This window comes from Camelus ferus, chromosome 11 (assembly GCF_009834535.1).
Source record: "Camelus ferus isolate YT-003-E chromosome 11, BCGSAC_Cfer_1.0, whole genome shotgun sequence".
NCBI classification, from domain to species: Eukaryota; Metazoa; Chordata; class Mammalia; order Artiodactyla; family Camelidae; genus Camelus; species Camelus ferus.
The window spans coordinates 28958317-29232934 of record NC_045706.1 but is presented as its reverse complement, the minus strand read 5'-3'; the positions used below and the strand labels follow the sequence as shown (position 1 = coordinate 29232934).

At 38.1% G+C, this 274618-nt stretch overlaps 4 protein-coding genes across 16 annotated transcripts; 3 read left to right on the top strand and 1 right to left on the bottom strand.

Moving 5' to 3' along the window:
* Positions 1-4837: 4837 nt before the first annotated feature.
* On the bottom strand, positions 4838-30452 carry TCTN3 (tectonic family member 3). 6 transcript variants are annotated; one of them, XM_006174399.3, is made up of 14 exons: positions 30113-30452; positions 29817-29940; positions 29384-29502; positions 26155-26282; positions 25806-25914; positions 25611-25726; positions 25063-25098; positions 24396-24476; positions 23208-23333; positions 22238-22345; positions 21715-21809; positions 21273-21426; positions 18278-18415; positions 4838-6744 (listed from the first exon to the last, which is right to left on the bottom strand). In XM_006174399.3, the coding sequence occupies exons 1-14, from the start codon at positions 30387-30389 to the stop codon at positions 6508-6510; spliced, it is 1848 nt and encodes a 615-aa protein (XP_006174461.3). In that variant the 5' UTR covers positions 30390-30452; the 3' UTR covers positions 4838-6507. The 6 variants fall into 6 exon arrangements, with proteins under 6 accessions (XP_006174461.3, XP_032347110.1, XP_014421245.1 ...); XM_032491219.1 differs by having other exon boundaries at positions 30339-30411; XM_014565759.2 differs by having other exon boundaries at positions 30037-30154.
* A 26750-nt stretch (positions 30453-57202) lies between these two features.
* On the top strand, positions 57203-140839 carry ENTPD1 (ectonucleoside triphosphate diphosphohydrolase 1). Its single transcript, XM_014565764.2, is given in 11 exon segments — positions 57203-57491; positions 104687-104814; positions 116561-116678; positions 119169-119319; positions 121271-121430; positions 122110-122146; positions 122149-122348; positions 123611-123868; positions 136154-136270; positions 138023-138160; positions 140305-140839. Coding segments are annotated over 11 exon segments (1530 nt in total). The 5' UTR covers positions 57203-57475; the 3' UTR covers positions 140512-140839.
* Positions 140840-151851: 11012 nt separating this feature from the next.
* CC2D2B (coiled-coil and C2 domain containing 2B) lies at positions 151852-235591 on the top strand. Its single transcript, XM_032491216.1, has 34 exons — positions 151852-152855; positions 159203-159279; positions 159653-159718; positions 162429-162512; positions 164726-164924; positions 165245-165381; positions 165481-165609; positions 169311-169520; positions 175823-175920; positions 179748-179888; positions 182003-182111; positions 182309-182412; positions 184707-184884; positions 186061-186211; positions 187463-187610; positions 192680-192818; positions 193911-194114; positions 198324-198416; positions 201341-201432; positions 202503-202673; positions 203923-204019; positions 204832-204941; positions 209214-209310; positions 213576-213674; positions 216017-216199; positions 216342-216539; positions 218280-218369; positions 220932-221045; positions 222924-223058; positions 223448-223570; positions 227942-228000; positions 229597-229774; positions 231704-232347; positions 233045-235591. The coding sequence occupies exons 1-33, from the start codon at positions 152810-152812 to the stop codon at positions 231890-231892; spliced, it is 4248 nt and encodes a 1415-aa protein (XP_032347107.1). The 5' UTR covers positions 151852-152809; the 3' UTR covers positions 231893-232347; positions 233045-235591.
* A 5017-nt stretch (positions 235592-240608) lies between these two features.
* CCNJ (cyclin J) lies at positions 240609-258428 on the top strand. 8 transcript variants are annotated; one of them, XM_032491214.1, is made up of 6 exons: positions 240609-240746; positions 241390-241499; positions 247713-247923; positions 254275-254574; positions 254698-254821; positions 255417-258428. In XM_032491214.1, exons 2-6 carry the CDS (start codon positions 241431-241433, stop codon positions 255826-255828), a joined length of 1116 nt encoding a protein of 371 aa, XP_032347105.1. In that variant the 5' UTR covers positions 240609-240746; positions 241390-241430; the 3' UTR covers positions 255829-258428. The 8 variants fall into 8 exon arrangements, with proteins under 8 accessions (XP_032347105.1, XP_032347104.1, XP_032347102.1 ...); XM_032491213.1 differs by having other exon boundaries at positions 254695-254821; XM_032491211.1 differs by having other exon boundaries at positions 254662-254821.
* Positions 258429-274618: the final 16190 nt, after the last annotated feature.

Here is a 274618-nt window from a genome sequence, read left to right as displayed (position 1 = left end):
AGGTCCATCCATGTTGCTGCAAATGGCATTATTTCATCCTTTTTTATGGCTCAGTAGTATTCCTGTGTGTGTGTGTGCACACACAATGGAATATATGTGTATGTGTGTGTGCGTGGATATATATATATATATATATATATATATATATATATCTCCACGCACACACATATATAACACAACTTCTTTATCCAATTGTCTGTCGATGGACATTTAAGTTGTTTCCATGTCTTGGGTATTATAAATAGTGCTGCTATGAACATTGTGGTGCATGTATCTTTTCTCCACCAGGAGTGGGTCTGGATCATATGGATCATATGGTAACTTTTTTGTTTTTTAAGGGATCTCCATGCTGTTTTCTGTAGTGGCTGCACCAAATTCCCACCAACAGTGTAGGAGGATTCCCTTTTCTCCACGCCCTCTCCAGCATTTATTGTTTGTGGACTTTTTTTTTTTTTAACATTTTTTATTGATTTATAATCATTTTACAATGTTGTGTCAAATTCCAGTGTAGAGCACAATTTTTCAGTTATACATGAACATATATATATATTCATTGTCACATTTTTTTCTCTGTGAGCTACCATAAGATCTTGTGTATATTTCCCTGTGCTATACAATATAATCTTGTTTATCTATTCTACAATTTTGAAATCCCGTCTATCCCTTCCCACCCTCCACCCCCTTGGCAACCACAAGTTTGTATTCTATGTCTGTTTGTGGACTTTTTAAGGATGACCATTCTGACCGGTGTGAAGTGGTACCTCATTGTAGTTTTGATTTGCATTTCTCTGAGAATTAGTGATATTGAGCATCTTTTCATGTGCCTATTGGTCATCTGTATGTCTTCTTTGGGGAAATGTCTATATAGGTCTTGCCCATTTTTTTTATTGGGTTGTTCGTTTTTTTGTTATTAAGTTGTGTGAACTGCTTGTATATCCTGGATATTTAGCCCTTGTCAGTCTCATTGTTTGCAAATATTTTCTCCCAGTTTGTAGGTTGTCTTTTCGTTTTGTTTATGGTTTCCTTTGCTATGCAAAAGCTTTTAAGTTTGATTAGGTCCCATTTGTTTATGTTTGCTTTTATTTCTATTGCCTTGGGAGACTGACTTAGGAAAACATTGCCACTATTTACATCAAAGAATGTCTTGCCTACGTTCTCTTCTAGGAGATTTATGGTATCCTGTCCTATATTTAAGTTTTTAAGCCACTTTCAGTTTATTGTGTATAGTGGGAGGGAGTGTTCTAACTTCATTGATTTACATGCAGCTGTCCAGTTTTCCCAATACCACTTGCCAAAGAGACTGTCTTTTCTCCATTGTATACTCTTGCCTCCTTTGTTGAAGATTAATTGACTGTAGGTGTGTGGGTAACCACGAACTTTCAAAGTACTGGAGTGGCATGATCAGATTTGTGTGTCTGAAATCAGTGAAGAGGGGTAAAAGGTGGGAGCTTGGTTAGCCTATTGCAGAGGTTCAAGTAAGAAATAATGGCTGGGGAAAAGGCTCCAGCGGGGCATGGGAGCATAAAGGACAGAGCTCACTACTTGAAAGTGGGGCGGTGAGGGACAAGGAGGGCTACTTGCAAACCCGGTGGTGCTGCAATACAGAGTTAGCAAAGAGATGAGGGGAGCAATTCTTTTGGGTGAAGAACAAGAACCTCCCAACATGTGTTGTTTTGAGACTTTGGATTTAAAGTAGAGTAGGGGATACAAAAACTGCCCTCCAGTAGTTTCATGGGGTAATTGAGCTTTTGAGGTTCTCACCATGAACATACAACAAAATAGGTAACTGTGGGTATAGCTAAAGCCATTGGGGACAGAGGCTTTCTCCACTCAGGAAGTCTTGTTTTGTTCTTAATGTGTCCTTAACCCATATATGGTAATTGTTTGTCTGCCTTCCCTGCTAGAATATAAGCTCCTGAAAGCAGGGAAGCATATTCCTGGCACATAATAGACAAAAAACATTTGATAGATGAATGAATTTAATTTCTTAGTTTTCTCAAGTAAAAAATAAGGATAAAAACAAACAAGGGCTTAGTCTTCTCATATAAGAAATGGGAATAATAACACTGTCTTTATCTATCTTCAATACTTGCCTATATTCTATAGTGTATATTCTACATATACTTGCCTATACGGTTGTTAAGAAGACCAAATATGAATATCCTTTAACGTTGTTGAAACATTTTCTATTTGTTTATTACTATTATTTTATTTTCATTACTATTCCACGATTAATATTCTACTCCACCAGTAAGGAGAAAGGAGTGGGATATGTGACTATGGATTGGGAAAAATGGAATACCAGAATTATAAGCTAGTTACCTTTCCACAGAAATCAAGGAAATAATTCAGCCATGGTGTCTTTCTTGTATGTGGTTATTTTTTAAGTGCTTCCTTTTTGATTGGAGGGATTTAAATTTTGTCTCAGCAAATGGAAATAGGGCTGGACATGAACAGAAAGTCACGTAGGAAGTGGACTATTTAGAAGTGGACTATAAGGATACAGGATTGAAGACTGCTTCCTTACACACCATAGAGTACTAGGTTAAAGCTATCTTAGTCTCAGTTTCTTTGTTAGTGACAGAAACTTATTTAAACAAGGCAATTTACTATAAGGAGTAACTCATAGTCTCTAAGAGTGGGAGGTAAAATTAGATCTCGTAAGAGGTGGGTACAAGGAATTGGGAGGTGGGTACAAGGAATTTGAAGCTGGGAACCAAGACTACTCTCCATCTCTGGGTTTCCTATTGACAGCTCTCCACACATTTGCTCCTTTTTTTCCCCTTCTTTTAAGTTAGACTCTTCATTAGTGAACAGCTGGTGGAAAATGGCTTATTCAGCCCTAAAATCTCTTTGGTGTCTACTCCTGACTGACTTTTAAACTTGGTCCCAGTTTCAGATTCCCAGAGAGAAAATCTTACTGGCCTTACTTAGTCTAGGACTCCATTTTTGGTCTAGTCAGTGGTGGCAGGGAGAGGAGGGCATGCAGGCAAGAACATGGAGGCTGGGCTCGTCCCTTCAGCAGAGCTCTGTGTGATGGGATTCTCAGGGAAAAGGCCAGGCTGGTAGACATACTACATGAGTCAGCAATGACAGGACAAACACTTAAATGAAACCAATTTCAGCCACACTATGCAACATACTTGGTAGTTTCACAGACCAGGCTGACATCAGAAGCACCAGGAAGGCTTTTAAAAGACACAGATTCTTAGAGCCCCTTCTGCCACCAGTGAATCAGAATATCTATGGGCAGGGACCAGGAATCAGTATTTTCATAAAGCACTCCAGATTATGATGTGACTGGCCTTTAGGAAATGCTGATTTAAAACGCTGGCCCAGAATGTCAAACAAATACATCAATAGAAATGGGAAGTTATTCATAAATAAGAAACATTTCTACATACAATAAACAGGGAGGTTTTTTCTGGTGCACAATTTTTTTTTTAATAGTTTCATTTTCTGATTATAAAAATGAAAAATGCTTAAGAAAAAAAATTCCCATTTTTAGGGGAGGGTATAGCTCAGTGGTAGAATGTGTGCTTAGTATGCATGAGGTCCTGGGTTCAATCCCCAGTACCTCTGTGTATATTAAGTAAATAAATAAATAAACAAACTTAATTTCCACCCCCAAATCGCACAAAAAGCAAAAGAGAAACTAAAAAATGCTTAAGAAAAAGAATCCCCATATACTGCTAGTGGGATTGTAAAATGGCGTAGTCACTTTGGAAAGTACTTTGGCAGTTCCTCAATAAATTAAACACAGAGTTACCATGCTGCCCAGCAATTCCACTCCTAGTTATATACTAGAGATAAATAAAAACAAAAATCCATACAAACACTTATACATGAATGTTCATAGCAGCATTAGTCATAATTACCAAAAAAGTAGGAACAACCCAAATGTGGCATATTGATATAATGGAGTATTATTCAGCCATAAAAGGAATGAAGTTCTGATCCATGCTGCAACATGGATGAACCTTGAAAATATTATGCAAAAGCGAGGCACAGAAGTGTTTTATGATTCTATTTACATGATATGTTCAAAGTCGGCAAATCTATAGAGACAGAAAGTAGATTAGTGACTGCTGGAAACTAGGGGGAAAGGGTAAATGGGAAGTGACTGCTTATCAGCAGGGGGTTTCTTTTTAGGGAGATGGAAATGATCTGGAATTATTGGTGATGGCTACATAACACCAAATATACTAAAAACCACTTAACTGTACACTTAAAAAGGGTGAATTTTATGGTATGTGAATTGTAGTTGAGATCTAAGTTTTTTGTTAAGGCATAGAATGATTTCATAGCACTTGGGCACAGGAATAAGCATTTACATAAAGGAGGAAAAGGACTGGACTCTGAAAAGGACTCTTAGGCTGTTGGGAGTGGATTAGATGTCTCCAACCCTGTAATTTAGGATGAGTTGTCACTTAAGTTTAGTTCCTTTTAAGAAGCCCAAACTGGAGAACCTAAATATTCTAATTGCTTTGTCGTCAGTTTTAGTACAGGTCTCCTTGGAGTAAGGTTGCTGAATTAAATAACATCTATGTAACAGACTTTGGTGGGAACCCGGCCATCAGCTTCACAGCTCCCAACTCCCCGTGTGCAGAATCTCCCTTATACAGAAACAGTTCCTCCTAGGTTAGTAATAAATGCTACAGGAACTTTGTCACTTTATTCTGGGGAAGTAGGTTACTTTGAGGTACTTTGGAATGCAGCTAAATGATAAACCCATCAGATATAGCATTTACAATTAGTATTTTCTGCTCATGAAGCAGGATTTATTATAACTAAGTATATGCTTTATTATTTGCTTTTAAATTTTTAAATAAAAAAATTTTTACCACCAGGGAAGTATATTCTTTATTATTAAAAAGCAGTTTTAAATTCAGATCATTAATATGTTGTGGAAGTTGGTCAGAAAATAGACTATCTCCCAGTTCTCTCTGCCTGGCTTTCAAGCCCCCATATACTGAGCGCCCATCTTACTTATCCCATCTTAGTGCCTATTTTGCCCATTCAGTGTTTCTACCACAGTCACTTCAACAGGGGCCTCTGAGCCTTCACCCAGGTTGTTCTTGGCTCCTGGGGTCACCTCCTCCTCTCCCAGTCCTACCCGTCATGTTCAGCTCCAATCCCACCACCTCCTCAAAGCTTGCGCCTTACTAGTCTAGGCCACACTGTTTCTCTCAGCGGAAGTGTCTCCTATGTCACACATCAGTCTTCCCCCACTAAACTGTCAGCTCACCAAGGGGCTGTATCCTAACAATTCTGTGTTTCAGAATAGGTGCTCAATCCTATTTTCACTAGAGTTAATTATTCTATTATATCCTATTCTTTACATTCTGTTCTTTTTTATAAAAGGAATTAAAAGTTAAGACAATTAGAAATGACACACCTTCCATCAAAATTTTGCCTTAATTTTAAGGATAGTATGATTTTGCTCTGGCCAATACCTTTTTATGCTTCCTGCTTTCCAGGTTGCCTATAATAATTCCCAACCAATTTCTCTTCACCCAAGAATAACAGGAAATTACCTTTTTAAGTAGTTTTCTCTGCAAGCCAGATTCTCTGAGTTGGTCATGCAGGTAGGGCCCAAACATGCCTGCCTGCATTGCCCTTTAAAGCTGCTATTGTCTTATGTTGGAAAAACACATTTCCTGCTGCATTCACTATTCATGTCAGTGCCACACAACTGAAGTCTCCAGAGTGTATCGCCCAGGAAAAGAACTCAAGTCGCTTGATTTAAATGCTGTTGTGCTATGTATAGAAGTTTTTTCCTTTTTTAAAAGCCTTCACATATATAAGAAAACACTCATGCAGCAGACCACATATCAGTTAACTTCTATGTGCTGCTGGAATTACTACAATAAAGCTCTCGATCAGCTTTACTTGTCCTTACCACAATGGAGGGGAGGACCAGAAATGAGTGGCAGAGTCATTTGCTAGTAGCAGAGGGGGCTGGATTTCCACTGAAACTGAGAAGAAAGGACTTTTACCCCACCATGCCTGGGCAGAGTGTGACCTGAGGGAGTGGGGAGGAGCCAAACAAAATATACAGCCACCAGCTGTCTGTTCTCTCTGAAGTCCAGAGGGCAGCTATTCCTGAGTTCACTTGGGCACATAGTAGCATGTTCCTTTTAATGCTGGGCCCAAGTGTGCCTGTGAGTGGACAGATGAAGATCCTGCAAACCTTTAGTCAGAAACAACACAACCTGCAGGGCCAGAAGAAGGGTTCTTTGCATTGTTTTCTGTTTGAGAAATAGAAAATCTAGTGTGTACCTGGTGGTCTGCAGAGTCCTAAGCAGACAGCTATGATGAATAAAATATTTTTATTGCTTTCCTAAAATCCCTTCTTTCATATACCAAGATTCCTTTAGTTAGGTCCTCTGTTATCCTAAATGCTCTCCTCTGGTCATGAGCAGGTGAGAACCTGTTTAGCCAAGATAAGCAGGCTGCCTCAGAACTTCCCACAGGGAAAACCGAAATCTGATTCTTCTCTTTTTTTCACTTAGTCTCTAGGTTGAGAACTCCAAGTAGTAAGAGACACAGGATAAGAATGGGAGAGACTGAGCCTTTTTGAGAGTCTGCTCCTCTGCTGAATGCCACTTTGAAGGGAAAGAAGAAGTCGAATGGCAATTTCCAGTCCATCCTGGGTTGGCCTCTTGGAGGCTCAGGCTTCTGGGTAATGTCCACAAAGGTCACAACAGTTGTCAAAGATACTTCTGTTTCATGTTGGGTATCCTGCAGAAAGAATGTGCATGACAGGTCAGAGCTTGGCACCCATCAAAGCCCTCCAATTTGATTGCTATTATTACTTCCCTGAAGAAAGACTCAAAACAAATTGCTCTAAGCAAGATGTGCCTCCCACATTGGTCCTATGTAGTTCTCTTTCTATTGAGACACAAGGAAATGAATTTTTTAGCAACAGTCCATGACACCAGAACTGTGAACAGTTACACTTAGCTGACTCTAGCTTCCCCTCAACTGGGGAGCTGCCTGATATCAGAAAGGCCAGACTGCAAAACTCCTGCTATTATGTATTTAGCACCTCTCCCTTACCAGGTCCCAGAAGGCTCCAGCCTCTGAAACAGTACACATGTACTAATGGAAGCAGTAGTGGCAATTCTATTCATTCTTCTGTTGTAGAAAGAAATGTGTAACTTCATAGAAAAAGCAAAGAACTCAGCAATGTAGATAAATAACCCATCAGATTCACAGAATCTCAGGGTTAGAAAGGATCCTCACAACCACCCACCAATTCAAGTCAGATGAAACAGATGCTCCCAGGAAAAGGGACCCTGTCAAGCTGACCCAAGTATCTGATGTAACAGATGTAGCTTTGGTGGATATGGTTGCAGCTTGATGACTGGAATCATGTTTATCTAAAATGAATTCCCTTTGTTCTGACTCTGTGCTTACCAAGCAAACTTTTTATTACAATGACAGTAAGTAACTATCTTGTTGAACCAGAAATGAAGATTTTCTCCATCTACCTTCCTTTGCTCTAATGTCACATGTTATCTCTGCCTGGAATAACCATTCTACAGATGTTTTTAAAATAAATGAATGTGGGGCCAGTACTGTGATAATCTTACATGTCATATTAGCTCTTTGGGTTCTTTTTTTTTCTTAAACAGTAAAGCTCATGTGGGACTTGGAGTGGAACTAATGTAACTTCAGCGGCACTGAAAGACCCACGTACATTCCAAGGACAGCCAGCTGAGGCTGAAGCTGCAGAGGGGCTCCTGATTCCAGCCAGACATTGAAGACTGGCTGAGACTAACCTGACAAAGAAAATGGGGAGGAGTTTATTACTTAAGAATAAGTAATAAACTTTCTTTAGACTTTAACTTCAAAGAGGATTGTTAGGACTTTAATTTTTCCCTAGGAACTTTATATTGGAGAGCAGATATATGTTCAATTTTTGGAGCAAATCTTTGCAGTTGACATTATTAAAATGTGTTAATTTTGTTACTTATCTCATTTCAGAATGCCTGATGAGCTTTATAAACTGGGATGGCTTGTCTGGGATGAAATAGAATAGGGAATAAATTTTCAGCCTTGGGTTCAGTGTTGTCTAAGATTTGATTTAATTAGTATGCTATTCTGACTCATTTCAGAGCCTTGGGGGGAGGGCAAAATTTAAACTACCTACAAACAGTCCCATGAAGAACTGTGGTTAGAACTGAGGTAGTAGCCTCATGATAGAAGAGTCTGGTTTTACATTGTTAAAATTGTTAAAAATTTTAATTGTTTAATTGTTAACAATTTTAAAATTGTTAAAAAATATTTAAGAAAGGTATATTATAAAAAGAAACAGAATAAGAAAGAGCTCTCAGATATTAAAAATATGATAGCCAAAATAAAGAAATTTAGTAAGACTAAAAGACAAAGTTGAGGAATTCTTCTAGAAAGAACAAAAAGATAAAGAGGTAGACAATAAGAGAAAAGAAAAAAAATTAGAGAATCAATCTAGTGATCCTGTAACAGATTAACAAGAGTTCCAAAAAGAGAACAGAAAACAGTGGGGAGGAAATTATTAAACATATAATAATAATTGAAATTTATCAGAACTGAGTTTTAAGAGTAAAAAAACCTCATAAATTGTTTGGTAAGATGAAGAAAAAAACCCCACTCAAGGCCTAATATTGTGGAAGCTTCAGACTACTAGGAGTAAAAATAATACCTTAAAATGGCTTCTGAACAGCAGTACTGGAAACTAGAAGGATGCTTTCAAAATTGTGAGTGAAAGTCATTTTCAGTCTAGAATTTTATACCTAGCCAAATGATCAATTATGTATCATGATGATGACAATGGTGGTTGAATAAAGTTATCTTTAGCAAAGAGGTTATAAGAATTTGAGATCTACCAAAACAAGAGAGTAAAGCAGTAAAAATGATAAAGTACTGTCTAGTAAACAGTGACTCTAACACAAGCAGGAAGCAAGGGGAATCCCCAAGATGACAGTAAAAGAAAGTTCCGTAACAACTGCGGGGCAGTAACTAGTCCATTATACATCAGGTTATGGAGGTCTCCTTGAAGAAAATATGTAGGGAAAGTAGAACAAGTAACAGTATTGGCAAGTTCAGCTGTTTGGAAAACTGCATCGAGGGGCATTTTATAGAGCTTTGGAGTATGGGGGAAGTCTTAGCCATTAGCTCAAAGAAAACTAAAGAAATGAAATGAGGTAATTATTAATTTCAGGAAGAATGAGCATTTCTCAAAAATTCAACTACTTGGCTCAACATAAATATGTAATCATAATAATGAAACACTGAACATTGATTTAATAAAACATTTTGATATTAACTACATTAGGAGAGTGGTGGGATGGGTAGGAGGAGAGTAACAGAGCTAAACTCACCTATGAAAATAGGACATCAATACAGTATCTACAAACTCCAAAATGAAGAGATAACTGAGTATGATATTGCTTACAGATTGAGGCAAATACCAGAAGAAAGAGTAAAAGAGTTAAACATGTTAATTTCTGGAGAGCAGGATGGTGAGGAGGGATATAGGACTTTATTTTTTAATAGACCCTCTTTCCTGGCATTTTTTGCTTTTAAAAATATGCTTATGTTATTTTGATAATTACTAATACAATAAATTTGATAATTACTAATTTATTTGATAAATTATATCATTATCTAGCATTAGCCTAATCCGCAGGGGAACTCTGAGCTATAAGGTAGGCTTCACAGCCCCAACAATTTGTGTGGTCCCAGCCTAAGGCAAGGGTTTCATACTCCTGGCCTTTAAGTCATTAGTTAAGGGCCATCTGGGAGATGTATATTTCCAGTCACCTGACAGGCAAAGTGGGTTCCAGAAGCTTGAGGGCGGCCTTCTAAAACAAACAAAACCAAATTAAAAAAAAGGGGTGGGGAGGGGATGAAAAATACGAGGGTTATTCTGCCACATATAAGATATAAAAGAACTGAATGAAATGCCCAAAATAAATTCTATCCATCATCCTTGACTCATTCTCTCCCTCAACCTCCACATCTAAGCGATCAAGTCCTAGCTGTGACAGCCTTAAGTCCCTTGAACTCTACTTCCTGCAGCCCTCACAGCCCCCACCTGGACCCAGGGTATCAGCATCTCCTGGAGAATTTCCATAGCAGTGTTCTAAATCTCACCTCGGTACTGCTCCACACCTTCCATAAAGGGAGGGATGATGCCTGCCTTGTCTACCACACTATACCTAGCACCAAGCATGATACTTGACACAAGGTAGGCACTCAGTAAAGATCTTTTGTTGCACAAATGAGTAGAGGTATTTTGGAGATACAGAACTAATAGAACAGATAAATAAATCACAAGGTAGAAAATTTAAGAGTCTGCAGTTATAGATCACTTTGACTCCTTATCCTTCCCACCACACTGTAATTAGGATCCCTAAAGGTTGTGCTTCATTTATTCACATATTTATTAATATTTCATATGAAATGCTTATTCTTCATGTGTAAAAAATACAACCTCTATATTTGTGTGGAGGTTTGGAACAAGCGCTGTCTAAAAGACAGTCCAATAATTAAAAGGAACTTGAATGCACTTGCCAGGTCACTGGATAATACTGAATGTTACTGACCCATTTTAGAATTTGTGTTTTAATGCCACATGAAGAACAAGGTTTCAAAGTTCAGTTCAGTATATTATACATCAATTCTGAAGTCTAAAGGTTTTTATTTGCATTTTAAAAGTTATGTATAAGCAAAATTAGAGAATTCATTGTTTAGCATGTGCAGCAAGAAGAAGCACTGGAAAAAAAAATCCCTCAAAGTCTGGTTATCTCATTTCTTTTATTAAAGCAAAAGGCACATAAGCCAAGTCAGTGCATTTCTTTTACTATGGATCTAGTTCTGTTATTTTTGGTTGACTTAATTTATTTCTAACTTAAGGTATAATATTTTATGATGTTTACTTCAGAAATTATCACCAACAATATATACTCATTTTCTATGTCAAATCAGTACAAATGAAAAGAAAACAATCACTATTAGATAAAAAGCTGTAGATACCATCTCTTAGATTTATGTTTTTGTATTTACATGTCTCAGACTATGGACTATAACAGATTCGTCTTCAGCTCGTAACTGAGCTGTGAGAGTTCTTTAAATACAAGAGCTCTGTCAGATAAATGTACTAGAAATAATTCCCCCCTAGTCAGTGGCTTTCTCCCATTTTCTTAAGTGTCTTTTTGTTTTAACTTTTTATTAGGGTATAATTTATATACAATAAAATGTACACATCTTACATGTTCAGTTCAATGAGTTCTGACAATTGTATAGCTATGAAGTCAACACCCAAAACAAGATCTGGAACTGTGCTCATCATTTCAGAGAGTTTCTTTGTGACTTTTTCCAGTCTATTCTCTGTCAGCAACCACTTTCTGGCTTTTATCACTAAAGATTAGTTTTGCCTATTCTTATACTTCATATAAATGGAATCTTATAGTGTATTTTTGTGTGTGTTTGGCTTTTTTTGCTCAAGACAAATGTTTCTGAGATTCAGTAATTCATTATTTTTATTGCTGGGTATTCCATTGTGTGAATATACCACAATTTACCCATTCTCCTGATGAGGGATATTTAGGTTGTTTCCAGTTTTGTGCTATGAAGACTAAGCTGCTATGAACATTCTTGTACAAGTCTTGTTTTTGTACATATGTTTTAATTTCTTTTGGGTAAATACCCAGGAGTAAAATTGCTTGGTCATAGGGAAGATGAATTTGTAAAAGACCAATGGTTGTACCACTTTTCATTCCCATTAGTAATGTATGAGAACTCCAGCTGTTCTACATTCTTGCAAGACTTCATGTTATCACAATCTTTTTGATCTTAGCTGAATATTCTATTGTATATTCTAGTGAGTGATGTCTCATGCTTTTAATTTTCAGTATCTCTGAAGACTAACAATGTTGAGCACTTTTTCATGTTTATTGGTCATTTGTTTATCTCCTTTTGTATAGTATCTGTTCAAATATTTTGCCCATTTTTTAGTGTGTGTGTGTGTGTGTGTGTGTGTGTGTGTGTGTGTTTGTCCTTGCATTATTTATTTGTGGGTGTTCTTTATATGTTCTGGATATGATCTTTTGTTAGATAATGCACTGAGAAATATTTTCTCCCAAACTAAGCCTGGGTTTTCATTTTCATAATGGCATCTTTTGATGGCAGAGATTTTAAATTTTGATGAAATCAAATTCATCAGATTTTTAGTTTTATGGTTAATGATTTTGGGGTTTTGTCCAAGAAATTTTTGCCTACTTTAGATTTGTAGAGATATTCTTCCATGTTTCTTTTAGAAGCTTTATGACTCTGGATTTCATGTATAGGGTTATGACTGAAGTACACAGATACTTCTTGTGTGTGGAATTAATTCATTCTCCACCCCCTCCATATGTTTGTTCAGTAGTCCAGTTTTACCCAGCTCTTTCAGCACCAACTGTTTTTTAAAAAGTTCTTTTCCCATTGAATTGATTTATGGATCTATTTTTAGGACTCCTGATTTGTCTCATTGGTCTGTTTGTCTATCCATTTACCAGTACCATACTGATATTTAGAGCAAATCCTAAAATCAGTAGAGTAAGTCCTCCAACTTTGTTCTTTTCCAAAATCGTTTTGGCTATTCTAAGTCCTTGGCATGTTCATGTAAATTTTAGAATCAGCTTGTCAATTTCCACAAAAATGGCTACTTGGATTTTTTGGGTTTGCATTGATTCTATAGATCTATTTGGGGATAGATATCTTAATACTGAGTCTTCTTCTCCATGAACATGGTACACCACTCCATTTATTTAGTTCTCCTATAATTTCTCTCAGTAATGTTCTACAGTGAAGAAGTCTTGCATTCTTTTTGCTAAATTTGTTCCTAAGTATTTTACGTTTTTTCATGCTAGTGTGAATGAAACTAAATAAATTCATCTTTAAAGTAAAATCTAGTTAATTTTAGGTATTTTTCTAGTAATAAGCAGCTCTTTGTAGGAAATTGCCCTCAGCAGGGACCGCTTTTATTGTCACAGCAAAGCTATATTGTAACTAATTTTTAAACCAGGCACTCCATGCTCCACTCATCTTCAGCCCTAGCACACCTTTCAGATCATTTGATCACACAATACGTTGCCTAACCTATTGGTTCTTTCCATAGATCAAAGAAGTAGAAATGGAGAATAAGTAATTAACAGATGGCCAGATCTCCCTAGCTTCCCCTTCAGTAATCTCATGAACAAACTGTGTGAACAAGACAGCATCTAAAGAAAGATCACAAGAAGTCGACAAGTCTGTATGACAAGCCTGCATGCAGTGGGAGATGGTGACGACTCTGACCCCCTATCAATGCTTAACTGAGATTACTTCTCTTTTTCCCTTTAAAAACTTTCTTGGCTGAGCAGAATCTTTGGAGTTGGTTTCTGGGGACACTGAGTCCACCATCTCCCCAGATTGTTGCTTCTGCTTAAAAGCAACTTTCCTTTCCACCAATAATTACCTCTCAATATTAATTTTTAAGCAGCAAGCAGCCAGGCCTGAGTTCAGTTACATAGTGATTCTGAGAAAGTTTAGTTATTACAAAAGCAGTTAATTATATTGTAAAAAGTTAAAGAATAATGACGAATTAAAAGAAATAAAAACACCATATTTCCATCACTAAGATACCACTAGTAACACTTGTATCTTTATCTATACACACAGACTGATCAATGTATGCATTTTTAACTATATGAGATCATACTGAAAAGCCTGTTTTACAATCTACATTTAAAATGAACCTCTACTTTTTCATGTTAATAATATTTCTTTCTATCTAAAATATAGTCCATATTCATTTTCTCAACTATCCCAACATATACTTTACAATTGTTTGTCCAAATCAGAATCCAAGTGCAAAAAAAAAAAAACAAAAACAAACATGAGTTGCATCTGTTTGTTATATTCATGAGTCTCTTTTAATCTAACACAATCAGCTATGGTAGTATTATGATTGTGAGAACTTATTTAACTATAAAGCATATTGTAAAGGCCCATGTAAAGTTAATCTTTCCTCATATAAGTACATGATTTTAGGGAGTTAGCTGATATCTGGTACTAACACTATGATTTTAGGAGAATTAATGATTTAAACAGTGAAATTAAGAATAATAATTTCTGAAAAATAATCAGTGAATTATTTATATATAATATTTTCCAGATAACAAATACATCATTTCTCCATATAAAAACATATATTTCAGGGAGAATCCAGTGAAAAATTTAAAATTCCTTCCCTTGTTTTAAAGATGTCAATGAAGTTATCAAGATTTTCAAATGAATCAAAGAAAGTGAATGTGTGAAAGAGTAGATGTTGCTAAACATCGTGTATCAGGGGAAGATCTTAAGTGGCTGTATATTTTGACATACGAAATAATGAGCATATCTTTCAAAGTTCTTAAAAAAAAAAAAAAGAGGTAATAAGATAAGAAAACAACCCAGTCAACTAGGTAATGTTCTATACAGACTATGAAGAATCACAGAACGGGGCAAAGTACTTCTATAGTCTAAATATTCATTAAGAAAGAGAGGCAAATAGTGGTTGACTGATCCTTGAAAAAGAAAGACTTTAGTGATAGAAACTTTACTGACTGTCACAGCAACCAGGTTCACTGGTGGTGTTACTGTTGTCCCTTCTTGGAAGAGAGGTCAGTTGGTATTCTACAAGACATCAACAGAAAAGAGAAACAGAACTCTCTGTTGCCAATTCAGCCTCTTCCGAGTCCTGTCTTTTGTAGCTATTGTTTCTAAAATCTAATGTTGAATTATTCTTATTTTGTTTAGTGTTCTTTATCTTTCCTAGTATACTGCCTGTTTAATTAAGAGATTATGGCAGAGATTCTTAGCCTACCTTCAAGAAATCACTAAATCCCTTGAAACTATATAAAGAATGCTGTGTGTCTGTGTATTCTTCCAGTAAGTCAATAGCTTTCAACAGATTCTCAGTGGGGTCCATAAGATTAAAAACCTCTAAGACAGACTGGTAGAGAGACTGGCAGTCTTTCTATTATCTGGTATTTGATTGAGGTAAAGAACACTGCCAATTTTTTTTTTTTTTTTTTTGGAGGAGGGAGGTAATTAGGTTTATTTATTTGATGGAGGTACAGGGGATTGAACCCAAGACCTTGTGCATGCTAACCACATACTCTACCACTGAGCTATATCCTCCCCTCCTCCCCAACTTTCAGTTACAATGAATAAAAGGCATTTATTAAATAAAACAGTATAATCAGCTTTGAAATGTAGTCAGATTCTCTAAAAGTGTTTTTCAAATTTCAAACTGTGACCCACTAGTGTCTAGCTGTAAAAAAGGTCACATAATAAACTATGACAGAATAGACAATATCACAGAGAATGTTGCATAAAGATATTATTTCATAAAAATTTTCTTTCAGTTTTATATATGTGTGTATTATAAGCTGGATTTTGATGTAAAATATATTTCTTACCATGGGTGATAGCCAACAAAAGTTGAGAAACACTGCTCTAATGCCTGCTTATCTCTTGTGTTTTGCTCTAAACCTATTTGATATGCTATTTCTAAGGAAATTTGAAACAAAAAAAGATATGACAATAAAATGACAATATGATGAGCAATATTTAATATTCACTATGTGCCAGGAAATTTGTTAAATGTTTTATTTTATGATCTCATATAATCTGCACAACCCGTAGTATTATTATTAATCTCCACTTTATAGTAAGTAGGAGAATACTTAGATTTAGAGAAATAAAAAGAACTTAATTTGGACCTAGGTCTGTCAGATTCAATGCCCATGCTCTTAATTACCACCCTCAACTTCAGGCAACAGGTCTCCCAGATAATCCCAAAATGATGATCCACTTAAAGATACAAATGAATTGAATATTATAATTCCAGAAAAGGTTCAGAGCCTTAATCCTGTGATGCTATGTTGTTCTTTTCACTCTCATTATTTTGGTTTTAACAGAGCCAAAATATTCTGTAAAACTGGTTGTTTTTTCCTTGAGATATATTTTCTTCTTTAAGTTGAAAAAGAAGTTTATATTCAGACAAAAAAAAAAGATATATTTTATTAAGCCCCAAACTTAATGATCCCTTTAAAGGTCCAATTAGAACAAAAACATAAGCAGCAGAGTACCATGTAAATAAATCCTATTTATTTCATAGATTTGAGAATTCAGTATTTATTAAAAAAAACACTTATAAAAAATAGTGCCTGTCACAGAGTAAATGTTCAATAAATGTTTTGCTATTATTATTATCATACAAGAAGACAGGGAAGTCATACAGTGTTTTGCTTAAAATCTTCCCCATTTTGTAGTATGTTCTTGGGAACATTTCAAAAATTTTGCTCCTTCACTTTTTAAAGTGAGAGGAATTTAAACATACTTAGACACACTAAGTTGACTGACATTGCGTGGGTCAGATCAATGTCGACTACAACCTTTCAAAGGGTGGCTGGTGGGGTTGGGAGAAGAATTGCAGAAGATACACCTTCTTCAGCAAGTGTAACTCTTCTTTTTATTTTAGAAGCTTTGGAATATGTACACTAGCTTTCTTTGAACAGGCTCTTGCTATGATGAGAAAGAAATTTCACAGGAGGTCTTAAAAGACAAGCCTGTGTGGATAAGGGAAGTGGTTTAAAGTTAAGGACAAATAATCAGCATAAATGCAAAAAGAAAAAGTGAGTATGTTTATGTGACTGCAGGAGAAAATTTCCAGTCAAGATTGAAGAAGTAAAACAAAAAAAATCTTTCAGTACAGATAATAAAATTATCTATTATAGAAAGAAATAATTGCACTTGCTTAACTTTTTTTGTGATATGACACCAGTGTTTCATAACTCCTTTTACTTTTACAGGGGCATAGCATCTTTCATGGAAGTGAGCTTCTCAAGTCAGCCCTTAAAGTGAACATTTCTGTATAGGCAAAATTACCTTTGCAAATCCTTCAAATCACTCTAAGGTACATGATTTTGTATATGCCATATGACCCCTCAATAAACTCAACAGTTAATTTTTACTCTATCATTGGAATAGATACTGTGTCTTCAGTTATGCATGAATGAAGGACAGCTGAAATTTTCAACTGTCAACCACTTAGGACAGTTAGATGTCAATGACTGCAAGAGTGATTTTGTAGAGGGGACAGACTAGCCTGAAAAGCTAACCTCTACTAAATACTAGAAAAAGATAATGATTAAAAATATCTAGACAAGAAAGAGGCACTGAGCAGCTTCCATGCCTAAAAGAGCCAGAGATTTAGGGGAATAAAAAGAACAATTCTATAGGTATCTTCCCAAACTACACAGGTATTCATAAATAAAGATACAGTTCATAAAAATAAAACAATAGATTCAGTGCAGTATCTGTAACAGATTAAATGACTCTTACAGAAAGAGTTCTATTTTATTCAGTAAACCAGCACAGAGAGAATAGAATGTTCTTATCAACACAGTTTCTAGCAACCTGAGTTTTAACACATTTATAGGCATAAAGAGCTAAGGCTTGACAACTCTGTTGTGAGGGAGGAGCTAAAGACATTTTACTTCTGACCGAAATGTAGTCTCTACTTTCTTTCTTCTCTGGGATGTAAATGCAATGACTTAGAGGTAATAATTTCAATTAGTTTTAATATAAACTGGCATACCAGTTTATACATGAATCAGTTTACCAGGACCTAATCATTTCTGTTTTTGAACCTCTAAAGCTAAAGGTTAGGTTCTAAAACCAAGGCAGATGCTAAAGCTGTCTTAGGCACATCATAAAGATCAAGAATATGTTTACTACATATTAAAATTATTTATTTTATTGGAGCACAATCAAACAAGAATTGATGACTACAAACTAGTCACAGAAGTAACTTTAACAATCAATAGGTTCAGAAACTCTAATAAACATGTGACCATCATACTGAATACCATTATAGAAAGTCTTTTCTCTGGTTGAATCAACCAGTATAGTAATTGCGGTATAATAATTTAAAAGAAACTAACCTATACTATAGTCCAGTCTCATGAAATTAAACAAAACAAAACACAGGGGTAAAAAAGGATATAGATTGTATTCACCATGGAAACATGCTAATTTCAGTAACCAGGCAGGGAGGATAGACTTGAAAGTTAATTGTGTCAGCTCAGTCTAACCAAACATTGGCTGATAGCATAAACTGGCTCTCAGAAGTTAAAGAATTATCTGGTCATCAAATGGCTGATAAGACAATCTAGGCTTTGCAGGGCTTGGTGGTTCTTCATGAGTCACGACTTACCTGTATGGGCTGGCATTGGTACAGGAATCGGGCTCCTGACACATGAGCTTGTGGGTTGGACTGGAGGCCTATATAGGCCCACAATATCTGGATCTCCAGGGAAACTGGTACGACACAGCAGGAAGTACAACGCATAGCCTGCAGAAGGGTAAAGAAGATCTGCTTCAAGTGCTGATGATTGCCTATGGTCATTTACCATGCATTAAGTAGCCACTGTATCTTAAACATTACACAATAACAGAGAAGGCAATGTGGCTTAGAGGAAAGTTTAGGTAGAGATATGGCATATAAAACGGTATGCAACTACAGCAGCACAAGATGCCACTGAGGGGCAGTCACTGATTAATTAGGATAGTTACTGAGTGTCTCCTATGTACCAGGCATGTGTCAGGCACTGGCCTTGAGCAGACCACTTGACTGAAGCAAAGTATTTCAACACAAGAACAGTGAAAGACTAAGGAAGGAGATTTGAGGGTTAGATTATGACTCTAGAAGAAGTAATTCCAAGATGCAGGAAGGATTGATGAAAGTGAAGACATAAATTAGGAGGTTACTATAACTTAGCCCATACAAACTATCCTCACATATGCCTGTGCTTTTTTAACTTCATTTTTTTTTTTATAGTAAGGCTCAGACATGGGCAATAACATGTCTAAACTAGGAATTGGGGAAGACAGACAAATTTATGTTCAATTTATTATGGAAATGTCAAACTGTTTTCCAAACTGGCTCTACCATTTTGCAGTCCCATCAACAATGTCCGAGGGTTCCAGTTTCTCCACATGCTTGCCAACATTTGTTACTGTTCATCTTTAAATTATAGCCGACCCAGTGGTTATGAGGTGGCATCTCCTTGTGGTTTTGCATTTCCCTAATAGCTAATGATGTTGAATATCTTTCATGTGTTTGTCCCAAGTATTTAAAAAAACTTTTTCTTTCACTTAATCTACATTAGGAACATTTTTCTATGTTATCAAATGTTCTTTGAAAATGTGATTTAAAAATGTAAATAGTAGGTTTAAGAATAATAAAGAGTAGTTCCACTATAATCTCAATCCTTGTCACTAACCATCCCCTTTCTGTACTCAGCCATGTATCATCTAAAACCACACTCCCTCAATGTGGCTGTATGAGTTTTAAGAGATTTCAATCTGACTTCAGTTGTCCAAAGGCTGGATCAAGTACATGTATCCACTTATCCCTGCAAGCTCATTAAAAGGAAGGATTATAAGTTATACAAGTATACAAGGAATAAAGTCATATAGTGCTGAGAAAGGGAAAGGGGCACTTTGAAAATAATCTCTAAGGAGAAAGGTCCTTCAAAGTCTGAACTAAAACTCAAAAATTGAAAAAAAAAGATTGATAAACTTCACAACATGAAAATCAACTTCTGCATGGCATAAAAACCATAAACAAAGTTAAAAGACAAATGACAAACTGGAAAAAAAAAATCTACAAATCATACTACAGAAAAGACCCAATTTTTCAAATACACAAAAGATTTCCTACAAGTCATAAGACCAGTAATTCAATAAAAATGGGCAAGAGATACAAAGAGATCATAGTGAAGAAAACAAATTGTTCACGTATATGTCAAGATATTCAACCTTACTCAAAGTAAGAGAAAAATAAAACTACAGTGGGATGCTATTTTTCACTTATCAGATGAGCGAAGATTAAAAGTTTGATAACCCAGTGCTGATGAGGGTATGGGGTAACAAGCTGTCTCATAGGTGGATGGTGGGACTGTAAATTGGTACAATCTGTATGGGGAATAAATTGGCAATATTTATTAAAAATTTAAATGCATGCACCTTTTGATCTAGCAGTTCTACTTCTAGGATTTATCATACAGGTTTATTTTCACATGTATGAAATGGTGCTTGAACCAGGTTATAAAACGTTACACTGTGTATAATAGCAAAAGACTGAAAATAACTTGAATGTTTACCAATAAAACTGGCTAAATAAATTAGGCTTATCCATATAATGGAATGCTATGCAACTATACTATGCAAAGAATGAGGAAGCTTATTATGTACTGATAGGGAACAAACTCTGAAGATCAAGTCAACAAAGCAAAGTGCAGAGCACTGTTTATGACATTGTAGCATTTGAATTAAAAAAAAAGAATATGAGTATTCACTTGGGTTAGCATCAACATCTCTGGAAGGAAAAACTAGTAACTTCGTTTGCCTCTGTGGAAGGGAAGAGGTGTCTGGGAGAGAGTTTTATTTTGTACTTTTTGAATTCTGAGCAAAGTATGTATTAAGAAAAATAAACAATTTGAATTTAAATAAAAAGAAATAAACTTAAAGGTACAACTGATTAAAGCCAGGAGGTAGGCAATAGGCAAAAGAGGAAGAAGACAGACTTTATTTTACTTAGACACATACAGATTCCCTCATTTTACTTAGACTGGAATTAAGAGATACACCTCCTGAGCACTGACGTAGCAGGCTACTAGAAAAAGTAAAAACAGAAACAGCTAAATGAGGTTTCTTCAGGGGCAGCGGGTGTTGAGGTTCTTTTCATTTAACATTATTCTACATGGTTTGAATTTTTAACCTGTTAATATATTTTTACTAAATGTAAATGTAAAAAAGTAAGTTTTTATAACAACAGAAAGAACACAATTTCAACCTCAAAGAATCTGCGCTGACCAAATATTCAAGAATATAAGATAATATCTGAAATACATATGAAGTGTATTTAGTTTATTCTTCTCTCATGAGTAAGGTTGATTTTGAACCACAGAGCATACTCTAGTTTTCCTATGGTCAAATTTTTCTCCAAATAAGGAAAGTACCTTACGTATAAACCTAACCGGAAAAAAAAGACTTCAAATGGGCACAATTTCTTACATTCTTTTATGACAACCACACTATCTTTCTTCTATGACAACCACATCATCTAAGGAAACAGGGCTGGTTTTAATTTTAATAAACAAAAGAGGAAAGGGAGTGTCAGTGAGAATGTGTGTCTCTCTCCTTACTGAAACACTGCAGTTCCTGCTGAGGATCCTAGTCCATGCTCCCTTCTGGGCTGGGTCAGCGTTACCAAAGATGGCAACGTGCTCTGGTCTGGGCCTTCCGTGAAGAGTATGATAAATCTCCTGCTGCAAGTGGCTGCAGTCCACCCTTTTTAGCCTGAAATGAAACACCATGGAGGCTGGAGTCCAATCAATGTTCATATAACAATATAACCATATTAGTATACACATACAAACATTAGAAATGATATTATAAATTAGAGGAAATAGTCCTTAGTAGGTATAAAAAACTGTCAAAAAACTCTCAACTATATTCATATTATTTAAAGACTATTCCTAAGTAGCATTCTCTGAATTCTGATTCACAATATAAAAGTTGCCACATCAATGTATTCCCTACAGACAGAGACAAAATTGTGGAAATGATGTGGAAACAAAGAATTACCTGAGCTTGCATCCAGATATTGCATTCACTCCAAACTGTACTTCGTGTCTCTTAACAGAGCAAGTTCCATCACCCTGACTCTGTAAGAGGGTCATCTGAGAAAGCAATGGTCAAGGAGATTGTAACAGAAAAAAAGTAGGCAGATTGGCAATTTTATGGTCTTATTGTTTCCTTAACACTATACTTTATTAATATCATCTTATTCAAGTCACAAATTTTTTTCCTCTAGCAATTAAAAAATAGAGACAATTATGGTTTTTCCAAAAATGGATGACCACGCACCAGCATATAAATATTTCATTAAAACAAGTAAGTCAGTGAGGATCCTCATCCTTAGCTAGTCTAACACAAGTTCTAAAGTCTTTGGTAGCATCAATATTTGAGAACATAATACCTTAATGGTTTGGTAAAGGAAGTCCTAAATAACTAAAAAACGGGGAACCTCAGAATTGGAAAATCCAAGGTCAGTAGCTAAAGCTTTTCTCATTAGGCCGTAAGAGGCCACACAGATCCAAAAAGATACCGAGTGTCTTTTATCACCAGTTAGAGCCAAGAGTGGCTTCCCAACAATATAGCCAGGATTCCCACTTCTAGGACCAGTAACAGAAGCAGCTGCACTCTGTTGAGAAGCCTGCAGAAAGAGTGAAGAAAAGTCAATTATGGAGAAAGGCACACTCTCCCACCTTCCACTGTGTGGCTTCATACCCACCCTTAAGGCAGTGCTATAGGCTAGCTGCAATGAACAATTTGGCTTCCTTACACAGCATTTTGCAGAAATTTCTACTCCAGTGTCTTTTACTTTTTTTTATTCACTAAAATAAATCCTGAGGATCTGAACATTGAAATTCACTGTATGCTACTTCTACTAAGGATTATAACTAAAGATCTATCAATAATCTCTCAGTCCTGTTTCTCAAAAATTACTATTAATTTATGGCTATGTTCAGGCTGGCTGAACTAGAGGAATTTAAATGTAATTTAGAAATAATATTTTAATTAACTACAGATGTTCCAGAGATGAACTCTGAGAGACATGGGATTTGGTTAATCACTTAAGGGTAGAGTTGAGAAGAATCTGGACTCTGCTGGGTTCAGAAAGAAATAAGTAAAAGTCAAAAGGTAGCAATTGAGACTGGAAACGTGGATTAAGTTGGAAATGAATGAAACACTGAATGCCCAGAAAGGTGAAAAAAGCTAGATAATTTCTGCAGGATGTTAGCTGAGTTTATGATTTAAAATGACCATTTAAAAAAAAGAATTTGGATTTGTGATTGTAGTCCTGCTTTGTTGGGGACCAGAGACTCAGAGAACATGTTAATGAATAAACATTGTTGAATCCTTATCACCTGTAGTTAAATTATGGAATATTAAATGTCAAAGCTTTATTTGACAGATTGAACTAGGCCTTCATGTTCTTATTCTCTCTCGCATGTGTTAGAGAAGCAAAGAAATATATATCTTTCCCTCTCCATTCCCTATAGAAGGGACCTAACCCTGTAGCGAATGATGAAGTGTTGCTGTAAGGAAGTGCCTGGCTTGACAGTCAGGTTTGTTTGTCCAAAACTGACGGAGACTTTCTGGATTCCAAAAGTCCCATTAGTCTCTATCTCATAGATGACCTGAAATACAAACGTAGAATCAATTATTAAAATTATTTAGTGGGCCAACTATGTTTAGGGCAGAAGATCTTCTGTCTTGAAGGGTTTTACTATAACTGAATGAGGGTACAGCACAGTGACTGTAGTTAACAATATTGCATTATATATTTGCAAGTTGCTAAGAGAACAGATCATAAAAGTTTTACGGTAAGAAAAAAATTGTGATTATATGTGGTGATGAATGTTAACTAAACTCATTCATTTCACAGTACATACATACATTAAATCAGTATGTTGTACACCTAATACTAATACAATGCTATACATCAATTATATCTCAATTTAAAAAAATAACTGGATGAGGGAGACTAAAAAGTAATCTTAAAAATACCATGAAAAGATAAAGTTGACTTCATATTATATCTCCACATGAAAAAAGAGATTAGAGTGAGCTCTTGAAAGAGTTCATGGGACAGGTGAGTTTACGGTAAGAGTTGAAAGGGAAGAAAAATAAGTTTTGATTGTGTACAGAGGTGAGCAGAAGCAGAGGCAGAGGTGAGCATGGAATGGAAACCCGGTTTACTGGGCTGTCACAGTGTCTGAGGCTGAATAAAGATAGTGGCTGGAGATGGATGTCATAAACAAGTGACGGTAACCTTAGATTTCTGAGCATAGTTTTAAAATGATGCTATTATGATAATTCTTACTTTTGTAGGTTGATTAGAAGAGAGAGAGTAGAGGAAAAGAAGCTGACTAGTCTATTTCAGATTTTCAGATGATACTGACTTTGTCAACAAAAGAAACTGCGATCAGTAAAAACCGTAACAGACTGTACATGGGCAAACCAAGAGTAGTCAGAAATAATCTTAATGTTGTAGATGTGAAATGCTGGAGGACAATAGCAATGGAAATAACTGAAACACAGTAGGGAGGAAGGTGGTGGGCTCAGTTTTTGATGTGTTAAGTTTCGGGTAATGCACAAAAATTCATGTGGGGCTGCTCTGGTACTTAATGGAAGATGGAGCATCTCTGGTAATGCCAATCAACATACATTAGTCCAGAATCTGAGGTCAGTGTCCCTACCTGGGAAACAACATTCTGACAGGTGTTTCCAGCCAAGAGAGGAGAGCCAGCCTGTGAGACAAGTGTTACAGGCACCTGAAACTAGAAGGGAAAGAGGGAAATCAATCAAAATTGAAAGCAGCACTTTCTCTTCTACCCGCATAGCATGCTGAAATGAATACTTTCCCTTCTTGACCATCACCGTCCTCTCTCTGTCTATTGCCAGTCTACATACAACTTAAGTTCAAAAGTCATTCTAATTCAGCACTTCTCAAAACGTATTTTTTGGAATATTACTTCTATTAGATATAAAATAAAGGTTCCATGGTCAAATAAGTTTTAGAAATACTGTATCTGACACTTCCTCTCTTGGAGATTAATAAGGCCCTCTAGCAATAAATGTTAAAGACTCTAAGAAGGCCACCTCAAATACAGCGTTTAGCTTCATTTAACACAATGTTTCTCAAACTTACCTAATACCTTATCAATTCTTAATTCATAGGGTGCTTATTAATTATATAGAACACACATGGGAAAACATTGTTTTAGATTCTACTTGAACAGTTTGATACATCACACACACACATTCTCTTTCACCATTACAATCTAGAGTGAAATTGCCTCAGATGCAAAGGGACCAAATATTCTCTTTCCTTTTTCCTGATAAACCTTCAATAAACAATCATACCTTTGTATTCTGTGGATCACTCACACCTCTTGGAACCTAGCGTAAGAGAACAGCAGGGTCATGAATGTGCATATGTCTTACAGAAAATCTCCAGGAGCCTGTGGGTTCACGTACTGGTGGTGAGGGGGTGGGGGTCGGGAATCAACATATTTGAATGGCTCACTTCCTCTTTTCTACCTGACTCTTCCTTAGACTAAAATGCCAGGAAGAGGGCTGAAGGGAGGCTGGATGGACTGCGATGCTCAACCACTCAGAGCAGAGCTCTAACAAACTACAAAAGCGAAGTTTTGGTGAAACAGTAAGATGTCACCTCCTCCTACCTTCCCTAGCCAGTTCCATTAGGCAGGAGGGTGAGAATCTCTTATCCTGGCTATCTACCCCTAATTCTTTCATCTTTCTTCAGATGACAGAGTTCCAGGCCCTCTACCTTTCATGAAGCTCTTGCGCATTGTGACTTCCAGTTCAGTGCTCTTCCCACAGTCCAAGAGTGGCAAGCATGATGAATTTAAGCACACAGTAGTGACTGTGGGGAGAGAAGGGACACCCACCTTCAAGACTGTGAAGTTATAGTAAGAGGCAGCATCGAGGGCAGGATCCAAGGTACAGCTATCTGCCAGATTCTTGAAGAAACGAGCACAGGTTGTACTTTTACTCTCCAAGAAACCTTAGAATTAAGGGAGTGGTAAATGAGAAAGCCTATTTCAAACTGAACAAAAAGGCTGGCACTTGTGCTCTGGACTCACCTGCAGGATTGCTCTCAGCACAGAGTCCCCCAGCTCCGACTCCTGCAGGCTGCCTTAGCAAACCCATTACAGACCACTGGGGGAAGTATGTCAGAATGGGGTCCCCAGCCTAAACAAAGCAGAGCAGAAAATTATTTACAGTGAGAATGGACTGAACTCCACCAGGAAAGAAAAAGTAGAAACAAAAGTTAACTCAATAGCTTTTTAACGTGGACAATACTGCAAATACTCCAAAAAAGCTGACAATGGCTTACTTATTTGCAGGTGAGTACCTTAAAGATACCTGGTCAACTGTCAGCATGAGGGGAAACACCAAACCAAACAATTCCTCCCCCGCCCCTAGGCTCACCCTGTAAAAAGGTGGTGGCAACTGGGTTTGGAATGTTGAAGTGAATGATTCACCTCCAAACTCTGTAGCCAGGGCCTGGAAGTTGGTTGCATCGACCGTTTGCAGCTTCTGGAAATAGTTTAATTTTGCTAAAATATTTTTAAAAAGAAAAGGGGTTTAGATAAAAGAAAATCATTCATTTTTAAATATCCGGCACACCAAGAAACTAATCTTTAAAAACACTTTTATTGAAGCATAAAATATACCCAGTAAAGTATGCAAATGCACTAATCTTAAGCATAAATTCAAAGAATTTTTAAACATTTACTCTTATTACTCTTAGTACTCTTATTACTACCACTCAGATTAAGTTATAGAACATTTTCCCAGAAGGTTCCCAATACTCCATCTTGAAAGTTAATAATGATTATGATTTCTATCACCTTATAATTGATTTGTAATCTGTTAATTGAATTATTGTTTTAGTATTAAGATCAGTCAGTTCCAAGTCTCTGATGCCAGGAATGTGTACGAGTAGCAATTTGTGATAAAAATAGGAGTCTCAATAATGCTCACATTTGCCCCATACCAGATGAGTCTCAAGTACAACAAAATGGTACTGTTTCCACAGGAACACGGCAGAGTTGGAGACAATATTTGTCTTTTCCAAGTCTTCCAGTTTCCTCAAAAATTCAACTGACCAGTCCTCATAATAAGTACCAACTCTCAAGTATATGAATTTGTCATATTTTGTTCCTTTCACTTTATAATTTCTACATTCAAGATTTCAAATACCCACAAAGAGTATTTTCTGCAAGAATTCTGTAATTCCTATTACAGCAATGTATAAATCTGTCCAAGCTCCTGCAGCCATCTCCTTATGGCACTTTAGAACCAGGAAAGAGTGGTAGGAAAAGGCCTCTGGCATTGTCCCCTGCCCAGAGAGTGGCCTGTGATGGACAACACTCTGCTTTACCACAAAGCAAAAACACGGCCCATACTAGTGCCTTTCATTCTTTATAATTATTGTCATTTGGACAGATTCAAAAGGGAATAAAGACCTGCATCACTGAATGTTAATGAAGATGCCACATTACATAAGCTTGACCTTTATCCTCTGCAACCACAAAGTCTTAATCTTGACTTTCAGCTTTCTGATGGAACGTGAAATGAAGATAATTCTCAATTCTGGGGCCTTTCAGACTGCTCTCTTTCAGTGTATTTCCTAAATCTTTGTTACTCAAAATGTGGTACACAGACTAGCAGACCAAGCATCACTGGAGAGGTTATTACAAACTCAGAATATTAAGCCACTCTCCAGACCTACTGAGTCAGAATGTGCATGTTAACAAGACCTCCAGGTAATAATATGTGTGCATATTAGAGGCTGAAAATCCTTGCTCTGGAAAAGGTGATGCTAATGCTGCTGGTCTGCAGACCACCTTCTTCCATCTCTGATCCAAAGTCTTCAAATTTTGAAGCTTTCAGGAGCTGTTTAATATAACCTTCAGAACTCATATCCTGAAAACCACATTGAAGAAATACTCATCTCATTAAAAATATAATTAGTGATTTCTATCTTTATAAATGAAAGAAAAGTTCAAGTTAAGCAAAGAAAGAAGATAAGTTGAGATGGCGAATACCCTTCTGGGTATTTCTTAATGGCTTAAAAGAATAAGAGGAAGTTAACATTTTGTCTCCCACTTTAGTGCAAGGATATTGGTGGTAGTGATGGTAAGCAGTGATAATGCAGATGAGAATAGGCTAAGGATAAATAGAATTTTTGCCTAAAATTTCTACCATCATATATGATATATTACACCCAACAGAACTTAATGGTATTTTGACTTAGACTAACACAATTTCAGATGCAGAAGACCATCTAACGCATTCCCATTAGAAATTTCGGATCTGTTGCAAAAGGCCACAGAGCCATCTGGTAGAGCAAGGAGTAAATCACAGATCTCCTGATTCCTGGAGTACGGTTTTTCTGACTCTATCATGTTGCGTAGCCTTTGACGAATAATGTCCCTTACTGTGGGCAAAGATATGTTCCGTTCTTTCCATGTGCTGACAATTTACCTGAGGAGATATGATGTTCTTATAAGGTGATAACAATTCAAAGTATCCTGTAAGTTCTAAGGGATGGTTTCTCAGGAGTGGTTAGGCAAAGAAAGTTCAGAAACACTGGTCTGGAAACAGCGTGCAGTACGGCGTGGGAGGAGGAGGATTAGAAGCAGGGAGCATCAGCTGGATGCTCCTGCGATATCCCTGGAGCATGTTCATAGGCTAGAACTAGAAGGCACTGGGAGATTTGGAAAGAATGGGGCAGCCGCAGCCTTATTTTAAAATGGAGCATTTGCCTTGCTCCTTTTACCTTCTCACAACCTGTAAGGCTCCTGATAACTGCTTCCAAATTCAAGTCCCCCCAAACCGAAAATTGGTTATTTTCTGAAACAAATATAGTTTTGCAATTTATTTTCTAATAGGCAGATGCAATCAGGATAAGCTGTAAAGGACATTTAAATCTACTTTGTGTAAGACCATTATTTTGCTTCTTAGATAATAAATTTTAAAATGTATTAGATGTACATCTTTAGAAATGTTAAAGTCATCACTAGCAAATTTCTAAGTCTATTTAAAAATCTTAATAACTCTCTTTCATTTTTATTGCACTCTACAGTTATAGAGCACTTTCATATTCAGGGCTACTGATACTATTTCTCATTTTGCAGTTGAGAAATAAGCCTGGAAATGCTATATGATCTATCCAAGATTGTGCACCCAGTAAATAAATAGAGGGCTGAGACCCAAGACTAATGCTCTTTCCTTATGCTGTTGCCTCATGAAATAAAAATAAGGTTGATACAGACTCATCTGTCAAAGTCATTCATTCAAGTATGACTTGGTACCACCTATGTCAGGCACTGGGGGGATTCAGTGAGTGCTTTCATGAGATTGTAGCAAGTGGGGGATATAGTCTATCTGTAATTATCTGAGCTGAGAGGGGTGACTGAAATTAGAGTTCTGTATGAGTTTTCTGAATCATAGCCAATAGGGCATAAGAGATTGCCAATGTTCACTAATAAGAGAAAGAAAAAGGGCGCAGTGGGAAAGGTAGGGGAGGGAGGATGATAGAGATTCACAGGGGAAAAAAGAGTTTAAAAATCAGAAAAGAAAAAAAAAAGGCCAGAAGCAAAGCCAATTCTCGGTGTTAGGCAATAAGGACAGCCAACATATTTCTACTCACAGTTGTTCACATGGACACAAAACTGCCTAATTCCATTTGAATCCATGAAAACCCTTGAAGGAAATGGGGAATTACTCCTGAAGATAAGAGAGTTGTCCACACACACCCAATGCGAAGACCTGTGAGGAAATAGGAGGGAGAATAGATACATTTAGAAGGATGGTTAGGTCCCAAGAAGGTGCCCCAGGGAAGTTAGTCGGATGCCAAAGAGAGGACTCCTTGGGCAGCCACTGGACAACACCAAGGTCCGATTCTATTGGACAGCCCTGTTCTAGAGAATGTGAAGAAGTGTGCTCCTGGTGAAAACCAAGATAGTTCCACTTCAAGGAGTGGAACTGGGGGTGGGAGGCACGAAGGCTAACTCTTCCTACGTCCAAATGTTATTCTAGGGCCCCAATTCCCTTCGAGGTTCAACCCGAGCATCGAAGCTCACCTCACGCTGCCTGGAAGGCAAAAGGAGAAAACCGTCCTCGGATGGAGAAGATAGCAATCCCTGTCGCAGCAGCAATTAATATCGCAGGCACCAGGTGTCAAGTCACAGACACAGATCGGTAAGACTATGAAAGTACAACATAAAGCAGAGCGAACAGGATGAGGATCCCCACACTCTTCCAAGTGTTAATTCCTCCTCTCCCGACAGACCCTTTACTTACTTTGTGGCAAGTCACTTTGTTCACAGAATTTTGGATCTAAGTCAGTAGTTTCCACTCCCACATCCCCTCCCCTCACCTGGGAAAAGGTCCACGGTCCTATTCCCAGGCGCCGAGGTGGTCACGACAGTAGGGCCCACTGTAGAGATCCCAGGCACTGCCCAGGGAGTTTCAGTGCCCTCGGAGAATGACTGAAGGGTCCCGACCTGCGTCCCTGGCCCCAGGTCTGAAGGAGTGGGCACTGCCCCAGACGGGGAGAAAGATGGCTGAGGCCGGACGCCCGGGGGCACCATTAGGAAGAACACATGCAGTAGCGCGAGCTGCGAGATGCACATGGGACTGTAGAGAACCTGCATCGGTCAGAGGTGAGTTTAGGCGGTCGCCAGACGCGTCGCTAGAGCGTGGGTGGGAGGAGGCGTATGGCGTCTGACGTCATCCGTATGCGTCTGCTCATTGGCTCATGACGACGGCTGGGAGCTCTTCAGCCAATAGAAGGCGATGTTGTTACAGATCCCTCAGCATCTTTCAGTCCGCGCCCTCCTCCTCCGGCCTGGCAGAACCTCTGTCGCTTGGCAACCGCCAAATTGGTGAAAGAGCCCATGCCTCTCTTCTCCGCTAAGTGGCAGTAGGAGTTCAGCCGAAGGCCCAGGGGTGCAAGTGCAGACTTCGCGGCCCAGTGGACTGAGTCCTTCCTTGATGGAGGGAAATCCCAGAGCCTGGAACTAGACTTGCATATCTTTTTCATCCCGGAGTCTAACGGTGAGAATCCTTTCTAAAGAAGCACAATAGTCTCAGGGAGGAAAATACACCGAAGGTCACATACCTTTAAAAAAGTCTCATCTAGCTTTAGTATTTTGGAGGAAACATTAGAAAGATTCAGCTCCTTGAATTTTAATGTTGAGAATTTTTTTTAATTTAAAAAATAGCCAGGGGATGGGGAAGAAGACATTTTTTGCTATTATAAATTGTCACTTTTTGTAGCCCTCTTTAGAAAGTTTCGGTTTTTCCCAGGAGTGGTGTGCCTCTTCTGATTCTCTAGAGCAGCACTGTTCAATAGAACTTTCTGCAGTATGGGAAATGTTCTATATCTGCACTGTTCAAAATGGCAGCCACAGGCTATGTTTGGCTACTGCACACTTGAAATGTGGCTTATGTGACTGAGGAGGTGAATTTTAAAATTTCAACCCAAAGTTAAGTAACCACATGTGACTCATATACAGTAGCTAGCATACTGGATCAAAATCTTGTTCCTGCTAGATCGAGTGTTTTCCTCAGTCTGCACAGGATTATTTCAATTGCTTGGTTTGGGGATGTAAATTAAGATCTGTTCAGAGTTATCTAAAATCTAATACACTTACCCAAAATCTAGCCAATACCTAATTTTCCAAGTGAAACACTTAGGCAGATAAATTTTAGGACACCTGACCTTGCTCACATTCTCTGACAAGATATTGCTATACTGGTGTTTTGAAGTCAGTAGCTAGATATATCTCTGTGTTATAAATGTTTCAAACATATGTATGATGGACTGCTCTAAGAGATATCTATATTTGTGTTTAGGCATAAATTATTTATCTACCTTATTAGTAATTTTTGTAGGAAAAGGCTAAGTTCATATTATTCAAATTGTATGTATTTACTGGCATATAAGCTCCACAAAACAGAGGGTTTTGTCTGCTTTGTTCACTAATTGTATCCCATGCCGAGAGCAGTGCCTAGGAGATATTAGATATGCATTAAATATTTTTTAAAAGATTGTTTTGTTGAACTCTTTAGATTTAACTCATGAGTATTTAGTGTTTACATTATTTCAGGATTGCATTTCTTTATATAAAGTTTCTATTGTATAACCAATTGGGGACCATTTTAGGTTTCCAAACTTTCATTTCACTCTGTAATTCTCAATCAGTGGTAAATCAGTGATAAGTTAATACTGAATTTATTAGTGTTGGCAAAAGAGACTGTTGATTAAAGTAATTTCAGGGTTGAGTGTAGGGAAATAACATTTCAGAATTTCTGAGTTGCTTTTTTATTTTTGAATTTTAGCACTTTACATATTTTTAAAATACTTCTTTTTCTTTTTTGTTATAGTTGAGCAAAAATATTTTCATATTGTGATCTGTTTATAGGAATCTATAAAATGGAACTCTCAGTTCTTTTCAGGTATATTAAAATCTGAAAGATAATTTTGAGGAAGGACAATGAAATTTATTCACATGTGTCATACAGATGCCAATTTTAACATGAGGATTGAGTCTTAAACTGAAATAGCTTAATATGATATCACCTCAGAAGAAGAGATTTCCAAATAAGATCATATGATACTAGCAGCTGTTTGGTATTAAAAGAGTTCAATATGTGCTTAGAAATTTAGCCAAGAGACTGAGTCAAGATGGCAGACTAAGAACAAGTTATAACCTTTCCTGGCTCCTCTCTGCTTTCCAGAATCTCTAAATATTAGAGGAAAGTTAGATGAATACACACATAGGTGCATCCATGCACGTATGTTGATATTGAAAAACATAAAGGAGTGCTCCCAGACATTATGACAATCTTTGAAAAATAGAAGGCAGATGGGTTTGGATTGTAGTTGGACAAACAAAAGTTGCATAAGCAGAGGCTTAATATACACGTAGGAGTGGCTCTTGGGGGTGTTCTAAGCACACAGAAAGGAGCTATTGATATCAGTAAGGCCTTTGGACAAGTGAGTTATTGATTCAGGTACCACTGTAGGAAGATCCAGGTAGGTTAGCCTTTCAACCTTGCTCCCATGTTGGCAAAAGAGACTGGAGTGAGTAGAAGAACTTGCTCCTAAAGGGGGCAGGGGCAGTCCATGTAGGCACTTTTGTTAAAAAGACAGGACTGAATCCTGGTTGGCTTTGGCATCTAGAAGGAAGAGAGCGGCCCCCACATCTTGAAGACTGGTACCAGCTCCCCTTATCAAGTTGCATATCCAACATTTTCTCCTCCACAAATCTACTAAAGTATAGGTTAAAAAAGATGTATTACCTTTAAAAGAGCAACAATGACTCACATCTGACTTTTTAACAGAAATAAGCTAAGCCATGAAAAATGGAATAATGTCTTAAAAGAATAACCTAATACAACATTGTAAAATGATTATAACTCAATAAAAAAAAATTTTAAAAAAAGAAGTTAACCTAGATTTTTATATCCAGCAAAATATTCTTCAAAAATGAAGATAAAAAAGTGTTTAGAAAACAAAAATTTAAAAAAAAATTTTTGTTACAGACCCACACAAGGAATTGCTAAAGGGAAATAATTCAGACTAATGGAAAAATGATCCCCGATGGAAGCACAGAAATGCAGGAATAAATTAAAAGCAATGGGAAGGATAAATACAAGGTCAGTATGTAAAACTCAATTGTATTTCTGTGTTATAGCAATAATAAATTAGAAAATAAAATTTTTTAGATGATAAGATTTATAACATAAAAACTAAATACCTAGGAATAAATCTAAAATAGTGCAAGCTCTACATATCAAACTATATATTATTTCTGAGAGGAATTCAAGAAAACCTATATAAACGGAGGGCTACACCAAATTCATGGCTAGGAAGACTTAATTAATGAAAACATATTACTTCTTCCCAGATTGGTGTATAGATTCAGTGCAGTCCCAGTAAAAATTGCAGCATTTTTGGGTGAAAATAGACAAGCTGATTTCAAATTTATAGTTAACCATTGAATAACATGGACTTGAACCGTGCAGTTCCACTTACACGTGGATTTTTTTTCAATAGTAAATACTAATATACTAGATGATCTGTGGATTTTTTGACTAGGTTGGGATGGGTGCACCCAAACAAGCCCCTTGTTGTTCAAGGGTAAACTGTGTATGTAATTGCAAAAGGCCAAGTAGAACCAAGAGAATCTTGAAGAACAAAGTTGGAGGGTCTTTACCTACTATACGTCACCTCTTATTATTAAGTTAAAGATATTACTAGAGTAAAGTGGCTTCATGATAGACAGACCAACAGAAAACAATAGAGTCTGGAAACAAACCTACACATATGTAGTCATTTGATTTATGACAAAAGTGATACTGCAGTGCAGTGAGGAGAGAGTGATCTTATCAGTAGATTATGCTGGGTCCACTGGATATTCATAAGACAACAGCGTGTCTTGATTCCTAGCTGTACCCAAACATCAATTTCACATAGATTGCAGACTTATGTAAAACAACAAAGCTACTAGAAGATAACGTGAGAGAATATCTTTATGATCTTGGGGAAGGCAAATATTTCTTAAACCAGACAGAAGAATCACTGATCATAAAGAAGATTGATAAATTGTTCCTTACTAAAGTTGAGAACTTCTCTTAATAAAAAGACACCATTAAGAAAATATAAAAGCAAGCTTTTCAATGTTTTTTCCTTAAGAAAATAAGTTACATATATGTGTTGAATCATTTTCATTAACTGTTACTTTTTAAATTAAATTTTAAATTTTATGATAAGTGTACATTCACATAATGTTGTAGGAATAATACAGGGAAATAGTGTGTATCCTTTAAAGATGACACCTTGCAAAACTATGGTATGCACAGCCAGAATATTGGCATTGATACAATCCACCCATTTTCCTCAGATTTTCCCAATTTTACTTTCATATATGTATGTCTGTATTAAGTTCTATGCAATTTTACCACATGTGGTTTCGTGTATCCACCACCAGAGTAAAGATACGAAGCTATTCCATCACCACAAATTTCCTTCCTGTTGTTCTTTCATAACCATTCCCACTTCCCCCCTTCCACTGTCTCTCCCCAGGATGCATTTTTAACTATCATTAATTTTTATAACAACCATGATCAAAATAATGTAATTTAAACAGTGCTTCACAAGCATTTATCCAAGTAAATCAAATAAATGGTGCTTACATGTTTAACAGAAAGCAAAAGTTGAGTAGCTCTGGAGAAATTAATTTCCTTGCTTATTGAGATTAATAAACAAAGAATATATTATAGAAGGAAGAAATGTTTTCACTTTGAAATCATTAAAAAAATTTCTTTAGCTGTTAGTATTAATAGCAAGTATTGTACTAATTAGACACTGCCTACCATTCCTAGATAGAAACTCATTTATGATGTCATCCTTTTCCTTAATGTAAGAGGGATATCTACTCCTTTTCTTTTCTTTTTTACTTTTCTTCCTTATTTCATTCTTTGGAAACTGTAGTCTCACCTTCTTTCCAGTCTTAATCTGTGTAAGTTTCGCCCTACAGCAGAGACTGCTAATTGCTGACCACATACTCATTCTCTCTCCTTTCAAATAAACAAACCCCAATTTTCACTGAGCACAATGTAGCCAAGAGATGACATTTCCCAGCCTCTTTTGCAGCAAGATGGGATCATACATACAGTTCTGACCAATGAGATATACATTAAAGAATTGGTGAGACTTCAGGGAACTCTTGGGAAACGAAGGCTGTTCCCCCTTTTCCTTCCTTCTCCATAGTGCTGCTTAAATTTTGAGTGAAATGGCTGCAGCTTGAGCAGTCATTTTGGAATATAAGAAGTCAAGCAGCAAAATGGAAGGAACTCATATCCCTGATAACCATGGAAACTTCATGCCTACCCAGGACTTCCTACCTCTGGACTTCTTTCATATGCAAGAGAAATAAATTTACAAATGACACCAACTGTTTAAATCATAACATAGTTTGGTGGTTTACTCATACTTATATATTAACTAGAACTCTCAAAGACTGACTCACATGATTACTTTGAATATATTTACATATTTAAATTAGAATTTCTACTAGAAAGTAAAGTAGAATTTAAACTAGAATTAAACTTGAATCTCTGTGTTGGCAACTATTGCTTGTCTTTTGTCATTCAGTTTGTGCTCATTCTGATTATAGGTATGATGGATTTTTGAGTCAAACCCTAGGCATTTTGGATATTTTTGTTATGGAACTCTGCATCTTAATTAACTTCTCTTAGCTAGCTTTCTCTGACACTTCCTCTGGCATTGGAAGGGGTATGCTGGCCCATTACTGCTAGGTGGCAATGAAAGTCCCAATTCCCCATTCAGCCCCCATTGACACCCAAGCAGACAACACTGCTTATTACTGCTGGATGGGGATGGGACCTAGCTTCCTTCAAGTATGGGATGTATAAGGTGAAAAGAAATCCTGGGGAACTCACAACTGTGTCATTTCTATGGTCTCTAGTTCCCTAGCCAATCTGCCGCCTTCTCTCATCTTTTAGAGTCATCATCTTCATATATATATAAAGTGTCCAGAGTTTTTAGTTGGACTTAACTGACAGGAATATGGAAAAATATATCTATTCCACCTTCCTCAAAGTATATACATGTTTTATTACAGAGAGGCATTGTTGAATCCCACATGCTGCCGTAACTGGAGGTCCCTCTTTCTACTTTTATCTCTTAAATATTTTTTTCCTTCCCTCCACTTTTACAATTTCTATCACTAGTGTAACTAATAATTATCCTTAACAATCTAAGTTAAAAAATAAAATGTAACTGTATTCCAAGCATTCTAGTTATCTGTTGGTATATAACATGCCTTACCAAAACTTCGTGGCATAAAATGACAACTACTTTGTTATCATTATGGATTCTCTGGGTCAGGAATTTGGACAGGGTACAGGAAAGATGGCTTATCTCTGGTTCATGATGTCTGGGGTCTCAGCTGGCAAGACTCAGATAGCTGAAGGAGACTTTACTGGCTGGGGTCCAGTATCATCTGTAGGCTTCTCCACTCACACATCTGGTGCCTACGCTAGGAACACTCGAAGGCTGGGCTTGGTTGGGCCTATTAACTGGAATGTCTATATGTGGCCTCTTCTTGTGGCTTAGGCTTCCTCACAGTATGGCAGCCACAGGATAGTTGGACTTTTTAAATGGTGGCTCAGGACTTCAGGAATGAGTGTTCTAGTGAGCAAGACAGAACCTGAATGGCCTTTTTTGATGTAGCATTAAAAGCCATATAGTGTCACTTCTACTCTACTTCATTGGCTGAAGAAGTTTCAAGCCTACTCAGAGTACTATATGGACTGCCCCCAACCTTTCAATGGGAGGTATGTAAAAAAATTAAGGCCAAATTTTTAAACTGCTGCAAAACATATACAAACCTTGAATATCTTTTATACAAAAAGTATAAGTTAAAGTAAATGTAAAAAAATTTACATTTACAATAATTTCTTTAAGAAATTATTTTTCTTCTAATATAGTCAAAATTATCTGCTAAGTTCAAAGGCAAAATGTAATGATAATTAGTAACTATCAAAATTTAAATTAAATTTATTTAAGTACAGTTGAAAGTTTTAACTTTTTTGGAATTTAATTAGGTATTATAAAATATTTCTGTAAGCCTAAAACTGTTCATAATTGTAGTTACCAATGTGAAGACTAGGTATTGTGTTTCATATCTGTTATATCTAGACTTACATATATGCAAATTTAGGATATTATTAATTGTTTAGTATTGCAAACTGTTCCTCAGATGCAATGTGTAACTGTTGTTAAAAACTATGCTAAATAATGAATATTAGATATAAAGAGTTCAAGCAAATGAACACTCTGCTCTATTGGCAAATATTTTACTCTTCAGATATCTGTTGTGATATTTGAGAGGAAAGGCATGATTAGCTCTTTTTTTTCTTACCTAATTATTTCTCCAAAGCAAGTGATTCTCATTCTCTGAAGTATTGTGCATCTCTGATATTAGCAGTGCTACAGTCCTCAGTCCTTCATTTGGGCACAGTCATCCTTCATGGGCACGAGGCAACATGGTAGAATGTTTCTCTGGCAGCTTAATGGTGTGAATCACAGCAGCAGATGTGTTGGATTTTGAGTTGCTCCGTGTCATCACTGAGCATTGGGTCCTGAGTGACAGAAGTGCCTGTGTGATTTTTACCAAATTCATCATTTGTGGGTTTCTGGTTTATGGGTCAGTCTAAGGTGCAGGACTAGGCAAAGGCCCTTTGGCTGGGTTTGAAAGTGTCGTCACTTCTCTGGGAGCATGAATTTTCAAACTTTGTCTGTCTAGTCACGCCCACTGCTAGCTCTAGTTCAGAGTTTATAATCCAGGGAGCTTCCAAGAACATGAAGTTCCTTCAGCAGTGTTTCTGCAGTAAATTATGCCCCAGCTTAGGTTCAGAAGTTGATGAGATGCCAGTTTGTCCCATATCCTGGATCTTTAACATCTGGAGGTGTGATCACACTTGGTACTCACAGTGTGTCCTGACCTTTCGAGGTGAGTCATAGCTTTGGGACAATGAATTTTCTTATTTACAGGAAAAAAGGATTCATTTAATCAAGCAAAATTCTAGTGTCAGTAAACCTAGAAAACTTCCAAACTGTAAGGCCTCTGTTCGTATTTATACTCTAGAAATTTCTTCTCCATATCTGAGAATTGTGGTCAGAATTCGGTCTAGAGATAACCTAAAGGTCTTTACCTCCCATTGCAAGTTTTCTGGAATTTCCTCCAGATAATATGTATGCAATTCAAACTTCACAATCATAAAGATTATTTTAATTAATACCCATTTCTTTGGGAAAGAACTCTCTGACTCGTCAATCAGCCATAGAAGAACTCAAAATGTGTTGTGGGGCAAGCATAATCTCTCTACCCCCTCTTTCCTATTTATTGGTCAGGTCAATATTTATAATTCATATCAATATTTATAATTCTTTTAAGTGCATGCAATTTCTTCTTTTTTAAACTTAGAAATGGTACCTGTTGTTACTTTTCTTAAGGCTATTTACAACTAAATGTGGAGTAAAATAATTTGTCCACAGTTAAAGAAATCTAAGATATCAACAGGCAGGAGGTAGAGGTATTTTAATTTTGATTGAGACTCTCTTAACAGCACCCTAAAAATAGCGCCCATGTAGTTTGGTGCAGCCGTTATGGAAAACAGTATGGAGATTCCTTAAAAAACTAAAAACAGACTTACCATATGATCCAGCAGTCCCACTCCTGGGCATATATCCAGAGGAAGCTCTAATTCAAAAAGATACATTTACCCCAGTGTTCATAGCAGCACTGTTTACAATAGCCAAGACATGGAGACAACCTAATGTCCATCGACAGGTGACTGGATAAAGAAGTTGCAGTATATATACACAATGGAATACTACTCAACCATAAAAAATAATAAAATAATGCCATTTGCAGTAATATGGGTGGACCTGTTGCTTCACATACTGAGCGAAGGAAGCCAGAAAGAGAAAGAAAAATACCATATATCACTTACATGCAGAATCTAAAAAAATGACACAAATGAACTTATTTACAAAACAGAAACATACATACAGACATAGAAAACCAGCTTATGGTTACCAGGGGGGAAAGCGGATGGGAAGGGATAAACTAGGAGTTTGAGATTTGCATATACTAACTACTATATATAAAATAGATAAACAACAAATTTCTACTGTATAGCACAGGGAACTATATTCAATATCTTATAGTAACCGATAATGAAAAAAATATGGAAAGGAATATATGTATGTACATGTATTACTGAAACATGCTGTACACCAGAAGTTGACACAGCAATTGAATATACTTCAACAAAAAATAAAATGAAATTCTAAAAAAAAATAGCACCCAGATAATATCTATCTGATTATTTTTAGCAGTCTGATGCCGAAACCCAAACCAATCTCGAGTTTCCACATTTGGAAGACAGTTGTGTAAACATCAGAGTATTTACGTAACCATTATGTATAAATTAAATTATTTTAATATCCTTTCCATCCAAAAAGTATTTTTTTAACCCTAATACAAGTTTATTGTTGTTTTAGGTATTACAAATTGGAGCAATCTTTAGCGAGTTTAGGAATATAAAAATAATAGCTTATTAAGGCTAGCTGACAACTGAATATATTTCATTTTATTTGAATTTTCAATCTTCGATATATTCCCTCTCTCTCTCCCTTCCTTCCTCCTTCCCTGTCTCCTTCTCCCTCTCTGCCTCTCTTTAAGTACATATCAGATATTCTAGCATTTTAAATGGAGTTCTTACCAATTGTATTCAGATAAAAGTAAATATGGACAATGAAAATTACCAACATGGAAAATGGCTTATCATTTCATTGAGTTTTTTTTTTTTAAGTAGTTTTCTTTAACCTTACTGGGAGGAGGGTCTATGCAGAAACTTTCTTTCCTAGACTAGTAAGTCCTGAGCTGTTATATCTGTTATACTTCTTACCAAAGTTCAGGGGGCAATAGCTGTTTCCTCAAGATGGTGTGATAATGGGGTATTCCATGTTCCAGATGTGAAGCATAGAGATAGCCAGAAAGCTAATTAAAATAGAATTAACTTGCTTTAAGGAAAAGGACAAAGCCTTTTCCTTCCCTCTGCGTTTAAATCTTCCTGTTCCCACCCACCACAGAGATTTGAAACAATAGTCAGCAAAAAGAAATATCTTTATGTTCATTCCTTTTTTTAATGTTCACTCTTATGAAATACCTTATTTTGTTTCCTTAATAACTGTTTCCACCTTCTTCTACCTTGTTGTGAATGAGTAAGAACTATAAAATGCTTATTTTTCCAAATAGTGGTACATTTAAAAACAATCTCCCCTCCCCCAGAGTTCCTTCGTGAAAATTTTGAGGCCAACCAAATGAGTTACTGCACTGCTTGGGATCTTAAGGCAGCAACAATGGGATAGCCCCAAAGAAAACACTGCCTTTGTTTCATGAATTTCTCTGGGTTGATTATATCTTGATTTCTGATCAAGGCAGAAACTCTGACATCTGCATTTAGGAACAATACTTATAACTTTCTTAATTCCTCAGATTGGTGATTGTACATAGAAGATGTTTTACCCAGTATTTCTTAATATAATCTGATGGTGCCTCCATCATTAGACTTATTTTCTACATTAAAAGAGAAGTGAAAATAGAAAAGATGTAGAATTGTGATATTGTACGTGATTACTGGATCATCAGAAATGTTGAAGCCCATAAGGGTAGAAGAGGAAGTGGTTAAAAGAGTAAAGCACATTGTCAAAAATAGAAGGACATAACTAGAGAAAAATGACTTTATTTATTGTAAACTGATATATAATTAACTGAATGTAGATTTTTGGGTAGGGGAGGTTAGTGCTAAGAAAATAGTTGAGAAAGTACATACCTGTTATATGTTTTTGCTTTGTCTCATTAAAAAAATTTTTGTAGTGGTGAATGTGTAAATGTCTTCCTAATTGAAAAAAACACAGTGAATCAAAATAGTGCCATTTCCTTCCTAAATGTGTTTTAAAGTGGCATTGCTTCTCATCTGTCTGGAACAGAGAGGGTATATTAACACCTCACTGTTTGTATAACCCTTTTAATTATAGGGTATTTTATATTCTTTTGATTTTCATAATAGCTTTGTTAGGTCAGTAGGACCTTGCCCTATTGTAAGGATGAGGAAACAGCCTGAAGTGCTAAATGACTTGCCCAACGTGGCCTCCTTCATAATTATTAGAGCCAGAACTAGAACTGAAGTCTCCTCTCGTTTTCTTAGTGCTCACTCAACTGCTCGGACTCACACAGTTTCCCCAGGTCCTTTCCAGTCACAAGTTTCTTTAGTTTTAGCGAAGATATAAATGTATCACAATATTTTTATAGTCAAAGAGAGTGTGGTCCTAGATTTTTAAAATAGAAATTTGGAAACAGTGGAAGGCAGGTGTGCTAGATACCCTCTGCTTGCTCCACAGACCCACTGGTCATCCTCCTCCACCCTGCTCTGTAGCGGAGGAGGTGGTCCAGAGTGAATTGCATCAAGGGTCTTCTGGTTAGGTTCAGCAGGGGATTGGCAGGTGAGTGGAGAGCAAGGTCAGGCATTTATTCCTCGCTCTTTCCCTGCTGGGTCCACAGACTGGCAGTGGCTACACTGTTTAGCTGAAGGTATAGCAAATCCTGTGGGTCCCCCATCCGTGGACCTTCAGCTGTCACCATTCCCGATGTACGGTGTTGGCTCTTTCCTGTGTAAACACCTGCCACTCTCTACCTGAGGGCTTTTTCTGGAAAGGGAAGCATGCGTAGCCCATGCGCAGGGTAGGCTGAGGTGCTGGATAGTTGATACCCCAGGGAGCAGCCCTTAACCAGTGATGTATGGGAATTGGTGGGTAAACATCCCCATTTTCTCTCCCCTCGGTTGGTACAATTCTGGGTTGTGTTCTTCACTAGCTGCTGAAGGTCCCTATCGAGACTGAGCCCCATTTGTACTCAGTGCTGATCTGCTGGTCAATGCACACTGTATTGGCTTCTTTCCCTGCCCTGGCTCACTTAACTACCCCCTTCCAGTGCCTCCAGGGATTACTTCCCAAATAAACTGCTTGTGCTGAAATCCTGCCTTTGAGATCTGCTTCTGGGGGAAGCCAGTCTGTGGCCGCAATGCAGAAGCAACAGTTCTTGTCAGGCAACTGTCTTCTATACCCATAGCTTACTCTGTGGGTTCTGGGAACCTCTTCTTTCCTCTCCTTGCTCCTTCAGGCCAAGCATAGTCATGGATGCCCATTGTTGCTACCCCACAGTGATTCACCGTTTATGTACACACAGCTGCAACATAGGGTGGGCAGTGCAGTCTTTATGCTGGATGACTAAACAATGGATATTCTTTTAGATGGGAAGGAAATGAGAATAAAAGACATCTAGCGGTGTCTTCAGAAGCACACGTCAAATTCTAGAATTTTTTGAGACATACTATGAGATAATTAAATGATTGACAGCAACACTAATCAAGCCAGCAGTGATTATAATGCAATCACCACCATAATGTGAACGAAAATACTGCAATGTGAATGAAAATACTGCAACCATATCAGTAAACAAAGAATGCTGAAACCAAATCCTCTGCGGCTGCTGCCACCCCCCAGTGAGGACAGGCCTGCAGCCCAGCCTCTGCAGCCACTCACAATGGTGCACTCTGAGCAGACTCAGAATAAGAAAGGACAAGATACTGGCCCTAGATAGCTAGGTACTTGTCAAAGGAATGAATTCAGTGAGCCCAAATGTTTGCTTCCTCCCATACATAGAAAAGCACTAAATTCTTTAACTTAAGATGCCTGGTATTCTTTAGATAATAAGCAATCTTTTATTGTTCCAACTCCCTGGTCTTTGTTGTAAAGCTCCTATATATCCTAGCTCCTCCCCTACCTCTTTGGAGCAGTCCTTCAGAGCGATCTGAGAGGCTGTCATCCCAGCTCGATTCCTCCCGCCAAATAAAACATAACTCTTAACTTTTAGGCTGTGCATTTATTTCAGCAGACAGTTTCAATAAAGTATTGGGGTTATCTGTGGGTTGCTCTTCAGGATGGCTCTTCCCCAGCTGTGCTCTTCTTGGAGGCAGAGTTCTTGGAATTCCTCTGTAGGCCTATCTGATGACGTGCTAACCTCATACTTCTTAGTTACAATAAAGCTGCTCCACACTCAGCTGTCTGATGTGCTTCGTTTCATGACTTAGGCTTTGCTGTGACAATATTTATATTCAGTTGTAGCAAAAAGAAACAATTTTTAAAACATCAATAAAAATTTGCAGGGACTGCTGGGAAGGATTTGACTTCTGTGTGCTGTGGTTGAGAATCCCCATGGCAGGTATTTTAGAGGATATAAAATGAGTAAGAAACTGCGCCTTCCCTCTGGAACTCCAAGTCTAGTAGTGATGGAGGGTGGAGTGAGGACTGAAGGGAAATTTGAGTTGAGAAAGAATGATAATACCAGTGTAAGTGGCAGGATAGTTTGTTAAGATTATTAGTTACTGTGGGTTCCCAATCCCATGCTAGCTTATTGTTGAAATTGCCCAAGGTGCCCTGAAGCATTAGAAACAGGGAAAAAATTAAGAGGTACCCTTGAGAGCCAGGGAAGAATGGAAATTCTGGAGCACTGGAAAGGGGCTGGAGGTTGGTAGGCTATGGGTAGTGGGCACCCTTGCTTGTTCTGTGGTTGTGTCCTGGTCGGTAGAATGGCCGTATGGTGCCTTAGGGAGGCTCCACTCTAGGCACCAGCGTTTCCAGCAGAGGTAAAGCCTCCTTGCCTGTCCTCCTCCATCCCTACTTAGCATTGGAACAGAAAGCCTGTGACATTTCAAGATTGGGCACTAAGAATATTAGAAGGGATCAAAGTAGGTGAGAGATTAGAAGTCCTTCCCCTGTTTTCTGATACATGCACTTCTCCCAGATTGTGGTGTAAATCAGGGAATAAGGAGACACCAGTGACAATGGTGATTGACTTTTCATGCAGCGCAGAGGGAATCGAGATGGATTTAAGTTGATATAAAGAAAATAAAGACAGCAAAATTTCTTGGATACCTAAGCGTCGTGATCTAAAATAGAATCTGCGCCTTGTGTAAGTAACGGAGACAAAAAGCAAAATGTGACCAGGGCTGTATGGGAGGCTAAGCCGTGGAGTATAGCTATAGTAAATCATGGTGTGTTATTCGCTGTTTGGGAACACTGCAGTCTCTTTTTCACGGAGCTTCTTCCGGCTAGGCAGTTTTAGCCAAGTATTAATGAAATACTATTTTCTGGTAATTCCTTCTACTTTCCTCTAGTTGCATGTCACACTTGAGTATATTCTGTAAAATCCATGTTGTCCATTCTCTGGATTATGGAGGCAGAAAAAACATTGTCTCATCTGCAAGGCATTGTGGAGCACAGAGTTCAGATTCTTGTGCTCTCCCCCATCTCTGTCCCACAGACACCTTTCTCAACTGCTTTCTGGCATTGCAGGTGCTTCAGAGCAAAGACCTTTATGTAGTTTCCATTTCCATTTTTCCTAGAAGAAATTAAGGTAAATAGTTGCATGGATAGGCTCAGAGACATTTTCTATATATAGCCTGTATATCCTTGATTCTAAAACACTTGATAAAAACAGATTTTTTAATGTTTTGAAATTAAGAATGTGTCTTGCAATTAATGTCAAAAGAAATCTGTTTTCAGGCAGAACTGTAGTTAAACAGTGTGTGTCATTGTGCAGGAGCATGCTTAGTGTTGCATGGAGGGTATCTTTTCATCTAATCATCAACTCAAATGAGCTATTTGTAACAGTGCTTAATGCAGGTGAATTTTAGTTTAACTCTTGACTCTCGGTTGGCTCTTGAAACCTTTTAGAGATTTCAATTCAGCAAATGTAAACTTTTTTTTTAAATGTGGAAGATTACCTGTCATAGGCTGAGTAATGAATTTAAAAACAATGGCGATTGTCATACACTTTGTACTACATCAGAAAATTTCAGAGTTGGGAGAGATTTGTGTGACCAATTCATGTGTTGAGAAGGAGTTTTCCTTGAGAATGGTACATCTATTAGAAGATTCTAGCTAATTTTTCCCTTAAAATTTAAGCACATATGCAAAACAGTAGACTAGGTGCTATGGGATATGGAAGGACGTGGATGAGGAGGAGGAGGAAAAAAGACTTTGCAGTTAGTCTCAAGAATTTGCAGTCAGACTGTAGGTTGTATTTATAAGATAGATCACACTTGAAAGGAAGCTAGCAATGCAAGGCATTAAGCAGGTGCCAAGTTATTTGGCACTTTGAGAGGAGCATTATGCCCTCTGAATTTGGAGGAGCTAGAATACTTTAAGATTTAAGGTTTGAACTAGACCTTGAAGGATGAACTGAGATAACCATCTAGGCTAAGTAATAATCTCAAAAGTCTGAAAATCACTATTATCTTTTCCCACTCTCTTATTTCTTCAGGCTCTGCTGCCCCTGAGTGAATGAAGGGCTTAATGTAAAGGAGCACAGGGTGCCTGACTTTGACCTTGTCTCGAGGGGTTGTCACCCCTGGCTGATCTCTGCAGAGGCTAAAGGATTAACAGCAACAGGAGAGCTTCTGGCAGTAGACTGGCCTGTTATTGTGGGCTATTGTCTTCAAAAACTGGATGTGTGAGTCATGCTGTTAAGGTCTTGAGCATAAGATTCTAGAAGCCCTGTGTTTTTTAAGAATTTCCCCTGCCTCCTAGGACTAACAATGTCTGGAATTAGAAGACGGAGATTTATGCCCTTTGCAATCTTGATTGCTCAGCAAGTGCAATCTGGGCCCTTAGGGTCAGTTAAATATGGTGAATTTTTCTTAAGGCCAACTTTTCTCCTTTTCAGAGCTAATGTAAGGTCTCTGGCAGTGTTCCCATATGAGGGAGAAGCATAGACATTTTCCTTCCTTTATTATTATTTTTTTCAAGTTCTGGAACCAGCAGCCACTACTCCTTCCTGCCCTCCCCTAGCCCCAGACTTTCTGACTTCTCTCCCGAGACACTTATTTGGAAACTTTTTGAGCCAGTGGGGAATCAACTTAGAGGCTTTTTTTCTTTTAGACCAATGGGAATATTGTGGATGTGGATGGAAAGATTTGAGTACTACCATTATCACATTGCATCTGTATAACAAGGCTTTTTCACTGTCTTGGCACACAGCCCAGGTTAACGTTGCTTTGCTGGATGTAGACACAATGAATTCTGTTTGAATAATAAATTATGTTTAACAAATGCTTTTTCAAAACCACTTAGCAGTTACTTTAATAAAGATGTGCTTTAGCAAGGGGTTTCGGTACAGGTGCATTTAAACACCTACACAATGCTTAACAACATGTTTTTAAAATAAAGTTTTAATTTTAGAATAGTTTTTGATTTACAGAAACATTTTAAAGATAGTAAAGAAAGTTCTCATACACTCCATACCCAGTTTCCCCTATTATTAACATCTTAAATTAGTGTGATAAATTTGTTATAATCAATGAACTAATATTAATACATTATTTCAAACTAAAATCTATACTTTATTCACATTTCCTTATTTTTAACTTAATGTCCCTTTTCTGTCCCACAGTCCCATCTAGGATCCCACATTACATTTAAGCTTCTTCTCTTCTTAGGCTACTCTTGGCTGTGAAATTTTCTCAGACTTTCCTTGTTTTTGATGACCTTAACAGTTTTGAGAATTCCTGGTTGGATATTTTGTAGAATGTCCCTAAATTGGGATTTATCTGAGGTATTGCCCATGATTATACTGTGATTATGTATTTTTTAGAGGAAGACGACAGAGGTGAAGTGCCATTTTCATCACATCCTACCAATGATATGTACTATCAGCATGTCACCACTGTTGGTATTGATCTTGATCACCTGGATGAAATAGTGTTTGTCAAATTTCTTTACTGTAAAATCACTCTTCCTCTCTCCCTTCCCATACTCCACTCTTTGGAAAGTAGTCACTATGTGCAGCCCACACTTAAGGAGTGTCGGGAGTTATGCTTTACCCCCTAGAGAATGGAGTATCTATATAAATTATTTTGAATTCTTTTGTTTACTTTCCCTCATTTATTTATTTATTCAATAATTTATTTATATCAGTATAGATTCATGGATATTTATTTATACTTTGGGTTATGATTGAATACTATTTTATTTCCAGTTTTGTCTGTTGAGAGCCCTCAGAGTTGGCTCCTTTGTCAATTTGAGATACCCCATAACAGTGGGGTTTTTTGATTACTTCCTTACATTCTGGCTCTAAAATATGCTCTAGGCTCACATGGTCTAGTCTTGTATCAGCCATTTCTCCAGGGAGTTCCTGTTCCTTGTATTGGAGAATGTTTTAGAACACAAGGCTCTGGGAGCTAGGGATGCTCACCGCTACTTGGGTATCATTGCTTAGAAACCCTCTCAGCTGACAGAGCAAGTTGTATATACATACAACTATAAATGTTGCTATATTTATCCATCTGTAAATTAAACTAAACGTGAGTTCATTCTGATGTCTCCAACTCTAGTCCATTACCAGTGGACCATTCTAGCCACCTCCCTTTGCCTGTCTGTAACCTTCCACTCCAACAGTGAGAACCCTGATTCCTACTGTCATCCATTTACTTAATTGTCCAATTCCAGTATGTGTACATATTGGACTCAGAATTATGAACCTGTATTCCCATGGGAAACATTTTTATCAAGAAGAGTAATATGTTTTGGTATAGGTCCTTTTGCCTTCAGTCTTACAAACTTCACTCATTTCCAAAGTGACTCAAATCAGTACCCTTTCCCCTACTCCCGTCAATGATGCTCTTTCATACATTTGTAATAGAGTTAGATTCTTTTGTCACAATCTACATTCCATTCAGGGATCCCTTAACCTCCTGGGTGATTTTTTAAAAAATTTGTTTACATTAAGGTCCATTCTTTGGCCTCTAAATTTCTATAGATTTTGATAAATGAATTGTCATATGTCCACCATTACAGTATTACACTGAATGGTTTCACCACCCTTAAAAATCCTCTGTGCTTCATCTATTCAGATCTCCCCCAAACCCAGTGAATCTCAGGCAACCACTGATCTGCTTACCAACTCAATTTAAATTTAACATTTAAAAAAATATTTTAAAATTTAAAAATACTTTAAAAATATTTGGAGCTTTTATAAATTGATTGGACTTTCATAGATAGTGAATACTTTTTTTGGAAATGAATGTCTTTGACCCTAAAGATGTTATAGCTGTTATCATTTATTATACCTGAAACTCATGGATTTGGGGCCTGCCTCTTGAAACAGCAATAAAATTTTCATCATTTTTAACAAAGGGACAGTTTACTCACTGTGTCTGCAAACCTCTGAGACATTTGGAGGAATAGGGGCACGTGGGGTAGGGGTAGAAGGATGAAGGAGATAATGGGATGTTTTGACAGAAAAATATAAGCAATTTCAGCTAATGCAGAGGAAGTGAGGTGTAGTTGTTGTTGTAGCTCAAATAAGAGTGGTTATTACTCAGTTGTGAAATACTTGATGTAAACTAAGATAATGCCTAAACAACAGCTTCAACTACTGGGATCAGGTTAGGCGTTCGCCTGTAGTTTTGGATCTTTATTTCAATTCTGCAAACTCCTTATTGAATGTCTGCTCTGCTTGACTTTGCTGTGCTGCGTGCTCTAGGCGTGCCTTCTTCTGGTGCAACCGTTTGGTCATATACTTCCCCTTTGAAAGAGCTGACCATTCTGTAACATTCAAGGGCTTCCCCTAGCTCAGAGTTCAGGGCATTCCTCCCTGATTATCAAGGCCACTTGCTTATCCTGAAAAGACAAAGATATGTGTGACCCCTGGTCATACTGATGCAGGAAAACAGATGTGGGGAGTGAGGAGGGCCGTGTCCCAGGCTTCAGTTAAACCCCTGGAATGTGCCCCGCCAAGTGTGGGTCCTTGTCTTCGCGCAGGAAAGAATTCAAGAGCAAGCCACAATTGAGTGAAGGTAGATTTATTCAGAGAGATACATTGAAAGGCAAGAGAAAGGCCATGAGGTGTGGGGGTTGGGTGCTCAGATTAAAAGTAGGTACACATTCCAAAGACAGAATGCGGGCCATCTCCGAAGAGGGAGAGAGAGGGGCTGCCTAGAGGCGCTGCGTTACATTTTTATGGGCTTGGTGGCTTCATATGCTAATAAGTGGAAGGACCAGTCCAAGTAGCCTGGAGAAGGGGCTGGGATTCCCAGAAAGTTGGCCATTTCCCACTCTTTGACCTTTTGTGGCTAGCCTTGGGACTGCCATGGTGCCCGTAGGCGTGTTATTCACCATGTTAATATATCACAATGGGCGTATAATGAAGCTCAAGATCTGCCAGAAGTTAAATCTCTCATCATCCTGAGACTCAAGGCCTACTGGGGGTCGAATCTTTCACCATTTTGATGTTAATTGCTGTGGCATTATTTGAATGGCTGTGCCCTGCCCCCTTCCTGTCCCATTCCCCCCTCAGAATTTTACTCCCATAATCTTATGGGGTTGCAGAGGGGTGAAGGTCCGTCTTCTGAAACTGCTTCCAGGCTGAGTAGGGGCATTGACCCTGCCTATCAGGGAGTGAAAATCTCTGAATGCATAATCTAGGGGCCCCAGGGGCAGGACAGCCTTTTGTTTTTGCATGCAAAGGCTGAGGGTTTGGGCTGGACTCCTCCCATAGCCATCATTTGATGTGGGGCTGCTGTAATCCCTGTTTCCATTGACTTCTGATGAATTTTCTTAAAGATGAAACACCTTTGCAACAACACTTTGACAGTCTGTAACAACAAAAAGACTTAAAAGGCATGGTTAAACATTTGTAATCACTGCTACATGGTATTATTTGTTTTTCTTAAACAGGTACCTGAGGTCTTGTATTGCCTCGCAAGTATAGGTCTCTCCTGGCTCCTGTTGGGGCTTATAAATTACAGGTTTTATTCTGGACAGATATACCCAACTAGCAATTCCTCGTAGCTTAATGGCAGTTGGGGTGCTCAGTAATACCTGATATGGTCCCTTCCATTTTGGTTGCAGCTGGTCTTCAGGGTACTCCTCCTTCCAAGTTTTTAGTAAGATAAAGTCCCCTGATTGGACAGGGATTTCAACCTTTTCCTTTGTGGGAAAGGGCAACACTTTGTTTCCATATTCTTGGAGAGCCTCTTGAACTTGACTTAAGCTAACAAGGTGGGAAACTAATCTATGAGTTTCCTCATCAAACCGGAAATCTGAAGTTAAAAAGGACCTTCCATACATCATTTCAAATGGGCTAAGTTTTAAAATTCCCTTAGGGGCCGTCCTTATTCTAAGAAGGGCTATAGGCAGGAAGGGGACCCAGGTTTCTGAAGTCTCCTGACATAGCTTAGTAAGTGTTCTCTTTAGAACATGATTGGCCTTTTCTACCTTGCCTGAGGATTGAGGCCTCCAGGACGAGTGGAGGTGATAATTAATACCCATGTGAAGGAAAAGCCGGGCTTGGCTAACAAGATAACTCATAAATCTAAGTGTAGTAAGTGACAGTTTACTGATCTAAGTTCTGCTGGGCTAACTTGTAAATCTGAAGTTTAGTGTCAGTTTACTGGGCTAACAAGCTAACTGGTAAATCCAAGCTCAACAAGTGTCAGTAACGTGATCTGTTCCTAACAGGTAAGTTCCAGTGTACTGATTCCTTGGCTTTGCTGTTCAAGCCTTATTGGCTAATAGCCCCAAGCTTGTAATTAACCCTATAAAACCCCATGCACACATCTTGGAGGTGCTCAGCGCTTCGGAGCAGAAGCCCCTCTGAGCCCGCCAGCGTAATAAATCTGAGTACTCCAACCCTCTGAGTGGTGCTTTTTTCTTGCTGGCCTGTCATTTCTGTAACACCCAGAGAGGAGGAAACCTGTTCAGTCACCTTGGTAGTAAAGGATTGTCCATTATCACTCTGTAAGCTTTTTGGTAGCCCAAATCTTGGGATTATTTCTTTGAGCCGAAATTTTGACTCTTCTATTGCTTTTTCCGTTCTGGTGGGGAAGCTTCTACCCATCCTGTAAAGGTGTCTATGAATACCAACAGGTATTTCCATTGCTTACAAGAGGGCATCTGGGTAAAGTCCATTTGCCAATCTTCCCCTGGATAAGTTCCCTGATGTTATGTGGGCCGGAGTAGAAGTGGGGGTATAGGGTGACTCCCTGGGTCACTGCGGGCACAAAGTTCACAGGACCTAGTGACTTCCTTAACCGTTTGGGAGAGCCCCTTGCCTAGGAACACTTGAGAGATTAGTCTGAGCATGGAGTCCCACCCTAGGTGGGTGGACTGGTAGAAATGCTTAATTATTTTCCATTGTTCGTCCCCAGGAATGAGAAGCTTATTTTCTTTTGTTAGCCACCCCGAGAGATTCTTTTCTAGCCCCTTGTGTTTAGCCCATTTGACCTCTTCAGGTGTATAGGATGGCACCATTGGGAGAGGCTGGCCATCAGGTAGGAGAACTGCAGCTTGTAAGACCGGCTGTTCTCTGGCTGCAACTTTCAGTACACCCCTCCACCTCTCTCAGCATGGCCCCAGTCCCACAGTTACTGTTGGATATACAGGATCACATCAAATTTGGGGAACAGAGGTGGAGCGGTCCTTTGTGCTGTAGGAAGGAAAAAAACTTTTCTCATTCCCCTCAGTCACCCTGAGGTTACTTCTGAAAAATAAATGGAAGATATTGAAGGGGGAAAAGGTAACAGACACAAGAAGGGAAGACATGTTTTATTTAATCTGAACATATATCTAGCATACAAATGAAGAAGAAAGGAACTCAAACTTGTTGAGTACCAACTACATGCTGGGGTGTCTGTTGGGAGTTCTTACAAACTTACTTCCCTTTTTCCCCTATAACGACTCTATGAAGTAGATTTAAACAAAGAAACTTTATTTCACAGATAAAGAAACTAAGGTTCAGAGAGGCTTACTGACTTGTCTAATTTCACACAGTGAAGATACAAACCTATATTTCCTTAACTTGAAAGCCCTGGCAGCACATTAAAATCACAGGAGCCCTTTTAAAAGAAATCCTTGCCTAAGCCCTACTCTGGACCACATCCCCACCTGCAGCCAGGGTTGAGAACCATGGCTCTGCTCTGAGAGAGTGCCTTTCCTATGCCTCTCCTTAAAAGGAGGGAAGGAGCATTTTCTGAACCAGTGAGCGTTCTAAATACTGTCAGAGTACTTTTAGGTCCACCCCTATTGCCTATTTCCTGCCCCTCACGGGGGTTCTTATTATCTCTGAATACCTGTAAGCAGGCAGATGGAGTGGGGGCAGAGGTTATTATTGATGGTGGAGAACTACAAACATGATTGAGTTAATCTAATCCATTTGGGGTTTTTTTGGATAGGATATGTGCGTATAGTGCTGATAGATTGTCAAAGCACAATGTCAAATAGTATCAAGAAAATTTGATACTATTTTCAAAAAGTGCTGGCAAATTTTTTTTCTTATTTTTATGCCGAACACCGAATAGTACTGACTTAGTGTCTTGGTTTACAGGGGGTATAAGAAGATGGGGTTTCAGTGAATAGCTGGTGGGAAAAAAATCTATTGAATTCCCGAGATTAGATTTGTCAACTGCCATACAACATTTACCATTTTACTGTGCGATTCTTGAAGTACTATAATTCACCATGGCTGTGGCATCCCTATCAATTATAAAACCCCATTCTTTTACAGTCTCCTTTTAGCCTTGAAACCAGCCATGAGTAAGAACTCTTTAAATAATATCAAAAGGACATAACGTTTTGAACACTGTGTCAAATGTTACAAAGAACATTTTGGTAAATTCAAATATAATAAAAGCTGAATGGATAAATATAGGCATTCTTGGAATTGGGAAAACATGTCGTTTTGTACAATAGTTACTCTGGTCATTTATTTTAAGCTACATAAAACCAGAGTACCTCCTTTCATGAGTTTTATCAATAGACTTCTGTTTTAATGGAGAATTAGAAACAACGTAGAGACCAGAATGCCCATCCTCCACCCTATCCCACCAGCTCCTCCCACCCCCCAGTGATGTAGAAACTACCACTACTTTGTCCAATTTATGTTACTCCTCTTTGGTCACTGTTGGGTGTATGTAGAGTGTGTCAAGTTGTCAAACCACACCATGGATATTGCATTTTGGAAAGAGTGTATGATCCTTTCTAATTTCTACATCTCATGTTATATTCCACAAAGACATTTAAGAAAATTTTGATATTGTTGCCTCATTATTGCGCTACAGATAAAATGCACAGTGAATATACTTTTCTGGCTTACTCTGGTGTAACAGCTTTTTAGCTTTGAGCAGTTTGTTGTTTAATTACTTTTATTTTTCATGCAAATAATCTCTTTCATCGGACTGTTTTTTCCTTAAGTGGAATGCTCAGCCTATTTTGTGATGATCATCTTACCAAATTATAGCAATTTTTTTTAACCGAACCTTTCTGTCCTTCAGCACTGCCCCCAACCCAACGCCAATTTTGCATATGGCTGCCGACTCAGTAAATATTCAATCCTGTTCCTTAAAACCCTGGAACAATTCCCTCATATAACTATGGCAAATCATCAGATACTCTCCCCTTTTACACCTAACATTTTTTATTACCATTCATTGCAGAAAATTTTAAACATACAAAGTAGAGAAAACAGTAAATCAAAACCCTATGTACCCATTATCCAACTTCAACCCAATCCCTAATTTTGTATTATTTATACCTAATCTACTGCTCCTCTTTTTGAAGCCAATGTCAGATTTCTTCTGTAGATCTCTCTCCAAAAGATATGTACTTTTGAAAAATTATAACCACAATACTATATACACCTGAAAAAATTAACAGTTGTTTAATATTATAAAATATCCAATCAGTGTTCAGATTTCTTCAATTGTCTTGGAGCTTCGTTTACAATGGTTTAAGCCAGGACTTCAAGCCCAGATATTGAATTTTCTTGATATATATATTTAAATCTCTTTTGGTCTATAGGTACCTCATCCTCTTTTTTTTTTTTTTTTCCTCTGCAACTTATTTGTTAAAGACATTCAGTTATTTTATAGTGTTTCCTCCAGATTCAATTTTATTGATTGCATTCCTGTGGTGCCTTTTAGCATGGTTTTCTGTGCCCTTGTATTTCCTGTAAACTGGTAGCTAGATCTAGAGGCTTCAATATTTTGGTAAGGCTGCTTCAGAGGGTGTGGTATGTGCCTCCATCAGAAGGCCCTCAATGAATGTTGGTACCAACTTTTGTGGTGTAATCAGCCATTGATGATTATGCTTAGATTCATTACTTTATTTGGTGTTTGCACAATGGTGATATTCAAATTTTATTCTTTCATTATCTGGAATACTTTAAGGAGGAACTCCCTCATCAACTATTTGGCTGTTTTGTGGTACAGTTCATGCAGCAAAGGCATGTTGAGCTTTGATATTTTCCCCTTTTATTTATTTGTTTTTGGAATAATGAATTGGTTCCAAAGGTGAACAATGATTTCTTTATAGTATCATTATGAATATGTGGGTATCAGCATATCTAATCTGTTTTAACCCATTTCAATTATTATTTATTATTGCTGCTCATATTTTTTACCACTTAAAGTTGGCTCCTGAGTCCTTTTGGAAAGACCCTAGTAGTTTTAGATAGTGTCCTTGATTTCTGGTATGATAAAATATTCCAGTCTCACACTTCCTGCCTCAGACTTGGAATCAACCATTTTCCCCAAGAGTCTTGGTTCATTTAATTGTAAAATAGTATTTAGAGATTGCAATCTTGTGCTGGAGTAGAAGGTAATAGTTTAGCATAGAACTAGAGGGATATTTGGGAGAACAGAATTCTAGGCTGAAGGAACAGCAGGTGCAAAGACTCTGAGGCTAGAGTAGAGGTAGCATGGAGAGGAAAACAGTAGGAAAGAAAGTCAGAGAGGTGATGGGGAGGAAGCTGGTAGGAACTGGTAGGCGATGGATAGGACTTCAATTATGCTTGGAGTGAGATGGGAGCCAGTGGAGGGTTCTGAGCAGAAGAATGGTATGTTTTGTCTGGTATGGTTTTAACTGAATCACTATGGGTGCTTATTAGAGAATGGACTGAACAGGGTTTAGAGCAGAATCTGGGAGACCAGTGAGAGGGCTATCACAATAAACCAAATGAGTGATGATGTGGCTTGGCCCAGTGTGTTAGCAGTGGAAGCAGTGAGGCCATGTTCTGGAGTGAGGCTCTCCTTGACCTGTTCAGGTGCTTGTCTGTTTTTCCCCTCACCCATTCTGAATCTTCCCCTTGCTCATTCTTTTCTCCTTCTAGCTTTGATGGTCTGTTTTCTATTCTGTAGTTCATAGGATGTTCTGTAGACATGTTCTCTTTCAATTTTTTCTCCAAAACAATGATGCCAAGATAGTCATAAACCCATTGTAAAATTGTTGAGTTTTACAATTATCTCATCATATCACTTAAAAACAATTTTATCACAATAAGATAAATATCAAACCAATATTTCTTTTAGATATGTAGTCTAAACTAGGCCTGGAGAAGCACCCACTGGACTTTCATTTAGTATAATTAGTTTTTATTAGAAATGGCAAATGCTCTAACTCTGAAACATTTATTAAAATAAAGAAAGAATTTTGTAGTGGGGAGGGTATAGCTCAGTGGTAGAGTGTGTGCTTAGCATGCTTGAGGTCCTCAATTCAATCCTCAGTACCTCCATTAAAATAAACAAATAAATAATAAATAAAATAAACCTAATCCCCCCCAAAGAAAACAGAGAGTCTTGTACAGACCTAGGTTTATTAAAGCACCAAATTTATTAAGCACATACAATGCTACTGTGCACTGTGCAGATAACAGAGATGCCAAAACTAAAAACTCAGCCCCTGCCCTTATTAAAGTATGATTGAAAATATAATGGAGAACATATTTTATAGAGAGAGACAAAAACAATCTTTAATGGTTACAAATTTAATGGCTTATGGTATAATTCTAAGAAAAATGTCTTATGGTTTAATTGGCTTTAGGCACAAATTGTCATGATGAAGAAATAATGTAGAAAAAACATGAACTAGAAATCAATGAAATCAAATTTATGTTCTGCTTTGCTGCTGTTTATTAACTCAGCCATTCATCAAAAATTTACTGCAAGTGTACACTTGTAGGAGAAACTGTATTAGGTGCTGGAGAGCATGGTAACAAATAAGAGAGACCAGCTCCCTGCTCTCTGTTTGAACATGAACGTGTAGCTTAGCACATCTCTATCCTTGCTTAGGCTAGATGTTTGAGGTCTCTTTCAAACCTAAAGTGCTAAGGTTTGTGACAGCCTCGTGGAGGGAGAAGCTCCCCAGGCAGGCAGCCTTGAGACACAAGGACTTACCTTCCTCTCAGAGGGTTAGCTCTTGTCCTGATTTCAAAACAATTTCGTATACACAATTTTAAAATGTTTTGGTCAGTTTCTCATCTCTATTTGGGTCATCTTGGCAAAGCTTGAGTTGGCAGTTCTTGCTTGTAAGACTTCAGAGCTGGGAGGTCAAACTTTGGGCAAGATGGGCAACGTGCATCAGTACAGCTCGACAGCTGTTCCCGGCGAGCAGCCTCCGCTGCTGTCCCACCCTGCCTCCTGACCACTACCACGATTCTTCCTGCCTCGGCGTCCTGCCTTCGCTTTGGTGCCTCGCTGCTCTTCTGGTGTAATGAGCCTCGAAAAGGGATTGCTCATCAGGGGACCAGAAGCGATCAGCTTTAAGGGGCGGGAAGAACTGTTCTTGCGTCCCACAGTTTTTCCAGTGGGTATCAAGGTAATAAGTTTCTTGTTATCTTGCTTCGAAATTGCAAAAAGTAAATAGGCTTTTTTTTTTTTTTTGCTTGCAATCAAGACTCATTTTTCAAGGGGGAAAATGGATTTATGTAACAAAGGGAGAGGGAGAGAGCTGAAAAGAGATAATTGAACATTTATTACTTCAAGAATATAAAAAATTACAACCCGGGGAAGCTTTAGGGGAATGAGCCGCTGGACTCCTCAGTCAGTCCTGCCCTTTCCAGTCAATGAAAAAGACATAGGGTTTGAGGTTCCTTCCGAAACGGGGCAGGCTAATTTAGCTCCTCCCACGAGCCCGAGGGTCTGTTATATCTCTGTTCCTTGAGTACCTCTCTCACTAAGACCGACCACAGCAAGCAGAGGCTGAAAAATAAAGAGCAAAAGAGGAAGAAAACAAAAGCTGCCAATTATGGAAGATAGAAGGGGTAAGAGCAAAATTGATTTGATCTGAATCCTTAAGAACGAAACAAAACCAAAAAAAGAAAAAAAAAAAAAAAGAAAAAAGAAAACCAAAAGCCCAGACCAAAAGCAAGTACTTGAAAGAGCCAGAGGCAAAATGCCCTAAATACACTTTCCCACCCTCTCCTTCTGAGAGGAGGCAGAGAAAGAACTTCGGGAAACTTTTTAGGAAGCAGATCCCTGGGTTTAGAGTCAAGGGTGGCTTTTGAGCAAACTGGAGCGGCTCATGAATATTCATTAGCAATTGGTATTGAGATCTGGTTTTTTAGAGGCAAAAGATTTCTTCCGTCCCCTTGCAGTTTAGGAGGCAGCTGCCTGATTTATAGTCCAGAGTCGTCTTGCTTCGGGTCAGTACCTCAGCGCATTTGCTTGAAGATACTGGGCTCCGTGTGTAGATTTGCTTTGTTCTTGAATTTCCTGTGTGCTTTCCTGTTGTGAAATTAACAAAGGCTTCTCTGCCTGGAATTAGAGAAGTTAATGTGGCAAGAGGCTGTCACAACAGTACCCCAGAGTGTGTCTTGCAAAAGACTAAAAATTTCTTGGGAGGTGTGGGGGAGCGTGTATGTGTATCGGGGGAGGGAAGGAAGGGGTGTAGGTACGAAAAAGAATAGTTTTATCTTAAAAAAGTGAGGCACATCTGACTGACTATATTTAGATTTTGTCTAAAAAGTATGAGAGCAGCCTGGTTTGTACAGATGGTGTGCAGTCTCTGTCTTTTACCTCTTTTGGGCATTTTCTGCCAGGACAGAGAGCCAGCTGCTTGCCAGCCCATGGGAGCCAGGAGGAATGTCTGCAGCAGCGTGGTTGTGTAGGGTTGCTCTAGCTTCTAATATCCCCACACGTTTTTATCTCATAGAATGTGGAGGAATGGGATGAGTAGCCAACAGATTTCTTAATAATGATGGTAATGATAGCTATTAACTTTACTAAGTTTTTACTCTGTGCTGGGAGCTGTTCTAAGCGTATTACACGTGTTATTTATTCCGTACACCAATTTATGAGGTAAGTGCTATCATTATCATCCCCATTTCCCAGATGATGGAGTTGAGGTAGTGAGAGAGTAACTTGTCTTGGGATCACACAGTAAGTGGTGGATTTGGATGGAGATGATGGACACAGGATCCGTGGGTCTATTTCCTACCCTCTTGATCTGCTTCAGAGTCCCTTGCCACTGTCCCTTGATTTGGGTTTGCAAATTTTTGAAGCCACTCGGGAAATGATACTAATGGAATTTCAAGTCTGGGGAAGAATTTTTGCTTTGCTATCAAGTTTACATGCATTTTTCTCATTTGGTGCTTATGGCCATTCTCTATGGTAGAGCTAGGTATTATTATTGCCTTTTACAAAAGGGAGAGACTGAAGCCAGGAGGGGTTAGGTGACAGGAATCACACAGCTGGTTTTTGAAAGTCCAGAGTAGACTAGAAATCCTCTGCCTCTGGTTTTCCTTCTAACCTGTAGGTTGAGCCCAGTCATCTCTCAATTTCTGTCCCTACCCCCAGTCACTTTCAGTTCCTCAAGGGACTTGGGGAACTTCTTTTTTCCCTTCTAGACTGTTGCAAAGCACTTGCCTCTTCCTTGAAGCCCTGTTTGACCCTCTCCTTCCCCTGTAGTCTGGAACCAAGCTGCCCATGTTTGAATCCAAGCTCCGCCATTTACTAACTGTGAGCCTCAGTTTTCTTATCTGTAAAATGAAGAGAATAATATTATCTACCTCACAGTGTTGTTGTAAGGATTAAATGTGGGATTCATGCAGGGTTCTCAGAACAGGCCTGATGCATATAGTAAGTGGTCAATAAATGTTAGCTGTCATGGTCACTTCTTCAAACCTCATCTTGGTTGTTAGTCCTCCCTTTAAGCCTTCTCCAACCCTTTGAGCCTTATATTAGGCCCTGTCTTGGATGTTTCTGCGACACCTCACCACGTACACTTAGGTGGCACTTGTCATACTTGTCCACACTCCTGCCTTCTGCATCGCCTCCCAACCTTCTCCTGACTATAATTGCTTTATCACCTTTGGATATGCAGTGTCTAGCACAGTGTTTAGCACATAATGGGCACTCAATAAATATTTAGTAAGCTAATTTTTTTTTAGTTAATGTTCATCCAAGGGTCAAGAGGCTAGTTTAAAAGGGGACCTTTGAGTTTGCAGTGGAGACCTGCTGGTGTTTTGTGCAATATACAAAGACATCCCTCTAGGTGAACACACTGAAAAAGAAAATGCATCTTTTCTAAGTGGGTCATCTTCAGAGCTGATGTGACCTCATGCTTGGACACCCAGTTTGGCCAGTCCAGCTCTGACTGAACTTCTGTCCCCACTACTGGACCAAACTGAAGATTTTAGATGCCTCAAAGCACAACCTCACAATCTCTGAACAGAACATCTGGTTCCAGAAATAGTGTCCCACCAGCCCCATTTTATAGCAGCCAACCTCATAGTCTGAGACAGTGTACTCTGGTAACAGAAGAAAAACAAGCACCACAGAGGTTGGCCATGGATAAAATCATAATGTACATTAAATTGGTTTCCAGCACTCTCCCTTCTGTCTTCCTGGCATACCCTCAAATCCATTTGACAAATATTATTGTGTGTCTTCCATTTGTAAGTCCCTACGCCAGATGTGTGTAATATAAACAGTTTGCTCACAGTCTAGTGAGGAAGGCGGGTATATATACAACTGACTCTGAAGCCAGATTCTGAAGTGCTAATAATCATAGCTAACATTGATTATTTATTATGTACCAGGCACTGTAATTTTTATATGCATTGTCTCATGTAACCTTCACCAAAAAAAACTCTGTGATATAGGTTCAGCTGTGGAGGGAAGTTACTTGGCCAAGATCACTCAGCTAGTAATAGGCAAGGAGGGGAATTTTAGATCCATATAGCTGCTGATCAGCTGTGTCACTGCAGAATGATGGGAAACCCAATTCATTTGTTCATTCGGTAAACATATGTCCCGGAATTTGCCTACAAGAAACAAATCTGAATCTTTGTTGCACACTATTATTACTTCCAAAAAGGTCCTGTGTCAGATTTCCTAAACATCTCCCACCTTTTCTCTGTGGCTCCAAGAGTCCCTAAGCTGCTTTCATTCCCTGCCTCCAACCTGAGAATTACTGGAGCAGCTCATTTGGTTGCCCCAGAACCCTTTGCTGAGTGTTTGGAGTGCCAGGGAGCTGCAGCTAGCAAGGTTTCAGGACTCAGACTGGCAGCAGTGTGCCTGGGGCATTGTCTGCACTGCAGAAGTAAGGTGGGAATGATTCCAGGTGCAAAGGAGGAAAGTGAATGCAGCAAGGACCAATGGGATTTCTTTAGGTTTGGAAAATTGAGGGAATTAATGAGGGAAAAAGAAGTTGTTGGAGTAGAGAAAGGCAGGAGTTTGCCTAACATACTTCCATTCTGCAGTTTTTGTGCTAGAATATCAAAATGACTTTAGACACCCAGAAACAATGGTGGTACCCACCCTACCTAAAGAGGTGTTTCCTTCTGGTTCATAAGAATAATGGACAGTTCCTTTATGTCCATGAGGTTGTAAGTAATATGGCACATACTCATTAAAGAAAACATGAAATGAGATTAGAGGGAAAAAGAAAAACAATCACTTGTGGCAGTATTTTGGTGTATTTCCTTGCAGTTCCTTTTACTATGCCTGGGCTGTTTCTCTCTTTTAGCACTTACTTGACTAGGGTTTTGAAAAATTATGAGATGGCATTGTGACATTGTGGTATATATGTATATACGTATACAATTTTAAAGCCTGACTTTTAGTGTAGCAGTGAAGCAAGAATTTTCCATCTTACAGCATAGTCAGCATAATTTTTATAGTCACATAATTTATTTAACAGTTTCCCTGTTATTACTCATTTAGGTTGTTTCCATTTACAGTAAACATCTTTGTGCATGAAGTTTTTACATACGTAGGGTTGCATGAGGACAGAGTCCCAGAAGTAGAATTACTGGATTAAAACTTGTAACTGTTTTTTAAAGTTCTTGATTACTATTGCCAAGTTGCTTTCCCAATGGTGGGCCCTTCATGCTCCCACAAGCAGTTACTATTTTGCTGTATCCTTGACGACTTAGGTGATTTTTTTTTTTTTTAATAATCTTGTCCACTTTTATGTTGTTTTAGTTTGCATTTGTTTAATTGCCAGTGAATTTGACATTTTTCACATAATGTGCTTCTTCTTTTGTATAGTCTCTTTACATCCATTGTCTGTTTATTACTTATTTGGCTTTTATGTTTTAAATTAATTTATGTGAGCTCTTGATAAAGTAAAGATAATTCATATTTTTCTGCTATATTTGCAACAGTTTTTCTGAAATCTTCTCTTAGAGTTTTTTATACAGAGATTTACAGCTATGAATAGATCCAATACATTTTTATCTGTGGTGTTATATTTTCAAAAAAGTTTGATATTGCATTTATTATCTCTTTAAATCAGGCTAATAATTCTTTTAATGTTCCAAGTGATTGTCATTTTAAAAAATCATTAATGTTAATTAAATTTTCATTTTATTTTACAATGATTAGAGAATATGGCTTTATAATTTCTGAGGTGTCTTTGTACTTAAACATGTAGTGAATTTTTATAAGTTTGTGGACACTTGTGAATAAGGTGTATTCTGTTTTTTACTAACTACTATATATAAAATAGATAATCAATAAGTTTATGCTGTATAGCACAGGGAACTATATTCAATATCTTATAGTAACCTATAATGAAACAAAATATGAAAATGAAAAAGAAGGAGAAAATGGAGAGATAGACAGACATACAGTTCTTGGTTTCTGATGATTTATTTGTTTACTGTCCTTTGATTGTATCAACACATTTCCTTTCTAAGCTCTAAGAACAATCAGGTTAGAAACATTCTCAAATTTTTTTTAATAGAAAGACTTTTAGGTTTACATGTCTTTAGTTTTTTAAAAATCTGTATTAAATTTAATTTGTAATCTAGAAAATAGTATGATTGATTATGTCCTATCTCTCAGAGTCTTCAAAGATTATCCATCAAGATTAAATAATCCCACATAAAAAAACAAAAAAACCCCAAAAAACAACAAAAAAGATGTATTCTATTTTTTTAAGGTATAAAATTGATATTTATAAATCTATCCAATCATTTCAATTATATGGTAATTCCTCCTCAACCATAATTTTCTCCTATGTGAAATTATAGTATATCTGCATTTACTTTTGTATACCTTTATTGTTACCTATGAGAATTTTCATTCCAGGAAAAAGAATGAGTTGTGAATCATTTTTATTGTGTTTTATTAGAAAAGGGTAGGGGTGATGGAGAGTTGGGACTATAAAAGGAAGTAAAGTAGATGCAAAGAAGAAGTAATTCAATAAAGTCTTAAGGAAGAAGAAAGAAGAGATAAAGTTAACATCTTAGGCAGCTGAGCCTAGTATGGCTACATAACTTTAGAAAGTATCGAAGTATGGTGTAAGTGAAAATTACCAAGTCTGTCCCTCCCAAGGAATCATGGCAGGCCCCAGTGCCCATGGCAGAGCCAGGAGGTGGGTGTGGTTGGTAGGATTTAGGAGGCAGGGTTCAGAATCTCTGAACTATAAAATTGGAACAGGATTACTCAATTGGATAAAGACTCAGGCACATGCACAAAAAGACATCTGAATCAGTGTGTCATCAGCAAAATAATTTTTTAGGCATTGCACTGAAAAAGGGAGTGTGAGGACTACCCAAAAAGTTTCCAGTGGACAAGAGTTGGTAAGTAGAAAGTAATAGTGCAGTACTCATATTTTCTAATGTAAACTGTGTAAAATGTTCTTGCTACCATCTTTTGCTTAATGTCTTCTTTTTCTTGCTTAATTTTGGTGAGTTTAGAAATAATCATAAGGGCTTTTTCACAAATTTATTTCGTTTTTCTTCTTTTTTGGTTGATATAGTAACTGTGGTAGGCTACAAAGATTACAGCTCCTAATCCTTAGAATTTATGATTGTTACTTTATGTGGAAAAAGAGTCTTTGCAGATGTGATTAAATTAAGGAGCTTAAACTGGGGAGATTATCCTGGATTATCCAGGTGGGCCATAAGCACAATCATTGATGTCCTTATAAGAGGGAGGAAGAGGGGGATTTGACACAAAAGAAGGCAATGTAACCACTGTAGCAAGGTGCTGTGCTTTGAATATGAAGGAGGGGTCCACGAGCCAAGGAATGCATAGAATGCCATCAAGAAGCTGGAAAAGGAAGAGTGGCCCTGCCTATACCTTGATTTCAGTCCACTGGAACTAATTTCAGACATTGGCCCTTGAGAACTGTAAGAGTAAGTGTGTTGTATTAAGCCAGTGGATTTGTGGTAATTTGTTATGGCAGCCATAGGAAACCAATACAGTATGTTTTTAATACATGGGAGAGGTAGTGGCTTAGTTCGTTAACCTGCAGGTTTATAGTGTGTATTGGTCCACATGCTGTTCTAATCACCTTACAGATGTTAACTCAATTCTCAAACAACTTTTTGAAGTGGTACTGTCTCTTACAAATGAGAAACTAAGGAATGAGTGAGTGGTTTAGTGACTTACTCAAAGTCTCTCGGTAAGTGTTGAGGTTGACATTCAAACCCATAGTTGTTGATCTTATTATTTTGAGATATAATTCACATACCATAAAGTCTACAGTTCATTGTTTTTCTTAGTATATTCACAGAATTGTGCAACCATCACCACAGTCAATTTTAGAACATTTTAACACCACGAAAAGAAACCCTATACCCATTAGCATAAATTTGACTTTTTAATACAGTTCTTTTCTCATTATGTCTTTCCCCATTCTTGAGTTCTTAATTTTGGTTCCTTTCATAATGATCTGGTAGGCATACCAATGTCATTTTTTAGAAGGGGCATCTGTGTGGTAAGAGCATGACAACTTGTCTGAATATAGATATCTTATCCCCTTCAAGTAATTGGAGATATTCCTCCATTATTTTGAGAAGTTTGATGCTGTAAGGAAGTTTGAGGACAACTGTTTTTCAGCCTGAACTTTTCAGGTCTCTATTCCTGACATAATTTTCACTGTAAGACAACTGAATATAGACTTCCTTTCACAGATTTGCTTATAATATGTATGGTAAACCCTTTTGATTTCCAAATTCAGGACCTCTTTAGGAGTAAGAAAGATTTCTCTTGTCATAACTTTAATTTGTTCCTGCTTTGTTCATTTGCTTTTCTTCCTTCAGTGACCTATTATTTGGATCTCTTATCTCTGAACTGACTCCATCCATTTAACTTCCTTCCTTCCTTCCTTTCTTTCTTCCTACCTTCCTTCCTTCCTTCCTTCCTTCCTTCCTTCCTTTATTTTTTGAGATCATTTTCCTAAGGTTATTCTCTACATCGCTGATTCAATTTTCCTTAATTATCTCCAATATAAACTTTCATTCAACTATAACATTTTTGGTTTCTGTGGTCTGTTTTCTTCTCCACTTTTATCAACATCCTCTTTTATCTAACCAAAAAATAAACAAAGTAAAACTTCCCTCTCATTCCTGCATCATATCTATTTTGGAGGCAAGATTTTCCTCCATCATTCTTTCTACTTTATTGCAAAATTAATCTAAGACCTTATCCTTGAAAGAAAAGAGATTCCTTCTGTATGTGTGCACAAATGAATGTATGTGTTTTTCATCTTAGTTTAAAAAGAATTTAAGGAAGCATTAGGGGACATCCAACCCAGTCCAGCATTGAGATGGGGAATGCATGGTCTACCCTTGGCTCCCTTAGATTCCATTTGAATCCTGGAAGAATGCAATCACCAAATGCTAGTTCCCCTTCTCTGTGGAGGAAGACATCTCAATCCTCTAGCCAAGAATGCTCACTCAGATCCAGGAAGGTAGAAGTCCTGTTGCCGTATAGTCATGTTTCAGAGTCTAGAGGGGCCAGGGCTGTCAGAATTCTATCAATGTTTTGTCCATAGGCATAAAAGCATTCAGGAAGGACCCTCTCTGGGCCCATTTTCTTACTTTTTACCCTTCCCAATGAAAGCACACTTCCAGTAAGTGAACTGGGGAGTGACCTCCTGTTCTACTGTTTAACACTTTGCCTGAGTAATTAATGCCTTTTATTGGAGATTAGTTCTAAAGTCTGTTTATACTTAGGGTAGAGGTTACATTATCAGTTCACAGAGGCAATGATAAACACACAAACAAACAAAACAAAGCAAGACAAAATAACAAACTCAGGGCTTTCCAAAGAGTTCTCTCTCCCCTCCCATCACACCCTGCTGCTCCCTTTTCATAGTGTGTTTTTGTTGGTCCCAGGTTAATGGGTGTTGGGAGAGCCAATTAAGGCGTCTGCTTACTTGCCCCTGGTCATGATGCCTTGTCTCAGAAGAGATGATGCTGGACATTAGTGTCGTTTCCTAATGCTAATACACTGACATTTCATTTGGGGAAAAAAACCATTTCTTTTAGGGTACAGCTACAGATTTTCACAAGAGTGTAGGAGAGTGCAGCAAAGTATTTTCACTTATGCTATCATCATACTTAGTGGTCATAGGACTTGGCTTTGTTAGATCACTCTGGCAGCAGTCTAGGGAATGAACCAAGAAGTTGGTGAGCAATGGGGATAGGCTAGTATTGGGCTTCTGCAATAGTCCAGTAGGTGAGAGACGATGGGGACCTGCACTAAGGCATCGAAGAAGGGGCTGGATTTAAACAATATTTATTAAATAGAGTCTGAGGTAAAGAGCTAGGTGGTTTGTTGGGAGGGTAGGAAAGGGAGATGTTAAGATTTATCCTCAAGTTTAGATTTGGATGATTGACTTGATAAATATTTAAAAATAAGACTAGGAATGGGGGAGGGAGAATGAATTTGGCAGGGGAGGAGGGAGATTACAAGTTCATTCTGGCACATACTAAATATGAGATGTTTATAGGACACCAAAGCAGAGATATTCTGTTGGTTTCTGGAAATTTTGGCTTAGAGCTTAGAGAGACCTAGCCAAAATCAAGAGATAATGGGAGTTGGAGTTGGCGCATGGAGTCAGTGGTTGACAGCATGAGCATTTAAAGTATGAGTCATCCTGGGAAATGAGAGAATGAAAACAGAAGAGGATGAAGGACAGAATCTTAGGAAACACCAACATTAATTTCTAAAGGGATGGGAAGAGAAAGGACTTAAGAAGAGAGATTCAGAAAGAAAGCTTAGAAAGATAGGAGAAAGCCAAGGAGAATCCGAACATGGTAGCCAAGGGAGAGAGTGTTTTGAGATCAAAGTTTCTAGAAAGAGTGCCCAAAGCTGCACAGTTTCTAGAAGTGCCAAAGGTGCAAGAGGGAGAATGAGAAGAGGTGGTGTATTTTTCTTCTAGCACACCACCTCCTACCTTCTACTCCTGCCGCACAGTGTAATGTTTCGGGGAATTGGTATGCACTTTACAATATTTCCCACCCATAGACTCTTTATCCCTCTGGCAAAACCTCGTAAAACTCTAATGGTACATTTTATAGTGGAAGAAATATGGTGATTTGGTTTGAAAATTTGGGGTTCATAAATATCCTTGGTGAAAACAGACTTAGTAGAATATTAAGAGATTAAACAGCAAACGTTAAGAAAGTAGGAACATTGAGCTTATAACTTAAGAAGTGAGGTGGTGGAGGGAAAGAGAAAGCTGACTTGAGGGATGAGTTGGATTAAGGGAAGAATGTTGCAGACTAGACTGGACTTGATTATGTTTAAAGGATAAGAGCCAATAGAAGGGAGATGGACTCATTCAGTCAACAAATATTTACTGAGTAGAGTATGTGTCAAGCACTGTTCTAGGCACAGAGGATACAGAGGGAAGCAAAACAAAATCCTTAATTGCATGGGGCTTATGCAAGGGGGTGGAAGGATGGGGGCAGATAGCAAAAAAAAAAAAAAAAAAAAAGCAAGAAAGAGTAAAATGCATGGTATATTAGTGATGATAAATACTAAGGAGAGAAGTAAAGCAAGGAATGTGGATGAGAAGTGTTGGGAGATTACAATTTTAAGTAAGATGGTGAGATAGAAGGTGATTTTGAAGTAAAACCTTAAAGAGGTGAAGAAGTCAGTATTGTGACTATCTCTGGGAAGAATATTCCAGGTACAGGGGCAAACATATTGTGCTTAAGGAACAGCAGAGAAGCTAGTGTGACTGGGTTGGAGAAGGGTGACAAGGAGGTGAGAGCTGAGAGGTGGATTTGGACTAAATGGATTGTCTAGGGCCTTGCAGGCCATTGTCTAACTTTTGACTTATAGTGAAATGGAAAAGTACTGTGGGTTTTGAGCAGGGCAGTGACTGCTCACATTTTGATAGGATTACAGCTATGTAGAGAGCTGCTGTGTAGAGAGTACACCAAATGGGACAGGGGTAGAAGAGAGAGACCAGTTGGGAGACAACTGCAGTAACACCAGTGAGAGATGATTATGTCTAGTTCTAGGTGGTAGCAGTAGAAGTTGTGAGAAATGATTGGATTTTAAAAAATTTAAGTATAGTTGATTTACAGGATTAGTTTCAAGTGTACAATATAGTGATTCACCATTTTTATAGATTATACTTTATTTAAAGTTATCATCAAATATTGGCTATATTCCCTGTGCTGTACAATATATCCTTGTAGCTAATTTATTTTATACATAGTAGTTTGTACTTCTTAGTCTGTCACCCCTATCTTGCCACTTTCTCTTCCTCTCCCCATTGGTAACCACTAGTTTGTTCTCTGTATCTGTGAGTCTCTTTTGTTATGTTCATTCATTTGTTTTATTTTTTAGATTCCACATATAAATGATAGCATGCGGTATTTGTCTTTCTCTGACTTATTTCACTAAGCATAATACCCTCCAGGTCCATCCATGTTGTTACAAACAGCAAAATTTCATTCTTTTTTATCGCTGAGTACTATTCCATTGTGTATATATATACCACATCTTCTTTGGCTATTATAAATAATGCTGAATAATGCTGCTATGAACTTTGGGGGTGTATGTATCTTTTTCAATTTAGTGTTCCTGTTTTCTTTGGATATATACCCAGGAGGAGAATTGCTGACCATATAGTAGTTCTATTTTTAGTTTTTTGAGGTAACTCCCTGCTGTTTTCCACAGGGGCTGCACCAATTTATATTCCCAACAACAGTGTACAAGGGTTCCTTTTTTTCCACATGGTCACCAGCATTTGTTATGTGTTCTTTTTGACAGGTGTGAGGTGATGTCTCATTGTGGTTTTGATTTGTATTTCTTTGATGATTAATGATAGTGAGCATGATTTTGACATCATATTTTATACCTTTTTGTTTTGTGTATCCCTTAACTGCTTATTGCAGATACAGATGATTTTACTACTTTTGTCTTTTAACCTTCCTACTAGCTTTGTACGTGGTTGATTTCCTGCCTTTACTGTATGTTTGCATTTACTAATGAGCTTTTTCCTTTTTTAATTTTCATATTTTTAATTGTGGCCTTTTCTTTTCTCTTAAAGTCTCTTTAACGTTTCTTGTAAAACTGGTTTGGTGGTGCTGAACTCTTTTAGTTTTTTGTCTATAAAACTTTTGATCTCTCCATCAAATCTGAATGAAAGCCTTGCTGAGTACAATATTCTTGGTTGTAGGTTTTTCCCTTTCATAAATAAACACTTTAAATACATTGTGCCACTCCCTTCTGGCCTGCAGAGTTCCTGCTGAAAAGTCAGCTGATGGACTTACGGGAGTTCCCTTGTATGTAACTTGTTGCTTTTCCCTTGCTGCTTTTAATATTCTTTCTTCATCTGTGTGGGGCTGGTGCCTGCACGCTGGTGTCTGAGGCAGGGTCCTAGGCCCTCTGGTGGACAGGGCTGTGTCCAGGGATGGCTCTGGGCTCAAGGGATCTTGGAGCAACCTGCCTGCTGTGGGTGGGGCTGTGTCCCTGCCAGTCTGCTTGCTTGGCCCAAGGCGTCCCAGGTGCTTAGAGGCTGGTGGGCAGGGAGGGGCGGGGCTAGGTCCTAAGACTAATAAGCGAGAGGGAGGATTCCAACTGGTGCCTCACAGCACCAGTTTCCACTTTGTAAAACAAGCAACCCAAAATGCCTACCACCAGTGTTTAAGCCTGCAAGGTGATAAACTCTGGTTGCCTCCTGTCTTTCCAGGAGGCATTCCAAGATCAGCAAGTGGATCTGACCCAGGCTTCTTTCAAATTACTCTTCTGCCCAGGGTCCCAGAATGTGAGGGATTTTGTGTGCTCCTTTTAAGAGTGGAGTCTCTATTTCCCACACCTCTCTGGGTCTCCAGAAAGTAAGACCTGCAGGCCTTCAAAGCCAAACATTCTGGGGTCTCATCTTCCCAGTACAAGACTCCTCGCCTGAGGAGCCCCATGTGGGGCTCAGACCCCTTGCTTTTTGGGGAGAGCTGCTGCAATTGTAATTATTCTACTGTTTGTATGTCACCCACCCTGGGGTGTGGCTCTTGACTGTACTGTGACTCTGCCCCTCCTAACCATCTCTTTATATCTTCAGTTGTAGGAGATCTTTTCTGGTGGATTCTGGTCTTTCTCATCAATGGTTGCTCTGAAAATAGTTGTAATTTTGCTGTGCCCATGAAAAGATGTGAGCTTAGGATCTTCCTACTCCACCATCTTGGGAACTCTGTCAAGAAGTGATTGCATTTTGAAGGTAGAGCCAATAGTATTATTTTAAAAGACAATGGCAATTTGGCCAATTCTTAACCTGTGATACCTTCCCCAGTATACAAATACATTTATTAGGTTGAAGCTTCTGAAATTAACAGTTTTGTAAGGTCAAAAACTGTCAAGTATTGGCAGATTCTTATGATTTATCCTAATATGTGAAATGATCCTAGATGTCAACAATATGCTATAGAAAATATACCAATTATGCACCAGAGTATCCCTAAGATGACTCCTAAGCACCCAACCAGGACTGTATTTCTCACATACTAAAAGGCAGAGTTTTTAATTTTATTTTAAAAATGTCCATTGTTGTTGAAGAGATGGGGAAATTAATATTCCCAAGTTGTTGGCCAGAATGCAACAGGTATACTTTGCTAGAGGGAATTGTGACTATAATTTTTCACAGCCTTAAAAATATGCACACCCTGACCTACCACATCTACTATGAAAACTTACCCTAAGTAAAGCAGCCTGAATGTATTCAGAGATGTACCTTCAAGGATATTTATTATTGTTTGTAATAGTCAATGATTAGAAATAACCTAAAGTAATGGACTTTCCTATGTGAAACAATCAAATAATCAAATGATATTGTAAAAGAATTTCCAAGGATGAGAGAAAAAAAGCATTGTTAAGAAAATAAAAAGTTATAAAGCTGAACAGTCAAGACCTATTTTGTTAAAAAAATTTAATAAATGTAGACATTAAATATGCCCAGTAGGAAGACTGGCAAGATATATAAGTATCTTTTATATTTTAATATTCAAAGGGCTATTTATGGGTCATCAAAAGAGAGTGGATTTTACTTTTCTCTTTTATACTTTTCTGTGTTTTCCAAATTTTTAACAGTAAGCATATATTTTTGCAATCATAAAAAACAATGACATTTAAGAAAATCTGTCATGGAAAAATTTTAATGTTAAGTGGAAAGTAACTGATTAGTAAAAAAATTAAGCGGGTAAGAAATACATCTGAATTTCAAATTTCAGAAGCAGGTGAAAATAATAATGAAAATGGAATGAGGAAATTATATTGGGTTAATAAAAGGACATGTGTTTGCAAAACTGAAAACCATTAAACTCTTAGAGTATTGGTATAGTAAGACTGGAAATGATTCTCCTTTGCCTTATAAATGAAGTTTCCCAGCACACAACAGCTCCACTAGGGGACAAGAGGAAATCAAATAAGTCTCAAAGCAGAACAGACCTTGATAATCATCTAGTTCAGTGACTCCTGGAATTTTTTGTTTGGTGGACTGGCAGGATTTTTCTTTTTAAGGAGTCAGTATCAATTTTTATAAAAGTAATACACACATATAATTAAAAGTCAAATTTAATAAGTCATAGCAAAGAACTGCAGTCTCCCATTCCATCACTTTCTGCCCTTCCCTCACCCTTAAGTCCTATTCTCCAGAGTAGCCCTTTTAATCTTTTTAGGATTTCTTTTGACATTTGTGCTTACTCCACTAACTTAGATGTTATCTGTTGCTTCCCTACTATGGTAGCTGAATATATTGCTTTCTTATATTCACCCAGGGTTGCCCTCTCCATACCATCCCTGTATAGTGATATTACAATTTTTGGTTAAATCAGTATCCAATGTTTACCTTCGCATGTTGGGTAAGTATTGTCTGTGCTTTAGATTTCCTTTCCTGTGCAACTTTTCATTTTTACTAGTGTTAATAAGGTCTCATTTCTTCATCTATGTCTCTAATAGTAATTCTTTTTTTGCAAACCCTTTGATATACTGTTCTACATATTCAGTGATCTTTTTTTCCCCATCCCACTTCTTTTCCTGTCTGTCCTTTTTTAACCCGCTCCAGGTTAGGCTGGCTGCTCTCCAGGCCTGTTATGTAGTTGTCTCCCTGGGTTTCCCTTGACTTTTCTCCTGTGTTGATTTCACTACATCTCTTCCTCTTTCTAGGTTCACTACCTCATTTGGGTGGAGAACATCCTTCAGTAACTTCCTGAGAGAAGGTGCAGTGGAGGAAAAATGTTGAGGCCTTTGTGTCTCAGAATTTTGAAGTTCAATGTTATTCTTATTCCCGATTATTTTTGTCACTTATTCCTCCTACCCCACCCTTTGTTTCCAGGAAGCACTTAGGATTTTTCTTTATCCCTTACGTACTGAAAATTTATTCTGATGTACTTTGGTGCATGTTTATCTTCATCCATTGTGTTGGGCATTCAACCACTCCCACCTGGCAACTCAGATCTTTCGGTTCTGGGAATTTTTCTCATATGCTTTCTTCGATAATGTCCTTCCCACATTTTTTTTTTTTCTGTTCTCTCTTTCTGGAAGACCTATTAGTCAGATATTATTTCTCTTGTGTTAATAATTTTAATTTTATTTATGTTCTTGCCGTACTCTTTAACAGTTGGCTCTACATTCTAGGATATTTCCTCAGCTTTATCCTTCAACTATTTGTTAACATTTCTTATTTTAGTTATTATAGTTTAAATTTCCAAAAGTTTGTTCTTATTTTTTTATGGTTTCTTTAAACAAAATTGTACATTCTTTTAGCATCATAAATGCAGTATTGTCTCATCTCTCTGAGGATTGTAATTGAAGTTTTCTTCTCAGTTTTCTTTTGTTGTTGTTTGTTTTTGTTTCTGTCTTTCATGTTGAAGACTTATTTCACATATTATCTTCATACAATTCTATCAGGTTAAAATTATTATTATCCTCATTTTATAGTTAGTAGGTCTTAAAGAGTATATCATTGTTTTATTTTTCTTATCATGAATGTCTGAAAAAGTTATGGTCCAGCCACATCCAAAGTCCACCTTGTAGATCAAATTGGATTCTCTATTGAATCCTGAAAGTCCTGTACTTTGCCTCCTACACTCTACCTCCCCCACCCACTAGAGACTGTTGTCTTACTATGTTAGACACCTCTGTTAGAAAGATCTGATTGCTCTAAAGCTTAGTTGAAGTATTTCACTTTCCCTGCATTTTCCCTCTACCTTTAGCACTAGTTCTGTCCTCTGGGCCATAGAGATGGACCAAATCTAAATCCCCCTTTATAAGATAGTCCCTTAGATATTTGAAAGGATATTGTCATGACTCCTTCATGTCTGCTATTCCCCAGCCTGAAGAGGCCCAGGATCTCCTACTCTGTTTCACTCTTTTGTCAAGCTCCAGTTGGCTAACATTTTGGAATGCTTTGGATCAGCTTCGAGCTGTCACAGTCTCACTTCAAGTCTAGTATCTGTAACTTTATGCAGATTCCAGATGTGCTTTGAAACATTGAGCCTTGAATGGGATACTGTCATTTTATTAATGTGTCCTTGCAGTTGGTTTAGTTTTAACCGGGGAAGTGTCATGTGCTTCTTCTCCTAGTAGGTGATAGTTTTGACAGATTTCTCACAAATTTTAATTTCTGGACTGCTTACTTTTCCTTATTTCCTTTTTGAATAGGGTATGGGTGTGTTATCCTTTTTGTTGATTGCTGGGGGTTTTTTTGTGGAGGTTCAGGGAGGTGGAGGTGCAGGAAAAAGGGGTATAGGGAGGTGAGGGGGTGCAGGTGGGTGGGGGCAGGGAGATGGAGGCAGGCAGATGGGGCACAGAGTCTGCGTTTCAGTCCTGTCTCAACAGGTCACCCGATTATTGGTGGAAAGCCTCTCTGAGGATAATAGGTTAATGTGCCTCAGGGTTTGTTGCAAGGACCGAATGAAAAAGCCTATGAAAGCACCCATTACAGTGTCAGGAGCACAGCAGGCACCCAACAAGTTAGGTACGATTAAATGAGGTGTAGCTGAGATCTAAGAAATGAGAAGTCAGAAGCTGGATGAGGATGTAGCAAGGGGAACATACAGCAGAAAAAGGGAACAGCATATGCCAAGGCCCTGCGCTGGGAAGAGGCATGGTTTACTTAAGGAAGAGGGAGGTGGTCAGGGGGACAGAAATGTCTAGTGACGGTTTGGGGGTGGGGGATCTCTACTGGTTACTGTTTTAACTTCTTAAGATCTCTTTTTCAAGGCCAGTTGCACTTGACCTTACGTATTAAACCTCAAATGGTGATGCTAAGGTGATATTGAAAAATGGAAAGATCTTGTTAATGTAAAGTGCATGAATAAAAACTAACATAATAAGCATTTTAGAGAAGGAAAACACAACATAAATGGGGGCATTCCAGGCACCATGTTGAGCATTTTGTGCACATTACCTCATTTGACCTTTACAGTGATCTTGAGAGATAAGAACTACTGTTATTCCCATATTAGAGGTGAGGAAGTGAGGCCAGTGCCATATAACTAAGAGGGCCAAGGTGAGATGCAGACCTAGAAATGCCAGGCTCATTTATCACCTAAAGAAATGAAGCTCACAGTTTACATTTTGTGCTAATTATAGCTGATACTGTTGAATGGAATTATCTAATTTACTAAGATGTACTGCAGTTTTCTCTTTTCATTAACAGAATACACCAAACATAAAAAAAATTATTTGATAGGTCATTTAATAGGACATTCACATTCTGAGCATTAGTTTTTGTGATTCTTTAAGAACAAGGATTAAGTCTTATTCATATTTATTTAGTACCAAGCACATTTCAGGCAATCAGATATGATTCAGATCAGTGCAAGCATGAATATATGATTGAGTACGTAATGAATGAATGGATGAATGAAACTATAAAACAGCAATGACTAGTAAAGTTTTTAGGTTTGTTAGTGTTTTTAGACCTATTTGCCCCTATATTAAATCCTCAATAGACTGCTTTGCTTTATGAGCTCATATGTTTGCTCTTTGTAATTTTTTTCCTTCCTCACTGTCAGTGGTCTAAATGAATCATCCATAGACATGGGATGTACCTGCAGCTCTTGGCAGGTGGGAGAGAGTAAAAGGAAGTTGCCCTGGGTAGTTCAGATCATCGTGGCCAAGGGAGAGGAATAAACTCATGTTTGATCAGGCCATGGCCATATTTAAGGGCTTTGATCCAAGGTATGGGGTCCAGTTCCAGGGGCATCTGGGGAGTTCATTCTTTGTCTGTGGCCAAGTTGTCAGGCAGGGAGATCTGTCTGAGTACCAGGAGGACACCGGAAACTGAATTCAGATCCTGTATGAAAAGAGTGGACTGGAACCAGTAGAGGGAGTCAGCCCCCTACCAATTTGGTCAGCATATATGGCCAGACTCTAGTCCTGGGGTGGAAATGAAATGAGGACAAGACCTGGGTAGCCAGAGACAGTTACACATTTTAGAATGGATTTAGCTGAAGAGGTTTGCCCAGATTCTCCCAAAGAGGACGTTAGATTCTTTCTAGGACACTTGACCCCAGGCATGGGAGCAATCATGGTTTTTCACATGCTCTCCCACTAAGGTGAAGAAGTTCCTAATATATTCCAGGAAGTAGGTGGGGTTGATTCTTGAGATGAAAACCAATTATGTCTTCACCAGAGCAGGGCTAAGCTGGACAGGGGAAACAGAGAAAGACAAATTGGTGATGAAAGTTTTGTGAGTAAAAGTTCCTTTCTCTTTGTTGGCCCTTCGTCTCTCCAGTTTGTTAGTATCTCTCACAAAAGTAGCCATGAAGGCACTGATTTGCACTTCTCCATAAAGAACTTACGTTGTTCCAGGCCCTGTGTTAAGTGCTGGAGTTCCACTTCCTCAATTACCCCTGCAACAGTGCTTTTTGCTCCCATCAAGATACAGAGCATTTTCATAATCCTTCCCAAGTTCCCTCATGATTCAATACATGTTGACTGACTTTTCGGTTGATTTATTGAGTGAAGAACTGAAAGTCACTTTATGGGTGGTGCAGTTCCTTTGTCCATTACATTGAAAATGAGATGTTTGACAAACTGTGTGGGTGGGTATGTTCATAATGGGGAAGGATCGGGGGACCATGTCATATGAGGAACATGTGTCAAAGGAGATAGTGATGTGAATGTGACTGGTGCTAATATGGTAGTTCCAAGAAAAAATTGGAAACTTGCTCCTGGTCTATCAGGAAGTTTAGCCAGAGGATTTTAAGAGACTATCCAGTATTGGAGGAAGGGGTTACTACAGGGCCATATGGGGGAAGTCCTGTGTCTTAGGACATACAGTCATGAGCAGGGAGGATATGAAGGAGGGAGAGAGAGAATTTTCCATGTTGCCTTAGTGACTTCATCCTGCATTAGTCATCTGAACACTTCCTGTTTGTTTGTTTTTTCTCCACAGTCTTTCCATTATTTTATCTGTTTATGAATTGATTCTCTGAAAGCTCTAACATGGCTTTTTAAATTTCCAGTCCGCTGTATCACAAATCCTATGGTTTTAGGATTCTTGGATGATAGTGGGAATGGTGAGGTGGAGACATAGAGAACAGCCAGGATAACAAGACACGGGGAAGCCTTGGTTGAACTGTACACCCAGCCACATACAGGTTGGACACATTCCCTTGTTTTTTAGCCTCAGCTTTTACATACCTGAAAATGGGATTCATGTATGTGTGCATGTGTATCCTCTGTGTCCTAGAGGGTTTCTCTGAGGATTAGAAAAGAGAGGTATAAATACCTTTGCAAACTGTTGTCGAGACCATCAAAATGTGAAGTTTTATGAGTATCACTGTTGTTATTGTGACACTGCCATTTGCTAAACCTCATTTAATTTGGGAGCTCCCTAATTCACAATGATTTGTGTAGTGGGGTCATTACCATGTGGGAGCCTTAAATGGAGACTTTATCCATGACTCCCAAAAGGTCAACTACCCCAGAGTCACATGAGAACAGAAAGCAAATCTTGTTTGTGAATTGGTTTCAAGTACTGTCAGCTTCACATGGAGGTCTCTGAGGGTCCCTGGCTGGCACAACAAGGAGACATCGCAAAGGAAAGAGGCTAAGCCTTGACTAGACCTCAGAGCAAATGTGCACTCTTCTCTTTGCTACTCTCTTTCTGAAAAGGGAAACAAATTCTATTTCTTTGGGTGAATGTAAGCTTATGTGTATCTGCTTGTTCTAATCCTTTTCCCCCAAGCCTTCCTTTGCTTGTTCCAGTTTAAAGATAGAAAAATCTGACACACTCAGTTTTTATATTATCTTCTATTTTAGAACTTTCACAGTATCCCTAGAAATTTTGCCTAAGCAGCATTATGCCTTCTCTATTTCGTAGGTGTGCATAAAAAACCAATATCCATTACATTGTTCCTGGCATTTTGATGGTAGGAAAAGTATCTGAGTTTATTTTTAGGGCCAGTCACATGGCTGAAAGAATAACAAATATTTGTAGTTACCTTGGGAACTCAGTTTCTATATATTACTGATTATGGAAAGGAGAAACAGATTTGGAGGTGGGATAATTTGGTGACCAAGAAATAGAACAGCAAGAGGCCCTGGAAGAGGAATGGAAGGAAGTAGAAGATCTATGTGAAAAAATACAGGTTCCTAGTCAAGTTTTTTCTTTTTGTCTGTTTCTGATTACTATATCCTGCCTTCCTGAGGGAGGAATGTAGTGGGATGCTTTATATACCAAGTGATTTTCTTGTTCTGGTGTTTTTTTTTTTTTTTTTTGGTTTATTGTAGGAAAGACTGGGGTAGCAATCTGACCACTTGCCAAATTGTCCATAAGACAGGGTAGCAAAGGAAAGAGACACTGAAGCCAAGAAATCCTGCTTTTTTATATTCCTGGATCTTTCTTGGAACAGCCCATTGTATGTAACATCTAAAGATGTAGCACTAGCTGCTCACAAATACAAATTCCTTAGAATACACAGACTTCATGGGAGCACTGAAAATGGATTACGTGGCTTGCTGCCAGCATTTCCAGCACTGACTCTCACCAGCAGCTCTTTGCTCTGGCCAACCTCAGAGACATGGGGACTCCTGTGAGCTCTGATGTCTCATAAGGAGAGTAGGGGCTAACTGCAGGGTGTGAAGGGCTGGAAAAAGATTCTGGCTTTACTCTCCAGCCACCCCAAGACCCTGATAGAACAGGAAGTGGAAATTCTGGAGGCCATTTTTTGTATGTCCTTCTGAGTTGCACACTACATCTGACTTGCTATTCCCCCAGGAAACATTTGATGTACATGTGGAACACGTGGGAGCCTTTTGGAAAGTACCCCTAGGCCTCAGCGCTCCTTCTCCTGGAGCTGGAAGACAATGAAGAAGGAGGGGAGAGAGTTACTTGGAGACGAAGTAAGGAGGCTGGGGTAGGGGGAGGATTCAAGCTTCAGGGACTGCAAGGCTCCAAGGCTCTCACCACTTCATTCCATCAGGCCAGATTGGGATGGAGTGTGTGCAGGGAGTTTAAGTCTAGAGAGTGTGTATGTGTGAGGCACAGGTGATGAGGACTGGGTTCTGTATCCCGAGGTGATAGGGGTTGACAGCTTATACAGAAAAGTCAGGAAACACGGGTAACAGGCTCTGTTGCTGCATAGCAGCTGGAATGGGAGCCCCTTTGATGAGGGCATAGCACCAGCTCGTGTGACTGGACAGCCACTGTCAAAGTCTCCCCCTCTGATCACTCTTCCATTGCCAAAACTCAGCTCTTCTCTGATTCTGTTCTGTCTGCAGCTCCTGCTTCAATGGCTGGACAACCCCCCTCCGTTGTCCCAAATTGATTTCAAGAGGGTCTCTTGTTCCAGGCCACCTCCATTGATCTCCCCTGCAAAAGGAGGTAGAGCAGTGTTTTCAAGCATTCAGATGAACTGACTTCCAAACCTAATTCTTCCTCTTACTAGCTGTACAACCTCAGGTTGGTAACTTAACTTCTCTGAGTGTCAGTTTCCCCACCTGTGCAGTGGCATTAATATTAGTACTTAGTTTACAGCTTTGTTATGAATATTAAATGAGATCATGCAAGCCCAGCCCAGGCTTTGGCTCAAGTAGCAGTTACTGAAACAATCTATTGTGGCCAAGATCATAAGGTCACAGGACATGAAAGTCAGTCACAAAAACCCAACCTGGCAACTTAAGAGGCAGAAACCATCTGTTGCAACTTTTTTCAGAGGATGGCTATGTAAACTGACTATGCATGGCTGAGGGGAGTGGTTAGGTGGGTAAGTGGGGGTGGGAGGGATAGAAGAGAAAAAAGTTAATTGAGTTTTAGTTTCTCCTAATAAGTAAGAACATAGGATTCCCAGAGTCAGACAGGCTTGTATTCAGATTCTAGCTCTACACTCGTTATCTGTGTGACCAGGTGCGCACTACTCAACTCTCTGACTCCCAGATTCCTCAAGGGTAAAGTGGGTTAATGATATCTACAGTGTTGGAGGATTTCATGAAAAATGCATGTCAAGTGCTTAGCACAGTGCCTGATACCCAGCAAGCACATAACAATTGATGATGAAGATGATTGTGAAGATAACTGGAGTTTTTCTGGTCTAGAGTCCTGCTCTTTTCATCTGATGAGGAGGGAAGGAGACAGGTATAGGTTAAAACTGGGTGCTGGTGAAGTAGATGTGTTATCTGAGGGCCTCATTTCTGAGCCCCTCTTCTACCTCCTGACCCCTTACATCCTCCCATTGTGGTGCCCAGTGCCTGGGTGCTGCCAAAAGCCCTTTGCTCCCAAACCATCCCAAAGGGTAGTTTGGCCCTCCCCTTCCTATAATGCTTCCAAACACCTGTTCTTTCTGTTCAACTTTGCCACAGTCCATCTTAACAATTCATTCTCAGGTGTAAAGGACCACACAACTCCCTTCCAGTTTTAAGGCCACCAGACGTATTTCTTCTTTAGTTGAATGAGAAGCAGTGGAAGATAGAGGGTGCTTTGAGCCCAAGGACTTCCAGTACCCTGAAAGACAAACCTGGAGAAAGGGGGAGGACCAGCAGGAAAGGAAGAAGGTGCAGATTCTCTAGCTCCCCCCTCTCCCTACTGTATCCCCCATTTTTTGCCTGAGAAAGTGAGCCCTGATTCTAAAACCTGAGGTTAATGTTGCTCCCCAAGGAAGAGGCCAACTCAGGACTGGTACCCACCATAGCAGGCCCAGCCTGAGATTCTGGCTCTCCATGCCCACTGTCAGCAGCAACAGTTGGCTCCTCAAACAGCAAATCCAGTGAGGAAAATATCAGCAAATGCCGAAGGACAGGAATCTTCTCATCCACCCTGAAGTTTTCTATCATGAGAAAAAGAGGAACCCTGGAAATTTTTAAAAATTTCAATACCATTGACAGATGTAAAGAGAATCTGGTTACTTGAGTATTACATATTTGATTTTTATATGTTGATTACAAATGAAGTTATGGCCTTGTGAACTATCATCATCATTATCATAATTATTGAATTTACAGTTCATATGGCAGTTTTTTGTACATTATTCAGTTAAATTTAATCCCCTTAACAGCCTTGTCCAGTATTACCATAAATCTTCATTTTACAGTTGAAGAAACAAAGACTTAGAATGTGACTTACTCAGAATCCCGGATCTAGTAACCTCTAGCTTTAGTTTTGCTTTTGTTTTTTGATTTAGGTAATGAACTACCAACATTAGAATGAAGCACAGAGAGCACTGGGCTATGGACTTTGCTTCTTCCACTGTGAAGCATAATAAGCTGTATTAATTTCCAGGGAAAGAGCTGCGAGAGAAAAAAGGAAACTAAATCTCTAATTCATTGATACAACTTTTAGAGAAATTTGATGTCTAGTATTCCAAGCTTTTGACCATCTTTTTTTTTTTGCATATCAAAGTTTAAGTGATTGCAGTAAGATTCTTCCTCTACTTTCTATAAACATGAAGTTCTACATGTCACAAGGGGTTTAAAAAGATGGGCCTCCTAATTCACCAAGGGCTAGGAAGTCCATTTCTTATTTAAAGACATGGGACAGAAATGTTTTAGAGAGGGAGGGAATGTTAAAGATATTGTTTGTATGAAAATACCGAAGTGTGAGGTTGGCAGCTCCTTGAAGGGCTTTGGGTAAGAATACAAAAGAGGGACAGTGAAAAGGGCATTGTTGTATAAGATAAACCACCCTGGTCAAGTGGAGACTTTGGATGAAATGTTTCTATTACACATTACAAAGCGAGGACAGAAGCAAAATAGACTATCAGTGGAATGTTTCAACCAAAGGAGGACTTGATACACTGCAAATGCAAATTATTAGTAATTCAAAGATATTCTACCACCTTGTCTTGGGGCACTTGCTTAACCTATCTCATCTGTATATTTCTTTTCTGTGAAACAGGGACTAAAACCATACTTAACATACAGGATCTTCAAGATTATTAAATGAAAAAAAATTATGTGAAGTGCCTACTACAGTGCTTGGCACAAAGGTCACAACAGATATTGGCAGCACTTTTCTCCATTATCCCCCACCCCAACCCTGTATGAAATTCTGAAACACTGTAACTTTACCTAGATATTTATTGGAAATATAATTTTCCAAAAGTAGAATATGTGAAAAAATCCTTGATTTTCCTTACAAGTTAGAAGATTTTAGTGCTCTTCTTCCTTGGTTTAATTTTGATTCAAAAGAAAGGTATGGTTAAGAATGTAAGAAAAATGACTAGTTCATTTAGGCATTAATAATCCTGAAGCAGAGAAATGTAGCCAATGACACATGGCCTTAATTTTTAAGAAAGCGGATTTAAAAAAAAAAATCAGAACAATGATAGGTGAGATCTCATGGCCAGATTTGTAAAGAATATGGCTCAAAAAGGTTAAGAGTCTGAAAATGAGATAACCAGTGGGGAGGGCATAGTTCAGTGGTAGAGGGCGTGCTCAGCATACACAAGGTCCTAGGTTCAATCCCCAGTACCTCCATTAAAAAATAAGATTAAAAAACCTAATTCCCACCCCCGAAAAAAAAGTTCAAAAAATAGAATATGCTGGATTTGATCCCAGAGATGACCCTTTAAGAAAAATGAGATAACCAACTAAATGAGAAGTCTGTTTATGTAATCATAAGTAATCTTAATGGATAAGAGAAGTGAAAGGCATTTAAAACGCTCATTTGACCAGAGGGAGTTTGATAAGGAGCTGAGAAATTATGGGTGAGCTTTCCCTTTTATTTATTTTTCTATTTTCTAAAAATTTCTATAATGATCATAACTTTTATAAAATAAAAAAAAATTTCCCCAGGTATTTGTACAATAGAGAAAAAAAGGGCAAGTAATTGAGAAAAAAGTTTAGAAGCTAGGAGGATTCTTCTAAAATTAGTGTCACTTGGGCTCAGTATCACTTAGAGATGAGACATGCAGGAAAAAATGCTAAAGATAACAAAAATGTTATTTTGGTTATGGTTCAGCGCAAGAACATGAACAGGAAGAGAGATGCACAAAGATAATGGATTTTACAAAGGAATTGGAACCTCTGAACTGCTATTTTGCTTCAGTCTAGAAAAATGCAGCACAATCAATTCAAACATATCACTAAGAAGTCACTGAAACGGATGGGAAGTTACTAAGAGGGCCCCTGACTTTTCTAAATGAGTTTAAAGGACCTTACACAGATGATGTTCTTTAAATTCTGAGTTAGTCATCTAAATCATAAAATATGTGAGAGAATGGACTCAGGAAACTCCACATGAGGTTGATTCTTGGCAAAATAAGTATGGAAGATTTATTAGTACCTGAAAAAAAAAAAAAGCCACAGTCACTCGAGCATGGCATGGATTTACTAAATCAAGTAGTATCAAATCACCCTAATTTAGAAGATGTGTAGCAGGGTGCTAGAGTTAATAAATTATGGCAGTCTCTCAAATTTATAGAAATAGTATATTTTATTTCAGCAAGAGGTTCACAACATTAATTAGTTATAGAAAATTTCGAACAAAAAGTATAGCATAATAGTATAGTAATACAATAGACTGCTACATACCCATGACCCATCTTCAACAATTATCAATATGTGTTCTGAGATTTTTGTTTCCTCTGTTACTTTCCCTTTCACTAGTCTTTCTTTTGTTGTTGGTATTGGACTTCTTTACATTATATTGTTTTACTTATAAGTACTTTAGTATGAGAAAGATGTATAACAAGCATTTCATGATATACTTAAAGGTGAGGTAGAGAAATATGGACTGGATAAGAATGAACTAAGAGCATTAGTTTTAGTATGGATCATGGCTAAATATGTCAACAAATGATATGAAAACCACCTTGAGGAAAGGGTTACAGGGCACAGTTCTGTCCTTGTCTCAGTCTTATATGGCACATTTTATTAATGACTTGGATGAAAACATAGAAAGCATGCTTAGCAAATTTGCCAATAATACATAGTTTTTAGAGCACAATAATGCGTTACACAAAAGAATCAAGTATTGTCAAGCTGGAAAGATGGGCTGGAACCATTAAGTTGACATTTAAATGATACACACAGAATAAGAATCCAGACTTGGAGGTAGTTCACATGAAAAAGATCTGTAGGTTTTACTGGACCACAATTCTCAGTATGAGTATCTAAAATAACTAGTTATATTAGGTGATGTCAAGTAAAGTTAAATTTCTAAATCAAAGATGTAATAATTCCATTATATCTGAATATTATCCTCAGTTCAGAGCAGGTTTGAGAGGGACATTAACAAACTGGAGGACATCTAGTGGAGAGTAATTAGGAAGGCAATACATGGCAACCATAATACATAAAGAATGGTTAATAGAACTGGGGCTATTTAGCCTCAAGAATAGGAAACTTGACGATGGGATTTATATACTGGCTGTCTTTGAGGATTAAAATTTTTTTTAAAGAAAACAAGCAAACATACTCTGCATTGCTTCATAGCTCATTGGGATCAATGGGTGAAAGTTAGAATGTAACAAAACTTGAACCAAGATAAGAGCTTTCTAACAATAACAGATGTCTGGCAATGACCAGGTCTACACAGACGTGTACTTCTCTCCCTGTCAATGGAGAATTTTACTGCAGAGCTTAAACACCCATCTTTCAAGAAACCAGTAAAAGCAGATTTGCCACTTGGAAGAAGTTTAAAAACTTGGCTGTATATTAGAATTCACTTGAAGGGCTTTAAAAATGACCAGTACCTGGCCCCTTCCCCCAGAGATTCTGATGAAATTGCTCTGGGGTGACTGGGCAAAGTCCCAAGTGATTCTCCATTGTAGTCAGGGCTGGGAACCTTGAAGTGTGTGTATTGTAAGGATCCTTTCAACTTTGAGATTTTTTTTTTTTAATCTGAAAAAGATGAATCACGTTCATTCAGGGGTATTTAAGAAGTTGGAATGGTGGAAAGCCTGAAGATGATAGTGAAATCAGACACAAAAATTAGCTTAGGGAAGGAAAGATAAGTGTTTAAGCGAGACTAAGAGTGCCAGAGGTCATCAGGAGAAGGTAGGAGGGAGGCTGAGTAGGGATGGTACAAGGAGAAGAGGGTGTGACTGAAAAGACTGAGGTATGAAAAGATGCTAAAACTGGGATGATCCTGGGCAAACTGGGATGGTTAGTCACCCTAAGAGTGCCCCACCAGCCCGCAATTTAGGGTAGCACAGAAAAATTCTGTGGCCCTAGTCCCTCTCCTTGTAAAGTAATGTCTTGTTTGTAGATCTGAATGTATCACATTGGCATGTGAGCAACTGCAAAGGTTCAAATTCACATGTACTCTTTTTTTCCAGTGATAGTGTCTGTATTGTTTGCTTGCCTGGCATCTTTCCAGGGTGCTGGTATTGGGCTCAATAGCTTCCTTTGGGGGTACCTTGGAATCCCTTACCCCACCTTTCCCCACTAACTCCTGCTGAGAAACCTCCTAGGGTGATTTTGAAGCTTGTTTCTTTGAAGAGCTTCTTAGCAATTTCCTCAGTGCTGTTTCAACCCCCTTCCCACCATTGTGTTAAACAGTCCTGAAGATGACGTCACAAAGCTGGCTTCAGGGATGGTGAACCAGGGCTGCCTTTAAAAAATAGGCTAGAAATGGCTGAGGGAATTGCCTGTTAGGAACAGACTGGAGGCTGCTGCCTCCCCATACCTTTACAGTCTCTTATAAAACCATTGAGCCAGGGTGGGGAGTGGGGCTGACCTTTGCTTAGTAAAATAGGTCACGTGTCAGGAGAGAAAAACTACTAACAAAGAGGAGTGAAAAATCAAATAGAATCAGAATGACAAAGCAGTAGCCAATCCAATTAATTCATGACATTACAAAACTACAGAAGTTCCTATTCAAATGACTATAATTACTAGTACACACCTACATAGAAAGGAATTGTAAAATACAAATTGAGTTTAAAAAAAAATATGCTGTATTTTGTTTCACCTTGGAGATGTAGTTTGTTGTGAAAATATTTTGTCTAGTAGGTTCTGGTTAATCCTTAATTGAAGCTCTATGTTGACAGGAAAATAGAAACTTGCTGAATTTTAAAAAGATGATTTAGCTGCTACATAATCGGCATTATGTGGCAAAGAATCACAGATGCCAAAAATGTGAAAAAAGCTATGATCGTAATCGTAACCATATTGACCATAACAACAACAACAATAATAATCATAACTACAGTTACCATTTATTGAGTGCCTACTGTGTGCAGACACTGCTGTGTGCTTGGCACTAGGGATAAAGTTGTGGATATGCAGACATAGTCCTTGCCCTCCAAAGCAGTGGTCTCAGACTTGACTGCATATTAGATGCACCAGGGAGCCATTAAAAAATAGCAATGCCCAGGCTCCACCTTAGTGATTCTGATTTAATTAGTCTGGGATGGGACTTAGGGGTTGGCATTTTTGCAAAGTTTTCTGGTGGATCTAATGTGCAGCCAGAATTGGGAATGACTGATGAGGTGGAAGACTTAAGCACATAGCTAATTAATTACATTAGCCTTAAGTGATATGAAGAATAAGTTTAGAGGGCCCTGAGGAGTGCCAGCCAGTGTGGGGTTTATGGGAGGGTCTCTGAGACATCCTTGAGAAAGTGACTTTCACTTGGAATCTGAAGGCTGAGTAGAATGTAGCTGAGCAAAGGGAGTGGGAGGAGAATATTCTGGGAAGAGTAAAAAAAATTGTGCTAGGTCCCTGTGGCAGGGGAAGAAGGGCAAGGTGAGGGCTTGAAAAGAGGCAAAGAGTGAGGGAAGGGTGAGAAGAGAGGCTGGAAATCCCAGAAGGGGCAGAACAAGCAGGACCTATAGGTTACATGAAGGATTTTGGTCTTTATTCTAAAGTAACGGGAATCCATGAAGTGTTTTAAGTAACTAGTGGATGATGTGATCATATGGAGACTTTGGAAAGATGACTCTGGATGCAGTGTGGAAAGCAAATTGTTGAGAGGCAAGAATGGCTGCTGAAAGACGAGTTAGGAGCCTGCTGTGGGAGGGGTGGTGGTTGGACTAAAAAGGTGGCAGTGTGATGGAGGAGGGTGGGTGGACATAAGAATCTTTGGGAGGTAGAATCCCAGGACTCATTTGCTGGATGAGTGGGCTGACTAGATGTGAAGGGCAAGGCTGAGGAAGGAATGGAGGATGGTGCCATTGTTCTTGGGCTCACAACTGGGTGAGTAGTAGAGATGCTCTCTGAGCTGTGGATGTTGTGCTATGGAAAGCTAGAGGAGAAGCAGGTTTGGGGGGAAGGGGGGAGAGCAGAATAGATTTGAGGTGCCTATGAATCATCCAAGTTGAAAGGTCAAGGAAGCAGCTGAAAGATCAAGGATATATACGTCTGAACTAAATATAAGTTAAGAATATTTCCCACAGATGGACAGTAGTAACTGAGGCCATGGGGCTGGTTGGGATCACTCTGATCACTTCATTCAGAGCTCACTGCCTCTTCACATCAACTTCCTAAAGTAAGTGATGGATGTTTTGAAAATTTTAGTCTAGAAAATGAAGATCTTGAAAGGTTATGTAAGTTGTCCAGTCACATAGCTAGTAAGAGGCAGAGTTGAGATTCCATCCTACAGGATAGTTATATAATCATAAATAAGGAAATAGCTGCGTTATTACCTAATCATAACTGCTTCTCTTCAATCAGAGAGGCTGATTCTCAAAGACAATGTAGTTAATCATGCTTGCTTAAAAAGGACTGGCTAAATGTGTGGTTCCTTCTATTTTAAACATATCATTTGAGCCTATTATTCTTGGTAATTCAGTGAGAAAATATTCCATGGAGTTTATGACTAAGCTCTGGGATCCAGATTTGGGATTTACTGCCTCAACATCTGTCCTCTTGCTTCTTACAATACATGCAAACTAAAGTTGTGTTGCCTGGCAGCTTACTAAAAATACTCAGAACCGTGGGGTTGAGAGGTTAAAACACATTTGGAATAATAAAATAAATCCTGCCTTTTCTTGATAGAAAACATTGTGTACTAAAAATTAAAATCAATCTTATGCATTTATTTATTCAACTGACATATGGAATACTGACATACACCAGACCCAACCCTTTGCTGGTATCTGGAGATCTAAAAATGTACACTGTATTCTCAAGGTGCTCAGTCTCATAGAGGAGACTGACAAATGTTAAAAGCCATTATAGCATTGTGGAAGGGGTGCTATGAGACAAATGTGAAGGAGGGTATTTAATCCATCATTAGAGGAGTGGCAAGAAGCTTTCAGGAAGACGTCCTGGAAGCAGTGACACAAACCAATTATCCTCAGCTGTAATTTCTTCATAAGCTAGAAAAAGGCAGATAAGGGAGAGAGGAAATAAGAGTGCTTCATGCAGAAGAAAGAAGCAAGAACATTAAGCAAAGCATGAGGATATGAAAATGAAGGGCCAATTTGAGACTAACACCTTGAACTATACCTTAATTGTGTGGGGACATAGCCTTAAAATTGTTGTTAAAGAGTTTAATATTGAGGCATATGGGAACCATTGAAGAAGTTCACACTGGTGAGGTCATATAATTAGGTTTGCATTTTAGGATGATCAAGCTAGCTTTAGAGTAGAGGATGGATTGGAAGGGGACAAGCCTAGATATGGGGAGACCTCTAAGAAGCTATTGTAGAAGTCCAGGCAAGAAACAGATAAATGAAAGGATTTTGGAGCTATTCAGTGGGTAGAATCAATAAAAACTTGAAGTTTGATTGGAAGGAGAAGGGGGAGTCTAGAGAGACTGGGGCATGGTGGTAAACTTCACTGAGCAGATTATGCAGAAAAATTAGAGTGGGAAAGAAAATTTAGTTTTAGACATGGTGATTTTGGCTGTAAGACCTAAAAGCAGGTCTATTCAGTAGGTAATTAGAATTATAGTTTTGGAGCTTAAGATAAAGTGCTGGACTGGAGATACAGATCAGGACACAGATACATCCCAATAAAGTTTAGGCGGTCATCACCATTCATTTGGGTGTATATGAAGTGCCCTGAGCCAAGTTTCCAAGACAGAACACTGAAACGTCCGTATTTAAAGGGCGTGATGAGAAGGTGCCAGCAAAGTAAGGGTCAGAGAAGTAGGAAAACTAGAAGAGTCTGGTGTCATGGGAGCCAAGAAAGGAGAAGGTTTATGTAGGTAGCAGTTAACAGTGTCAAATTCCGTAGGAAATGTAAATACTGAAAAGCATCCATTGGATATTTGTGAGTGGCTTTGGTGGAATGCTGGGACAGAAGCCAGCTGTGGGGGATCAAGGAGTGAGTGGATTGTGAGAAGGTGGAGTTTAGGAATGCACTCAGTACAAGGAGGAGAAAAAGGAAGTCAGAGGAAGTCAAATCTTAAGAACTGGCATGGCATGGATCAGCTCACAGGATGCTGGAGGGACAGAGTTGAAGGCAGAAGTGGAAGTGAACATAGTAGTGCCATATAAACACTAAGAAGAGAGGAAGTGGCCTTTCTCCACCCGGTCCTGAGAGACTAGGTGGTGGGTGGGCCCAATAGTGTCTTTGTTTTCTAATTTAGCTATCCAACCCCTGAAGATAGGGCTACCAACGTGGCCTTCTCTGAAGTCAGATCTAGGCAACAGAGACTTTCCCAGAAAGTGGAGTAAAATTTTCCTTTTCAACTCATGCATTCCCCAGAGTCTTTGGGCTTGTAGGAATTTCTGTAAAAATTTTAACTGTTTTAGTCATCATTTCCAAGGACTATAATATATGCTTCCTTGTGTGGTATCCTGAACTTTTGCTGAGGTGGAGACACTTTCCCCTCCACTCAGAACATTATTATAATTCCAAAGAAGAGAAGGCATATGGGATCACTTTTGTCTGCTTTGACCCCTGAAAGTGTGCTTCCTTGACTGGCTGCATCTCTCCTATCTCTGTGAGTCTGAGCAAATAAGGGGCATGCCCCCTGGGTATGAGCAGGAAGTGCACAGACTGCTGTGCACGTGGCTCCTGTGGTCTCCGCGTTGTATCTGTATTCTACAGGCAGCCTGCATCTTAGAGGGAGAGACAATCTATTTCACCTTGTGGAATAAAAAAAAATGAGGATCCTGTGACACCAAACATGCATGTAAGGTATATACGTGGCATAATACCCACGACTGTTTAACAGCGATCAGCTTACTTTTTACCTTGTACAAAAACCATGGCAAGATAGCTTGGTGAACATGAAATCAGTTGGAGGGTTAGTTTTATTAACTTAGAGGAGTCATCCTTCATCACTATGGAGAAAGAACTTTCAGGAAGTGGCATATTTGAGTCCATGAGCCAAGTCTGTGCTAGAGGCACACTGCACTGACCAGTTCTTTTAGTTGCCTTTTTACTTCATGCAGATGACCCTACCTCACCGTGTTCACACATCTTTCGTTTTTTTTTTTTTTTTTTTTTTTTCACTTAAAAAATAATTGAAGTATAGTCAGTTACAATGTGTCAGTTTCTGGTATACAGCATAATGTCCCAGTCATGTGTGTGTGTATATATATATATCTCCATATATTTGTTTTCATATTCTTTTTCATTGAAGGTTATTACAAGGTACTGAATATAGTTCCCTGTGCTATTCAGAACAAATCTATTTTTTAATCTATTTTTATACATAATGGCTAACATTTGCAAATCTCAAACTCCCAAATTTATCCCTTCCCACCCCATTTCCCCTGGTAACAATAAGATTGTTTATTATGTCTGCAAGTCTGTTTCTGTTTTGCAGATGAGTTCATTAGTGTCCTCTTTTTTTCTTTTTTCTTTTTTTTTAGATTCCACATATAAGTGATATCACATGGTATTTTTCTTTCTCTTTCTGGCTTACTTCACTTAGAATGACGATCTGTAGGTCCATCCATTTTGCTGCAAATGACAGTATTTTATTCTTTTTTATGGGTGAATAGTATTCCATTGTATAAATATACCACAACTTCTTTATCCAGTCATCTGTCAATGGATGTTTAGGTTGCTTCCATATCTTGGCTATTGTATATAGTGTTGCTGTGAACGTTGGGGTGCATGTATCTTTTTGAATTTGAGTTCCTTCTGGATATATGCCCAGGAGTGGGATTGCTGGATCATATGGTAATTCTGTTTTTAGTCTTTTGAGGAATCTCCATACTGTTTTCCAAAACAGCTGTACCAAACTACATTCTCACCAGCAGTGTAGGAGTGTTCACTTTTCTCCATACCCTCTCCAGCATTTATCATTTGTGGACTTTTTAATGATGGCCATTCTGACTGGTGTGAGGTAATACCTTATTGTACTTTTGATTTGCATTTCTCTGATAATTAGCGATATCGAGCATTTTTTCATGTGCCTATCTTTCTTCATTCAGGATATGAAATTGAGTAGGACCCCACTTTCTTAGTTGCATTCTGGATTTGAGGAAATACTCAAGTCACAAGACTGAACACATTTTTTTTTTTTTAAAGTGTGGGCAATTTTGGTACAAGTTTCTCTCATCTGGCATGGATTGGTCTTAATAGTTTTGCCCTAGGAGGACATTCTTTTCTCTAAGATCCAGGGACCTTTCTTTAACCCCTCCTGCCTTCCACCTCACTAAATGAGTACAGAAAACATGCTTTAAAAAGATCTAGGGTACTCTCAGATTGTCCCTCCCAAATATCAGTTGTATCTGTCATATCATTCACAGGAACCAGATACTAATCAATGTAAGATTGAGTTCTCACATACGTATCTAAATTGCAGATACTCTGTATTGATGGTTGAAGAGAGAGAGCTAGCTGGTTAGATACCAGATGATCTGTGACTGAGTTACTATGAACATTTAGAAACTTGATTATATCTCATCCAGAAAGCTCTTTCCTCTTGTCTTGATATAAAATAGCAGAGGTGCCTGAGGGGAGGTGCCAAATTTCCCTCAAAATAAACATTTTAATCTACTCAGAGCCTGGCCAAGAAAGAGCTGATGATTCTGCACTAAAGAATACGAAAGAGTTGACATTTATCTGGGGAGAATGAATGAGTGGGGACCCAGGGATGGCTGCTTGGACTATCAGGTTTGTGAATGGCTGGCAAGGTGGTAGAGTGGGCAGAGAGTCAGCAAAGTCAGCATCAAACCACCAACACACCTCTTCCCATTTACCCAGTGCCCACCTTCCAGGCTCCTAGCTTTAGTCCAAATGCGATATCCTCTGTAAATTCTTTCTTGTCAACTCAAAGCCTTTGGATTTTTAGAAATTTTTATGAAGAACTCTTAATTGCTCAGAGAATTATGGAGGGAAGCGGGAGAGGAAGGAGGGGAAAGAAGGGAAGAGGAAGGAGGGGAAAAAGGGAAGGGAAAGGAGGGAAGGAGTAAGGAGGGTCACATGGTAAAATATTTTAAGAATCGCTCGGTGCAGAAGGGCATTAACATGCAGGCCTGAGACTCAATCCTTGGGGGGACCTGCCTGCAAGGTTGACCCTTGGCTGTTGTCTGGGAGCTTGGATTTTGAGAGGGTTCTCATCATTCTGAGAATTAAGGGAGTGGCTTGCTGTGCCTGGAGTGTTTGTGCAGGTAGTGTGGTTTGTGCTGGGCATCTGCTTTCCTTTTGGAAGTCTGAAATATTGATGTATGCTGGATGGTAGATGCCTTTGTAACTGGCTCCCAGTGAAGCCCTGTGCTCTCAGTTCCTGGTGAGCTTCCCTGGTACACAATATTTTACATGTGTTGTCACAGTTCATTGCTGGGGAATTAAATGTGTCCTTTGATCTTCACTAGGAGAATACCCTTGGAAGCTTGCTCCTGGTGTCCCCCAGACTTTGTCTTATACTTCTTTTCTCTCTGCTGATTTTGCTTCATATTCTTTCATTGTAATAAATCTGTGATAAATCTTAGCCATGAGTATGACTATATGCTGAGTCCTGTGAGGCCTCCTTATGAATTTATGACCTTCCAGAGATGCCTATACCTTTACCCAGTAGGAACATACTGTTCACACTGCTCCACTCTTTTTTTTTTATGTTGCTTTTATTTATTTATTTATAACACTTTTTATTGAGCTATAGTCATTTTACGATGTTGTGTCAAATTCCAGTGTAGAGCACAATTTTTCAGTTATACATGAACATACATATATTCATTGTCACTTTTTTTCACTGTGAGCCACCACAAGATCTTGTATATATTTCCCTGTGCTATACGGTATAATCTTGTTTATCTATTCTGCATATGCCTGTCAGTATCTACAAATTTTGAAATCCCAGTCTGTCCCTCCCCACCCCAACCCAGCAACCACAAGTTTGTATTCTATATTTGAGTCTGTTTCTGTTTTGTATTTATTTATTTGTTTATTTTTAGATTCCACATATGAGTGATCTCATATGGTATTTTTCTTTCTCTTTCTGGCTTACTTCACTTAGAATGACATTCTCCAGGGACATCCACGTTGCTGCAAATGGCGTTATGTTGTTGTTTCACATTGTTCCAATCTTACTTTTCACAGTGTAAAATGTTTTGAGGACAGTTTGCATCAACATTCATAGATCTCAATCTTTTTCATGTCTGTGTAGTATTATGTATAACTGTACTAGAAGTTATATATCCAGATCTCAATTAATGGACCGTTAGTGAAAATTTTCATATTGCTATTACAAATAATGCTGCATTGAACCTCCCTATACATGCATTTTTTCATATATTCATAAGTACTATCAGCAGGTCAAATTTCTAGAAGTAGAGCTCTTGAGTCAAAGGATATGTATACTTTGCTCTTTCATAGATATTGCCAAATTGCCCCCATCAGAGAAGTTGTATGAATTTTTACTCCCATCAACATGCAAGAAGTGCCTGTTCCCCACATTTGTGTTGATATATATGTAATTTCTTTATTGAATTTTCAGTAAAGTTCACCCTTTTTAGATGTATAGTTCTGTGAATTTTAACAAATGTATGTAGTAATCTAACTACCACCACAATCAAGGTACAGAATATTTCTATCATCTCAGAAAGTTCCCTTGTGGACCTTTGTAGTCAATCCTCTGTCTACTAATTTATGCCCTTAGTTTTGCCTTTTCCAGAATATAATGTAAATGCGATCATACATAGCCTTTTGAGTCTGGACTGTTTCATTTAGCCTAGTGCTTTTGAGATTCATCCATGTGTTGCGTTTATGAGTAGTTTATACCGTTTTTGTTGCTGAATACAATTTTGCTGTATTACAATTTAGGTACATTCACTAGCTGACTGCATTGTGATTGTTTTGAGTTTTTGATGAATAAAGCTGTTAGAAATATTTAGGTACAGGTTTTTGTGTAGATCATACGTCTTCACTCTTTTGAGGTAAATACCAGAGAGTAGGATTGCCTGGTCATATGGTAAGTAGATGTTTAACTTCATAAGAAACTGCCAAACTCTTTCCAAAGTGGCTGTGCCATTTTGCATCTCTAGCAGCAGTGAATGAGAATTCCAGTTGCTCTGCAAACTTGCCAACATTTGGTATTATCAGTATTTTTTTTCCATACTAATGAGTGTGTAATGATATTACACATCTATCAAACTTTGCTATTCTGAGAAGTGGTAAAAGGTATCTCATTTTTTATTTACTACATTTCTTTAAGTAGGGTAATTAGAATGCATCTAAAATGTTGAGAATATATATTTCTTTTTATTTAAATTGACTATTCATGTTTTTTGCCCATTTTTCTATTAGGTGGGTTGAGCTTTTTTTTTTTTTTAATGATTTTAATGACTCTATTAAGGAAACCAACTGTTTCATAGTTGTTGCAAATAGTTTCCTCAGTCTTGTCATTTTTTTACTTTGTTCATGGTATATTTTGCTGTAGAAATATTCTTATTTTGCTTCTGATAGGTACAAAAATGAGGAGGTAGAAATAAGAGAACTTACACAAATGTAAGGTGTAAAAGACAGGGGGCTGTACGGCCAGGCAACCTGGCTGACTCAGTTCACCTCACCCCGCTTTGACTCCATGCTGGTGGTACATGGCCAGCACAGACTTGCTGAGTCTTTCTCAGCGGCAACACATAACCAGGGCTTGCTGACAAATGCAGTTGATTTGAGAAAGGGTCGAGTCCTCAGGGCACAATTCTTCAGTTTCAGATGTGGAAGAGGATTTGTGTAGTGGAAGCAACGTGTTTATTGCAAAGACTATTAATGTACAAGATTGTTTTGCTTGTTGCTGGGACACAGGGAATTCCTGTTTGTGTTCTCAATGATATCACTCTGCCAGAAGCAACCCTCCTACTTGCCAACCCTGTACTTGAATATGGGATTCCACAATGACCATAAAGACCTATTGTGCCCCATGCAGTCTATGGGAGAAAGAATTTAGAAAAGGCAGGAAGGGGTGTGGGTGAGGAGGTAGATGGTATGGTGGGAGGAAGTGAGGAGAAGGAGAGATAGGGAAGGGGATTCCTTTGCTTCCTTATTTCCCACACCCAGATCCCCTGCTGGCATTTGATTTTTGCAATTCATTAACATTTTTTGAAGTCAGGCACACCAGTGCAACTTCAGTTACTTGCTGCTAATCTGGGAAGAGTACAGCCCACTAGTAAGAAGAAAGGTGGAGTGAAGGGCATGGGGTTGACAGAGTCTGATTTGCAGGAAGAGCTTGTTCTGCACCCCTACCCCGGTTCCACTGCCCAGGGTCACTAAATGGGCTCTTCCTATCCAAAGCTGAGCCTTTGGTGGGTCCGCTCAGGATCACCCAGACTACTCTGTTCAGATGAATGCACTCCTTTTCTAACTAAAGAACTGTGGACTGAGACTAACCAGCTAATTAACACTTCAAAGAGTAGAAACAAAAGATTATAAATAAAAGCAGGTAACTTTCTCTGAAGTCTGTGGCTCAAGAGATCAGTGGAACAGGACATGGTTATTTACTCAATAACCTGTCTCTCTACCTCTCTTTCCATTCCCACCCCCACCTCTCCCTTCTCCTCTTATTCTCTGGCTCTGTCTTCTTGCCTGTGTTTCCTAAGCCCATGTCCATCTTGTCTTCCCTCCCTGTCCTTTACCTTTCACCCTTTAACTAACTGGTCATCATTGAGGCCTTGAAGTACATTTTTAGCATTTATGTATTTATTGACATTGTACTGACTTCCTTGATTTAAAAACAGGCAGGAAAACCCCCACCAAATTAAACTGCTTTATCTTCAAACTTGACTCTGGATTTAATTAGGAAAATATGGAGAGGGATGTGAAATAGAATAAGATCTTTCTGTCTGAACAGAACTTTAGGTGAGTAATTTCTATGCGTCTCTAATGCAGGGCAGTGGTTGAGGCAGTGGAGTGGAGTTGAGAGGCTTGGATCCAGTAGCTGCTCTGCTGCTTGCAAGCTTTATAACTTTGAGCGAGTCCCTTAGCTTCACTGAGAACCACAAACCCAGCCTGTCTCTTAGCTGCTAGCTTCTGACCATCAGAGACTGAAAGCCTCCATGTTTTAAAGAGTATAACATTGTCTGGTGTCATCGGTGACAACAGTTCAGATAACCCCTCCAGCCAAATCCTCTGAGTCAGTCACTTTTCACTTCTGGGTGAAGTAGGCTCCCACACACAGCACTAGTACCACGCACCAGGCACAGTACTAAGCTTCAGTCATGTGGTGTAGGGTAGGGTGGTGGCTATAAGGCTGGCCTCTGGACCCAGAATGCCTAAGTTTAATTTCTGGTCCCAACATTTACATTAGTGTAACTTTGGGCAATCTACTTAACCTCTCTATGACTCAGATTCCTCATCTGACAATAATGAAGTTAATAATAGTACCTGTAATTGTGGCTTTATTTAGAAAGAGTCTTTTCAGATGTAATTAAGGATCTTAAGATCATTCTGGATTTAGGGTGGGCCCTAAATTCAATTACTATTGTCCTCATTAGAGAAAGGAGAGGGAAATTCGACAGACACAGGGGAAAAGGCCATGTGCAGACAGAGGCAGATGTTGGAGTGATGCAGCCCTAAGCCAAAGAATGCCAGGGGCCACCAGAAACTGGACAAGGAAAGAAACGAATCTCCTCCAGAGTCTTTGGCCCTGTTGGCACCTTGATTCTGGACTTCTGGCCTCCAGAATTGTAAGAGAATATATTTGTATTGTTTTAAGTGGACAAGCTTGTGGTAATTTGTTATGGCAGCTTCAGGAAACTGATACAAATGATAATAATCATACTGACTCACAGGAGTGTTTTGAAGGTTAGATCAGTTGCTACGTTAAAAGTGCTGAGGACAGAATCTGGAATACAGCGAGGGCTCTTTTGTAGGTTGCTATGTATTGTTAGCTCATTGACTCTTAACCTAGCAACCCTATGAAGTTGGTACTGTTATGACTCCCATTTTGCACACAAGGAGTTGGAGGCTTAGAGAGACTGAGCAAAGGTGAGCTTGTCTGGACTCTGCTCTAGCTTGAGCCACCCCTTTGAAGTCTCTGGAATTTGACTTTCTACTGATGGCTCCTGGTGACTGTTGGCTTGCCGACCCTTCATGATCATGCTCTCTCAGCAAAGATTCACCAGTCCTGAGCCACCAAGAAGACTAGAAGGTATAGAGAAGACCTACCATGATATGGTGTTTACTTCTCCTGGATGCATATTCATAGCCCTGGTCTTGGCACAAACTCTACTCCTACAATTACCAGGCTCTGTCCATACTTGGCTGTGTGGTTGTCCTATGACCTGACTTCATTGGGGTGCTTCAGCACCACATCTCAAGAGGCAGGGGTGTGTAGCTTAAAAGGCCACACCCCCCCTCTCTAGGGACTTCGAAAGGTCCCTGGTGGCTCCTTGTTTACTTCTATGGTGCTGAGTATAAATTATACACATGATTAGAAATAAGTCAGATCACTAAGAGTAAGGCAAAGCCCCTACAAGAACCTGCAAGGTCCTACAAGCAAGGCACCCAGTGACCATCCCCCCAACCATCTCTTACTATTTTTCCCCTCATCACTCTTCCAGCCACACTGGCTTCATGGCCAGGCACTGTTCCACCCCAGGGCCTTTGCACATGCAGTTCCAGTTGTCATAAATGTTCTTGCCCAAGAGATATGCATGCTTTCTCCTTAATCCCTTGACTCTTAATATCACCATCTCAGAGAGGTCTTTCCTAATCACCACATCTTTCCTCTTCTTTCCTGCTTTTTTCCTCTCCTCAGCATTTATAATTATGTAACATACTATAAATTGTACTTATCTATTTGTTTATTGTTTTTTCTTTCAAACTAGAATATAAGTACTCCTGAGGATGGGGACATTTATCTGTTGTGTTCACTGCTGTAGCTCAGAGCCTAGGACAAGTCTAGTGAATAGTATAATGCATTCAATAAATAATTGTTGACTGACTAATTGAAAGACTGAATGAAGCAACAACAACTATAGAGCTCCCAAACTGAAATAGGTCAACCCATTAAATATCTAGAGGTAGCACTTGAAGACAGGACCAGTGGAACAATTGCACTTTGAAGCATATGGTGGGGAACACAGCCTCCTATTGAGCTTGATTTTGAAGGAGACAAGAAAAAAGATTCAGTGGAGGAAAAGGGGAATAGGATTCCAACTGAAGGAAATCTCATGTTGAAAAATGTCAGAATCCAAAATTCATTTATTCATTCAACTAGAAATATAGCATTGAAGAAGCCAGAAAAAAAAGTCCTTGCACTTAAGGAACTTACTAGTCTAGTGGTCATAATGTCAGGCATTATGATCTTGGACACACACATCTGTTTATTGGAATGGTGAGATGGGAAGAGCTTAAATTTCTGAAGGGCTGAGAGGTCCAGGTAAACTAGTGAGGCTTTCATCTGGGAAGCAGAAGGAAGCTACCTCAAATTCTTAATCAAGAAGAGCCCTGGGAATGTCAGTTATGGAGGAATTCTGCAGCCACATGAAGGATGGATCCTGATAGCAAAGGGAATTGGCGGGGGTGAGTATAGCTTAGTGTTAGTGGTAGAGTGTGTGCTTAGCATGCACAGGGTTCTGGGTTCAATCCCCAGTACCTCCATTAAAAAATAAATAAAAACCTAATTACCTCCCCCCTGAAATAAAATTTAAAAAGTTAAAGAAAAAAAGGGAATTAGGGTGGGGAGATACCAGAAAGGCAGTTGTAGAAGAGGTGGGGGTGACTGGAACAAGGAGGTGGATATCACCATAGAAGAGGTTGGGGCTAAGGGGTCTGGAATGAAGCACCTGAGAAAGGATCTTAAATCCACTGAGTGTGAGAACGATCTAAATATGTGTCACCGAGAAGAACTCCCTGATGGAGAGGAAGGAAGATGGCAGAGATAGGTCAGAGACTCTGGCAGTTGGGGAAATGGCAGAGTCAGATTAGGACCAGTCCCCTGAGCTTTAGTGATTGTTCCATCACTGGGCTGTGTAAACACAGGAAGGCCCACAGCACTTCACTGATGTTTATACTCTCTAGTGCTTGTCTGTATTTGCTGTTTTCTTCTCTATATGACAAGCCAAGCTTGGTCCAGATATGACCCATCAGAAAAATTGTAAACAATTTAAATCTAGTGAGTGCAGGGCACAACTTTTGTTGCTTTTACCTGAAACCCACATCTGCCAATACACCAGATCTTTTTACTAATGGAATAAGATTTTAAGATAATACATCTTTGATATCATCACATAAAGATGCTGTGATTTCTCTGTATAGCAGAATTTTGACTAAGGACAAATTATATAATTTTAATCTTTAACAGGATGCTAACTGGATATCGTGATGGCTGTTTCTTTAAGAATGAAAAAAAATCAGCTTTTCTTGCCTCTGACGTAGCTAATTGGCTTAAAAACAGTATGTGTTTTCTCAAAGCTTGAGTTTCCTTCAGGTTTGTCTCTCTTGGAAGAGAAGAGCTGACGTTCCTACCTGGCTCTCATGTTAAACAGAAAAGCTTTCACATTTGTCATAAGGAAGGAGAAGAATGGGAGGGAAGTGACAGTATTAAATTCTTCAGGATAGGGAGACAATTAAAAACAAGCACAACACTTTGCCATTAGGGTTTTTTTGGTAAAAATATTTCTTAAAATTGTTTTTTGAAGTATGATTTCACATTGTATCATACAAACAAACCATGGTTTTGTTATCCTCAAGGAAAACGAAGGGCTTTTCAGGCGGAAGACAGTCATTGTGAATTTTCCATAACAAAACTTGACTGGAGCAGTTACATCATCTGAAAGGGCTCTGGGGCAGTTACTAAAGTGGTTCCCTTTTTATGAGTATGTCCTGGATAAGTCCACCTGGACCCCCACATCTGATACCACCTCCTAAGAAGAGCCTGGCTTCCTCCATGCGATAAGGGCTTTTGGAAATTACCTGCCACGTTTCATAGTAAACATAGTTTTTTACTTATTCCTCTCTGGGTAATCTATTGGGTCACACGAAAAACAAACTTAGCCATTATTTTTTGATAATACAGTTTTTGAAAATTGTGTATGAAAAATTCCTAAACTTCCCAAGTTCTTCTTCTTATTGTCTTTAATAAGATGAATATGATGAAAGGCTTGACTATATTCTAATAATATGGATATTATTGCAAAAGCTGGGTAAGTGTGGAAAAGTATACTTTCAACTGTTCAGTGATAATAATGAGATAGTAAATATTCTCATTAGGAAAAGGAAGAAACAGTTGGAGTCACATCAAGCTGTTTCCACCTCAGGGCTTTTGCAGTTGCTGCTCCCTCTTCCTGGAATGTTCTTTCTCCTTCTCATAGCTGGTGTTTTCTCATCATCCAGGTCTAGATTCAAACATCACCTTCTCAGAGAGCCTTTCCTGACCCTCAGTCTAATCTACCCACCCCAACTCTGCTGCAAATCACTCTATAACATTTCTTGGTTTTAATTTCTCCTCAGCACTTATCATGATCTGAAGTCACTTACTTGCATACTTCTTTTCTGATTTATCTATCTCCCCAAATAGATGTGAACTCCAAGAGCAGGGACCTTGCCAGTCATTTTCACTGGACACTAAGATTAGCTCCCAAATGGATGGAAGGAAAATGAGATAATCAAAATTATCATACTTACAGAAAGAAAAGAAGTAAATAGGTAGATTTTTTGACCACTTCAAGAGAGTAAAGCATTCAAAATTCTATTATAGTAGAAATGTTGCTGCCGCGTATGAGCCTTGGGTATTAGATTTGTAAATTTTCATTTTAAACACATGCTTGTTGTAAGCTGTGTTTGTCAATATCACAGCTTTAGGAACTGAGGTAGGTAGTACTTAGGGGGCTCATTTCCAGATTCCAGAGCCCTGGCAGCAAAAAGGACATTTCTGCCACACAGTTGTACTAGGACGTTTTGGCTTTAAGGTATTTAAGTGCTGACTCCAATTTGATTAAAGCATGTCTCATGGGAGGGTATCAGGCTTATTTGTTTTAGCAGCTCAAAATGCCTTCAAGAACTCAAGTTCTCTCCATATCTCTGCTCTGCCATCATTGGATGTCATCCCATCCAGGATGGAAAATGTCTGAGGAAGAAGAGAGGGTGCTTCCTTTCTTTTCCTAGACTTGCCCCAACAGACTTCCTCCAGGGGCTCATGAGCCATGTTGGGGTATATACCCATTTTTTTCTGTGCATATGTATATATATATATATATACGCACACATACATATATTATTGAAGCATAGTCAGTTTACAATGTTCTGTCAGTTCCTGGTGTACAGCATAATTCTTCAGTCATACACAAACATACATACTATTCCTTTTCATATTCTTTTTCACCATAAGTTACTATAAGATATTGAATATAATCCCCTGTGCTATACAGTATGAACTCATTGCTTATCTATTTTATATGTACTAGTTAGTATCTACAAATCTCGAACTCTTAATTTATCCCTTCCCACCCTTTTCCCTCCCAGTAACCATAAGTTTGTTTTCTATGTCTATGAGTCTATTTCTGTTTTATAAATAAGTTCATCTTTTTTTTTTAAGATTCCACATATAAGTGATATATGGCATTTTTCTTTCTCTTTCTGGCTTACTTCGCTTAGAATAACAATCTCCAGGTCCATCCATGTTGCTCCAAATGGCATTATTTTATTCTTTTTTATGGCTGAGTAGTATTCCATTGTATAAATATACCACAACTTCTTTATCTAGTCATTTGTTGATGGACATTTAGGTTGTTTCCATGTCTTGGCTATTGTAAATAGTGCTGCTATGAACATTGGGGTGCATGTATCTTGTCAAATTAAGGTTCCCTCTGGATATATGCCCAGGAGTGGGATTGCTAGATCATATGGTAAGTCTGTTTTTAGTCAATCTTCATACTGTTTTCCATAACGGCTGTACCAAATTACATTCCCACCAACAATGCAGGAGGGTTCCCTTTTTTCCAGCCCCCTCCAGCATTTATCATTTGTGGACTTTTTAATGATGGCCATTCTGACTAGTGTGAGGTGATACCTTATTGTAGTTTTGATTTGCATTTCTCTGATAATTAGCAATATTGAACATCTTTTAATGTGCCAATTGGACATTTGTATGTCTTCATTGTAGAATTGCTTGTTTAGGTCTTCTGCCCATTTTTGAATTGGGTTGTTTGTTTTTTCATTATTAAGTTTATATCAGCTGTTAAAAGATTCTGGAAATTAAGCCCTTGTCAGTCTCATCTTTTGCAAATATTTTCTCCCATTTTGTAGATTATCTTTTTGTTTTGCTTATGGTTTCCTTTGCTTGTGTAAAAGCTTATAAGTTTAATTAGGTCTCATTTGTTTATTTTTGCTTTTATTTCTATTGCCTGAGTAGACTGCCCTAGGAGAACATTGGTGAGACTTATGTCAGGTAATGTTTTGGCCAGTGTTTTCTTCTAAGAGGTTTATAGTGTCTTGTCTTATGTTTAAGTCTTTAAGCCATTTTGAGTTTATTTTCATTTATGGTGTGAAGGAGTATTCTAACTTCATTGATTTACATGCAGCTGTCCAGTTTTCCCAACACCATTTGCTGAAGAGACTGTCTTTATTCCATTGTATGTTCTTGCCTCTTTTGTCAATGATTAACTGACCAAAAGTTTGTGAGTTTATTTCTGGGCTCTCTGTTCTGTTCCATTGATTCATAAGTTGTTTTTGTACCAATACCATCCTGTTTTGATTACTGTAGCTCTGTAGTATTGTCTGAAGTCTGGGAGGGTTATTCCTTCAGCTTCATTCTTTTTCTTCAGTATTTCTTTGGCAGTTCTGGGTCTTTTGTGATTACATATAAATTTTAGAATTATTTGTTCTAGTTCTGTGAAAAGTGTCCTGGGTAATTTGATAGGGATCGCACTGAATCTGTAGATTGCTTTGGGTAGTATGGCCATTTTAACAATATTAATTCTTTCAATCCAAGAACATGGGATATCTTTCAATTTCTTTAAGTCATCTTTAACTTCCTTAGTGTTTTATACTTTTCCATGTATAAGTCACTTCCCACAGAGAAAAAAATGTGACAATGAGTGTGTATATGTCCGTGAATGACTGAAAAATTGTGCTGAACACTGGAATTTGACACAACATTGTAAAATGATTATAAATCAATAAAAAATGTTATATATAAAAAAAAAGCCTTTCACTTCCTTGGTCAGATTTATTCCTAAGTATTTTATTTTTTTGGATGCAATTTTAAAAGAGGTTGTTTCCTTACTTTCCTTTTCTGATATTTCACTGTTAGTGTGAAGAAATGCAGTTGATTTCTGTATGTTATTCTTGTATCCATATTCTTTTATCAGCTCTAGTAGTTTTTGTGTGGAGCCTTTAGGGTTTTCTATATATAGTATGCCATCCACATATAATGACAGTTTTACCCCTTCTCTTCCAATTTGGATCCCTTTTATTTCTTTTTCTTGTCTAATTGATATGGCTGGGACTTCCAATACTGTGTTGAATAGAAGTACTGAGAGTTGGCATGCTTGTCTTGTTCTGGATTTTAGCAGGAAGGCTTTGAACTTTCCACCCTTGAGTATTATGCTGACAGTAGGTTTATACCCATTGTTGAGCCAATCACTGGAGAGAGAATGAGATTTATGTAGAATTGTCAGTCCCTTCCCATGAGCTGTTTAGGCTACTTGGGGAAGTTGCAGGCATCTGAATGTAACTGAGGTTCTTTTGGGAAGGGAGAATGGGGGAGATGCTGTATATTTCATTTCTTGTTTCTTGTTTGGAAGCAATAGATAATGGTGTTGCTACAACTTTTTCTCATAAGTTTTGTACTGTTCGGTCTAATGGGTCCAAACCATTTCAAGATTCTAGAGGTGGACACAGACTGGAGACCCAGGCAGTTACAGTCCTTTGGATTAAATCTAGCCTCGTGCTCATGAGCTCGAGGAGGTGCTCCTATGTTGGCACAGCTGGCTGCTGCTGAGCAAGAAAGAGGAGGTGAGGACTCAGGGTCCTCCTTCAGCTATTTTAATCCCATGCCTTGTCCTTAGAGAAGTGCCAATTATTTTGGAGAATCCATCTCATTTCTACATGCTTCTCTATTACTCTATCCTATCCTTCTTCCCCAAAGCCTAAGAAAAAAGTTTGAGGATAGTTTGGGAAGCTGAGAGAGGAAGGATGCAAATGAAGAGAATGGGGCAACCATTCCATTTCCTGTTCACCTCTGCTGTACACTGTGTTTATCCTGGTCAAAGGAAATTTGCCTTTTATAGAATTCTCCTTCTGAAGCTTTTTTATGTCCCATGACTGTGAGGATACAAACAGGATAGATAAGAGAATGTGAATGATGAAATGTTCAAAACTCCACAGCCTCCATGCTGTTACCAGTTACCTAACATATAAGTGTGGTTGAAGTGCAAGGGGTGTGTCAAACCAGGAGGTGTCATGAAGTAGAGGGATTTTGATGTTTGATGGTGTATTCCAAGTACTTTTTAATATTGTAATCATTTTCTGGTAGATTTTAAAAAATGAAGAGGGCTATCCTTGCTTTTTTCACTTGTTACTTAAACCTTGATAGACCTATATAACCTATTAAATGAACTGCCAGTTGGGGATTTTTCCCTCTCCTCAACCCATATCTGATCACTGAGCTAATTCTGCCTATTCTCCTTACCACAGCCACTAACTCAGTTTTGGCTTTCATCACAGTACAGACAAACCCTTTTGTTCTTGAGTTATTTCCCAATTACTTTGCCAGTGCCTCATGGATAAAGATCAGCTTTTATGTATCTTTGCTGTCGCCGGAAAGCCAGCACAGAGCATATAGAAAGGGGAAGAAAATCAGTGTTCGTGGATTTCTTTTTTAAAAAAAATTTATTTATTTAATTTATTTTTTGAGGGGGGAGGTAATTAGGTTTATTTATTTATTTATTTATTTTTAGAGGAGGTACTAGGGATTGAACCCAGGACCTTGTACATGCTAAGTATGTGCTCTGGCGCTTGAGCTATATCCTCCCCCCAGTGTTTGTTGATTTCTTGTTGATATTTTCTCTTCTGCTTTTGGTTTTAGAGTCTGAACTGAAGAGATTTTGCTCTAGAAACATACTGAGCATCCTTGGCTTCTCTTCTATCATCGCTGTGATAGCATTGCTTGCTCTGGGGCTGGTCCAGAACAAACCATTGCCAGAAAATGTCAAGGTAACTCAAACCCGCACATGCGTGCATGTGTGTACGTGCGTGTGTGTCTGTGTGTGCACGTGTGTTTGAGGGGGCCTGGGTGGGGCAGGGGGTAAAGGGAGCCTGGGTAGGGCAGGGAGTAAAGGGGGCCTGGGTGGGGCAGGAGGCGCTGAGGTTCTGGAAGCCCAGGAGCAAGTCAGTCTCCACTGGACTAGCGAGTAAATGGCAGCAGATGCTCATTCTGGAAGAGGGAACACCTTGAATCAGTTAGTGGTGGGAAGATGGTTGTCTTTATCATTGTTCAGCAGATTAATTAAACCATATTCTAACATAGACAAATGCTTTATTCACCACATCCAGATCTGTGTTTTACTGTGCTAATATTCTATGATCTAGTACTATCTCTGCTTACTCATTGTTTGGTTGTGGGAACAATGAACTCCTTGTTTATTGAACACCACACTCTTTGTCCTTCCATTATTGTCGCTAGTCACCAAAGTAATAAAATTTATTAGACAGCTCTGCATAAAGCACTGTGGAAGTCAAAGATTGTGGAGGAGACTTGTTCCTCATCTCTAAAATATTAAATAAAGCAGCAAAATAAATTTTTAAAAAGCCCCTAGAGAATACTTACATGTATCAAATATAGTAATTTGAAATGAATTCATGGATGGACAGATTCCTTGTGAAATTTCCATATTTGAAGAGCTAGTTAATATCATTAAAAATAATTAGGGTCATTAACTCTGCTGTGATTTATTTCTGCTCCCTTTCAAATTCATCAAAGTAAAATTTCCAAGACATGAATACCTTGCAAGTACCTTGTCATATGGTCATTGTTTTATTTAATCCATTAATTTGAAAGAATGTAGGTAAGTTTAAATTTATACTGTAAATACACCATTTTAAACTTTCATTTGAATTACAGTAAATAAATCTACAAGGGCTCAGAGACCAATATACTAATGAACGCATACATACATGTGGGTGGTGACATATCCAGAAGCTAACTTGACCCAGGAGGCCCTGGAATACATATGCAGAAGTATATTTTCTTGTATTTAAAGATACTAAACTGTGAGTCTGGAAAGGTGGATGCATATGCCAGGTCTCTGAGACTACTGCCACCTACCCAAGTCACTTGCTGTATAGCAGAGGCCTAGATGTTACATTGGCATCTGTTTGCCACACAAATTCAGCCCAGTGGGGCTCTGCACAGCAGTCCCTTTGTCAGCACAGAAGGCTGATACTATCTCATTGTCAGTGGTCTCTTGCCTTTTAATACTGAGTGACGTGGGCTCTCTTGGCAAAACTTCACTCACAGTTGAAGCCTCATGACATCGTGGTTCTGCTATTTGTTTACCAACTCCAAAAGTACATGATTGCTTTCTTGATTTGACCTTTTTACATGTTCATTATTGCATCATTGGAGAGGGAGACTGCCTAGGAGGCAAAATTCACGACAGACTTGGGCTCTGTGTTCCCAGTGAATACTTGTGGTCATGGGTGACCTTCCTGCATTTGTGATAGGCATCTTCAAGGCTGTTGTGATTCTGTTTTGTTGGCCTGGAAAAATGGAACAAGGTCTTTGGCATTTGAAGAGAATCTTTATAGCAATGTTACTGGTTTATTTTACACAAAGATCATTTTATATATGCAAACTAGTAATTTGCTGAGGCTATACATGAATTTTAATAGGATTCTTGGCATATACTGAGGACAAAAATATTTTAGATACTTGTCTCTGGTGATGGCTTTAAGCTATGTATGCTGTCCAAGTTGATAGTTAATAACCACGTACAACTTTTTCAACTTAAATTAATTGACATCAAATAAAATTAAAAATTTCTCCCTCAGTTGCACTAGCCACATTTCAAGTGCTCAGTAGCCTCACACTAAATTGGACAATGCAGATGTGGAACATTTCTATCACTGCAGAAAGTTCTATTGGACATTGCTACTTTAGAGCATACTCTGATAATATCTTTGAAATCATTCAAAACTAATATGATGAATAAGGTATTTGATAAAACATTGTATAAAATCTAAAATAAGGAACAGTAAATAAGACCTTTTTTCCTGTGTGGTTTGTAAACTCTAATACCAGGATCATCCCAATATCATGAGCTCCCAAATTGTTTTGATTAGTTTGTTGAAATAAATGTATTTCCTTCCAAAATGATGATTTAAAAGAAAACACTTTTTGGATATTTGTATCTGGTACATTTGTTTTAAAAAATCATCTCTTTATGACTATACCTTATTCAGTACCTCTTCATTCATTTGCTCATGAATTTATGTATCAACAATTATTTATTAAGTATCTGTGTCAGGTCCTGGGCTATACAATTAGGAAGCCAATATAGATATGATTGAGCATACGGTCAGAGGAAGGAAACATGTTTAATAGATGACTCAAATTATTAATTACAGTTGTGATGAGTGTTAGCAAATGAAAGTTTTGGGGTCCAAGGAAGTCTTCCCTGAAAAAAATAGCATTAGCAAAAATATCTGAAGGATGATTAGAAGTCACCTGGGGAAGAGATGAGTAGGAAGTATTCCAGGCAGAAAGAAAGCGAAAGAGCAAGACTCTCACAGCAGGAAGTAGTGGGATACCTCCCAGAAATTGGATGGAGAGCAAGTGTGCCACGTGTTGAATAAAGATGGTAAGGAGTGGTAGCTCATGGGGAAAGGGAATACGAAAATGAATATATGCATATTCATATATGACTGAAAAATTGTGCTGTATGCCAGAAATTGACACAGCATTGTAAACCGACTGTAACTCAATACGTTAAAAAAAAAAAAAAAAAGATGGTAAGGGAGATGGTAAGGGCAGTGCCTTATAAGTCAGGTTGAGGATTTTAGTTTTTATCCTAAAAGCAATGGGAAGTCAGTGACATGATCAGATTTGTGTTTTGGAAAGACTGCTCTAGCTGCGGGGATAAGAGCAGGTGTAGGAGATGAGGTAGGAGGTTATTCCAGTAGTTTGGAAAGAGGGAAACGCTGGGGGTTCTGTTTTTGAAGAATTGTTTCTGAGGTATTAGACATCCAAGGGGAAACATCAAAGAAGCAGTTGGACAATCAGATATGGACCTCAGAGAAGAGACTTTTAGACTCGTGCTGCTGAACAGAAATATAATTGCAAGCCACATTTTAATTTTTCCAGGAGCCACATTTTAAAAAAGTATAAGGAGAGAGGTGAAATTAATTTTAGTAATATATTTTTATAAGCCAGTACATCCAAAAGATTATTTCAAGATTTCATCAAAATAATTATTGAGATATTTTACATTCTTTTTTTCATAATCTTTAAATTCCAGTATGGTTTTTAACTTGAAGCACAATTCAGAGTAGTCACATTTCAAGGCCACATGTGGCTAGTGACTACCTTATTCGCTATCTTAGTGGCTATCTTACCAGCACAGATCTAGACTAAATATGTGTCTGATGTCAATAATGTATTGAAGCCTTGGAAATTGATGTGATCATAGGAAGTGGGTAAAAAGTAAGAAAAGAAAAAGACAAGTCGTGAGGAATTCTGTCATTTAAAGGTTGAATAGTATAAGAGTTCTACCTAAAGCATAGTGATAACATTGCTTTATATAGTGCTTTGTAGTTTATAAATCATTTCCACACACATTTCTACTTTTTCTTCCCAGGAATGCTGTGAGGAATGAAAGATTGTCCTAATTTTATAGATAACAAAATGAGGGTCCTTGAGGTTCTCTTACCCAAGATGGAGGTGGAGCTAAGACAAGAACCCAATTTTCTGACCTAAAGACTAAAATTCTTTCCATTTGTCTTGGTTTTTCCAAACAACAGGAACCAAAAGCAGGATGTTTATTTTGGGAAGTGGTGTCAGGGAAACAGGGAAGGAAGGAAAGCCATCCAAAGAGGGTGTTATGAGTGGGTCATCACACTGGGCACCTGAGGCCTGATCCCACTAGGACCCTCTGAAGAGCTGTGGAGAAAGCACTTCAGAATCATCTGCCCTGGGGATTTATCCCCTGGTTCTCATCCCCTGGTTCTCATCCCCTGTCAGTCGAGGATTCCCCCATAGGTTGTTAACTCCCTGGCACTTCTGGGTTTGCACATGTGTCAGAGGGGCTATGTGGGTACGACAGGTGACTACCAGGCAGTAGGAGAGAAGACTCTGGGCAGAAATAGATGAGAAGGTACAGATGGAGCTGGAGACAAAGTTGGTCAAGAAGATGTGAAATGGCCACAATAGGTATCTGAAGCATCATTATATCTGTTGTTCTTTTGTGGGAGAGAGTCTTTTGCACAGATAGTTTCAGTACAACAGAGATGTGTTAATACAGAGATAGGTTCAGTGCTGTGGAAGTCCAGAGGAAGGAGTCACCGACTGTGCCTGATCACGTGAAGACTAGTAGAGGAGGTGGCCTTGGGGCCAAGTAATAAGGAACACTAAGGAATTTGCCAGGTGGTGAGGTAGGATATGCTCTGAACAAAGGCCATACCAAGTGTGGCAGCTTAAAATAGCAAGTGATCCTGGGGAATCAGTAGGAGTTCAGTATGGCTGGAATATTGAATATGGGGCAGGAAGCAATGGTGGGAGAGGAGATTTAAGTCTGAGCTTAGTATGCATAACTCAATAGTGGACATCTCATCCATCAAACTGTGTAGTGCTCAAGGTTGGCTCCATATAAAAGTACCGGGGGGAGCTTTTTAAAAATACTCTTGTGTGGGCCCTACCCCAGGTCAATTAAATCAGAATCTTTGGGTGTGAAGCCCAGGCATTGGTATGTTTCAAAAGCTTCCCAGGGGATTCTAACAAGCAGTCATGATTGCAAACCACTGCTTTGATGGTTTGAAACAGGGAGATGATGCCCAGAAATGTATTCTCAAGATTCCTCTTGGCTGGAGAGCAGATTAGAGGAGGAGCGACCATTTAGGATGTTCCTGCCATCGTGTAGACAAGGCAGATGAGGCTGGAACTAAGGCATTATCTGTGGAATTAAGGCATTAAGGAGATAATGTGAGAAGACGCTTAGGTTGACCAGCTTAGTGATCAGATTCCTTGGAGGACCTTTTGAGATAAAGATGGAACACCTTGGGGCAGTAATGTTGAGAACCACCTCTCCATGCTTCTATTTAAAGAGGGCGGTGACCATAAGCCTTTCTTGGTGCAGCTTCATAGATGGAAAGACTCAGCTGTCTCTACCCACTTCCTATGGTTCTTCATCCCTGTGTTATCACAGGGATAATTGTCCTGTGACACAACATGGGCCATGGATTCACACTGCCTGGGTCTAAACCTCAGCTCTGTTCTTATAGTCACAGGACATAACTTCTCTGAGCCTGTTTCTCCATTTGTAAGACAGAACTGATAACTGATACCTTGTAGATACTGTAAGAATTAAGCGAGATAAAGTAAATGTGCTGTGAAGTGTGGAGCAGGAGGGCTAGCCCACTGTCAGTGATTGACAGCTAATGTATTATCATTATCATCTTTGCAGCCTGTCTGCCTGGGGACAAATCTCCACTTATCTTTTGCCCTGTGTCTTCTCATCTGACTTGCCCTTGTCTAGCCCAGTTCAGGTCAGCCCTCAGTCCCAAAGATCCAGTCTTATCACTTTCCTGCCTGACCCAGTTTGAGTACAGCCTTGCCAGGGAGGTGACAGCCTCATGCCTGGGCCACATCTGACAGAGCACAGGAACGCTTTATTTTACTGATGTGTTCACTCGCCCAGCTACACAGGTTGTAAGCATGTTGAGAACAAGGACTAGGTTTCATTTGTCTTTGCACATATTTATTTTATTACTCTTTTACTCAATTCATTCATTTAATAGTCATTGCCCATCTGCTCTACCTTAGGCCCTACGGGATACAGCAGTGAGCAAGACTGGCAAAATCCTTACCTCACGGAGCTTTTAGTCTAGTGGAAGAGGTAATCATTAACCAAATAGTCACAAAATAAATGTTAAATTACAGCATCTGAGTTGGTGGCTGCCTCATAAAAGTTTGCTGACTCAGTGACTAGAGTGAGCATCTTGAACAGGTGAAAACTGCTCCCTCCTTGGCTAGGAAGAGCACGTGCAGAAGGAGTTTGTCAGTGTGGGAGGCAGGCCCCTGCCTCAGGATCCCCTGTGGATCCTGGTTGCCCGTTCTCACTCCCAGAGCCTACTCAGTTCAAACCTCCAGGTTGTAGGGCCTGGGAATCTACACATGTAACAGGCATCCTGGGCTATTCTCATGCCATTACAGTCTGGGAACCACTACCATGTGGATACACAATGACCACACTAAAAATACATATAGATAGGCCTTAATGAACTGAAGAATCATTAGCTGTACCTAAATGTCCACTGGGAAAATCCCTTTGTCCTGGTGGACCTAGGTGAGGAGGTAGCTTTGAGGTCTGCTTGGTTCACACTTCCTTACTGCCAGCTTGAATGCTGGCAGTTAGCGATGTGTCAGATATTCCTTTAGAACAAACATTCCACACTCTGGTACACACAGACCCCATATGTTTCTCTCAGAGACACCAAACTGACCCCATCCCAAATCACACGCCTTAATTAAGAGCTGCCACTTCCATGAAATGCTGGCTTAGGGACCACACAGCTTTGATTTCAGGCCCAGGTCTGCTGTTTTCTACCTCTGAGACTTTGGGCAAGTAAACTCTCTGCACTTCAGTTTTGTCATGTGTAACATGGAGATGGTACCTTCTTGGAGGGTGGTTGTGAGGACTGAATGGAAGACCACTGCTGACTCGCTGATCAGAGTGCCCAGCACATCAGAAGCCTTCAGCAGAGACCAGCTGACAGCACTGCTTTGGGGGAGACAAGCTCTTGGAAAGGCCCTTAGCCGTTAGTGTGTTGTGGTCACTGAGCTGGTGCGCCCAGGATTGCCATCCGCTGCTAAAGGGTAGTGGCCTGCCCCTGTGCATCTGCTTTTTTCACCGGGAACTGAAGTGCTGTTCTTAAATAAGCACTTGTAATTTTATTTTTTTATTGAGCGTTTAGAAGAATTTGCATCAATTTTCAACCTCAGATACTCCTGGAAAATATCTATTTTATTTTTACTCCATCAGATTTTAAAAAACAACACACGGAGATGAGTGGTAGTGATGGTTACACAATATGAATGTACTTAATGCCACAGAACTATACACTTAAAAATAGTTAAAATGGTCAATTTCATGTTCTGTGTATTTTACCACAATTAAAAAAAAATAAAAACTACAAACAATAACAAAACAGCATTTGTATGAAAGGTCTAGTGACTCCAGCTAAAGAGAAAAGAAAGGAAGAAAATAGTCTCTAATTGTTTACAGGCCCTCCCAGAATCGCTGTGGCTTTGGGGGCCCTGACTTGTTTATAGGGTACTAGAGACACATTCAGAAGGATAAGCTTTGTTTACTCAGAAGGGCTCACTGAGACGGACTGATGAGCGTGCTAAGTTACCGTTAAAAGCTACAGGGACTTTTGAGAAAGATGCTGAAGGACCAGTTTGTGTGAAGGCACCAAGAGAAGTTAGTTCACACTGTTGTCCATGTTACCTGGCTTCTGGGGGCTTTGAGGGGGAGAGGGGTGGAACTCAGCCCTAGCAACACTACTTTAAATCAGACTGTAAATATTAACATCTTTTAGGACTGGAAGGAGTTTAGGAACCATATAGTTCTAACCCCCCTTATTCATTCATGTGATCCAATAATTGTCTGTTGAATTCCTTCTTTGTACCTAACATCTAGCAGGATGCATGATGGTGGCTGCTGCAAATACCATAGTAAGCAAAACAGTCCTGCCCTAATATAGCTTACAGTATAATAGGGAAGACAGACATTAATCAAATAGCCACATAAATATGTAATTACACATTGTGATAAGTGCTGTCTTTAGAGGAAAAATACAGGCACTCTGAGACATGGATTAGGAGGGTAGAATCCAGTCTGGGAAGGTCAGGAAAGGCTGGAATCTCAGGTGAAGGGCCTTCTGGGCAAGGGCTCTGGAACAGAAGCCTTGTGGCTGGTGGGGAACTGAGAGTAGGCTAGTGTGAGGGTGGGTGTTTTCTGAAATGAGGAGAGGGTCAAACATCTCACTTCTGCAGAGCCAGGAATAGAAGGAGGTCATCTGATGTTCTAGTTTTGTCTTTCTTTTCACTTTGAGAGAGACTTACTCAGAGGCCTGGACCTATGACATTTGCACAGGTAGAATTATTTCCATCCTAAGGGAGGGTCTGCCCCACCTCCACATGGCTTCCAGTCTCCCTGAGCTCAGGGTCTGTTGCTCCCCACATCTCCAGGTCTTCACCAAGGCCCCTATGTTGGTGTCTCCATGAACTGAAGCAAGGTCCTTTCTACTGTCCCTCTTTCTAGACCAGTGCTTCTCTTCACTGAACATAGTTTGTGAAAATCAGTTATGATTGATAAAATCATGTGCATGATCAGAAACTAGCTCAAGATAAAGTTGGATGCACAGTATGATTACAATCATTTAAAAGCTGCCATGCATTAAAAAAGACCAGAAGGAAATGAAGTAACAGTGATGTCTAGTTGGTGAAATCTTAAATGTCTTTTTTTTCCTTTTCCCTTCATTTTCTAGGTGCCATTTAGTGAACTTTTATTACTCTTAAAAGAGAAAGTAATATTGACATAATAATATCAAGAGGATGTCAGATCCCTTCCTCACTACTCAAATATTTAATTTTTCTTTAATGTGAAGGACATACGTATACGGGCTTTTAGAAATGTTTTGAACTATGAGCTACAGAGAAGCACTGGGTACGGGTGATAGCATGGCAAGGCACAGCACTTCACAAAGCATTTCTATAGGATAGAGATTTTATTAAAGACAAAATTCTCTTGTCACTGAGTCTGGTGGATGCTGACTCAAACGAGGTTAAGTGAGTTTCTCCACCTTCAGACTTCCCTGAAGCAGTCACAAAGCCTAGTGGGTTTGTGAGCCCAGGAAGGGGAGAGAATGTGCAGCCTTCCCCAAACTACTGGGAAGGTTTCTTTGCCCAGGTCCTTGCAGGCTCAGTGCTCTCTGGAACATGCTTTGGAAAATGCTGGTGTGGGGAAAGAACAAAGCTGGTGGCCCCCAGGGCTCTAGATGGATCCGGTGAGGCATAACTGTCTTTAGTACCCACTCAGCAAGTCAGACTGCTCTGGACAGTTTCTCCTATAAAATAAGAGGATTAGATGAAATGAATCTCTGGCTCTAAAATGGGCCAGCTATGAAAAATGAGTGAATATGCTTACAGTTTTGTAACAATGAAAGGCAAACTCCACAAATGTTCAAACTGAGAATTTTCCAACAATCAAGCTCTATCTGTCCCTAAAGTAGCAAGCAATGCCAGTTTTTTATTCTGCAGTCTATTTTAGAAAACAAAAAACATTTGGTACAATTCAACAGGTCTGCATTGCAGCATTGCAGGTAGCATTGCAGTCCACTGTATACAGAAGGCGAAATGCCCTCAATTCTGTGTTAAAGGACAGACTGGGATTTCAAAATTTGTTGATACTGACAGGCATATATAGAATAGATAAACAAGATTATACTGTATAGCACAAGGAAATAGATACAAGATCTTGTAGCTCACAGCGAAAAAAAATGTGACAGTGAATATACGTATGCTCATGTATAACTGAAAAATTGTGCTCTACACTGGAATTTGACACAACATTGTAAAATGACTATAACTCAATTAAAAATATTTTTAAAAATAATAAAACAAAAATAAAGTACTTTACCTACCCCAACCCCTCAGGCACTTGCCAAATGAAATGTAGTAAAAGTTTTTGTTTCTCAACCACCTCACTGTGGAAGGCCTTAGAGAAAAAGGCTGATAGGAGCAAGGCTGGTTCCTTTGCTCTACTGGAAGAGTATCTTTCATGTCAACATAGTAGACAGAATAGAACATCCTGACTCCAGATAAAGGCTGCTTGCTGCTGCTGCCTCGCTGGCTCTTATCATATGCCTCTGTGGTTGGAACATTTTTTTGGCAGGAAGAATTCAGGGGCCTGCTTGGGAACGGCGGGGTTTTCTGCTATGTAACCCCTGAGGCTCTTTCTTCACCCTGGGAGGTTTCCCACGGGTTCAAAGGCCTAGGACCTCAGTTAGACCCCTCTCTGCCCACAGCGGTCACCACTTAAGCCACTTAATGGTTTGCTCTCACTGCAAGCTGAGTTGCGGAGGAGTCTGTCCAGCTTCCTTCCTTGCTGTGCCCAAAGCAAGCATGCAGGCTGTTTTCTTTATAAGGGCAGAGTGCCAGTCACCACAGGGAAGCCCCGCTGTGCGAAAGGAGGCAGAGAATACTGCGGAGATTTCGGAAGGTCAGGGGTCCTCACGCAGCAGCGCAGCGATCCTCCCTGGTGGTGAAATGGAAGAAAGTTTGACACCGCGATAAGTTCCATGTTTGGCTATCCCCGTTGGTCCAGGGAGGTCGTGGAATTCTAGTTCTTGTCGTCTTTTTCTCCCTGGAGGTTCTCAGGTTATCCCCAGGTGACAAGAGAGCATGAGGGGATATCTGTAGATCAACCGTGGAATTAAGCGTTAGCAAGTGGCAGACCACAGTCTGAGGGCCGCAGCTCAGAAGAGCAGCAACGTGTGACTCACACTTGAGAAGCACCTCCTTGGTTTCTCTTCTTTTTTCCCCTGGTTTACTTTTCTCCATATTTCTTTCTAGTGGAGGGATGACAAATAAAAAGTACCTGAGCCATCATATTCCCCTCACAAGTGTGTGGCAGACATTATTATTCAATTATGGCATATTTTTTCCCCCAGATTAAACCCAAGGTGAATATTAATTGATCAAAATGGGCAGTCAACAGTCTACTCCTGGGTAAATACCTGAAAGAAATGGGAACTTAAGCCCACAGAATGACCACGAATGTACCTGACAGCTGTATTCCCAATAGTCCCAAATTGGAAACAATCCAAATGTCCATCAACAGTAGAATGGGTAAAAATATACTGCATGCATATAATGAAACACTCTACAGCAATGACAAGGGACAAACTACTGATGCATACAGCCTGAATGTATCTTAGAGTCTTAGAGACACACTGTAGAGTGAAAGAAGTTAGACATCAAGGAGGCATCAAGGATGGATGTGTGAGCCCACTTATTGCAGTTAAAAACAGGCAGAACTCATCCATGGTGATAGATGCTGAGACTGGCTACCTGTGGGAGAAACTGGCTGAGAGGGGGACCAGGAAACCTTCTGGGGACTAGAAAATGTTATGTATCTTGATCTTGGTGGTGGTTTATATGGATGTGCACATGTCTCTCTTCCCAAGCCCAGGCCACATACCAGACCAATTAAATCACATATCTGGCGGTGAGACACTGGCATCAGTAGCCTTTCAAACTCTTCAGATGCTTCTAATATGATTCCTGTGTGCACACGTTTGGGAACTGCTAGATTAATGGCTTTCTTTTCCCTCCATATTGTCTCAGCAACTTCAGTATATGGTTCTGAATCTTGCTGCAACTTAGAATTAGCTGAGAAGCTTCTAATAATATGGATGCTCAGGCCCTACCTTGGGCAAGGCCTGGATATTTCTAGTGTGCAGCCAACACTGAGAGCCACTGTTCTAGAGGAATTGGTGTCTCTGTAGAGCTTGTGATCAGCACAACTCCAGGCACTCGTTCCACCCCAACCCACTCCCACCATGAATTAAAATACTTTCTCCTTGTGTTTTTGAAAACTATCTTTGTCTCCATTCTGTTGCAAGCTGAAGATAGAGAAGAATGATGTAATGCTGATAAGTTCTTGGTTTCTTTTGCCCTCAGTTTGGGATTGTGCTGGATGCGGGCTCTTCTCACACGAGTTTGTACATCTATCAATGGCCAGCAGAAAAGGAGAATGACACAGGGATGGTGAGTCAGGTAGAAGAGTGCAAGGTACAAGGTAAGATGAAGAAAAAGGGAGGGGGAGACAGTGGGCATGAGACCACGAGAGGCATGTGGCAAGTGAAACACACAAGAAAAAGGAAGTCAAGTGAGAACATAGCAGACCAGCTATTGTTGTTATTTTATTATCATTATAAAAATAGTATTGAAATCAGTCCTTAATGATCAAGCCCTTGAAAAATAAACAAACTAAAGTAATTGAGTAATGGTAGCTCCCATCAACAGGACACTTCTGTGTGCCATGCACACATTTCATCCTCACAATCTCCCTTTGAGGAGTTTATTATTATGCTCATTAAAAAAATAATATTAAGTCACTGAGGTTGAGAGAAGTTATACCACTAGTTTAAGGTTACTTGAGCTAGTAAGTGATAAAACTGGGGTTCAAACTGAGATCTGCCCAAATTGCACTAATTTCACCTTATCAGTCATCATTAGCAAATATTTTCTCCCATTTAGTAGGTTTTTTTTTTTCCTTTCGTCGATGGGTTCCTTTGCTATGTGAAGATCTGCCCAATTTTAAATCCATGTGTTAGCCAGTGGTTCTCAAATTTGCACCTGCATCAGAACCACTGGGAGGGTTTGTTAAAGCTCCCACTCCAGAGCTTCTGGTTCAGTAGGTCTGGGATGAGGTCTGAGAATTTGCATTTCTAACAAGTTCCCAGGTGATGTTGATGCTGCAAGTCCAGAGAATTGCTGCTCTTAATCTTTGTCTTCTAATCTATGACTTGGAAGAAATTTTCAAAAGCCTTTAGCTTCTGTCTAGGCAGGCAAATCGTAGACTCGTAGAGCTGGGAAAAGGACCTTATGGATCATTGAAATCTTGTTTTACAGAAAAGGAAGCAAAAACCTGAAAGACTAGTGACTTGCAAGTAGGAACAGAACCATGACAAGAATCTAGGCTTCCATGTTAAAAAAAAAAAAAAGAAGGAATCTAGGCTTCCTAATTGCACTCCAGGCTTCTTGCTACTCTGAGTTGCTGCCATATATATTGCTTTTTTCCTACTTAGTTTTCTTTTAAGGTCACAAGACAAGTTAGAGTTGTTGACAACAGCTCTTTCCACTCCCTCCCATCCAATGCTCCAGCATGCACTGAATGTTACTACACTGCATCGTCATTTTCCTGACCTTTATCTCTCTTGGCCTTTTGAACTAGGGACTGACTGTTTATTTTCAGTCGGACAGGTAACCTAGAGCCCAGAAGATAATTTACTTTTAGTTTGGTGGCTTGTGGGGTCCACTAATTTTTAAAGTTTTTCAAGAAAGCAGGAAATAGGAGATGTTTCCAAGAGAGCAAGTCATTCTACCCAGGCCTGATGCCCTCAGACTTTGGCCCTGTCAGTTCTGAGAGGGAACTTCAAACAGTTCTTAAAACCCAAATCCCTCACTTTATTGGCTTCTCTTTAATTAACTGCCTTCCATTCTTAAGCTCTTGTTGTGTCAACCTAGCAGATATCTTCTGAGACTCACCCTGTGTGTGTTTGGCACAATAAATGCAGTAATTTTCCCCCTCAAAAGAGAGAGAGAGAGTGCTGTAATCAAATATTTAGATAGAAAGATGAGTCGAGAGCCACCACTTATCAAAGGCCAGACTTTTTGAATTGAAACAGTTAGCTGATTCAATAAAAAATGTTAAAAAAAAAAAAAAAGAAACAGCTGATAACTCAGAGCTGATTTTGTCATTATGGTTAAATAAATAAATAAAATCTGGTGAATGATATAGATAAGATATCTGGATAATTATTATTAAAGTAAATCCTCACTATAAAGCAATGAAAGTATAGATGTTTATCTGAAGGTGAGCCAAAATTGTTAAGTGTTAACTTCTAAAGCTTAAGGAATCTTGGCTCTAATCCTCTCCATAGCAACAGTTAAAACTGCTTTAATACTGGACAGTTTTACTAGGCAGACAGGGTATCAGAGTGGAAAAATTGCTGAGGAGACATGGATTCTACTCCTGTTTTCTTCTAACAAAGGAAGAAACTTCAGCGATTTTAGGGGACTGCTCGTGATTACATAGCTAGTTAGCGGCAGTTCTTGTCTATTCAGTAAAAGCCCCTGTGCCTGGTGCATGTTTTAATTTTGTTCTAAATGTTATCGTTCTCCTTTTAGATCTTCTAGGAATTACTGTTGTTTATTACAACTTTGTGGAAGAAACATCAAAAAGCAGCTGTATAGAACAGTTATCTATTAAATTCCCATTAAAATCTGAGAGAGTTAGGAAGGTTATGCAACTGAATGTGAAAATTGCGCCATCCAGTGGCAAAATTATTGAACAGCAGACAGACCTAGCTTGAGGTCTTGAAAATAAATCCTACCAAGAACTAGATTCAGAGTTCGCCTCTAAGTACAAAAACCTGATAGATATCACAAAAAGAAACTGTCTCCTTGCGTTTTCTCAGAAAACATCAGTATTTTTCTCTAATAATGTGAATATATGTCCTATATTTTTGAAAAAGTTTTCATCTGCTTCTACATCTTTCCCCAGGTCCCGGAATTGCAAACCATGCTCAAAAATTAAGTGAAATAGATGTTTATCTGGCTGCATGCATGGAAAGAGCCAAGGTAGTGATTCCAGCACCCCAGCATACAGAGACACCTGTTTACCTGGGAGCCACGGCAGGCATGCGGTTGCTCAGGTATAACAGCCTGTGGGGACCAAGAATGGCTGGCAGTGAGGGTGGGCAGTGCAAGAGCCTCTGAAGTTGTGGGTGAGGGCCACACTTCTCCAACACCCCAATTTTAACCATGCTAAATATCCACACCGGAAAAAGAAAATCGCAATAAGTGGGTAAAATCCCAAACTCTTAGTGTGTGTAATGGTGGGAGTTTATGAAAAAAAAAAAAAAAAAAGCCTTCTTGCTCATCTCCCTACAGGGAATTTAAGGGGCTGATGACCCAAAGAGAGAAAGATTGAGCCTATATACTCTGGGATTTGGGGCTACAACTTTAGCCATTCAATATCTGGGAGGAGGAAGGCCAGAGGAGACTTGCAGATATCCCAAGACACAAATCGTCACCAAGCAGCACATCTTTACTGGCCACCATTTACTCCTGCGGGCATTATTTGTTCATTCATTCATTCAGTGTGTATTGACTGTGGACACTCTACCAGGACATAGAAGTAGGTGGCTTATCTCCTAAGATCAGAGTTTTGATACAGGGTGACCAGTTCTTTAGTAGAGGAGGACTCAGAGCTGCTATGGAGCACACTTGGCCTGACAAGAATGAGAGGAGGTCGAGAAGATTCATCAGAGGAGAGGATAGATGAGCCAAATCATGAAGGACTTCTTGGGGGCAGGGGAAGAGCATCCCAGGCAGAGCAGACACCATGCACCTGTAACCTGTGTTTGTTTGGCATCTGTTATGTGTCAGGCACGGTCGCTGCTTTCCTGGTGTTCTAATAGGTATGCAAAGGAGGGATGTGTGAGAGAGCAGGGCATGCTCAGAGGACTATAAATGGTTCTGCATAGATGGAATGTTGGTGCATGTAGTAAATACTAATAACGACAGTAACAGTGGGGCAACTTGTATTTGTTGAGCCCATACTATGTTCTTAGCACTGTACTTTAATTTAACCACCAGAACTCTACAAAGCAAGAGGCATGATTAACTATTACAAATCAGATTAAGGAAGCTGCGGTGTACAAATGTCAACTAGCTAACCAAAGGTCAGACACCTGGTAAGTAGTAGAGCCAGGATTCTGAGTGGGATTCTGAGAAGGCAAGGTTCAGATCACAAAGTGCCTTGTGGGCCATGTGAAGGAATTGGAGTTAATCTGGGAGATAATGGGAAGCCATTAAAGGATGTAACACAACTGGGGACACTGGTAGAGAGGTGGATTGGAGGGGGGAAAAACTAGGGATGAGGAGGCCAGTCGGTAGAGTATGGAAGCTATTCAAATGAGAGATGACAGAGGTCTAATGCCAGTTGGAAGGCAGCATTTTCCGACCCAGAGACTCTCAGTATCATATTGCCTAGATCTTGGAAGCAATTGTATTGCATCTTCGTTATGACAACCCTGGAAGATTTCTTCTTTAAGTCTCAAGGTCTCAGGTCCAAAACTGAAGGCACAATATGAGAAAAATTTTTTTCCTAGTCTGCTGCCAAATGAGGTTGGGTATCTGTCCCAGGATGTTTGCCATCTGGTGTCTACTAGAACCCTAATTTAAAACCTCCAGCAGAGCCTGGCCATGTAAACAGCTTGAAGCCACCAGCAATGGCTAATTGAGCACACATTGGCTCTAGGCTTGGTGATCAAACATCAAACAATATCCCCCTACCACCACCACAGTAATTAAAATCACTCTGATAACTTCTTGGAGCCAGGGAACAATGAAAATGGTATTTTAGGACGATCACTGTATGTACGGATTGGAAGGATATGGATTCAGAGAGGGGCCAAAAGAGTAGTTCTGCCTCACACAAAAGGCGGGCTCCTCAGACACACCACGCGTGGGGATCTCCATCCTTCCATTTGTTCCAGTGAGTTTATGGTTCATTTCCTGGGAGAACTGGCTGGAAGCTCTGGCTGCAGTGGGTAGTTGTGGTTATTCAAACAAAACCAGTAACCTCAGCTCTTTGTGCAGGATGAAGAATGGATATTTGGCAAGCAAGATTCTGGCTGTGGTGACAAGCAGCATCAGCAACTACCCCTTTGACTTCCAGGGCGCCAGAATCATCACTGGCCAAGAGGAGGGCGCCTACGGCTGGATCACTACCAACTATCTGCTGGGCAGATTCACTCAGGTGATAGTCTCACAGTGCCCATGGAGGCGGCTCCCTGGGGGCCAATGCGACTGCTGTCTCAGGCAGTACTTGGATCACTCGGCAGAATGAATGATGAATAAATGAACAAATTAATTTACCCTCACATTTGCAAGGGTCACCAGAGCTATAATTCTCTTACAAGAAATCTTACTATTGGAGAATAAGGAAGCCATATCTTTACAGAGATATAGAAAAAAATTAAAAGTCTACCATTAAAAATAAGATTAGCTAATATTGGCCTACTGCTGTGTGTCTTGTGCTGTGCTAAGCACTTTTCATGTACAGTTTGATTTACTCTCCAGAATAAGCATATGAGGTGTTTTCTCATTTTAGAGCCTCAAATTGAGGCCTAGAGAAGGTTAATTATTCTGCTAAAGGCCACATGGCTAATGAGCAAATGAGTGGGGATTTGCATTTAGTCTTTCCAGCCTTGGACCTTGTGTTGTGAACTACTCCTAAGCTGCTGCAGTCTGAGCTATGTCTTTGAAGCCCATCTTTTCTTGCTGTTGGTCTGATGCAGACTCAGGAACCTCTCGTGAGCTTTGTGTCACCCTTATGCTCCTGCTCCTCTGCCTTAGAAGGTCCCTGAGTCCAAGGAATAGTACAGAAAGGGGGATGTCCAGAGACTTCTACCACTGGTGACTGTACTGTCTTTCAGAAATCGAGTTGGTTTAACCTAAGCCAACTGGAGGTGAACCTCAGGAAACCTATGGAGCTTTAGACCTTGGGGGAGCCTCTACACAAATCACTTTTGTGCCCAAAGACAAAACGATGGAGTCACCAGACAACACACTGCACTTCCGCCTCTATGGCAGGGACTACAGTGTATACACACACAGCTTCTTGTGCTATGGGAAGGATCAAGCTCTTTTGCAGAAACTAGCCAAGGACGTTAGGGTAAGTATAACTGGATCCAGACCACCCTTCCCACATCTGTGCCACCAGCCCCCACATCCTGTTTTTCTCTTCTTACTTTGGTAATTGGTCTGAAGTTGGGTACTGTACTTTCTAAACCTTCTCAGGCAGGATATCTAACTACATCTGGTCAACCCCTATGAATTGTCCCATCCAGACACCATCTCCTATGTTTGTTTACTGAACTATCTCCAAGGACACGACTCAGATCCCTTCTTGGGAAATAATTTCTCCCTGCTGTGGGGTTGAGAATGAAAATTACAGGCTGGAGTACTGTTATTGTTATTGTTCTTGTTGTTGTTGTTGTGTATGTATGTATATGTGTAATTTACAAGCTCTTTCCCACTTTTTAATCTCCATTTCCTATGAACTACAGAAAACAGGGTTGTTAGAAACAACCTGGAGAGGAGGAGAAAAAAAACTTCAGGGAAAACACGAAGTTTATTGAACAACACTTCAAAACTTGTCCCCAGATACTTTTTGCATTTTGAAGGCAAGAAAAGTTAAACATACTCAAAATCATGCGAGTACCAACACATCTGGTCAAACATAGAGCAAGGATGTCACATCCAGTTGTTCCCTGTCTTTACTGGAAGGACAACCGGTTACGTGCTCTCCTCCAAAGCGCTCTCTCTGGTACTCAGAAGCACTGTCAATAAGATGACTGCTGTGGGAGGAGGGGCTGCTGAGAGATGCCGAGTGAGCCTTAAGGCTTCACTTAGCCTCTTATCCACAGCAGCCCCTCTTCTTCTCTTGAACATATTGGGCTGTGGGTTAAAAATCATTTTGATATTCCCACCTTAAATGATCTAAGGCACCTCCAGCTCTTGAAGATTTTGACTTTTTGCTTGGATATGGGGGCAGGGATACAGGCAGATTCCCAGAGAACCACTCCAGGCTCAGAATTTTGAGAATGTTGAGAATTTTCCCTGTGAACCTGCTTCTGACCTATGCGATTAGTACCAAGCTTTGGGGGATATGTCAAACTAATGGAATTTCTGGGCCCAGCTTCAACTATATTAGCTTTTTATGAATAGCAAAAACTCATTTACATCTGATACCACATCTGGTGGGTGTTATACAAGTATGACTATTCCCAAGCATAAAAAAGGGAGAGCAGGGGCTCAGATGCTCACGCTGAGTGGTTGGATGTTGTTCAATAGCTGCACATTAATGAAGTTAGACTGGTGCTTTTGTACCCAAAGCATTTGTACATGATGCCTTTACGTGATTTTTCCATTCAGAATACAGATGGAACCATCAGTGACCCTTGCTTTCACCCTGGATACCAGAGGAAAATGGTTTTAGCTGATCTGTACGAAAGTCCCTGCACCAGGAAATTTGAGACGTTTCTTCAATTCGATGAAATTATAATCCAAGGCACTGGGAATTATCAACAGTGCCAGCAAAGCATCCTTCAACTCTTTAACACCAGTTACTGCCCTTACTCCCACTGTGCCTTCGATGGGATTTTCTTGCCACCAGTCCAAGGGGATTTTGGGGTAAGTTTGTGCAATGGTGATATATTGGTTAGGATGATTTTTGTTGTGAATTACAGAATGTTTGCCTAAAAGGGTTTAAATAATAGGATTTATTTTTCTCTCACATGATAATAAGCCTTGATGTAGATAGTTCAAGGTTAGTTCTTTAGCTTAATGTCAGGACATGGGATCAGCTTTTCAATTATTTTCTTGGCCTTGTGGTGCTAAGATGGCAGCTACTGCTCTAAGCGTCATGTCTTCACATGCAAAGCCAGTGCAGGAAAGAAGGAAGTTTATCTTGCATACATCTTTTTCCAACTTTGCAGAAGTGCTACCAAACATCTTTTCAGATGCCATTGGCCAGAATTTGGTAAAATGCACATCTCTAAACAAATCTGTGATAAAGTGGAATGGGTTACCATGGCTGGTTTAGACTAATTATTGTTCTTCCCCTGGAACGGGGGAGTCTTCTTGAGCAGATTGCTTTCCTCTATGGGGTAAAGTCAGGAATCTGTAAGTCAGAAGACAGGGGCTGGCTGCTGGGTAGGACACCCATTAGGATCTGCCGCAGGTGGCTTCTCAGATGTCAGAAGAAGGAGAAACAGCAGTTAGATGTCTTGGCTAAAGGTTTTCCTCTATAAAAACACTAAGGAAGTAGAAACTCAGGAAGTCCCAAGGAAACAAAATGATAGCATCATTTTCATTACATCTTGAAGAGCTGGGGGGCAATTTGAATCCCAACTCCGAATTCCTTTTGTTCTTAATTATTCCAGAATAAGATAAAATATTTGAACAGAGGCAGAAGAGGTGCCCCTTGATCTACTCATTATTCAAATTTCAGATTTTGGTCCTGGAGACCAAGAATTACTGTAATCATAATTTATTCATATATTGCCAAATTAGCTACCATCAGTCAAATTCCAATTATTGACTGACATATACATATCTTACTTAGTCACTTAAGATATCATTCAAAGAAACTATGGGTTTTTGTCTGCCTTCACACTCTTTTCTCCCTTTTTCAGAAAATAGATCAGCATGTGAGGAAGGAAGTTCAACTCCCCTCTCAGACCCAGTGGAACAGTTTCTTTCAAGGTCTCCTGGCCCAGCCCATTGTCACAGAAAGAGCTTCCTGGAGAGAGCACAGGCCCTGTAGTAATCAGGCCTGGCTTAAACTCTGGCTTTGCCACTTGTGAACTATCTGGAGCTCTTCACTCCCTTGGTCTCTGGGAAGACAACAGTGGGTAGAATCATGGATCCTGGCTTACATCAACCATGGCCCAGACTGCAGTTCCCCCTCCCCTCCAGTTTCCTGAGGGAAATACATGACTGCACAATGACTGGCAGAATAATGCTTCATCATTAGTTGGCTCCAAATTCAAATTCACAACAAACCTGACTCTCGCCTGGATGCCCTATAGCTGAACTGGCATTGGCTGCCCATCTTGGGCTTTTTGGGGGCCAGACTCCTTGCCTTTCATCTGGCTGCTGGGAGAGAAAGTAGGGTGCCACAAAAGGGAGGGAGGTGGCCAGGGATTCTGGAAACAGCCCAGGGCCCTTTCAATTCCAGTCCTGCCAGGAAGTACATCTGAATGAAAAGGAATATATTATTTTGTGTTGACATTTTAACTTTTTTTAAACCTTTGCCTCCTGGAAGATAGGGCCCAATTCTTACCTTCTAGCTTGACAAACCCTTCTGACTTGGTGTGGTTGGGGGGGTGGTGGTGGTGGTGGTAGAATTTCTTGCTTTTGAATATGATTCCCCCAATCAAGGTAGGAAGATGTAGAGCTGGAAAAGGGTGGAGGCGCCTTGAGCTCCCCCTCTGGTGGCTTTTCTTTTTGGTCCCATAGTTCCTGGTTGAAATTGTCCTCACAGCCTTCTGAACCTCAGTTTGGCAGTCTCCTTACATTAGCTCATTGCCTTCTTCTGTTGTGGAAAAATGTGTTACAGCTTGGTGTTACAGCTCAGTTGTGACAAAAACCTGGATTCGGGCAAGAGACCAAGTAGCACTCGGAGAGTTGGAGAACTCAGGTTTATTACGCCAGCGGGCCCAGAGGAGTTAACACTCCAAGCTCTGGACCCCGTCTGTAAGTTTACACAGGCCTTTATAGGCTGCCAGTTTTACACTTTCCAACATCATATGCAAATAAAGTATAACAGAAGTTGACCAACCAGGAACAGCTTTGTAGAAATAGACCAATCAGGAGTGAGAGAAGTAACCAATCAGGAGTGAAGGAAATAACCAATCAGAAGTGAGCTGAGGGAACCAATAGAATTTTAGGGGTAAGTAAGCCATTTCAGAGGCAAAAAGTGAGATAGAGCCTCTGGGCCAGGGAACTGGATGGAGCTGGCATGAGAGTAGTGGCCCTGCTTGGGGGCCCTGCCAGTTTTTTTATGGGGCTTCCCGCCTCAACTCTAAACAGGATCTTTCTTCTCTGAATATAGTCCTTGAGTCAGCACTATACCATTACCTATTCCTGCTTTGGCAGTTTCTTTCTTTTCCAAATTTTTTTGGTCCCCTCCGTAATTTCTCCCTAAAGCCTAAAGATCTTTTTTTGGTGGGGGGGTTCTATTTCCTCATTTATAAAATGAGGACAGACATACTTATCTCATTGCTAGTTGTGAGTGATAAGCCAGACAAGCAGTGGTGGACTGGTAAATGTCTCACAATCAGCTCTCTGACTGGAGGGGCTGATTTGTGGCAGTTGCTAATTTGTATGGTATGAGTACTCCCCCATGGCCTATTTTATGCTACCATCACTGGCTCACAAAACTCCTGAAGTTTTAGCAACTAGCTCTTATGAGTGGGTGTGGGAGCCCATGACTGGGTTAACAAATTGTAACAGACCCCAGCCGCCTGTCACCTTTAAGAAGAACAAATGTGTTTAGTAACTGCTTTGCAAGCAGGTGCCTGTGCATCCGCACTCCTGTCTCCTTGCCATAAAAAGCTGAGACAATGCCTTGCTTGCATAGTTGAGGTTTTAGATAGCACTCTGCTCATTTCTAAGCAACGACCCAGGCCCTCAGCTATAAACTACTGGGCGTGCCTGCTGTTAGATAGTCTGCTACCCCCAAAACAAGGAACTGGCTGATCTGGTGGTCTGCCTTGTAATTAACATATCTAAAGAATGTATCTTGTTCCCCCTCTCCCCATGACTACCCTAAAGAGATAAACTAAGCCTTTATACTCATTGTGGATTCTGCAATCTCTATCTCATCCTGTCTTTCCCTAAGTTCCTGCATACTATCACACAACTGTTAATGACTTTTTCCTTTGATTATACACAATTAATGTGGGAGCATTTGAGAGGCTCAGTGGAGTTGGCTCCCGACTCTCTCTCGCTCTCTTGACTTTTTCCACAGAGTCTCGAGTAATTCATTCCGTCTCGGTGGGACTTCTGCCGTCCAGAACCCACAAGTGGGTAAGAGCCAGCTACAGCGTATCACTGTAAATAGCAAAAAGCTAACATATCCTAGCTCTTTAAAAGGTTAGTTCTTTCTTCTGACTAACAGTCCTCATTCTAGGCAGTCACTCTTGCAGGAAGTTCCTGTTGCCAATCTAGCATCTTGAAGTGTAACTATTTGCAACCCCAAAATCCAGTTGCATTCCCATTGTTTCCAGGACCAGTTAGCCTGGTTATTCTCAAGCCACAAGAAATTTATGGGGAGGGAATTTGCCACAATTGCATTCAGTACTGATGATCTAATTCTTAATCTGTAAATAGAGTATTAAAAACTGTCAATACTCTTGTTGGTTTGGCTACACTGTGACTTTGGTTGCCAGACAGAATCCAATTTGTAGGCAAATTAGAAACACTGAAAACGAAGAGGGAACATCTGTGGGGAATTACTACAAGGTAATTTAGGAATGTTTTAAAGATCACATTGTATCACTTATATAAACAATAAAGGGTATAAATAAATTCAATAGAACTGTGATGAAAGAACATTAAAATTTATTTGTTTATATATGTATACGTGTATATGTGTGTGTGTGTGTGTGTGTGTGTGTGTGTGTGTGTGTGTGTATTTAGTTCTGAGTGTCCTAGTAGCCAAGGGGAAGAAAAGATGTAATCATATATATATTTTTTATTATACCCACCAAACCAGGTCCTAGGGCAAAGCAGAGCTTTTCCAAAATTGAATCCCAAGGATGCTTTATTAGACAATATCTTTGACCTCATTTTTTAAAAATTGTAATTCTTATAGCAACTTTAATCTAGAAGCATAATATTAACAAGCAACTCAGTGATAACAATTCTGTGCTAGACTGAGGCAATAATGGTTTTTGATAACTCAACTTGATAGAAAGAACTCAGAATAGCTAGAAGAAGGGAGAGACGTATGTCCTTAGAATCATCTTCCACAAATATTAACTGAGCTAGCAATTGAAAGATTAGGAGCTGATTCTGTGTTCTCTGAAGATGGCCTAAAGTGTTCCTATTCTGAGTTGCTACTTAAGTATGGGCCCACAAGGTATAGACAGCAACCAAGTAAAGCATTATAAAGTAACATTGATTCCTAATATGGAAATTAGGGAGCTGATCACAGATTTTCACCTCAGAGGTAGGGCATCCCACCTTCACCTAAACGCAAAGTCAGGAAGTCCTAGAGCTGAGTCAGCACTTCCCTCAAGAATTGTCTTTGGTCCATTCTGGCAGAAGAACATCTGATGGATTGAGTCTCTAAAGTCCTACCCCAAGAATCGGATCGGGATGGTTTTTTTTTTTCTGAAAAGATTTTTAGAGTCACCTACTACAGCCACAGGAAGAAACTTGGTGATGTGTCCTTAAACCATCTCATTTTGAGCAGTGTATCTTCCTGGGGCATTAAAAGAAGGTGGTTTTTGTCATTCAGTATAATTCTTGGGATTTAACATACTTGGGAAGCATTCTGAATAAGGTTAAAGTTTCTTTTTCTTTATACAATGTCCATAAATCAAGGAAAAAATATTACCCTATCATCCTATCTCATCAACACTTTATTTTTCTGGGTTCAATTTCAGTGCATGTTGATTTAAGCACTATTCTATTCTAGAAGAGACTTTCCAAGGGATTTAAGAGGCCAGCTTAGATGTTAAACCCAGTCAAGTGGATTTCTGAAGAACATACACAGACAGGAAAACTACCACTTAGGCCCTGACACATGGAGGACTTTCAAAAAAGATGGACAAGAGATGGAATGAAAAAATAAATGAATATGAATATGAATGAACTGGTCCTGAGCAGGGGAAGAGAAATAGATGACCTTATTCTGGAGCACAACTGTCTCAAAAAGGTGATGACTAGACATAGTCCCAGCTCTCAGACAGCAGGATTTACTCTTGATTCTAATTCTAAGACTTGACCTTTACTGTGGCTACAGAGAAATCTTAGAAATTTAAAAATATGTATAAAGGAGAGGAGATTTAAAACATTAGATCAAGTTTGATTCAGGTGTTTGTAATAGTTATCAGGCAGGCCATATTTAATTTCTATTCCTTATTCCATATTGCTTATTTGATTCTGTTTTGAGAACTCTAAATCATAACCTACATGATCAAGGTAATAGCTGGAAGTGAAATACTGAGGCTAAATTGATCAGCCATTCATTCTGGTTTTGTGTGTGTGTGTGTGTGTGTGTGTAGGGGGGTAAAATATACATAACACAAAAATTCACCATTTTAACTACTTTTAAGTATATAATTCTGTGGCATTAATTATGTTTACATTGCTGTGCAGCCAACACTACCACCTCTAGAAATTTTTCATCTTCACAAACAGAAACTCTACCCATTAAACAAAACACAAACTCTCCATTTCTCTTTCCCTTCAACCCCTGGAAACCACCATTCTACTTTCTGTGGTGATGAATTTGACTATTCCAGGTACCTCATGTAAGTGGAATCATATAATATTTGTCATCTTGTGACTGCTGTATTTCACTTACCATAATGTCTTCAATAGACCAATCATTCTTAACTCTTCAAGGGATCACAAGGCTCTGGAGAATGTGGTGAAAGCTAAGGATCTTCCAAGCAGAAGAATGGACATATAAAGATATATCAATAATTTTGCCTACAATTTAAAAGACATCATGATCCCTTGAGGTGGACCCATGAACCCCACATCAAAAGCCCTTAATCTAGAACAAAAAGTACATAGAAACTAGAGGTTAAAGTAGAATCATGAGCCCTAGCAGGGCAGTAGCTAGGACTGAATGCAACACAAGTGTCAGAGGTCAAGTCTATTTAGAAGTATGGAGAACAAATACAGACACATAAGCCAGAGGCAGATAACTCTGAAACTGATGCTACTTCTACCTCTAAATGCTTCCTGCCAGGGCAGAGACAACCTAATATCTAGTAATACAAGCAGATAGGCCATGTTAGAGAAGCAAGTTAGAATGAGTGATCAAGTTAGAATTGGGGGGTGGGGACAAAGTCAAGTGGTCAGTTTAGGGTAAGATTTTGAGATTAGACTGTAACACCTATTCCTTCTATGACTACAAATGCTTCACTTAATCTTTTTCCCAAAGTACTCCCAATATGTTTTTCATTGGACCTTTGGAAAATGATTTAACAAACCCTTTTTCTTTCTCTGTGGACAAATTTGGCTTTGGGTTAACTTTCTCGATTTGTTAGCCTGGAAACCTCATAAAAGTGGGATGACAGTTACATTACAAGTAACAATTCTTATGATAAAAATGACCTCCCCCAACACACACCCAAAAAACCTGTTAGAACTAATAAACAAATTCAGTAAAGTTGCAAGATACAAAATCAATATATAAAAATCAGTTGTGTTTCTATACACTAGCAATGAACTATATGAAAACAGTTCCATTCACAATAACCTCAAAAAGAGTAAAACACTTAGGAATAAACTTAATTAAGAGGTGAAAGATTTGTACACTGAAAACCAGAAAACACTGATGAAAGAAATTGAAGAAGACACAATGGAGAGACATTCTCTGTTCATGAAAGACTTAATATTGTTAAAAATGCCCATACTACCAAAAGTGATCTACAAATTCAATGCAATTCCCATCAGAATCCCAGTGGCATTTTTCACTGAAATAGAAAAAAATTATAAAGTTCATTTGCAACTACGAAAGACCTAAATAGCCAAAACAATCTTGAGGAAGAACAACAAAGTTGGAAGTATCACACTTGCTGATTTAGAAATATATTATAAAGCAATAGTAATTAAAACAGTATGGTACTGGCATAAAGACAGACATATAGACCAATGGAACAGAACAGAGTCCAGGAAAAAATCCACACATATGTGATCAACTGATCTTTAACAAGGGTGCCAAGAATACACAATGGGGAAAGGACAGTCTCTTCAATAAATGGTGTTGGGAAAACTGTGTATATCCACATGCAGAAGAATGAAATTAGACCCATATCTTACATCATATACAAAAATCAACTCAAAATAGATCGAATACTTGAACAGAAGACCTGAAACTGTAGAATTCCCAGAAGAAAACATAGGAGAAAATCTTCATGACATTGGTCTCAGCAGTGATTTCATGGATATGACACCAAAATCCCATGCACTGAAAGCAAAAATGGGACTACATTAAACTAAAAAGTTTTTGCACAGGAAAGGAAACAATCAGTAGAGTGAAAAGGCAACCTACAAAATAGGAGAAAAGACTTGAATGGACTCTTCTCCAAAGGCGACATACAAATGGTTAACAAGTATATGAAAGGTGAACAATATCTCTAATAATCCGTAATGCAAATCAAAACCACAATGAGATATCACCTCATACCTGTTAGGGTGGCTATTATGAAAAAAGCAAAAGACAAGTGTGGGGAGGATGTGGAGAAAATTGAACCCTTATATAGTATGGGTGGGAATGCAAAATGTTGCAGCCACTATGTAAAACAGTATGGAGGTTCCTCAACAAATTAATAATATAGCTATCATATGATCATGTAATCTTACTTTTGGTTAGCCAAAAGAATTGAAATCAGGATCCAGAAGAGATATTAACACACTAATGTCCATTACAGCACTATTCCCAATAGCCAAGACGTGGAAACAATCTAAAGGTCTATTGATGGAATTTGACAGATGAATGGATTTTTAAAATGTGGTATATACATACTATAGAATATTATTCAGCCTTAAAAGAAGGAAATCCTGTGATGTGAGACAAAAATAAACCTTGAAGACATTATGCTAAGTGAAATAAACTAGTCACAGAAGGACAAATACTGCATGATTCCACTTATATGAAGGTACCTAAAATAATCAAACTTACAGAATCAATCAGAGAGTAGAATGATGGTTGCCAGGGGCCAGGGGGAGGGGAGAAATGGAGAATTGCTAATCAATTGGCATAAAATTTCAGTTATGCAAGATGATTAAATTCTATAAATCTGCTGTACAATGTTGTCCTTATAGTTAACAATACTACATTGCATACTTTAAAATTTAAGAAAGTAGATCTCATGTTAAATTTAGTTATAAGAAAAATAAAAATTATTAAGTAAAAATTTAAGTCTTCCCTTCCTTCCTACCCCACAATCAGTTCACTAGAGGAAAACACTCTTAATAGTTTTAATTAATAGGGGAGAACATTTTCGAGTATTAGGCTATGCATATCATAGCTATCTAGTCTCTAGATTTATCCAGTCCCTCAATCAACAGATTCGCCAATTGCCCTTTACATTCTAGGCAGTGCTTTAGGAACTAGAGCCTCTTACATGTTTATAGAGCTCTTTCATGTGCCAAGTGCCTGCAGATTCAGCTGAGAACAAGGCAGATGTGGTCCCTGACATCACGGAGCTAGCATTCTAGTGGGCAGGCAGATGAGAGACCAGAAATGCAAACAAACAAACAAAAGCAAATCAAACTGTGGCAACTGTTGGAAAGAAAGAAAAAACTAGTACTGTGAAAGGGATTCCCAGAGCATCCTAGTCTAGGTGGGTGATTAGAAGACCTCTCTGAGGAGGAGACATGGAAGTCAAGGGAACTGCAACACTGGGAACAGCAAATGTACAATCCAGGGGGAAGAAAAGCTTGGCATGATTGAAGGCTAGGATGGCTGCAATGTGGTGGGCGAGGTGGGCATGCGTATGAGGTGGGAATGGCCTGGGGGGCAGACCTTGAAACATCTGGTAGAGTTTGGGCTTTATTTTAGGCATAATTAGGAGTCTCTGAAGGTTTTAAGCAGAGGAGTGAAATGATCAAATTTGTTTTTAAAAGATTCCTATGACTGGGATATTCAATATGGATTGGAAGAAGGCTAAAAAGGTAATGTGGAGACCAACTAAGAGGTCATTGCAGTGTCCACACAAGAGATGATGGTGGTTTGGGTTAAGATGGTAGAAATAGGGCCACACTATGCTCTTATTCTGCAACTGACATACATACAATACTTAAAGTGTTGGATGTGGAGGCTGCCTTTCAGAGCTCCTGGGGAGCTCAGCTTCCCCAGAGGAATGAGCATACCAGCTCGGAGGCTAAATGTACTGAGGTACTTATAGCGACATTGCTCATAGGCAAAAATACTGGAATCAAAGGAAAGCCCATCTAATGTAGCCATTAGAGTGTCCCCAGCTGTCTTGGAGGGATTTTCAGAGTTTTGTTGAGTAAGAAAATCAAGCTGTAGAATGTGTTTAAAATTTTATTTAAAAAACATGTTTTACATATGTGTGTTTGTATACAATTATGTGAGGGATAATATATGAAGGATTATATAGCAATAGGGGAAAAATGGAAGGCTTCATATTAAGTTGTTAATATGGGCTCCCATTGGAACTAGAAGTGGAAGAGAAAATCAAGCCATAAAATAAATGAAAGAAGACTTATTAAAAAGGATGAATATACTCACACTTACTCATTTTTGTTATATTAGCTATGTTATATATATATATAAGGATATTTTTTAAATAACACAATTTTTAAGAAGCTGGCATTGGGCATATTTTGGCTGGAATTGAAACATAAGACCTGTTCTATCAGGAACTTGCCTGGTAGAGGACATTTTTCCTCTTCTCTGAGTCAGAATTGAGCCCCTAGTGGGATCCCCACTAACTCATGTTTCTTTGCCCACCAGAAGCCTGTTTCTTTGCCCTCCTGTGTCTTTTTACCCATGAGAATTACATAGGAACATTGCTTGGCTTGTTTGAGAATCACATTTCCTTTCTACATTCACTTGTGGTTTAGTGATTTTACAGAAGGCAAAATATAATCCCAAACCCACACTACTTCTAGCATAGGGAAAGCTTTTTGTTCCTCTTCAATAATCACAGTAGACTCTGCCTCAGCCCTGTGCCTAGCACACAGGGTGGTGTTTGCTGAATAAACAGGTGATATGCTCCTATGGCCTCCAAAATGACTTCCTCTAAAAACTGGCACCACTTAGGGCAGGTGAGAGAGAAAAGGCACTCGAGTTGGGATTTGAGTTCCCTCATCTAATAAACTCTGCTCAATTATTTCTTCCTCTTTAAATTCATGCTATATTAAGAGGAACAAAAAGGCAGCTATAGGGTGATATACAGTAAAAATTATGTGTATTTATTAGAGTTGAGGAAAAACGTTTAGATGCCTGTATGTCATATTTAATAGCAGTTGTCTTTAAATGGTACAATTTATTCCTCCCTTCCCTGCCCCGCCCTTTTCCCTTTGGTAACCATGTTTGTTTTCTATGTCTGTGTCTACTTCTATTTCATAAATAAGTTCATTTGAATCATTCTTTAAGATTCCATATATAAGTGATATCACATGATATTTGTCTTTATCTGTCTTGCTTCACTTAGTATGATATTCTCTAGGTCCATCCATGTTGCTGCAAATGGCATTATTTCATTCTTTTTTATGACTGAGTAGTATTCCATGGTATATTATATGTATCACAACTTTTTTATCCAATCATCTGTCAGTGGAAATTGCAGTAGTGCTGCTGTGAACATTGGGGTGCATGTGTCTTTTGGAATTAGAGCTTTCTCTGGATACATGCCCAGGAGTGGGATTGCAGGATCATATGGTAACTCTATTTTTAGTTTTTTAAGGGCCTCCATCTTGTTTTCCATAGTGGCTGCACCAGTTTACATTTCCATCAACAGTGTAGGAGGTTTCCCTTTTCTCCATACATTCTCCAGCATTTATTACCTGTAGACTTTTTAATGATGGCTATTCTGACTGGTGTGAGGTGACACCTCACTGTAGTTTTGATTTGCATTTCTCTAATAATTAGTGCTATTGAGTATCTTTTCATGTGCCTGTTGGCCATCTGTGTGTCTTCTTGAAGAAATGTCTGTTTAATTCTTCTGCACATTTTTTGATTGGGTTGTTTGGGTTTTTTTTTTTTTTTTTTGATATTAAGCTATATGAGCTGTTTGTAAATTTTGAAAATTAATCCCTTGTTGGTAGCATCATTTGAAAATATTTTCTCCCAGTCTGTAGGTTGTCTTTTCATTTTGTTTATGATTTCCTTTGCTGTGCAAAAGCTTTTAAGTTTAACTAGGTCCCATTTGTTTATTTTTGTTTTTATTTCCATTACTTTAGAATGTTTTCTTTTTTACTCATTTGTACTTTTAACTTTTTATATAGTTCTCATATGTGATGGCATTGATTTTTTCAAAGGTTTAATTTACTAGCTCATCATAGACTTGCAAAAAAAATGTTAAATAAAGATTGGCTATTTAAAGAAAGCAATACATTGTACATTATAAAAACAGGCAAAAAAGGGATATCAATAGAAAAAGAAAAAAAACCTTATAATTTTGCCAGGGATCACTTCTATTACCTTTGTATAGAATTTTCCAGTTTTTATTTGTTAAAAATTCATACATAATACATAGTTTTTTTTTGTTTTCATATTTTCTTTAATTTTTGCCAATCTGAATGGTGTAAAAGGATGTCTCATAGTTTTATTTTTAATATATTTACCCTACTTATTTACTTTTTTAATGGAGGTACTGAGGATTGAACACAGGACCTCGTGCATGCTAAGCAGGTGCTCTACCACTGAGCTATACTCTCCCCTAGTTTTTTAAAGATAGGATTTTTGTAACCTCTTCCTCTCTTACCTTCTCTTTTCCCCATCTTTCTTTCTCCCTGACTCTCCCATTAAAATTATAGAGAAAATTAACTACCAGGTGGCTCAGAAATGCATGTCAGCAGCAAAATGACCCCTCTTCCAGGAAGGAAGCAGCTCTTGGGTCTGGAATATCATTTGGTCCAGTAATTTACTCATTTGAGATGTCCAGGCACTTTCACTAGGCATTTGGCCCTCTGGAGAGTGAATCAATGTCCCCCTGTGTTGGACACTGCACAAAACTCAGCATTTTTCTCTTGCAGGCATTTTCAGCTTTTTATTATGTGATGGAGTTTTTAAACCTTACATCAAATGAACACTTATCTCCGAAAAAGATGACTGACATGATGGAAGAGTTCTGCTCTCAGCCTTGGGAAAAGGTAAATGACCGGAAACAGCAGCTGTTACCATTGCCCTGTGCCCTTGACAGCATGGAATATGGGAGTCTGCTCTTCAAGTCACGCTAACGTGATCAAGATACAGCAAACGTGTTAGAGAAGCCCAGATGGTGCACTCAAGTTAGGAATAAGGTTCACCGGCATTCCTTGATAACTTGGCATACAATGGCTTAAACAAAAAAGGTCTTATTTTCTGCGCCTAATTTGAAGTCCTTCGTAGGCAGCTGTAGGCATGGAGTCAGCAGCTTGACCGTCTCAGCCATTAGTTCTTCAGTTGTTGTTAGGCCTGCTTCCTCATGGAAGCACGGTGTGGCTTCAGGGATCACAGCCATATTCAGGATCAGAAGAGTAGTGCCAGAGACATCTGTTCCTTTTTACAGGAAGGCAAAAGCTGTCCCGGAAACTCCTCACGAGTCTTTCTCTTACATCTTATTGGCCAGGACAGGCTGGGAAAGCAGGGTGCAGGATTTTAGGACTGGCTTAGAGCCCTAGATTTATCATAAGCTATTTCCTGGAGCTGGGCACGTTGTTGCCCACTCCTCTCCCCCAACCCCAACCCCAAAGGAGACAGGCAAGTCACAGAATCTGCCACAGACAGATTGCCATTGTGGTAAGACTTGTTCTCCATAGGCCAGGTCCAAGATGTCTCCTACTATTTCATAAATTTGAAGCACAAATTTTTTCTTGTCTGAGGCACTGAGTCATTCAATATTCAGTGCTAAATGATGGAAGTTTCCAGGGAGGAGAGAGAAAGATATGGAGTCTACTCTGATTAAAAAAAAAAACAGATCATCTAGCAGTGGCCCAAAACAGCAGCTGTTTTAAGTTGACACTGCTGCAAAAGTAAATGGTGCTTTCATTCTGAAGATACGTAATTAATTAAAAATGAATGCTTTTCTCATGGGCACTGACAGAAGAGGAAGGAAGATTGTGCAAGAACCTGGACATTTGGAATTTTCCCTAAGTATTTTGTCTGAGTTAGAACCTGAAGGAAGGGTATTCAGGGCTTTCGGAAAGATCTGCTCAAATATGCCTCAGCACTTTACAAAACACTTACAGGAGGCTTTCTGCAGCTAGTGATGATTTGTGGAGAAAGATGAGCATCTTGGAGTCTTGAGCAAAATGCCTCCTAAACTGGGTTCCAGAGCTGTGTTTCTCAAATGTTACCGTGTGTGATCACTTGGGGATCATATTCTGCGCCAGCAGATCGGGAGTGAGGACTAACAAGCTCTCAGCAGATGCCGACGCTGCTAGTTCAGGAACTAAACTGAGTGGCAAGGCTTTTTATGGCCATTTTTTTAAGATGCTTATAGAGGCTCTAAACCCAAGACTTTGGTCAAGAGCATACAGAAAACTCTGATTAAACAAAGATTAATAGATTGCTTTCATGCAAGATTTTACACAGCTTTTAGTATGCCAAAGGATGGGAAACTATAGTAAAATTCAGTGTTTCTGAATGTATTAGACCACAGAAACTACTTTTTTCCTGGAGCGTTTGTTAATATCGCATAGAACCCCGTGGAGGAAAAGATTCCTTAACAGACCCTATGCTATAACCCCCTGGCGCCTACTCAAGGGGTGCAGCACCACTCCCAAAGCCCTCTACAGGGGCTGCCTCTCAGGTCCCTGTGAGCCGGGCTTCCTCCTCTAGATCAGCTCTGATAGTGAAAATGAGGGCTATGGAGAAGCGCCTGTTGCTGTACAAGTATGATATTTTCTTCACTCCATTTCCAGTTGCAGGTGTATTTTAGTGATGTGAACGAGAACTACCTGAGTGAATACTGCTTTTCTGGCACCTACATCCTCACTCTTCTTCTGAATGGCTATCATTTTACAGCTGAGACCTGGAAGAATATCCATTTCATGGGCAAGGTTTGTTGGGTTTGGGGAGGTCGGGTGGTAGTGACTGAAGCATCTTGGAGCTGGTAAGAGTTGGGAGTCAACCTGACTTCTATTTTGGCCTGAGTCCTGTTCTACCACTTCACCTCCAACCCAGGCTGGCATTTCGTGTCAGGCTCTCCTGTATGTTGAGCTGTCCTATCGAGGGAGAGCTCCCTGCATTGTCAGCCTCTCCTTTCTGCTCACATAGCAGTGACTGTTCCCATATAAAAGAAAAAAATGAGATATTAAAGTAATCTAGCAGTATTTCAATAGCCACAGTGATTCTTTGTGCTGAGTTCAACATCCATTCCCTTCCATGAATCCAGAAAGGATGATCGTGATTTCTCATAAGGGGTGAAGGCCTTGTTAGTTGTACCTTAAAGACTGGCCGATCTGAAAGCTAGCTGTGAAGGCAAGTGGCTGTGAATGGAAGTTTTTGCTTAGAAGCCAGGCTTAGCGTGAGCCTTAAAGAAGCAGCCTCACAGCTGTGCATTACCATAGCATCACCTGCAGGTATCCAGGCACAGAGGCAACCTTTACATCAGCAGCCAGCTCATAAGCAAACTCATGTTTGATGACAAATATCAAGGGCAGTATTTCTCTACCTTTTAAACCCACATCCACTAATGGCAAAAATGATCAAAACAAAGCATTGAGGCAGAGGTCTGTAGTAGCCTTGAAGATACTAGTTTTGTCACACTCTTGTCAATATTGGTCTTGCTAATTCAAACACAACTCTTTTCCTTGTATTAAGATCCCAGTCTTCCTTGCATTCCATCGCAGTTTATTTTTTCTGTTTGAGGGATACATCTATGTCAAACTTACTAATGATTTATATTCTTTGATCCATTTTTTTTTCTAAACCCTCAGTGATAACTCCTCTAACTCTGGAGCCTCCCTTGACTCATGCAGTCAGATAAGGTTCCTTTTCCCCATAAATGGAAGTGGGCCTTTTACAAATTATTAATTCCCAGTACTGGTAAAGGTTTAGAGGAGAGGAACATTCCACATGGTTTTGGTTGGAATGTAAACTGGCATAACCTTTGGGAAGACTGTTTCAGCAATATGTGCTAGGACTCTTAAAATACGTACATCATTTTACCCTATTACTCCATTTCTAGGATTTACAAATAATTGAATAAAGCGAGTAAAAAGAACATATAAGGCAGTTCACAGCAGTGATGATATTGCAGAAATCCCTTAAGAGACATGGGATGAGGTTTACAAGGAATTGTTAAGTTAATAATTCTACATATGGTTTAATTCCTTTTTTTTTTTTTGTTTGGTGAGGAAAAACATGCACATAGAGGCCTGGAAGCAAATGTCATACAATGATAATAGCAGCAACTTCTGAATGGTGAAGTAGACGTGTTTTTGTTTTCTCTTTCAGGATTATCTATACGTCCTAATTTTTATACCATGACTACATACAACTCATGTAACACAAACATTTCCAGAATTATTTATTATTCTGAAACTACCTATATTTCAATACGTTTTGAAGTGACTTGAAAATATTTCTAGGAAGATGGCCGAGTTGGAGAATTTTTTTTTTTTTTTTTCATTTAAGAAGAATCCTTTCTCAGGCATATGCAGTCTTTCAACTTCCATTGAGTAAGACTGACTGGCTGGAATTATTCCCCAGTTTTTCCCTAGCTTGAATCATAAAAGAACCCTGGTTTTGTATGGATGAGATTCCTGGGCCTGCCACAGATATAGAAGGCCAGGGACAATCATTATTCTCTCATCCTCTGCCTGCTTCCTGTCACCCCAGTCCCCTTCCCCACCCCAACTACCCACCCACAGTCACACAAACAGCCGAAGAGGAATGCAAATCTCCAAAGGCCTATTTGAATTAAGTTTTTCTAAGAAGGAGAACTGGGCAGTCATTTACCAAATTCCTCTCTGAATTTGGGATGTAGTAGTGAGGCCCCGTACTCTCCTTCTTAATTACTTGCTCCCTCTCAGTTTTTCCCCACAGCCATATTCCCAATTCAGAATATAAAATAATTCACTTAGAGAACTGAATGTCGTGCTGCCTCCACTTCCTGGCTGCTCAGTATTAGGGATAGGGTTGCGTGAAAGCTCATTTAATCCTCAGACCAGAAACAACAGACTTTCCCCACTGTTTGCAGGTCCGGAGCACCAGCGTCGGGTGGACTTTGGGCTACATGCTGAACCTGACCAACATGATTCCAGCTGAGGAGCCGCCGTCTGCACCTCTCTCCCACTCCACCTATGTCTTCCTCATGGTCTTCTTCTCCCTGATCCTGGTTATAGTGGTCCTCGTAGGCATATTTGCCTTTCACAAGCCTTCGTTTTTCTGGAAAGATGTGGTATAGCAGGAGCAGCTGAAATCTGCTGGCTGGAGTGAGAAGAAAACTTGCCCAGGGAACACTTTCCTCCACAAGGTGTACAAGGTCATGATTCCTTGCTCACCAAGGCCAGTCTTGACCAGCATGAAGCTTCCTTGGCTTTTGTTGAAGCCTTTCCATGGGAGATATTCACCATCCTCTGCCTCAAGGACTTCCTGGCAGACGTTGTCTCTGCTGTGAGTCTTTCCAAACTCCCCCCTTTCTCTTTTGTACTCTGTGCTTGTGTAGGTCTTAAAGACCTCCCTCCTTTTCATGATCTTTGCTATATAAAAGAACAATATGACTTTGTCCAGAAGCACTGAGAGTCCTGAGTCCTGTGCTGGGAAGGTGCGCTGGCTAAAAGAAGAATCTCAGGAACTGAGTCAGTTGCGGTCTTAGAGGCCCTTTCTCCTTCCTCTTTCCCATTTATTGAGAAAGTTATAAATGTCTTTGGAGAGGACAGACATACATCCCATTCCTAGCCTGCCCTTTGCAAGGGAGAATTTTCTAGACTAGGCAAATATAGTGCTAGGGCCCAAGAGTCGTGCAAAGGAATTTATGTGCTTATGCAGTTGATACAATAGTTAATCCAAACCAAAAGAGGGATGTGGAAGAGTCACATATTCCTGGGTGACCCCCAAATGCTACAGTGGAATACCCAGACCAGATTGTTTAAAAAGCTGCTGTACATATATAGGCATTCAGATATCAGGGCATGTTATATGGTAGGTGTACATATGTCAGGAAGAAAAATACAGCCACAACACAGGGCTGGGAAAATGCATCCTCCAATACATTGTTGGGGTTTTGTTTTTATTGTGGTAAAATGCATATAACATAAAATTCACCATTATAACATGAACAATTTAGTGGCATTTAATACATTCACAATGTTGTACAACTGTCACCCCTATCTAGTTCCAGAATATTTTCATCACCAAGAAACTGGCTGGAGACAAGACCATCCTGGGGTAGGCTTGAAACATCAACCTTTCCATTAACAGCCAAACATGCTAACCAGTTGCACCACAAAGATGATCACTCAGTTTTAAAGCCATGCCATATCTTACTGACCTGGGGTTTAATTTAGTGAGAGAGTTATTGCTGGTTTTAGGTACTTTTGCTGTAAGCATCTTTGCCAGAGACATCTTTGCCACAAACATTTTCACTGCATAACTGCTTGGCTGTAAAGCAGTTTTTCCATAAAAGATAAAATAATGAAAAACAAAAGAGGGATATTTAAAAAGCATACTGAAATGAATAACAAAATTCAAGGCTTTATTGTGAAATACAAAATATTTGAGTACATTTAAAATGTGTGTAGGTTTGTGGCAAAACTGGGCAAATAACTGATTTTATTTTGTGGGTTATACCTAAGCACTTGGCTTCCAAATCTTTCATTCATAGCATTTTATATATTTTGTTTGTTAGTTTTTGCTCATTGATATTCTTCTCCTCATTTGGCATTGTACTTTCCCTTTTTTGCTAAAACTTCTTCCTTCACTAAGAGAGATACCAGTTTCCAAATACTTAGAGGCATCTTTGTAACTGAGCTTTGCGTTGTGTCGTGAAAGCTTCTACATGGTTGTTGTTTGTTTTTGGCATATTGTCACATGCGCACTGATAGACGTTCCCAAGTTCTGTGGGAAATGTGGGTTCAACTCTGCACCTTCCAGAACCTTGGCCTCTTTCTCCTCCAATGTACTGTGTCTCAAAATAAGAAATCAACTCTTGGGGTAAATCTGCCAGCTCGATAAAGCCATTAATAATGTCACCAACTGGAAGAAATGCTAACACATTTCAACCAGTTGAAACCAAAGTGTCAAACCAAACCTGTCAACCAGTTATTTCATCTTTCACAGGGCATTTGCCTCACAGCCAATCAATTATTCAATGCAAATATTTGCAGTAAAAATGCTTGTGGCAGTGATGTCTATGGCAAAGATGTTTAAGGTGAAAGTACCTAGAACCCATTTCAACATGTAATTAATATATGTTATTAATGAGATATTTGTTTTTTTATATTAAGTTTTTTAAGCCTGTTGTGTATATCATGTTACAGCACACCTTAATCAGGACTACATTTCAGCTGCTCAATAGCCACCTGTGACTCATGGCTACTATATTGAATAGCACATTGTCTACAAGTACATGCAAAGCTAAAAAGACACAGGCAATAATATTTTGTCTTTCTCTTGAGGGGGGATTTTTTTTTCACAGCTATAGATGCTATAACATTCTTGTTATTATTTACTGTATATAAAGTTTAACATTGTTCTTAACAAGCTTTTAAGATCTCAGCTCAGAATTTCACTTTATTCCTCAGGTTTTGTTGCCTTTTCCTGTGAAGAGAGATGCCTATTATTCAGGCCAATATGCCTGATGAAACACCTTTGGGAAATTTAATCTGGATTCAAAGATAATACAGATAATTTGGATGCTTATCCTTAGTCAAAATGTAAATTTGAATATTAAAATAAGATTAGTTTCTTAATAGCTCACAGGGCAAAGTTTACCATATAATAGTAAAGTTACTATTAAAACATACTCTTATTTATTGTCAGTTTGAAAAGTGAGCAGAATTTCACCCAAACTGGTCTCATCGCTCTCTGATTCAGATTCTAATAACTGCCATCTGTGCTCACGAGCCAGGTATTTCTTTTAGTTTGTGCTAGTTTTACTTTTTAAATTTCTTATAACAACCTCAAAGTTTCAGTGGCTTACCACAATAAACATTGATTTTCACATCCTTGGATCTGCAAGTCAGTTAGTATCTCTACTTCTTGCAGTTCGTGTGGCTCCAGCCTGACATATCACACACTCTCCTTGTCTGGTAGCTTCCTGAGCCATGTTCCCCTTATGTGGCAGGGCACAAGAGAAGGAGAGAAGATACAGGATGCCTCTTCAGGCTTTAGCTAGGATGGTCCCCCTGTTACTTCCATTCACATTCTAAGGACCAAAATAAGTCATGTGGCCAAGCCCAACATTAGCAAGTTGGAGAAACACTGGGAGGAATGGCAGAGTCATGGGGCAAAGGACATGAATGACTAATTTTAACATGGAAAAGTCATGAAACATTGGGTACAATGATTCAGTCTACCCCGGTGTCTCATTAACTAAAAGGTGTGTTTTCTGTAAATTACAATCTACTTATCTTGCCAAAGAATATTCTTTTTAAAAAATGTCATTTCTTCCAAGACATCATCAATTGCAACTTCTTTCCACAGCCTTAATCAGGACGCTTCAGCAGCTCCCAAATCAGTCTCACATTCCAAAATGATAGATTTCCTAAGAGACCATCATTTTATCTTCTTTATTTTATGTATTTAGGTCAATGTATAGTAACTACCCAAGTTTTTATTTGCATGTGAATCTAATACAACTGAACATAATTAGCTTTATCACAGGTATAATGGATTTTTTAATAATGGGGAAAGGAGTGTCTCTATGAGCCCTCTCTTTAGAAAGTGGCATTTAAGACTGTACATGTGATAAAAAAGCATTGCTATACCTTTTGCATTTCTCTATTTTAAGTAAATTAATTTCTAAATTTAAACTGATGATACAATGATGGCACCATGCTCATCAGCACCTGAGTAGACTTTTTATTTTTACATCACTTTTGCATATTGAATAGCAGAGCTTACCACAGAACATGGATTAGCCAATGACAAGTGAGATATGGTCACCTGAGAGACATCATTTTCTTAATTGAAATATAGTTGATTTACAATGTTGTGTTAGTTTCTGGGGTACAGCAAAGTGATTCAGTTATACATATATACATATTTTTTCATATTCTTTTCCATTATGGTTTATTACAGGGTATTGTTCCCTGTGTCATATTTTAGACTCCACATATAAGTGATAGCGTATGGTATTTATCTTTCTCTTTCTGACTTACATCACTTAGTATGATAATCTCTAGGTCAATCCATGTTGCTGCAAATGGCATTATTTCATTTTTTTTTTAATGGCTGAATAGTATGTTGATGGACATTGAGGTTGTTTCCATGTGTTGGCTACTGTAAATAGTGCTGCTATGAACACTGGGGTGCATGTATCTTTTGGAATTAGAGTTTTCTCCGGATATATGCCCAGGAGTGGGACTGCAGGATCATACAGCAACTCTATTTTCAGTTTTTTAAGGAACTGCCATTCTGTTTTCCACAGTGGCTGCAACAATTTACATTCCCACCAGCAGTGTAGGAAGATTCCCTTTTCTCTACACCCTCTCCAGCATTTGTTATTTATAGACTTTTTAGTGATGGCCATTCTGACTGGCGTGAGGTGGTACCTCACTGTAGTTTTGATTTGCATTTCTCTAATAATTAGCGACGCAAACATCATTTCTTATAATGAAGTTCTAAGAAGAAAGGGGAGGAAAGTCTTGTGAGCTAGGCAGGGAACAGTGTGTACTTAGGATGACTTAAACTGAACTCCTAAATCTTTCCTCCTAAACCTGCATCTCCTCCTGCATTTTTTTTCATGATTAATGCCATTACTGCCTCAAGATCAGAATCAACTTCATTGATAGGATCTGCCCATTCTCCTTTGAAACATTTTTCATTTTGATTCGCCTTTACAATCATGTTGTTATCACCCCAGTAAAGACCTGCTATCAGGAACAGTGATCTTGTCTCTAATCTATTACTGCCAGATTAATCTTCATAAAAAGTGGGCTTAATCAGATTGCTCCCCAACTAAAACTGATGGTGGCTTTCTATTGCCCATGTTACTAATAAATCAGACTCTCCAACAGACATTCAAGCCCTCTGATCCATGCCTACAAGTTCTCCCCAGGCTTACACACACTCCATCCTCTGATATGCCTTACACTCTAGCCAGGGAAGACTGATTCTTTACCTGGCACTGTTCAGATATTTGCTCACTTGTAATATCTTTGTCCCCACTACCTTCAAAACTCAGCTCAAATGCCTCTTCTTCAGTTAAGTCATCTCTGACTCTCCAAATCAGAATAAATTGCTTCTTCCCTGTGCTATCATAGCCCTTTGCCTCGGCCTCCATTAGAGCATTCAGACCATTTTATTCAGTATCTGGGTTAAGCTCCATGGGGACAAGATATGTGACATCTCTTTCTGAAAAGTTGGGTTCAGAGGTAATATTAGCAGGAACTATGGTAACAGTCCTAGTTAATCTCCCTGACCACTGCCAGGTGGGCTGGTCCATACCACTACTTCTGCATCAGTATCCTTATTTATGTTATCTCATGACATGACCATCCTCTTCCTCCAGGTTTTAAGGACCAGCTCTACTCCTGATTCCTCAGTGAAGTCTTTGATTACCCACATGGAACCCTTCCTTCTGGACCATGCATTTAGTTTCAATATAGCTCACTACACACAACTGTATTATTAAAGTAGAATTTTAAGGATTAGAATGCACCTTAAAAGGTCATGTTTATCAAAATTAAATGTGCATATGACTCACCTAGGGGTCCTGTTGAAATAAAAATTATTTAATTTTAATTAATAAAAAATGTTTCAGTAGGCCTGGGGTTGAGGCTGAGGTTCTACATTTCTAACAAGCTACCACGGTGATGCCACTACAGCTGTCTAGGGACCAGACTTTGGGTATCAAAGATATATATTACTTTACTATTTCATGGAGTTCCTTCTGCTGTCTCTCAGATAAGTGCTCATCTACTACCTGACTGCCATTCTTCATTTAGCTCAAGTGCCACTTACAAAGCTTACTCCCTCTCCTACACAACAATCCTCAAATGTTTCTTCCTTTGTCAGCTTTCTGTACCTCAGGAGGTTTCTGTCTGCTTTGCCCTCTACCTTTGGGGAGCCACTGCCCAACACTCAGTGCAGAACTGGTGTGCCTCGGAAGGCTTTCTCCCAGCTCTTCCACCCTGTCCCCAGCCTTCAGTGTATTACCCCTGTGCTCTTAGTAGAACCCCGTGGGAAGGAGCTGGCAGGTGATCCATAATGCAACCTTTAAAAATTGTTTAAAAGTTCAATGGTTTCTTATTATTTCTGTCAATGATAGCCTTTTCCTTTCCTTTTTTTAAAAACATTTTTATTGAGTTAGTAGTCATTTTACAATGTGTCAAATTCCAGTATAGAGCACAATTTTTCAGTTATACATGAACATACATATATTCATTGTCACATTTTTTTTTCGCTGTGAGCTACCACAAGATCTTGTATATATTTCCCTGTGCTATACAGTATAATCTTGTTTATCTATTCTGCATATGCAAATGAAACCGGCAAAAGCTTGATCTCCAGAATATATAAGCAGCATACGACTTAACAAAAAAGAAACAAACAACCCCATCCAAAAATGGGCAAAAGACCTAAACAAGCAATTCTCTAAGGAAGAAATACAAATGATCAATAGGCACATGAAAAAATGCTCAATATCACTAACTATCAGAGAAATACAAATCAAAACTACAATGAGGTATCACCTCATACCAGTGTGAATGGCCATCATTCAAAAGTCCACAAATGACAAATGCTGGAGAGGCTGTGGAGAAAAGGGAACCTTCTTACACTGCTGATGGGAAGGCAGTTTGGTGCAGCCACTGTGGAAAACAGTATGGAGATTCCTCAAAAGACTAGGAATAGACTTACCATATGACCCAGGAATCCCGCTCCTGGGCATATATCCAGAAGGAACCCTACTTCAGAAAGACATCTGCACCCCAATGTTCATAGCAGCACTATTTACAACAGCCAAGACATGGAAACAGCCTAAATGTCCATCAACAGCTGACTGGATAAAGAAGATGTGGTATATTTATGCAATGGAATACTATTCAGCCATAAAAACCCACAACATAACGCCATTTGCAGCAACTTGGATGTCCCTGGAGAATGTCATCCTAAGTGAAGTAAGCCAGAAAGAGAAAGAAAAATACCATGTGAGATCGTTCATATGTGGAATCTAAAAAAAACCACAAAACATAAATACAAAACAGAAACAGACTCATAGACATAGAATACAAACTTGTGGTTGCCAAGGGGGCGGAGGGTGGGAAGGGACAGACTGGGATTTCAAAATGTAGAATAAATAAACAAGATTATACTGTATAGCACAAGGAAATATATATAAGATCTTATGGTAACTCACAGTGAAAAAAAATGTGACAATGAATATATATATGTTCATGTATAACTGAAAAATTGTGCTCTACACTGGAATTTGACACAACACTGTAAAATGACTCTGGCTCAATAAAAAAATGTTAAAAAAAAATCAATGAAGCTAGAACACTCCCTTATACCATACACAAAAATAAACTCAAAATGGATTAAAGAATTAAACATAAGACAAGATACAATAAACCTCCTAGAAGAAAATATAGGCAAAACATTATCTCACATACATCTCAAAAATGTTCTCCTAGGGCAGTCTACCCAAGCAATAGAAATAAAAGCAAGAATAAACAAATGGGACCTAATTAAATTTAGCCTTTTCCTTTCCTGCCACTCTACCAAGGATGAAAGAGTTCTAATGGGTTTTAAAATACTATGATTTTTTAGTTTAACCACCTGGGTAGAAGCTACAATCTCCTGCCATATGCACACAATAATTATTTGTAATATGAAAAAATGAATCATAAGGAAATTATTTTTTTTACAAAGTTTGAAACCAGAAATGCAATTCATTAGCAGGTGTAACTAAAAGTAGAGCCTCAATAAATATATCGATTTCCAGTTTTGAAAAATCAACAATGATATGTACTCCACATTGTTAGTTTCCTTCTATTTAGAAATGCATAAACATTAAAAAAATGTAGATGGCTAATTTTGTAATAGCACAAGTTGTCTTCTGACATACAACTTAATTTTTTTTAATTTTGAAATTATTTTTGGCCCAGTAAAAATGAAAAAGGGGACAAATACAGATAAATAGTGGGCTGCTTTTAAAGTGAACTACTTAATACCAACTGCAGTTTTTTCTTGGTGGTAAATCATAATGCTCTCTTTCTTTTCAGCTCTTCAGTCAACAGTCATACTATACTTATAATCAGTAGCTTAAAAATATGACCTTTTGTGCTATTCCATATCTCTTGGATTCTTACCTCTACATTAGTCAACTTAACTACCTTCTAGGAATACACTTGAAGATGCAAGTTCCCTGTGAAGAATATGGTGTGAATCTGCTCTATCTCCTACAGTTAAATCCATTTGAAGGATGTATTCTCCAGTTATCTTCTGGACAGAGAGGTCTAAACAGAAACAAGTTATTTTTAACTTTTTGTTATTAGAATTTTCAAACATAAAGTAGAATAATATAATACACATCCATGTGCTCATTACGGAACTCCATCAATTGTCATCATTTTGCCAATCTTGCAGAAACAAGTGTTAATTATAATCAGTGATAAAATAGGATTGAAATTTCATGGAAAATAGTAAAATATACTCTTTTACAGTCAAATGGTGAAGGTGAGCAAAATCACTGCATGGTGCAACATGGTAAAAGTAAATGTAGGGTTAAGGTCCTTAACAGAAGGATATGTCTTGCATGAAAGGAGGTAGGACATATTTTATAGGCCCCCTTTCATGCTGCAGGAAGAATCATGACCACGGCAGCTCTATTTGCCTATTTCTTTTCAGACTGTAAGTTAAAGTAGCAGAATCATTTTGGTGTAGCAGCAAACCAATGGATTATGTTAGTTTCAGACAATCTCGTCTAAAATATTTTTTTGACACTGAGAAGCTGACGAACGCTAATGAGTCACCTACTTTAAATTGTAATTTTTGCTTTTCATGCATGTTTTACAGACAAGATGTCTTTTTTTAATTGAAGTATAGTTGATTGACAATATTGTGTTAGTTTTAGGTATACAGCATAGTGATTCAGTATTTTTGCAAATTATACTCCATTATAGGTTATTATAAGATAATGGGTATAATTCCCTGTGCTGTACAGTATATCCTTATTGTTTATCTATTTTATACATTTTATGGTTTGTATCTATTAATCTCTACCCCTAATTTGTCCCTCCCCCCTTCCCTTTCCTTTGGTAACCACAGGTTTGTTTTCTGTATCTGTGAGTCTATTTCTGTTTTGCATATACATTCATCTGTATTACTTCTTAGATTCTATTTATAAGTGATATCATACAGTGTTTGTCCTTCTCTGTCTTATTTCACTAAATGTAATCTCTAGGTCCATCCATGTTGCTACAAATGGCAGTATTTCCTTCTTTTCTATGTCTGAGTAATATTCCACTGTGTGTGTGTATGTATATATGTGTATGTATACATCTTCTTAATCTAGTTGTCTGTTGATGGGCACTTGGGTTGTTACAAGGTGTTTCTCAAAATTTGATAATGGATCAAGAGAATGGAATGGCAGTTTGTACAAGATAGTTGACTCCAACAGAACACTTACAGGTTTTTTTTAGTCTTATATACTTGAGGTATACAACTTGATGATTTGATATATGTATACACTGTGAAATAATCACTACAATTATGTTCATTGTCAACACCTCAACTACTTAGCTCACACGTGTGTGTGTGTGTGTGTGTGTGTGTAGTGAAAACACTTAGGATTTAACCTCTTATCAAATTTCCAGTATATAGTACAGTGTTGCCGTCTATAGTCGCCATACTACATATTAGATCTTCAGAACTTATACATCTTGCAAAACTGAAACTGTGTATCCCTTGGCTGAAAACTCCCTATTTCCCTCACCACCTGCCCAGCCCCTAGAAACCACCATTCTACTGCATCAAGTAATATTCCCTTCCCTGCTTTTTTTAATATGAATGACTAAGACAGGTCTCCACATCCTATCAGTGCAATTTTTAAAAAAAAATCAACAATTGTAGGATTACACTATTTACCTCTATAAATTTCATCTTACTGGTTTTAGCTCAGCATTTCTGCCTATCAATTTCAATTCTGAAACCTAACCTTGTTATTACAGTGATTCCCAATTGTGGCCTATTGGCAACAGAATCACTTTGAGTGCGTAAAAAATATAAAAATTCCTGGATCCCTCTTCAGAGATTCATCAGGTGTAAGGTTAGCCAAGGAAGTCTACATTTAGCAAGCCCTCAAGTCATCCCCAAAGAGCCATATTTGGGAATCACTGTTCTCTCATATCCATTAATTCAAAAAATTGAGAATAGTTACTCAACAAATGTGTGTTCATGGCAGCACTATTCACAATAGCAAAAATGTGGAAACAGCCCAAATGTCCATTGACAGACGAACAGATAAACAAACAGTGGTATATACATACAATAGAACACTACTCAGCCATAAAAAGAAATAAAAATGCTACTTACATGCTATATGTGGATGAACGTTGAAAACATTATGCTAAGTGAAAGAAGACAGACACAGAAGATCATATATTGTATGATTCCATTTATATGAATTATCAAGAATAGGTAAATCCATAGAGACAGAACACTGATAATTGCCAGGGACTAGGGAAAGGGGGTAACGGGGAGCAGATGCTTAATGGATATGGGGTAATGAAAATGTTTTTTCACTGGATAGAGGATGTGGTGGCACAACTTTGTGAGTGTACTAAATGCCACTCAATTGTTCACTTTAAAATGGTTAACTTTATATTATACAAATCTCATCTCAAAAAAAAGATAATGTGAGCCAGGTATTTAAGACATCTAGAAGGTTCAAGTAGGTACTAGGATAGTGATCTGGAGAAACTGACTGTACAGCATATTCTTCAAGTTAGAAGACTAAGTGCAGATGCATTTTGTCTCAGCCCTGTGGAAGGAAATAAAATTTACCTACAGCAGATGGGAACAGTATGGAACAGGGGTGGGAAGCTCAGCGATCTGTTTTTGTAAATAAAGTTTTACGAACACAGCCTCGGCCACTTGTTTACGTTGTCTATGGCTGCTTTCAGGCTACAATGGCAGGTTTCAGGAGTTGTGACAGAAGCTATACGGCCTGCAAGCCTAAGATATTTACTATCTGGACTTTTAAGACTTTGCTGACCATGTATAGGATATACTATCTTTCGGGCCAAATTAGGTTCATACTGAAGCAAAGACTCAGATGGAAAAGGCAAGGAAAACAACTAGCCCATAGTCATGGTGCCCTATGTGAAGTTTCGGGACTATTCATAGCTTAACCTGAAGAACTAAGGGGGCATGATTAGGTGTTTGTGCACCTAATGAGAAGAACTAAGTGACGACTAAGACTCCTAACAGGGAGGCATTGAGCTGTAATTTGGCTGGCTACAAAAATCTTTACTACAGCTTTGGAAGAAGGCTTTTACTTTCTTCAAATCTAAAACCCTCAACAAACATAATCCTTTGGGAGGGTAATAGGTAGGACTTTCTGTGGGCCAGCTGAACTCCAGGATAGTTAAAATGCAGAAGCTGAACTAGAAATATCTTTTATGAGTGATTAATCATAATGAGAATTAAAAAAAAATTTGCAAGTAGCTCAAAGGGAAGCAGAAAACTCAGACTTTGCTTTCATCTCCATTCACTGCTAGAGTTCAAAAAATAGCTTAAAATAATAAAAAAAAACTACACTTTTCCCTTTAAAGTTTTTTTAATAAGAAATTTTATCTTCAGACTCTGAACTCATTAAAGCCTCTGAAAGCAAGGATATAAGTGAATAATGTCGGCTTTCCCTATTTGGCATATGAATTTCAAGAATTTTCTAAAGCATGATCAGATCAAAGAACTTTCAGGAAAAGGGTAAAGATGGCTGCAAATTCTCTCCCGATAAAATTCTCTACCCCCACTGCCTTTCCCCTCATACGGATGTGAAAAGTTACACTGCTGGGTCAAGTAGAGGAACAGAACTAGGAGGAGGACTCGGGTCCTCATTTCAACTTTGGCGCTCAAAACAATCTTTCCAAAAGTAACTTTCTTTTGAGTTGGTTCCGGAGACCGTACTTCCACGGCGGACTCGGGAGCATCTTCCCCCGGGAACATCTGCTCAGAGGAGACTCCGGTTGTCACCACCGCCCCGCGCCGGTCGGGAAGCGCGTGGCCGATACTCACCCCTTGGGATACTGTTCTTCACTAGGACGCGAAAAAGGCCCGGGACTCTCACGACACAGGCCACGCCGCTCTCAGGTCTCCTCCAGAACAGCCCCCAGAGCTGCGGCGGCACTGGGACGCACACGCAGGCAGCGGGTAATCAAAGCCCGCGGCTCCCGCCAGGCGCGCCAGGCGGAGATCGGAGCCGCAATTCCAGCCCCAAGCCCGAGGAGCCGGGAGAACAGACGAAGCGCACTTATTTCCGGAGGCACACGCTCTGCGCATGCTCGGGACCCACCGGCTGAGGGGCCGAATCGCGCATGTCCGGGAGCGCCCTGATGTTGAGGTTCGAGGAGCCAGCTCGAGGTGGGCGTCCGGCGTGTGGGGTGCGGACTGCAGGACCGGTGCTGGGCGGTTGGTGACCTCTCAGGGTCGGCGGTGAATGGTACGCCCTGCCTTCGCTGCTCAGACGTAGCATAAGTGCGCTGTCCATCCAGGTGAATGTCTTGACTGCCCCTGAAGGGCCCCCGACCCTGCCCTGTCAGGCTCCAGTATTTTGTCTGGGTGGAGCCCTGCTCTGTGGAAGAATCCCGCAGGGGACCCTCGGCAGCCGGGGCCAGGCCGGCACGGGCCACTGGACTGCAAGTCCCCAGGTCCTGTGGCCAACCCTTTGGTTACCCGCTTTGGGAATTAATAGGGTTGAGAACCGCTTCACTGTAGAGCATTCGAGAGCACTGCTTGGTTTATTTTGAATCCGGGTCCGTTGTATTTATGGAGTGCTAAACACCTTGCTAGGATTGGTGGAAGGTAGATGAGTTCGTGCCCCAGCCCTCGTCCTCGCCTTAGGGTAAACAGAAAGTGAGCTGGAGTGTAATGAACAAAAGCTATGATTTCTAAGTGCTAGTGGAGGTCACAGAAGGACCAGAGTCAGGAGAACTTCCTGGAAGATGTGAGGTTTGAATCAGGCTTTGAAATGTGGAATGCTCTAGATTGGGGGGAAATTGCAAAAATCAAAGGATGGAGGTGTCAGGGAGTATAAAGAAGAGTTTGCTCTGGGTATAGTAGAATGTTTATTTTGGAGAGTGTTGAGAAGGTCTTAGGTGGGAATGCGGACACCAGCGTCTTTTGGCCTCACAGAAAGGGCCTCCGTTTTGAGTTTCTCTCCAGTGGAGACTGTGTAAGTAGAGGCACCATAATATATCTTCAGGTTTAAAAAAAAAAAGGTAGCATCACAGGACTTATTTGTGTCCAGTTTCTGGGCTTCATGGCCCTTGTTGCTCTATGCATTGATACATTTTTGTCAGTCCTGTGAGGACCTTGTGGGTAGCAAAATTACATTGCATTGTGTATGTTAGGTATACTCTTTCAAGACATACTATAGTTTTTATAATGTTTTGTCACTTATTCAAATTTTATATACCAGAAGTCTCAAGGAACGTGAACTCAATCCTTCTTGACCTAATGGAGTAGGTTATGATTTCGAGCTTAGTCCTGAGAGAAATGGATGATATAGTTTTGATGCCTTTCAAACACATAAATTCACAGGTCAGAAAATCCCTCTGTCAGGCCACTGATTCTACTTTTTTATTTTAGAAAACAAGGTCACAGTTAACTTGTCAGGAAACGGAACACTGGAAAGTCATGATACTTTTTGTGAAACCCTGTGAAACAATGCTCTGTCATACTTAACTAATTGAAGAATTTTTTAGTCATATTCCACCTCATGGTACCAGTAAAGGGTAGCTGGTGCCGTATTTTTAATAAATTTTTACTTTGAAAAAATACTACCATTGCTTAGTTTTATCATAACTTTGAATGAAACTTTAATTTTTTTTGGCATAGCATTCCAGTTCAAATCAAATAAATTCGGAAGAGCATGTTTTGAAAAACACTGCTATAAGGGCGTTCAAAAAGGATTCATCATACTATGTGATAATAGATTAACAGAGGTAAAGATAAAACTGGATTTTGGACCAAATTCAGTTCTGCTAAGGAATAAAAGTGGATTCATACATTCGAAATGATTTTCAGCAAGAGCTGGGGGAAGATTAAAGGAAAAGTAAATTTCTAGTTAATTCATAATTAACCAAGGAAATACTACTAGATAGCAAAATTTACATTTAGTGACCATTCCATACACTAGAAATTTTCCTGTAATTTTATTCTGCTAACACTCCTGAAACCAAATGGCAGGTGATAAAAGTAATCAAGGTGATTGTATGTTAAATTTACACACGACATAGACTAGGCTTTAGGAAATTTTATTTCAGGAATCACCGTAGTGATAAAGACGCTGCTGGATAAGTTTGCAGAACCTAGAGATTTTCTAAATGCTAAGCAAGAGGCAAACATTTATGCATATAGAATTGTCCTCTGCTGTGGATCAGAAAAGACTGAATGAATTATTTGACTTTCTCGGGCTTTGACTATGGACCTCCTGGTCATCTGATACAAAAATAGCTAACCCTCAATTTCTTTATCTTTTAGAGAAAGTTTTAACTGCAAGAATTGTAAATAAGCAATATCCTTGAACAGAAGGTTGGGTTTAACTGTTGGAGCCAGTTTTCTAACACAGAAAGTTGAATTTCTCTAAGAAGGTAGAAGTCTGAGACATAATTTTTCCTTACTTTTGCATGTGATTTTCATTAGAGCAAATGCAGTTTTCATCCAGATCTTTAATTTTATCTACTCCTTTGTCTATAATCGTTTATTTATTTTGTATCATTTATGGAGTGATAAATGAACTAGGTTAGAAACATCTCCAGGCCTGCAAAAAACCTGATTAATAATTTCTACAATAATGTTTTTATTTAATAGTTTATTATAATTTAACTGTCCATAGGATGTGCCACTGCTAATGTTTTTCCCAGCTTAGAAGATACAGTTTGTACATCTAGGCATCAGTAAGCCAAATACTGACTTGAAGTTAGTTTTAGAAATTCTTGCAGAGTAGAAAGTAAATTCAAAATTCTCTTTTCCTGGCATCCTATTCCTGTTGTGGCTATTCTTGGCATGTCGGTAAGAAGGATCTTAAAGGTGTTGAGTCTTTTAAAGAGTCGTGGAGTCAATCTCTTAAATGTCTTTTTTACTGATTAAACAGGGGAGTTAGCTAACTTAGACCTGGTCCTCTTCTATTCCAAGTCAATTTGGTATTTTTAATCACCTTCTAGACTTCTCACTTTAGTGTACCACGAACATCCATAAGCAACTTCCAAAAACAGAACTCATTAATCTCTTCCCCAACTATCTTCCTACTTTGACAGCACTCAGAATGATACTACCTCTCAGTTACTCAAGCTAAGAGCCTGAGAGTCCTTGATTCGTCCCTCACTTTGCCCACACATCTGATTGCTCACTGAATCCTGTAATTCTACCTCTTAAGTGAATCTTTCTCCACCCTTCATTCCTACTTCCATTTTTTGATTCAGATCTCCAGCATCTCTCATCAGGACTATTATAATGGCCTCTTAACCAACCTTCCTGTCTCCACAGAGTATCTCTATGTTTAATCAGATTTTTTTTCTCATTGTGAAGTTTTATAGTTAGGAGGGGATTCCCACATATTTTCATTGAAGTTATTCCTAGGTATTTTGGAAAAATTTTGTATTGCTATTATGAAAGTGATTTTTTTTCTGTTACATTAGCACATAGTGAAGCTATTAACTTTGACATATAGTCTCTTGTATTGTGCCACTTACTAGCTTTTTCATTATGTATAAACTTGTTTTGATAGAGTGTCTTGGGGTTTCTGGGTATAAAACCTACCCTCAAAACCATGATAATTTGTCTTCTCCTTTCCAATATTTATACCTTTTACTCTTTTACATATCTTATTACATTAACTAGAATTTCTGGAAAATACTAAAGGAAATCAGCAGCTAACTACTAAAGGCGATAGCGTATTTCTTTGTTTAGTTTTTAAATTAAAAATTTTAAATAGCATACTTCTATATCAAGTAGCAAAACAGCTGTTTTCTCTGAATAATATATCATTCTTAAGAATATTTCTTATTTATTTGGAAATGAAAGAACCATCATGAAAAAGATTTCAAAAATAAGATATTTTTAGAAAAGTAAAGTATTAGTGGAGTTTGTAAGGATTTTTATTATACTAAGTAGCTCAATTATAAATGTTGGATAATCTTGAAAAATGTGATATTATTGGTTCTTTATACAAACCATGGAGTTCATATGTTGAAAAAATAATAAGGGAGTTTAGGGATGAATTATACTCTTTGGTCTGTCAATTATGTAGTAAAGAACATCAGAGGTGAATTATTTATATATCTGCTTATTTATCTATTTCCTTATTTAAATATTAATTATTTATCTGCTCTCTTAGCCAGCCAGCAATTACCTGCTTTGCTAAAAAAAAAAAAATATATAAATCAGTGAGTGAAACATTTTTAGGATCTATATCTACATGTCACCTCAAGTAACTCCAGTTAAGATTCGTATTTTATTCCTGCCTTCTAGGTGGGGATGGAAAGTTATGAAAGTATATCCAGAATGCTGAGTGAAATTATTGGGAACTAAAGGAGACCTCTATTAATAACTTGCTGGAGTTGATGTTCCATCACACCTTCAAGGGTTGCTGTCCCTTGGTCATGATTAAAATTAGGTATTTTTAATTTTGTTGAAGAGGATACTGAAGGTTTAGTAAGAATAGAACATCTTAGTTCATACTGACCATACTCAGTGGTTCTTAAGTGTGGTACAGGAAGCGCTGGTGGATTTCGAAATTCTTTCAGAAAATCTATAGACTAGGCGATTATTGTGATCATGTCAATATCCTGCTTTGGCTTTTGACGTGAATCCATGTTTTCACTGTGATTGGAAGTCTTGTTATGTGTCTGCTTGCTCTTTCCACTCCAACTGCACATTAGTTTAGTTAGCATATTCAGTTGTCATTTAAGGAGTCCTTTGCTATTCTATTTTTAAAGCTATGAGGAGAAGTATGACCATTGAAGGATACAAGGAATAAGTGGCCAGAGAGGTAGAAGGGTAGAGGACAAGGATATAGAAAGTTTTTAGAAAGTTATCAGATGCTACAGAGTAATCAAGTAATAGCTAACATGGATATAGTGTTGAGTTTCAAAGTATTTTCATAAGTCTGCTCTCATTTGACCCTCCTAAAATATATATAAAGTAGGCAATATATGAACACTAAGGGCTATTAGATTTTATTATAAAAAGATCCTTTTTGATATTACAGAGAGTAATTTCTTAATTTAAAAACCCACCATTTATGAAGAGCTCATAGCAATTGATTAAAGGATGAAATTTAAGAAAACACGCAGAGGATGTGAATTGGCATTTTAAAGATGACTTTCAAAGGGCTGATGAACATATGAAAAGATGTTCAATGCTAAAACAAAAGCATGCAAGGAAACCAACCCTTTCCCCCTTTTTGCAGATGTCAGAAAACAAGAGATAACATCGCAATATAAGAAAATGTAGACAAGCATCTCCAAAAAGTTTCTCAATAAGTATACCACAGCTCTGATCCTGCTGGATTTTATTTTTAAAAAATGTAAATCTTATCCCAGGGTTTCAACGGGGAATAGTTTCTTAAGGGGTAAGTTCAAACCAAAACTAAACTTCCTAGATAATGCAAATGGGCATAAAGAAATACATAGTAAAGGCAATGTTGTAATAAAACTAAGTTTTGTTTTCTCTCTGTCTCTGAAAACATGAAGAATCTACTAGTGCTTGAGACTGTTAGACCACAGAGATGCATAGATACAGAACCTGCGTCAGGAAGCTCTGGATCTCAGGGAGAAACATACACAGAAAATGGTTGAGCCCCGGTTCATTTGTCCATCGGATGTTCATGAAGCGTCTCCTATGTGCCGTCTGTCATTCTAAATTCTGGGAATAGAGTATAAACAAACCAACTACTAATTTTTAAATTATACCAAGGAATGAATACTCCAGTTAAGAACGAAGATTCTCATAACTTGTACTGATTTAGCTTTATGCTTACCCTTTACTTCCCACCATTTTCTGTTTAACCTTTAAGTACTCAAGGGCAGGGAGAAGAAAAAGAAAAATACAAGGCAAAACGACCCATAGGTCCTCTGTTTTCTGCTGTACCTCGGACTGCATAAGCCTTGTCTTTCTCAGTCCACATGGTGGATCATCTGGTGGATGAGCTGAAAATACTATGTGGCTTGGAGAGCTCACTACCACTGGGGCCTTCTTTATACCCAACAAGAGCTGGCAGAAGTAGGGGTTGGCGATGTTATACTGAGTTGACAAAACTGACAGAAATAGCTGAAATGGGTACCCAGAGACTAATCTCTCTTTCTTTCAGATTCCTTCCTCTTCAGTTTACTCAAGTTGAAGTAACCTGGCTTTGATATTTGTATATTCTGTAGACTGTAGAGCAGTTTACATAGAATATGATTGTTCTCACGGCTTTTTTTCCTAAAAGGAAAAAGATAAACATTTGCTTACCTGAGCCTTTTTTTTTGGCCCGACTACAAAGTTAGCCCTGACCATGCATGAGTATTTATTCCAGATGGAAAAGGGGAAAGGTATATCTCTTTTGTTGGGTTCTAAGCTCTCATGGGGCAATGACCCAGTCTTCATAATTGTCATGATCTATAGAAATGCATGCTGTTTAGCTAGTTAATGAGTACTTCTGATGCTATTGTTGTTCAATTGTAAGAAAGTGTCATGAACTCCATATTATGTTCACTTCTTAATAGATTTAAACATGGGAGAAAATCGAAACATTATAGAAACTCTGAGAGGCAAAGTAAGAGAAAAGCTAAAAAATGCCAAGGTAATGCTTACTTTTTTCTTTCCTGTTTTCATATTTACTGTTTAAATGCAACATGTATTATGATAAACTTTTCTTTGTCAAAAAAGAGCCAAATTCAATTTTAGTATAGCTCCTTAAATCCAAAAAGCTTCAAGTTCATTCCTATGGTTCTTTTTTTTTTTTTTTCCCAAACCTAAAGCCAAGAAAAGTAGAGTGATTTGGTAATGGTAGCTACATATGACATCTCAGGGGAAAACATGTATTTACTTTTTAAAAGAAAAACATTGAGAAGTCTTGATTTTTATCCATTTTGGGCAAAAGGCTTATGAGCACAATTATCTTTATATCTGTGACTATTAAGTTTTCCATACTATTTATTTACATTATGTTTCAGATTATTCAAGGTGAAAAATCTTCAACTCAGCTGCTTACTGAAAATAAGATACATCAGTTGTCTAAGGTGAATAACTTTTTTTACTTTTTAAAACAGCTTTGTTGAGGTATACTTTACATAGCAAAAATTTACCCATTTTAAGTGTATGATTCAATGATTTTTAGTAAACATACAGAATTATGCAGTCAATAGTATAACCCAATTTTAGACCATGTAAATGACTAATCCTATTCTAGAGTTTCAGCTGGGAACACAGTTTGTTAAGGAATGAGTTCAAACAGAAACTGAACTCCCTAGATAATATAAGTGGGCATTAGGAAATATACGGTAAAGTCAATGTATGTAATAAAACCAAGTTTCCTTTTTGTCACTTCAAAAAGATGTCAATTTTCAGTCACTTCTTATTTCTACATTATTTTACATCCTAAAAAATTATGATGAAATATTATAGGCTATCCCTAATTTACAGATTTTGTTCTAAAATAAAATGTGTTATCACATATTTGAAACTTGAAATGACAAAGCAGTTCATGTTTGGGAGGAACTATATTACTTACAGTAAAAGCTAAGCACCTTTAACAAAAAGATTCAAACTAAAATGTCTTAGTTAAGATAGAAGTTTTATTTCTCTCTAGTGTAATAGATAAATATTCCAGCCTGCTAGGAGAGTTTGGCCATCTTCAACACTTGGTATCCACCTCTGAGTCTAATGGCACAGCTCCAGTGTCTTCATTTCCTGGGCAAAGGGCAGGGAGAAGGACAGAGCCAGAGGGCTGCAGATTGATCTCTCACAGGACAAGACCTGCAAGTTGCACACACTATTTCCTCTGAAAGAATGTGGGAGAAAATGTCTAGGTATCCAGCTAAAAGTAGATTCTGTTATAGAGACAAGACAGCAATGAACAACTAGTCATTTTTGCCATAAGCAATGAGAATATTTAACTACAAATTTTTTAAAAGTAAGGATTGTTTGTTTGTTTTTTTTTTTTGAAAAACTCATCTTTGTCTTCTCTAAAGTGTCCCTCTTGGGTGCTTAGTAAAAATATTTTAATTGCATTTAAAAGTAAAAGCAGACTTAAAAAAAGATGTTTGTGTACATGTTGTTAATTCAACAAATAAATAAAAATGTGTCTAAATTGAATTTAACTCTGAATAGTATAAACTTGGAAGTTTGTCAAGATCAGTACACTGAGTGTCAAGAAAAGAGGTAAAAAGAAAGAGAAATTTGCTTCTAAGAATTTGCATACCAACTACTGGATGGGGATATCTGCTTAGGAAGTCGAGGATTCTAGCAAATGGTTTTGCGATGAGTAGAGACAGAGGAAAGTAAAAGTATATACGAACAGTTTATATATCAGCATTGTTGCACGGTGCATAATTTTTACGTTAATGGGACAATTAAATTGTAGATACAAACAGGATATAGGATAAGCTTTTGTATTTTACCTTTTTTAAAAATTCTTTGGCTCTCAAGAACTAAGAGGTTTATGTATACATGTATGTATATTATGTACGTATGTACATATTTAAGAATTGATTCCTCTCCCCAAACCTCTTAAAAACAGTTCATTTACATGCGTGTATGAGAAAGAAGTGATAGGTGATTTATATTTAAAGATTCAGACTTTGCAATATTGAAAAATGAGAGCCTGTTTATAAGCAAGTTCATTACCAAGAAAATGCCACTTTTAATACTTTTAAGTACTTCTAACTTCACAGAAGTTTGTAGTGGAGTGGGTTGGTACTTGAATGTGAGTGCACACATACATGAGAGTACTCAAAAACAGAGGGAGAGAAAAGAGTTTGCCCTGAGTTCACATTTTGATCAAACTGTTAAGATAATGCTCTTATTACTCTGACTAGAGTGAAGAGGTAGTTTGGAAAGATGGAGAAGATCTGGACCCTGTTTGTTTTTCTTTTTAATTTTTAAATATTTAAATTAAGATATAATTGACATACAACATTAATTTCAGGTGTACAACATAAAGATTCAATATCTGTATATATTGGGAAATGATCACCACAGTAAGTTTAGTTAACATTTGTCACCATACATAGTTATAAAAAAACTTTTTTTTTGTGATGAGGACTTTTAAGATTTACTCTCTCTGTAGCTTTCAAATATGCAATCAGCATTAACTATAGTCTCCATACTATACATTATATCCCCATGACTTTTTATTTTATAACTGGAAGTTTGTACCTTTTGACCCCCTTCACCCATTTTGCCCACTGCCCCCGACTCTGTTGCCTTTGGCAACCACCAATCTATTCTCTGTATCTACGAACTTAGTTTTTTGTTTTGCTTTGTTTAAATTTCACATATAAGTGAGCTCATATGTGATTTATCTTTCTCTGTCTGACTTGATTTCACTTAGCATAATGGCCCCAAGGGCTATCAATTTTGTCACAGATTTCAATATTTCATTCTTTTTAAGGCTGAATAGTGCTCCTTTGTGTATGTGTATCTTCTTTATTCATTTTTCTGTTGATGGATACTTAGGTTGTTTCCATATCTTGGCTGTTGAAAATAATGCTTCCATTTTATTTTTTATTTTTTGCAGTTACCAGAACCTTAAAAACAAAACAAATCACAAAAATAGTTTATGAACCAGACTCAAGGTTGACTATAACTTGATATTGTCTCTCCTGTTATCCCTTGTTCTTGAATAACAGTTACTACTACTATATTTCAGAAAAGTATTTCTTTCCCTTATAAGCAGAAAAAGTATTCATTTCAACACCCAATACTGGTTTACCATTGTTTAACCCACAGACTGAAGTCTCACTGGATGAAGGTCTTTCGTTTTTCATTCTGAGTGGTGAAGAAGACTCAGCGTTAGGCCAGTCTTCGGAGCAGGTTGGATTTGTTCCCCTTCTCCCACATCCTCGTTCTCAGAAAAAATAACTCTTTATAAAGGCATAGAATGAAATGCTTGGTGGAAGATGAAATTTTTTTTTTACTGAGCTGCCTTCTTCTCTTTGAATTGAGAAGCTGTTTGTAATAATAATTCCTAACATTTACTGAGTACTTACTGGATGCTCAGTGATATGCTGAATTCTTAATGTGGATTGTATCATTCAGCCCTTATAAAAACCCTGGGAGGCAGGCATCATCTCTGTTTTACAGGTGAGGAAGCAGGCACACAGGGTTCAGTAGTGATGGAGCTGGGAGGTACAAGCTGTCAACTCCAGTGCCTTCCTGGTCTTCTCTCCAAGTGCCCCACATTGTTCTCCATAGTCTCTGTTACTCTTCACTGATTTCCCATTCTTCATCCCTCCCAGTCCAATGCCAGCCCCTTCTAATTTCTATCAGTTCTTCCCAGTTCTTCCCAATTCCTCGCAAACTCCTCAGTCCCCTGTTGTTCTCTGATTTTCCTTTCCTCCAGAGCTAATCAGTCACTGGTTTTTCCCCATCCGCTGATCTGTCAGTCTCATTGGTCTCCCCGTTTGCTCCTGTCTTCTACACTTTCTCCATTTCCTCTCTACCTTCAGATCCCTCTGCAGTTTCCTTGAGCCCTGTCCCACACTACCTCCTGTTTCAAGATTTCTACATAATATCTTCTGACACCTCTCAGTCATTTCCAAATCCTTCAGGTCCTCCTTTTGAGTCCCTCTTGACTCCATTTGCCTTCCTACTTACTTCTCAATTTCTTCCATTCCCCTTTCTTTGTACCCTGGTCGAGTTTTTCATTCCTTTTTTGTTATAGTTGCTTGTTTTACAGGAAAAGAGCTTTATCTTTTAAATATCTAGGATGAGGGAGGGTATAACTCAGTGATAGAGCATATGCCTAGCATGTACCAGGTCCTGGGTTCAATCCCTAGTACCTCCATTAAAATAAATAAATAAACCTAATTACCCCCCCAAATTAAAAACATGAATAAAAGTCTAGCAAATGAAATGTATACATTATAAAAACTTAATGCAGAAAACCATGAAGAAGAAAATTAAAGTCATGTGAAATCCCACTACTCTGAGATAAACCACTCTTACCATTTTTTTTTGTCTGTGATTGGAATCTTCAAGAGATCCCCTATCTGAAGATCCCCCAGTGTTGCTCCTGGGTGTCACTGTTACACCTTGTTTGAATTCTGAAAAAGATAACCAAAGTTTCTGGATGTAAAATATTTTCTTGATATCATGACAGGGATGTAGGGAGGGTATGATGATAGGGGATGACTTGATGTGAACCTAGGTGATGTTTAACCGTATTACTTACATAATCTTGTCACAGTGGATCAAGGCCACATAAGGTTCTCTATTCAAAGGAATTGTATGATTAATTCTTTTTATTACTTACCCCTAAATGTAAATTTTTGAGAACTGAGGGATTTTTATTTGCATGATTCACATACTCTGTCTCCTTCTTTCTTTCAATATATGTGGATTTTAAATTAGACAAGTAAAGTCATCCAAAATAAATTGGTGATTTTTTTGTGAAGAAACTCATATAAAATTTCTGATATGCTGTAAGAGTGTGCATTTTTATATTTAGTAGTATACCTACTTCAATACCTATATTCAGATTGTTTGTAACTTTATATATCATATTTTGGAAATTTACTATAATCAGTCACTCTGCCACAGACTTCTATGTTGTGTCTTTACTTTTCTTTCTTAAATACCATCCAGAAAACAGCATGACTGCTCCACATAACTTTAGGAAGTACTGCTTTCTGAATGGTGAGAAAAATGGGGCTGAAGACCACATGGCTTGACATCTCTGGACTTTGCACTTCGCTGTGAATTCTCTATAGTTAAAATATCATAGTCCAGTATCTCAGAACATTTTCCATAAGAGAGGAGGGGCTTAAATTATAGTTCTTTTTCAATAGTCTTTCATTGAGAATGCAAAGAAGGGCTATAGAAAAATCATATTTTATAATAATAAACCTTAAATTAGTTCCTCTATGTTCAATGAAATTTCATTATAACACAGTTTGAGCTTGAACTTGAGCTGGGTAGCATAGATCAGAAAGACTTTATAGCAAGGTTCCAGTACATTTCATTTATCTGCATGTTAATCATAGGGTCAAGCTTAGGTACTTATTTTTCTTTTTGGTATTCAACAGAGATCAGTAAATGACAGTTACCACAAACACTTTTCACTTGGTGATAATTTACAAAGCTTTGTTGAGAGCCAAGATGAAGATTTTATGGAAGAAATTATTTTCCCAGATTTACTTGAAGTAAAGGCTGCTGATTATGAAGACGATCAAGAACAAATGAAAAAACTACAGGCAAATATTTTTGTTCCAAGTAGTTCTCCAGGTAAAGTTCTTTTACAATAAAATATTCAAGTCATTAATGAATAATATTATAGGATAATAACTTCTTTGTATTCTGGATAGATAAAAAGTACTGATCTAAAATTATATAAAGTTTTCTATATTCTTCATACTTTCTCTGAGTTTGAGGGAATTGGTTAAAAGAGTTCATTTATTGTGTGTGTGTGTGTGTGTGTGTGTGTCTTTAGACTTTCTGCTAGACTTTGGTAGTAGGGAATATGATAGTTCCCTCTTGCTTCTCATTTGGTCAATATCAGTTTAATATTTTGGACTTTAAAGTAATATATAAGTTTTGTTATTAAGTGATCAACCAGCTTAAGCTGCCAGAAGATATGATGCCACGCATTTTAGAAGAAGAAGGATTCTATATTCAGAAAAAACCAGAAATATATAAAAAGACCTGCAACAAAATGGAAAATCGCCTGCTTAAACTAGAAGAGGCAAGTGCACTAGCTAACAAGCTAAACCACTCACTGATAGTGTGTGACGTTTGTTTTTAGTGAAATATTTAATAACTATATTCTTAAATATTTTGATAGGGAAAGTGTTGGTTTGAAGAAAGTGGAGAAATAATGTCATTACCTTCACCTATTAGACGGTCATGGAATTTCAGACTAAACATAAGAAAGGAACCTTTAAATCCAGCACTGAAAACCATATACAGGAAGGTAACCAACAGCAGTTTGTGATTATGGTCAAAATTCTTATAATATCAATTATAACTTATGTACTTATTTTCTGTGTGCTAATTCACCTTTTAAAGATGTTAGTAAGTCTAGTAAAGGCAAAAACTATGATGAAATGTTAAATAGCCATTAAATTTATTTTTTCAAGGAATATTTAATAATACGGGGAAATGCTCAAAATAGTAAGGTGACAAAAAGCAGAATACAAAATTTAGTATGATCCTAATTTTATAAAAATAGGTAATGAATGAATGAGTGAATTTATCAATGAATATGTAAGTACATACATATGTGTATATAGTTAAAAAGACTAGAAAATGTATCAAAGTTAACAATTATCTCTGGATAGTAGGACATAGGATTATTTTTATTTTCCTTTTTATACTCTATTTTGTAAATTTCAAAAGTAAGTGTATATTATAATCAAGGAAACAAATTTAATAAGTATTCCAAAAGACATTATGAAAATTAACAGTCCATTAACCTAATAAGAAGAAATATTTAGACAGAAATAGTTATATTAATAATTTGGCTTGAAAAAATTGTAAGTCAGAATTACGTACGAAAACTTAGTTGCTCATTCACTTGCCTTAACCATTCCATATATAAGAAATACAGAGGTTGATAGATACAAAGTGGAAATAGTACCTGCTCAAAATACAGTAGACCCTTGAACAACCTGGCATTTGGGGCACCAACCTCCATGAAGTCAAAAACGTGCATACTGTTCTCTCTGCCTCAGAAATAAAGACATTGATAAATGATTCACCCAAGGGCAGGAAGCTGAAACTGGTTGGATAGAATCAGGGCTCAAACCCTAGTTCTTTTGATTCATACATTGTGATCTCTAATTGAAAACCAACTTTTCCCCACACTTGGTTTAAAGATCTGTAAAATGAAAATATAGATACTATATTTATTGAAAAAATCCACATGTAAGTGGACAAGCACCGTTCAAACTCATGTTGTTCAAAGGTCAACTGTATCTATAGCTGTATTTATGTTCTTTATTCCCTCTGTTGCTTTAAACCTGTAAGTTACTTCTGCTCTTCTAGAAAGTACATGCTTTCTGTAGTTAATGCTTTTTCTTCACAACTGCTTTCTGTATTCCTTGCATATTCTAGTAGCTGCAACATTTTAACAGCAAGGACACTTTGTTCCTCATGAGGCTGATACATCTCAGCCTACAGAGGAAATGAGGCTTCTCCCTAAACTAAAGAGATATATATATTTTGGAGGTCTCCTTGTCTTTATGTATCACATGAGGATCTTCATTCTATATGATACGTGCTGTCTTTCCTTCTTCACAACTTCTGATTTTTTTCCCCAGAGAATCTAAAAAATTAAAAAAAAAATCTTTCCTATGTTGTAGTATTTTTTATCTGTATACTTCTTATACATTTCTTTCAGGATCTTCTAAAAATATAGTAAATGTTTTTGCTGTTAAGAAAATCTTTTATCATTTTACCGTACAAAGGCATTTAAGCTTTAATTAATTGTCTCACTTTTAAATTTTAGAACATGAAGATTTTGATCATGAATGTTTGTTGATGTTTATCAAATGCTTTTTCTAAGCCTATTAAGTATTATAATAGTATTTTCTTCTTTACTTTTAATGTGATGAATTACACCGATTTTCAGATATTTCTGAAATATACCCCATTTGTGATGCATTTTCTTTTTATATATTACTGGATTCCATTTGCTAATATTTTGCTTAGGATTTTTGCGTATGTGTTCCTGACATAAATTTGTCTTTATTTTTTTTTTCCTCGCAATATTCTTGTCAGATTTTCATCAAGGTTACACTGACTTCAACACAATTTTGGGAATGTTCACTCTTTTCTCTTCTCTGGGAGAATTGTGTAAGATTTTTGTTTTTTCTTCCTTAAATATTTGGAAGAATTCACTGATGAATCCATCTTGACCTAGAAATTTATTGGTGGGAATGTTTTTTATTAAAGACATAATTTCTTTAAAAATAAAAAACTGTCCAGTGGAGAGACATCCTGTGTTTATGGATTGGAAGACTTAATATTATTAAACTATCTATACTACCCAAAGCAGTCTACATATTCAGTGCAATCCCTATCAAAATTCCAATGATGTTTTTCATAGAAATAGAAAACAATCCTCAAATTCATATAGAAGTACCAAGGACCCTGAATAATCAAAACAATCTTGATAAAAAGAGCAAAACTGGAAGAATGACATCATCATCACAGCAAATCAAGTTTTCTACTGTCTTTCTCTCCAAAGAACACTGATTTTGACAGTCGCCCATGGACAAGAGTGCCATTATGGAGGTCTGAGAGTCCAATGGAGAAGTTCCACCACAACATTAAAGTTAAAAAAAAAAAAAAGTAATACTGGATATTTTTTGCTAGGTCTAAAATTCTAGGTTGGCAGTTATTTTGCTTTTAGCACTCTGAAGATGACTTTCCACTTACTTCTGAATCTCATTAGTTTCTATTGCAACTTTAATTTCCAATTATTCATTTATAATTTGGTTATTTAAAACTGAAACTGTTTATTTCCTTGGTGGTTTTGCCTGATTAACAACAAGTTTACTACCAATTACTGAATTTTATAGGTGGAATTAAGTGCAAGTTTTCCCTTCTAAGTTGGTCCTTACATTGAGAATAGAGACTTACAAGATAAGGATAAAACAAAAACAAACTTTACGACTGTTATCTTGCTCAGGAGAGAGGAGGGAGGGAGAGATGTAGGCATCATACTGGTGACCTGCAGTCCTTGAGAAGCACCGGATATGTCACACCAGGTTAGGGGTGGGACAGAAGTTTTTTCAGTATATCAGCAAGTGTAAGCAATGGTGTAGGATGGAGGGCACGTTCTGCTACTTCAGACTGATCCAGGGAAAGGGCTCATGCTCTCTCTCTCTCTCTTTTTTTTTTTTTTTGTGAATGCAATCTTGGCTCATATTGAGAGTGGCTAGCCATTCATGAATTAGGCTGTACATACTGAGTAACCCACTATAATTGCATCACAAAATTGCATCTCAAATTGCATCACAAAAAACGAATCACATGCATATTTAGACGTATGTGCTAAAATTCAAAGTAGTGTACTAAAACATAGCTGAATCATTTTGAATATAAGGCCTCCAGACTTCAACTAATTTAGGCACAAACTAGTATCCAAATGGAGACTTTGTCATATATAAAGATGGTCTTCTTATAAGGTAGCATTTGCTTAGAAGTTCCAGGCTCCTCCAGGGAATTTTCCAGGGGATTGCCAACATATATTCACTTAAGAACAATGTTGTAATAAGGGTTTGCCATTTCTCAGTTCTGGCCCACAGATGACTATTAGATCATCACATAGTGAACTATTGACCCACCAGTTCTAAACACCATTTGTCATAGCATTCCTATAGGAAATTATTTGGGGGCTTATAACTTAAAAGTCAACTTCTACCAGCACACAGTAGTAAAGTAGATGACCGTAATTTAAAGCAAGATGATTAAAATGGTGCAACATAAATGTATTTTATAAACTCAAGGGCCATAATCAATTTCAAGGAAGAAGGATCAAATTACTGTTTTTTGCTTTTCTGAATCTCTTAATTTTCTTACAATTAACGTTTTATTTTTATAAGGAGTTACTTAATTTCAAGAGGAATAGAATCAAATTAATATTGTGTAAATATTTTTCTTTAAAAGGCAGTGAAATCTGATCTGGAAAGCTCTATTAGGAACAAAATGGAAGGTCAAAGGGAAATGTATCAATTAGATCTCAACATTGTGGGTTTGCAATTCAGTCATCATCCTCTCTTCAATCAAGAACACGTATTATGTGCTAGGCTTCTCCAACTTTATGAGTGTTTTCAGGACAGGCAGCAACAGAATTTACCTCAGCTGCTTTATGAGAAGGTGAGAATGGCTTTTGTTATATTTACAGAGCTGAACCGTTAATATTAAAACAGAAAACAAACTTCTTAGTACCGAGTAAGCTATCAATGGAACATTTTCCCTTAGCACTTTAAATATTTAACCAAATAAACTAATAGTTGATTTCAGTTTTACTGAAAAGAAATTGTGGAATTGACTGGCCAGGGAGGCAGCCTTAAACATATCCTGCAGGATATTTAGCACTTACAGATGCTTTGCTAATCATGGTATTCTTGGTCCTATGACTCAGGAAGAGTATTTGAAATATTTAAGAGAGCCAACTGGCTGTTTTAAATCTTGTAATAAAGTGTTTTTGATACAAATATTAGTGATTTTGAATCTACTATCAAATATGAAGAGTCCTAGTCTGAGAATGATTAATCCAGATAGTCATATAATGACATCACAAAGGGTATATAAAGCTTAATTAAAGATAAAGGAGTACCCGCTCATTATTTTTATGAATTTGTACTTCTCATCTAAACTCTGTGCTGAGTTACTGATACATGAGAGTTTTGTTAACAAGTGTTCTCTCTGAAAAAATATTTTGTAGCTCTCATTTGGCTAATGAATACATTTAAAAAATAAATACTTAGCAAAGTATTTAGTTAAATATTCAAGCTTAATGGAATCACCAAGACATTCCAATGAGCTGGAAATGAATTGTATCTTAATATAGCTGCTTTTTGCAAAAACCACGGGACTTAATCCATTTGATTGAATTTTCATGTAGCAGTTGTGTGGGAGAATGTAATAGATGAAGACCATGCATTAGTAATGTCAAACTATTTCCTAAACCAAATATTGAGTATTCTAACTTTTAGTATGACCGTTATTTTTATGAATGGAGGAACCAACTCTGAAATTAATTTGTAGGTGATTGAAAAAGTAATTTGATTTATAGATTTCTACTTTATAAACAGTTCTCCAACAATAATGTATAATCTTTAAATTCTGATCTAGCAATATCAATTTTGTTTCACTAGAGTGCTATCTATTACTATATATTACAACTATGTTTGTTTTTCATGTAGCATGGCTCTCTGTATAAAATAACATTTTGGATCATTATTTGTAATATGTTTTATTATTATTATTATTATTATTATTATTATTATTATTATTATCACCATCATTATTATTATTAGGATCTAAAAGTAATTTCTTAGTTGATTTTTACTTCTCTTCAATTTCTTCTCTTTTGGGCATTTTTCCAATCTCCTGGTAGGTTATAAAAAGAGAAATTTGGTAGGTCATGTGCATGCCCTTCTAAAATGAAAGAGGAGAAGAGCAGTAGGAAATAGGAGAAAAGGCCAAGTGTTGCAGCGTGTATCATTGGTCTCCTGCCAAAATACTGATTTATAATTTATGTATCCTTTTAGTTCCTTGGTGTGAGATGTGTGGCTCTGCTTGTTCAAACCAAGTTCAAAGTAGTAGAAGACTCACTGACATCCAAGGAATTCTTAAACTGGAATATGTTTCTTTACATGACTGTGAATCCCACTTAAGGAACCAGGAGAAATGTTGTAAACAGTATTTTACTCTGTATGACAGAGTAGGAAGGATTCCCAGATATGAAGAATTCTACTGTTTTTGCCTCTAGTTTTTTTTTTTTAAATTACTCAAGTAATACAGGAATACATTATCATTGGAAAAGATTCAGTATAGAAGTTTAAAAGGGTGAAAGCACTACTTCAATTTTTTTTAACTTTTTTTTTATTGAGTTATAGTCATTTTACAATGTTGTGTCAAATTCCAGTGTAGAGCACAATTTTTCAGTTATACATGAACATACATATATTCATTGTCACATTTTTTTTCTCTGTGAGCTACCACAAGATCTTATATATATTTCCCTGTGCTATACAGTATAATCTTGTTTATCTTTTCTACATATGCCTGTCAGTATCTACAAATTTTGAACTCCCAGTCTGTCCCTTCCCACCCCCCGCCCCCTTGGCAACCACAAGTTTGTATTCTATGGTTATGAGTCTGTTTGTATTTATGTTCTTTTTTTTTTTTTTAGATTCCACATATGAGCGATCTCATATGGTATTTTTCTTTCTCTTTCTGGCTTCATTTAGAATGACATTCTCCAGGAACATCCATGTTGCTGCAAATGGCATTATGTTGTTGTTTTATGCTTGAATAGTATTCCATTGTATAAATAAACCACATCTTCTTTATCCAGTCATCTGTTGATGGACATTTAGGCTATTTTCCATGTCTTGGCTATTGTAAGTAGTGCTGCTATGAACACTGGGGTGCAGGTGTCTTTTTGAGCCCTACTTTTAATTTTTACCTCATGGTTTGGACTATAACTTTCAAGTTCTCTTTTCCATGTATCCTGTATATGTATGCCACAATGGTTTTTAAAATAAATTAGATCTTCCCATATGTATTATTTGGCAACTTGGTTCTTAAAAATTAATTCTGTATCTCAGAGCTTTTTCCATTCCACTATATATAGACCCATAATATACCTGTATTTTAATTAATTATATTTTAATATGTTTAATCGTTCCCCATTCATGACACTTAGGTCATTTCCATTTTTTATGATTACAAATAGTGAGGCAATGAACATCCTTATACCTATATATCTGAGCACATATGTGAAAACTTCTGTAGGCTAGATTCCTAGAAGTGAAATTTCTTGGTTAAGAGTAAGACTGCATAAAGTTTAAATTTTATTTCAGAGTAATGAATTGCCTTTCCAAAAAAGGTTTTCAGTTTGAATTTCCACTGGCAGTACAGGACAGAATGCACTTCCCAGAGTACTTACCAATTGTTGATATTATTTGCCCATTTTTCTGTAGCTTTGTTTATCTTTAAGTACTCTGTAAGAGTTTTAATATGTATATATTATATATATTATACACACACACACACACATACACATGCACTGGATATAAGTCCATGAGAGACATATGTCTTTTGAATAGGTTTTATATGTTCTTGCCCCATTTTACTTGCTTTTCAACTTCATTTTTCCTATCTCTTGGAAATATTTAAAATTTTATGAGGTCAAATTTTGTTAATCCTTTCTCTTGGGAATTGGGTTTTGTTGTTCACTTGCTAAGCTTCCTGAGACTTGTGTCAGTCAGCATACCTTTGGTTACAATTCACAGAGAACTCTCTCAGTTGCTTTAAACAATAAGGAAAAGGTATTACCTCTGATATCAAAAGTCCCAAGTTAGGGCAGCTCTAGAGTTGGTTAATTTGGTGGCTCAACAATATCATCAACAACCCTGGCTTTTTTCCCTCTTTAATCTTCATCTTCAACAAGTTGACTTGGTTAGCTCTTCTCATGGGAACTAACAGAGTGGCTGGCTGCTCCAGCTGGAGGCATGCTGGCCAGACACACAATGTGCAGCCTAGAGTCTCACCTTAAGAGTCCTTTCCAACCTTTCTCCCACACCTCAGCAGATAGCCTCTCATGTCTCATTGGCTAGAGTTACATCATATGATCATACCTAAATTAGTCACTAGCAAGAAAAACGAGTTTGCTACAAATGGCTAGACTAATCAGTGTTTACTTCTGAAATACATGGAAGAAGACTGAGCAATTGAACAAAATTGAGGTCCTACCAGCCAAGAAAAATGATCATTCAAGGGCAACCAATAGTATCTGGTAGGCCAAAATTATAAAGATATCTTTCTATATATTCTGCTAATAGTATATATATATGATATATTATCTGTGTGTACATATGTGTATGATTTCTAGCCTTTAATTCTGTCTAGAGTTTATATCTATGTCTTGTGAGGTCAGGCTCCAAATCAATTTCTTTCCCCTAAAAGGTGAGCCTATATTCCAAAAAACATAATTTTCATACTGATTTAAAATTCTGCCTTTATCCTAAATAGGCTTCACATATTTACGTAGATTTGTTTAAGGACTAATTATTTATTCTACTGCCATATTGGTCTAGTCCTGCCCTGTTTAAATTACTCTATTTAATTATTAAATTACGATGTGGAAAGACAAATACCTCCTTATTGTTTTTTCCTAGAATATTTTTGCATATTCTTAAAGATTTTATCTTCCTTTTGAACCTCAGAATTAGCTTGTCAACTTCCATTTTAAAAATCCTTTTACCGGATAGAAAGTTCAGAAATAACACACTTATGGTCAATTAATCTATGACAAAGGAGGACAAGAATATACAACGAAGAAAAGACAGTCTCTTCAGTAAGTGGTACTGGGAAAACTGGATAGCTACATATAAAAGAATGAAATTAGAACATTCTCTAACACTGTATACAAAAATAAACTCAAAATGGATTAAAGACCTAAATGTAAGACTGGATACTATAAAACTCCTAGAGGAAAATATAGACAGAACACTCCTTGACATAAATCACAGCAATATTTTTTTTCAAACCAGCTCCTAGAATAATGGAAGTAAAAACAAAGATGAACAAATGAGACCTAATTAAAGTTAAAAGCTTTTGCACAGCTAAGGAAACCATAAACAAAAATGAAAAAACAATCTACAAAATAGAAGAAAATATTTGCAAATGATGCAACTGACAAGGAACTAATTTCCAAAATATACAAACAATATATACAGCTTAATATCAGAAAAACAAGCAACTCAATCAAAAATTGGGCAAAAACCTAAACAGACATTTCTCCAAAGAAGACATTCATATGACCAAAAGGCACATGAAAAGATGCTCAATGTCGATAATTATTAGAGAAATGCAAATTAAAACTACAATAAAGTATCACCTCACACCAGTCAGAATGGCTATCATTAAAAAGTCTACAAATAATAAATGCTGGAGAGAGTGTGGGAAAAAAAAGGAACCCCCCCTACATTGTTGGTGGGAATGTGAATTGGGATAGCCATTATGGAGGACAGCACGGAGATTCCTCAAAAAACTAAAAATAGACTTACCATATGATCCAGCAATCCCACTCTTGGGCATATATCCAGAGAAAACCATAATTTGAAAAGACTCATGTTCACAGCAGGACTATTTACAATAGAAGACATGGAAACAACCTCAATGTCTGTTGACAAATGAATGGATAAAGAAGATGTGGTATATATATATAGAATGGAATATTACTCAGCCATAAAAAGGAATGAAATAATGCCATTTGCAGCAACATGGATAGACCTAGAGATTATCATATTGAGTGAAGTCAGACACAGGAAGACAAATATCATATGATGTTGCTTATATGTGAAATCTTAAAAAAATACAAATTTTATTTACAAACTAGAAATAGACTCTCAGACACTGAAAACAAACTGTGGTTACCAGAAGGGAAAGATGGGGGGATAGATTAGGAGTTTGGGATTAACAGATAGATATTACTATATACAGAATAGATAAACAATAAGGATCTTCTGTATAGCACAGGGAACTATATTCAGTTTCTTGTAATAAGCTGTAATGGAAACGAATCTGAATATAGATGTACATATATATATGTATAACTGAATTGCTTTGCTGTACACCTGAAACTAACATTGTAAATCGCTACACTTCAATAAAAGATAAGAATTTTTTCGAAATCCTGTTACTTTTATTGTAATTGCATTATATTATTATATTAATTTTGAAAGAAGTTTTATCTTTATAAAATTTGGGTTTCCTCATTTCATGTCTTTGTATTTGTTGAGGTCTTCTCTTTTATCTTCCAGTAGAAGTCTGTATTAGTTGACCATAGTCTTGGAGTTCCCACAAACTGTCCCTAACTGTGAAAGACTTCTTCTGCACATGTTTTAGGATGTAGTTTCCTCTGGTTTTATTTCTCTGTGGATATTCTCTGTGGATGTTTCTCTCTGTTTTTTACTTTCCTCTGCAAATTTTGTTCTCTTGATTTTATTTTTCTTGTTTTCCTATGTTGGCATGCACCTATTCTTTCATAGAGAGATATATAGATGTGAATGTGATGATGGCAGTGGATATGGATACAGATAGACAGATATCTTTTCTGTAACCATGGGATTTTTAGGTAGAAGATAAGGTAGATTCCTGTGCTCAAGCTGTCATTTTGATTGACTGGCATTTCCTTATATTAACTGATAAACTGATTGTTGAGAAGTTTCAAGGTATAATGTTCATTTCTTAGACAAATATTGAGGGTCTTTTCACTTCTGCCCCAAAGTGCTTAAATGAAATGTATTTTGGAAGATAAGACTGTAATACACAAAAAGTTATACACTTGGGCTTCTGCTGCATACACCTAGACTGACAGGTGAATTGCAGTGTTGGTGACAAGTAGATGAAATGTGCCAAAAAGGCTCTTTTCTTTGTTGTAGCTTAAAGCACTGACAGATGCTACCAAATTAGCAAATGAAAATTTGGAAAGAAGCCAGCTAACCGCAGAATCTTTACAGGATTATTATTGGCAGATAAGGTAGGTTTTATACCATTCATGTATTCATCAAGCATTTACTAAGTAACTTCTTTAGACAGAGTATTGTACAATGCTATTGAAGACATAAGAAAATGACAAAATCTTTACTCTTCAGGTAATTGAAGCAATAATTTCAACCTTTTGTAAAGACCTATTTTTGTGTAAAAATGTATCACAGAGGTGTCACATGGAAGTAGTTGTAGTTTTAATATCTATTTATTTAAAAAAACGATGAAAAACTACTATGGGTTTACTAATACTTTTCAATTGACTTGGATTATATTTATCTCAAGTGTTTGTATATATTTGATAATTAGTCCACACGCACATATGTGCAAGATATATTATCATTAATTCAGTCTAAAGATCATACTCAAAGAGCATATAAGTGTAAGGACCTTTGTTAAAAAGTGGTCTACAAGTTGGGAACCATTGGCTAATAGACAAGATGAGATACTAGGAAAGAATGAAATAACTGGAAAAATAATTCCAAGACAACACATGATTATGTGTCATGGAATCTCCAAAAGCAGGAAAGCTCACTGGGAGATACTTATTGGGTAGAAAATTAAACTGTGTACAAAGAAATTACAGCTATCTGTCTGTGAAATTATTTGATAGTTAAAGAACTTCCCTGACTCCCTGCCCATTTACCTGAAGTGGTTCTACAGACTCTTAACCACTAGAGGCAAGATTGTTTTAAATAATTGGTTTCCCAGAATAACCTAGTTAAATGCAAACAATATCACTTGAGAAGGTTGACATATGCCTTGTACAAGTACTGGCACATAGTGAGCACTCAATAAATATTAGTCGAATGAATGAGTGAATGAATAGAATGGAATTAATCAGTATTTACAAAATAATAAACTAGTATTATTTATAAGATTAAAACTTAAAGCAAAGAACAGTCATTGGCCATAATGACCACAGAATAAGGAAGGACAGATTGAGAAACAAAGAATATGGTAGATATGTAGGTCTCAACAAACAATCATGTAATGATGTAGTGATGTTTTATGGGATATAAAAACACAGAGAGAGTTGAAATATAAAACTTCTAGAATGGAGTAAACAATGGAGAAGGGTAAGTGTGATTAAAAATACTTGCAGTGACCAAGAGGAGAGTAAAGGTAAAGCTTAACATTAGACTTTGATAAATCAAGGACTTAGATTCTAACTTACAATCTCTAAAGGAAGAGGATGAAAAGATACAGCTTTCAAATCAATGGAAGAGGAAAATGGGATAATGAAAAATACTCAAGCAATCAAAAGAAGGTTAAAAAAATAGAGAAAAAGGAATATAGAAACAGATGAGACAAGTAGAAAGTTTAAAAGAAAATGGTAGAATTAAACCTAAATATATCTAAATGGGTTAAGTGATCCATTTTTACCTAGATTGATAGACTGGATTAAAATAATTTTTTAAAAATCTGATTATGTTATTTATATGTTATTTATTAGCACATAAGGATATAGAAAGAGAATAAAAATAAGAGAAATAATATGCCATACAAACACTAACAAAAGAAAGCTGGCATAGTATGATAATATAAGGTAAAATAGATCTTTAAGGCAAAAAGCTTTACTAGAGATAATAAACCACATGAGAATATATGATTTAATTCACATGTGTGTACATACACATAATATACATATAGCATACAATAATATGGCTTCAAAATATATAAAGAAAAATTTGACAAATACAAGGAGAAATAGCAAATTCACAAATGTGTGGGGCAGTTTTAACACACTTCTAGTAATTAATGAAACTAAAAACAACAAAAAAACTCAGAATATAGAAGATATGAACATGATTAATAAACTTGACTAATAGGTATATTTGCAGAATATTGCACCCAACAACTGCAAAATACCACTCTCTTCAAGAACATACGGAACATTTACAGAAGTTGACCTTATGTTATCTCAGTAAATCTCAAAGTCTCAATATATTCAAAGGATTTAAATCATTCAGTGCAGAAACCCAACACAAAAATACAAAAAAGGTTGCTAGGAAATCTCCATATGTTTGGAAATTAAGAAATACATGTCTCAACAATCTGTCAGAGAAGACATCATATTGGTAATTGGAAAATATTTTGAATTTACTGATAAAAAATTAATATGTATCAAAATTTGTCGGAGCTAAAATAATTCTCAGAGGAAATTTTATTTAATTACATAGAGAAAAAGAAGGGGGGAATGCATGAGCTAAGCATTCTTAAGAAGTTAGGGAAAAGGATAGAAGAAATGAAATAAAAAGAACAGAAGTTAGTAAGAAACCTAGGATAGAATCAACAAATCCAAAAATTTGATAAAAATTGATAAACTCGAGCAAGGCTGATGAAAAAAGAAACAGCACTAATACACAATATACAGTATCAAGGAAAAAAAAGGGGGACATTACTACCGATGCTGTATACTTTAAACACCTTTATGTTAAAGAATATAAACATTTACATGAAAAGGACAAATATCTACAAAAATGCAACTAACTAGAATATATCCAAGATAAGGAAGAAGAAGGGAAAAAAAAATATATAATTCAATAATTGTTAAAGAAATCAAATGAGTAATTTGAAACCTTTTGGCAAAGAAAACTCCAGGCTCAGATGACAAAACTAGAATTCTATAGAATATTTAAAGTGGTGATTCTCAAAGTGTGGTCCCCAGAGGGCAGCTTCAACTTCACCTGGAAACCTGTTAGATATGTGAATTGTCAGGTCTACCACAGACCTCCTGAATCAGAAATTCTGGGGGTGGGGCCTGGCAATCTGTGTTTAACAAGCCCTCAGGTGATTCTAATGCACAATACAGCTTGAGAACCTTTGATTTAAAGATAACTTCTATTTTTCAAAAACTCCCAAAGAGTAGAAAAAGACCACATTCTCAACTTAGTTTATGAGGTTATTTTATCTTTGAAATTAAATCCTAACAACAATACAGAAATTTTTGCAGCCTAATTTCATTCGTGAAATAGATACAAATACGCTGAACAGAATTTTATCAAATAATGTAAAAGCTAGGCTTATTCCAGGAATGCAAGGATGATTTAACGTTAGAAAATCAGTTGGGGCTGGGAAGGGATAAGTTTGGGAGTTCGAGATTTGCAAATGATAACCACTATAAATAAAAACAGATTAAAAAACAGATTTCTTCTGTATAGCACAGGGAACTCTATTCAATATCTTGTAATAACCTTTAATGAAAAAGAATATGAAAATGAATGTGTGTATATATATATATAAAATGTGTATATATATATATGCATGAGTGGGACATTATGCTTGACTAGAAATCGACACATTGTAACTGACTAAACTTCAATTAAAAAAAGAAAAGACAGAAATGCTGAAAGACAAAGGGGGAAAAAAAAGAAAATCAATCATTGTAATTTGCCATACTATATGTGTTTGCAAAGTGAAGAAGCCAGAATAAGCATCTTTAAACAGTATATTATTTCAGTATCCAAATAATCTGCTCCCTACCCCATCACGCAAAGTATCTCAAAACTTGAAGCAATGGTTCTATTTGTTAATCTGGAAAAAGTGTAATAAATACACTACAGAATGTCCAGAAAATCTGGAAATACATGGATTTTAGCAGAGCTAAAATGTGAAAAATCTTTAAGTAAAAGAGGCATGACTCTCTAAAAGGAATTTCGCTCTCTATATCAAAATGTGAGTAAAATGAAAAAAAAAAAAAAAAAAGCAGAAGGTGGGGGATCCAGAAGAGTAAGTGCAATACATTCTTCTAGGCCATTTTTAATGGCTTACAGTCTAAGCCACTAACATATTTTTGATCTACCATTGTTATTGTAGTAATACAAAACAGCTCTATGATTTAGAAAGAAAAAAGGACTTCTCCCTTCTACACAGTATATTACGGACTTGGAAACAGATAAAATCCCTTCGACAACGGCAAGGGTTTACAAGTACCCTAATAAAGTTACAGTTTCAGAGGTGAGTGGCTGCTCTATTGTTCTTGTAGGTCTCCTCAGGAGCTGCCCACGAATAATTAGGAATTCACAGTAACTGGGAAAAAACCCAGAAGTTAGACAACTATTTGATGTAGTCAACAAAGGACTTGCATCTTGAATATATAAACAGTACTTACAAGTTAATAAGACAACTCAATTTTAACATGGACAAAAATTTGAACAGAAAGTTCATTAAAGAAGGTGTATGGATGGCAAATGAACATATGAAATGATGCTCAACATTATGTCAACAGATAAATGTAAATTAAAACCACAGTGGGATACGGTACACCCTTTTTAGAATGGCAAAAATCCAAAACAAAAAGAGAAGAAAGGAAAAAGTCAAATGCTGGCAAGGATGCTGATAGGCAGGGATTCTCATTGATGGCTGGTAGGAATGCAGAATGGTACAGCCACTTCAGAAATGGTTTTGCACTTTCTTATAAAGTTAAACATAGACCCAGCAATCATACTTCTAGGTGGAACATATAAGTCATAAAAACATGTCTACAGAGGAAATAGTTACAAATTTAAAACTTGATTTGTTTATCACTTAAACTATTTTTGTTTTAAGCTGTGGAATAACTGGTTCCCTCCCACAACCCATTGTCCTGGGTCTTTTGTTTCGCAAAACTATGAAACATTAGTATAATTTCAAGCAATTAAGAAAGATATTTAGCTTTGCTAATTTTTTTCCCTGCTGCATGGTTTTTAACAGGAGTGCTTCTGACAGTTTCTAAACCTAACGCAGCATGGAATTTTGTTTATCTTAGATTTCTGAATTCATGTAAACTTGCTGACTTGGCCCTAATCTTTTACACCAGGCTAATATACCCAGGCATTATGAACCCTCTTTCAGAAAAGCAGAGCCGCAGGTGCCATAAGCTTGTTCAGAACTGGCTCTGGACCAATATTGCCTGCCACCTAGCCTTATTCTCAGTTCTAAACTCCAGTCCCACCGGAGGCTCTGCATTTGTTCTTTTTGATCTTTAACATTCAACTTTCCCAGTGAACTTCGGCTTGGGCGGCCTCTCCACATTGCTTCCACAGACTTCCAACCCAAACCCCCCAGTTGGCCCCAGCAGGACTAGCTAGCCCCTACTACCCTAAAATGGGGTATTTAGCTTGAGCTAAGTATCATTCTGATCAACTAGAAAAGATGTTGGAAGATGCTCCTGGGAACTGCATTTCCTGGCTAAGTTTGTTACTTGTGACCTCACCACAAGCCTTCACCTTGTGTACGTAACTGAATAAGCTTGTAGCCAGGCCTACGGGAAAGACAGTACTTACAACAGGAAGACCTGGGACCTAGACACGAAGGTCAGATTGTCTTTTCTTCCTGTGTTTTGTTTTGGGTATACTGAAATTGATAAGCCTTTGAGATATCCCTAAAAAAGGAATGAAAGGGCAGCTGGATGTATGGTTTGTGCTAGAAAGAAAAACGTGGAATTCTGTGGCAGAGTAACAGTAACTGAAGCTGCACCAGTGCATGGAACTGCGTAGGGGGAGGGTGGAGCGGGAGGTGAGGAGAGCGCCGGGAGCTAAGTCTTGAGAAGCTGTTTGGATGGCTTGGCAGAGGAGGGGCAGAGAAACGCCAGCGAGACTGTTTTGCCACAGCGACAAAGAAAGGGGAGTATTTTAACTAGGAGGGAGTAGTTAACAGTGTTTAATGCTTCTGAAGAATCCGTTAAGTCTAGGACTAAAAGTGTTCATTGGACTTCCTCACATGGAGGTTACTGATCGAGAAACTAGAGCAGGTTTTATGAAGTGATGGTGGCAGAATGAAGTAGCAGAATCATGGAAGATAGAAGGGTTAGCTGGTGGCAGTAGTGGCAGTAGTAGTCGTTAGTGACGCTAACGGTAGCAGCAGTAGTAGTCAGTGGTGGTAGCAGCAGCAGCAGTAGTGGTGGTGGTGGTGGTAGTAGTCAGTGGTGGTAGCAGTAGTAGTCGTTATCATATTGACAATTTCCTTAGACTGTACAATTTTTGTTGTTAAGAGATTGTGTGTGTGTGTGTGTGTGAGAGTATTGGCAAGATGACTAACAACTCTCAAATAATTGCATTATTTCTGCTTTAAATAATTCTATTATTAATTAGGATGAAAGTGAATAAATGTGATGAACAAAAACAGGAAGAACTGTCAAAAATGCCTGAGACTAAGAAGAAAACTGAAGGAAAAGCATTTAAGAATGGGGAGAAACAGGAGGTATTTATATTGCAAAATAACATTCAACTCATCTTAACTAGTTATAAAATATTTAATTGGCAAAATAGGGAATCTTGGTATTTGTAACAGTTACCCAACAAAATGAAAAATATAAGAAATAAAAGTTTAATTGTTAAGAATAATTGTCCTAAGCAATGAACTTACCTTGTAAATTATATATTTGTTTTTGTTTCTAGAGCTCTTCTTATTTAGCTTCAGAATTTGATGAAATGGATATTGAAAGAATAAAGCCACAACTTTCTTTCACAGCAGAATTAACAGACTTATCCAGGTGTTCACTGTAAGCATTTTTACAGGATTATTTCATTAATATATATTGTCTAGTAGTTGTGTTGTTTTTAATAATGTTAGATTTCTTAAGTGAGTATATGCCAGGCACTTTGCTAAGTTTAAAAAATATATTTGCATATTTAATTGCCACCATAGCCCTATGGTATTATCCTCATCTTAAGGATGGTGGTCACACTTGAAATTCATGACTGAGGTGGGACACTAATCAGTTTGGTTTGATGACTGGTTTTTGTTTTGCTCCGGTAGTAATTTTTGTTGAGGTATAGATGGTGGGATATAAAGCCACTGTAAAAAAATGAGATTATGTGGTCGCCCTTGCTTGTTAAAGGAGGACCCTCATGCTTTCATAGAAAGGACCCTCTGGGGAATTTTCTACTTTGACAGGACAAGCTTCTTTCCTTCCCAGCTGTGACTTCTTCCTTGAGCTTTAAGGTTTTCCCCCTGCTCCTAGGACGTCCATGCGTAAACAGGCATCATGCCGATCCCCACCCCTCCCACCTCTGGGCCTTTGGATCTCATCCGCCTTAGGGAGGATATGGCAACTTGGAGCCCTGAACTAGGCACAGCTTTCAGCGTCTCTGTCCCATGGGACACTCCGTACCAGTTTGTCTTGGAGTCTGTGAATGGGCATCATTTAGCAGTGCTGGAAGATATGCTGCGTAATAAATATTTGTGTTCACTAAATGAATAAATAGGAGCTTAAAGTTTTAAATGAACACAAAGAGTAGCAGAGACAAAGGCACAACTATCATGACCTTCTCTCTGACAAGAGCAGTACAGCAGTGAAGCAGTGTTTTCTCTGTTCTGCATCTACTTCCAAAAAGGGCCCGAGATAATTTATTATGCAAGACACACATACAAAAGGACCGTCTAAATGAGGATAAGAGAACAGGAGCCATCAGATGGAAGTTGGAAGTAAAGAGGAGAAAGAGAAGGAGGAAGATATTTATGTTGGAAATCCTAGGCTAGAACTTAATGAAAGTCAAGGCGAAATATGATGCTTTATATCTTTTCAAAGTTATTGCTATCATGTGGCATGGCTGTCATTATCCATTTAAAATGTCCTGTGGAGTAAGAATTGATTCTCCACAAAAGAATAATATACTGTTATCAAGGATAGAGATGAAAGGAGTACAGGTATTAAAGAAAAATTAAAAGAGTTTACAGGAGAAGAAAAAGGCAAAGTTTCATGAAAATAAACATAATCCTGAATTAACAAATCTGCGTAATCAGTTCATAAGCTCACTATTTAGACTACTTTCAGAGGGCAACGTAAAGGACAAATTTTACTAAACTATTTGTTCGAAGGTACTTGAGAGGAAGGTCAAAAATAGCTAAGAGGGAGATAAAAGAATATGTAATCTTTTGTCCCCTAACCTTCTCAGAAGATAAGAGAGAAGATGGGCAGGTACGGGGGGCAGGGAGATACAGGGGCCCATAGGGTCATTAGGGTGGAGATAGGAAGGGGGTTTTATGTTTCAACCTAGGGCTTATCGTCCAACCGGTCTTCTACCCTCTGAAAAAGAGGATCGAGGATCAAGTCTTAAACATCATTAGGTCAGTTGTCTTGCCGCTGAGAAGACATTCAATAAATGTTGGCTGAGTGAACGAATGAATGAATGGATGGAAGACTCTGTTTAGGAGTTTCATATCATTGAATGGATCCATTTTTGAAGTGTTTTCATAGATGCTCCAGGAAAGTAACCTCACTAGCTTGCCTGTCTGATCTTTGGGTTCAGAGAAAGAACATCCTGGAGAAAAAGGCTTTACAACCTAAAGCCCAAAGGGATTCACAAAGACCTTTAAGAGGACACAGCAAGCCTGTTGACTTAGAGCCACCTCCTTGAAGTTACTGTTTTACATGGTGTGTGTGTGTGTGTGTGTGTGTGTGTGTATGTGTGTGAAAATATTTTTGAATTCTTGATTCAGACTCTCCTACCCCCGTTCCTAAGTCCCTCAGTTTTCTCCTCTCCTAAGACATCTTATAGTGGGTAAGTGCTATAGTCTCTTTAAGTTATAATTTAGTAAAATCAATAGCTGAATGATTTATACTACCCTGATTTTAGTCCTTTTTCTATTTTTGAGTAAGTATCTTTTTAAAATAACATTTGACTGAGTAAGAGTGGCTTTTATCCACATATAGAGAATGATATTGGGCTTAACAATGACATTTGTCCTCTAAATTGATCATGTTTTAATATGTTGAGGTACATTTTGAAAAGAATAATATTTTATATCTGGTTTGCTTTTCATGGATTCATTAAAAGTTTGTTTAACTTTTAGGCATGAACAAAAGAGGAGAGCCAAAATTCAGAAGCTTAAATATTTTATTAAAATACTGTACAACAATAAACAGGTTTCTTGCACTTCAGTATCTCCCCTACAGTTTGATTTTAAAGTCATGTTTCAGCAAATTTTCAATATTCAGTTAATATATTGGCCTGAAACAATTTGCTTGGAGGTATGCATTGTCATTTAATTTTGTATCTTATGTCATATGTAATTTTAAATTTCTTGTCAGATACTATTTATTATATGTGAGAAGTGATTTCTTTTATATTAAGAGATGACTAATCTATATGGGTAAATAAGATATTTATAACATATTTATAATTCATCTTTTATGTTATAACTACAAAATTATTTGATTTGTTCTAAATATTTCTATTCTTTCCTGCTGAAATTCTTACCAACCTTAGATGTGCAGCATTATTATTCATTTATTAGTGAGATGGAAGATGGTTGTTTGAAGTATGAGTTTTATAGCCATTGTGAGTGTTGATTTCTCCAAACTGCCTCCGCCCTGACTTGGGGTGATTTCAGTCTTTTGATATATTTGTTCATCTGTTTTCAAATTTTGGATCACTTAAAGAATCTGGTGAAAGAAGACACATACTCCAGACCCCTGATCCCTGCCCAGAGACCCCACCGTAAGAATTCCTGCACAGACAGAAAAAGAAAATAGGATGATGGAGAAAAATCAGAGACAGTAAAGGAGTCTAGACAAGAAGTCTTGGTGACTAATATAAGGGTTAAACTTGCATCTAGACCTGAAGGAAAAGTTAGGAGAGAATAAAGATTTGTGTATGTGAGTGTGGGGTGGAGTTTGAGGAGTAAGGAGAAGATTATTATTACAAATCTAAATCAAAGTTATTGTTACAGTGCCTAAAATAATTTTGAGCTATCCCTGATCAAAGGCTGTATTCATTCTGTTCATCTGTGCTGTCAAGTTATTATCTTAAAATGTACCTCTGTTGAAATTCCTATTTAAAAATATACTGACTGTACTTTCCTACTACTGTACCAAAAATAAATTTTGATATAATAATGCAACCACTTGAAGTTTAAAAATCTGCCCCCTTCCCAAAATAGATAAATACATATTTTGAATCCTTTACCATCTCATCAGTTAGCACATAATCCTAACAAACTAAGAGTCAGGGAAAGAAAGGAATCCTGTCTAGGGATAAATCGTACCATTAGCAGCTGCAAAAATTGCAAAATAAAGCTATATGCCTTAGATCAGCAGATTCTAATCTACATTTCTAATTTACTTCTCACCATTCTTCTTTATTCTTTCCTCATTTTTTCTACGTTGTACTTTCAGTGAGTTATCAACTGTTTCTTTTACATTTAGGTTTATGAAAAAAGTAAAAGGACAACCTTACTAGCAAAACTATATTTACCTTTACTTAACAACACAGAGCTGAAAAGCAAAAGTGTTTTGGAATATGTAGAGTTTAGCTCTGATGAGCTGGTCATACCTGCATATGGAGAAGTAGGAAGCAGTAAGTTTATTAAAAGTATTTCTTCCCCACTATTTCCTTCATGAGTTCCATTCCCTAAATGACCCTTGTTTATATGAGTAAAGAATCCTATAGTTATGGTATTAGGTTAAAAATGAATTAAATTCTCCTTCCAGACATTAAACTAACTTTTAAAAACTGTCTTGAATCAGATCTTTGGGAAATCTAAAATTTGGAATTAGTCCCTGTGCTTTTTTCAGGTCATCTGAGACAAGAGCACTATGCTTTCTAGTATGTGAGCTCTGCTCCTGCGTGGGTGGACTGCTTTGCCTCTGCCTCTCCTTTAGTAGAGCCTGAAGGTGCTCTGGGACATGTTGACTCATCTTTCAGTTGCATAGGGGAGGGGGAAGAGTAGGAAAGAGAAAGGAAGAGAGAAAAGGGGAGGAAAGAAGAAGGGATGTTTTTATTTGTTTTTGTTTTCTTTTTTTTACTATTTGATACATTTTTATTGAAGTATAGTCAGTTTACAATGTTGTGCCAATTTCTGGTTTTCAATTGATTTTAGTCCTCATGCAATTAAATACAAGTCAGCATGTCTGACCAAACACTGTAGTTCCTCTCCTTCTCCCAGCTCCCTTCTCTTTCACCTTCCTAGGGGTTTTGCAATTGCTGTGTCCATCTGGTGAAAAGAGAGTATGAATGAGTGAACAAGGAGGAGAGAGAAGAAAATAAGTAGGCAAAGAAACTGGGGAGAATGACAGAAAATGAGGGAGGAATATAGTCCACTTAGATGGAGTCCAGGTGAAGACGATCATTGGTTGTGGAGATCCAGGAGAAAAGACTCAAAGGGAAAAATTTAGGGAGCACGAAGAACTTGGCAGAAGGCCCATGCAGTATTGTTAAGCTGTCTGGAGACTGAGAAAGAAAATGAAATGAGGGAGAAAACTCAAGAATGTAGAGACAGAAGACACAGAGCAGCTCTTTTTCTGCTGTCAGTGTTTTTTTCTTGCTGGAAGCCACTCCCAGAAAGAATGGTTTAAAAACTACTAGTCAAAAGAAGAGGAAAATACAGATGTTCGTCTCTATATGTTCAGATAAATCTTTCCCTCTCTCTTTGGTAGTCCGTTTGAAGCAGTCTGCCTTGAAGAATCTTAGATGGGAGGCAAGGGAGAGCTCCAAGATTAGAGCCTGGGGTCAGCATAATCTGTGTTCCTGGGGTTGCACAAGTAAAAGTTAGGAAAAAACACTACAATATGCTCAAAAATGCATGCTTTTTATGCCTTTTATAAACAGATGTGCCCTTTCTTCTTGAGGGAAATGGAACAGAAGAACTTTGTCTTTTGACATCAGGAAAACTAAGCTATTCTCTATCGTGGGCCTTGGATGAAAATGGCATTCCTCTCACACCTGTGTCACAGTCATTACGCTCTGCTTACTGCAGGTAATGAACGTTCATGCTTGAAAAACAATGCCGGTCCTCAGCAAAGCATCACACAAACCTACAAAAGGGAAAACTCTAAGAACAGGACAAATGGTTTAATTTACTTGGACGTTGCTTTATTTTTTATTTGTGCTTATATGTATATAATATATTTATATATTTTATTTATAATAAAAGTTATAAAGTTTTAAATAAAGTCAGTAAGTTTCTTTATATGTAGGAGAATGCATCTCTTTGGTGCTTAGGATTAGAGTCACATGGATGATGAGAGAGGCAGTTCCATAGCCCTTACATTGTGGGCAAAAGCCAAGACTCCCAAGGATTTTATTTCTGGGGACTTTATATCTCCAAGTCACTCTGGATTATGAAAGAATCATTTGTGCGTTATCAGTTTGCTGGAAGAAATTGTTGGACATAGAAATTTCATCCAAGTCCCAGGACTTTCTAGAGGAATTGGTATTTTCTAGACTAGACCCACAAACAGGATTACTAGAAATACAGTAAAATTCTATAAAAATGATAATGCTGGCTTTTATATTGTGCCATGTTTGAGTTAAATGATAAATATAAAGGTCCAAATAGATTTCATCATTTAACAATTAATGAATGATGATAACAAATAGATAGCCTTTCCCCTCCCCATCTAAACAGATACTTTTAAAAAACATGGCTATATCCAACTGTATGACATTATGGGAAAGGCAGAACTATGGAGAGAGTAAAAATGTCAGTGGTTGCCAGGGGTTAAGAGAGAAGGATGAATTGCAGGGCACACAGGATTTTTGGGACAGTGAAAATACTCTGTGTGATACTGTAATTGTGGATACATGTCATCACATATTTGCCAAAACCCACGTAATGTAAGTCAGCAAGAGTAAACCCTAATGCAAACCATGGACTTTGAGTGATAGTGATGGGTCAGCACAGGTTCATGGATTGTAACAGATGCAACTCTTACTGCAACAAACATAATAAATAAATGCAGGATGTTGATAGTGAGGCTGTGCATGTGTGAGGAGTAGGGAGGCTTGCAGAAACTATTTTGTCATTAATTTTGCTGTGAACCTAAAACTGCTCTAAAAAAATAGTCTGTTTTGAAATTAAAATAAACTAATATTAAAAAAAACATTGCTATAAATAACTTGGATTAAACAGGAAATGAAAACTGAGATTAGAGACTATTTTTAAAATAACAATGAGAACACTGTCTATAAAACCAGTGGCATATAGCCAGTGTCGTAGTGAAAGTCCCATCAGTGCTTTTCTTGGTAAATAAGAAAGAATTTTAGAGAAACTAGAAAAAAAGACCTAAACTAAATGTCAGTGGTACTCAACAATTGATGTTGAGGAAACTGAGGTAGTGGTTGTAGATTACTTATCAAGAAGTTTGACAGAAAAAGAGACTGAAAATAAGAGAGATAACAGTATCAAAGTATGGATTTCTTAAAAATTGGAGCAACTCTTATGTTCTAAAAAGAAGTGATGAAATCCATGGGAAAAGAGCCAGAATATATTAGAAAGAGTATGAGATCCTTCAGAGTCAGGGAGATGATGAACTAGAACACAGGTGAGTAGCTGTGGTTCTAGAGAAGAAGAAATTTCAAAGCAGAGAATGAGACAGAAATCACTCTGCAGACAGAGAATAATTTTGATGGATGTCCTTGTTTTGTTAAATATATAATGTCATCTTCTTAGAGACCTGGAGGAAGGCATTTTAGGAGAAAAATGGACAATTAATAAAGGTAATTCATTTTGGAGCTAGTGAATAAGCTTTTAATACGCTGAATCATTATTTTCTTTTGTTTCTTAGTATTTCCCTAGCATGGTCCCAACTGCAGCTGTTTTTAATCCTTGCCTCATACTATTCTTTGCCTTTTTATAGGAGTCAGATGTTTGTTCTCACTCTAAAGCTAACTGTTATACAAATAATTTGGAACTTTCCCTGGTCCCTTATAGGATTCTGCTGACATATTTATTTCCTTTTCTTACATTGTCTTCAACTTTTCCATCTCCCTATGCGCTACATATTTTATATCCAAGAATCCTTCTGGGCTTTAACACAAAGAAAAATCCAAATATTTGATTAAACCCTGAAAACTCTTTCTGTTTGTTTTTCCTGTCCAGGTCCTCATATGCTGGTCTGCACACATTGCCTCCACTTTTTATTCATACATTTCCTCCCTAACCCCACTCAATTATTCCTGAAAGCTACCAAGGCCCTTCTGGCCATATTCATTGGCCTGTCCTCATCATTTTGCTTCTTGAAGTCTTCTCTCATAGCTTCTGCGATGCTGCACTTAACCATTCCAGTTACTTGGGAACTCAAGTTTACAAAAGATGGAAAGCAATTCTGTGCAAGATTGGGACAGATGACAGGTTTCAATAGGGAGTGAATTGCAGGAGAGGTTTTCAAAGTTCAGAGCCCTTTCTGAAGTTAATTAGAAGTAAAGCTTTACAGCTGGAGCCTCTGAGATCAGAGAGGGAAGTAATAGAACTCTCCTCCACAGCTCTATAGTTGTGGGAGCCCAGGGACTGGTGATGAGCAGTGGGTCTAGGAACCTGGGATGTGTGCTCCAAAAGGCAAGACTGACTTCTGAGAGTCAGAGCATGGAACCAGAGGAGATCGTAAAGAATTTGTTTATTCACCAATTCAGTCACTCATCCACTCATTTATTCACAACTGCTGACAGAGCTAGAGATAAAGCAGTGAACCAAAAATCTTAGAACGTTTTAATACCACATTAAGCACACCCCTCCAATCTCAGTTATTCTTGTGTAGAGTATTTGTTTAACACAGTTTTGAAACAAACATGTTTAGTCTTTGTATATCTGAAAACATAATTTTTCCTCATTCTTTTTTTTTTCTTTTTTAACTTTATTATTTTTTTAATATTTTTTATTGGGTTATAGTCATTTTACAAGATTGTGTCAAATTCCAGTGTAGAGCACAATTTTTCAGTTATACATGAACGTACATATATTCATTGTCACATTGTTTTCCTCTGTGAGCTACCACAAGATCTTGTATATATTTCCCTGTGCTGTACAGTATAATCTTGTTTATCTATTCTACATTTTGAAATCCTAGTCTGTCCCTTCTCACCCCCCTCCCTCTTGGCAACCACAAGTTTGTATTCTATGTCTATGAGTCTGTTTCTGTTTTGTATTTATTTATTAATTAATTTTTTTAGATTCTACATATGAGCAATCTCATATGGTATTTTTCTTTCTCTTTCTGGCTTACTTCACTTAGAATGACATTCTCCAGGGACATCCATGTTGCTGCAAATGGCGTTATGTTATCAGTTTTTATGGCTGAATAGTATTCCATTGTATACATATATCACAGCTTCTTTATCCAGTCAGCTGTTGATGGACATTTAGGCTGTTTCCATGTCTTGGCTACTGTAAATAGTGCTGCTATGAATATTGGGGTGCAGGTGTCTTTTTTAACTCGTTCTTAAATGATAGTTTAGATGGTCATAAAATTTGAGGCTGGTATTTATCTTCCCTTAGCACTTTGAAGCTACAATTGTATTATCTTCTGGGATTCATCATTGCTGTTTGTAAGTCGCTGTCAGTCTATATGTTGGTGTTTTGTAGACAGTCTGTCTTTTCCCCCTGGTAACTTTAAATTTTTTTGCTTAATTCATAGAGACAGAGACAGAAGTTGAGGGGAGGGAGGAACGGAGAGTTATTATTTAATGGGGACAGAATTTCTGTTTGGAATGATGGAAAAATTCTGGAAATATAGTGATGATAGTTGTACACCACTGTGAGTATACTTAATGACGCTGAATTGTATTATTTGCTTAGCATTTGGTTGTGAAGGAGGGGGCCGAGAGGACAGAGAAATTTTGCCATAGCCCGCAGCTAAACACCTTTAGGGACATCTGGGGGAATCATTATAGCAAGGGCAGGAGTTGTTCTGAGGTTTTTATTAGTTTATTATGAGGCAGCAATCAGGAGACTACCTCAAAATACAGTTATGACCCAGTTTGGTTTTGGCTTTAATGGGATAATTTACTCTCCCTAATCTATTCTTGAACATTTAAGCTGTAGCTCAGCCTTTGTTCTCTAAGGGACTTGGGCTAAGATTCTTCCCATTAGAAGGAAAATTCGATACATGATGATGTTGAGGGTGTTAGGCCCTAGAGATTTCTTAGGACAAAGACATTAAAGTAGTTCATATGTGAGGCCAGACATAGGAATTAAAGAAGGGAAGAATACTCAAACTTTACCTAGTTGTAGTTTTGCTTTTATCCTATCATACCAGGCATTGGCTTTGTTAGCAATATCTTCCAAAGATTCATCAATAAAAATATGAATAGATGCTAATGGAAAGTGGTATAAAATGTGTATCCATATTTGGGCTGACATTATTGAATCTGAGTCAGAACCATATTTCTGGAATCCTAGTTTATGGACTGGAACTTTTCTTGAGTACTTTATAGAAAGGATCTTAAAAATCTTCTTATACGAATTGCTGTAATTCCACATGAGGAAACAAATTATCTATAAAGAGAGAGATGAAATAACTGGGATAATTGGTGGCTGAAAGGAAACCCTTACTGTTTAGGGTTGAATTCCTTCTGCACTTGGCCTATAGTTGAGTTCTCTAAGGCTGCATTATGAATCTAGCCTGTCTTTTATAATAAGCTCTCTAACTTCCAAAGATGGCCTCACATGACCAAATAAAGATATTCTTCTGGCACGTACTTCTAATTAATTGTATCACATACTCTATATTATGTTTTAACTGTAAAGATACAACATAAAGATTATTTTTATATTGTGGACTTTAAATAGTAAAGATGAATATTTACAGATTTTACCCTTAAGAAGCTTACTTGTCTCTTAAGGGAGGGGATAGACATTTATCAAAACACTAGGATACAGGTTAGAATGTGACAAGAACCAGGAGAGGTATCACACCTAACCCTTGTGTTTTATCCTTAATGCAGGGGATGGATAAGTTTTATCTTTAAATACCTGGAATGGGTAGGTTTTACCCCATATAACCTGCATATTATATGCAAATTCACAAAATATTTTTCTTTATATGTTAGCGTGTTAAGGAATGTAAGTGCAAGAGGTGTTCCTGGAATTCCGTGGCGTATTAATGCACAGAAGCTTTTTGAATGGGCAAACGAAGTCAGAATTGACCCCAATAATCCAGAATATTCTGATTTAATGGAATTTATTATGGTAAGTTATAGCAAATATTTGTACTGTAAATATATTCTGTTTCTCAAACTCTACCCTCTTATATGCCTCCACAGTTTGTAGTATATTTTTCTAGGTACTAGGAGACATTAAAGGTAAATCTGAGGACAAATACAGTTTTCAACCAGTTTACAGCATTGTAAAGGCAGCTAGAAAATTCAGCAACTGAAATCATTACTACCTTAGGCCTGATGACTAGTACTCTGCCACTGTTTAACAGCCCTCAGAACATCCTGCAGAATAACCAGGCTGACATCCGTTGTCCATGTACTGAGTGCCAGCCATGTTATTAAATCCTGAGGATTATAATGATTTATAGACACACTCAAAGACTTCACTATTTGTTCACCTCTCCTCCTCTTCCTTACAGCCAACTGAACTGCTCTGTGTGCTCCAAACATGCCTTATTCATATCATTCCCTCTGCTTCGGAGGGCACCCAAGGCAGCTGTCTTACCCACCCTGCAAGTCAGATAAATGAGTTTTTTCCCCCTAGCTCTCATGTTAACTTTTTTTTTCTTTTTATAAACTCTTGTGGCTTTAATATCTTCTGCCTTTTACTCTAGTTATTCATTCATGTGTTTTATCTTTCCTTGTGGAACTACAGCTAATGAATCTTTGTCTCTCTTATGGCAACTAGCATGTTTCCTTGCATGTACTCACATTTGCATTTATTGAATAAAGCAGTGCATAAGTAGATTATTGTCTCTCCAGTTCAGAGCTCCCAACTGATGTGCTGAATTGATTGTATGTGTATAGAAATACTGACCCTCTCTCGACTTTTAGGGCAACCAGAAACAAAAAGTGTCATCTTTTAACCCAGTATGCAATACAGATGTTTTCATTTTCTACTTAAATCATGACCAGGAAAAGGTTGAGAAGCTACAAAGGCTGGATTCTTTTTTTTTTCTTTTTTTCTCAGATTCTATCTCTGTACAAATTCAGTTGCTCCATTTCCTATTTATATTGCAACTCTCATAGCTCACATTTGAGGGGGGAAACTATTTTGAAATAATTCTGAATTTTAAAAAATTAATATTTTAAGTAAGGGTTTTACATTATTTATGTTTTACAGTACATAAAACATAAAGGACAGGATATGCCGAAGTATTTTCGTCTTGAACAGTTGCAAGATGAATTTAACTTTGTTTCTGAAGAGGAAATGAAAAAGAGCAAACGTTTCCAGCTATTACAACTGAGAAATGCAGGTCAGGTAGATGTTTCCCTTCTGCAGCAGATGCCCCTCTATGACAGAGAGATTCCGGATGTAGTCTTCCAGGTACTAGGTTTCTATTTGCATATAGCTTATTCTGTGATAAGTTAATGTTTTGCTGCTCTGAATCTATGTTAATTCCTTTCTTTTTATCAACTGATAACCTGTAGACAAAAAATTTCCCCTTGTCTTTAAAAGACATTAGAAATGTACAGATCTCCAGATTTCTTTGCCAGTTAGTTGTTATTCAAACAGCCTATTTCGCAGCCAGAATGCTTTAAGTATATTCTAAATTTTTGTAAATATTGTGTTTTTTTTTAAATTATAAAATGCATCAACAATTTAAAAGCAATTTGGGGGAATAAGGGAGAGAAAACGCTACCACGTTAAACTTACACTTGATTGGAAAGCACATCTCAATTTCAGGAACTTTAAAATGTGGAAACAAAAAAGAGAAAGGAAAATTAGCCTTATGCTGTGTGGTGGTGGCGTGCTGGAGCCTGCTGGCACCAGCTGGTGACGGCCTATTGTGCATGTCTCTTTCCAGCTCCACCCTCAGTGAGTTCATGTTGGTTGCTTTAAATGTGTTGCTGGGGGGCTACTTCCACCATAAATCAGCAAATGCTACAAATTTGGGCTTCCCCTCCCACTCCCAGAGAACTGGCTGTTGAATACTTACCAGCACACTGCTAGTCTTAAAAGAGCGGAATTATAAGCGCTAATTCCTAAAGAAATAACCAGCTGTACTAATCCTAGCGCTTGAGCTTGCTAAGACATGGTTCAAGAAGAAACTAGTGTTCCATCTCTGAAGAAAATGCCTGCGCAGTAGAATTACCACTGTAGGGTGATGTCAGCCAACTTAGATAAAGATACCAGATTCAGATGAAGAGATTTATACATCTTACGAGTCAGAAAGAGTGAATGCCTTATACTAAAATAGGTTATGATAGATTTATTAATATAACTCTGGTGAATTATTGTCAATTGACAAGAAAAAATGGATAAACTCTCTGATACTTGTTTCATTTTTATTCTGGACTGAAGGGGAATTGCAATAAGCCACTTAATATTAAAAATAGTAGAAGTTATTTTTTAAAATAGTGTGTGTTTGTTCTTGTTGCTGTCACTCAGCCGTCCTTTAGCTTTTTATATCCTAATTTAGAGGAGACACGAATAAAACTATGCAGGATCATTACATTTAAAACTCAAATAGTAGTGGAAAGACACTCATGGTCTGAACCAAAGGGATCATCTTAGAATCTCTTCTGGTGTTACTCAGAGGTGAAAGAGGAAATGTAAGTCAATGATTCTTCAATGACGATGCCATGGCACCACCAGTTAGCACATATGACTATTATAGTCATATACAGATAGGATTTGCAGACAGCTTATTATTTTTGCAAACATGGGTGACTAGAAATATATGTATTCACAAACAGACCAGTTGGTATTTGGCTTTGGAAAGCATTGCTCAACTTTTAATTATGATTCATCTCCTGTTTTGAGACCATAGGAATTTCTGTTAGTAAACTGCAGGGGGAAGGCCTTGGCTCAGAATGGCTGAAAAGTTACTCGGTTTCCTCCTGCTGTTTCTCTTGATGATTGAATCCAGTTCTACAGTTTCATAAACTGCTTTGGGCAATGCACAATGCTCAGCATAATTGGGGATATAACATCATAAAAAAGGAACAATTTCTGCTTTTGAAATGAGGGGCTTTGCTAACTTCCCTTTTCTTATACAGACTATTTATTTGGAGAACAGGAAAGAAAGGAACCCAGTTCATTTTCTGAGGTTTGCTATGACCTTCATACCAAAATTGGGCAATGAAAACAAGAAATGACCATTTTAGGTCAATTTCACTTATGAGCCTAGATGTAAAATTGCTAATAAAATGTTAACAAACTGAAAAGCAATATATTATGTGTAAATATATAATTACACACCATAACCTAATAGGGCTTATTTCCAGATAACAGAGCTAATTTAATTAAGGAATCTATTAAGTAATTGACCACATTAACAGAATTAAGGAAGGAAAAAAAGATGCTCCCCTTAATAAATGCCCAAAAGGCATTTAATAATTTGCTCATTCATAATAAAAGCTCTTAGCACCCTAGAATCAGTAGAGAACTTCTTTAAACTGATTAAGAATGTTTCAACATTTTGGGTTTTTCTGCTGATACAAAGTGCTTTGAAAAGAAGTGTTTCCAGTAAGTTGTAGAATTGAAGGAGTGGGGGGAGAGATAAGGAGGGACCATCTACACCCACTGGGTGATTAGATTGAGTTTCAGATTTAATTAGCCAAGGATGCAGAAACATACAGAAGCAGGGCAGAACACAGGGCAGGACAGCTGCAAGAAATTTTGATGCTGGTTTTTCCTGGGCTCTGTGATGGGGAAAGTAAGCTTCTTGTGACATGTCCACATACAGTAGGGTTTTGCCAGAGCCAACAAAACAGGATAAAATAGAACAAAACAAAACAATCTATACAAAATAAGCAAGGTTTATTACTACTACCCTAGAAGAATTAATACGTACGAGGTAAAGGCACTTCCATTTAAGGGAATGTTTACAAACATTGGAATCTTCTGGTTCTTGAACCTAAGTCAAGGTCATTAAATAGAGACCATAAAATAGAGCCAGTGCCCAAGCGTCTCTGAGCAAATTCTCTGTCTCCAGCTTTCCAGCATTCTGTAAAACCTGTTCCTTATAATCTGTTCCTTAACTGTGATTCAGTGCATTATTATCTGTGTGGCTCTGAAACTGTTTGGTATAATGCTCACCATCAGAAATCAATTTCCTCATAGGCTCCTACACAAACATTAAACTTAGTGGCTAAATATCAGTTTTCCCATTAATCTCAGCAACATAAGGATGTCCACTATCATCTCTACCAGTAAGAGCCAATGCATTAAACCAGAAAGAAGAAAGGAAAGAAGAAAATTAGAATTGGAAAAGAAGAGACAAACTATCCTTGTTTGCAGAAAATACATTTGTCTACATGGAAAATAGAATCTACTGTGACAGCAAACTGTCACAACTAATGAAGTTGTTGAATAAAATATCCATATTTAAGCATGAATAGCTGCTTCTTTTATTTGAAAAGGAAAACTGTACCCCTACAATGGAAAAATCTAGTTGTCACCATCTTGACTCAGTGATCCAACTTAATCTTATTAAGTGTGGTAGGCAGAATAATGGCTCCCTAAAGATGTCCACTCCCTAACGCCCAGAATTTGTGAATACGTTATGCTACATTGCTTAAAACTGGGGGATTATCCTGGCGTTAAGTGGCACCACAAGGGAACAATCAGACAGATCTGAAATGTGAGACAACTGGCTACCAAGTACAACTGTTTTTCTCTGTACATTTTGATCTTTTTAAAGAGTCATTATCTTTTAAAAAGGAGGCAGAGTATTCTAGATTAAAAGAAACTGAAGACACTTAATCAAAGGCAGCATATGATCCTTAATTAGATCCTGGTGTTGGGGGGCAGGGAGCAACCATTGGTGAAATTTGGTTATTAGAATACTATATAATATTGATAGTTGAATATTAGATATATTGGGAAATTGTTAATTTTGTTGTCTGTGATTCTGGTGGTGTGGTTGTGTAGAAGCATGTCCTTAGTTTTTAGAGATAATGCTGAAGTAATTATTTAGGAAAGAAGTGTCAGTGGTGTCTGACTATATGCCATGCACTTTGCAGATATTATTTCAGTTAAATCTCACAACAATCCTGTGACATAGGTATTGTTATTAGTAATAGTAATATTATTATTACAAAAGAGGAAACTGAGGTCTGCAGTAGTTAATCAGCTTTTTGCCAATCCACCCCAGAAAAATTAATTTCATTTAGTAAATGGCAGGGTCAACCCGAATCTGACTACGGCCTCCAGAGCCCACTCTCTGGGCCGTTATATCGTACTACTTCCCATTTCTTTTGTTTCCAGCAATTGCCAGGTAAATGAACGCATGAAGGATAGTTCTCAGTTGTCTTCACATTTTCTTATAATTTTCTCAACTGCAATTTTTTTCTCAATCATTACTGTTTTAGAAGATGAATAGACCTCCTTCTAGGGGCAAACAAAATATAGTCCTAACCGTTCTTAGCTAATTCTCAGTGGGAGAACCTAAAAGAAATTCTCTTCTTTCTTCCAGTATCTCCTACACATGAACTGATACGAGTAGTTAATATTTTATTGCAGCATATATATCATATCTAAATTCTGTTACATTCAAGAAGTGAAACTAATTTAATTCTCTGTTTATAGGAATATGAAAGCCAGGTGGAGAAGGATATGTCCATTTCAGATGTGAATTCTATTATTGCACAAAGGATTAATTCTGTCAATTTTCTGAAAAAGGTAACAACAACAAAATAGTACTATCAATATGTTTGCATTTACTTTTGTGAAAACTGGTCTGCTGGATGCCCAGTACTGTACTCTTCCCAGAGAGTCAGCTGTTAAGATACATTGTTGATGCAACAGTTACTTCAATTGATGGCAAACTCATGGTTAAATTATATCCCAACTTTTTCCGTTTAAATGTGGACATTAAAGACTTCCCATCGCTTTTTGACCCTAAAATTCACTTTGAGAAATAATGCCAGCTTTTGCCTGAATCCCTAACTTTTTAAATAATTCATAAATAACTCCTTAGACTACAGCAGTTCAGGGGATGAAGGGATGGAGGAGCTACTAGGAGACAGAAACTATTAGAGGAAGACAAATGAAGACAAATGCAAAGTCAAATATTTACCGCACATCCTAACAAAGCCTAAAACAGGTTTGAGGTGGAATCCAATTTCACTCCTGATTTCTTTCCACTGACCCCTCATCACTCTGCTGCAAGCTTCTGGAGTGCAGGAACTATAAGTCTGCAATGCCCAGCACAGTGCCCTTCACTCAGAAAATGTTGAGAAATGTTTGAGCAATTAATGAAATGATGGATAAAACTGCAAGGCTACGGAGGTTTCTAAGGCTTATTCAAGAGTATAATCTACATCCTTTGCTGTAGAGCACCAGAGCAGTCAGTCTTTTGGGGTAACTTGAAAAGAAGCAGAGAGCTATGGAAAGATCTAAGAGAAACATACCAGATCCCTCGTGGAGACAGGTGGGAAGCAACCTTGAGCAGCTAGGCAAGCGTGTGAAGACCTGTTCCGGCCACCCTCTGCATTTTGGGCAAGTAACCTATTCAGTGAGTCCCACTTCGTTCTTTTGTAAAAACAGACAATAAAAATGACTACCTTGCTTTACTTCTGAGGTAAGGGGTAAATGAGATAAAACCTCAAGCTCTGTGCTGGTTTGTACTGTGCTCCTGTGAGAGGGTGGTGCAATGCAGACCACTGTAGCTATGACAGGCCTGAAACAGCACCTCACTTTTATCACTGGCAGGTGTTTTTCCCACTCACCCTTGCTCCTCCTACACCTTCTTTATTGCTCCATATCTTAAAAAAAAAAGTTGGCATGTGATTTAATAATGAGCTCTATGTCTTAGGAAATAAAGAGGTGTTCTTACTCATGAGAAAAGAACATATATCCTTATGCCTTCTCTTCTTTTCCGTGTGTGAGGAAGCCCAGGATGGAGGGCGGCAGAGGATCAGGAAGGTGCTAAGAGAGTAAGTGTCTGAGGATACTTGAACTTCATATTAGAATCCTGGGAAGGAGCTTTAAGAAAATGAGACTGGGTTTCAGCTCCTTGTGAAGACAAGTTCAAGGGATAATTACTTTGATTACAGATTCTGGAATACTGGTTTGACACTGAAGGCCTAATAGGGTCATAGGTGTTTAGATCCTGCTGCGGGAGGAACTCATGGGACTGTGAGTTTTGCGCATTAAACTTCTGGCTGTGTTACTGGGGTCAGTGGTGGCTGAGGCCAGGATTGCAACAGTAAAGTCCCAGCAGTCTCAAGGATTGCCAGATAAAGTTTTGCTGAAATCTTTGCATGCAAAAGGCCAGCACATCTCCTCAATCTGTCCTTTTCATTAATTTACTCATTAAATATTTACTGAACACCTGCTATGAATCAGATATTATACTAGACATTGGAATTATAGCAGTAAACAAAATAGACTAAAATCCCTGACTTCCTAGAGGAGGTCGTTCTATTGGGGGAAGTCAGATAACGAATAAAACATTGGTGTATTAGAGAGTGATGTGTCCTATGAAAAGTAAAGTAGGAAGAGGGGACAGGAGTGTGTGTGTGTGTGCGCGTGTGTAGGAGGATGGGGTGCAATTTTAAATAAGGTGATCAAGGAAAGCCCTTAAGAAGCTAACATTTCCGCAAAAAACCTGGAGCTGAGGGAGGAGCCATGGAGTTTTCTGGGAGAACATCGAAGGCTGATGGAGCCACTTGTGAAAACCGTGAGGAAGGAGCCTGTGTGACCTGTGGGAGGAACAGCAAGGAGCTCAGACTGTGTGATGCCGAAGGAGCAGAGGAGAATGAGAGACAGACAGACACAGAGAGCATGAGTGAGGGCACTCAAGCCCAGTGATGCGGCCAGCGGGGAGAGAGGTGTGGTTCACCTTCAGGGGAAACAATTTGTTACCCATATGGCATGGTAATTACATTTTTTCCCACTCTTCTACCACCCCATATTCCTGTCTAATTTAAGCAGATCATTAGGCTCTAGGTTACATTATCTCCAGGATGATTTGTGGCAGAACAAAAAGCAGAAAACTGCCTCCAGACACACCTCTTTCTGGTTTCATGTCTGAAAGTCTAAATCTGTTGTGAAGGATAAATTTAGAGGAAAAACGGAAGGATTTCCCCAAACTTAAAGAAAGAATTTCTTGAGTCCTTGGAGGAACCAAGGTCTGTGGGTTCTGCAGGTAGCAAGGGCTTCAGGGAATGGCTCTGTTCAAGCACTGAATATTTTACCATGCTGACAGAATGAGAGCTGAAAGTCAGAATAGGATGGACTCAAAGGAAATAACAGAAATGTAATCATATTTCTTTGAGTCTGTGGATCAAGATTCATGTCCCTACAAGTTGCTCTTGTAGAAGAACATTCATAGGGTTATCATCTCTTTTGGGGAAGATTGGTTCTGTCCATGTGTACTGAGAGTTAGGTGGAAAAAGAGGTGAGAGTGACATTGATGAGAGCGTTAAGAACGACTTTAATAACGGTAGCAAACAGAACTATACTCTCACTTATCTAATCCCCTTTCCATTCACTGCTTGCAAAAAAATAGGAGAAAAAAATAGTGACACCAGTAGTGTCATATATACTTAATCTTAAAATATAAACTATACATTTCTTTAAATTCTAATTTTTTTTTGTAGATGAGAAGGTTGATAATGAGAGGAATTGTCAAAGTTAGCAAATTTAACTTATCAGATATTGTGGCCGATTATGAAGAAATTGTATCTGCAAGGTATATACTAAAATTATTATTATTTAAGTGTGCAATATAAAGCTTTAAGCCAATACCTTCAAAGTCTTCTAATAAGTTCTCTATTTTTACAGTAATTAAATTAATGCTAAAAAATGCAGTTGCAAAGCATAAGTAAAATATAATGACTTAAATATATGTGATCATTTTAAAATTGCATTTTGGATATATCTATATGATATGTTTTTCAACTGTATAATATTCCAGTTTTTAACCCTCTCCTTATTGATATTTTTAGGGCAAGAAAGAAGAGTAAAAGAAATGCCTTTATCCCAAGTTAGTTTTGCCATAAGATTTTCCTGTCCTGAGACTGCTACCAGAAAATTGTTGGTGGTAGCACCACACACTAAGCCTATAATCTCCCCTTTCAAAACTGAATGCCTCAGCCATACAAGGGCTCCGTGATCCACAGGCAGCAGCTGAGGGAGAATTTGGCTGAAGCAACTCAGTTTTCATACTGTCCTATCTGAAACATAAGGGTAGGAACAGGAATTAGGCATGCTCTGTTTCTGGGAAACCTCCCTGGGGTCACTTGCAGATTCTTAGTATTAACAGTACAGGTCTGATTTGGTTTAGGGAGCTGAACTCTATTGTATTTTATTTTCAGTCTTTGGAGGAAGATGGGTGTGACCATAAAGCTGTAATTCCATAGTTTTGTGTTGCCAGGGTTGGCAGCATATTTAACTAACTCCTATTTCAGAACCATATAGAGAAATTGAGTATCTAACCACTTTCAAGAGAGAGATTCCTGAAAAATAAATGATCTTTTGAAATAACATCATCTTTTATGGAATACCTCTCCATGCCCTTGTCTCTTCTTGGACCATGTACCCAAAGGACATAGAGCCATCATCTTCTCTCTTAACATAGCATCTCCTCTATGTTCAGAAAAATACTTTTTCCTTGGGTTTGAGGCAAATGTCTCCCCTCCACAATGGAGAGAACGTGGTTCAGAATAATGGCCTTATTTATAATAATTAATTTAAAAAACTGGTATCTTTCAAATCTTAGCTTGTCTTGTATATATGGGCTGATCACTTTTTACTCTTTAGCCAGTTGACACATGCGGTTTGTAAGCTTCTGGAACGACGAAGAAAGTTAAAGCCTCAGAGGAAAGACAGGAAAAAAGTGGCTGCACAGACAATTTGTGATGGAGACATTAAGATTCTTGTCAGAATACTGAGAGCTTATAATATTCCAACGAGGAAAACAATAGTTAATAGGTAAAGCAGTATGTACCATTTTTTGGAGTTGCAAAAGATCAAAAGATCTGTCTTAAATGTAAATTTCCATACTATCTTCTTAGTAAAACTTTGCGCTTTGTTAATGTTCCACATACAGAAGCTGAATAAATCTTGAAATCTTCATTTGGATAGTCAAACTTACTGTCACTGCCATGTACTAAAAGTTTTCAGACTTTTGGGATGCCCTGAAGTAACTTTAACATGTATATTTTTGGGTGGTACAGCAAATAAATGCCTTCTGTCCCTATTCCCTATTGTGAAAACTTGTTATGCTGCTGTTGCCAGGTGCACTGTTCTCTGCCACTGTCCCCTCACAGTATTGGAAGTAGAATGCTGGAGATAGTAGGTTCTGTTGGGCACTTGTCATTTTAGGTGACTTCTGCAAAAATCAGATTTTTCCCATCTTTTCTGCAGGTACTCAGTGGGTTTTATTTGTGTTTCTTGGGCAAAGGCTATGTGAGGTCAGAATGGCCAAATGAAGGCATCAGGAATATTAAATGCTCTTGTATATACGGCATATCCTGAATACCGAATGTCTCATGTGTTTAGTCTCATGTGTAATTCATATGTTATGAATATTTAGTACCCAGGTATCTCAGGAATATTATGTATCTCTCTCTATGTTTAACACATATGTGCTCTACTTGCTCGTTTACCACATCCCATGAACTCTGCGCATGAAAAACAAGTATTTTGCTTATTAGCTACTAATCTACGGTTAAAACCTTTTAAAGGTTTTGCCTATGTTTTATAAAATACAACCTTATTTATAATAGAATTTTTATCCTCAAAACAAATGCACATTTCAAGGCTGTTTTGTGAAATAAGGACATTATAAAATGACCACCACTTTCTATTAGTAATCAAACTGTAGAAATATAGAAAGAATATTTTAATAGAAAGAATATTTTAACACCAAAAATAAGAATAATATCGTCTCAAAGTATTACTTGCCTTATTTTTCTCCTCTTGCCGAGGATCAGTGAAAACTTTATCATAGACTGGTTCCAATCCACAGTTCATTATTTAGGAGTTACCCTTTCAGAGGAGTGATTATCAAATATGTGTCTCTAACCACCTACAATATGAAGATCCAGAGCAAACCCTGTAAGATCCGGGGTAACTGAGTTACACATTTCTATAAACATAAGCAAAACCCCACCCACTCCCACCAAAACTAATATTAAAATCAGTTAAAGTGTATATCTCTATATTGTTTTTCCTGAAGAGCCTTGGATATGCCTACTTACTTGATATCATCCATGTCTGGCCTCAGGCAAAAAGAAACAATCAAATCAGTAGCCTCAGATGGAATCTTAAATGAGGTAAGTATTTAATTCTTCTGTAAAGTGCAGTTTTGATCATGTTTGTCTTGAATTGCAACTAGCCCCTAATTAGTCTCTCCATCTCTAATCTCTTGGGCTTCTAGTTTACTCTCCATCACACAGGGAAGGTGCTTTTTATGAAATGTAATTCCTACCATTTCATTCCCTTCTCCTTTGCTCTCAAGATCTGTAGAATAAGGTGCAAGCTCTGTAGAATGGCGACAAAAATCTGTAATGGTCTGGTTCTTACCTACCAGTTGGCCGTGTTTCTCTCCACCCCACAGCAGTATCTGTGCTTGGTCCAGAAGGCCCCTGTACATGTCCTTCCCTCTGCCTGGAATGGCCACTGTGCAGCTTCAGGTTACCGGCCACATGAACTACCATTTAAAGTTTCAGAGCTCAAGCCCAAGCAATGTTTTCTCTGTGACATTCTCTTTGTCCTCACCCCAGAAAGTTAATCATTGCCTCTCTTGAGTAACTATTATGCCTGGAATATATTTATTTTATTTCTCACTTTTCATTTCAATTTTTTTTTTTATCTGTTTATTTTCCCCTGATAGACTTAAGATAAAAATCCTTAAGGGAAGGTTCCATGTACCTTTGGTACCTTTGATCCCAGCAAAGTAGTACCTGATATTGAAGAGGGTGAAGAAATGTTTATTAAATTAATGAATAAATAATGGTTATTTGAAAAACTAGAAAAAGTAAGTTATCTAGTTGTCAGCCAGTAACTAAGTAATTCCCTAGTCTGCTACCTTTTATCAACTATATAAAATATTACAAAAATCTAGTCAGTGTTTATTGTGTTTCAGGATACTGTACACCCTTTTGTGGAAGTTTCCTTTCAGCACACTGTATACCAAACCAGTATTGCAAGTGGATCTCATCCATGCTGGAATGAAGAAATTAAAGTAGATTTTATGTAAGTTGGAATCTGTTTTTCCTCAACTCCTAAAAAAAGAGCAATAACAAAATTATTTTCTTGAGCCATTTATTGAAAATAATGGTTGAGACAGGCTTAATTTTAAGCTTTTAAATTATGAAATATTTCTTACATATGTGTTAATATATGAAGTATATATAAATGTAAGTTCTGAGGGAAAATGATAAAATGAATACCTGTGTATCTACCATCTAGCTTAAAAATGGAATATCACCAATATTTTTGAAGGCCCCACTGTTCCAATACCTAGCTGTATCCCCTTTCCTTCCCCTCAGATGTAGCAACCATGAATTTGTGTTTATCACTCCCTCTCTTTCTTACTGATTTTACGTCACAGGTATTTATCCCTAACTATGTTTTATTTACTCGTGGATATTTTTCAACTTCATATAAATTGAATCATCTTTTGCAATCTTGATTCCTTATTCTTAATTATTTTGAGAGATTCATCCATATTCATACTTGTAACTATCCCTCTCTCCTTCCTTTCCTTCCTTCATTTTCATTTCTGCATAGTATTCCACTGTGTGAAAATGCCATAATTTATTTGTGCTTTATCCTGCTGATTGATGCACATTTGCCTGGTTTTAATGTTTTGCTGTTGCAAATAGTGTTATCTGAACATTCTTGTACTTGTCATCTGGAACACACATGTGAACGTTCCTTTTTAAGACAGTAGTTCTCAAACTATTTTGTGCGCTGAAATCACCTATACAGCTTCTTAAAACAGGCTGCTGGGCCCAACTCCATGGTTTCTAATTCAGCAGCTCTGGGGTAGGGCTGATACATAATTCCATTTCTAACAAGTTCCCCAGTGTTACTGATGCTCCTAGTCAGGGGACACTCTGAAAACCTCTGTGCTGGGATCTGTGTCTAAGAATGGAACTGCTTCAACTTTCCTAGCTGATGCCAAACTTTTTTGTAAAGTGATTGTACCGACATACACTCACAACAGCAATATGGAAGTTCCTGTTGTGCCACATCTTCAATAATAGTTTGTATTTTAAAAACTAATTTTTCTAGTATGATGGATCTTAAATGATATTCTCATTGTGATTTAATTTGCATTCCCGGATTTCTAATGAGATTAAGTTTCTTTTTTTTTCCATTTTAAAGAAATTGATAGATTTTATCTTTTAGAGCAGTTTTAGGTTCACAGTAAAACTGAGCAGAAAGCACAGTTCTTACATATCCCCTCCCTACAACACACACACACAGCCTCCCTCAGTGTCAGTGTGGTACCTTTGTTACAATCAATGGGCCAATGTTGACACATTATCAGCTGAAGTCCACAATTTACATTAGAGTTCACTCTGGGTTGTACATTCTGTGGATTTTGACAAATTCATAATGACATGCATCCACCACTGTAGTATTATTCAGCATACTTCTACTGCCCTAAAAATGCCCTGTGCTTCACCTATTCATCCTTTCATCCTTCCCTGGAACCTCTGGAAACCAACTTTTTACTGCCACCATAGTTTTTAACCTTTTCCAGAGTGTCACTGAATGTCAGGGTTCTCCAGAGAAACAGAACCAATAGTGTGTGTGTGTGTGTGTGTGTGTGTGTGTGTGTGTGTGTGTGTGTGTATTTTGAAATCAGGAAGCGAGAGCTCCAGCTTTGTTCTTTTTCAAGATTCATGTTTGATGCTAAAGCTATGTAAATAGGTTTTGGTAATTGAAAATAAAGTGCAATGAACAAGACAAATTTGAAATATAGAGCTTAAAATTTTTTTCTAAACTCCATTAGCAGTTTTCAGTTGTCACTTCCTATACAGCTATAGCTCTCACTAGGATGAAAGGAATATAAGGAACTGTATACTATATCCATTGTCCAAGTCCCTTCTCTTTTCCTGATGCCCTTTCCCCCTTCTGCCAATCTTGTTCAACTTTCTCAGTTTCTGCAGATTATGTGTTTCCTGCCTATTTGCATGGTTCTTTGATGATATCACTCTGTCTTTTTAACTCCTGAATTTCTCCTGTTTCTTGAATGCCAACCTCTTGGTCTCCTGGCTCTTGGGCTTCTTGTGTTGTTTTTCCCTCCACCATCTGTGTTCTTGACCTTGACTCTTTGTGAGTGGGTCCTGATTTCCAGGATAAAACAATCTGTCTATCCCCTTCACCCTCCAGTCACTCTGTTTCCTGCAGGATTGTCCTGACTATAGGCTTTAACCAGGAAGTGCCATATTCAGTCAGTCACTTTCCAAGCAAACTAAAAGGCTTTGGTCCCAGATGCAAGCACAGAACCACCAACCCACCAGTACCTTCCCCAGAATCCCCTCACTCCAGTACTGGTTCCACTGAGGGAAATTGTATGCTCTGTGTGAATGGTCACATCCCAGCCACCACACCTCAAAGTAAAAACCTCCAAACCCTAACCAGAATTTGCAGGGAAACAGAGAGACTCTGTTTATGCCATTATTTCAACTTGGGAAGAAAAACCCAAATAGACCAGTATAACTTAGAATCTGTTAGCGTAGGTGCTATGGGTACTTCTGCTATTATCAGAACTCAGGTATATTCTTCCACAACACAGCTCAATAGTATATTCAGAGTCTCTGACCACAGAAATCTTTGTTATTTGTCTGCCTGTCTGGATCTTGTACTTCTTACTTTGCTTTGCTCTCTGGTATTTGCTTACTCTTTGTAAGCAAAGAGTGTTGATTGAAAGGTAAATCTATTATGTTATATTGTATAATATTAAATAATTGGTATGTAAAATGTATTTTGGGTAAAAGGTTTACAAAGGTATAAGATGTGGTTATGTGTGTGGAAATATTTGGTGTGTTAACTTAGACATTGGAGTTAGAATACACTGTTAAATGAGTGGATTTAGGAGAACATGAAATAGTCAATAAGATAAGCTTATAAGTGAACTAAAGAGAGGAAGTATTGTAGAGTATTTGCATTCTTGCAGTTATAGCCATCAGATAAGCCAAGAGCACATGTAGAGTACAACCATGTGGATCAGAGGGCTCTGCTAGGGCAAAACCACTCGGCTATCACTTTTCAATGTCTCAGCTGCAAGAGCTCCGTTCCTTTCTCCACACGATATATTAGTGAATAGAAATCACATGCAAATAGGATAGATAATAATAATAATAAGTAGTAAATAGTAATTAACCTTGTGAGCTCTACTTTGGAGAAGAAATTGTGGTGAAATTTGGGGGAGAGTTTGAGTAGAATGCAAAATGCAAGTTAATGTAGGACTTGAGTAATTTAAGGGATATACTAAGTTGACACACTCAAAAATGTCTTGAGGTTGACAGTAATCATTTCTAGCTAGCATAGTGTTGTAAATATACATTGCCTCCCATTGCAACATGAAAGGGAACTCTTTAAGGAGCAGGGTAGGGAAGTCAGCTTATCACTTAGATAAGAAATCTTCAATTTAAAATTGTTCTCCAAATTCAACTAACGTTTTTCATTTGTCATTGTCAGTTGGTCTTAGAAAATTATACAAACTGTTGAAGATCCTTTGACATAGTAGATGTTTCCTTAAGCAACACACTTCAATAAATAATGTCAGTGACAGTTGGTATAGTGAAAAGGATCTGGCTTTTAGAGTCAGTTAGTCCGAATTGGGTTCAGATTAGGGCTCTGTCATTTGCAGGTGGCATTACCATGGGCAAGTTATATAACTTCTCTGAGCTGTTAGAAGTTTGACTGAGATTTGATGAGCAAGCTGGAGCTGAGAGTGGAAGTTCACTGCTTGTGATATACGATGCTACCCTTTCAGCTACCTCCAAAAATATATCCAATCAAGTAAGCCATCAGCAGACAACTTGCAAAATTAAATGTATTCCACTATCCCAATTTCTGGTTGTAGAAAATAAATGTGAGAAAGAGAATAAGCTCTGTGGTTAAACAGTCATACTTTTAGCTGTGAGCAAAAGAGCAGTTTAACTCTATGTGTGAAGTAGCAGACACTAACAGAATGTGAGATAGTAGGAAAGTCATAATGTACCATACTCCAGATAATTTGTTTGCAATGGATGGCTGTAGTGAAAGCCTTTCTGCTTGGCATTTATACGTTTTTATTTTTTTATGCAAATTACCTTGAGAGAGAGAGAAAATAATTTTAAAAACACATACTTGCTTTAATGAAAGATAGCAGTTGTCTTAAAAGCACATAGCTTTTCTTAGTTTATGCTTCATAAAAGAAAAGAACACAGGTTAATTTTATAGTCCTTTATGAATCATGCTTTTATAAACCAAATTAAGCGTTTAATATGTTTTTCTTATTTACAGCTTACCAGGACATGATTATAACTTCTCAAGCTTATCTAAAATAAAAGATAATATATATATCAACATTTTTGATGAAATGATTATTGAAAAACATGAGGTAAAGTAGAATAATACAATAATCAATGCTGAAATAATTCCAAGTTCAGACTGGAAAGTCTATTAACATATTTGTAAATTTGTTTTTAGATGTGCTATCTATTTCAAACATTTTCTAAAAAGGATATGGGGCAACTTGAAATAAAAACAGACATATGACAGATCAGTTAAAAAATAACGGCGATCATAAACCACATGCAAGAGGAGGAGGGATAAATATACGAAAAATTCGGGAGAAGTACGTTTCTGCAGTTGAACATTACACTTAAATGTGAACTTCCTGATAGCCAAGATAGAAAGATAAACAAAAATGAGTTATATAGTTCTCACTGTCTGATCAAGGGAAATATACTACTTTTACAAAAGAGACCAAATTATTCTTAGGACTAAAACCCAGTTCTGTTCAATCGTATTTTTAAGAATAATGAATGCTTCCTTGTAGTTATATGAAAGTTCCTAACACAAAGGCTAGTGCCATAGCAAGCTCCAAAATGTTAGTGTCCTTCCAATTGAACTCGGCACTAAAAGTATAAAGATGCATACCCATTGTACCTCCTCTCTTGTGGCCCTGATTAAATGCTTTAATATAAATGTCTATCAAATTCTATGGCAATACTATTGATGAAGAAATTATTTCTACCTAGAGGGATTGGGGATCAGAGTCAGAGAAGCTGAACTAGACCTTCAAGTGTGGCTTAGGAATGAGCCTTCTATAAGAACTACTGAGAAACATAATGGCAATGTCTTCCAACCTAGTTTTCAGGAGATACAGGCACGTATTCTTAGTAAAACATTTTCCATCGATTCTTAATAAAGGCTGAGGATAAAATATTAAACAGTAATTTGGCAATGGCTATTCTCCAAGGAGTTAAACCGAGTAGTTTTCTGACTATCTATATTAATAATGAGTAGAGCTTACAAAACCCAAAGAATGCCTAACAGAATTCCTCTCTCAAAAGTGAATTATCTCAGTGATCAATTTGACCAGAATTAAATAGCAGTTAACAGTTAAACTCTTGCAAGTCCTTTGTATTGTTACTGAATGAAATCCATATGCTTCAGGTGTCAGACTTACATGTGACAATGTTGGCATGTTTTTAGAGAAGAAAAGGGCCTGGCTTACATTCTTGCCCTCTTCTCTTAGACTGTGGGCCGAAACATTCCATTTTCTCGTAAAAGATCAGAGCTAGGCTGAGCGCTGAGGTGACCACCCAGCTGAAAGTAGGTTTTGATTTATCATAGATCACTATTCTATAGGAAACACTTTCTTTCCATGCTTCAGTTTTCCTCTTTTCACTGTGTATATTTAATTACTGCTATCAACTATTTCCTACTTCCTGTGGGTCTCCCCTTCATTAGTTACCTGCTACCTGGAAACTTCAAGTCTCACAGACATACGGCCTATTTTTAGCACTGGGGATCAAAGAGTGAACTGAACTGCGTTTGTAGCTGGCAAAGCCAGCCCCCGGAGCTGCTCCAGATTTGGAGCTTACATTTACTGAAACTGTGACAAAAATCCTGATGGTCACAAAAAGAACTTAAACTAATCCAATACTTGTTTGTCAGTTTAAATTTTCTTTAAATAAAAATTAAGTATTTTTCAAGATTTAAAACTTCATTAGCATATAATTTTTCATCTTAGTTTCTTCTATTTTTGACCTGCTGTTATCTACTCTTTCTTCATTTCTAAGTTTATCCAAGTGTGTCTTTCTATTTTTTCCGGATTTAATGTGGAAGAGATTTGCTTATTTTTAAAAAACCAACTATAGAAATTGTCCTTAAATTTTTACTCTTATTGTGGTTTTTAATTCATTTATTTTTGCTTGTGTTTTTATTATTTTTCCTCTCAATTTCCCTAGGACGTACTTATTTGTACTTATTTTGGTTAAATGTGTTGAATGTCTAGTTTGTTCAATTTCTTTCTCATAAATAATAGAAACATTTTAAGACTACAGATTTGTCTCTAAAAATATATTAGACTGTATCTTTTATATTAGATTACTTGTTATCTTTATTTTTATTATTTTCTATATATTTTTATTACATTTATATCTTCCTTGACCTAATATTTAATATTATGTTTTATATTTGTAAATGTTTAAGAGACTTTAGTGTAAACTTTTGATTTTAAATTCTAGTTTTATTACATTATAGCCAAAGAGGCTTTTGTAATTTTTAGTAATTGGTACTATGATGTTTGGAAAAATTAATTGTTTAAAACATTTTATTTCTATGGTTTAATTTTATTTATATGGTTTTTCTAGAGTTTACAAACCATTTCAGATGAGTTTAAGTTATTCAGATTTAAGAGACTCAACCAAAATTACTTAATTACATTTGTATTGGCAAACTCATCCTGGTAAACATTTGCTTTCTCTACAAGGGAAAATAAATAGTAGAGACAACAGGCTAAAAGGGAAAAGGCCTATGCTTGGATCAAGAAAGCAAATATTGCTCGCATCATCCCAGAAGCTTCCTTTATGCTCTCTCCACATCACTACTCCCCAAGAGTAATTACTGTCTAAACTGTTAACAGCATAGATTAGGTGTTGCTTATTTTTTTTTTTTAACTTTATAGGATTGAAATCTCATATAGAATTCACCCATGAAGTATGAATGGCTTATTTCTCTCTACATTGTGTTTGTGGGCGTCATCCACAATGTCGCATTTAGCAATAGCTCATTGATTCTCATTGCTGTATGGTATATTATTGTAGGGATATACAACAACATTTTTATGTGCTCTGCTGTGGAAAGGTAATTCGCTTCTTTCTAGTTGTTGATTCTTACAAATGATACTGATATAAATATACTTGTATGTCTTTGGGAAATTTATCTGTGCATTTCTGTTGGATATATACTTAGGAGTGAAATTGCCAACTCTTAACTTGTGCATATGTTCAGCTTTAGTAGTTTAATGCCAAGTGGTTTCCAAAATGGTTATGTCAACTTATATGTACTTCCACCAGCACTATATATGAGAATTCTAGTTGCTCCGTGTCCTTGCTCTTACCTGGCATTGTCAAGTTGTTTCATTTCAGCCATGTTGATGAAAGTGTCATCCTATATCACTTTGTGGTTTTAATTTGCATTTTTATGATAACTAATGAAATTGAGCACCTTTTTCTATAAATCTGGTAACTATATAAATGTGGATTTATTTCTGGAGTGTGTTTTGTTCTGTTGGTCTATTTATCTAACTTTTGCATCAATTCCAGACTGTTTTAATTACTAAAGATTTGTTATAAATCTTGATATCTGGAAACCTAAGTCCTTTGGCTTTGTTTTTCTTCCTCAAGATTACTTTGGCTATTCTTAGCCCTTTGCATTTTCTTATAAATATTGGATTCAGCTTGTTGATTCACAAAAAACAATACAAAACCTGCTACGATTTTAATTAGAATAGATTTGAATATATAGATCAATTTGATTAGAATTGATACCTTTATAATATTGATCTTTTCAATTTACATTCATGGTATACATCCTCCTTCCACCTTTAGTTATCTCTGTATTAGTCAGGGTTCTCCAGACAAACAAAATGAATAGGATATATAGGGATATACAAGAAGAGTTTCATTACGGGAATTGGCTCATGGGCTTATGGAAGCTGAGACAAGGCACAATATGCCGTCTACATGCTGGAGAACCAGGAAAGCTGGTAGTATAATTCAGTCCAAGTCCAAAGGCCTGAGAACACAAAGACTGCTGGTGTAAGTCCCAGAGTCTGAAGTCCCTGAGAACCAGGTAGGAGAAGGTAGATGTCCCAGCTTAAGAAGAAAAGAGAGGACTTGCCCTTCTGCCATCTATTTGTTCTATTCAGGCCCTCAGAAGACTGGATGATTTCCACCCACATCTATGTAGGCTGATCTGGTTACCCAGTCTGCTGATTCAAGTGCTAATCTCTTTGGTAACATCCTCACAGAAATATGCCCAGCTATCTGGGCATCCCTTAGCTCAGTCAAATTGGCGCATAAAATTAACAATCACAATCTCCTTTTGCTAGTTTGCTTAGGCATGATCTAGAATTAATCACAATATATCATACTTTTTTAATACATATGTCATAAACTCCACAAGGGGTTATTATTATTGCTTTAAATAGTCAGTTATATTTTAAAGAAATTAAAAAGTGTGAAAAAAAACTTTTCTAATTACTCTGGTTCCTTTTTAAAAAGAAAGAGATTTTTAAAATACATACTAGTCTGTGTGAAAGTTATTCATCACATGATATTAAGTAAATAATAGAAAAAATTATTTTAATAGGATCACTGTTTCAAGAGCTGCAGTGGTCATTCATATATAAGAAAGAATTGGCTTGGATCCATTGTCTTCCCTTTCTCTGCTCTCCTGCAACAATCTGAGGTAATAGAAAATAATTCTTTGCTAATCATTCTAAATTTTTATCTCTGGCTAATAGAATACTTACTTGTCACTTTTGAATCAGGTTCTGTGATTGGCAGTTTAATAGGTCAGTCAAAATATCCTGTATTCAGGTGCCCTTGGGGTGTTGGAGTAATTGAAGGTTTTAGCTATCTCTAGAGCAGGAGACACCCACAAAATTATTTATTGTATCTTTAGAGTGTTCATCGATAAGAATATAGGACAGCTAGCCTTAGGTCTTAAGGCAACATTCATATTTGCTTGTAAAAGTTTTATAGGACCAGATTCATGAATATTCTGATGAATGTCATTGCTTTGTAACCATGGGTTCTAGGAGTTTCACTTCCTCAAACATTGTTTATTGATAATGGTGAGACTGATGGTTAGCACCTGTCTCTGTGATACCCCAGAGGGTCCTGCTGTTGGCATCATGTAACAAAAGTATGTCTAGTATGACCTATGCCTGCATGACCAGCTAAATATAAAAACCCCAGCCTAGACCCCATTTTGGGCGCTGTTTACTTACTTGCAGAGATATGCGAGATACAGAAAATTCAGAAATGAATTTTCTACCTCAAAGAGTTCACTGTCTATAAAAGGAAATGAACAATTAACATGGTGATGCTGTAGTGCTCTGAGTGGGGCATGAGACAGGTAATATGAGGGTACCTTACTCCTCCTGGTTTGGAGAGGGAGGTGAGGGGTGTTCAGAGGGGTTGGGGGTAGGTAAGAGGGCAATGAGGTGGAGAATGAAAGGTCAGGGAAGTATTTACAAAGAAGAGAACTTTTTAATGAAGTCCCTAAAGGTGCATTTGCCAAGAGGGGCAGTTGACTCAGAAGGAATTCTGTGTGTATCAGTCAGTACCTGCATTTGGTCATATGGAACAGAAAACCTGACCAACAGTGGCTGATGTAAGGGGTCTGTTTATCTCACTTAAAAAGAAGTCTAGATGCCGTGTAGTCACTCAAGAATGTCGTCAAGATCCAAGCTACTTTTGTCTTTCTGCTCCACTGTCATTATCACGTGGCTTTCATACTCATAATTGTGAATTGTTTACTGCACCTCCAGTCTCATATTCAGGCTGCAGACAGGAGGCAGGGCGAAGCAAGAAGGGGCAGGAAAACAAACAGTTCCCCAGAAAACCCCAGCAGACTTCTGCCTGCATTTTACTTATTTGGACCCACCCGGCACCCAGCTGCCTCACCTTGACTCATTCCGACCCCTTTTCCCAATCCTGGATCTGATCACTATTGTTTATTTAGTATTTCCCTTTAGTTGGCTCACTTTTGAAACTTAGAAACATTTATTTGGAAAAGAAAATTCCTATTTCTTTACCGTCACACTTTAATGGCTGTCATTTTGCCACCTAAAGCTGTTGGTAAGAAAGGAGGAGAGAATGGAGATTAAGGAGGGAAATAGAAATGTCTGCATAATATGCAATCACAGAATGTCATGAGGGAGCAGGATGCAAACACAAGTGTTGCAGATAAAAAAGCAATGGCGATTTTAAGTTGTTGGAGGTACAGGGCTTCCTACATTTATAAATCCCTACACTTGCTTCTCAGTCTGTGGCCAGATTCTAGGAATCGATAGGTAGTTAAGAACGTGAACTTCAAAGGTGAACAAACCTGAGCTGTAATCCTGGCTCTACTACTCATTAGTTGTGTGATCGTGCACAAATTACTTACATTCTCTGAGCCCCAGTTTCCTTATCTATAAAATGGAAATAGGAGCAGTATCTACCTCATTGAATAATATGATCTATATCAAGCACTTGGCACAGTGCCTTACACATGGTAAATACTCTAAATACTCCAATAACTATTAGCTATTATTATTATTATTATTATTATAAAAAATAATCTCCTCCCTCAAAACACACACACGCACACGCATGCACACACAAGCATACACGCACACACAATCCCTCCTCCTGTGGTCATTCTTCCTCCTGCTACATTTTTTTCTCTTTGCAGACCCAATGAAAAATGTAACATGGTCTTTTAGCATCTTCTCTGAGCCTGAATTAGATTTTCTAAGGGCTTTTTGTCACTCCAGCACTGTAACTTGCTTCCTCGTTTTGTCCCTTTCTTAGTCTGCCCTTTTCCCATAGTACATGTTAAGCAGGAGCCCAGGGTGTTAAGGGTGCCTGTGAACAAATCATCATGGAGAACCTGACCATCCCTGTGCAAATACCTATTAGTACCAGCGTGAACCCATGAAAGCCTGTTCCCATAGTGGAGAACACTGAGCTGAGCTTTCCTATGTTTGACAGATGCTTATTTTCATCATGCAGAATCCATTGTATTGCTTACTCTTTCAGATTAGTGGGACATTTCAAGTAAATATTCCACCAGTTTTGCTTGGATATACTTGGAGTAAGACTTACGTGTCTCCTAAAGAAGATTATAATGGACAGAATTTAAAAGAATGTACCTTCTTAAATATTTTTGCTACCATTGAACCTCAAATATCATATGCCATCTGTAATCCGGAACCAGACAAGGTAGGCTTTACAGCGAATTATTTTCATATATACTGTCAAAGAAGTACTCATTTCAAAGCTGGCAAAAATGAACATTGATTCTTGATATTTCCCCATGGAAACAACATGGTACAATGTTGAAATATTTTAAACTTGATTCTAGTTTTCAGATCAAATAGATGTTTTGGAGAGAGCACATATTTTTAAAAGAAATTGTAAGGCAGTATTTCCTAACCGAAGAATCACAACTACTGTTTTTAATGAGGAAGGGATACAGATCTTAGTAACAAGATATATCAAGGCATTAAATCCACCTCAGCAACTCATGGATATATTTCTTCGTGATTCTAATTCAACACTTGTAAGTTATGTTTATTTTAGTAACTTTATTGAGATATAATTCACATACCCTGTTATTTACTCATCTAAAGTATATAATTCAGTGGGTTTTAGTATACACACAGAGTTGTGCAACTGTCATCACAGTAAATTTCAGAACATTTTGATCACTCCAAACTTATATTTATTTTAACTTATTCACTTTTTATATTAACTCCAAGTATAACTTTTTGATTCAAATTGTTTTACTTTAAAAGACAGTTTTCTGAGAGAAAAACCATTAATGTTGCAGTGTGTCCTTCTGAGCCCCATTTGGAAGAAAATATATCTTCCTGATCCCCTTCATTTCTGCCCACTTGTGCTAGACAGTCATTGTTGCCACACCAGTTCATGTGATCATAACAGCTTCACAACTTTTCTATCCAACTTTGAAAAGCCACACAGACTTCCAAACAAAATAAAAGGTTATGTTCCTAAAGGGGCTGTGTCCTTCTACAGATTACTTCTTGTTGCATGTGGGAATGAAGAAACCGTGTTATACTTTGCTCTGTAAACCGCCAGAATAACACTTCCCACTGAATCCCTATGTGGCTTTATGCATATCTATTTACCAGCTGACAAAAGAGACATACACTCAAAATTTAATTTCGTATCAAATGAAGATTTATTCCTTATGGACCCAAAAGAGCATATAGCTCCTTCCACTTTGAGAAAGGAAAATACGAAATCAGAAATCTAAGTCTCTCCGTTAAGGAAAAAATAACCTTTGATTAAAGGGCATCTATGAAAAATCACGTATACCTTTTATTCATTCAGGCTTTATTGAGTCAGTTGGCTCTCCTCAGAGTATTTACATTATTTTTCCATTATGAAGCTCTTACCTGAATTCCTTAAGCTAAAATCAGAAGTCCTAACTTAGGTCACCTGTTGCTATACTCAGCTTTTCCATCGTGGGTTTCTTCCTGCCTATGTTTCCTGACACCTAAAGTCCAAGGAGATAATAATGCTCTCAGATTTCTTTCAAAGGCAATCTGTGCTTTTAAGAAAGTATAAATCCTAGCCCCTTTGCTTATCAGGGATTGTGAACCATGTTTAATTAACTGTGTGAAATCAGAAACACGACCAGTGTGGGAGGTTGTAATAGTGCATAAATGTTAGCTATTGTGAATCAGAGAAAATGTTAGTGAATGTTCTGTGTTAACTCATTGTTTCTTTATTTGTATTCCTTTCTCCTTTCCTACTCTAGTCTGAGTCCTTGTCTCCAGCTGTATAGGGGGAACAATTCACAAAATAACTTCTATTGTCTGAGAAAGTAGGCTGCACCAGTATCTTCCTGCTGCAACAACTTAACAACATTTTATTAACAAAAATAATTCTGATAGATTTTGAACCTAGAAGCGAACCAAACTTTTGTTATTCTTCAACATCTTTTTTCAGTTTTTTAAACAGTTGTACATTAATTGTTTGATATTTAATTTTTTTATTTATTGCAATAAAATGTAATGGTTAACATGCATGCTCTGGAGTCAGGCTAACTTGGGCTCATTCCCAGAGACCCCATATATTGTGTTAGCTGTGTGACCCTGGGCAGGTTATCTTAGCACTCTAAGCTCGTTTCCCCTTCTGTAAAATAAAACTAATAATAGTGTGTACTTCATAGGCTTGTAGGATACACTAAATGTGATGATAATATATGTAAAGCATTATGCTTGGTGATGGGCATATAATATGCGCTAATAAATGTTAGTTAATATTATTTTAGGGCCTCATTGCTCGCTTTGTATCTTTGATTCCTATTATGCCTGATACACTGGGTGAAGATGATGGTTTTGATATGTGGATGACATCGGAGGTAACAAATTACATTTTATAATTTTTTGCTTTTCTCTTAAAGAACTCTTTTAAAAATATTATGCACTCATGTAGTAATTTGCCTTGTGAAATTTGAAGGCATTTGATAGTTTAATACATCATTTTCAGCTCTGTAGCAACCCATAGAAATAATTCTTAAAGACCAAAATCTTATTCAACATTTTAAGTGGTAGCTCATGAATACTTTGATTCAACAGGAATTCCAGGAGTACAATATTATGGCATTCTTCAGAGAGAATTATGGCTTGTCACTGCAGAGGTGGTCAGACCCTGAAGTCTAGGGCAAATACCACACTTCCCAGAAGCTCTCCCCAGTTTTCCCACATCTGAATGAAAAGCTCATATAGCAGTGCTCTTCCTTGGCGCTTGGATTTCTCTTTAGACTGGTTGCCAAATAAAATACAGGCCCCATGCTATATTTAGGGCATATTTTTACTAAAAACTGTTTGTTTATATGAAATTCGAATTTAACTGGACGTCCTATCCCCCCACAAAATCTGGCAACCCTAATTAGAATACTTCTTCCATTCCACCTTAAACTATATTTAGTTGCTTATATATTGACCCTACACCCACACACTGACATATACATTCCAAGTTTAATCTCCTTGAATGAAAAGACAGACTTGATTCTTATTTATTTTTATATTCATCACTTGTACATACTTTAAATTTAATAAGCATCCAATAAATATTTTTAATGGGAAGTACCAGTATGATGGGAGCCTGAGAGGGAACATTTTATGTTTGAAACTAATAGTCCTGACACTTACCTAGAATGTTTGAGAGGCTAGATTTGAGTTGAAATGGATTTAAGGGACACAGGGCTAAGTTAATAGGTCTGCTACCCTGCCTCCTGCTGAGTGGGAACAAGGGAAACACAAGCATGCCATTTGTTCCGGGATCCAGTGATTCAAATCTGATAAAACTCAAAGAGGTGTCACTAACTCTAGACTCTCCTGAGACTTTGAACTGGTAAGAATGTGTTCAGGGGTATTATGATCCTGCAGGACATTGAAAGACAGCCTCTAGAATAGCTAAAAGTAACCATTCAGGCACATGCTGGTACTCCCAAGCGTCCCCCAATCCAAACGATACCCATAACCAAGAGGTTACCACAGGCATAGGATTCCTCTTGGCTGATGTCGTCCCACTGATGTGAACTCTTTGGACTTGGGGCACCCATGAGTGAACGACTAATTAGATCATCACAAGACAGGAGTTATTTTCTCCTACCCAGCATAAAGTCTTGGAGTCAAACAAACCTTTATTCAAATCCTACTTCAGCCATTTAATAGCTATGTGACCTAAGATAAGTTATTTTGCTTCTTTGGACCTCAGTTTCCTCATCTGTGTCATACAGGGGTTTTGAAAGGTAGGCACCTAAAACTCAAATGTGTTAGTTACCCACTCTCATCCATTCCATCCTTCTCTTACGAAATCCAGTCAGGGGAACCTCCATGGCCTGACATTGAAGACTACTCATATTCTGCTCTTCATTCTCCTGCTCACACTTTTCTCTCAGAGGAGCCATGTCACCACCCTCCCTGACCTCCATCCCTCACCGTCACGTTCAGCCAGTGTGTATGGGTGTGGCCATATCAGCTGTTAAAACACTGAATGCTTCCATGCTGACTGGTAAATAGTCACTGCCAAGAGCCCCTGAGCTCCCCCTCCCCAAGCTCCCTGGCCACCGCGGCCCTTTCTCTGGGACTGTAATGAACTGGAAAGCACACGTCCTGTCTACATGGTACAGCTGCTACTCAGCAGCAACAGGTTATTGCTACGTGAATGTTTGGGCCCATATGTGTTCTTAGATCTTTGGATTTGTCAAGAGAAGCCAGAAGCCCAGAGTTTTCTATGAGACTTCCCAATTTTTAAAAGCATTTCAGGGCCAAACAAAGCCCACCTGCAGACTAGAACAAGGTCATAGACCACCAGGCTGCCACCCCTGCAGTGCTTTTCCTCTCCTGCTATGGCTGCTTTCTAGGCCCCCCACACTTGACTGTCCAGCTGTCCAGCTCTTTCAATCGAAGAAGTTTCAGTCACTCTTCCTGATTGGGCTCCAACTCAGACCTCTTCCTCTCTCTGAGTTGAGAGCGCTGTATCGGTACAGGACAGAGTATAGCTCTGCTGACCAAAGGAGCCCTTCCTCCAGAAACACTATTTGATTACCTATCAGATGAGGTTCCTTAAAATACCAGCCCATATGTCCCATTTTCCCAGTTTAATATTTTTCCCAAACAAAAATGCCCCACTTTGGATGATAAATTATTGTCTCATTTACACAGTATCCACATTAATTGTCCCATAATAAAGGTGACCCCTGTGTTCCAAGTGAATGCTCTCTTCGTCTCATATCATAGTATTCTATCAGGCAAAAGGTGCCAGAGCTTTCAGCTTTGCAGTTGTCTCAGCGACCTGGCAAAATATGTGTGTGAAACTGGGGGCAGTAGAGGGACTCTAAATCTGTCCGATCATTGCGTTATTCAACTTTCTCTTCCTCTCTTTTTTTTGTCTTGTTGCTTCTGTTTCGCCTTAGCGCTGTATCAGTTTGGCTATTGGAAACAAGGAGGAGCATGCCATACTTCTCTGTAATTTCTTTCTGTATTTTGGAAAGAAAGCTTTGGTCCTTCTAGGAACCTCAGTGTTGGAAGTAAGTGTTGGAGTTAATATTTAAATTGTATAAACAAAACTAATTAGCTTTCAGCTGCAAGTTTAAAAGACTTCAACCCCAAGTTTCCATCTTTTCACAAGCAATTTAGGGAATTTCATGGGCAAACATTTACTTAGGAAGATAATGTTGGTTCATCAGAATTTCTATAAAGTAAAGAACGACTTCCTTCTGTTTGTCTTCTTTGTAAAGTTGTACAAATAATAGTGCTACTTCACGGGGTTACTAGAAATATTAACTTACGTAGTAAATGTGTGGCAATGAGAACAGCACCTGGTTCATGGAAATTGCTCCATAAATGCTGGTGGCAGTGATATAGTAATAGTTCTTGCAGTCATTGTAGTGGTTGTTAACCATCATCACCACCATCATCTTTATGTTTCTGATAATCTGTTTTAAGATCCTTAAGAAATACTTCTCCCAATTTCCACTGCTCAGTTTTTCATCATACAAGAAGTGGGCCAGAAACTTGTTTACCTCCCTGAAGTTTTTACATCTTAATTATATACTCCTGCATTCAAACCTTCAGAAAGCTGTCTTCTTTTGGACTGTTTTCATTTCTACTATGAATATCTTGATAAGTGTCCAAGCTTCCAGCCTCGTTTCATGGTTTTTGTCGTGATCATTTATTTCTCTATAGTCCCTTGGTGAGAAGCGTGTGGCTAATTTCCCCACATGATCTTCCTGCTGTAGTTTTATGTGCCACTAGATGGCAGTAAACAGTCAACAATATCTCAGCGGACCTTTCCACTTGCACCTGTAAGTCAGTTCAGTGGGTGGCCAGCGCTCAGCTGTGTGTTTGACCTCAACTATGTGATTGTAACAGGTGAAGCCTTTTCCTTACTGTAAAGATAGGGGCACAGTGATAAAGAGCACGAGCTTTGGAGTTAGGGAAACCAGGCTCCACAGCACAGTGTTAAGAATATGGATATCGGGGTCAGTCAGAGAGGATTTAAAACCTGGCAGTGACATTCACTAGCTGTATGATCTCAGCCTTGTTTACTTCTCTGAGCCTCACTTATCTCCCCCACAAACAGGAATAATGCCAGTTACCATTACCCTACACAAGCTCTTAGCCTCTTATTCTTCATGTGAAAGATGAGCATAATTATCACCCGTACCTCATAGAATCTGGAATTCATTAAAGTGAGAAAGTGTGAATGCTGAGTACAGTACCTGGGGTACATAAATACTCAATAAATGTTAGTCATTATTATTGTTACTTGCAATATTCATTCTTTGCTAAACAAGAAAGGTTTATACTTCAAAAGGTATGTGCAGAGCAAAATAACAACATAATGACTACTTTTGTTCTTCAAATGTTTCCTGTTTAATTTCTCTTTGGCCTCTAATTCCAGATCTTGTTCTCAAAATTAATTTTACGGTCTTTTTAACTTCTCTTGCTTTTCAGAACCTTAGGCAAATCTCCATTCCTAACTCTGCATGGTGTTCACCTTTGGTCTCTGAGTAAATTCTGCTCAAAGCACAGTCGGTCCATACAGCACCTTTGTGTGAATTGGGTGAAAGTACCCCTACCTCAAACATTCTAGTACTAGCTGTTGGGAAATTGTCATAATATACTAATTTTGTTAGAACAATATGTTATTGCTATCAGCGTCCACCCTCCAGCACCATACATGGCAGCATTGGCTCAAAGTTCTCTCATTTGACTCCTCATGCTAACCTGGGCCTAAGGATTTTGGTTGCTTTGGCTTTTTTTCCTTTTCAAAAAAATTTTAAAGATCCTTAAAAAGGCTTTTAAAAATCAGAGATACATATGCTTACATTATAATTTCCACATACAAAAATGAGTTAAATTAATCATACATCAAAAATGACTGTAACTCTTTCCTTGTACAGGGACGTGTGGCTTATGTGTTAACTAAAGAAACTGATGAATGTTTGCTTTGGAATCCATTAACCGGGCGATGCCATAAGCAGTTTGACCCATTTTGTCCCTTACAAAGTGTAGACTGTTTGTTTGATGATGAAAACGTAAGTATATGGGGAGAGGGTGGGGAATCTTATTTTGAGTTATCTCCTGAAGGGTCAAACCAGTGGTCTTCTACCCTGGCTATACATTAGAATCATGCGGGGAACTTTGAAGAATGTATAGATGTTCAGTTATAATCCCTGGAGTATGGAGCCAGGGAAATCTTATCCCTAAAACTCCCTGAGGTGATTCTGCTGTGCCTCCAAGGTTGAGAACCAGTCAGCGGTCTAGTGTTCACATCCCCTGGGATATCTGTACCTCCTGCCTCAGAACTGTCCTTGGCTTCTGCCACCTCACTGGGTAGCAGGACTGTAAAACTGCTCCATCCTAACCAGCTGTGGGCTTTGAACTCCCCTGGGCCTGTACTGAGTTTATGTTAATGTTTTAATAGGTCTGGTTTAATATTCAACAAAATAATACACCAATGGCTGTATATTTTGACTATACAAAGGAAGGTTTCTGGAAACAGTTGCTTCCAAAATATTATCAAGGGACAAAAGCACAAAGTATACAGGTAAATCATATTTTTCCAGGTGTGTCTGTGTGAAAGTTACCATTGGTTCTAATCTTAGGAGTTGTGACAGCTTTTGTTATATTTACGTAACTGATTGCTTATTGAATTATTTGGCCAATATTAATAAAACTTAGTTTTCTCTGCCATCTATCCTGAGTTTGGGTCACTCTCACTCCTTTCCTCTACGTGCAGAAAAGAGGAATTGAGAAAAAGGAATCATCTTAAATGTGAATTTAGGTTTTAAAGTAAAATTTTTAAATGTTCATCATGAAACATAAAATATAATGTCAAGATAGTATAATAAGCTTTTACTTTGACCTAGCCCTTCTGCTCCACATCCATGATAATGATAAAGTATAAAAATTGAAAAACAAAAGGCTTATCTGGGCTCCAAACCATGATAGTTATCTCTGGACTAGAAACAGGACAGACACATTAGCAGTGAGTGGGCCCAGAAAAGCTGGCAGCAAGGTCTGAAAATGCTTCCTGGAATCCAGAAGCCAGAGCCAGGGACTGTGATGGGGCTCCCTACTTTGCTGCTTTTGAAAGAAGAGGGGAAAGAAAAGCTGCAGACTAACTGCCTGGGGTTTAGGAGGTAAGAGACCAAAGTATAGATCTGAGATCAGGAACCAACTTAGTCACCGGATGGCTTGGCCAGGGTGTCTATGATGTACTCAGTATCGCTTTGGGAAGGGACCCAAATTCCGTTTCAACAGTTGTTTCTGGATTGAGGGCCATGGTATGGCAGTGTGCAAGCAATTACAAAATCCAAAAACCAGAAGTATGACCCACAGGGAGAAAGGGGTGGGGGATGAGATAAAGAACGATGGAAAATGGGCGATTCATAGAAGCAGAAACTTTAATGTTCAGCCTCACTCATTATTTCACGTGTAAAAGATTGGAAAAAATATTTTGAAGTGTGATCATATCAAGTGTTGGTAAAGAGGCAGAGAAATGGTGGGAGTGTAAATTGCTACAAATACTTTGAAAAGCAATATGATGATGTTAATAGAGTTGATGATGCTTAACCTTTGACCCACCAGTTCAACTTCTAAGTGTATAGCCTAAAGGAACATGCACAGGGAGACAGTTTTCACACACAAGTACAACAACGGTCATTCCTGAGTTGCTTGAAACAGAAAAACATGAGTTGTGAAGTACTCATACTATGAAATCTATACAGCAGTGAAAAAGAATGTATGAAACCAATTTACCATAGTTCTCAACTGGACTGTACACCCATTACATCAGATTCTCTGTGGGAAGAACCCGCACATTTGGTGTTACCTACAGCTCCCCAGTTGATTCCCACGTGTAGCCGGGATTGAGAACCACTGACCTAGAGCCATGTGTATCATGTGAATGACTGTAAGAAATGGAATGTTAAGCAAAATAAAGATGTGGAATGACATGGTACAAAACCATTTATGAAGTTTGAAAATTATATGTTGTTTCCATATATACAGATATATAGTGATAGTATAAAAGCATGCATAAGAATGATAAACACCAAATTTAGGTTCGTTTTGGAGAGAGAGGAAAAAGGAATGAGGTCAGGAAGCAGTATACAGAGTACTTCAAGTCTATCTGTAACCTATTACATCTTTTTAAAAAATCTAAAACAAATATGAAAGAATGCAAAGATTAGCTATAGCTCAGTGGTATGTATGTTGGGTCGATGTTAATTACATTATTCTCAGTGCTTTATCTTAGATTTGGGACAATTCACAATATCAAAAAGAATGAATGGTGGCTGTAGGGGGAAAAATAGTATCAGGGTATTAAGTAAAGAGTTTCTCTCCTCTTCAACGTTTTTTTCCCCACTCTCTAAGAAATACACACTGTCGGTAGTTTCTCGTGCATCCTTCTAGACATTCTCCATGTGCATGCAAGCATATAGATATGGTTGTAAAGTCATTTTAAAGAAGGGGAAATGTGCTTATCTCCCTTGAGCAAACCACATTTACAGCATCCACAGACCATCCCAAATTTGTGACTGAAACATCGCTGCCTCCTGGGGGTTGTGAGGAGGATATATTTAGAGATGAGGTTTTTTGTTTACTATTAATCATTCTGTTATTAATTCAGGTAGTGTTTATTGGGTGTCTGCAGTGAACCAGCACTGTGTTAGGTGTAGGTACCCCAAGGAAAAGACATGTGTCAGTATTCTTGGAGTTTGTGTTCTAGAGGAGGAAACAGGAGGAAACACACACTTGCTGTAAGAGTGATACAGAGGAAATGGATGTGGTTTGGGGAGCACACAGCAGGAGACCTGAGGGGAAGGGGAGTTGCAGGGGCTTCCTGGGAAAAGAAGTGATGACCCGCAGAGTGAGGAAGGGTGAGCAAGAGCTAATCTAGATGAAAATCAGGGAGGAAATGGTCCCGGCACAGAGTGGGAGCAGCAGGATGAAGACCTGCAGTGGCAGGAGATGTCTGTCAAGTTGCTGGGAAGACAGCTGAGCTGCCAGGGACTGAGCAGTGATGAGCGTCGGGGTGAGCAGAGCCCTGGTAAGGATTTGGACCTTCATCCTCAGGGCGATCAGAAGCCAACATCACCAAGGCAAGGGCTGCCATGGTCAAAATCGTGTTTTTGAAAACCACTATGACTGAGGATGGAAACTAAACCTTTTATCAAGTTGAATGTATAAATATAAAACTCCCAGTTGCATTTGACTTGTGTTTCTATTGATTTCTTTCCTGTGGGTTAATGGCCCTTGGTCTTCTGCCTTGATGCACACATACCAGAATAAACCACTGTCTGCAGTGAACACTTTTTTTTTTTTAATATCACAACTGAGAATACAAATTTGAGTGTGTAGGATGAGAATATGGGTATTCAGGGATGCAGTTAACAGGTAAATCCTCTTGAAATTTTAAAGGATATAAATTCCCTGAAAGGAGCTTTTGCCTGAAAAGAAAAGTAGACGAACACCCTATAAACTTATCAAGTCAACATAACACAGGGCTTTTTTCCCCAGGCCTGAATGTGACCTAACTAATCCACAAGAGTTGCCAGGATAGTGGGGCAGACAGTGCTTGACGACAGCAATTGGGGGTTCAGTTTACCTCCTGTCTGGGATAGCTGGCGGCCCCTGTGGGATGATGCTGGAGCCCATCCTTCCCTTTCTCTGGTATCCTTCATCTCCTGCCGGGATTGGTTTTGGGGAAACTGGCTGTGCCTCAGCCTTTTCTCTAACCTAGTGGTTCTCCAGCCATGGCAGGCATCAGAACCTTCTGGAGGGCTTGTTGAAAAGCGGGCTGCTGGGCCTTACCCTCGAGTTTCTGATTCAGTGGGTCTGAGGTGGCTGGTCTGGGGGCCACATTTTGGGAAACACTGGCTTAGATATCACTGGACAGACTGAACCTCCTCAAATCACTCCTGAAATTCTTTAAGACCTAGAGGCCTAGCAAATGTTTCCGCCTTTTTACACAACCCTTGTTCCACTCATGAGGGGGAAATATCTCTCCCTGTTTCTACAGCTCCTCTACTTCGCAGCTCAGAAACATCCAAAGTAAGAACTGTCTAAACCCAGCCCCTCACTCTTGTCTAATGAGCCCTGCAGGGAGGGGAAGGAAGGATTGGGGTGGGGAGTGGCTTGGAAAGTCCTCTCCTCCTCCCCGCCCACAGCAATTCCTGCCCCGGGGCAACACCAGGTAATATGGTAGAGCATTGCCTCTGCTGTTGCGGGGGGTGCTTGGAGCAAGGACTTGGAGACAGGGGAGATGGAAATGGACTCTGTGTGCACACATGCACATGTATGTGTGCATATACACACAAGCACAGCCACCTGGCTCCTGCCAGCTGAAAGAAACAAATAATCAAAGCAGGAAGATGATAAACCGTGTTAGAAGGATAATAATAACAATAATGTTTGATCTTTATTGAGCAATATGTGCCGGGCTTTACATGTATTACTTTATTTTAAAATCTTCACGTGACCCCAGGGAAGTAGGTACCATTATTGTCCCTCTTTTAAAGATGTGGTAACTGAGACTCAGAGAGGCTAAGGTCACAGTTCACCAAGGTCACAGTTAATAAGTGAAAGAGACCAGTGTAGCTCCCAGAGATTATCTGGTAGAATCAGTAAGCATGTCTGAAAAATGCTTGTTTGAATAAACAGATGGGACAGCATATATATCTTTCCCCGGAGACCTATCTTTTGTAAATCCATTCTTCCTCCCATGCCCTGGTGAGATAGTCGAAGGAAACACTGTGATCTGTGTTACCTTTGTGCCTCTACTATGGAGTGCTTTTGCCTCATGAGACTGGTTTGGGGTCCCCCTCGTTGTGATTAACACTCTACGGGGTGACTGTGATGTAGAGATGTTCTCCCTAGAATCTTGTCTAACTTCTAGTTGTCTGTTTTTCAGCCTGAAGAAATAATTTATTCTGATACTAACAGAAGCATGGTAGAAGACCTAAAGAACAGGTATGGTCTTTATTGATAGGGTTATCACGTTTTCTCCCTAAGCTCTCACTCAGCCGTCTTTCAGACCTCTTGCCCATTCTCTCAAAGCACCTGCTAGATTCAGCAACAGAAGCATGAAATGGAGGTTATAACAGTTACTTCCACTGAGTCATCTGTCTCTTGGTACATTCATCCAAATCAGCCCCTCTGCCATCCAGGACAGTCCTTGAAAAGAAAGGCCCAGTTGAATGTCATTGCCTCTGGAAAACATTGTGGGCCACTAATGGGAAGTTCTCAACACAGACACCTGTTGAGCTTATAGTTATAATGATGCAGTAGCTAACACTTCTTGAAAGGACATGAAGGCAAATGGCGCACAACTTGGGGTGTGGTAAGAACATCCAAGCTGTGTGGTAAAAATATCAGTACTGTCCTTCCTAGGCACCACCTGCCCCCCAGAACACACACACGTGCGCACAAACCCTGAGGGGCTGTTCAGTCAAGCCTAGAGGGTCACAACCTTTGCGGCAGACCTCACTCCTACTCCAGATGTGTCAGAAGCGTCTAGATCTGAGGGCCTCCTGTGACTCATGCTGACACAGCAGGCTGTCCTGTAAGCCACTACCAACTCATCAAAAGAGAATCTAACAGTAATCATTTTGCCACTCCCTTCTCTCACTAGCATACAATCCCCACCTCTATTTCCCCTCCTTCTTCCCCAGTTCTGAACAAAAGGGAAGAAATGCACTAGGGAAATGGTTCCCAGCTTCTGGTTTTCATCAGAATGGCTTCTAGAACTATCTAAAAATCACTATCACGAGGTGGAAGATTTTGGTAAAGTCACAGGTGATTCTGGCATATAGCCATGGCTGAGACACTCTGCAAACTCACCTAACTACTCAATAGGCCTAGCCGAAGGGAGAGTGCCAGCAGCTGCTTCTGTAGCACACACTGATTCTGCACAGAGGAGAGGTTGCCCTGAGGGGCACCATTAACCCGCGGTGCTCCACTTTCTCCCCTTCCTGGAACAGTTCCTCGCCAGGCACTGTTTAGAGGCGGGGTATACAGGCAAAGATCCCTCCCTTGAGGAACACTCATTCTAGATGTTTCTGAGCATCATACTGATCAGTCCAGTGCCTCATTTCCTCCCAACTCTCCTTGCTGAATTAATTGATCTAATAAACCCATTCCTGCTAACTTTAGCCCAGACCAGATATGTGAACTTTTATAAAAGCATTTCTTGGAAACACAAGGTCTTATGTCAAAGGAAGGTCTTAGAGAACAGGAATGTCAACCCAGTAATCAGACAATAGGTATTGTCAAATCACTCCCAGTAGACAACTGACTACACACAGGAAGCTGGAAAAAAGATGTGCCTCTGAGAGCTAATTGCTGGCTACCCTAGGAAGCTTCCTGCTTTCTTAAGCCAAGCAAGAGTCTCCTTTCTTCCAGACCTGACTGATGTGAATGATGGCAGGTATCCCAGCCACAGAGGGTTGATTTTCTCCTACATCAAAAAGTGTCATTCTCATACTTGAGTAAAAGTGACAAAACTTCTTCCCCTTTGTTAAATGAGTTGTAATTTATCATGAAATAATCTTTGCATTGTTACCTTAGAATTGAACGGACTCTGAAATGTAAAATAATGGAATGGCGACCTAAACAGCCAACACGTTGGAATAGACAGTGTACTTTCATTTTACGACAAATCCTTCCTAAGCTAGAACTTGGCACTGGAAGCTTAGTTTCATCTGAAGAGGAGAGTGAATTTGGAAGACTACTAAAATTTTATTGGGTTTGTATATGACTTAATGCATTAGTGATGCTTGTTTCATCTATGTTGTTAATTGCCAGATGGTAGTATTTTAAATATTCCTGAAATGCCTTTTATCTTGATCGTAGATGATACATGCTATGACATTAAAATGCATTTACTTATAGACTGAGAAATTTCAAATGTAGTGAACAACTATTACCATGACCATATTGCATGACGTTTTCTTGGAATCACTTGTATGTTTTATGATGTAAAAAACCACAAACTTTGGAAAGAGATGCCGAAAAGGAAACCACCTGCAACTAAGAAACTAAAAAGTGATCTCTAGATGGTAATAATAGAATGGATTACCTGTCCTTGGTTCTGGGCAAGAGGACTGTATGCAAGCTTTAATATTTTCTGTATGCAAGTTACTCTCAAATTTATACATCCAGCCTGAACTTCTCTCCTGACCTCCTCCCTTATATGTTCACCAACACATTTGACATCATCCTGGATCATAAAAAGGCATCTCAAACTCTGCAAGTCCCTAATCAAACATGGTGGGCATTTGGTGGGTTGTTAGAGTTCTTCTTTTCTTCCCCTACTGTATCCTCAGTTCTGGGAGTCCTCTCATCAGCGCTTCCCAGTGAATTGGTCCAGTGGGCTTTTGGAAGCCCCAGCCTCCCAAGAGTAAGATTCCTTCCCCCTACCATCCCATAAACTAGAGGATGCCTCCTAGGGAAATCCTGTGGGAGAAGAAAGGGAGGAATCTGTTGGTAGTTGATACTTCGGCTGCCAGGGAGGGATATGCAGATACTATTTATTATGAGCAGGGAGGAAGTTGTTTTGTTTTGCTTTCTTTTTAATAGAATTAGAGGGTAAGAAGATAAGAAAGCATAGTTAAATATAAGCCGAGTTTTAAAATTTGGAGTTCCTTTTAAAAATTACTTGCTGTTTACACACAACCATGAATCTGGACTGAATCCCGCAACTTGGGTTCAGATGCTGGCTCAGCCACTCAGTAGCTTTGACCGAGTTACCTGCTTTCTCTATACTTTCACCCCATTTGCACAAGATAAACAGAAATAAAAATAGTTACCTGTTTTGTGGTTGTAGTGAGGATTAAGTGAGCTAATGCTTACACCATAGCACCCAGCACCAAACAAGTGTTTAGTAAATGTTAACTATTATTTGTGTTCTATGTGGCAGACATTGTGCTAGACACTGGGGTTATAACAGTAAACAAGACAGATACAACCTTGAGCATTCACAGAGACGATGGGCTAATTACAGAGACAGACCAGAAAACATGTAATTGCAATATATTTCATTAAGTAAGCTAGAGAAGGACAGCGTACCATGCGACGCGTGGGAAGATCAGGAAAAGCCTCTTGAAGTCAACAACCTAAGGCTTGAAAGAGGATTATGATTGTCATTTGTATATTTTTTCAATAGAAAATTTTACATGGGGCGGTCTTCCATATCCTTTAATTTTGTCACATAGTTGTCACTTAATAAACTGAACCAATGTTAAATAAATTCTTCCAAAATGCCCACTTAAATCCCTCATTTATAGGACCAGGAACTTTCCTTGTTGGCAGTTTGCTATTCCAGGAAGAGTGCAAGGATGTGGAATGTTAAGTGCTCAGGCTCTGGTGTCAGACAGACCTGGCTCTGCTCTGCTCCTCTCTCTGTAAAGTGGGGATTATAACAAAACCGACCTCCTAGGGTTGTTTGAAGTGTAAACGTATATATGAAGCATTTCGCACTGTTCCTGTACTGTAGAACATAGTGAACACCCACGAAATGATAACAATTATCATTATTTTATGGCTACTATTTCTTTGAGGCTTCTGTAATCTCTTTGCATACGTGAGTAATGTATGTAATTCATGGGGAACTGTACTTCCCTATCACCTACATGACTGTAACGTGGGTTCACGTGTTATTCTGTCTTTGGTCCAGGTGGTGGGATTTCCTCTCCAGATGCCATACACTGATGTACAGTCAGTTATTGATGCTGTGTATCAAACTGGAATTCACTCCTCCGAATTTCCGCAGACAGAATTTGCTCTAGCTGTGTACATTCACCCATACCCAAACAACATCCTATCTGTGTGGGTTTATTTGGCTTCATTAGCTCGACATGATTGAAAAGGAAGAAGGGGAAAGGAAGAGCTTGTGCATGGGCCCCAACCGGAAGCCAAAACTTTTCTGTTACTTGGGATTTTTCTGTTTATCCTCAAGTCCAGACAAGTGTGAGCTCAATTTTTGGTTCACTTATAGAGTTGAACACAATGGAGACTCACTCCCTGAGTCTTTGAGGACAAGTATAAATGACCTCCTCACCTGAGACTGCTTCAAGGAGGACCTTTCAGGAAGTCTGGCGCCTTGGGTCACTGTCTATAGTAGGTCTTATTCTGGGAAAGAGGCAATCCTGGCCTCTTTTGCTAAAGCCAGTGTTAATTGTGGGCCCACACCACCTCCATCAAAATCACCTGGAAAGCCTTACTGAAAATGCAGATTCCACATCCCAGCCAGGACCTACTGAATCAGGACCTCTGGCAGTGCAACTCCAGAACCCACATTATTTTCAACAAGCTCCCCAGGTAATTCTCTTGGCCTATTAAGAGTAAGAACCCTGCTTTATAGAATGTTGTCATTACTAGAGTGAAGCTTGTACATTTAATGCTGGTTCTGATGCAGTTCCAGGTTGAAGTCATTCAGATAGAAACCTAAGGTCATTGCCTCTCATAAGACAAAAAGAATATTTCACTGATTAAGAATAAGAGGAAAATCTGCCATGTTGGGGTGAGGAGTGGGGTCAGCTTCTGGGGGCTTCTCAAAACTTTTCTCTTGAGATGCTACTGACCTGAAGTCCTTTCAGCTCCAAATATTTGGAAGGGACTCCCAGGAAACTCTACCTGAATGCTTTCCTGATTCTGTGAGAAAGGGAGAAAATGGTCTTACCAGATTTCAGAGCCCCTCTTTATCTTAGCGAGCAGCCCCTGTTGTGTCACTGGCACTTTTCTGCTGCTTTTCTTTCCCAATGGTGGCCCCGGGGAGACCCACCGAGGTCCTAGGAGCCCCTCAAGAAACAGTAACAGGGATCTAAGTAGGAAACACTGTACTATTTTCTTGTATTCGATTACTCTGTGCTTCATTGAGGAAGGCATTTATACAGTTTACTTAAATGTTACATGACAACTTTTTTTAAAAATCAAAAGATACAGATTTCTAAAGGTTGATGAGAGCAGTTTTATATGAGGTAAAAGTAAGAAACAAAATGCATTTCTCTCATTGCAGGAACACGGGGGCTTCTTGAGTCACTCCCACAAACAGAGAACAGAGACCCCAAATTCATCCTTAGGGAACCCTCAATCTGCATCACCTCGCTCAGTACACCAGCACAGGCTGGTCCCAGAGAAGACCTCATTTATTTGGAGTGATGTTAGTCTTGGACCAAACTCGAGATTACTAGAAGAGTAAAAAGAGCTACAATATGGGTGAAGAGAATGCTTTTTGTCCAAGGTTAAAAACTAATTGTGTGTGTCTTCTGGCATGCAACAAAAAACTGATCAGAATTTTTGTTTTTATTTAGATGTTTGTGTTTAAATACTATATGAAATGTTATTAACAAGTCTCCCACATTGACTGGAGTAGCACAAAATGACATCTATAGAAAGGCAAGTTTGCCAAAGAAGTGCTGAATTCACACAGTTCATTTCTGTGGCACATAGAGTGTTTACATAGCTATTTTGTTAGCCGTTAATGGTTTTAGAATTGATAGGCCACTTAAGATTAAGGTGGAACGTGTTCATAGGCAAGTGTGTATTATATGCATTTTATATGCACATGTGTTTCAAAACTAAGTATTTTTCGTTAAAATTGTGTAATTGTAATGAACCATTTTTATTTGACTATTTAAAAAATACATGATATTAAATGTAATATATAATTTTAAAATTCTTTAAATCATCCCACAAATAATTACAGAGCACCCATTATGTACCAGACACTTCAGTATGTGCTGGAGGACAGCAGTGAAAAGACAAAGGTCCTCCCCTTGTAAAGCTTTCATCCTTACAGGGGAAACAGATCATAAGCACATAAATAGTAAGTAAGATTATTTTGGGGTGTGATGAGTGCTATATAGGAAAGAAATAGGTTGGTGTGATGGAGAAAGACTTAGTGGGGCTGGAGGGTATAAGCAGAGTAGTCAGGGAAGGGCTCTCTACAGAGAATGTTTGAGCTGAGATTTAAAAGATGATTTGTCAGAGGGGGAGGGTATAGCTCAAGTGGTAGAGCACAAGCTTAACATGCACAAGGTCCTGAGTTCAATCCCCAGTACCTCCTCTAAAAATAAATAATAAAACCTAATTACCTCCCCCTGCCAAAAAATAATAAAACAATACAATAATAAATAAAATTTAGAATTGCATTCAGTTACATGTAACAGAAACCTAATCACAGTAGATAACCAAATAGGGATTACATAACTGTCAAGTCCAGAGGAGGCAGTCCAACCCTGGTACAGTCTGCGATGTTGTAAGTGTACTAGTCTTCATCCATCTTCTTCACCATCTCTAAGGAGACTTCTGTCCTCTTGCTCAGCGGTTCTCAAACGCATACATAAGAATCACCTGAAGAGTGTGTTGAAACACAGATTGCTGGGCCCTACCCTCAGTTTCTGATTCAGTGGGATCTGGGGTGGGGCCTGATAATTTGTAGTTATAACAAGTTCCCAGGTGCTACTGAAACTGCTCATCTGGGAACCACAGAGGCTCTAGCCTCACAGCCATTTTTGTGGCAAGAAAATGCAGAAAGGGAAGGAGGAGGTAGAGGATGCAGCTGATTTAGCTCTTTTAAAAAGCTTCCCATGAGGCTGTGCCCAGTAACTTCTACTTACATTCCATTGGCCAGAATTGTATCACTCCTGGCCACAAGAGAGGCTCGATGTCAAGTATTTTAAGTGGACATACTGCTGTCCCAATAAAATCAGTGTTCTGTTGATGATGAATTAGGGGAGGATGGCTACTGGGTAGGTATCTGTGGCTTCTACAGTTGAGAGGAAGCCAGTCATGCAAAAATCTGTGGCAAAAGCATCTCAGGCAAAGGAGACTGCAATTACAAAGGCCTCTAGTCCAGAAAGAGTCTTAGATGGGGAGGCGGGTGGGAAAAGAAGTAGCACACAGGTTGGAGAGATTAGGACCATATAGGTCATGGTAAAGAGTTCATATTTTATTTAAAGTATTAGCAAATAAATCTAAATCCTTGAAATGTTTAAATTAACTGAATAAAGTTGTATTTTTCCTTTTTTATGTTTAGGAATACTTTAAAATTATTTTTAGAGACACTTATTGTTTGTGCATAAAAATGATCATATTTTTAAATGCAAATTTTCTTTTTCTTTTCCTTTTTTGCTTAGATCCCTGTCCCACTATTCTCCCCTCTTCCACCCACATTATTCACTCCACTCACCCCCTTACCAACCATGGATCCTTCCACTTGCCAGCATTCTCATGGACACATACATATATGCATATGTTCCTGTTTGTTTTATAAAAATGGGACCACATTAGGTATGCTTTTCTGTATGTTGTTTTTCTCCTTCAAAAATTGTGAAAATACTCCAAGTGAATGAATTCATTCTTCTGAAAGGATCCATATTATTCTAAAGTGTGGATAGGACCACTACATGCAATTAAGCAGCCACACAACTCATAATTTATGTGAAAGGACCCCTGGAGTTGTATAATACATGAGAGTCCTGGCTGTGGATATTATTTGTTATAGTTTATATTAAACTGTTCCTCTACTGATGAGAATATCTTTTGATCCAGATGGTCAACGTGGTGTTTAACTTGTATGGATCCTTGCTGTTTTTCTGCATACTTGTTCTGTCAATTACTGAGAGAGGAGTACTGAAGCTGCCAACTGTAATTATGAGTTTGTCTGTTTTTTCTTTCAGTTCTTTCAGTTTCTGCTCCATGTATTTTGAAACTCTGTTGTTAGATGCACACAGATTTAGGATTTATGTCTTCCTGGTGAATTAACCCTTTTTTCATTGTGCAATGTTCCTTTTCATTCTTAGCGGTTTTCTTTGCTCTGAAGTCTGTTTTGTCTGATGTTTATATAGCCACTTCAGCTTTCTTTGGATTAGTGTTTACCTGGTATATATATTTCCATCTTGTTATTTTTGATGTTATATTTGTATTCGAAGTGAGTTTTTTGTGGATAGCATATAGTTATGTTTTCCTTTTTTAATACCTTCTGACAATTTTCTTTTTTTTAATTTAGACCATTTACACTTAAATGTAATTATTTATGTTTGGACTTAGGTCTACCATTTTATTATTTATATTTCACTTATTCCCTCTGGTTTTTTTCCACTATTTTCTCTTTCCTACATTATTAGGACAAGGTTTGATGTTGTCTTAGAGGTCCCTTAAAGTGCTCTCATTTTTTAAAATTTGTTTTTCTTTTTGCTGTTCTGATTGGGTGATTTCCATTACTTTATCTTTCAGATCACTTGTGTATTCTTCTGTTTCACCTAGTCTCCAAATTCTTTCTAGTGTGCTTTTTCATTTCAGTTATTGTAGTCTTCAGTTCTAATTGGTTCTTTTTTAAATTTCTAGTTCCTTGTTAAAATTCTCACCATGTCCATCTGTTCTTTTCGCTAGTTCAGTTAGCATTTTTATTACTAATGCTTTGAACTCTTTATCTGGTAAATTATTTATCTCTGTTTCATTAGTTGTCTTTCAGGTTTTTTCTTATTCTTTTGTTTGGAACAAGTTCCTCTGTCTTCTCATTTTGCTTAACTTTCTCTGTGTCTATGAAATTAGGTGAAATAGTTACCTATTATAGTCTTGAAATGGTAACCTTGTGTGGGAGCGTCCCTCTGCAGTGTACCTATGCCCAGTGGATTTGGTGGGAGAGATGGATCTGAAGCAAGCATGGGTCATATCTTTCCTCAGAGTGTGCTGGCAGCTATCATTTGGTGGGAGGTGGGATGGAGATGGAGGGGCTAGAGCTAGAGCCATGTGTGAGCCAGGGCTTCTCCTATCCTCAGTAGCTGTCAAAGCCCTATGGAGCAATAACACGTCCCAACGTGGTGAAGCAGAAGCCTTGAAGGTTGGGTCAGAGCTGGCTGTGTTCCCTCTAAGTGTACACTCTCCCAACTCCCAGCACCAGCCTCTTCACCCTAGAGGGGAGCAGCACTGGAGGAGGGGGGCTAGAGCAGGCACCCAGTGCAGGCTTGGACATGTGCTGGGGTCAGTCCCAGCATGCCCGTCAGAGCTCAAGACAGCTCCTAATCTGCCACTTCTGCAAGCACCATTAATGGCCACACTTGCCCCATTCAGATGCAGTGCCAGGTCCGAGCTGGCTCTGTCCCCATAACATCCCACTCTCCTTGGCAGAGCAGCCTTTGCCCTAGTGGGGAGCTGCACTTGGGGTAGAGGTGCCGGAACAGGTTCTTGGCATGGGCTGGGGCCCATGCTAAGGTGGCCATGGGAAACTGGCCAGAGTCCTGGGCAGTTACAATCTGTTTCTCTGCCTTTTCCAGGACTAAGCAAGCTGTGTGTACTTTTCACGAGCAGAGTCTAGGTTTCTTACAGCACTCCTGTTAGTCCCACTGGTTTTCAAACCAGCTAAGGAGACTCACTTTCCTGGTATAAGAACCCAGGACCGGGGGACCAATATGTGGTTCAGACCATTCAGTCCCCAGGCAGGATCTCTGAGCCCATCTAATCTCCCTCCTCTTCTGTGTCCCCTCCTAGGAGCATAGCTCCTGAACTGATTGCTTCTCCTCCTACTTGACTCCATATGAATCTTTCTTTACAGCCTTTGCTGTAGAAGAGACTTTCTTCCAGTCTCCAGTTGGTTTTCAGTGAGAATTGCTCCACATGTAGATGTATTTTTGATGTGTACGTTGGGGGAGGTGAGCTCACTGTCCTTCTACTCCACTATCTTAATCTCAGGCCACCTTGATATGCTTTAAATTTAAAACCTTTAAAACTGGATAATGATCAGAGCTTTATGGGGAGTGTTGGGCCTCTTTCCCTACAGAATTCTTTGCAGAATGTGTATGGCAAGAGCAAAGAACCTAAAATGTTAAAGTCAGAAGCAATCTCAGTCATCACCCAGCTCACTTTATAGATGAGGAGGGAAATGACCTGCCTTAAGGCCACTCCACTAAGAAGCAATAAATCAAGAACCAAGAACCAGAGCCTAGGGCTTCTGGCTTCCTTCCAGTCCTTTGCATCTACTGGAATATGATGTAGCCTTTGAAAGGAATTCTAGATGTTCTGTTGTGGAATGTTCACCAGAATATATCCTATGACAAAAGCTAGGTACACAACACTGAGTGTAATGTGTTACCATTTGTGATGAAATGGGGGCAAGAAGATTAAGTACATGCATTGTTATAAATATCCGGATATCCCTAGAAGGGTACAAAAGGAAACAGTGATAATGTTGCCTCTAGAGAAAACTGAAATCAAGAGAGGAAGGGAGATTTGCTAATCATTGTATACAGTTTTCTACTATTTGAATGTTTTACTTTTTGTTGGCATTCATTAAAATAATGGATGAATTGTTTAAGTAAACAATTTAAAGTCAATGGTTTTTTACTGCCTAAAGTTCAGTCAGTTACAAAAATTCTGCGGGGACTCTGGTCCCACTCTCATCTCTTGCCAAACCCGTCTTCTGCCTTATGCTGCAGGCACACTGAGGTTTTTGCAGTTTCCTTACTCTGCTCATTAAGTAGAAGTTCTGCCTTTTTTACTTCCATCCTCTCATACCTTTGCTGATCACTGCTTCCAAGACTTACAATATCTTTCCTATCTCCTCTTCATTCCAGGCATACACTGTCCTCCATGTTCATTCCAAACATGCCTTCTCCTTAGGGCCTTTCTGTAACACAGATATCTGCATGCTCCCTAACCTCCTTCAGGACTTTGCATACCTCACCTTATAAAACTATGTCCACTGACTGTCACTTTCTATTCTCTTTTTATGTTTATTTTTCTTCACAGCATTTGTTGCCATGTGACTTTGTTGTTCTTGTTGCTGTTCATTTATTGTATTTATCTCCCCATTAGGATATAAACTCTATAGAGAGCAGACTTTATTTCATTTAGGAAGTAAATATCTAATTGTGTCTAGTTTGCCCTAATTAATTAGGTAATTAATGAAGAAATGTAATAAACCTGAATTTTGCATTATAGGGATTTTATAATCTAAGACATATCGGGCAAATTATATATATATATATTCTCTCTCTCTCTCTCTCACACACACACACATGAATGAACACTAAAATCCTTTCATCATGTTATGAGGCAAATCCAGAAAATAGTGAGAATGATTTCTGAACAATTATCTCCCAGTGAATAACATCTTCAAAGTAGAATCCATTAGAGACACCTACTTGTTAAAGTGATGATTACAGTCTGTGACCCATTTTTCTGAAAGGGTTCTTAAATAGGCCCTGGACATTTAAGTTATTGGGAAGCCAAATTATTGTCATAAAGTTGCTTAGTGCACATGAATTGGAACCTGAGGAGATAGGTACTATTTAAATTCCCTTATAAATGGCATGGGGCTTTTAGCTCACCTCCCTAAGGAACTAATATAGGCTAAGGCAGCCTCTCCTGGGACAATGTTGGGCTAAACTGGGCCCTGCCAACTTCTGCTGCTGAGTTTTCCTTGCCTTGACATTGGTTCCTGCAGCTTTGCTCTCCTGAGCATAAGCATTGTGTCACAGGGTTCACATACATATTTGTAGCTGTGGATCATGTATGAAGATGTCATTGCAATAAGTAAAACTCAGATTCATTGCAACATATTCATCACTTAATAGTAGATCTTTATCATGCATCTTCTGGGACAGAGGATTCTGAGTGAAAAGGTTTGGGTTCCATGATTTATTTTTTTTTTTAATACTTAAAGGGGTTGATTTACATTCTCAGACATGAGGATCACTGAACGGGACTGATCATCTACTTTTGTGATAGTCTACAAAACAGGTTAAAGTACAATTGATCGCATTTCTTTCTGCTAATCACATTTCAGGTCTTCCATCACCTTAATTGACTTCGGAGTGTTTTCAGTTTTGTAGTTTCGTGATTTATGACCACAGATAGTAAAATACATCCACTACAGATTTGACGAGCTAGGTTACTAAAGGTAATCTTAACTCCCTTCACTCAAAGCTTCTGGGAATTTCTACAGTAAAGAAAATAAGGAGAAAGAGATTAATTAGGTTTTCAGAAGAAGGAATAGGTTTTGAGGAGGCATTTAAAGGACAGCAGAATTTCACAGATAAAGTGCTTTAGGGGCTGCGGAAACGGAGAAAGCACTTATGAGGGGACTGATAATCCCACTGGCAGCCCCTCGGATGTATGGGGCTGTTGCAATGTGAGATGAGGCCGATTGAATCCATGCCTAGAAGAATTTTAAACGCCAAACTGAGGGATCGGAACTTTCCTCGTCGGGCATCGGGGAGCCGTTGAAGGTTCTCGGCAGGTGAGCAGCATGAGCGAATTGGCCAAAGGAATGATGATGAGCATTATAATTTCTCCAGCGCTCTCTTCCGACCTCTGCCCGCACCTCGGGCCCTCTTCGCAGTAGGTGGTATCGGGGCTCTCGGGCACCCAGAAGCGCAGGGCCGCGCCGGGCCCTTTAGGGCTGCCGCCGGGGCCCGCCGGGGCCCGCAAGCCGCGGCCGGGTGCTGCACCTGGGCCCGGCCGGGCCGCCGATTGGCCGGCGCGGGGGTGACCCGGCTGTATCGCGAGACGAGATTGGCAGTGGCGGGGCGCATGTGCCCCCGCGCTGGCTTTGTACGCGGAGCCGCCTGCCGGTCCTTTAACAATGGGCGGCGCGAGCGCCCCGGCCCTGGGCCTGAGCTGAGGCTGGCTCTTTGCGGCCGACTGTCCGCGGCATGAGCGGGGCCGGCGTTCCCCGCACGCCGGCGGGGCTGGGCCTGTGAGGGCCGCGGTTCCGGGTAAGGGAGGCCGCCGTGGGAACCGGCAGGCCTGGGCTGGGCGCGGGGCACCGGACCCTCCCGGCCCGGCCTTTTGTTAGCCTTTCTGGGGCCGCGCGATCCCGTGCGCTCCTCAGGACGGGGAGGCGGCGGCCCGAGTGCGCGCTGGGCCCGGCCGGGCCGTGGGGAGGCTCTCAGGGAGGAGCGCGCGCCCGGCCGTCTGCAGCGGGGACCCGGAGCCGGGCGGGCGTTCGTCTCCAGGTTTTCGGCGAAAGGTTTTTACCTCAGGGAGGCTGTGACCCATGTCAAGTCTCCGCTCCTCAGGAGAGAATTCGAACCGGGACCCGTGGAGCCCGAAGCCGAGCCTCCCGTCCAGCTTTCCCGAGCACGCGCCTGGGTCTGCGCCTTGGGAAATCGGGTCTAAGTTGGTCCCCTTTCGCCCGGCACCGGTCTGGCAGTTCTCGAAACCAGCAGGCTCTTGCGGACTGGGTGGCTCGGCCTTAGGAGCAGCGTCAGGGAATTGGTTTGGGTCGGCGCTGCTTTTAGGACAGCAAGATGAACAGCCACTCAGGGTGGCCTGAGGTCACACCCCTGGGGGGGGGGGTGGCGCGGAGGGTCGCGTGGAGGGAGCTGGCAGTGACCGCGTCTGGGGTGTGTCTTACAGACTGAAGTTGCCGCGTCTGGCCAGGCGCGCCGCCCGGTCCCATGGAGCTGGAGGGGCAGTGGTGGCGGGGACAGCTGGCTGCCGATATCCATCAAGCTCTTCGGTACAAGGTAACCCTGATGCCCCGACCTTTCCATTCGGTGTCTTACGCCAGTTGGTATGAATCTCGGCCCCTTGGAAAGCCCGTTCAGGGTCTTGAACCACAAGTTTCCAGACCAGAAAAGGCGAGTTTGCTTATTTGCTCAAGGTTAATTAACTTCTTGGCTTTTCCCCTGGGTTGTATCAGAAGAACCTGAAACTTAAATGAGGCGGGTGGGGCGTAGTTAGTGGGAGAGGGAAAGTGTGAAGGGACGTTCTGATGTTCTAGTTAACAGGTGGAACATAGATTTGATACTGTATTTAAAAAGATACGTGTGCTAGCGTTTTATTGGGCAGAGCAGTCCTCCTTTATTCTATAATTGCTGTTGCGTGCAGCTTATGTCACTTTTGTACAAAAATAAATGCCCTGGTCTTTCCACTAACTTGCTGTGAGACATTGGACAAATTACTTAATTTTCTGTTTCCCAATTTCCTCATCTGTGAAATGATTAATAATAGAACGTACTTCATGGGGCGATTGTGAAGATTGCCCCATAAATGAGGTAATACTATACATGTGCTCAGAAAGTGCTTGGCATATAGTAGGCACTAAGAAAGTGGTAACTTGTTATTCTCTACCCTTGAAACCCCAAGATTGGGGGATGTTCAGAAAGCCTTAAGATAGGAGTTAGTAAGCTAATATCAAAGGCAGGGAGTAGACCTAGTATATTTTAAAGATACTGGGGAAAAAATATACTGGCAAAATGCAAAGTCTGTGTATTGTTGCTCATAAGTAACAATTTTACTCCTTTGTCACATCTCAGTGTAATGTCAGCTCTGCATCTTTGATAACCAGAAGAGACCAGATCCAAAATAAACTCTAACTTGACTCAGTGAATGGCTACCTCTGTCCATGGTGAAATTACGTTTAGAAAGTGAGAAAGAGGCAAAACACCTGACTCTTTAATAAAAAGGCTGCTGACTGTTGGAGTTGAGAGATCTTAGGATGATAATGTACTTGTATCTTGTTTTTGTTGTTGTTGTTTTTTAACCAGGTTATGTAGATTAGAAAACCTAATTCTGACTTAAATTGTTACAGTTGTATTCTTTTCTGAAGTTTGAGATTTCTAAATGCTGCTTATTAGTCTCTTGGACATACTAAATACACCTCAGCCCTCTAAGAGGTTGTTTGTACCACAGAAAAGTCTCAACTGTGGAATGGTTCTTTGGAATGTTAAGAAGAGTTGCAGGTTTTCCACTTTGAAAATTGTCCAGATACTTTTGATTTTTTTTCATATGTTGTCTTTCAGTTTTAAATGTTCTTATTTTCTAAGTGTCAACTCTTTATCCCTCTGGCATGTGGTGAAATTAATATTTGATGTTAATAATACATGTATTTTTTAATGACATGAGACAAAATATTTTTCTTGGTGATTTCCATGGTTTTTGATTCTTATATTTTGTGTGTAATTTTAATTCTGAGTGATTGCCTGAATTAATTTTGTCAGTTGAGGTTGGAAGTGGGTGGAAGTGGATTTTTTTTTTCTCAAGTAGATTTATTGAATGTTTTGGGATATTAGGCTCTGAAGAGAATCCAAGGAATAAGACACAACCTGTATTAAAGTTACGTACAGACTATCAGAGGATGAGATAGTGTGGGGTCTGAAAGAATGCCACTGAAAGTTGTCTTGAGCTACCCGTGGTGTGGCATGTTACCGTGGGTTGTCTTTATTTTATCTTTAAATATTGTGTAAGCCACATTCTTGTGATTTGACACAGTGGCCACACTTTATTAAAAAATTGTTAATCAGTAAAACTTGAACCTGTGGAACTGTAGAGACCTTGTAGTACACTGAAGTCAAGGAAAGTTGAAATGAACTGTTCTCAAAGAGAATGCATGTTAATTCCAGTCTATTAATTAGGTGATTTAGTTGGGTAGTCATATGCTTATTTATTTACTCAACATATTTGCATGCCTACAATATACAGGGTGCTATGCCAGATGTTAGAATGGTAACAGTGAATGAGACAGACGTGATCCCTGCCTTTATGGAGCCTAATCTTATAATTCAGAGCTTCTGAATTTAGGTCTTCCTTTGGGCAGCTGCCATTCAGGCACAATGGAAGGTGTTCTATGTTTAGACCCAAGGTTTATAGAGGAATAATTGGTATGACCAGCAGTGCATCTGCTAGGGAAGAGTAAAAATTGCAACAAATGAAAATCCTCTTCAACCCCCAATGCCAGCTGTACTGTTTTTGTAAAATATAATTACCCCCTGCCCGCCCCCACTAAAGAAACCTACAGAGCAGCTGTCCTCTTATACCCTCTGTCTTCTTCTCTTTCTTCTCATTGTTTTGCTGTGTACATTAGTGTCTTAGGATGCTTGGGGAAGTATTTTCAGGAGGCTTTATAGCAGAGGGGAACAATGCAAACTTTGTGAGAAACATCAAGAAAATATCTCACACAGTTACTCCTTCCGTGCCTTTGTTTCCATCATGGCTGGACATTTAAACCATTCTGGGAAGGGGATGGCATTTGGGGTGGTGAGTTGATGAGGACCTGAGACTGGAGATATGTTTAGGTCTTTTGTGCTTTGGTCCTATGGGATCCTAAGAAGCGGAGGGAAACAAGAATGTTCAATTCTAGGGGATCAGGAATAGACATTAGAAAAAAATTTGTAAGCTGAGAGAAGCATAGGTCATTTTCTCATGCATATAACTGCAGTACCTGGACAAAAATAACTAAATCTGACAGTCATTTGATAAGCCCTTGTACTTTAATTTAAATTAATATAAAGAGAATGTATTGGACACATTGTTAAAAATTCCTAGTGATGGAGATTGGCGTTCTTACCTTTGTTTTGTCTTCATTTAGCAAAGTTAATATAGTTAAAAATAAAGTCCACCAGTGTCTTCCACCTGTGTTTCCCAGTGAGTCTTTTAGACCTTGTTTAGGCCTCTTTTACAGAAAGCCTACCCTGGCTTTGTTTTTTTCCCAGCATCTCACCCCCTGAGCTGGGTTAGATCTCTCTCCACAGTGTTCCTGTAATACCCCGTGATTACTACCTTATAGTGTGATAATCTCTGTATTTTGGTTCACTTGCTAGAAAGAGGCTTTAAACTGTTTTCCAGCTTTTACCACTTGGGTTAGCACAGTGTCTCCTACGTGGAAGGTGCTCAATAAATCTTACATGATGACAGTAAAGAAAGGTGAAGTTTGAAACTGAAACTCATCTGCACCATTGTAAAGATCTACAGAAATGGTAGAAAAGAAAAACTCTAGAGCCTGCATGAAAAATCAACATGTTCCCTTTATTTGGAGAAATTAGTATTTTTCTCTTCAAAGAGTTAAGCAAGCCTAAACCAATGTTTTTTCTTCAGTAGTAATTTTTGATGCTTTTCTTACTTATACAAACATTAAAAACACAAAATGGCCCATTAGTGCATCTCCCAAATAACTCTCACTAATACATATTTTTTAAAGTGATACATGCATATGGTTTTTAAAAATTTTGGATAGTATCAGGTTTAAAATGAGCTTTCCCCAACCCTCACTGTTCCCTTATTCCCCAAGGTTACCAGCATTATTTTTCCTGAAAAGATACCCAATAAATTAGTTTATCTACAAATATAATTTTTTTGTTGTTGATATAAGAGGTCATAAATATATATTTATTGTTCTGTACCTTCCTTCCACCCCAATCTCATTCAGTTTATCAAAATTTTCCATATCAACACATAGGTCTACTGTCCATTATTTTAATATCCCCATTGAATCCATGTCCCATAGTTCATTTCATCAGTTCCCTGTTGAGAGATACCAAGCTTTTTTTAAATTACACCTTTTATTTTGAGATAATTATAGGTTCACATGCAACTTTAAGAAATGATAGCATGAGATCCCCTGTACCCTTTACCTTCACAGTTTCTCCCGGTGGTAATGTCTTGCAAAACTATAGTACAGTGATCACAACGGGACAGAATTGACATTGATACAGTCAAGATCCAGGACATTTTTTGTATATTTATCACCACAAAGATCTCTCATGTTACCCTTTTATAGGCATATCTTCTTCCCTCCCATTCTCATGTCCCCCCTTAACCTCTGGCAACCACTAATCTGTTTTTTATTTTTAATTTTGTGATTTCAAGGATGTTACATAAATGGAATTATACAGTATGTAAACCTTTTGGGATTGGCCTTATCCACTCAACATAATTCTCTGGAGAGCCATCCAGGTTTTTGACATTAAGATTTTTTTGTTCCACCATTTTGCTATTAAAAACAGTGCTGCAAAGGACCTCCTTATATGTAGGGTATAGGCCTAGTAGGGTCCTAGGCTTAGTGTTGATAGATTAGAGGGTATTTGTAGTCTGCATTTTCAAAAATTAGTATTACCTCATTGCCCACCGTAAAGTTTTGTCACTTGCAATCTGACGAAACATTTATATGAGTTCCTATATCCACTCTTGATAGCATAAGCAAAAGTTAATAAAATATAATCTGGTAAGTAAAACACTATATAGTCATTGCTGTGTCCAGGACCCCTGTGGGTACTGAAATCTGAGGATGCTTGTCTCCAAACGGAGTAGTATTTGCATGTATCCTACACACATCCTTACATATACTTTAAATCCTCTCTAGATGACTTAATCATCTATGTTGTAGCATATATCAGAATTTCATTCCTTATAAAGGCTGAATAATATTCTATTGTATGTATATACTGCATTTGGTTTATCAGTTCATTTGTTGATGGACACTTGGGTTGTTTCCAATTTTAGCTATTGTAGATAATGCTGCTATGAATATGGATGTACAAATACCTGTTTTTTTGAGTCCCTACTTTAACTTAATTGCTGGATCATATAGTGATTCTACTTTTAATTTTTTTTTGAGAAATTGAAATACTGTTCTTCACAGTGTCTACACAATTTTACATTCCTACCAATACAGAACGGTTCCAATTTCTCTACATCTTTGTCAACATTTGTTAGTTTCTGTTTTCCAGGTTTCGTTTTTTTGAAGTTTTTTAACAATAGCAGTTCTAATTGGTATGAACTGGTATCTCATAATGGTTTTGATTTGCATTTCCTGAATGATTAATGATGTTGAGAATCTTTGTAGTGCTTATCAGCCATTTGTATATCTTCTTTGGAGAAATGTTTATTCAAGTCCTTTGAATACACCTTACCAGACATATGATTTGCATACATTTTCTCCTGTTCAGTGGGTTGCCTTTTCACTCTATTGAGAGTGTCCTTTGATGCACAAAAGTTTTCATTTTGATGAAGTCTAATTTCTTTTTTCTTTTTTTTTTTTTTTTGGCCTATGCTTTCGGGGTCACAATCTTGTTACTTCCTTCCATTGTGATACCTGTTGGGTTTAGGGTGGTATTATGCTGAACTCATAAAACAAATTTAGAACCTTTCCATCTTTCCCTATATTCTTTTTTTTTTTTTTTGATCTTTTTTTTTTTTTTTTTTTGTGGGAGGAGATAATTAGGTTTACTTATTTACTTTTGATGGAGGTACTGGGGATTGAACCCAGGACCTTGTGCATGCTAAGCTTGCACTCTACCACTGAGCTATACCCTCCTCCCTCTTTCTCTATATTCTTGAAATATTTTAGTAGTACAGAAATTTCCTAATTAAAAAAAAAAGAGCTCAGATAATTCCGAGATTGAACAGTGACGATGGGAAAATTTTAGATGTATGAAAAGATGATGGCAAAGGAGAGATCATTAAGTTACTGAAAGAGAAACATGATTAGAAGAAACTAGTGGATGAATACTAGTCTCTACCTTCCACATCCCTGCAAATATAATATAGTGTGCATCATACAAGGACCATATCCATTTATCTGTTACCTTAACCAAAAGCTTTTAGCTTCTTGGAGGGGGTGTGTGTATGGTTGATATTTTGGTGATGATGTTTTTTTCTGAAAACACCTGGTAGGAAAACAAGATTCCCTTATTTAAAAATCTTGCTAGAATGTATTTATTCTATAATGCAAGACACACCTTTAAGCAGTCACATCAGATGTGGTTAAGAATAAGGAGAAAAGTTTGGCTTTAAATTTTAAATGCCATTCATTATCTTTCCACTCATTTTTGTGTTTCACTTGAGGAAAGTGTGTTTTAGGCACTTGAATCAATATATTGAGGGAAAAGTGTTGTCTTTGCATTGTGGGGATACTTCTCCTACAGGCTATCTTAGACTAAATGTTGTTCCTCTTGATTTAGGAGCTGAAATTGCCTTCCTATAAAGGCCAGTCCCCTCAACTAAGTCTCAGAAGGTATTTTGCTGACTTGATTGCCATTGTGAGTAATCGTTTCACACTCTGCCCTTCTGCTCGACATCTTGCTGTCTATTTGCTGGACCTGTTTATGGATCGGTATGACATCTCTATCCAGCAGCTGCATTTAGTTGCACTTTCCTGTCTGCTTCTAGCAAGTAAGTATGAGTCTGATCTACACGAGTGAAGATTTCCATTGTTCTTAATAACATAAATTTATGTAGAACGCAGTGAAACATCACCAAATTCCATTCATTCCAGTTTACTAGTATCAGAAAGTTTATGTTGAAAGTGCTTCTTTTTGGCATATTAATTCTAAACCAGGCATTAAAAAGTGGCTCTAGAGTCTTGTAAAAACACAAGTGCCTGAGCCCTACATCCTGAATATTCTGATACAGATGTCTAGGCCACTCCAGATCTACTGACTCCGAATCTACATCATGGGACCTGGATGTTTTTAAAAGTTACAAAGGTGATTCTGATGTACGTTTCCAGTTGAGAACCAAGGCCTTAAAGCAGTAGTTCTCAACCACGGGCAGCTGTGCCCCACAGGGGATCCTTGGCAATGTGTGGAGACAGTTTAGGTTGCTGCCACAGCCTGGGAGAAAGCTAAACATCTGCAGTGCATAGGACAACCCCCAACAACAAAGAATTCTCTTGCCCAAAGTGTCAGTGGAGCTTAGGTTGAGAAACTCTGTCTAAGAGGTACCATATTCTTGTGTTGTTAGAATACCTTCTGCTACTATGTAATGAGTTGGCTTAATGAACATGCAATTGCTACAAATGTGAAAATGTCTGTTTTTGCAGTAGGCACAACTATATAGTAATCTGTAAGGCAGAATCTGATAATGGGCTTTTTGGTGCCTCTCTGTCTTAACATCTTCCTGGAACTCATTTCATTGTTTGTTAGAACCGTGACTAAAGAGAAAGAGGGTGAGTAAAGGTACTGAAATGAGTTTTTCTTCTTAGTAATGTGAACAGATAGTATTTGATATTGAAGTTGAATCCATTATGTAGTTTTTATATTATTCATGTCATTACAATAAAAGTTTAAGTCCCACTTAAAGTAACAGGTAGAACTATTGACTGCCTTCACCTCTAACCCCCACTTGATTTGGGATCCACTGTGGCTGCCAAGGAACATGCCCCCCTCTGCCCTGCCACCAGAGTTCTTTCTAAAACACTTTTGCTCTTTGACGCAAATAAACCTAAAACCAAATGCAGGCCTATGTGGTATCATTTCTGGTTCTAATCTCTTAGATTTTCTTTTGAGCCCTTATTTTTCTTTTGAGCTGATCACCTCCTTATTTTATCTCCTTGAAGGTCTTTTTGTAAGTTATTTCAAATCCTTTGTGGACCAGGCTGAATATATATAAACACAGCCCCAGTGATGACTTCCCACTGCGGGTGGGTTGAAGTGGAAACTCCTTAATGTAACACTTAGAACCTTTCATCTGGACCCAGCCAGCTTTCTAGTTTTATTTTCCAACCCTGTCCCCATGTAACTAGAGCCAAATTCTTACCAGAATACTATTTTCTAAACATCTACATTTCTCCTTTAATCTGTTGTCCTCTCCGGTCCAGACACATCACCTGCACCTCTCCCCACCACCCAGAAAGCCAGAGAGGTAATGCTTGTACATTTACAATTAACCTTTAATTAAGGTTTCATCCTCATAAGCAGTCATGTGTATAATTCTGCATGTGTTTCACCACTGGCTATGAAGCCCTTTGTGGTTTAACAGTTTTCATGGGATTGGAAAAACCCATACTGGACAAGTCAGATGTATGAGAATCCATATGGAATGGCTTCTTGTTATCCTATCAAATGTTAGTTTATTACAGGATGAGTTTATAGTACAGAGACACTGGAGATCAAACATGCAAGTTAGGTTATTTTAAAAACTAGAGAGCATGAAAAATGATTTTTTGCTTGCCATGGCCATCACTGTCCTTTTACTTCTACCAAGCCCCACTTGGTCTGTGCCTGTGGACTCTGAAATTATGAATGGTGAATAGTCAGTTCATAAACTGACTTATATTTGTGCCTAAAATTTACAAGTAACTTACTAAATGACTTGGGGGTTATAAAAGATATTCATAAAGTACATATCATTACCAAAGTTCACTTGAGAACTCAAGTTGAATAATCTAATAAGAATTCTGGCCACCACATAGTGCTTGGCATTGGTGCCAAGTTTCTGCAGTTTCCAGTTTGGGGAAGGGACACTTTATTTGTACACCATCTTAGGTTGGTTGGAATGGAGTTCTCAGTTGTTCTTGGTTTTAAATTATCTGTTACTGTTAGCTTAAGGTCATGATCAACTTATTTTATTGAAGATTATTTGATTTGATCTATGTGGTAATATGTAGTTACTTTTGGCTCATTTTCCAGGAACTCGGCTTTGGGATTTGTATTGCTGTGGTTGAGATGTGAATTGTTTATCACCTATAGCTGAGTCAGATACTTCCTCCTTTTGTTCTGCTGACCCCTTCACCACCCCTTTTTCCCTCAGAGAATTGCTTTTTCATTGTTCCTTTTCCACTGGAGAGTAGGAAGGTGTGAGACAGCTATCCCCAGGGTCTCAGCTCCTCCCAAGCAGGCAGTGGTCAGAGTTCATCAGCTCTACACTAGGGTGAGGAATCAAAGAACATGGCCCTTAGTGGCCCACTGCAATCCCTCCTCCTTCCAGTCTAACTTTACTACAACAGAAGTGCTTAGGAAGCATATACACTGATAGCTTGTTTTCATTATCTCATGTCTGTTTTAAATTTATGGAGTTCATTCTAGTGTTTCTTACATTCTTAGACTCTTCTTACATTTGGATTCCAATGTCAGCTCTCTAATTAGTTATCATAAACTTTATATAAATAATGCCTCTGTCCTCAAAGAATGATTGAACTCTGGATGTCCCCCTCCCCCAGCTGCACCCTGCTTTGGGATGGGTAGCTTGTTATATAAAAGTAAAGAACAGCTTACAGCTGACAGGACTAGGTGACAGCTGGATTTCAGTTATTAAGTAGGTTGGAAGGCTGTTGGTAGTTTGGCTAAAAATGGAGCACAGCATGTAAGTTCCAGGGACTAACACATATCCAGCTGTCTGAGTATATACACTACTAGAGGTAGGAAGAAAGCCTACAGATTATCTCTGAGTGGGGAGTGGTGTGTAGTGTTTGGAGCAGGGATTACAGGAAATCTATATACATAATAGATTTGAATCTTTTGTCAGCAATGTGAATTTCAGCAACTCTTGTGTCTCAGGTTACTTTTCCAACTCTTTAACATGTATACCTTGGCTTCTCTTGGCTTCTGTGTTCAGCATTGAACTTACGGAGAACGTGTAAGCAGTCTTGGACATAAGGCTTTTGAAAATTTGCTCAAGGTATTGTGTAACTAAGAAAAGATCTTGGAGTCAAGATGAAGCCAAAAGTGAGATTATAGGCTTTTAATAGAAAAAATTTGTGACAAGTGCTTATTTCTCCTTGCTCACCAATGGTGGGTTGACAAAGCTTTTTACTTTCTGATGGGTGAAAAATTGTATTTCACAGATGATGTGATTTATATCTTAATGTGTAGTGTGAATAGCACCTTTTTTCCCATATGAATTATCTCTTCCAGTTTCTTACCTGCTTTTCTGTTAGACTGATAGTCTTACAAATTTGTGAGAGTTCTTGGTAAATAGTTAAGGATGACTTTTTTCCTACTTAGTAATAAAAGACTAGAATGTGGGTTGGCAGAGCCCAAAGTGACATCTAATCCATGCCCTATTACCATACCTGCAACTCACTGCTGGCTTTGAAAATATGCTGGTTTCCATAGCTGATCTGAACATTTCCTATAAAGGAAAGACAACCTGATGTTTTGTTTCTGTGGTCTCTAATTCTTTATTTTCTGGGAAGCAGATGTGAATTTCCTGTGCCCTTATTTCCTGTTTGGGGCCTTTATCAATATAATCACATGGCTTCTGGTATTTCCTTTCAATTGAAGAAACTGATCTTTGTGATCTGTATATGGTATTACAGATAAGTAGATGTAAAATAGTTACGCACATGGCATTCAGCACAGTAAAAACTGGATATAAATGCAGGTACTCATTGATGCTGTCACATGTTTTGAAATCCTTTAATATCCATGTATCTGAGTATTTATATCACTATATATAAAGGTTCAAAAAAAACTTAAACCTGAATTAAAATCCCAAGTATGGTTATTTATGCAGTATGCAGGTTATTTTTAACTTTGCAAATCAAGATGCAAAGGCTTTCACACTTTTAATAGCCAAATACTTTATAAATATAGAAACCCAATGGATGCTTAATAATATAGAAGTCTGTCTATTCTGGAAGTTGTTGTCCCCATATAACCTGGTGTAGTACTTTGGTCTAAAAGCACAGATTTGGGAATTCAAACGTAAGCCTTCCTTTTGGCTTCCATTTTTGGTTTGGCTCAGTTTAATTGACCTTAAATGAACTGGCCAACTTTGCTACTTTGAGCTGCAAAATTGGTCATATGCAATTTTGTTTTCTGTGTTGAAAGTTTCAAGGAGATAATATGAAACATTCTTGATCCTTGAATTAAACAGTTTCCTGCAGTATATTAATTTCTTCTAAGGAACTTCAAGCATGACATAAATAAACTCATTAATTTTTACAATATTCCTTTGAAGTTTACTGCCAGTATTGCTGCTGCTACACAAACGCAGGGCATTTTGAAAGCCTTAATGATTCATCCAGAGGGACTGAACTGAATTCCTAGGTCATTCTCCTTCTGAAGAATTCCATTCGGTTATACTAAGAACAGTGTGTTCCTCTCTTATGTATCTTTATGCAGTGATGTTGCTGGATGACTATCGTTAAGACCTCTTGAGTGCTTTCAGCTAATAAATGCTATTGGCAAAACTTGTGAAATTCATCTTTATGTGATTTGAATTGGGAAGGGCTATCCAGAAAAGTCTGGATTATGTAAGTTTATTGGATCAACTCCTACCTGCAGCAATACTTAACTAAGAGTGGTTTAGATCAAAAGAATTTCAAAATTTCTGGTGCAGGAGTGAAATTCTAAGCTTCTTTGGGCTTAGACTCTTCTTAAAGTCATGAGCTTAGAACCTCCTGGCATAGAACCTTCTACCCCAGTTCCCCCTTCCTAAGCGAAGACCAGGATAGTCAGCAGTGCTTTTTACCCCAGCCCCTAAGGCAAGCCAACTTGAACAAGCCTCACCGGCTCCGAATACACTGAGCTTCTGGGCTCAGTGATCCTAGCCACTAACATTTGTTGTAGCAACTTCAGCATGTAGTGTAAACCCATCCCTTCTGGAAGAGAAACTTCACAGAGAAACTTGTTTGGTTTCCTCGGCTTTGGCAGTCTTTCTGATTCTTCTCCAAAAAAGTTTTTAAATGGATAATTAAAATAAGATTTCTGAAGAAGCCAAATATATTGAAATAGTTATCAAAATAGTAAAACAAAAGTTTTAATATAGTAATATATAACCTATTCTAAAAACTGTAGTTTTTAACAAGTGTAAGTGGAACAACAACCCAAAGAGACTTAAAGACAACTCTCGGGTTCTGTTGCTGCATTTGGAAAATCATAATAGTACCTGATAGTTTGAATTTTCTCCAGCCATAAATTTTAGATATACCTAAAATGAATGGTTTATATAGTAAAGTGCTTGCTTGGAAATTAAAGTGTAAGATGGTACATAATCTATAGAAAAATTATTTGGGGGCTGGAGAGGGCGTTTTACTCCTCAGGTGTACATATGGATGAGTATTTCCTGAAAAGAAGTTAATGCCTTCGAAAAATGAAGTTCAGCCATCAGAGCATCTTCTGTTCTGCTTTGAGTAATGGGACATGAAAGTGGTTATAAAATATCGTCCCCCTTTTTTAACAGGCTTGGCTAGGTTTTTATTTTGAATTCAGAAGAGGAGGGATAGGTTTTTTTGCAGAAAGAGAACACTTGTGTTCACCCAGTTTTTTTCCTTTAATCTATTCATCTCTCTCTGGAATTGAGACTATGCTGAAAATATGATGAGATGAAACACTTGAAGTTTAGCTATTTTTGATTTCAGATAACTCTGTGACATTAAATTCTTTAAACTTTCTTCCATTCTAAAATTATTTTCTTCTACCAACTACCACCTGCCTCCAAAAAGAAATTTCCTGAAAAGATTCAACTGGTAAGATAAGAGGGAGTTATTTTTTCATTGGCACATAGGACTATTTTCATTACACAATAGGACATAGATCAAAATGTTTACATGTTCCTTTTTTTTTTTTTTTTTTAGGGGAGAGTGAAGTGTTGGGGACAGAGACACTAGGAGAGAAAACATGCAAATATGACAACCATAGAGTTCTGGCACAGTTGTATGAGCCCACAGTAGGGGGGAGAAATTCTTTGTATCTAAATCTTTGTACTAAGACAGCAGATCCCATTTAAGTGACTAGACTTACATTGATCACTTGCCTAACATTTTCTCTCTCCTGCTCTTATTTTCCCTTTGCTTATAAGGTAAATTTGAAGAAAAAGAAGATAGTGTGCCTAAGCTGGAGCAGCTCAACAGCCTGGGTTGTATGACTAATATGAACCTAGTATTAACAAAACAAAATTTGCTACATATGGAACTGTTATTATTAGAAACCTTTCAGTGGAACCTCTGCCTTCCAACAGCTGCCCATTTCATTGAGTATTATCTCTCTGAAGCAGTACATGAAACAGATCTTCATGATGGCTGGCCAATGATTTGCTTAGAAAAAACTAAACTCTATATGGCCAAGTACGCAGATTACTTCCTGGAAGTATCTTTGCAAGGTGAGTCGTTGTGGATGCCAGAAAGTGACTTGTGAGATTGTGACTTGGGTATTCTGTTGCTTAGGTTCATTTTTGATGTCTCCACAGATTATGCCTTTCTAAATTATGCACCTTCTTTAGTAGCTGCAGCATGTGTGGCTTCTTCAAGGATTATACTTCGTCTTTCTCCAACGTGGCCTACAAGACTGCATCGTCTTACTGCTTATTCCTGGGATTTCTTAGTGCAGTGCATTGAACGGCTATTAATGTAAGCTTCTTTGTTCTTGTGTTTATAATTTCTTATTAACATTCTTCATGTGTAAGGGGCCCTAGGAACAACATCTCAAAGGCCTAGAGCTTTTAGGGTGAGCAAGCCCCTGTCTGAGCAGTGCTTGGTGGAAGGGGAGTTCCTTTTGGCTGTTACCTAGTTAGAGGTTATCATTGCTAGTATGACTCTGGGCTCATAATAAGGAAGGAGCTGCTCTTGTATGAACCTGTAACTATGAGATCATCCAGGCAAATCTTGCCCCCTTCCCTGTTTCCCCATCTTTGAATTATGGAACTACCAGGATATCATCAAAGTGGTAGTCATATTTAGGTGCTTATTGTAGATACAGCTCCCAAGCTGGACATAGCCCTCAAAGCTACCAGCAGCCAGTTCTTAATTTTTGTACTGAGAAAAGGAACTCTTAGAAGGCTAAGTGTTAGAGCTTTCTGTTGTTGAAATTACAGTTGCAGTGGCTGCTACCTGGGCAGTGGGGCAATCCTCAGAGTCACCTATTAAGGAGTTCAGGGTGGTGCATGACTTTCTTGCAGATTCTTCTTAAGTAACATATGAACCGTTTCCTTTCTCCATGTTGTAGCGCTCATGATAATGATGTGAAAGAAGCAAACAAACAGAGAGGACAGGCAGGACCTCAGTCAGCACAACTGAGTGTGTTCCAGACAGCCTCCCAGCCCTCTCGGGCAGTTCACTTTCAGCAACCTCAGTATCTCCATCAGACGCATCAGACCTCACTGCAGTATCGCCATCCTGTATCAGAACAACCAAGCTGTCAGCAGATTGTATCTACCACACACACCTCATCTTACACACTACAGACATGTCCTGCTGGCTTCCAAACTAGTGTTCAGGGCCTTGGGCACGTGCAGACTGGTGTTGGCATGTCACTAGCAATACCAGTAGAAGTTAAGCCCTGTCTGAATGTTTCTTATAACCGGAGTTACCAGATAAATGAACATTACCCTTGCATTACTCCCTGCTTTGAAAGGTGATTTTATGCGAAGGTAAGACCTGATCCAGACTGTTTGTGACTTGAAGCTCTGGGGCAAGCTTTTTGTAAACTTCTCTTCAAAAGGAAAGGGATCCAAATTGCATCAGAACTCTTCAGATACCACCACCAGGAAGATTAAATTTCCCTTCCAGTGTACCGTGAATATCTGGGAGGACTAAGCTAATACTGCAAACTCTGTGTATGTCAGATCCTGTTAAAACAAATCTCTGTATCACAAATTTTAAAGCCCCAACTGATGGTCCAAATATTTCAAAAATATTCAACACAACAGAAAATTTGGACAGACTCCAATTTGCCATTTCTAGACTTGACCTGTGGTGGGCTCTGGGCCTAATGTTGGCTTATATGTCAGAGACTAATGTTTATCTGTGGACTTGCCAAACAAGTCTTTTTATGAAGGAAAGTTACAGTATTAATTTTTGAAGAGGTCCTTTTTTTTTATTCTGCAGTTTTGAGTTATATTTTTGATCTATAAATGAATTTTGACTAAGTTTAAACTCATGAATTGCTATGCTATACCAGTCTGTGCAGTTAAAATTTTTTTTAGATATTCTATATAACTTCCTATCACAGATAGTGTAGGTATCTGGATTCATGTACTAAAATCAAGGGTGGAGTAGATCTCTTAAAATCATGGTCATAACTTTTTGTTCTTGTTTTTTCCCTAAGTGATCAACCTCAAATCTTTAGAATTAAAACACACTTAACTCAGGGAATTTGTACTACTTGGAAACACTTAACTGTAATGCAACATGCTTTGGGAATGTTAGTGTATGAACTACCTTAATAACAAAGGTTAAAATACTCCTGCTAGAATGTGTTTTCAAACGAGAACATAACTGTAGCTTAGAATGAAGTGGTCGTTCCTATCATTCATAATACACATACAGGTTTTGCATTTCTCAGTGCAATCAATGATTTATACTGAGATTTGAAATTACTCTAAAAAAGTTTTTTCAAGGGAAGGCATAACTGTAAACTATCAGTACCAGAATGAAGTCCTGTAGGTTTATTTTGAAGTGGAATGTGGCCAGGGTAGTTCTCAGGTTGTGCTAGAGCAGCACTTTGCTATGTGGAAGACAGGTTTTATAAGCAACCTTTGAATCTAGCCAGTCAGTGTGAGCAGGCAAAGGTGGCTTTCATTAGACTGGCCCCAGCACTGCCCTGGGATAGTTCACCGTATTGGTAGTGAAGACAGCAATAAGAAGTCACTACAGCAAGGGCAATTTGGGGGTTAAGAGTTTGGAGGGAATGAACTTAAAAAGGAAAAACTCATTGTAATAACTGAAACTGTACACACTGTGCTCTTATCTGTGGGAGAAGAGAGATTTGGTGGAGGGAAGCTTTCTGATTTAAAAATTAGTAAGGTGTGTCTTTTTGTGTTTTTTTTTAAAAGATAGCACTTGAATAGAAGGGAAACTGCATGGCAGGTGTGTGACTGTCACAATATGCATTGAGGACAAACTTATTATAAAGATGTTGTGGGTATGCAGCAGGAGTCTCAGTAATCAAGCCAATGGCTTCTGTTAGGAAGGGAAGGGACTCAACACAGTAATGGATTGATCCAGATGGCTCCAGTAGATGAATGTGGGTGGGTGGCTTCTGCCAGCGTGAATTCTTAGAGAATGTCCTTTCCTTAAAAGGTAACTTTTATAATTAGAGTACATAGGGCATGATGTGGATTTATTAGTATGGTAGGTAAAACAAAAAACCACTCAGGTAAGAACACTCACTCATGGCAGTTTTCAAACATGAAAATTGTTTTCTGAAAGTGTCATCACTTTCTCTATAGAAGGCTGCTAATTGGATTTTGGTAGTTCTTACCTCAAGAGAACTTGAATTTGGGGGAAAGTGGGTTCAAAAGAAAATGTATTTTTCACTTTCACATTCAGAACCTAGCAACCTGGAGTCCAATTTTCAGTATTTTAACTACCTCAATAATACTATTATGAATGTAAGATATTGGGATAAAGATCCCAACTTGAAACAACAACTGGTGCCTATGGTAATTTAATGTCTTGTCAAATGCTTTTACTGATTGGTTTAAATGTCATTCTTGTTATAGAAGAATATGCCTTTTAAAAAACCTTGTAATAACACTTTCCCAATTTATATTTAAAAAGCTAAAGAACACTGGATGAAATTTTTTTGGAGTGGGTGGAATAAAATAAATAATTGGTTACTATTGCTGCATACCCAGGGTGGGGTGGGATGGGGTGGTTGGAAAACCAGAACTATTTTTAAAACATTATTAGGTTTCAATACAACTCACAACTGCTAGCTGTGTGGGTTTTGTTTTGTTTAATTTATTGATTAGTCTTTAAAGTAGGTTTTTGTTTTTGTTTTTTGAGATTACCGGACCATCATTAAAAGTGTACTGTGAAAAAATTAATGATATGTATAAAAAGGGCTTTACCAAAGTCCACTAAATAAACACTACTCAAGTACAGACTGCAAACCAAAAAGTATCTGTGTTACGACATTAATTGCAAATAGTGAGTATGGTGCTAAAGTCTACACCAGTGGAATTAGATGAGTGCTATGCACTTAATTTTAAAATAAAACTAGTTTTCAGTAAAATGGTTTTGATGTTTTGTTTTAAATATAAATCTGATATATATCTGCAGTTTCTTTAAACCACGTCACCATGTAAGTCAGACTTGGAATCATAATTATACTTACTAAGTAAAGCCATCCAGATGGAGACTATAACCGTAGTGGTGGGAAACATTTGTCCCTTCATTATGTATTCCCTACTGAGCACCAGAGCCGACAAAATTATATTGGACACAGCTTTTTTTTTTTTTTTTTTTTTTTTTTTGCCTTCTGAGCTTAAAATCAGTTGTTAGTATGTTAGCAACTGCAGCTTATAATTAAACAATAATGGAGTCATCTCAAGGAATAAGTATTAAACAATAATCCTGAAGTCATCTCAAGGAAAAGTAGGGACACAGAATTGATCGAGGGTGTGAGAGGGAACAGGGTCAACAGTGAATAAAAATGGTCTGTTCATTTAATTCAACTTAAAATTTGGCAGAATTTGTTTTGAAGAGTAAAATTTTTAACAGGTTTGTACATGTGGGTTAGGAATTTACCCCTTATAAATCTCTCTAAAATTAGTTCTGTGTATTGTCACTTTTTCTGGCACATTGCCAGGGTTTAGCAACAGCCGTCAAGACAGTCAGGTAATACATACCGTTCTTAAAAGCTGAATTTAAGAAAAAGAGCAACAAGTATTTCAAACCAGGGCAAGAAGATTTACACTGATGTGATTCTAAGCCCTGTGTGACAGGTTTAAATTCAATAACTGGCCTTCTCAAGTGCATAGTGATAGACTTACCTCCCTGGCCTCAAGCAGCTTACATTTAACTCCATATGTGTAGCACACTTGAAGCTGTTAGAATGCTTATAGTCTGGAACTCAGTTTAAAATTATCTTGGTTAAGGTATCTCTTTAACTTTCATTTTAAAATCTCTTAGATTAAAAAAAATTAAAATTAACAAATACAGTCAGTTGAAAGCATAAGATCAGGCTCTGCTTCCTATGGGAAGGATACCTACTATAACCCTACTCCTACCTACCCTACCTTTTTTTAATTAAATTTATGACTTTTTAGAGTAGTTTTGGGTTCACAGCAAAACTAAGAAAAAGGTAAAAGGATTTCTCCCTTCCCCCACACGTGCACAGCCTCCCTGATTATCAACATCACCCACCAGAGGGTACATGTTAAAACTGATGAACCTACACTGACACATCATTATCATCCAGAGTCCAAAGTTTACATCATGGTTAACTCTTGGTGGTGCATATTCTATACCACCATTATAAAGGTATAAATGTGCAGTGGCACACAATTATAAGTGTATAATGACATGTATCCATCTATTTTCACTGCTAAAGGTCCTCTGTGTTCCACATATTCATCCTTCCTCATGCCATCCCCACTCCCTACTCCATGGCAACTACTCATCTTTTTACTGTCTCAATAGTTTAGCCTTTTCCAGGATGTCATATAATTGAAATCATACAGTATGTAGCCTTTTCAGATTGGCTTCTTTCACTTAGTAAAATGTATTTAAATTTCCTTCACATCTTTTCATGGCTTGATAGGTCTTTTTAGTGCTGAATAATATTCCATTGTCTGAGTGGATCACAGTTACTTATCCATTCACCTACTGAAGGATATCTTGGTTGCTTCCAAGTTTCAGAAATTATGAATGAGCTGCTATAAACATCCATGTGAAGGTTTTATTGTGGACATAAGTTTCTAGCTCCAAGGAATGAGACTGCTGGATCTTAGAGTTTGTTTAGTTTTGTAAGAAACTACCAAACTGTCCTCCAAAGTGTCTGTACCATTTTGCAATCCTACCACCAATGAATGAGAGTTCTGTTGCTCCACATCCTCACCACCATTTGGTGTTACCAATGTTCTGAATTTTGGTCATTCTAAGAGGTGTGTAGTGGTATCCAATGTTGTTTCAATTTGCATTTCTCTGATGACAAAAGATGTGGAGCATCTTTTCATATTCTTATTTGACATCTGTATAATCTTTGGTGAAGTGTCTTTTAAGGCCTTTAGCCCATTTTTAAATCAGGTTCTTTACTTACTGTTGATTTAAGAGTTCTATTTATATTTTAGAGAGCAATCTTTTACTAGATGTATTTTGCAAATATCTTCTCCCAGTATATGGCTTGTCTTCTCAGTCTCTTGACATTGTCTTTTTGCAGAGCAGAAGTTTTTAAATTTAATGACGTCTAGCTTGTTAATCTATCATCACTTAGAGAAGAGAATTACAGCTACTGAAAATCTGGCTAAATAGAGAATTGAGGGCATTATACAATCAGGATATTACAAAGGTGAATAACCATGGGAACAAAAATACAAACCTTCCTAATTTCAAAAGAAATACACACAGAAAACAAAGCAAGGAATATATACAGTAAAATATTTTAAAAGGTCTAAATACAGAATGTATTAACAAAATAATATAACAACTAAGACTCAACCTATCAAATTAATAAATGAGCTAAACTCAACTATTAAAAAAATTTCAGACTGAATCACAAAGCAAAGCTCAAATTGATGCTATATGAAAGTTCTACGATAAAAACAAAATGAATGGTTGAATAAAGGAGGAAGAGGAAAGAGATGCTAGAAAAAAACAAAAAGCAACATCTTAATAACAGATCTGGCTGGATTCAGGCCCAAATTAAACCAGACCTAGAAAAAAAGGTGGGGAGGGTGCACTCTGTAATGCTAACGGTTCCAATTCACAGTAAAAATGAACAGTTACGAATATCTGTGGGTCAGATAACCTTGCAACAATATTAAGTAAAAACTATGAAAGATAAAAGGAAAAATAAAAAAACACAGCAGGAAACTAATTCATCTCTTTCGGTCCATCAGAGATTAGTAATTTAAAAAATAAGATATAGAAAATCTTAATAACATATTGTGATAGATTTAATTGACATATATTGAGAAATTCTGAGAAAGGAAATGGTACAGACCTGGCATAACTAAGATGGATAGGACAGATCCTGTCATCCAGGCCAAAGCAAAACTCTCAGTCTTCAGAAGAGGCCTTAGACAACTGGGATTGCTTTTCTTTAACCCACCTAGGTGTCTAAGATGAGAATACCTTGACTGGTTGCTTTGCTGGCTGCCAACTAATCTGCAGTTCACCTCCAAAAAGCAAAATCCATGGTTTCCAAACTGCAAAAGTTCCCAAAAAGACCTTTAAAACAAAGGCTATAAACAAAGATAAAGAGGGACGCTATTTAATGATAAAAAGAGCAATACAAGAAGAGGATATTACACTTGTTAACATATATGCACCCAATATAGGAACACCTAAATATATAAAACAAATACTAACAGACAAAAAGGGAGAAATTGATGGGAACACAATAATAGTAGGAGACTTTAACACTCCACTAACATCATTAGATAGATATTCCAGACAGAAAATCAACAAGGCAATGGAGATAATAAATGACACAACAGAATAGTAACACTTAGTTGATATTTTTAGGACATTACATCCTCCCAAAACAATTTACATTTTTTTACATGCACATGGAACATCTAGGGTATACCACAGACGCAGACACAAAAGAAGCCTCAACAAATTTAAGAGGACAGAAATTATTTCAAGCGTCTTCTCTGACCACAATGGCATGAAACTGGCGGGGGGGGGGGGGATGAGAAAAAAATGCCCGACAGCAAGGAGATTAAATAACACGCTACTTAAAAACCAAAGGGTCAACAATGAAATCAAAGAAGAAATTTAAAAACAGCATGAGACAAATGTCAATGAAAACACAACCACACAAAACTTACAGGATGCAGCAAAAGCAGTCCTAAAAGGCAAATTCACAGCAAAACAGGCTTTCCTCAAAAAATAAGAACAATCTCAAATAAACAGCCTAATAAAAGCCACCCAAAATAACTTGAAAAAGAACAAAGAAAGCCTAAAGTTAGCAGAAGGAAAGAAACAATAAAGATTACACAGGAAATAAATAAAAGAGATTTAAAAAACAATAGAAAAAAGTCAAACTAAGAGCTGGTTTTATGAAAGAGTAAACAATATCGACAATTCTCCGGCCAGGCTCACCAAGAAGAAAAGAAAACACACAAAATCAGAAAGGAAAATGGAGAAATTACAACCAACACCACAAAAATACAAAAAACCATAAGAGAATACTATGAACAACTATATGGCAACAAATTGGACAACCTAGAAGAAATGGACAAGTGTCTAGAAACAGACGGTCCACCAAAACTGAATCAAGAAGAAATAGTTAATTAGAACAGACTGATCACTAGAAGTGAAATAGAATCAGCAATGAAAAACCTCCCTGCAAACAAAAGTCCAGGACCAGATGATGGTTTCCCTGGGGAATTCTACCAAACAAAAAAGAACTCAGAATGATCCTTCTCAAATGCTTCCAAAAGACTGAAGAGGAGGGAACACTCCCAAACTTATTCTATGAAGCCACTATCACCCTGATACCAAAACCAGACAAAAACACTATCAAAAAAGAAAATTACAGGCCAAAATCACTGATGAACACAGATGCAAAAATTCTCAACAAAATACTAGCAAACAGACTCCAACAACACATAGAAAAGATCATACACTATGATCAAGTTGGATTCATCCCAGGGACACAAGGATGGTTCAACATACAGGAGTCAATCAATGTGATACACCACATTAACAAAAGAAAGGACAAAAATCACATTATTATCTCAATAGATGCAGGAAAAGCATATGTTAATATTGAACACCCATTTATGATAAAAACTCCTACCAAAGTGGGTGTAGAGAGAATGTATCTCAACATAATAAAAGCTATTTATGACAAACCCATAGCCAACATAATACTCAACAGTGAAAAGTTGAAAGCCTTCCTGCTAAAATCTGGCACAAGACAAGGATGCCCACCATCACAACTTCTATTCAACACAGTATTGGAAGCCCTAGTGATAGCAATCAGAAAAGAAAAAGAAATAAAAGGGATCCAAATTGGAAGAGCAGAGGTAAAATTGTCACTATATGCAGATGATATGATACTACATATAGAAAACCCAAAAAGCTCTGCACAAACACTATGAGAGCTGATAAAAGAATCCAGCAAGGTAGCAGGATACAAGATTAACTTACAGAAAACAGTCGCATTTCTTTACACTAACAATGGAATATCAGAAAAGAAACAATCCCTTCTAAAATTGCATCAAAAAATAAAATACCTAGGAATAAGCCTCACCAAGGAGGTGAAAGACACATGGAGAACTACAAAACACTGATTAAGGAAATTAAAGATGACTTAAAGAAATGGAAAGGTATCCTATGCTCTTGGATTGAAATAATTAATATTGTTAAGATGGCCATACTGTCTAAAGCAATTTATAGATTTAATGCAATCCTTATCAAATTACCCAGGACATTTTTCATAGAACTAGAACAAATAATCCTAAAATTTATACAGAATCACAAAAAACCCAGAATTGCCACAGCAATGAAGAAAAAGAATGAAGCTGGAGGAAATACCCTTTCAGACTTCAGACAATACTACAGAGCTACAGTAATCAAAACAGTGTAGAATTGTCACAAAAACAGATATATGGGTCAATGGAACATAATAGAGAACCCAGAAATAAACCCATACACCTATGGTCAATTAATCTTCAACAAAGGAGGCAAGAATATATATAGTGGAGAAAAAACAGCCTCTTCAACAAGCGGTGTTGGGAAAACTGAACAGCCACATGTAAATCAATGAAGTTAGAACACTCCCTCACATCATACACAAAAATAAACTCAAAATGGCTTAAAGACTTAAACATAAGACAAGACACTAGAAATCTCCTAAAAGAAAACATAGGCAAAACATTTTCTGATATGAATCTTAGCAATGTTCTTCTAGGGCAGTCTACCCAGGCAATATAAATAAAAGCAAAAATAAACAAATGGGACCTAATTAAACTTATAAGCTTTTGCACAGCAAAGGAGACTATAAACAAAACAAAAAGACAACCTACAGAATGAGAGGAGATATTTGCAAAAGATGACACTGACAAGGGGTTAATTTCCAGAATCTATAAACAGCTAATACAACTTCATAATTAAAAAAAACAAACAACCCAATCCAAAAGTAGGCAGAAGACCTAAAGAAGCAGTTCTCTAATGAAGACATACAAATGGCCAACAGGCACATGAAAAAACGCTCAATATTGCTAATTATCAGAGAAATGTAAATGAAAGCTACCATGAAGTATCACCTCACATCAGTCAGAAGGGTCATCATTAAAAATTCCACAAACAATAAATGCTGGAGACGGTGTGGAGAAAAGGGAACCCTCCTCCACTGTTGGTAGGAATGTAGTTTGGTACAGCCATTAGGGAAAACAGTATGGAGATTCCTTAAAAAACTAAAAATAGACTTACCATATGAACCAGCAATCCCACTCCTAGGCATATATCCAGAGGGAACTCTAATTCAAAAAGATACATGCACACAAATGTTCATAGCAGCACTATTTACAATAGCAAAGACATGGAAGCAACCTAAATGTCCATCAACAGATGACTGGATAAAGAAGTCGTGGTGTATACACACACACACACACACACACACACACACACACACACACACACACACACACACACACACAATGGAATACTACTCAGCCATAAAAAGAATAAAATAATGTCATTTGCAGCAACATGGATGTACCTGGAGATTGTCATTCTAAGTGAAGTAAGCCAGAAAGAGAAAGAAAAATACCGTATGATATCACTTATATATGGAATCTAAAAAAAAAAAAAGACACAAATGAACTTATTTACAAAACAGAAATAGACTCACAGACATAGAAAACAAACTCATGGTTACCGGGGGGGAAAGGGGGTGGGAAGGGATAAAACGGGAGTTCGAGATTTGCAGATACTAACTACTATACATCAAATAGATAAACAAGTTTATACTGTATAGCACAGGCAACTATATTAAATATCTTGTAGTAACCTATAATGAAAAGGAATATATATTTATATGTACGACTGTAACATTATGCTGTATGCCAGAAAGTGACACAACATTGTAAACTGACTATACTTCAATTAAAAAAAAAACCCAACAAAAAACCAAAAGGCACGTTCTATTTGTTCCATAACAGTATAAGTCATGTTATTTTGATCCAAACAGAAGGGCTTACCCCTTTAAATCCAAATAATCTAAGGCCTCTATACCCATCCAAATATTTTTGATGCTATATGCCTAAGCTTTTGGAAAGCCCTCCTCAGTGGACATTTGAAGAGCAGTGTGCTCTGTGAAAAGTCTTCCTACATGACTGTAGGAAGACATACAAATACAAACTTTGGAAGAGTTTCCCATGAGTCTGGACAAGTACTGTGATAACAGACACTAAGTCAAAGATCTTGAATAAGATTAAGCCTATCATGAAATCCTTTGAAGATGGTCAACCAAGGCTCCATTTACTCAAATGTCACCACTATTAATTTTTTTAAAAAGCCAAGGTGCTGTGGAGACAAGCATTTAGGGGAGGAAAAAAAGCTAAAGCAAAACATTTAAAATAATCAAATCTATTTATTTTGAATTTTTACTGACTAGCAGGGAGGAAAAAGTCCATGCTGACATTTTGTTCACCAAAGCACTGTCATCAGCAGAAATAGAATCAATCTCAAAATCTGATCCAGAACTTTGGAAGAGTATGGAAAACAGAACATCACATAAAATAAAAAAATAAAAACAATAAAAAGGAAAACAGAACATCACAAAAGAGATCTGAAATGGCAACATTCTAAGGATTTTTGCGATGATAGTACCAACAGGAGTTTTCACAGACTGTACTGAGAATCCTCGGACTTTAAAATCTGGTTTCTCTCATTGTAACTTAACAATCACCATTGCTCCAAGAGGCTCCTTCCCTAGCAGGTAGCTGTGATGAAGCTCAGTGTCATAGTTTAATTCAAGAGCCTATTCTAGGGCTCAGAGAATATCTGCATGGGGCTGTAGATAAGAAATGTATGACACAGACTACATTACCTACCCCAACACCCATGCTCTCTCATTTAGCCTCAGTAACATAACAGAACCCAAATTTTCAACTGGGCACATATGGTCACCTCATCTAACTTGCCAGCCTCCCTTTCAGTTAGATATAGCTTCAGCCAATGAAATATAAATGGAAGCACCGTTTTGAGACTTCTAAAAGTCTCCTTTAGAAGAGAGTGGGAGTAATGTGCCCAAAGTCACACAAGTAAGTGGTGGAGCTGAGATTCCAATTCCTAATTGTGTGACTCCACTGTACCCTAAGGCCATAACAAAATCTTGTAAACCATCTAGAGCAGAGTTGGGCGAGCTTGGACCTGAAAGCTAAGAATAATTTTTACCTTTGTAAATAGTTGAAAAAAATTAAGGAATATTTTGTGGTAATTTCAGGGTCCATAGGTAAAGTTACATTGGAACATAGCCACACTCATTCATTTACATACTGCCTATGGCTGCTTTTACAATGACAGAGCTGAATAGTTGTGCCAAAGTTTCTGTGGCCTGAAAAGCCTAAAATACTTTTTACTTGGCCCTTTACAAACAAAGTTTACTGATCCCTGACCTAGAGAATGGGAAGGGGTATAGTGCCAGCAGGGTATGTGGCTGGGCAGGGATAGTGCAACTCTGATTGCCATTCTACAAGTCCAAGTGGGCCAGCACATGAAGTGTCACACTGCTGAGCAAACATCAGTTATCATAAATATTTGTTCACTTCACAAAAGAAGATGTTAAGTATGGCCAAGAAGTACATAAAAAGATCCTCAGCATCATAATTAAAATGACCAAGTGCTGGTAAAATGATCAAGTGCTGGTGAGAATGTGGAGGAATAGGAACTCTCAGACATTGCTGGTGGAAATGCAAAATGACACAACCACTTTGGGAAAACAGTTTGACAGTGTCTTACAAATTTAAGTATTCAGTTACCACATGATCCAGCCATTTCAATCCTATGTATTTACCCAAGAGAAATGAAAACGTATGTCCAAACAAAGGTTAATCAAAAACTGGAAACAACCCAAATGTCATCAATAAGTGAATGGATAAACAAATTGTGATATACCCACACAATGGAATAATACTCAGCCATAAAAGCAAACTACAAATACATAAACAACACAGATGAGCCTCGAAAACAGAAAGCTGAATGAAAGAAGCCAGACCTAAAAAAGAACATACTGGATAATTCTATGTTTGAAACTCTAGGAAAGACAAGTTTACTCCATACTGATAGAGATCTTTACCTCAGGGCTGTTACTCTCAATAGTTGCTTCAGTCAGGGACTTGGATACAGAGGACTGAGGGGGAAGAGGTACAAGGAAACCTTTTAGGGTAAAATTAATGTTCTATATCTTGCTTGTGGCAGTGGTTACATAGGTATATATACTTATCTAAACTTATTGAATGTGTGCATTTTATTGTATGTAAATTATACTTTAATAAATTTGATTTTTTTAAAAAGGAGGCCTACTTCTTCAGGACTCAATAATGGGGAGAAGCACTACTGCTAAGTATGGTAGTGAATCTATGCAGATATAAGAAATCCACGTAAGACAAGAGAACAGAGATGAAAAGATTACCTGCCAGACAGAGATTTTTTTGAGCCTACAAAGAAGTGGCCTCAGACAAAGCCATCTTGGTAGACTCCTTGCCATGGCACCTGTCTATCTGAGCCAGGCAAGGCCCAACCTTTGTCCTTTATCAAAAGTTTCAAAGCTCCTTACAAGTGAGACCTTTAATACTTGGAGCCCTGGGTTTCTTTAAACTGAGCAAAAATTACTAATACCTTCTTATTCAGTTCCTCTAAAGGCACCAATCAGCAAGTTGCCCGTTTGGTTTCTTTATCTGGCATAGCTAACACTTCCTTTAAATGTTTCTGTTGAATAGAAAATGGCAGATACCACAAAAGCAGCATATTTACTAGCACTAAAAATGAAGTCAGTTGGTTTGATACAAGTCCTTGTGGGAAACTTGGTCCACTAAAGTAACTGGACATAATTAGTTGGAAATTCATGATGTAGTTGCTAGCAATTGAGTTTAGTTTAGTCTCAACTAAATCACAGTGGTCATCCTTCCTCAAAAGACAGTAGCTGCTCAAAAAGCAAAAGAGTAACTAACATTCCAGCCAATCTTTGACTTAGGAACAAAGTTCAAGAAAATCAGCATCCGAATTCCCCTTCTGAGTAGAATTTGGATGATGGGGAAGGTTGTGCCCTGGCCACCAAAGGTACAGAGATGAAGACAGAATGATCTTATCTGGGCATGACCAAATTTAGAACAAACAGTGCCTGAGGAATAACAGAAAAGCTGCTCTGAGGCTCCTCCCACAGGAAGCCTGGAGCAACACCCAGGAGATGAGGATTGTCAAGGGAGCCAAGGGGGATTCAGGTAACAAAAGTATCTGTATTTGCAAGCCTCTCTAGAGCAGAGAGAGGAAAAGCTTCTCTTTTTGACTCTCAATTGTGTTAGAATTTTAAAAAAATTAATACCAGTTTTAAATACAACAAAGATAAATCTCTGAGAAAAATTACAAAAAATATGATGACTCTAGTCCTAAGACAATGAGATAGGCAAGGGATCTTCAAATAAAGGACCTTGGGATAATAAGAACAGTAAGGAAATTTATGTCTGATCTGAGTTCTCTGAGCCAATTATGCTATTCCAGGATAAAGGATGGGACCCTTATCAGAGGTGGGTGATACGAAAGAGGGGAAAAGGCTTAATGTTAAGCCTCTCAGAAGACTCACACAACTGTGGATAAGAATGGAATTTTTAAAGCTACAAGTTGAATCTATTCAGTCTAGAATTCAATTGAGTGAGGGTTTCAGGTCCTGGCACAAGTCCTCAAAAGAAGCCAACAAAGAATGAAGAATTGATTCATAAACAAAAGAGGTTATGAAACCCCCTGATAATAGACACTGCCAGAGCAGAAATCACAAATGTGGTGTCAGAGATCATTTCAAATGAGAAAGAACAAAGCTTGAAAAAAGCCAAATAAATTTACAGAATGTTGCAAATTATGGCAAAAGCAGTGGTTTAGCAACTGAGCGCATGCTTTAAAGTGAATCAAAACCGTGTTCTAACCCAAACTCCATTATCAGATGTCTAGCTTTTGGCAAGCTACTTAATCTCTTTGAGTCTTGATTTTAAAATAAAAATAAAATTTCAGTTAATTATACCAATCTACCTGATACTGTAATTTATGAATGTCCTAAACCAATTAATATGAAGGAACTGTATATCTTAAAGACTTGGTCAGATGTAAGACATAGCAACTGTCCCTGTTACTCAAAGCGTGCTGGTGGCATTCAACAAACCTTCACTATCACAGGTATTTGTCTTTTAGAAATCATATCTAAATTTGCATTTGGATTAGAACTGAGTACAATTACAGAAGGGATGGAGGTTAAGGAAACACTTAGAATAATAACAAAAGAATGACTCCATCAGACCATCTAAACAAGCTGAATAATTTCAAGCTTGGTTATAAAAATTAGTTTTACTCTTAAAATTTGAGATAATTGTCAATTTGGAGGCTGACACTTGAATGTCCAAGATTCAATTTTCTCAAACTTGAGGCTTTAGTTGTTCATATTCAACGTATGTAACAGGCTTCAGGTCCTGTGTCCCAGTGCACAGTCTTCCAGAACACTTTTTAAAGCACACATACGTATGTACATACATTTTCAACCAGTAATTCTTATTTCACTGCCAAAAAGAATAATGAAAATTCAGTTTCTGCTACACTACTAGCCAAATTTATATCCAATCTAATTCAGTATTTACATTTAAAACCAGCTGCTGAGTACAATCAACTTCTTCCCTTAAATTTCCATCACGACTACCCTGGCCTGAGCTACCATTATCTCACACATGAGTGACCGGTCTTCTCATCTCCATTCTCCACCACTCTAACCCTTTCTCCAACCTCAGCCAAGGAAATCTCAAAACTCAAATCTGACCTCAAGCTTCATTTCCTCCTCACTATCCCCTGTAGTCGCCCAACCTTTCTTCATTGAATGTTCTCTCCTATCACAGACCCTTCACGCATTCTAGCCCTTTTATCTAGGGAACACTTTCCTTCATTCTTTGCCTGGTCAACATTTACTTAGTCTTCATATTTCAGCCTGAGCATCATTTTAAGACTTCCCTTACTTTCCTAACATAGTCAAAATCCTCTCGTTATAGACTCTCACAGAACTTCATACTTTTTCCTGATACCTGTTAAATTTGCATTTTACATGTCTGTGATTGTCTGGTTACTGGTGATCTATTAACTAAACTATAAGCTTTATGGGCAGGGGTTTTATCTATTTTCACTCACCATTACATGCTCAGCATTGAGTACAACAACGGATGGTCAATATATATTTGCCGAATGAAAAAAATTGGCAAACATTTTATCTCACACACAATAGCTCCAAAAGAAACAAGAATGTTACCATTTCCCCCCTCTGGTTGTTTCCAGTGATCAAAGGAAACTGAATATGAAATCTTTGACTAAAAGACTCTTTAAAAACATGTATATAATAATAAGATAGAGCTAGATCTTCTTAGTACCCACCCACTTTGGAGGGTGGTGGTAGAATATGGATGGCATAAAGAGACAATGTCCAGAACGCAAATACTCTTATTACTTGTAACCACAGGGTATCAACACCAGGATCATTTCCTTCTCTTGTCACTAGAAATAACTTCGTCAAGTTAGGAACTACTCAGCCTCCTGTCTGTCTCCCTTCCCTGAAGCTGATATTTTATTCAACATTTGAACCCTAGCAAAAGGTAGAATTCTATTCACTCTAACCACAAAGTAGTGATTCTAGCTCTATCACTTCATTTTCTTCTTTTTAAGGATGAGTTAAGCCTCTTTCCTGAATTTTATTCCTGTAACACCAGTCAAGGCATATGGGAGTGGGGGCTGGGGAAGAGGGAAACAGTAGCTTGTCTACAAATGTTAGGATTAAATAATTGGTTTAATCATAACATCTTAGAGAAAGTTTCCAAAGATTGCAAAATCTCTCTTCCGGGGAAAACTGTCTTCATTTTCACTCTCTGCAGGACTTTAAAATTTTTTTAAATTTTGATTTAAACTTCTTGAGGAAGGTTTTTAAAAACACGTTTTTGTAAAAGCTTCTATTAATATATTCTGGAAGCTCTGAGGCAAGGTCTCTTAATCTAGAGTGCTAAACAAACATTAGTAGACGTGAAACCCTTGAAAATGCATGCTAAATTCTGCATGTATGTTTAGGAGTTTATTTTTCTGGAGAAAGACTCCAGATATGTCAGATTCTCAGTTTCCAATACCTAGCATAGTGACTGGCATACAACAGATGCTTAATAAATACATGAATAAGAGAATGAGAGAATGAATGAATAAGATTCCCTGAAAGACACTGAGAAAGAATGGCCAGAGAAATAAGGTATCTGATACCAGGAAACAATGGTGTCACAGAAGCCAAGGAAAAGATTTCAAGAAAGAGCATGGTTAAACTGTTGTATGTTGAAAGAGGTCAAGTCAGATAAGGTCTGAAAAGTTCCCAGTGGATTTAGAAACAAAGTGGTAGCTGGGAGACCTTGAAAACCGGTAGTTTCTGCTGAGGTAAAATATTGCACTTGGTTGAAGAAACAGGAGTACAAAGTAAAGAACTGTGTGTAGAGACAACTGTTTCATGTACCATGTCTGTGAAAGGGAAGCAAGAAAGAGGTTGCAGAAGGATGAGTTGCTGGAAGAAGTTTTTATTTTTTTCTTATCCAATAGAAAAGACTTGAGAATACCTAAGTGTCCATGGGAAGGAGCCACAGACAAGCAAAGAAGCAAACATCCTAAAGAGCAGGACTAGGAAAGGATCCAGAACCATGGACCAGAAAAGAGTCACCTTTTCCACTGCAAAAGGAGGGACGGACAAAGAATGAGTATCAATGAAGTAAGTTTGAAGGTTTAGTGGCACTAATATGAGAAAGAGTCCATCTTATGGTTTCTCTTTTCTCTGTGAAAGTAGGAGGTAAAATAATCTGTTGAGAATGAAGGGATGCAAGCATTGATGGACACAAGAGGTAAGGTCTTAGGCGAACAGTTTAAAATAGCTCCTGTGGAGAATGGAAAACAAAGAAGAATTGCTAGGCAGAGTCATGAACATAAAAAAGTCATGCTTCTAGTTTTCTCCAATGTGTGATTTGTTTTCTCTAGGAAGTCTTTTAAGCAGAAAGGAATTTCTAAGAAAAATCCCTACTCATTAGAGGTTACTTTCTCTCTTGAAATTGAGTGACTTAAATTCAGGTTCAGAACCGTGGTGGAAATATCACTTCCTGAGAAAAGCAAACTGACAGTAGAAATTCAAATAAGTTACTGGTTAATGTTCATTCAGCAGTAATGTGCTGTAAGGTAGTACAGAGTTTTATTTTAGTGACAAAATTTAGCAGCTATGTAAATTACTTAACTCCTGTATTTACTTTTATTTTGTTTTGGTTTGGTTTTTTGGGAGAGGGGATTAGTTTCTTTCCTTCTTTCCTTCCTTCCTTCCTTTCTTGTATGTATGTATGTATGTATTAGTGAAGCTACTGGGGACTGAACCAGGACCTCGTGCATGCAAAGCACATGCTCTACCACTGAGCTATATCCTTCACCCCTGTATTTACTTTTAAAAGTTAGGTATACAGGCACCTAGACTTCCAGCATTCCATGAGGGAAATTATAGCTATAGTCCTAATTAAGAATTGAAAAGATTTTGAACATTTTGGATCTGTCCATCATGAAAGTAAAATAATTGCATGTATCTCATGTTTAGACAGACCACTGTGTTGTCTGAGGGTAAGATATTTGTTGATTTTCCCAAATCCCTTTCATGATACCTCACATCCTGCTGGTTTTTCTGGCTGCAGCAGAACACTGAGCTGATTAACTCCAAAGAACAGTCTATATAACTCTTAATAATTCCTGTTCCCCCTTCCTGGTTCTAACTGAAAATATCGACATCATCAGACACACTATAAATATAGCTGGAATAACTTTAGTTATGTTATCTTACTTGCCCACCCCAAAACTTAAACACTTTTCTGCCCACTCACATAATTTCAAAATATCTTTCAACTATAGTTTATTTTCATCATTCATAACTCACACACATTTGTACATTTGGAAGAATGACATGTTTAATCATCTCCAGAATACTTGTAAAAATGTAATAAAGATACCAAATAATATTTTCCAACTTTCTTTAAAATGAAAATCTCTATATGATTCCTTGTTAAAAAGTCTGTATGTTGGCATTTCAATTTTTATCCTCTTCAAGGAACAAAATGTACTCCACACTTTAAGACAATCGACAACAGTGGGCTGAAATGATGTCTGGAAAGAAAGACCACTGTTCTTTAACAGTGCACTTCTGCATGCAAAAAATGTTAGCAAAATATTTTTGCACTGTTGATACTATTATATTTTATGTCAAATAAAATATAATATGTTAAAAAGTTGTATTTATAATATGAAGTGAAGATTTTCTTAGTTCATTCAGCAAATATTTACTGAGCATTTATACATGCTAGCCATTGTTCTGGGTACTGGGGATTCAGCGGTGAAAAAGACAGACATTGTTCTTACTTTTCCACTACCAAGAAACTTATGTTTTATCTTGAATCATTTACATTAAAGAATACATAAACTAGCAATAAAATATAATAAAATCACAGATGTCATACAATTGAGGTTGAAAAGGAGCTCAGAGATCACCTACTGTCTGTCATCAATTCCAAGATGCACATTACATTTTGACATTTCTGAAATCAGCCACATCTGTTAAGATGTGGTCAGACCACTATAAGTGTGGTCAGACCAGGCAGCAACAGAATTGTCACTGTCAGAGGCTTGGAAGAAAATCTGGCAGATAACAGTGAAGGCATCCTTTTAAGGATTTTTTGATGACTCAAGATTCAATAAAATATAATAGTTCAAAGTGTTCACTTGTTAGAGCAGAGGAAAATGAAATTCAGACAGGTTAAATGACTTGCCCTAATTCATCAAGACAGGTAGGACTAGAGTCTAGGTCAGAGTTTCAGTCTTATTCTTCCTCTACCTAAGTCTTCAGTTATATGGAAGGAAAGGCCCTAGAACATGGCACTAATTCTGGGATTAGGGGCAAGGATCTTAATCCCTCTTTGCCTCAGTTTCTCCATCTGTAAAATAGTTTAAGAGACC

Coding starts and splice junctions, on each gene's coding strand:
- CC2D2B (XM_032491216.1), top strand. CDS start 152,810: ATGTCCGGGAGCGCCCTGATGTTGAGGTTCGAGGAGCCAGCTCGAG. Junction 182,112..182,308: donor AGAATGGGGAGAAACAGGAG/GTATTTATATTG, acceptor TTTTGTTTCTAG/AGCTCTTCTTATTTAGCTTC. Junction 201,433..202,502: donor GAAGAAATTGTATCTGCAAG/GTATATACTAAA, acceptor TTTACTCTTTAG/CCAGTTGACACATGCGGTTT.
- CCNJ (XM_032491208.1), top strand. CDS start 241,431: ATGGAGCTGGAGGGGCAGTGGTGGCGGGGACAGCTGGCTGCCGATATC. Junction 247,924..254,274: donor TTCCTGTCTGCTTCTAGCAA/GTAAGTATGAGT, acceptor TTTGCTTATAAG/GTAAATTTGAAGAAAAAGAA. Junction 254,822..255,416: donor TGCATTGAACGGCTATTAAT/GTAAGCTTCTTT, acceptor TCCATGTTGTAG/CGCTCATGATAATGATGTGA.
- TCTN3 (XM_006174399.3), bottom strand. CDS start 30,389: ATGCAGGTTCTCTACAGTCCCATGTGCATCTCGCAGCTCGCGCTACTG. Junction 25,099..25,610: donor ATAACTTCACAGTCTTGAAG/GTGGGTGTCCCT, acceptor CTCTTACGCTAG/GTTCCAAGAGGTGTGAGTGA. Junction 6,745..18,277: donor ACCAATGCCAGCCCATACAG/GTAAGTCGTGAC, acceptor TTCTTTCTGCAG/GATACCCAACATGAAACAGA.